This window comes from Schistocerca cancellata, chromosome 8 (genome assembly GCF_023864275.1).
Source record: "Schistocerca cancellata isolate TAMUIC-IGC-003103 chromosome 8, iqSchCanc2.1, whole genome shotgun sequence".
Classification (NCBI taxonomy): domain Eukaryota; kingdom Metazoa; phylum Arthropoda; class Insecta; order Orthoptera; family Acrididae; genus Schistocerca; species Schistocerca cancellata.
This window is the reverse complement of record NC_064633.1, coordinates 426494223-426782580: the sequence shown is the minus strand read 5'-3', so window position 1 is coordinate 426782580 and position 288358 is coordinate 426494223. Positions and strand designations below refer to the sequence as shown.

The 288358-nt window shown below is 42.8% G+C and overlaps 1 protein-coding gene across 1 annotated transcript; it reads right to left on the bottom strand.

Annotated features, from left to right (window-relative positions):
* Positions 1 to 139465: 139465 nt before the first annotated feature.
* On the bottom strand, positions 139466 to 261510 carry LOC126094621 (uncharacterized). The gene is made up of 3 exons (XM_049909102.1): positions 261367 to 261510; positions 161123 to 161336; positions 139466 to 140302 (listed from the first exon to the last, which is right to left on the bottom strand). Exons 2-3 carry the CDS (start codon positions 161334 to 161336, stop codon positions 140160 to 140162), a joined length of 357 nt encoding a protein of 118 aa, XP_049765059.1. The 5' UTR covers positions 261367 to 261510; the 3' UTR covers positions 139466 to 140159.
* Positions 261511 to 288358: the final 26848 nt, after the last annotated feature.

Sequence of the window (288358 nt, the reverse complement as noted above, 5' to 3'; positions counted from 1 at the left end):
GGAGGTGAATCGTGGACGATAAATATTTTGGACAAGAAGAGAATAGAAGCTTTCGAAATGTGGTGCTACTGAAGGATGGTGGAGATTAGATGGGTAGATCACATAACTAATGAGAAGGTACTGAATAGAAATGGGGAGAAGAGAAATTTATGGCACAACTTGACTAGAAGAAGGGATTGGTTGGTAGGACATGTTCTGAGGCATCAAGAGATCACCAATTTAGTACTGGAGGGAAGCGTGGACGGTAAAAATCGTAGAAGGAGACCAAGGGATGAATAGACTAAGCAGATTCGGAAGGATGTTGGTTGCTGTAGTTACTCGGAGATGAAGAAGCTTGCACAGGATAGAGTAGCACAGAGAGCTGCATCAAAACAGTCTCTGAACTAAGGACCACACACATACACACACACACACACACACACACACACACACACACACAATATATGGTATGATAATATAATAATATTATAATATTAATAAACTTTTCAGCTCGTTCCTTCTTCTGATATATCTACGATGCCTATTCGATGACTTTCCAATACCATACAGCGCTCTTTCATGATCTGTTGCTGCCTTGAGGTGTCCTTAACAAGACAGAGAGCTCAGTTTGAATTCAGTCGCTCAATTCTTTCTAGTTGAAACTGAAGGAGCATCTTGTTTAATTATACTTTCACCAAGTTGACGATTTATCTTTGGTAAAAAGCGCTCAGAATTGCAGTTTTATGTCATTAGTTCAATAGAGTTTAATTATTTGAATGAAGAACACACGCGATTACTTTACAAAGTCTTGTAAGTAACATCATTCCGCACACAAGTTTCCTGTATCGACCCAACAAAAACAAAACTTTGTTGATTCACTGCCATCTCAGTGCATCACCTTATCGTCGTAAACACGTCATCAAAACAATACCAAGATGAGACAGAGGTAAAAAGTAAGAAGGGTAGCAAAATTGCGAACTCAACTACATTTCACAAGCTTAGGAAACTCAGTCAGTTAAAGAAGTGTAGAAAAATCTTAAACGTAAAACATTTATAACACACTGTGACTGGAAACGCAGTGGTGAGTTGCTTGGGTGTAGTGACCTCCAAATCTCTGAACATAGTACATTCATCAGTCATCTTTATTGAGACAGAGTACACCTTCGTCATGCGCATCTTTTCAGGATGTATTCGGTCGTGATTTCATTTTTATGGATGACAATGCACACCTGCATCGAATTTCAGGAGTAGAGGAGCTCTTGGAACAAGTGGATATTCGCCGGACGGACTGACCTGGCTCCCCCAACATAAATTCCACTGAGCGTGCGTGGGATAAGTGAATGCGTAGTTTCCAGTTGCACTCGTAGAGAAATGAAACGACCTACCACAACAACTCCTTACCAACGCTGTGGCCAGCATGGGAGTGCGTTGCAGACCATTCTTTGCCATCCGTGGTGATGGCACTCCATCTTAAAAACTGTATCCTGGCTTTTATAAAGTCCTAAGCACCGTCATTAACTGCTCCAACATGACTGTAATTATTAACTTTGAGTGAAAATATCATTTCTGATCGTGTCACTGCGTATTTCTTTCAGTTATTTTCCGTGCTACACTGTAGCAGTTCTATGTATGTATGGTCGAAGTTTCGTCGAGTTATATTACAAGGCAGTGACGTATCATGTGAAAGAACTTTCATCCGTAAATTTCGCACACCGTGTATCATTTCCACAAATTCAACTGTACTCATCGTTCCATGTTTCATCAGATTAGTTCTATTAATATTAATTGTCTCTTCAAAAAGGTTTTTAATGTCTAACAACTCTAATCTTGCATGATTTGGAATATCAGTACTGAAAATTGCATGGTTTAGTTCATAACTATTCTTAATATTAAAAGTTTTTCATATGAGTATACTGTTTTTAAAATGTTATTCACCATTTTATTTGGTTTGGATAATGGGTAGTTGATTTTATTCACACTGGGTCATATTGAAATAGTCTGCTTATGCAGTTTAGATCGAGCTCTCATTCTGGGTAATTGTGTTTTCATCACTGTCATCTATTGTTTTTCTTTATGCAACAACCAGAAATTATTGTCACATGTTAGCTTCCTAATTTTCGTTTAGAATCTCACAGTAGAAACTTAAGTTACTCGCTAATATCGTTTTCATTTAAGAAATGTAAGGTTTTCTTACTGACGAGTAGAATAGGGGGGAAGAGTCTGAGCTGATAGACTGCATCAAAATTGCGTCAGATGTCATAGTCTGGGAGTCACGTGAATGTACGTTGGGAGAGCGTATTCAGTCTGTGTAAGTAGAGGGTAGGTGGGATATGTCTTTATACATTCAGCCGTGCACCAGTACAGGACATTAGAGGAGAAACGATGGCTTGGTTGGAGTAGAGTTTGTAGATAGCATGTATGTAGTTGTTCAATGTAGCCGATGAATTAGAAATTTCGTCAGGTGGTAGGGAATTCGTTTGGGGGAAGGTAAACATACGTGGCAGGCAAGATTGTGTGCACTTTGGTTCATGGATTTGGGGAGATGCTGAGAACTTTTGTGAAGTGGATATCCATGAGATAATGGCTACAAGATATGTAAGGTGAACTTACGTCGGCGAGAATAGTTGTGTTCAGCCACTCAATGATCTATTGGGAGGTCTCTGTTCGACGGTTAGAGCTTTCCCTGTTAGCTGGAGGTCGATCGTCAGTCCAAGAAATTATACAATGTTGAGTAATAGAACAGAGTGATGGTAAATTGTTGGGTAGAAACTGTCACAAAAGCTGCTGGTGGTTCTTCCAGCCACGCGGAGTGGCCGCGCGGTTAGAGGCACCATGAAACTAATCGCGCGGCCCCTCCCGCCGGAGGTTCGAATCCTCTCTCGGGCATGGGTGTGAGTGTTGTTCTTAGCATTAAATTAGTTTAAGTAGTGTGTAAGTCTAGGGACCGATTACCTCACCAGTAAGGTCCCTTAGAAATTCACACACACTTGAACATTTGGTTCTTCCAGTAATTATTACCTGGGTTTTTGAAGGGTATATCTTGAGTAACCATTGATTGACCTAAGAGTAAAACCGGTTAAGATGAACGTGATGTAGTATTGAGAGTTAGGCAAGGTAAGCATTCCTGAAACTGTTTGACGGTTGTGGCCTGCGAGAAAACTGGAAGGAATATGTTGTAAGTGATTCGTATGCAGCTGATGCGGCCGTGACTGGAAAGTAAATTGTGGGCAGGGGAGGATGGGTTGTAGGTGAGAGGAGATGCACCAAGTAACAGAGGTGAGGAACTGTAGACTGCTGTGGTGGGGTCAGTGACAGTTTGTGATGCACAGCGCCGCAAAAGCGGTGAACATGAAAACGATGATGGGCTGTGATGAATTTTCAGGCATTGAACAGGAGGGAGGAAAGACCATGTTGGCTCACAATCAAGAACAGAAGTCTCTCGTGGTCGATGGGGTACAAACAGCGGCTATGAGGAGATAGATGACACACATGAGGGGAATAGATGGGGATGTTGTGTAGTCGACCATATGTAGTTCAACTAAACGTAAAAATCTGGATAAAATAACTCGTGACACATCTGCTAATTCACAGCGCCTTGTACATAACAATGACGCTGTAAAAGGGTGTAATGTGATAACCTCCTCAGAGTAGTGGTACCTACATGACATTAATGTCGAAAATACTATGCTGAGCACACAGAAAATATAACCGAGCAGAGCTGGCCAGAGTGAACTGAAGACTGGCCAGAGTGGCAAAATCGACGTGTTGACGACCGAAAAGCAGGGAGAGGAGGTACTAATAATGTATACTACATTATTGTTATATGTGAACCACTTACAGATGAATGTTTACACAGAAATAACGACCAAGTGAAACCAAAATGCAAAACTTAGCTACTAATTCTACTTTATAGAAGTAATGTGGTACATTTTTTATGTAAAAACGATCAAGGTGCTGGAAAATCGGTGTTAAAGTTTTGATGTACGTGAGAAAAACGATCAAGGTCCACTTGGTGCTGAGGAAGAACGATCAAGATTAATTTTCTACTTTGATCTTTTTTCTTCTCTTTTTATGTTTAATCTTATAATGGTATAGCTTCGTGTTACTGGCCTTCCAACAACACCCAGTGCTCGCTCAGACATTGTCAATGAAGTTCTGCTGTTACACTGTTGAGTAATAATGACCGGCTGTTAAGTAATAAAGACCAACTGTTGCACTGTTGAGTAATAAAGACCGATATAAAATTTCGTCAAATTGTACATCAAACGTAGGCTGAATAAGGAGTTTTTCTCGGTAAGTTGAACATAAAAATTCGTGTGTTACAGTTACCGAGACTGTGCATAGAAGTCATTTCTTAAGTGAAATGAGGGCATCAAAAATGTCTGAGAATGAACATTCCAGCCCTGCGGTGAATACAAGCACAAGGAAAATAAAAGTTTTGGGGAGTATTTCTGAAAGTTCAAAAATATTACTCGCCATAAGTCACGTTACAGATGACGACTGAGATGTTTTCAGAATGTTTCGTTTATAGTCAGGAATAAATTAATAAAGGAACTCAATCAAATGGCTTTATAGGACACACAAAAGTGTCTCAGGCATTTCTGATGTTTTGAGGCTGTTTACTTCTAGATTATACGTAAATGCGTCGCTTTTTACCTCCATTTCGCAATGTGAGCTGGAAATCAGCTGTTTCTCAAAGCGTGTGCCCCCTTAATGGACTGCAAAGGCAGATATAACTGTGCACCTCTGTATAAGTACAAGGCTTACTACTCATATTCATACTTGGATGATTTTTCTTTTTTTTTCTGATGACCTTCCATGATTCGGTCGTTACACTGAATTAAGAACTTCACGCAACGAATTTAACGATATCAAATGGATGGCCCCATTAAATGGGTCCTGAGTGTTGGGCTTGACAAAAATCATTAAAGATATACTCCAGGGAGAAATGGATTCACTAAGTACTTAATAAAAATGTTGGCACAACAGAATCTGGGTTTATTAGAATAATTCTCAGTGTGTACGAGTCAAAAAATAACATTAAAGTGACGAGAAACAAGCGCTCTATCATTGTAAGAGGTATAGAGGTGACTGAATGCCCGGGTCGTAACCCAGTTCACTACTACCAGCGCCACGTTATGGCAAGGCACCTGTGCTTAGCAACAGAGGACTGCACCATAATTTAAGAATGAAATTAAAAATTATAATAACTTTTCCCGAGATTGTCAGTGTATGCCTAAGTATATTAATTTAACATTGTAAAGTCTCATGATTATCAAATGACGCTGTTATAGAAATATACGATCTTAAGAAAAAAATAAATAGCGCTGAATAATGAAATTACAAAATTAAAACTTCGTAAGAACACGCAAATGTATGTCAAAGCTAAAAGTTACAAGTCTCAATTTTATCAGAGTAATCTCTCTTTTGAAGCATTTGTCCCGACTGGCGGATTTGCCGTGTTAATTTTAAGGGGTGGCTGGACGCCCTTCCTGCCGCCACCCTGTAACCCCCCAGAACGGAATGTGTGCACCCCAACTGTCTGCATCCAGCGTAATCCCATGGAATAGTGTGAACGTGTTGCAAATGTCTGCAAGTCGTGGAACTGAGGCGGAACGTGGGGACCATCCTGGTATTCACCTGCAGGATGTGGAAAACCGACTAAAAACCACATCCAGGCTGGCCCGGCACGCCCGCCCTCCCTCTTAGTCTGCCGGGCAGATTTGACCCGGGGCCGGCGCGCCTACCCGAGTCCAGGAAGCAGCGCGTTAGCGCTCTCGGCTACCCTGGCGGGTTCTCAACTTCATCAGAGAAATATCTAGGTTAAAATCGGCGTTTTTACAAAAACTGAAACCACTAAATACTAGAAAGATGAAAGTTCGCATGTGAGCTCAGTTTCATGTAAAAACATTGAACATGTGACAACATTAAGCTACCTCCATTAGTTTTCAAGTTATTAATTAAAAACCAAATTTGGAACGAAAACGACTTTATTCAGAGTAGGTCAAGTATCATTTGTTCTAATTAAAGCACTCGATTACATTCATGCAATAATACAGTTCTACGGAGTTTCAGGACTGTTTTGTAAATAACTATGACTACAAGGAATGTTAAAGAGTTTCAGTTCTAGAAATTCTAACCGGCAAAGTTTAAATGCAGTCGAGCTAAAACTCCTTCAGTAACTCAAACAATCTTAACACTATTTATACGAAAATTAAGAAGATTGTAAGTTGTTACTCGACAGAGCTATTAATTAATAGGTGTCGGAAAAGGGGCCATTAAGTTCAAAAATGTGTGTGAAATCTTATGTGACTTAACACACTACTTAACCCAAATTATCCTAAGGACAAACACACACACCCATGCCCGAGGAAGGACTCGAAGCTCCGCCGGGACCAGCCGGGACCATTAAGATACATGTACCTGTGCCTAGGGCATCTGACAGCAGATGTTTCGTTTGGTGGTCTGCTTAACCCCTATATAAATACAGGCACAGAGGAAGTGCTATGACACACTCCGCACCGACATTTCAAACTGGACATCAATTATATGATTCGCTGATGACATTGCTATCTTGAGTGAAAGTGAAGAATAGTTACAAGCTCCGCTGGATGAAATGAGCAGTCTAATGAGTACAGAATATGGATTGAAAGTAAAGGACTGAATGTAAATCAAAGACAGACGAAAGCAATGAGCAGTAGCAGAAATGAGAACAACAAAAAAGTTATCATCAGGATTGATGGTCACGACGTAGATGAAATAAGGAATTCTACTACGTAGGCAGTAAAATAACCGACGACAGATGGAGCAAGGAAGACATCAAAAGCAGAGCAGCACTGGCATTAAGGGCATTACTGGTTAAGAGATGTCTACTAGCATCAAACATAGGCCTTAATTCGAGAAAGAAATTTCGGAAAATGAACATTTGGAGCACAGCTCTGTATGGCAGTGAAAAATGGACTGTGGAAAATTTGTAACCGAAGAGAATCGAAGCATCTGAGATGCGGTGCTACAGCCGAATGTTGAGAAGTAGATGGATTGATAATGTGGGGAATGAGGAGGGTCTGCCCAGAATCGGAGAAGAAAGGAATATGTGGAAAACACTGACAAAGAAAAGGCTCAGGATGATAGGACGTATGTTAAGACATCTGGGGTGACCGAGCGGTTCTAGGCACTTCAGTCCAGAACCACATTGCTGCTACGGTCACAGGTTCGAATCCTGCCTCGTACATGGATGTGTGTGATGTCCTTAGGTTAGCTGGGTTTAATTAGTTCTAAGTCTAGGTGACTGATGACCTTATGTTATGCCCCGTAGTGGTTAGAGCCATTTGAACCATTTTGAAGACATCAAGAATGGCTTCCATGGTACTAGAGGGAGCTGTAGAGAGCAAAAACTGTAGAGGAAGACAGAGATTGGAATACATCCAGCAAATAGTTGAGGATGTAGATTGCAAGTGCTACTCTGACTTGAAGAGGTTGGCACAGGAGAGGAATTCGTGGCGGACCGCATCAAGCCAGTCAGTAGCCTGATGACTCAAAAAAAAAAAACAAGAAAAATAAAAGGACGTGAATTGGAATTTCAGTTCATTTTCAGTTTATTGTGTCCCAATTTTGGGACAACTTTATGGCTCGATTTTATAGCATACTTTATAATTTAGTATTGACTGTCTTCATTTTGTAATTTGATGGCTTGCTGTCAATCGACTTTTGTATCTATCTATCTATCTATCTATCTATCTTGCTCTAGGCCAAAGAGCTAATTGGCAAGTCCCTGATTTTTGATTTCTTTGGGTGTATTAAGGAATAGGTTAACAATTCGTTTGTACTGGTTTTTAAGAATAGGCGCTGTACTTGTGACTAGGTTGGTAGCCAGCCATATATAATCTGCTAATTCAGTTCTGATACATTCACTGTATTATGTGACTCTAAATGGTATAAATAAGTTACAGTACCGTAGAACGAACAATTATGAAATAAAAAAAATTTCCATACTATCGACATCTACAATACGTCAGTTCAGGCAAGTCAGATCTACGTTGAGTTCGTTTTCTGCTCCTCTAGATGGCCTAAATTGGAGCCAACATAACTGTGTATTCACTTTTATGAGAGACTGACATTTAAATAAAGTGTACCTCGATAGGTCCTTGGGGCTTGTAATTTACACTATGACGGTATACTGTCACCCACACATTTTATTCTAATATTTTGATCTGTGTTACAGATGGCCATCGATATAAGGAGGACCTGTTTGAACAATTAGTGTACAGTAACTGTGAGGTAAGCAAGAACATCGCTTAATAGCTGGAACGGCGTAATTGTTCTCCAAAGGGGACGGCAGCGTCTGCAGAAACAATGGCACTTTGCTTCTCAGTGCCTCCGGGCATCCGTCGTTTAATGAGCAGCGCTCAGACTAATGGAGAACCCCCATGCTCCAGAGTGCCTTCAATCCTCTTAGCGGTGTGCACTCTGTTGTTTCCGTCTGCAGTGGAAAAGGGTGCCTTCGTCCTCCCCCATTCCCCAGAGCAGTGGGCTTAAACTGTGCAGCCAAAAGGTGTGTAATTTTGTTGTCTACTGCACCGCTTTATGAACGGTTTAACCAAACTCCTTTTAGTGATGTTGTTGTTTATTTAATTTCCGCAGTAGGTCATTGTGACCTGGTAGTCAAGGAAGGCAGGATTCGGTTACGATTGTGGACGGGACCGTAGTCAGTTACTATTGGTTCCCTTTTGCAATTACACACCATCTATTCTTAATCGATAAGTCCAGACTCAGCAATAAATAAAGATATCACACGCTATTAATGAAAGAATAAACGAGTGTATAATTAGTAGTGCTTTCAGTGCTTTACAAATTACCAAATGAGCATAAAATCCAGACACAGCAAATAATGTTTTAAAACCAAGCCAATGTGATCCCAATCAGGATTTTAAGGCAAGTAACCACAGTCAAGGCTGAAAACCTTTAACGGCAAGAAAGGCAGTTAGAAAAAATTTAACAAAAACACTGTAAAACAGCAATGCAATAGGGAAGGTTAATTTAAAGAGACAGGCAGCTGATAGCCCAACGGTTGAGACAAAATGATGGTAAACTTGGTAGCACAACCATTTAAACCTGCTGTAACACCAAGAATGGCAATTACATAAAAATTTAAAAAAGCATACAGTAAAACAGCACATACAACAGCAATGGTTAATTTAAAAGGACAAGCAACCGATCACCAAACAGGTGAGACCAAATGATGGTAAACTTGGTAGCACAATCATTTAAACCTGCTGTAACGCAAAGAATGGCAATTAAATAAAAAATTTTAGAAACATACAATAAGACAGCAAATACAATAATAAAACGTATAGGGCAGTCACAGACAATGCACCAGGAATCGACCTCTGAGTAGGTCCGGCAAAAAACACTTTCGCGAGCGATGAGACATGCAGCCAAGAATTGCATTCACTTGACAAGATGGTAATTCAGAATAGTGGCAATCTATCGAATGACTAATGATAATCTTGCTGAGACTACCTGACGTGCAATAAACCAAATGCAAAGATGTAAAAGTACGCCAAGGCCGAAACACGCGCCTGGACTCCTCCCACAGAATATTATGCTTAGAGCACTCGGAACGAGAAAGGAATCATTACCACCAGAGCAGAAGTATCGTCAACCAACCTACAATCAAGAAAGCTGTCAAAACTACAAGCCTCAACGGACAGCAGCAGCAAGGCGAGGAAATGTACACCGCCATTACATACACTTAGCCCCAGGGCTGGTTGGACTTAACAAATAGTAAAAAGCTGAACGCAATAAATAGAAATTAGAAATCCAGGAAAGCAAATTAGATCCGCCTTCCCCAAGCACCTTCCCCAAGCACTCCACTCGCTGCTTTTTACCTCCGCAACACTATGAGCAGCAATACGAACCCAAGTCACTGGAGAATCGCAAGCTCTCACAATGCTGGAGGTTTCTCTACTTGAATCCAAATGCATTGAACTTACAGCTTGCAGAATCCGGTTTACGACGAGGACGAGCGCCCTCGCGATCATAGGCCATAGGCAGTCCATGCGTGCTGCCAACGGTCCCGGCGTGTTCGCGCACTGCGCGGATCTGGCTCCTCCTGAGTCCCCAACCGAACTCTACACTCACTCGACCCGGAAGAACGACGACGTCGCCGCAAAGATAGGGCCACAGTTACTACATATCGGTAACCGCCGCTGCTGCCACTAGTGGACAGGCAATGCTTGTTAAACCAAGTGGCGCAAGTCAACACGAGGAGAAGACAAACAACCGCAACCATGTCAACTAAACGATACTGTCTGGCCTCCAACAGAGGACGGAAACCTACAAACAGCACCAACGCGAGCTGCAGCAAGGCTCAGTCACTTCCCTTTAAACTCAAACTATCTAAATACATATACATATACTGAAAACAGAAAGGTCACTATCATATATTGGAGATCGGAGCAAGATGGTGAAGTTAATTTTAATAAATTCACTTTCTGAGATCACAATTTTTAGTGTTTTTTTATAAAATGTCCTTTTACTATATTCTATCAATCTGTATAACTTTTTGCTTTAGTATAACCAAGACTATTCTGTGAATTTTAATAACTAATTCAAAAGATGAAATTATTGATAAATGTTAAATTCATATTTATTGTTAGACACTGTAAGACAGGGCATTAATAAATCTAACATTTAGGTGAATGTATTTGAGGATGTTCGTCTGGAACATAAGCGCTACCTACGACCCTTAATGATCATTCTGGACCGGCTTTTAAAAACCACTTACGACTTGCCGCAAGAAAGTGAACATCAGAATTGATAACATCAGAAAACTAGCAGGGTCAGGATGGGGTGCAAACTAAGATACTCTTCTTACTCCTGCATAGGCACTAGTTTACTTTATGGCTGGGTACTGTGCTCCAGTATGGAAAAACATGCACGAAAATTTTCTGTTAAGCTAAACCAGGCAATGAGGATAATTGGTGAACCTATTAAATCAACACCACTTCTATGGCTGCCTGTATTATATAACATTGCACCACCATCAATTAGACGGGAAGCAGCGGCGATAAGAGAGTTCCAAATTTGTGCTAGTCATTAGAACTCACCCCTGAAGAATCAGCTATCGAATAACATGCCAGCAGACTTAAATCCCGAAAACAACTCTGGTCAATGAAAGATGTGCCTTTCATATCTGTCCATGTCAAGCATGCAGAGAGGCTTGGCGGAAGTGTCCTCCAGCATATTCTCGCCTTATTACTATTCCTACAAAAGGTGTACATTGGTTTGGCCTTCCCAGGAAACTACGGACAGTTCTGAATCGATTCCAGTCAGAAGCGTGAAGGTGTACCACCTGTTTATATGACGGGTTCAACTGACGTTCGAATGTGGTGTCGCTGTCCAAACTACACAGCACCTGACTGAAGGCCGCTTATTACGAAAACTCCCTCGACTCAATAAATCGCATTGGCTACGTTAACATTTGGGGACTGGTTAAGTGACCTATATATGCAGTCACAAATCTTTCGAGTGTTTGTTTTTATGCTTTGTAATCGTTCTTATATTTAACCATTTATATAAGAATGTAAAATGACCATGTGAACCACATGAATACTATACAACAAAACAGTAATAATAATAATAATCGTCGCGTGGAGCTGCAAGCGGTTTTAGGCGCCATGTCACGGATTTCGCGGTCCGATTCCTCCCTCGGATGTGAGTGTGTGTTGTTCTTAGCATAAGTTAGTTTAAAGTAGTGTGTAAGTCTAGGGACCGATGACCTCTTCGGTTAGGTTCCTTAGAAATTCACACACATTTTTTAATAATAATCAAAGCGTGTAACTAAAGTATTATTGTATTAAAAACTAATATGCCTCAAAATCAGTATTCTTCTTTTTTCATAATCTCAAGCGAATTTGTCTCTTTATAGTTTGAGTAATTCTAATTCCACCATGTATTGTATTTGCAAAACTGTCCAGTCTTCTGTTAGATACACGAGGTAGTACTCGGTGTATGTACGGCACTGCTTTTTACTTTCTTTGTTGGTTTGAATGTTCTTTTTCCATCGTATGTGCTTCTTTCTTAGGCAATATCAATTTCAAAGTGAGCTTGCTACAACACTTGTACTTTGCGAACTATGAACTTCACACTTTTATCGCGCACGGTCGTGCACCAGGCAATGATTTAAAATAAAATATACATCAGCGGTTTTTTGCATAATGAACGCTCATTTTTTGAAGGTTCTGGTTCTTTATTTTGTGCTACCTGAAGTTCATCTTGAAATTTATTGAGAATTCCTGTGGGTCGATCCTTAGGTGCTGCAGTATGAGCAGGAGCACTTTCAGTTTCAGCGTGATTCTTAATAAGAACACCATCTGTGGTTTTCGCCGCAGCAAAATCATGCTCGTTAAACACAAGGGGATGACAAGCTTAGAGCCAACATTCTTTGAACCGATGAACTGTATTACCGACTATGGCTATTTTGAGGTAAACAGTGCCCAGTTTATGAGGAGGCTGTCGACTTGTCCCAGTGAACTATAATAAAAGTGTTTGCCTTTTGTGAAGTGGGATGAACAAGACTGCTTGGTGAATAAACAGCGTCTGTGAAACAAATATTGTCACGAATATTGTCTACAGTAATCATATATACCAAAGAATAATGAATAAGTTACTTGTTCTTCACAATAAATAAATAAATTAATTAATTTAAAAAAATTTCACATTAGATAGTGCACACAACAGTTATCTAATGCAGACTGAAAAGTTAGCAGAGGCCAACCATCAGCACTATTGAGTTTCACCATCTAAAGGGACCGTACTATTTGTATGGTGGTACCTCGAAGTTAAACTAAGCACCCCGTTCGTTATCTTCTGGTGTTATTTCATTTCCTGCATTATAAACAGCTGCATCTCTCTGTCGATATACAGGGAATGTGGCCAGAGGCAAATGGAAGCTACTTGCACGCAATTTTTAGTTATTCCTTCAAATGTTCCTGCAAAAAGGAAAAATCTAGATATGTTGCCATTATTCCACAGCTGCACTGTTGCTAAGATGGGTGATATACTGATTAGTACTATTGGTGATGCAAATTCATTAGGCGTCAAGGGCCGATGTTGTTCTGTTCTAGTCCTATACCGAATTTATGAGTGAACTAGCTCTACTCTTTAGCGTACGTGTGTTCTCCAAGACTAGAAAAGAGAAAAGGTCACACCCATTTACAAAATGGGAAGTGTAACTGATACACAGAATTATCGTCCTACAGTACTCATAGATCCCTGTAGCAGAATCTTGGGTCGTACCGCAACCTCAGACAACAAAATAACGTCCTCCACGAAAAATTGCTTGGGTTCCGAAAACATGTACATTTACATACGTTGGAAAGTTTGTTACTTCCTCTTAAATGAAAATATGTTTTTTTTTTTTACTTTTTTTCTACTTGTACCGTATCCCCGCTACTTGGCAACTGCTGTAGGCATGACGTTAATATATCTCTGTTCCTTCTTCTTTTCTGTATCCTTGAAGACTTCCTTACAATGAATCTATGAAACAAAAAGGATCCAACGTGATTGTGTTCACGGAAACTATTCTAACGAACGAATGAATGAGCAAGATGGACACCTAAAGATGCAACGTCACTATACACACGCTATGAGCAGTCAACACGAATATTAAATGGTTCAAATGGTTCTGAGCACTATGGGACTCAACGTCTGAGGTCATTAGTCCCCTAGAACTTAGAACTAGTTAAACCTAACTACCTAAGGACATCACAAACATCCATGCCCGAGGCAGGATTCGAACCTGCGACCGTAGCGGTCTTGCGGTTCCAGACTGCAGCGCCTTTAACCACACGGCCACTTCGGCCGGCTAACATGAATATTAGAAGTGATTGATGGTGTAGCATATTTATTGTTTTCACACTTTAACTCTACCGCCTACGATCAAATCGGGTAGAAGCCTGCAGAACACCGTGGGAAAATATTGCACCAGTGTTACAACAGAATTACTTCAACGATCGGCTGTGGAGAGCCTCTCTGGCCCGCTAGGTTCGCCGTTTCGCTTTCAATAACAGCGACGACAACCCTCGAGCCCGGAGGTCAGAGATAAATCACCGGAATGCAGGAAATTATGGTGGCCATTCATTTCCTCGAGTGGCGACCGGACCGCCGCGCCGGTCAGATTGCTGGCGTCTTCGAGTGGGGCGGCGGGCCCATCTGCCCTCGCGGGCCGCCCTCCACAATCCCCGCGACCTTATCTCAGTCTTCCTTGCTGCTCTAGAATCACAACACGTGTTGTCTGAGATTCTTTTTTTCAGCCACTAAATGGCTGTTATAAGCCAATTTTGTAGTAAATACGTGGAAAGTACAAACATACTAAAGAAGAAAAAAAGATACGGCGAGATCATTAGCGTCAGACCAGCAGTTCGGATTGAGTACTCTACTTCATTGCGTCTCACTTACTTTGCATTTATCGGAAACCTGTCAACCAGCGCGAAGTGTCAAGCGACTGCAAAAAATTGCAGGTGACACCTGTTTATAAGAAGGGTAAAAGACGGACCCGCAGAATTCTAGAGCGTATTGTTGTTGTTGTTGTGGTCTTCAGTCCGGAGACTGGTTTGATGCAGCTCTCCATGGTACTCTACCCTTTGCAAGATTCTTCATCTACCAGTACCTACTGCAACCTACATCCTTCTGAATCTGCTTAGTGTATTCATCTCTTGGTCTCCCCCTACGATTTTTACCCTCCACGCTGCCCTCCAATACTAAATTGGTGATCCCTTGATGCCTCAGAACATGTCCTACCAACCGATCCCTTCTTCTGGTCAAGTTGTGCCACAAACTTCTCTTCTTCCCAATCCTATTCAATACTTCCTCATTACTTATGTGGTCTACCCACCTAATCATCAGCATTCTTCTGTAACACCACATTTCAAAAGCTTCTATTCTCTTCTTGTCCAAACTAATTACCATCCATGTTTCACTTCCATACATGGCTACACTCCATACAAATACTTTCAGAAACGACTTCCTGACACTTAAATCTATATTCGATATTAACAAATTTCTCTTCTTCAGAAACGCTTTCCTTACCATTGTCAGTCTACATTTTATATCCTCTCTACTTCGACCATCATCAGTTATTTTGCTCCCCAAATAGCAAAATTCCTTTACTACTTTAAGTGTCTCATTTCCTAATCTAATACCCTCAACATCACCCGACTTAATTCGACTACATTCCATTTTCCTCGTTTTGTTTTTGTTGATGTTCATGTTACACTCCTGGAAATGGAAAAAAGAACACATTGACACCGGTGTGTCAGACCCACCATACTTGCTCCGGACACTGCGAGAGGGCTGTACAAGCAATGATCACACGCACGGCACAGCGGACACACCAGGAACCGCGGTGTTGGCCGTCGAATGGCGCTAGCTGCGCAGCATTTGTGCACCGCCGCCGTCAGTGTCAGCCAGTTTGCCGTGGCATACGGAGCTCCATCGCAGTCTTTAACACTGGTAGCATGCCGCGACAGCGTGGACGTGAACCGTATGTGCAACTGACGGACTTTGAGCGAGGGCGTATAGTGGGCATGCGGGAGGCCGGGTGGACGTACCGCCGAATTGCTCAACACGTGGGGCGTGAGGTCTCCACAGTACATCGATGTTGTCGCCAGTGGTCGGCGGAAGGTGCACGTGCCCGTCGACCTGGGACCGGACCGCAGCGACGCACGGATGCACGCCAAGACCGTAGGATCCTACGCAGTGCCGTAGGGGACCGCACCGCCACTTCCCAGCAAATTAGGGACACTGTTGCTCCTGGGGTATCGGCGAGGACCATTCGCAACCGTCTCCATGAAGCTGGGCTACGGTCCCGCACACCGTTAGGCCGTCTTCCGCTCACGCCCCAACATCGTGCAGTCCGACTCCAGTGGTGTCGCCACAGGCGTGAATGGAGGGACGAATGGAGACGTGTCGTCTTCAGCGATGAGAGTCGCTTCTGCCTTGGTGCCAATGATGGTCGTATGCGTGTTTGGCGCCGTGCAGGTGAGCGCCACAATCAGGACTGCATACGACCGAGGCACACAGGGCCAACACCCGGCATCATGGTGTGGGGAGCGATCTCCTACACTGGCCGTACACCACTGGTGATCGTCGAGGTGACACTGAATAGTGCACGGTACATCCAAACCGTCATCGAACCCATCGTTCTACCATTCCTAGACCGGCAAGGGAACTTGCTGTTCCAACAGGACAATGCACGTCCGCATGTATCCCGTGCCACCCAGTGTGCTCTAGAAGGTGTAAGACAACTACCCTGGCCAGCAAGATCTCCGGATCTGTCCCCCATTGAGCATGTTTGGGACTGGATGAAGCGTCGTCTCACGCGGTCTGCACGTCCAGCACGAACGCTGGTCCAACTGAGGCGCCAGGTGGAAATGGCATGGCAAGCCGTTCCACAGGATTACATCCAGCATCTCTACGATCGTCTCCATGGGAGAATAGCAGCCTGCATTGCTGCGAAAGGTGGATATACACTGTACTAGTGCCGACATTGTGCATGCTCTGTTGCCTGTGTCTATGTGCCTGTGGTTCTGTCAGTGTGATCATGTGATGTATCTGACCCCAGGAATGTGTCAATAAAGTTTCCCCTTCCTGGGACAATGAATTCACGGTGTTCTTATTTCAATTTCCAGGAGTGTATATCCTCCCTTCAAGACACCATCCATTCCGTTCAACTGCTCTTCCAAGTCCTTTGCTGTCTCTGACAGAATTACAATGTCATCAGCGAACCTCAAAGTTTTTATTTCTTCTCCATGGATTTTAATACCTACTCCGAATTTTTCTTTTATTTCCTTTACTGCTTGCTCAATATACAGATTGAATAACATAGTTCCAATATAATAAATTTGCTAGAGACCGAACATCTCATGTCCACGAATCACTCGTCCGAAACTCAGCTTGCTCTTTTCTCGCATGCTATACTGCGACCCATGGATGAAGGGCAACTGGCAGATTCCATATTTCTAGTTTTCCGAAAAGCATTCGACACAGTACCCCACTACACACTGTTAACGAAGGTACGTGTACATGGAATAGGCTCACAGATATGCGACTGGCTCGAAAATTTCTTGCGTAATAGAACCCAATTGTTGTCCTCGTCAGCAATGTTCATCGCAGACAGGAATAACATCAAGAGTGTCCCACGGAAGTGTGATAGGGCCGTTACTATTTTCTATACACGTAATTTCAAAAAGTGGCTCTGAACACTATGGGACTCAACATCTGAGGTCATGAGTCCCCTAGAACTTATAACTACTTAAACCTAACTAACGTAAGGGCATCCATGCAGGATTCGAACCTGGGACCGTAGCAGTTGCGCGGTTCCAGACTGAAGCGCCTAGAACCGTAGTGTGCCTAGAAACGTAGTTTATCTGGTAGACAGGGTGAGCAGTAATCTACAGTTGTTCGCTGATGATGCTATTGTGTACACGGTGGTGTCGAAAGCAGTGACAGTAGGTCGATACAAGATGTCTTAGACAATATTTCCAGTTGGTGTGCCGAATGAACGCTGGCTCTTAATGTAGAAAAATGTTAAGTTAATGCAGATAATTAGGAAAAACAAACCTGTAATATTTGTATACAGCATTAGTACTGTACTTCTTGACAAAGTCACGTCGTTTAAATATCTGGGCGTAACGTTGCGAAGCGATAAGAAATGGAACGAGCATGTGGGGACTGTGATATGGAAGGCGAATGGTAGACATCGGTTTATTGGGAGAAATTCAAGAAAACGTAATTCATCCGTAGAGGAGACCGCATATACGACGCTAGTGCGACCTATTCTTGAGAATTGTTCGTGTGTTTCGGATCCGCGCCAGGTCGGATTGAAATAAAACGTTGAAGCAATTCAGAGGCGAGCTGCTAGATTTATTACCGGTAGGTACGATCAGCATGCGAACTTCGGGAACTCAAGGAAGAATCACTGGAGGGAGGGAGTCACTCATTTCGAGGGACATTGCTGTGAAAGCTTAGTGAAGCGGCATTTGACGCTGACTGCAGAGCGATCCTACCGCCGTCAACATGCATTTCGCTTAGGGACCACGGAGAGAAGGTACGAGAAATTAGGGCTCATACGGAGGACTATAGATAGTCTTTTCACTATAGATAGTCTTTTCCCCTCGCTCTGTTTGTCAGTGATACAGGAAAGGAAACGACTATTTGTGGTACGAGGTATCCTCCTTCACGCACCGTATGGTGCCGTGCAGAGCATGTATGTAGATGTAGATGGGGAAATATCGGAAATTTTCAAAGGAGTAATCCCGCGATTTGCATTTATATACTCAGGAATACCATGGAAAATCAATTTCTGCTTGCCATGCATGCCACGGATTTAAAGAGCCATCATTCCAAACGGCAGTATAGTGCAAAATATATATAATTTATTTTTCATATTTCTGTGTGATAAGATGCATATGATTCGTGACACAACCTCAAATAATTGTGCTACGCTGATACTTCTGATTATCACTATACGCGATTGTTGACAAGTTCATTCTGTCATGTTGCTTAATCGGGTTTCTGCCTGTTATTCACGTTTTATCTACACGATATTTCAACTGCATGACTAGCAGTCTTCTTCAGGTGCTGTCCGATACTGATGCCAGTGCGTTTTTTTGTTTTTGTTTTTTTTTTGTTTTTGTTTTTGTTTTTTTTTTTTTTTCATTCCCTTCTCTTAGGGAGAAGGGCGGGCTGTTCTAGGGCTTGCTATATGCCCTTTATCAGCCATAGGTTTTATGTTTATGCTGTTTTGGCTCTGTTTATTTATTTTGCTCGCAGGGGTTGATGGAGGGGGGGGGTTTACTCCCAATTGGGAATTTATTTGTAGGGGTGTGTTGGGGACAGTTCCGGTATTCACCTTAGCGGCCAAGGAAAACCTACAAAACCCGGCCAGAATCGCTTATGTTTGTCTTCTCTTTTATTTTCCGTCCTGCCAGCGTTGGCGATGGCGTTCACGGCGGGCCAGAGCGGCTTCGCGCCTTCTGTTGCGCTCCTCTTCTTGCCTTCTTTCTCTCTCTTCCCGTTCTCTTCTAAATTGTTCTTCGTGGGCTTCCGCCTTTCTTCTTATGAGCTCCCGACTTTGTAGGAAGGTCATTTGGTGTTCATCTCGCTCGGCCACGTTCGGGATCGCTTACCGGCTGGGTAGGAGATTTTCTCCACTCAGGGGCTGGGTGTTGTGTTGACCTAATCATCTTCATTTCATCCCCATCGACGCGCAAGTCGCCGAAGTGGCGTCAAATCGAAAGACTTGCACCCGGCGAACGGTCTACCCGGCAGGCTCCAATAACTCATGTACTATTCAAGCTACACGCCTTAATTCATACCAATTTATGTTTACACTAATAGCTTTGTAAAGACACCGTGATCGACAAAATCGGGTGAAGCGTTTAGATTTTGGAAATTCGTTGCTGGGTGTTACTTGTGTAATTTACTGTCAGATACCAAACTTTATACTAATAAAGATATTGAAAATCTGATTACACCATCAGAATCGTTGTGCAAATAATAGTAATGTACATGTTTCTTTTTGTGGTATCATGATTCATCTGGCTATTATTAACTTCTATACGAACTGTGAAATGTCTGCCATTAAGGTTTCACAAAGTCCGCCATCTTTTGCACTGGTGGCGTGTCTCCTTCATCAACACAGTGTCCCCATGGAATTCCTAGCCACATGGCTGGACTGGCTGTTGTGCGACATCACGCGGTTGCTGAGCTAACGATCAGCACCACGTGGTCGCTGCCGAGCCGCGGCTTTGACGAGCGTCCTGTGTGGCCGCCCCAATTCCGAACATATAATATTTCCAGGGCGCCACAAATCACCCGTTACCTCCCACCGTACAAAAGGATGACTTTTACGTTAATGTTGCACATTTGATTGCACTGTACAATATGGTTAGCCGTTTCAATGTCTGATCAGAATCTACATTTACTGTGATCCTGGAACAATGACGAGGATGTGATAGTTCATTGTTCCTCTCGAGATGCTTGACATAGGTGAGTATCCTTGCTACTCACCTTCACGGTACTTGTTTGCTGTGAATCCTCTTGCCTCTCACCATGGGGTTGCATTATTTCAGTGAGACCCCTTGCCTCTAACCAATGCGTTGCTTGATTTTGGTGAGTCCGTCTACCTCTCATCATTGGGGTGCTTGATTTCGGTGAGTCTCTTTGCCTCTCACCATAATTCAGAAAAATGCTCAAACTGACGACCTTCCTTTATGATGCATGTGTATTAATCGCGTAGGATGCGTTTCTGATGGATTGTTTGTGCAAGCATTTCTGGTATGTTCCATCATATTCTGTTAAGTATTTGGTTCTCCTGCATACACAGCGGAATAAGTCACCCTGATGGCGAGTTTCAGAGGAGGCCACGAAACACAAGGATTCTGATGGTTTGGGGACTCAGCACAATCAATCCCATATTGAACAGAAAACTACGTTACCATAGAAGTAGCTTATTTGCGAGAAATATCAATGTCTAGCCATTTTATTTCTATTGCACAGTCACGTTTGCAGCACTCAAGTAACATCTGAACGTCAGTATTACGTGTTAAAATACAAAGGCTTAAATTTACATCTTAAATGAAATGTACAATCAAAGGCATCGGTTCTTAACGCAAAAACAGGCACAAATGGTATTTGCCGATTACAGCGCCATCTCATGAATGAGAAACAGTGTTTTGAGTAAACCGTACGCATTTTTTGGCATAGAATCCAAATATGCAAAAAAAAAATGGGGGTCCCCATTTGAAAACACAAAGTTAACCCCGCCTTTGCTGGAGGGGTGGTTAGGAGGTGGCCAGTTGTACCGCAGACAGATGTCCCCTTTTCTAATATTAACTTTTCACCTAGAACATATTTTTCGTATGATGCATCGTTTTTTAGATATTTAGTTGTTTCAAGTTAAAACAAGCACCTTGTATATAGACAAGCGCACTTTTTACCGGTGTCGAGCTGCATCCCATCTCAGTAATCACATAATTTATTGTCACGCCGGCATAGAATATATGTAGGTTTTCAAAATGTTTCTTTAATTTTTAACTGGTTTTCAGTACGTCCTCGTTGTGTTGGACACTATCCAGTATACTTTACATCACTGATAGAATTTGAAGAAAATTTTCAGAAACTTACAGAAGTGTCTTGAGAGTACAATAATAAATTGCATGACACCAAAGATGGCCTTGTAATCCGATATTGGTTCGTCGAAAATAAAAAATAGAAATGACAACATTTTCTGCATGAATATAAATAATTTCGTTCATCAATGATTTCTTTATATTTTCAGTTTCCTCATCTGTCAAACTCTCTCTCCTCCGGTGGTCATCACACACTCCTTTGGCGTGATATACGGGCTCTCTAATGGTCTAACGGTCATCACAATAAAAGCTAATGAAACAGGAATAACAGCGAACTAACTGCGTCGTGTATTGGTTAGCGTTTTCCGCTACTAACGACGAGGTCACTGGTTAGATTCCCGTTGACAAAGTCAAAATTTTCTCTAGTGGAAAGATCTGGAAGGAGCGTCAGTCTTGTGAGGCCAATCGAAAAGCTACTTGGATGTAAAAGCAACGGTACTGACACACAAGTCGGTGAAATGGCTTTACGTTGAAACACTTGTATCAAGCTAGGTGAAAAACAACATATTAACTAAAAAAGCATCAGCCGTTGTTTGTTAAAGTCAGCGAGCAAGATGTTAAACGTATTACTATTAAGAATATTCTTTTCAATATCTGAGATCAACTCTATAGTATTTATATGTAGATAATGTGACAGCAGAAGGAAGGGAGCCATTTCCACGCAAAATTTTGTGAGTGGAATAAATAGAAGATTGGAGCTCCTTCGTTAATGCTAAAAAGATTGCTTTTCTTGTGTCAACGTATTTTTAAATTTTTCTTCCCATTTTTACACGACAGTCCGAAGCTTTCCTGCCATAGTCATAGAGGAAAAGTGAACACCTAACGGAACTCTGCCTTTACAACAATCAAACGTTGTGTGGTACCGTTATACAACAATATTCTTCACAAACTGCCACTTTGCCGCTTATTTACAGTTTAATATGTATGAATATGTCGTTCGTCTAAATAAACGACTCGCCAGTCTAGCTCTGACGCTTCTCTTTGTTAGACCGTATATAATGAATCATTTATTCTGTCACGCTTTAATATCAACCCTCTGAGATGGAACGGTTTACCTGAGAGTTACTTTGTTAACCTGTGAGTCCAGCTTTGCTCACTATAAGTAAGATGATATTCCCTTGGTGTCTAATATCACTTTCATTTATATCATCAATGAAATACTTATTGCGTGAATTTTGCTTACCCTGCTTTTGGAAGACATTTGACTTCTATTCCAATCGACATCATTTTCCTTCTGCTACAATTTACACTCCAGTGATTTACTTAACTTACGTCTTTCAACATTTGCTTATACATTATGCTACTTTATTTGTGGGCACTATCACACAATTTTCGTTCTCATTGCGAAAAAGTCGCAGCTTTTTTCGCAGCTTCCAGAAAAGTCGTTTTCTGCAATCACTTTCCCTGCTCGCTCTGTGATTTTACTGTAACTGATTGGCGATGGTACGATACAACATTACAATCGTTATTGCCTCATTTGTGGACTCGACAGAAGTTTAAGATAGCGAGAGGTCTAGAAGGGAGAAAAATAAAATTGGGGCGAAAGAAGCATTTAATGAGTTACTTTGGGACGAGTACTAAGTTGAGGGGTGGATCAAAACAAGATATGTGTACACTAGAGATGCAAGAGAAGGGGAAATTAGGTTAAGAAATAAGTGTATCTGTGTTAAGATTATAAGATTATTGGGAGGGGTAGTTTGCAATGTTTTATTTCAGAATTTATTTCAGCTTTTTTGTTGTTTTGTCGCATAGGGATATTTTTTTTGGGCACAAGGTCTGTGCAGTTGTAAAGAGATAGTTTAGACGCTGGAGAACTCAATTATTTGGTGAACAGAACCAAGTCAAAAATCAGTGCACAATGTGCATACAAATTAGGTTTTGGGGGGTATATAAGGGATTCATTTATGTGTATGTATGTGTTAGACTTAAGTTTTTGGATGGATTTATGTTAGTTGTTATTTCCAAATTATAAGTTATGGTCAAGCCAATTTGGGTGCATGGAGGTCGGAGAAATTTGGGAAATTAAAAATAATAATGCTTACCTAGGAAGACAGATGTAAGTTTATCTACTTATCTGATAATATTTTGGGAGAATAATTTATTGCTGTATGGAGTAACGATTTGTGTACGCAGCTTCACTGCACGGAATTAAACGAAGGGGAAATTTGTTCATACTAATCACAAGATCGTGGGTGGTTTTGGAAAATGTTTGTCTCCTGGTATCTACACCCGATTCGAATTTCAACAGATTTTTTCTCGCAAAGCGTTGGCGATGGAATGCAGAGCCATACAGAATTTCGGCGGAGTACTCGGCTCCGAATCTGTGGAGAGCCGCTGGAGACTTCGTTGTGAAGAAAAGGCTGTATGAAAGTGAGCGCAGTGGCGCTGATATTTCTGCAGCATTTCAATAGACTGTCGATTTTGATAAATGTATAGGTTTTTTGGCATTTAATTAATATGCCGCAATTCATAATTTATGTTAGATATACGTTTCTTTAAATCTAAAGCAAACTGAATCAACACCACTACAAATAATTATACTATTGATCTGTCACTTAGGATATTTATGTTATTGTATTATGAATTTGTGTCTTGTAAATCTGGGTGCTACTTCATAACATATATGCCACGGCAACATGTTATGAACTGGAGGTGTGTGAGTTAACGAGCATTTCGCTCTCATTTAAGTATGTGGCCAAAAGGGTCAGCCTTCAGCAATTGAGAAACGAACAACTTCGCCACGAGACGGGGAAACCGTCTATTGTGCTGAAGCCTAAGTGCTGTAGTGTGCGAGTGAGACAGAGGAGAACCTACGTCATAGGGTAACCCAGTAGAAGTCCTTCGTGGCTGAGGAGACGTAGCAGTGTTAAATATGGCGGTAAGATCGGCTATAAAGGGAAACATTTATGGAAACTATTTAATTCCGTAGTAAGGCACCGAATGAAGCCACAGTAATTTTAATCTACCATCCTTCATAAATTTTCATGGTGATCCCAATAAAACTTGAATATTGATCATATCTATAATAGTTTAGGATTTACTGTTAAAGTGAAATTAACAAGTTTTGAACAAAGACCTGAATGCTAAAATCTGAACGCTTTGATCGATGTTCACAATCATATAGAAGCGCATAATTAAAATGACAAATGTTGTAAATATCAACTCTGTAACTCTATTTGTTTAAAATATACAATAAATTTAAATTATCAGTATTTTCAGTTAAGTATCAGATCATCATTTCCACCACACAAAACACATTTAACGATGAAACCATGACACCTTATTGAATCATTAGGTAATAAATTATTTGTTGTAAAGTTTAGGTGCATAACAGTTACATTAGTTCTCTATTTATTTATCAGGAAGCACACTGGTGCAAGGATACTGGCCGTGACATTAAAAAGTTAAGAAGGAAACTGTATTGGTTTTATGCAAAAAAATTTAACGTTTATTATGTAATGGATATTATTGTTATTTTATTTAGAACGGGAAAATGGTCAAGCTTTGATTATTTAAATATGTTAAAATGTAAAATAATGTAGGACAACCTGTAGCCAATCAGATGAACGGCTTCCGGAAAGGGAAATGCCCTAGTCAGTTGAGCGAGGAGGTTCGGAGCGCTGGAAAAGCGTACGGGGACGGGCGGAGAAACAGTGCTGGAGGAGACGCTAAAGCAGACGGTCGGCCATTAGGTAGCTAAGAAGCGAAACCACTTAGAAATGTTCGCGTTGTGTGGTATCGCAGGACTTAGTCCCTGAGCGATGAGCAGCCACGCGCCTGGTGTGAACTCTTAACTTTTCGCAATATAACAAGGTGGAATATTAAACATTTCGCGATGAGATTGTGAATGATCGAACGGTGGCAAATGGATATGCACTTGAGTGTAATAGTAATTCTAAATACGACCACTTTTGCTGTTAGTTTACTTTCTGAATAAACTTTATTCTAACCATATCGTAACATCATTTATGGGCAGTTAATTTAGATCCTGACATTATTATTATTAATGTTATTGTTGTTGTTGTGGTCTTCAGTCCAGAGATTCGTTTGATGCAGCTCTCCATGCTACTGTATCCTGTGCAAGCTTTGCATCTCCCAGTATCTACTGCAATCTACATCCTTCTGAATCTGTTTAGTGTATTCATCTCTTTGTCTCCCTCTACGATTTTTACCCTCCGCGCTGCTCTCCAGTACTAAATTGGTGATCCTTTGATACCTCAAAATATGTCCTAACAACCGATCCCTTCTTCTAGTCAAGTTGTGCGACAATTCTATTCAACACCTCCTCATTAGTCATGTGATCTACCCATCTAACGTCCAGCATTCTTCTGTAGCACCACATTTCGAAAGCTTCTATTCTCTTCTTGTCTGAACTATTTATCGCCCACGTTTCACTTCCATACATGGCTACACTCCATACAAATACTTTCAGAAACGACTTCCTGACACTTAAATCTATTCTCGATGTTAACAAATTTCTCTTCTTCAGAAACGCTTTCCTTGCCATTGCCAGTCTACATTTTATATCCTCTCTACTTCGACCATCATCAGTTATTTTGCTCTCCAAATAGCAAAACTCCTTTACTACTTTAAGTGCCTCATTTCCCAATCTAATTCCCTCAGCATCACCCGACTTAATTCGACTACATTCCATTATCCTCGTTTTGCTTTTGTTGATGTTCATCTTATATCCTCCTTTCAAGACACCGTCCATTCCGTTCAGCTGCTCTTCCAGGTCCTTTGCTCTCTCTGACAGAATTACAATGTCATCGGCGAACCTCAAAGTTTTAATTTCTTCTACATGGATTTTAATTCCTACTCCATATTTTTCTTTTGTTTCCTTTACTGCTTGCTCAATATACAGATTGAATAACATCGGGGACAGGCTACAACCCTGTCTTACTCCCTTCCCAACCACTGCTTGCCTTTCATGCCCTTTGACTCTTATAACTGCCATCTGGTTTCTGTACAAATTCTAAATAGCCCTCGGTCCCTGTATTTTACCCCTGCCACCTTCAGAATTTGAAAGAGAGTATTCCAGTCAACATTGTCAAAAGCTTTCTTTAAGTCTACAAATTCTAGAAACGTAGGTTTGCCATTCCTTAATCTAGCATCTAAGATAAGTCGTAAGGTCAGTATTGCCTCACGTGTTCCAACATTTCTACGGAATCCAAACTGATCTTCCCCGAAGTCGGCTTCTACCAGTTTTTCCATTCGTCTGTAAAGAATTCGTGTTACTATTTTGCAGACGTGACTTATTAAAATGATAGTCAGGTAATTTTCACATCTGTCAACCCTTGCTTCCTTCGGAATTGGAATGTTATATGTTATATTAACTTTGTATTTCGCAAACTATGCATCAGCCAGGCAATATAACCAAAGGGTCACAACTGTCTAATTTAGGGCGGGTAACGCGACACGTGCGGTTTAACCCTAGACGAGTTTGAGCCAAGACATTTCGACGAAGAGGAACCGCGTGTGAGCCGAAACATCTTTAGGATGTTAGCCCGCATAGCCCTATTAAGAACGTGGTGATGAGTTACTGAGAATACACAGTAAATGCAAGTGGCAATCTACTGAACTTACAATAACCTCAAAACAACTAATATTTGTAAATTCTTTCGAAATAAAGTATAAGTTGGGCATCCACCTCCGCCAGCTCACAGACTTTAGAATTTCGTTACCAGATTGAAGACAGTGGTTCCAGACTGGTGTTGGGAGCGGAGCAACAGAGGATGTGGAGCGATTGCATTTTCCTAAATGTAATTTGCATATCGCGATTTGGTAGTGTGACTGATTTGAAAACAAAACTAGGACTTCTTATGTAAATGATTATAGGTTCCGCACATATAATGAATTATAATTGACATTGTAAATTAGTAATAAAATTAGGTCGCTGGCGGAATGGGACCATATTGAAGTGTTGCATCTTCCCTGCTATAAATGTTTTACACAACAAATAGTTATGTTTAATATAAAATGGTTATTACAGTGTCCCCTGTATGACTACAGAAAAATTGGTTGCGAATAGTCATACAGCATTTATACATCGGATAGAAGAGTTATTATCTACAGTTCTTTTTCTTGTTCAGTAAAAACAGTTTCATTAAATGATCAGTTAAATCATGGTGAAGTCTTTATCAACATGACATACGTATGACAAAAATTTCTGAGGGTGAGTGTCGATTCCAAACACTTGTCGGCTCACACACACAGTGCAGTGCTGCCTGCGAGTCTGTCGAAGTGACGTTGGTCGCGGATGGCGATCTTAAACGCAGGCTGCGGCGTCAGACGTGGTTGTGAGACGTCTCCCGGCTGCGCCATGCCGGCTAGTATGATCTCCTTGAAACGCTCTCAGAGCACGTTCACAGTCTAGTCTTTCTGCTTCTCGCCCTAGTGCCCACCCACATGCATATAGCACTGGCGAGGTTCCATGCTTCATGAAACATTTGTACATTGACATAAGTCTTTTGAAGTGATGTGCTCCTTTGGTGCAAACAAAATTAAAATACATAGGCAAATACTTTGGCGGGAAACGTATTGGCGGGAATGCAAGGTCGGAACCATTGCGTTCGCGATCTGTTCGATACTTACGGACGGTTGCATATCTTGTTGTACTTTGGCATTTTCAGCAGCATTAATACCTTCCATATTTATGTTTATTTCGACCGCGTTGCCTTTTTCGTCTGATGATGAGGCACTAAAATTGGTGCTGACATTTTCCGTCTTTTATCAGTTCTGTCCATATTAATAAAAAATTGATGAATCGCAATGAAGCGATTTTTTTAAATAAGTGACATTAACTTACATTGAAAATATTGTCACCGCTGCTAAACAGCCACAACACTGATTGCATTTATCTCAATAATGGAATATGACATTACATGCGGGATGCAATAAAATCGTCCATCTTGCACCAGCTAAACTGCATATTGCTAGTTCGTCACTTTACTGTTGTTCAAATGGCTCTGAACACTATGGGACTTAACATCTGTGGTCATCAGTCCCCTAGAACTTAGAACTACTTAAACCTAACTAACCTAAGGACATCACACACATCCATGCCCGAGGCAGGATTCGAACCTGCGACCGTAGCAGTCACGCGGTTCCGGCTTTACTGTTGTATTGTAATATGTTGCATGACAGTATATTATTAACCAAGCTACGAAAGTAATCTACTGCTGATGTATTAAAATAAAAAAAGCATAAGACTGCTGCCTAGCACACACTGCTCTAAACAGCAAAGCGCAATAATGAATTTTCTCTTACCTCGAATGCCTTCAGTCTCGTACCAGGATATTTTTGTTAGTTTCTTTTCACATATTTGCTTCATATTTTCTGTTTATCTCTTTCTAGATTTTTCAAGTTCAGGTTTTCGTCCATTTTAGGTTCAAACAGTAATACTTTGAGGGATCACTCGATCACCGAAAATACAAACTAATTAGTAGAATGAAAACAATGACAATTACATGCAATTACATACAATAAGTGTTATTTAATAATTGTACGGGCACTGTCACAAGTGTAAGTTGGGATTCCATCTACTCAAATGTTTTAGAATTTCATTACGAGAATGAAGACTAAGGCCCCAGACTGGTGTAGGAAGAGGCACAACAGAGGTAGTTGACTTATTTATTTATTTATTTATTATTGTTCCGTGGGACCACAATAAGGAGAAGTCTCCATGGTCATGGAACGAGTCAACACATGAGATTATAACACGATCGTAGAAACAGATAAAATGAAATATAAGAAACATATTCAATTTGCTTGATTTTTTAGCTCTTCTAGGAGCTCCTCGACAGAATAGAAGGAGTGAGCCACGAGGAAACTTTTCAGTTTAGACTTAAAAGTGTTTGGGCTACTGCTAAGATTTTTGAGTTCTTGTGGTAGCTTATTGAAAATGGATGCAGCAGAATACTGAACTCCTTTCTGCACAAGAGTCAAGGAAGTGTATTCCACATGCAGATTTGATTTCTGCCTAGTATTAACTGAGTGAAAGCTGCTAACTCTGGGAATAAGCGTATGAAAATATGCGAAGTAGACTACTTTTCGTGTTGAAATGTCACTTACTTCAGATACTGTTCTAATGGTACATAAAGCACCATTTAGTTTCTGAACAAGATCGTGAACATGGGCTTTCCACAACAGCTTACCATCTATCCGAACGCCTAGGAACTTGAACTGTTCCGTCTCGCTTATAATATGCGCATTCTGTCTGATCAAAATATCAGTTCTTGTTGAATTGTGAAATAGAAACTGTAGAAACTGAGTCTTACTGTGATTTAGCATCAAATTATTTTCCACAAGCCACAAACATATTTCATGAACTACATTATTTGATAATGTTTCAATATTACACACAAGATTCTTCACTACCAAGCTGGTGTCATCAGCAAACAGAAATATTTTGGAATCACCTGTAATACTAGAAGGCATATCATTTGTATAAATAAGAAACAGCAGTGGCCCCAGCACCGACCCTTGGGGAACGCCCCACTTAACAGTGCCCCATTGGGACTGAACATCACTACCACTCTCAATATTGTGGAGAATTACCTTCTGCTTTCTGTTCTTAAAGTAAGAGGCGAACCAATTGTAAGCTACTCCCCTTACTCCATAGTGGTCCAACTTCTGCAGTAATATTTTGTGGTCAACACAGTCAAAAGCCTTCGTTAAATCAAAGAAAACACCTAGCGTTCGCAACCTTTTATTTAATCCATCCAAAACCTCACAGAGAAAAAGAGAATACAGCATTTTCAGTTGTTAAGCAATTTCTAAAACCAGACTGTACATTTGACAGCAAATTATGTGAATTTAAATGCTTCAGTGACATTGTATATACAACTCTCTACATAACTTTAGCAAACACCGATGACATAGAAATAGGTCTATAATTGTCAACATTATCCCTGTCTCCCTTTTTATAAAGTGGCTTCACTACCGAGTACTTTAAGGAAAAGTTACAGATATGGCTTAGTACTGGGCTAACATACATAGAACAATACTTCAGTATTCTGCTAGATACCGCGTCATATCCATGAGAGTTCTTGTTCTTTAGTGATTTAATTATTAACTCAATCTCCCTCTTGTTAGTATCATGGAGGAGCATTTCAGGTAACAGTCTCGGAACACTTTTTTCTACGAGCGCTATATGATTCCCTGTATGGACTAGGTTTCTATTTAGTTCACCTGCTATATTCAGAAAGTGATTATTAAATACTGTACATATATGCGACTTATCAGTAACACGGACATTCCCAGTACGCACTGATTCTATATCCTTGACCTGTCTCTGCACACCAGCCACTTCCTTTACGACTGACCATATGGTTTTAATTTTATCCTGAGACTTAGCTATTCTATCTTCATACCATATACTTTTTGCCTTCCTAATAACTTTTTTAAGCACCTTACAATGCTGTTTGTAATGGCTGCTGCATTTAGATTGTGACTGTTTCTAACGTTTTGATATAATTGCCACTTTGTTCTACAAGATATTCTTATCCCTTTAGTCAGCCATCCAGGCTGCATGTTTGTCCTAGTACCCTGTTTTGAACGTTCTAACGGAAAGCATCTTTCAAAGAGTACGAGAAAAGTCTTGAGGAAAGCATTATATTTATCGTCTACTGTATCAGCACTATACACATCTTGCCACTCTTGTCTTTACAAAGGTCTCTACACCAACTGGATCAGCTTTCCTAAAAAGTTGATAACTAAATTTAACATGTGTTGCAGCACAAAAATCTTTTAGAGTTAAAATTTTTGCATCATGAACGCATATAACTAACTTTTTGTATTTCCTATAAAGTGCACCAAGTAGCTCCTCTAGCTTTAGTAAAAATGTTGTGAAATCGGAGTCTGGGGATCTATAAATAACAACAGTAAGAAGTTTAGCTCCACTAAATTTAACCACACCTGCACAACATTCAAACACATTTTCAGTGCAGTACTTTGAAACATCAATTGACTCAAATGGGATACCGTTTTTCACATACATGGCTACTCCCCCACACCGCAAAGAGCTCTTAGAAAAGCTGCGAGCCAACCTGTATCCTGGTAAAGGAAGCCTCTGAATTATCTCCTTAGTCAAGAAGTGTTCAGATATACCAATAATTTCAGAGTCAACATCTACACTCCTGGAAATGGAAAAAAGAACACATTGACACCGGTGTGTCAGACCCACCATACTTGCTCCGGACATTGCAAGAGGGCTGTACAAGCAATGATCACACGCACGGCACAGCGAACACACCAGGAACCGCGGTGTTGGCCGTCGAATGGCGCTAGCTGCGCAGCATTTGTGCACCGCCGCCGTCAGTGTCAGCCAGTTTGCCGTGGCATACGGAGCTCCATCGCAGTCTTTAACACTGGTAGCATGCCGCGACAGCGTGGACGTGAACCGTATGTGCAGTTGACGGACTTTGAGCGAGGGCGTATAGTGGGCATGCGGGAGGCCGGGTGGACGTACCGCCGAATTGCTCAACACGTGGGGCGTGAGGTCTCCACAGTACATCGATGTTGTCGCCAGTGGTCGGCGGAAGGTGCACGTGCCCGTCGACCTGGGACCGGACCGCAGCGACGCACGGATGCACGCCAAGACCGTAGGATCCTACGCAGTGCCGTAGGGGACCGCACCGCCACTTCCCAGCAAATTAGGGACACTGTTGCTCCTGGGGTACCGGCGAGGACCATTCGCAACCGTCTCCATGAAGCTGGGCTACGGTCCCGCACACCGTTAGGCCGTCTTCCGCTCACGCCCCAACATCGTGCAGCCCGCCTCCAGTGGTGTCGCGACAGGCGTGAATGGAGGGACGGATGGAGACGTGTCGTCTTCAGCGATGAGAGTCGCTTCTGCCTTGGTGCCAATGATGGTCGTATGCGTGTTTGGCGCCGTGCAGGTGAGCGCCACAATCAGGACTGCATACGACCGAGGCACACAGGGCCAACACCCGGCATCATGGTGTGGGGAGCGATCTCCTACACTGGCCGTACACCACTGGTGATCGTCGAGGGGACACTGAATAGTGCACGGTACATCCAAACCGTCATCGAACCCATCGTTCTACCATTCCTAGACCGGCAAGGGAACTTGCTGTTCCAACAGGACAATGCACGTCCGCATGTATCCCGTGCCACCCAACGTGCTCTAGAAGGTGTAAGTCAACTACCCTGGCCAGCAAGATCTCCGGATCTGTCCCCCATTGAGCATGTTTGGGACTGGATGAAGCGTCGTCTCACGCGGTCTGCACGTCCAGCACGAACGCTGGTCCAACTGAGGCGCCAGGTGGAAATGGCATGGCAAGCCGTTCCACAGGACTACATCCAGCATCTCTACGATCGTCTCCATGGGAGAATAGCAGCCTGCATTGCTGCGAAAGGTGAATATACACTGTACTAGTGCCGACATTGTGCATGCTCTGTTGCCTGTGTCTATGTGCCTGTGGTTCTGTCAGTGTGATCATGTGATGTATCTGACCACAGGAATGTGTCGATAAAGTTTCCCCTTCCTGGGACAATGAATTCACGGTGTTCTTATTTCAATTTCCAGGAGTGTATAAGCAGTTCACTAACTTTATCTCTAATACCTTGTATATTTTGATGAAATATACTATTTCCCTCATTAATCGGATACCTAAGCTTTGTCGAAAGTGGTTTCTTTGTTAGAGAGACTTCCCTTAAGCAGGAATACCTATCAGCTGACTTCAATCTAAAAAAGGTACAGCTCTAACACCCACAACTACCGGAATTTTCTCATGAGTGATCCCACCACCCCCGCCTATGCTATCACCTATAAGCTTTGCCAACCTCCCCTTTCCATACCTGTTGAGGTGCAGGCCATGTCTAGTGAAACCCGTCCTGCTGATAGACTCCACCGACACCACTGAAATGTGACTCATGCCTTCTGTCATCAGCGCACCCCCAAGTCTCATGTTATTACGCTTGACGGCTGTATTAAGATGAGGCCGATCGTGACGCTGAAACAGTTCCACGAAATGCACATTCGTGTTGCCAGTCTGAGTGGCTATCTTTTCCAGGTCACCATCTATGTCATACTCCCCATTTCTGTCAATACTATTACCAGCCCCACCCTTGTCCGCCGCTCGTGGTCTCGCGGTAGCGTTCTCGCTTCCCGAGCACGGGGTCCCGGGTTCGATTCCCGGCGGGGTCAGGGATTTTCACCTGCCTCGAGATGACTGGGTGTTTGTGTTGTCCTCATCATTTCATCATCATCCAGGAAAGTGGCGAAATTGGACTGAGCAAAAGGTTGAGACATTGTACGGGCGCTGATAACCACGCTGTTGAGCGTCCCACAAACCAAACATCATCACCAGCCCCACCCACAATCACTACCTGATCCTCTTTAGTAAAATCCCTACATAACCCCTCTATGTTAACAGTCACCTGAGCCAATCCTGGATTAGGCTTCACAATGCTGGTGACCTGGTACTCACTCCCCAAAACTTCCTGCAACTGCTGGCCTACACCTCTACCATGAAAACTACCTAACAACAGAACCTTCTTCTCTCTCTTAGACTCTGCAACTGTCCTAGCTACCGTAACCGCTGAGGTCTGCTGCATACTTCCTACATCTACAGCTACAAGAGATTCCTCTCCACTAGACTCTCACAGTTGGTCATATCTATTACAAACACCAATAGTAAAACTATCAGAAAATCTCCTTCTCCTAGCAGATCTCTTTCCAACAGCCAGCTCCCATTCCCCAACCCCCTTCTCCCTCCTCATCCTATCTAGCTCCTCCTGTGCGCTTTTCAACTGCACCTGAAGGTCACAGATCTTACGCTCCTGCTCCTCTATCAACTTACTCTTACTACAAAACCTGCAGTTCCAGAAGAGGATCTCACCAGAATGCCCACTGGCTTCCCCACTGCATTCCCCCCAGTGAAAATACTTCGAACAAGTCTCACACCGCAGTCCACTACTCACGAACCTACGGCAAAGCCCACACTTCTCGCTCATGGTAAAATTTTACAGCTATTGAAACAAGAAAACAACTTTATCTAAGTTCCGCTACTACAATAAGAAGATGTTAAAAACTGACTACAATAACCACAAACTTGCTCTACAAGGGAAGTAACTACTATTATAGACAGTATTAATCAACAACAAATGAGAATATAACAAAATACTAACACAGAAAGAAAATCAAACGTCTAATGATACAGTAACGAAACTGAAAGCAGTTCGCAAAAATTTCTTCTGAAATTATTTCACCAGAAAACACCAAGAACACCGGTTGAAGACTACTAAAGTTCCTAAATAAACTACTATACACAAACAATTAATTAGTACTTAGCTTTCGATGCGCCGCTACAGCTGCAACTGGTCAGCGCGGAATGTAAACACGGGTAAGAGGTTAAGTTGCTCGATACGAAACACTCCAAATATCAGGTCACAACACAAGAAAGGCAGAGGTGAATGAAGAAACCACTAATAAGTTACTTATATAGTAAATATTATCACAAAAACCGTTAAAATACAATATCTGAAACCTAAAAATATATGAAAACTTAGAGAGCGATCTAACACGCAGTCACGCTTATTGAATTTTAGTAGATGTTATTTGCGAATTGCGCTTTGGTTGTCGCTCTGCGCTGTATGACTGATTTGGAAAACTCGAAATTCTTTTCTGCATGACTGCACATTCCAGGAGAAGGAGGTGAAGGAGGAGGAGGAAGAGATTAGTGTTCAACGTCCCGTCGACAACGAGGTCTTAGGAGACGAAGCAGAAACTCTGATTAGGAAAGGATGTGAAAGGAAATAGGTTGTGGCCTGTCGTAGGAAACATCCCGACATTTGCCTGAAACGATTTAGGGAAATCACGGAAAACCCAAATCAGTTTGGCGGAACACGTATTTGAACTGTTGTCCACCCGAATGCGAGTCCAGTGTGCTAACCATTACGTACAGGTTCCGCTCATATAATAAGAATTGTCATGGTAAATTATTAATCAAATCACCCCAATGGTGGAACGGTACACCATAGTAGTGTCGCGTTTTCTACATCTACATCTACACGGATACTCTTAAGTGCCTGGCAGAGGGTTCATCGAACTGTCTTCACAATTCTCTATCATTCCAATCTCGTATAGCACTCGGAAAGAACGATCACCTGTATCTTTCCGTACAGACTATGATTTCCCTTATTTTATCTTGGTGATAGTTTCTCGCTATGTAGGTCGGTGTCAACAAATATTTTTTCATTCGGAGGAGAAAGTTAGTGATTGGAATTTCGTGAGAAGATTCCGTCGCAACGAAAAATGCCTTTGTTTTAATGATGTCCAGCCCAAATCCTGTTCATTTCTGCGACACTCTCTCCCATATTTTGTGATAATACGAAACGTGCTACCCTTCTTTGAACTTTCTCGATGTACTCGGTCAGTCCTATCTGGTAAGGATCCCACACAGTGAAGTAGTATCCTTAAAAAGGACGGACAAGCGCAGTGTAAGCAGTGTCCTTAGTAGATCTGTTACATTTTTTAAGTGTTCTGCCAATAAAACGCAGCCTTTGGTTAGCCTTCCCCACAACATTTTCTATATGCTCCTTCCAATTTAAGTTGTTCGTAATTGCAATTCCTAGGTATTTAGTTGAATTTAGGGCCTTTATATTTGACAGATTTATAGTGTGACCCAAGTTTAACGAATTCCTTTTAGCACTCATGTGGATGACCTCACACTTTTCGTTATTTAGTGTAAACTGCCAATTTTCGCACCATTCAGATACCTTTTCTAAATCATTTTGCAATGTGTTTTGATTTTCTGATGACTTTATTATTTGGTAAACGACAGCGTCATTTCCAAACATCCTCAGACTGCTGCTCAGATTGTCTCCCAAATTGTTTATACAGATAAGGAACAGCAAGGGGCCTATAACACTACCTTGGGGAACGCCAGAAATCACTTCTGTTTCACTTTATGACTTTCCGTTGGTTACTACGAACTGTGACCTCTCGGACAGGATATCACAGACCCAGTCACATAACTGAGATGATATTCCGTAAGCACGCAATTTCACTACAAGCTGCTTGTGTGGTACAGTGTCAAAAGCCTTCCGGAAATCCAGAAATACGGAATCAGTCTGAAATACCTTTTCAATAGCACTCAACACTTCATGCGAATAAAGAGCTAGTTGTGTTTCGCAGGAACGATGTTTTCTAAATCCATGTTGACTGTGTGTCAATAGACGTTTTCTTCGAGGTAACTCACAACGTTCGAACGCAATATATGCTCCAAAATCCCGCTGCATATCTACGTTGGCATGTAATTTAGTGGATTACTCCTACTACCTTTCTTGAATATTAGTGTGACCTGTGCAACTTTCCCGTCTGTGGGTACGGATCTTTCGTCGAGCGAACGTTTGTATATGATTCTTAAGTACGGAGCTAATGTATTAGCATACTCTTAAAGGAACGTAATTGGTATACACTCTGGACCAGAAGACTTGCTTTTATTAAGTGATTTAAGTTGCTTCACTACTCAGAGGATATTTATTTCTACGTCACTGATGTTGGCAGCTGTTCTCGATTCGAATTCTGGAACATTTACGTATCCTTTTATGAAGGCATTTCGGAAGGCTGTGTTTAATAACTCTGCTTTGGCAGTACTGTCTTCGATAGTATCTCCATTGCTATCGTGCAGAGAAGGCATTGACTGTTTCTTGCCGCTAACACATTTCACATACGACCAGAATCTCTTTGGATTTTCTGCTAGGTTTCGAGCCAAAGTTTCGTTGTGCAAATTATTATAAGCATCTCGCATTGAAGTCCGCGCTAAATTTCGAGCATCCGTAAAAGATCGCTAATCTTGCTTCTGTTTAAATTTGGCATGCTAGAAATGCTGCAAAATGATGATATTAAACGTGTGAACTGGTTCATTCATAATAAGACAGCACTTACGTAATTCAAAATGAGTTCGGCTTTTTTTTTTTTTGTGAGTCATCAGTCTTCTGTCTGCTTTGATGCGGCCTGCCACGAATTCATTTTTGTGCCAACATGTTAATCTCAGAGTAGCACTTGCAACCTACGTCCTCAATTATCTGCTCGATGTATTCCAATCCGCGTCTGCCTCTGCGGTTTTCGCCCTTTACAGCTCCCTCTAGTACCATGGAAGTCATTTCCTGATGTGTTAACAGACGTCCTATCATTCTGTCCCGACTCCTTGTCAGTGTTTTCCACATATTCCTTTCCTCTCTGATTCTGCGCAGAACCTCCTGATTCCTTACCCTGTCGGTCCACCTAATTTTCAACATTCGCCTGTAGCACCACCTCTCAAATGCTTCGATTCTCTTTTGCTCCAGTTTTCCCACAGTCCATGTTTCACTACTATAAGTGCTGTACTCCAGACGCACATTCTCAGAAATTTCTTCCTCAAATTAAGGCCTATGCTTGATACTAGTAGACTTCTCTTGGCCAGGAATGCCCTTTTTGCCAGTGCTAGTCTGATTCTGATGTGCCCCTTGCTCCCTTCGTCACTCGTTATTTTCTGCCTCGGTAGCAGAATTCGTTAACTTCATCTGCTTCGTGACCATCAATCCTGATGCTAAGTTTCTCGCTGTTCTCATTTCTACTACTTCTTCACTTCTTTCACTAACTTTTTGGAGTATGAAGTTACGTTAGTTTTCTGTACAGTAGTAAATGATTTATTCCACAAAATTTTGCGTCTTAAAGTTTCCCAAAGAAGCTTCATAAAGAAAGCTTTTCATTAAATAAGAAGTTGTCTTAAATAATCAATGACAAAAATATAAAGTGATTATAGGTGTCTGTAACTAAAAAGACAGTAGTGGTATTTCACTTTGAACAGGTTTGTAAACTCGTAATTGTTTGTTTCTTTGTGTACGTTATTTTTAAAGTAGTTTTTCAAGTTGGCCAGTCATTTATAAATCCAGTTTGACTTTCATTCCACTGAGAGATCAGTTGCTAGGTCCTCTTGTTAATTGTTGAACTAATTTTGCATTATTCATTAGACTTAAAGTTGTTACGAAAGGTATTTGCCATTTTCTTAATTTTGTGTGTTGCCATTTACAGTTTACGATGGTTCTTCAAGCCATACCAGTTCAAGGGACCCCATAAGCTACTTATCTTATTTGATAAATAAAAGTAAAGGCTCTTTCTGAGAAAGTGGAACAACCAGTAGAATCATTTATTCTGCACCAAAACGTTTCTTATAAATAATAGCTGTACTGCCCATCGGGATAGAGTAACTTCGTGTGCAAATTTTTGAAGCCCATACTAATCTGTACTGTTTCAAATCACGATATTTTTTGTGACAGTTTATTAAAATAATAGTAGTTCATGCCACTGCGTATCACAGACTTTTAACATGTAATTTTGGTAACAACATTGAAGGTGCATTGAAGTCCCTCCATTTTATTTAGTGTATTCAATATTTAAGTTTCCAGGGTGTGGATTAAGACGATCCCAAGTCCAGAAAGTAGCGTTCTAAGACACATTAATATCGTAAGTGATGCGGTTGGTGTCGATTACACAGAGTTTCCTACTAGCGAGTGGGGTTTGCCTCACCGTTCGGTGGCGGGGATTACTCGCTCAGCCCTGAGGAGAGCAGACACGGACCGTCTCGATGTGGTCGGTGTTCGGTCGTGCAAGTGAGACTGATAGAGCTCTGCTGGCAGATTTCTCAGTGACGACAAAGAGATACCATAGGGAAGTCCATGAGTGATGAAATATGTTATGTGTTCTGCTAGTGTACTTGGGTTGACTTGTTGCAGTGTGTTCTTCTTAGTGAGAAGTGTGTGAGCCCGCCAGCTTAGAGTCTGGGTCTGAGCTCGTGGCGCAGTGCAGAAGTAAACGTTCTATTCCGCCGAGGTAGTTCTGGTGTTCTGTACCGGTGTCAGCCTGAATACAGATGCAGCAAAGGAGATTCTAGTCCTCTGTTTTCATCTGACCATGGCTTGGTGATGGGTGGAGAACCAAGTTGCTGGAGATATTTAAGCTGTAGTTCGTGGTTCAATTATTCATGTTAAGCATCTGCCATTGCAGTCTTATAGAACTAAAAGTGCGATGTCCGTTCCAGGAACATTTAAGCGGCGCCTCTTGTGATATATACACTCCTGGAAATGGAAAAAAGAACACATTGACACCGGTGTGTCAGACCCACCATACTTACTCCGGACACTGCGAGAGGGCTGTACAAGCAATGATCACACGCACGGCACAGCGGACACACCAGGAACCGCGGTGTTGGCCGTCGAATGGCGCTAGCTGCGCAGCATTTGTGCACCGCCGCCGTCAGTGTCAGCCAGTTTGCCGTGGCATACGGAGCTCCATCGCAGTCTTTAACACTGGTAGCATGCCGCGACAGCGTGGACGTGAACCGTATGTGCAGTTGACGGACTTTGAGCGAGGGCGTATAGTGGGCATGCGGGAGGCCGGGTGGACGTACCGCCGAATTGCTCAACACGTGGGGCGTGAGGTCTCCACAGTACATCGATGTTGTCGCCAGTGGTCGGCGAAAGGTGCACGTACCCGTCGACCTGGGACCGGACCGCAGCGACGCACGGATGCACGCCAAGACCGTAGGATCCTACGCAGTGCCGTAGGGGACCGCACCGCCACTTCCCAGCAAATTAGGGACACTGTTGCTCCTGGAGTATCGGCGAGGACCATTCGCAACCGTCTCCATGAAGCTGGGCTACGGTCCCGCACAACGTTAGGCCGTCTTCCGCTCACGCCCCAACATCGTGCAGCCCGCCTCCAGTGGTGTCGCGACAGGCGTGAATGGAGGGACGAATGGAGACGTGTCGTCTTCAGCGATGAGAGTCGCTTCTGCCTTGGTGCCAATGATGGTCGTATGCGTGTTTGGCGCCGTGCAGGTGAGCGCCACAATCAGGACTGCATACGACCGAGGCACACAGGGCCAACACCCGGCATCATGGTGTGGGGAGCGATCTCCTACACTGGCCGTACACCACTGGTGATCGTCGAGGGGACACTGAATAGTGCACGGTACATCCAAACCGTCATCGAACCCATCGTTCTACCATTCCTAGACCGGCAAGGGAACTTGTTGTTCCAACAGGACGTCCGCATGTATCCCGTGCCACCCAACGTGCTCTAGAAGGTGTAAGTCAACTACCCTGGCCAGCAAGATCTCCGGATCTGTCCCCCATTGAGCATGTTTGGGACTGGATGAAGCGTCGTCTCACGCGGTCTGCACGTCCAGCACGAACGCCGGTCCAACTGAGGCGCCAGGTGGAAATGGCATGGCAAGCCGTTCCACAGGACTACATCCAGCTTCTCTACGATCGTCTCCATTGGAGAATAGCAGCCTGCATTGCTGCGAAAGGTGGATATACACTGTACTAGTGCCGACATTGTGCATGCTCTGTTGCTTGTGTCTATGTGCCTGTGGTTCTGTCAGTGTGATCATGTGATGTATCTGACCCCAGGAATGTGTCAATAAAGTTTCCCCTTCCTGGGACAATGAATTCACGGTGTTCTTATTTCAATTTCCAGGAGTGTATATATATATATATATATATATATATATATATATATATATATATATATATATATATATATATACAGGGTGAGTCACCTAACGTTACCGCTGGATATATTTCGTCAACCACATCAAATACTGACGAACCGATTCCACAGGCCGAACGTGAGGAGAGGGGCTAGTGTAATTGTTTAATACAAACCATAAAAAAATGCACGGAAGTATGTTTTTTAACACAAACCTACGTTTTTTTTAAATGGAACCATGTTAGTTTTGTTAGCACATCTGAACATATAAACAAATACGTAATCAGTGCCGTTTGTTGCATTGTAAAATCTTAATTACATCCGAAGATATTGTAACCTAAAGTTGACGCTTGAGTACTACTCCTCCGCTGTTCGATCGTGTGCATTGGAGAGCACCGAATTACGTAGGGATCCAAAGGGAACGGTGATGGACCTTAGGTACAGAAGAGACTGGAACAGCACATTAGGTCCACATGCTAACACCTTTTTATTGGTCTTTTACACTGACGCCCATGTACATTACCATGACGTGGAGGACGCATAAATTGGTCAGCCCGTTCTCCTGATCTTACACCTCTGGACTTCTTTCTGTGGGGTACGTTAAAGAAGAATGTGTACCGTGATGTGCCTACAACCCCAGAGGATATGAAACAACGTATTGTGGCAGCCTGCGGCGATATTACGCCAGATGGACTGCGGCGTGTACGACATTCATTACGCCAGAGATTGCAATTGTGTGCAGCAAATGATGGCCACCACATTGAACATCTATTGGCCTGACATGTCGGGACACACTATATTCCACTCCGTAATTGAAAACGGAAACCACGTGTGTACGTGTACCTCACCCCTCATGGTAATGTACATGTGCGTCAATGAAAAAGACCAATAAAAAGGTGTTAGCATGTGGACGTAATGTGCTGTTCCAGACTCTTCTGTACCTAAGGTCCATCACCGTTCCCTTTGGATCCCTACGTAATTCGGTGCTCTCCGATACACGCGATCCAACAGTGGAGGAGTGGTACTCAAGCGTCAACTTTAGGTTACAATATCTCCGGATGTAATTAATATTTTACAATGCAACAAACGGCACTGATTACGTATTTGTTTATATGTTCAGATGTGCTAACAAAACTAACATGGTTCCATTTAAAAAAACGTAGGTTTGTGTTAAAAAACATACTTCCGTGCATTTTTTATGGTTTGTAATAACCAATTACACTAGCCCCTCTCCTCACGTTCGGTCTATGGAATCGATTCGTCAGTATTTGATGTGGTTTACGCAATATATCCAGCGGTAATGTTAGGTGACTCACCCTGTATATATATATATATATATATACTCCTGGAAATGGAAAAAAGAACACATTGACACCGGTGTGTCAGACCCACCATACTTGCTCCGGACACTGCGAGAGGGCTGTACAAGCAATGATCACACGCACGGCACAGCGGACACACCAGGAACCGCGGTGTTGGCCGTCGAATGGCGCTAGCTGCGCAGCATTTGTGCACCGCCGCCGTCAGTGTCTGCCAGTTTGTCGTGGCATACGGAGCTCCATCGCAGTCTTTAACACTGGTAGCATGCCGCGACAGCGTGGACGTGAACCGTATGTGCAGTTGACGGACTTTGAGCGAGGGCGTATAGTGGGCATGCGGGAGGCCGGGTGGACGTACCGCCGAATTGCTCAACACGTGGGGCGTGAGGTCTCCACAGTACATCGATGTTGTCGCCAGTGGTCGGCGGAAGGTGCACGTGCCCGTCGACCTGGGACCGGACCGCAGCGACACACGGATGCACGCCAAGACCGTAGGATCCTACGCAGTGCCGTAGGGGACCGCACTGCCACTTCCCAGCAAATTAGGGACACTGTTGCTCCTGGGGTATCGGCGAGGACCATTCGCAACCGTCTCCATGAAGCTGGGCTACGGTCCCGCACACCGTTAGGCCGTCTTCCGCTCACGCCCCAACATCGTGCAGCCCGCCTCCAGTGGTGTCGCGACAGGCGTGAATGGAGGGACGAATGGAGACGTGTCGTCTTCAGCGATGAGAGTCGCTTCTGCCTTGGTGCCAATGATGGTCGTATGCGTGTTTTGCGCCGTGCAGGTGAGCGCCACAATCAGGACTGCATACGACCGAGGTACACAGGGCCAACACCCGGCATCATGGTGTGGGGAGCGATCTCCTACACTGGCCGTACACCACTGGTGATCGTCGAGGGGACAATGAATAGTGCACGGTACATCCAAACCGTCATCGAACCCATCGTTCTACCATTCCTAGACCGGCAAGGGAACTTGCTGTTCCAACAGGACAATGCACGTCCGCATGTATCCCGTGCCACCCAACGTGCTCTAGAAGGTGTAAGTCAACTACCCTGGCCAACAAGATCTCCGGATCTGTCCCCCATTGAGCATGTTTGGGACTGGATGAAGCGTCGTCTCACGTGGTCTGCACGTCCAGCACGAACGCTGGTCCAACTGAGGCGCCAGGTGGAAATGGCATGGCAAGCCGTTCCACAGGACTACATCCAGCATCTCTACGATCGTCTCCATGGGAGAATAGCAGCCTGCATTGCTGCGAAAGGTGGATATACACTGTACTAGTGCCGACATTGTGCATGCTCTGTTGCCTGTGTCTATGTGCCTGTGGTTCTGTCAGTGTGATCATGTGATGTATCTGACCCCAGGAATGTGTCAATAAAGTTTCCCCTTCCTGGGACAATGAATTCACGGTGTTCTTATTTCAATTTCCAGGAGTGTATATATATATATATATATATATATATATATATATGAGCAAACTGCAAATTGTGTGAATTGCAGCGTGATTAATTTCATTTAAAGTTTTTTCTCCTTTAACAGCTGTTTTGTGAAATCTTTGTTTTCCTTTTTAATATTCAGTTGGTGAAACAGATTCTCACCACTTAGGTCAGGTTCAAAAATTTATGATCGTGCGTAAGTTGGTGTCTATTGCACGTTCGTTCAAATGGTTCAAATGGCTCTGAGCACTATGGGACTTAACATCTGTGGTCATCAGTCCCCTAGAACTTAGAACGACTTAAACCTAACTAACCTAAGGACATCACACACATCCATGCCCGAGGCAGGACTCGAACCTGCGACCGTAGCAGTCCCGCGGTTCCGGACTGAGCGCCTGAACCGCTAGACCACCGCGGCCGGCGCACGTTCGCTCTTACAAACGTTTAAATAATGTTTTTGCCATCTTCCTTGTATCATTTGAGTTAAATTTTTCAAATTATTTGAATGTCTCTTTTAAGGGTTTCATCCTTTACTTATTTACAAGAGAATTTTGTTTCAATTAATATGGTTGGCTTGAGCATTGGGGTGGGTTTTATTTAAGGATGTTAATGAATGTTATCGTACTGTTATATGTTGTCTCCACTGTTTTAGAAAACCAGCTGTTCTGAAAGTGTATTTTATGTTACATGTCTCACGATGGCTACTATTGGCATTATCTTTCTACGGGGGCTTGTTGCGCCCGTTTTCCTGCAATCAAGAGGAATCAGAATTTAATTTTTCTCAGATTCTTCAATAACTCTTGATCATCATTTGTAATTATGTGGTTGTAATAAGGTGTTGATTTGTTAAACTTATGGTTCTGGGTTATGATCTTAGTTCTCCTGAATTTTCACGTAAATTGTCTTTCTCATATTTTGTTTATTATTATAAAGTGCCTTTTGAATGTGTGACTTATTGTTAGCTTATACAGGGTGGTCCATTGATCGTGACCGAGCCAAATATCTCACGAAATAAGCGTCAAACGAAAAAACTATAAAGAACGAAACTTGTCTAGCTTAAAGGGGCAAACAGGCGGAGTGGCCGAGCGGTTCTAGGCGCTACAGTCTGGAACCGCGCGACCGCTACGGTCGCAGGTTCGAATCCTGCCTCGGGCATGGATGTTTCTGATGTCCTTAGGTTAGTTAGGTGCTGTGTATATAGTTCCGCGTAGTCAGCGCGTACACAACTTTCCCACTAGAGCGCGCCACGCTAAGCACAACAGCGCAGGTGCTCGTACGTCTCCGCACTATGAGATGGCGCTGCCATAAAGACGGACCAAATTCTGCTTCCGCCGATCCGCGTATTAATATGTAACGCAGCCAATGAGATTGCTGCTAACGTAGAACCTTTTCTCCTCGCGTATCACACTCGCGCAGTGATACCTGAACGCTCGAGGTATTATAACGAGTGTACAGACCATAGAGTAGAAATATCTCTGGAGTGAGCATTCAGAAGCGCAGAATTGATTTTTTGTTGTCAACATACGTATCCACAATGGTCACGTGATCTCGGGACGCCGTAGATTTGTCCGACATTTGTCCCATAAATTTTGAATGTTGTCATATCGCTAGTAAAGACAGATTCCCTTCGTAAGTGCTGTGGATTTAGTATAGACGTTCGCAGGCACCATTGCAGTTTACGTCTGATATTTGAAATAAATTGGGCTCTTAGCTTTGAAGAGCAAAATGAACGAGCATGACGTCACAGAAGCTTTATGTCAGCATGTATTTACAATGTCTTGCATGTCACATCTCGTCAAGTCGCTTAACACATTACTGAACGGCGAAATTGGGGTTTTGAGTCACCATCCCTAATATGCATAAAATGTTGGAGTATAGTATCAGAAATGAGGAGCTAAAACGACAGAATTTGTCAATGGCCAAAGCAAACTTTATAACCTATGTTCTTGATCAAGTATGTTTGGTAAATTACTGAGAAGTGAGACAACGTTTCGAAACATCGACAATTATTTGCTAGGGAAAATATGTACATTCATACACATCAAAGAATGCGTCAAACGAATTAATGAAGCCTATTAAACTTATTCATTATGTTTTTTCTTACGTAATTAATAACGTCATAAACAAATGTATTTTACTCCTTCAATAAAGCTGACTTTTTTGCTTAAAATGTCATATGGTGGAATTTGCTTCGTCTGCTTATGTTCTTAAACATATACATTGTGGGCGTCAGCGCCGTTGTGTTATCGTAAAACCTAAATAACTTTTCGCCTTGAGATATACGATCTCGGTTGTGTAAGAAAGTGGAAAAAATATCCCAGTCGTCATGGAACATCTCCAATTTGTCACTAAAACAAAGCTCTATTATAAAATAAAGATTATGAAGATAGAACAGTACAAAATCCACTATTATAAGGAGAATGAGCGCGGTAAAAATAGGTTAACTTAAGATGTTAACGGACTGCTACCGTTAAAATTTTCTTCCCGAGATACCTTAACGTACCGTGAAATGACGTGGCGTTCCGTTGACGACCTGTGCAAATACCTCCATTCTAAAGGTATTGTAGAATGTTTTGGTGTTATGTGACGAGACGTGACTTTACCTGATGGCGGACGCGAATTGGCGCTAAACAATCGAGGTCGTCCCTAGATCACGTTACAATTCCAGTGTAATGTTGACAATATGCGCAGGACGCAATGCTCACTCCAGAGATATTTCTACTCTGTGGTACAGACCTCCAATTAGTCAGTCTGCATTAGTCTGCATTTGTCTGTCACCAGTCTATAGTCAAGTTTCAGTCTGCGCCTAATGAGATTGCCATATTCCTGTACATAGCCATGAAGATAAATGAACTGACAATTTGTCAAGTATCAGAGATATGTGAGAATAAGGTTAACGTACCAAGACCAAAGAAACATCCGATTGTCAATTGTAAATAGCATCCAGAACCAAGTTAAGTAGTTTTTAGGCTTGTTATTATTTTAATAAATGTGTGTGGAAATTAATCAAGTTCTGTTTAAAGTTGGTCACCGTCAATCTGCTACTCTAAGCGTGCAAGTAGCATTTCTATCGTCTGACCTAACGGCAGAAATAAACACGCCACGATAAGACCACGAGACATATTGCTGACACTCGCATAGAGCGACAAGTCAAATAATCTGATGGTGTGTGTACCGAAGGTCTTACAGTATGCATACCACATTGGGTTTAAGTAGTTCTAAGTTCTAAGGGGCTGATGACCTCAGAAATTAAGTCCCATAGTGCTCAGAGCCACTTGAACCAGTTGAAGGGGCAAACCAGATGGCGCTATGGTTGGCCCGCTAGATGGCGCTGCCATAGGTCAAACGGATATCAACTGCGCTTTTTTTTAAAATAAGAACCCCCATTTTTATTACATATTCGTGTAGTACGTAAAGAAATATGAATGTTTTAGTTGGACCACTTTTTTCGCTTTGGGATAGATGGCGCTGTAATAATCACAAACATATGGCTCACAATTTTAGACGAACAGCTGGTAACAGGTAAGTTTTTTAAATTAAAATACAGAACGTAGGTACGCTTGAACATTTTATGTCGGTTGTTCCAATGTGATACATGTACCTTTGAGAACTTGTCATTTCTGAGAACGCATGCTGTTACAGCGTGATTATCTGTAAATACCACATTAATACAATAAATGCTCAAAATGATGTCTGTCAACCTCAATTTGGCAATACGTGTAACGACATTCCTCTCAACAACGAGTAGTTCGCCTTCCGTAATGTTCGCACATGCATTGGCTTATGTTGTCAGGAGTTGTCGGTAGATCACGATAGCAAATATCCTTCAACTTTCCCCACAGAAAGAAATCCGGGGACGTCAAATCCGGTGAATGTGCGGGTCATGGTATGGTGCTTCGACGACCAATCCACCTGTCATGAAATGTGATATTCAATACCGCTTCAACCGCACGCGAGCTACGTGCCGGACATCCGTCACGTTGGAAGTATATCGTCATTCTGTCATGCACTGACACATCTTGAAGTAACATCGGTAGAACATTACGTAGGAAATCAGCATACATTGTACCATTTAGACTGCCATCGATAAAATGGGAGCAAATTATCCTTCCTCCCGTAATGCCGCACCATATATTAACCCGCCAAGGTCGCTGATGTTCCACTTGTCGCAGCCGTTGCCCAATAGTGCATATTACTGCCGATTTACGTTACCGCTGTTGGTGAATGACGCTTCGTCGCTAAATAGAACGCGTGCAAAAAATCTGTCATCGTCCCGTAATTTCTATTGTGCCCAGTGGCAGATCTGTACAAGACGTTCAAAGTCATCGCCATGCAATTCCTAGTGCATAGAAATATGGTACGAGCGCAATCGATGTTGATGTAGCATTCTCAACACCGTCGTTTTTGAGATTCCAGATTCTCGCGCAATTTGTCTGCTATTGATGTGTGGATTAGCTGCGACAGCAGCTAAAACACTCGCTTGGGCATCATCATTTGTTGCAGGTCTTGGTTGACTTTTCACATGTGGCTGAACACTTCCTGTTTCTTTAAATAACATAACTATCCGGCGAACGGTCCGGACACTTGGAAGGTGTAGTGCAGGATACCGAGCAGCATACATAGCACACGCCCGTTGGACATTTTGATCACAATAGCCATACATCAACACGATATCGACCTTTTCCGCAGTTGGTAAACGGTCCATTTTAACACGGGTAATGTATCATGAAGCAAATACCGTTCGCACTGACGGAATGGTACGTGATACCACGTACTTATACGTTTGTGACTATTACAGCGAAAAACGTGGTCCAATTAAAACATTCATATTTCTTTACGTACTGCACGAATATGTAATAAAAATGGGGGTTCCTATTTTAAAAAAAACGCAGTTGACATCCGTTTGACCTATGACAGCGCCATCTAGCGGGCCAACCATAGCGCCATCTGGTTTCCCCGTTCAAGCTAGACGAGTTTCGGTCTTTGTAGTTTTTTCGTTCGATGCTTCTTTCGTGAGATTTTTGGCCCAGTCACTAGCAATGGACCACCCTGTATACATGGTGAGTCATTAACTATTGTCACCTAGAATAACTTCGAAAGTATGAAAGGAGTTGAAAAGTTTGTGGGACAAAAGTTGCATGGAATATAGGAGGCCATAATATGACGTTGGTTTTTTGTTGCTAGGTGGGGTCGCGTCAGAGATATGAAGGTCAACTTTGTTATTTTAAATGGGATGCTATAGTTTGGTAATTATTTTCTGATAGCGGCTACCCAGACGAATCCAATGATGTGTAACAGTAAGGTCTTTGAAGGTCAATGAAGATCACAATGGTGGCATGAATGTCCATTTACAGAAGGTATTCGAAGTGGTGACCTTTGGTACCAATGCAGTGCTGCAAACCTCTAATCATGGATTGAGTGGTATTCCTTACCATATGGACACTTATCGAAGCACATGCCCTGACAATTCTCACTCGCATACCTTCAGGAGTAGTTGGAACGTCTTTATAAACAATGTCTTTTACGAATCCCCACAAGAAAAATCCAGAGGCGTCAAGTCTGACGAACAAACCGGCCACGACACATCTCCTCCGCGTCCATTCCAACGATTTGGGAATTGTCTCTGCAACTCATTTCTAGCCATCAGCGAAAAATGTGCCGGACACCCATCGTGTTGATACCACATTCTGTTCCTTGTTCCTAAAGCTGTTTCTTCCAATAACAGAACTATTGTTTCTTGCAGGAATGCGGTGTACTTCCTACCATTAAGATTTCCTTCGATGAAATAGAGGCCTATAATTCTGTCCTCCAGAATCCCACACCATACAATCACCGACCACGGTTTTTGGTGTGCAACTTGCCGCAGCCGACATGGATTTTCAGTTGCCCAATAATGTAGGTTATGCAAATTAACTTTTCCATGGTTCGTGAATGTAGCCTCGTCAGTAAATAAAATCAAATCAACAAATGTGGCACGCTTCTGAATCTGAAGTTGAGCCCATCGGCAGAAGTCAATGCGACGCGTACAATCACTACCAGTTAATTCTTGGTGGAGACTGATATGATAAGGATGATATTCAAGGTGATGCAGAGCACGAACAACACTACTCTGGCTCATGCCAGATTCCCTTACGATTTGACACGAACTAAGACAAGGATCTCGAACCACAGTGGCAAGAGTACCAATTTCCGTTTCCTCGTTAGTAACTTTCTTTTGCCAGATATGTATCCGATATGTTAATGATCCAGTTGTTCTTAATTTATCATACAAATATTTAAATAAACGGCGTATAGGGTGAGTAAGTTGAGGATATCTTTCGGCGTATAAGTCTCTAGCTCTCACTGAATTTCGTTGGCGTTCTCCGTAAATGAGAAGCATATCGACTTGTTTTTAGAAGGAATACATCATTCACATTCGCTTAATTTGACGATACTATTCTTACCGTTCCTATAGCAAAACCGTCGAATGGTGTTTAACTGTCAATGGTACGTTAGATAGATACGCCATATTCGACGAATATTTACTATTTACACGATATACGAGATAGTAGTAACAGAGCAAGTGCTTCGATAAGTGCCGCATTGATGAGGGGTCTCAGTCCATGATAAGAAGATTGCAGCACTGCATTGATACCAATGGTCATCACTTCGAACACTTTCTGTAAATGGACGTTCATGCCACCTTTTTGACTTTCGTTGACTTTCAAAGACCTTACTGTTACACATCATTGGATTCGTCTCGATAGCCGCTATCATAAAATAAGTAGCAAACTATAGCATCCCTTTTAAAAAAACAAAGTTGACCTTCATATCTCTGCGTGACCCCACATAGCAACAAAAAACCAACGTCATATTATGGCCCCCATTGTTCCATGAAACATCTGTCCCACAAAAGTTTCAGCTCCTATCATACTTTCGGAGTTCTTCTAGGTGGCAATAGTTAGTGACTCACCTTGTATATTCTTATTAGCTTTAAGGCTTAAAGTTTTTTATAGTCCTGTAGTTATTAAACAGTCGGAAGAGTGGGACTGTTCAATAATGATTTGGAAATAACGTCTCCAGATTATAACATAGAGGGGCCAGGTTGGTGAGCGACGGGGCAGTGTGGCCGTACTTGGTGGACTTGGAAGCGACCCGTGGCCTCGCCGCCCTCGTAATCCTGAGCGATCCGTCCACATCCCTGTGTCTCCCTGGAGAGCCTCGGGCGTTAAGGAGTGTGGGGGGCGGCAGCGCAGCGGCGGTAACTTGGGCGCGCCCCGCGGCTGTAAAACTCGGCGTCTCCCGCGAGAAGCGCGGTTCACTCCCACGCCGACCGCCTCCGCCGGCGTCCCACTCGATTTTTACGCGCACTGCCGCCGTCGAGTTTCTCTGCAGCCATCGGCGAGATTTACGACTGCCCTCCCGTGCCGGCGTCCCTCCTATCCCCCCCCCCCCCCCCCCCGGTTAGCAAGTATATTCCAGTCACAAGTCTCCGTTCTACCTGGGAGCGTTTAATGATGCAAAGTGCTCCGACCGCTCAGGCAAATTCAGGTGCGCTGGAGAGTTGCCATTAGTCGCAAGGCTCAGACCAAAACGGAGTCCAGGTATCCGCGAGAAATTATTTAATGGGTAACTTCAATCGTCCTCAAGTTCTTCATCTGACTGTAACTAATACTCCACACGCGTCATATACACTGTCACAAGACATTAGGGACAAAACCACAAAGACTGTAGGGGATCGTAAATTGTGTAAAAGGTGCCCATAAACCCAAGTATCCTTTCAAAAAGTCATAACTTCGAAAGTACTAGGAATAGAACATCGCTGCTTGTTGTAAAACGTTTAGTTGGCCTTAAAATATTTTTCAGTTGTGCCGAAATTTCATTGTATGCTCCACTCGTCACTCATAAAACATCAAGCCGATATTCAAGTATTGGGTGTTGTGTGATGTCCTTAGGTTAGTTAGGTTTAAGTAGTTCTAAGTTCTAGCTGACTGATGACCATAGATGTTAAATCCCATAGGGCTCAGAGCCATTTCTTTTTTTTTTTTTTTTTCGATATTCAAGTTCTGCCCATAAATGGGTAAACATTGCAGTGACGCGTCCCAGCACAGGTATTTTTATTTTTTCTTCTGTGTTATCTGCGTGCTGCAGTCAGGACGTTAACGACAATATGAGTTTAGTTACCTTTTTTATCAACCTTTGAAGCAGAGATGAGAGAAAAAAGCTCTCATTGCTTGGGATGAGTGTTGAGATTGGTAATTCACGCAGAGTTGGCAGGACTGATCCGCTGTAGTAACAAGTTGTTACATTCTGTTAATTTATTTATTGTTCAAACCAACACATTTGTTTATTGAGATGTCTGAACTTTATCCCTTTCTTCATTGATTCTGGGTGCACATGGCCCTCTGCAATACATGTGGGGAGTATTCCGTTGCTATCTTTCCTCGTGATGTGATCGTCTTAATGTTTGACTGGTATTCCAACTTCCACTAGAAATTCCTCCATTAAGTTACCACCAACGCCTGTGATCATGGCCCTCGTCACCTTCGCGAACTGTCAACTGTGTCTCGTCACCCGCTGAGAAGCAAGCAGTTTTCAGTTGCCTTTGAACTCCTTATATCACCCTGTTTGTCACCCGTTTGTTCCGTGCACATGAAAGCCAATGTCCGCTTCTAGTCATATTTATTGCCATTTTCTGATCTGACGTACAGTTGAAGTTATTAAGTTTCCTAAGGTCATGAAAGCAGCATCAACAGTTCTGATGGCTTCATTGATTCCTACACGAAAGGTAGCATTATCATTGACTGGTGTTGTGATCCTTCACTTAATCCCACAAAAAGCAGGAAGGAAAGAAGAAAGAGGCTTGTTTAACGCCCCATCGGCAAACATGGTCGTTAGAGGTGGAGCACAGCCCGGATAGTTATAAGGACGGTGACGGAAATCGGCCGTGCCAGGGAACCATCCCAGCATTTTGCATGGAGCGATTTGGGGAAGTCATGAAGAACTTAAATCTGGATGGTCAGACCCAGATTAGAACCGTCGTCCTCCCAAATGCGACTTCGTTGTGCTAATCACTGCGTCACTTCTCCTCCATCACACATGAATATGTCTAAGGATGTGACATAGGTAAACTGCGTGGGCCGTCCTATGGGAACCTCATGACCCATTCACCCCTCAAAGAGTGTGTCCTCCAGCACAACCCCCTCAGGTTCAAATTTCAATGTGTGGGCGCATCAACTGGATGGAAGATGATTAACAGCGGCATCTTCTCGATTTGATGTAGTAGGAATTGTTCTACCACGTGCTCATCATCCGATCGTGCATTATACCTCACCAAATATTAAGATTCGGGGCTTTTCGGAGCCCCCAATCATAACTCTGTAGCTATTCATTTTTTCCAGCAAAGTGGAACGTTGTTTCGTCTGAAAACGGGTACTTTTTCGAGTAATAGTTGTCAGCATCTATCGATATCAATAAGCAACACGCGAGTGAGTACTGTAGAGGACAATCGCTTGGCTGTGGTGCTTGGACCGTATGAAGATCGTTCGAACACTGAAACCTCCAGATGTCGGACTCTCAGATCGGTACCAAACGTTGTATGTACATAATCAATGAAAACACCGATTTAGTTCGAGCTGTTTGCCGACGTCCAATATAAAATGCTTAAACGGTAATTAAAAGTAGCACCAGAACTATGGAACATAGGAAAGGCAATTCTGTGAGTGATGATTTCGTAGGTTTCACGTGGCTGACTTGGTAGAACATGAGATCATTGTGTCAAAGGTTCCGCTTTCAAACTCCACTGATGACAATTTGTTTTAACTGTTTATGCGTGAAATTGTGATATAGGAGAACATTTTTCTGAGACGTAAAAGGACTTTTCGGAGTTTGTAGCAATGTGCTGATGGCAATCTGCTTTCGCTTCGTTAGTTAAAAGTAGCAAACCTATAGAGTGCATGTGGATAGATAGATGTGGTGTTCTGTCTGACATGTACCACAGAACAGACACAATTCGTGATGAAGCAGCAACTGCATCTGTAGTTTCACGGAATAAATATAAACAATATAAATATAAACAATCGGAACAGTAGAATAAAGAAAAAATTGCATCACATGTGCAGAACTATTAATAGTCCTATATGACACATTCACACATAACACAGCTAAAAAATTGTGATCATTGGGATATGAACCCAGGACCCTTGATACGACTGTCTATCGCTCCATCAACTACCACACGAAAACTATATATATTAGTTACTAATAGCTATGCTTTTCCTGTGCTCCATAGTTCTGGTGTTACTTTCAGTTAATGTTTATGCCCGTTCTACTTGACGACAGCACATAGAACGAACGAAATCGGAGTCTTTGTTGACATTCTATCGACATACAACGTTTCGTATCGATCTGAGTGTCTGACCTCAGAAGGTTTGGGTGTAAGTGCCAATTTCTTCACAAACCGCGTTTTTATTTGTAGCCTTTGTACAACAGTCTTCATAGTATAAGTATCTGGTGGTCACTACTATGTGTCCCGTCGCGAGGGAAGTACAGATTCAGCACATCGATAGCTGTAAGGAGAATCATATTTCCAGTACTTTGGTCAGTGTAAGATTGCAGCAGCAATCCTAATATTTATTTGTAGTTACACTGATAAGTAAGTGCCTGGTTCCAAATATTTTTGTGAGTCTGGAGATGGCCATAGAATTCACAGCAGCAAGCAAGCAGGTGGGGCTGGAAACAGCATCTCAGAGGACGCCTTTGTTCCGAGCTGGTGCTTGCCCATCCTTTGCACTCCGGTTCAGAGAGTCTGAGAAAGATTCTGACCTACGACGATTCGGCTCCCAGCTCCCCCTGGATGGATAAATAGTGAACTAATACCCAGTTTGCATTGAGTTGCCTTCAGAACTGCATGTGTCACGTGTATACTCTGCGGAAATTTGAGAAGACTCAATATGATGAGTGTTTGCACTGGGAGTATTGACAGTTTTTGAACTCCTACCACTCTGATTCTCCAGGGTGGGGGTCATCCATGGCTGGCTTTCCTCTCTCTGGCTGACACGTGCTTCCACAGCTGTGGTCATGGGCTGCATTTATGGCTCCAATTTCCTCCGTTGGCACTGCACTGTGGGACGGTGAGTACTTGGGATGTATCTGATGATCTGTGGACCACTTTTGTGGGGTTTAACTGTCTGTGCAATATGGCGATCTGTACAAAATAGTTTTGCCACTGCAAGTCTCTTCCGCAGAAAACAATGGCGGACAGTGCTCCCACACCGGCAGCAGCAGCAGTTTGACAGGTATATTCAGGAACGGACGAGCTATCCCATTAGGATCATCAGGAAGAATGCATTCGGTGTTTTTCAGGGCTATATTCATAAACAGGTCCTGTTAGGACAAGAATTTCCATGCAGCAAGCTGACTCATTATGAAAGCTCATACTACAACAACAAATGAGGCTGTTAACTATTTCTGATGCTGAAGATTAGATGGGTAGATCACATAACTAATGAGGAGGTACTGAATAGAGTTGGAGAGAAGAGAAATTTGTGGCACAACTTGACTAGAACAAGGGATTGGTTGGTAGAACATATTCTGAGGCATCAAGGGATCACCAATTTAGTATTGGAGGGCATCGTGGAGGATAAAAATCGTAGAGAGAGACCAAGAGATGAATACACTAAACAGATTCGGAAGGATGTAGGTTGCAGCAGGTACTGGGAGATGAAGAAGCTTGGACAGGATAGAGTAGCATGGAGAGCTGCATCAAACCAGTCTCTGGACTGAAGACCACATAACAATAACAACAACTATTTCTGCAACACTTTACGAATCCCGAGAAGGGGCTGATACGTAATGGTCAGGCTGTCCCTTGAGGATCTTGCGGAAAAATGCATCCTGTATTACTTTGGGAAGCATTGCAAAAGATATCTATAGCAGGTCCAGAGGGAGACTTAGCTGTTATTTACATAGACATGAGACATCAGTATAACACTGAGAACCTTTTAGGGACCCTGCGCAGGTGAGTCACTAGACAGATATCTCTCACTTGGAAATTAGAGCTGCACTGGGCCAGCTGGTACGCATGGTGGCCGGGTAAAAATGTATGCGGTCGACGGCATCTCACATGTGAGGTGGCTGTCCCATTAGGATCACTAGAGAGAATGCACCCTGTATTATTCTGGGAAGCATTGCAACCGATTTCTATACTGCATCCAGAGGGAGACTTGGCTGTTATTTACATAGACATGTGATGTCAGAATAAGATTGATAACCGTTCAGCAGTGTCTGAGAGGATGAGCTACTATGCAAGCATCTCTCTCAGCACTGGACCCGCAGCTATGCGTCATTGCCCCAGCAATGGTGCATAGATGAACACGTGCTTCAGCAGGTATTTCTCAGGTGTCATGTATGAAGAGATGCCACCGCCTCATCCTTGCGGGACTCGAACTGACACTGCACATGTTTCGGCAGCTGAAGGCCCCATCGTCACTTCGCAGGAGCCGCCAATGCATACTGACTCGTGGCAGTGTGTGCAGTGCCATTTCATGCGGTCCAGTGGGATGGTGGGCAGTGCGTGCTTCACAATCGAAAGATTTTTAACTGTGAATTACATGTGATGTGTGTTTAATGATGGCATTCCTTGAGCGATCGATTTAATTACTTCTTACAAGACCTGCATCTTTCCAAACAGCAGAGAATGTTCAACCAGAGAAATTCAACCCCTGCAAACTGATTTTTTTACAAGTAAAACAACATACCCCGGAATTTACCTTTGTAAGATCTTTCCTCTCCACCACAAAGCCGCCAATATCCAGGAAGGGGAGGGGGGGGAGAGGGTTGAGGGTGATGGGGAGGGAGATGGATGAGGCATTTACCAGAGGAGGAGGGGTTAATTAATTGATCAGTTTAATTAAGTACTCAATCAAATTGATAAGAGTGAGAGAGGCTACTCCAATAACTCAGACCTGAAAGTGTATCTGCAGCAGCAGCAGGAGGGGGGGGGGGGGGGGGGGTTGGAGGTTTCTTGAGTAGTGGAGGGGAGGGGAAGGGGATGGGGGAACAATAGTTTCAGGATCTGTCAATCAAAAAGAAGGATCCTTTTAGCAGATCAATAGGTTAAGTGCCTTTCAATCAAAGGAGAACAATAGGTTAATGGCTTGTAAATCAAAGGAGAACAATATGTTAACGACCTGTCAATCAAAGGAGAACGGTAGGCTTTCCCCTGAGTGCATACCTGCCCCTGATGCTCACAACCCACATAGAAAAAACTCGTTGGTGCCGACCTTGGTCCACTACTTCAGTTGTCGAAAAAAAATAACTAAAGTACACAAAAACGTTAAAAACTGTCTGAACCTGAAACCCTCTGTTAGAAACTGGTAACACCGATTTCTTGTAAATGAATAGCATCATTTACAGTGGCTGCTAGCTGTTTTCTTCTTTTCAAGGATCAGCTAAAAAAATTTCCATTTTGACACTCAGAGCGTTGTTGATAGAGTGTTAACTATCCAATTTGTCTCAGTGCAGCGAGCAGTACCATCACTGTTAGAGAGTTTCGAATCCCAAAAGCCTCCAGTAAATGTAATGTACAAATGAGGCCATAGACATGTAATAAAATGCTACAAATGGCTTCCCACACATTTCTAGAAAAGCAGGGACTAATCTCTTAATTCCAGTTAACAGTCAGGTGTAAGTTAATGACTTGGTCGTCAAGCTGGGAGGAATATCAACAATCGTAAACAATATGCCCCTTCCAACTGTGAAACATTTTGACTACTGCAATACACTCAAACAACGAACAACATGATATTTTTCATGTCCATCAATTACTTCAAACAGAGACCCAAATCACTGCATTTATCGACAGTGAAGTGATGAAAGTCATGGTATACCTCCTAATATCGTGTCGCCCCTCCTTTTGCCCTGTGTAATGCAGCAACTCAACGTGGCATGATCTTAACATACCGTTGGAAGTCCCCGTCAGAAATATCAAGCTATGCTGCCTCTATAGCCGTCCATATTTGCGAAAGCGTTGCCGTTGCAGGATTTTGTGAGCGAACTGACCTCTCTATCACGTCCCACAAATGTTCGATGGGATTCGCGAGGGACGATGTGAGTGGCCAAAGCATTCGCTCGTATTGTCCAGAATCGTGAACAAATGCGGCCAGGTGACAATTCCCTTGGTATTCAGGAACATTAAGTCCATGAATGACAGCGAATGGTCTCCAAGAAGCTGAAGATAACCATTTCCAGTGAACTGTCAGTTCAGTTGGAGCAGAACACGCTGTCCACTCCATGTAGACAAAGTCACCACCAGCTTGCAAAGTGCCTTGTTGACAACTTGCCTCCATGGTCATGTGGGGTCTGCGCCACACTCGTACGCTACCATCAGCTCGTAACCAATTGAAATCGATACTCACCTGACAAGGCCACTGTTCTCCAGTCGTCTGGGATACATCCGATTCCGTCGCAAGCCCACGAAAGGCGCTGCAAGCGATGACGTTCTGTTAGCAAGTGCACACGTGACGTTTGTCCGCTGCCATGGCTCCTTAACGTAAAAATTTCACCATCGTATCCTAACGGATATGTTCGTCGTACGTCTTGTATTGATTTCTGCAGGTGCTTCACGCAGTGTTGCTTGTCTGTTAGCACTGACAACTCTATGCAAACGCTGCTGCTCTCGATCGTTAAGTGAAGGCGGTCGGCCACTGCGTTGTCAAAGTGTTGAGAAGTAATGCCAGAAATCTGGTATTCTCGGCACACTCTTGACACTGTGGATCGCGTAACATTGAACTGCCTAATGGTTTCCGAAATGGAATGTCTCATGCGTCTAGCTTCAGCTACCATTCAGGGTTCAAAATCAGTCAGTTCCAGTCGTAAACCTTTTCACACGATTCACCTGAATACAAACACTTTCGCCAATGCACTGCCCTTTTATTCCATGTTTACGAGATAATACTGTCATCCGTATTTCTACATATCGCTATCCCATGACTTTGGTCACCTCAGCGTATAAGACAAGTTTACACTGTTCTTATTCTTCGAAACGGGTCACTCTCAGTAAACCTTAGGCAACTACAACTTAGTAAATGTGACTTACACAAATATACCATCAGCTCATATTCCCGTACAGTAGCCCGCAGCAGCAGTCGCATGGAAACACCAGACGCCCCATGCAGTATCCGCCGAAATGGAACTCCCAAGGTTTCTCCACCGTCGGCCCAAGTAGTGCACAAAATAACATTAAGGGTTGATGGTATCCGCCACAGTTCCCGATACCGACCAAGCAACCGCTATGCAGCGGTACGGCTTGCAGCGTCCTGCATGGAAAGACAGGTGACTGCTTGGTACTTCCAGGCCGAAGGCTCAGTGCAGAAGGACGCTCCACCGACGTGCCCGGTAAAAGGCAGCTGCACCAAGGCAGCGCCACAGCCACGCTGCTCACAACGTCGCGTTGCAACGGGAATTCAAGCCAGTGCAACTCGTGACGAATAGCTGTCGGTACCGAGTGTATAATTTCAGAATTTACTTCCATAAATATGGGCCAGTACTTGACACTAACTGTCTTGTTTTGCTCAAGAATGCTCTCTTTGGCCGTGCTAGTCTGTTTCTTATGTCTATCTTGTTTTGTCCATCATTTATTATTTTGATCCAAAGATAGCAGTTTTCCTCAGCACCGTCCAATTCATAGTCACGACATCTGATGTTCAGTTTATCGCTAATCTCATTTATACTACTTGTCATTAATTCCGTCTGTCTTCACTTTACTCTCAGTCCTTAGTGTGAGCCCATGAGGTTCTGTATTTACTCTTCACCTGTGACTGTTACGACAAGAACATGATTGGACTCACCTTGGTCTTCCACAGATTTCCCAGTAGCCCTACTTGTTTACGATATGTTGGATAAATGCTTCTGAGCATACTCTTCACTCGACACAGCTAAGATACTATAATTTAAGGGAAAAGACCAGGAAAAAATTTCTGTTATAAATTTGATATATTTCTATGACATAGTGACCTATAAAACCTGCGTACTAAAATTGAAGTTTCTAATATTTCTGTGTCTGTCATATTAACATAAGCAATCAGAACAGTGAATCATAAAGGCAGAAGCAGAACAATATCCCATCCGAATTATGGGCCAATGTCGGTATTCATTATTAATCTTACAGATAAACATGTTACTTCCTCTCAAAAGTGTATACTTAGGACACATCCGCAGCGAAAATTATAAGTGATGGACCTAACAAGAATTTGTCACGATACGAACAATAACACCCTCTACGTTACTGTAATGTTATTATTGACATCAGTCCCTACATTTTGAATAAAATGACATTTGCGATTGACATTTCAGAGACTTGATTTTGATATCTCTTACCCCAAAGAGGACGCATTTAAAAAGTTCTTCTCTGTTGGTAAGTGTAATGCATCGCTGAACGCTCCATTTTTGTTCTTCTATCCGTATTTAAAGGGAATCACATAGTTCATGAAAGAGGTCACCTAAGATAGCGAAACTTTCGGAAATCGATACGCAGGAGTAGCAATCACGATCTCTGATCACTGCATCTATCGCCAGTGGCTCTACCATTTTGAGATAATTCACTTTGGTTTTTATCAGGAATATTCTGAAGTAACTCAAAAAATCTACGAACCATTAGTTAATATTTTCTGGCCTTGAAAATCTCGTAAGTTTCACAGTACGTTCTGAAATCCACAGATTATAGAAAATTATTAAGGGCTGCTATTTCTCCTTTCCTTCTCTGTAACTGTCAGAGAAAAGTCTGTGCGTTCCAAATAGCAGATTTCGTTCTTCATGGCAGTTTCCAAGGCTGTAGAACTGTAGCGCCTCCATCCACCCACACATACACACAAAAACACACACTAACACTCGCGCGAGCGCAAGTGGTTCAGTGTGCTCTAAATTACAATCAAAACTATCAATTTTTATGCGTCTTCAGAATGTCAGTGACCTGGAAAAACTGCTAACATCGACAAACGACAAAATTCGATTTGTGTTAACTTTCCAAGTTTTCTGGATGTGTCAGTTTTCTTGGTCTTATCTTAGTCTGTGTGACTACGTGGTGTAACCTCGTGTCGTATTCGGAATGCAGAAGAGAGAGTTCTAAGCTCTAATAACACTGTTGCCAAAACATCGTGACTTACAAGTCCCGTAACTATTCTACTTTTAAATGTAAACATTCAGTACACAAATTTGATTCATTATGTTATACTTATTTATATTTAATTGAATTTGACTATCTACAAATAATTAATAACTAAATGTGTACAGAATCTATCTTCAACACGCTGGAAGATTTCCTCAGCAACAATCAAACTACAAAGACCAAATGTCTTTGGCTAAATCTGCACGTTGTAACAAAAATAACTTCTGAATTATATAGAAGATTTATTGATGGATTCAGTTTCCTAAATCTTCCTCGCAAAGTCCGTCTTAACCCCTGTGCTCATTCTTACCGGTGCAGTGGAAAACGCTGCTGATCACGCAATAGGGCAAGGTGTGTCAGCAAAATTATGTTAACTGTTATTTTAAGACTGAGAAAGGCTTAACGAATTGACAGCAAATACATGAAATGGTTTTTCTTTCATTCTCAAACTGTATTGACATTTCTAAACACACAGAATTTGAATTATATCAACATGAGAACTAGAGTCTTCCTTAAGCATTGTCGCAAACAATAAAACTGAACCACATAAAAACTAAGGAACCGTAAAAATTTAAGTAACATGAAATTTTCTTTTTGAACTTTTCTTCGGAAATATGTCTAACCGAAAGGTGAGGGTAAAGGATAGTTATGAAAACTCTGAACAAATCACTGATGCTTTTGGAATGGATACCAAACTGTACACTTTTGATCGGAAGTCAGGTTCTGCATTAAGAAAATTCGTGTAAGGTGGAATGTGACCCAAAGCAGCTTACATTAGTGTTGCAAATAGTACTGCAGCAAATAAGAATATTTTCCATATTACCTCATTTGAAATGAATAGTCACACCAGAAAGCGACTCAAAAAATCATCCTTTCTCCAGCATGACCGCCATCCGCGCTTTCAACTCACCAAGCTCCGACAACTAACTCCTTCTCGCGGCAGTACGAGAGTGACATCATCTGCTCCTAATACAATCTCTGATAACCAAAGAATTACATATCACCATTGTGTTAAAGTGTCCAAAGTCGCTTTTTGTGGCAAATGTTACAAACAAAACTGCCACTTCTCATAATGTAGAAACAACATATCATAAATGGTTCACGCTTATGTGGTTGCCTTTTTGCATGTTGTTATAGTAAAAAGAATGAGGCAAGCATCTGACTTCTTCTCCGTATGTTAAAATATCCAGGAGGACACCTTATGATGTACCGTTTGTATATCACAAATATTAGGACCTCCACCTCGACAGAAAACTGCCATATTGTTTTTTTTCGTGGTTGTATTTTCCCGAAATTAACACCACTAAATATAATAAACAGCATTTCACCTGGGCTGATTAACACTGTGGTGCATTATTTTTACTGCAGTCGACGGCCTTTAAAGGTCAGTTCTCTGGCTTTCCCAATCAGTCATGAGGCTGAAGATCCATACCGGACGCAGCATCAGTAGGGGCTCCCAATGGCAGTGGACTGTGTACATTTGCAGCCACAGGACTGATTCGAGACTCCAAAGAAGCTACCACTGATAGCTGTCCAAAGTAGTGGACTTTTGCTCCACAGGATTAATGCTTTTCTGGGCACTGAAGGTTGATGATGATTACAGAAGTAACGATGACTGATTTCTCTCCGATATCGTCTGTTTGTCATATTCTGTTAATTATGTTGCTAATACGCCTTTCTGGCTATGGTGTGTAGCAGCTATGACTACACTGACGCTACTCCCAAAGAATATTGTGCATTGGTATCATCACGAATTGGCATATGGGTCCATTCAAAATATGAAAAAAAAAATGTTCCTAAAACAATGAGTGCTTTAATACTAAGTATATTGGCTGGAAGTGGTATTTATGGTGGTGTATATATGCGATGCGAACTCAAGAACAGCCCAAGCGATCGTCACTCTCCCAGACACACTCTTTTGAATCGCGCCACCATTGCCATGCAGATAAAACTGATCAGGTCCTGCCGATACAAAGTGAGGAGTGACTTTTGTCCTCGTTTACACTCTGGACTCGCTGGCATCAATAGTGGCTCGCAGTGGCTTCGTCCCACAGTGAAACATGGAAGTCATAGATCAAATATAACTCTACATACTAATAATGCGAGACTTGCTGTCTCTCCAGTACTGTATTACACAGTTAGAAGCACAAAGTTAATTTTTGTACAGCTTGTAAGGCTCCGTATCTACAGTCTTCGATTAGCTGTTAGCCTACCAACAAGGTCCTTCACTCCACTTTCCCTTTCCTCTGCGCACAATGTGGTCCAAATGAATGCCCTGAATTGATGGCACCTTTTGTATGATTTCTAGTGCTCGCACTGTGACCTGGAAGTGCTCGGTACCACGCTGTTGTCGTAATGCCGTGAGTGTATTTCAAAAGTGATAATGTGTAGCGAAGTAATAATACGGACGAGATATACTCTCATTATTTCATAGCAATCTCCACTTGTTCTTGTGTGTTCAACATTAATCCGGCCGATGTTCGTTCGCAGACGTTGATCGTCGTTGTATCTACGAGGTGCATTCAAGTTCTAAGGCCTCCGATTTTTTTTCTAATTAACTACTCACCCGAAATCGATGAAACTGGCGTTACTTCTCGACGTAATCGCCCTGCAGACGTACACATTTTTCACAACGCTGACGCCGTGATTACATGGCAGCGGCGAAGGCTTCTTTAGGAGTCTGTTTTGACCACAGGAAAATCGCTGAGGCAATAGCAGCACGGCTGGTGAATGTGCGGCCACGGAGAGTGTCTTTCATTGTTGGAAAAAGCCAAAAGTCACTAGGAGCCAGGTCAGGTGAGTAGGGAGCATGGGGAATCACTTCAAAGTTGTTATCACGAAGAAACTGTTGCGTAACGTTAGCTCGATGTGCGGGTGCGTTGATTTGGTGAAACAGCACATGCGCAGCCCTTCCCGGACGTTTTTGTTGCAGTGCAGGAAGGAATTTGTTCTTCAAAACATTTTCGTAGGATGCACCTGTTACCGTAGTGCTCTTTGGAACTTAATGGGTAAGGATTACGCCCTCGCTGTCCCAGAACATGGACACCATCATTGTTTCAGCACTGGCGGTTACCCGAAATCTTTTTGGTAGCGGTGAATCTGTGTGCTTCCATTGAGCTGACTGGCGCTTTGTTTCTGGATTGAAAAATGGCCTCCACGTCTCATCCATTGTCACAACCGACGAAAAGAAAGTCTCATTCATGCTGTCGTTGCGCGTCAACATTGCTTGGCAACATGCCACACGGGCAGCCATGTGGTCGTCCGTTAGCATTCGTGGCACCCACCTAGATGACACTTTTCGCATTTTCAGGTCGTCATGCAGGATTGTGTGCACAGAACCCACAGAAATGCCAACTCTGGACGCGATCTGTTCGACAGTCATTCGGCGATCCCCCAAAACAATTCTTTCCACTTTCTCGATCATGTCGTCAGACCGGCTTGTGCGAGCCCGAGATTGTTTCGGTTTGTTGTCACACGATGTTCTGCCTTCATTAAACTGTCGCACCCACGAACGCACTTTCGACATATCCATAACTCCATCACGAAATGTCTCCTTCAACTGTCGATGAATTTCAATTGGTTTCACACCACGCAAATTCAGAAAACGAATGATTGCACGCTGTTCAAGTAAGGAAAACGTCGCCATTTTAAGTATTTAAAACAGTTCTCATTCTCGCCGCTGGCGGTAAAATTCCATTTTCTGTACGGTACTGCCATCTCTGGGACGTATTGACAATGAATGCGGCCTCATTTTAAAACAATGCGCATGTTTCTATCTCTTTCCAGTCCAGAGAAAAAAAAATCGGAGGCCTTAGAACTTGAATGCACCTCGTATATATTGCAAACAATTTTTCTCCCACATAACACTGGCAACTACAGCAGAGAACATCGTTTGATACACTTGGAGTGCAAGAAGGCGCGTTGATAAGCTGATATACGTAGAACGCCTATTAAAATTTTATTATCGCTCCTTTAGTGATTATATACGAGTATAAGCTAAAACTAATTCTCTGAGTGACACTACATCGCGTTGATTTCCTTTTTAAGTCAACCGTGGTTCCTTATTACGACAGAGACTTCCTCTTTCCCAAATGTTACTCCTTTTCCCAAAATCTCTCTTTTACAAGCTCTTGTGCGCGATCCTGTTTGATGACAGTGCATCTTTCAATTGGAGCCGTATACATGTAAGTGGCTGCCGCGCAGTCGGGCATTCCTCATTTTCTGCCGGCTTCAGTTCAGTACGCCGTAAAGCTGATTGATACTTTTCGGCCAAATTGTTTGCAGCCCACGCCCTCAGCTAGCTACCGCAGACCGGGGAGGAAGACCTATAATGCCTCAGATGCAATTATCTTAACGAACTCCATTTCGAACGGGAGCGAAGTTAAAAGTCCTCAGACAGAATTATTCCTGCCATATCTAGATCGTTAAAAGCTGGCCCTTCAAGAATGTCGATGCTCTGTCAGCGGCTCCGATGGAAGGCCGTAAAACTTCTCCGCAACTAAAGGCAGTGACGAAAAGTCGTAAAACATTTTATCTTAAGCTGCCAAACAAAAATATGTGGTTCCGCGATACCACTAGCTTTCGTTTACTTTGAAAGAGTTTTTATAAATACTTCACGTATTGGCAACGCGATGTTGATTCTTAGGGAGCATTGTTTCATGAAAAATATATTTGCAACTCTTTCTGAAGAAGATGATTAAAAATAACGATGTTTTTCAATTTTGGAGTCATAAAATACGTTTTGCAAATGAAGTAACCGTAGTCCACTGAAAGTAAACAAATGCCATTCAACAGTTATGTTTTTTTTTTCTTTTTTTGTCACAGTCTTCAGCCAACTATCAACACTAGGGAACTGTAGGTCGGCATAATAAAGACAGAGAATTTCGTGTTTACGTTCTCAAACTGTATTAAGGGGAAGAACGTCACACAAAGCATCATTGTGCATTGTGGAGCTACTGCGTGAAAAGCTGTCTAAATATTTATCTCATTCAGTGCTAAATCCCTCATCAGCTACACCCAAGGAAATAAATACATTATAATAACATTTCCAGGGAAATTAGTCGACAGTGCTTTGGGAAGCTAAGTTTGTGATGGATTATGACATTCACTTTGAGAATCTAATATACATTAGTTACACTTATTAATTATAGAAATTGATTTCAGTGCTGTATTTGTAATTAATGAAGACAAGAGGATAAGGTGCACCAGCTGCAATAACAGGATCAAAATCTGGTGTACCGGTAATTTTTTTTAATTTCTGTCATGGACAAGACTAAACTGTGTCTAACTGTTTCACTCTGCAACGAGTCGTCCGAAACAATTTGCATGCTTTCATTACATCAAGATTAAAAAGGAAAGAAACATAATGTATGTGTTCCATTTTGATTGCCTCAGGGGACATTTTCTTGTATGTTAGTTCTAGACATAAACAGAATTGTAAGGTAGACTTTTATAGTAGTACTTTGTTGCATATCATTACCATGTGGTATGTAGGCAGCATATGACACTGAGTGTCTTGGCCTTCACACTACTCATATGACATGATAGTACAGGCAGGGCTGTTGCTTGCTTGTGCTGGAAACTTGGTAGGACTGGATCATGCATTTGTCACAACTAACGAGGATCATCATCAAATAAACTCATGAGAGGACCTGAATAACTTTTCAGCTAACCTCAAAGTCCCTCAGCAGGCCCAGCAACAAAGAGCCTCATAGTAGGAGCACCTGCAATATTTTCCTTTTCTCCTGGCATTCAGTAAATTCGCTTTGGGAATTTCTGTATGACTGATTGAACACGTCAAACTCAACAAGTCACCAGTAAAATAGTTTTTTTATCGGCTTACATATCTTTTTGCACTTCCGTTTTCGGAATACGAAAATAAAAACATATCTGTCAAAGTAATCTGCAAAATAATATCTAGTTTAATGGTAATATGTCGTCTGAATCATCTATTTAGAGTGTAAAAAATATTAGAACTTACGCGCTTCGCGGTTCAAACATTAATCTCCAGAATTACAGTACGAGAAATGTCTAACAGTAATTCTGGAGATGAAGATTTGATCTTCGAAACGCGTTAATTCTAATGTTTTTTACGCTATAAATAGACATTTTACATTTGACACTATGGGTAAAATCTAATTACCTATGTCATTATACTTCTTCAACATTCTCATTTTGCAGTCTTAGTATTCTGTTGAGTACCAAAACATATGGTTCTCAGGTATGTCCATTGTCCACTATCACTGACCTGCAAAATCAACAACAATATGGATTTCCAGATACACAGTGATCCTTCCAGGTTCACCAGGAGCATTATTATCTGCCGATATTACGGCTTCTCTGGTAAAGGCGCAATAGAATATGTTATTCTGTCTCCATCAAATCGTTCAATTTTCTTCATGTTGGTATTTCACAGCAACACAGTTTCGTTTATGACCTCAACGGTCGTCTTATTTCTTTCCCGTTCTTTCTATTGTGCCAAATGTCCAGTACTAGTTTATCTTCAAGTTTTCCGCTATTCTCTTTTAACTTCTATGCAGAACTGTACTCCAGACTACAGAGTTCCGAGTTTTCTTACTCAGAGGAAGACTACCTGGCAGTTGTATTTTCGTAATCTTTTATATTTATGGCACGTGACTTTCAGAGCTCAAGTATCAATCACACAAAGCTGTTCCATGCAACTCTCAAAAGTCTTGGAGAAAATCGACTTTGAAGTTTTCTGAGGAATTGTGTAATTCACTAAAATAAAAATGTCGTGATGGATTTCGTGGCTCACTTCGTAGCATCGGAGAATGGTAACTGGGTAATTCGTGGATTGTTGGTTACTGTGTTTCTGTCGCCTTCCTTTGTTTTGTTTTTTTTTTTCTTTTTTTCGTTCAGTTGGAATAGTTACCGATTTAAATATAAAATTCGACAAATATGTTTTGTTGTTGTGGTCTTCAGTCCTGAGACTGGTTTGATACAGCTCTCCATGCTACTCTATCCTGTGCAAGCTTCTTCATCTCCCAGTACCTACTGCAACCTACATCCCTCTGAATCTGCTTAGTGTATTCATCTCTTGGTCTCCCTCTACGATTTTTACCCTCCACGCTGCCCTCCAATGCTAAATTTGTGATCCCTTGATGCTTCAAAACATGTCCTACCAACCGATCCCTTCTTCTAGTCAAGTTGTGCCACAAACTTCTCTTCTCCCCAATCCTATTCAATACCTCCTCATTAGTTACGCGATCTACCCACCTAATCTTCAACATTCTTCTGTAGCAACACATTTCGAAAGCTTCTATTCTCTTCTTGTCAAAACTATTTATTGTCCATGTTTCACTTCCATACGTGGCTACACTCCATACAAATACTTTCAGAAACGACTTCCTAACACTTAAATCTATACTCGATGTTAACAAATTTCTCTTCTTCAGAAACGATTTCCTTGCCATTGCCAGTCTACATTTTATATCCTCTCTACTTCGACCATCATCAGTTATTTTACTCCCTAAATAGCAAAACTCCTTTACTACTTTAAGTGTCTCATTTCCTAATCTAATTCCCTCAGCATCACCCGACTTAATTCGACTACATTCCATTATCCTTGTTTTACTTTTGTTGATGTTCATCTTATATCCTCCTTTCAAGACACTGTCCATTCCATTCAACTGTTCTTCCAAGCCCTTTGCTGTCTCTGACAGAATTACAATGTCATCGGCGAACTTCAAAGTTTTTATTTCTTCTCCATGAATTTTAATATCTACTCCGAATTTTTCTTTTGTTTCCTTTACTGCTTGCTCAATATACAGATTGAATAACATCTGGGATAGGCTACAACCCTGTCTCCTCCTTTCCGAACCACTGCTTCCCTTTCATGCCCCTCGACTCTTATAACTGCCATCTGGTTTCTGTACAAATTGTAAATAGCCTTTCGCTCCCTGTATTTTACCCTTGCCACCTTTAGAATGTGGAAGAGAGTATTCCAGTCAACATTGTCAAAAGCTTTTTCTAAGTCTACAAATGCTAGAAACGTAGGTTTGCCTTTTCTTAATCTTTCTTCTAAGATAAGTCGTAAGGTTAGTATTGCCTCACGTCTTCCAACATTTCTACGGAATCCAAACTGATCTTCCCCGAGGTCCGCTTCTACCAGTTTTTCCATTCGTCTGTAAAGAATTCGCGTTAGTATTTTGCAGCTGTGACTTATTAAACTGATAGTTTGGTAATTTTCACATCTGTCAACACCTGCTTTCTTTGGGATTGGAATTATTATATTCTTCTTGAAGTCTGAAGGTATTTCATCTGTCTCATACATCTTGCTCACCAGATGATAGAGTTTTGTCAGGACTGGCTCTCCCAAGGCCGTCAGTAGTTCTAATGGAATGTTGTCTACTCCTGGGGCCTTGTTTCGACTCAGGTCTTTCAGTGCTCTGTCAAACTCTTCACGCAGTATCGTATCTCCCATTTCATCTTCATCTACATCCTCTTCCATTTCCATAATATTGTCCTCAAGTACATCGCCCTTGTATAAACCCTCTATATACTCCTTCCACCTTTCTGCCTTCCCTTCTTTGCTTAGAACTGGGTTGCCATCTGAGCTCTTGATATTCATACAAGTGGTTCTCTTCTCTCCAAAGGTCTCTTTAATTTTCCTGTAGGCAGTATCTATCTTACCCCTAGTGAGACAAGCCTCTACATCCTTACATTTGTCCTCTAGCCATCCCTGCTTAGCCATTTTGCACTTCCTGTCGATCTCATTTTTGAGACGTTTGTATTCCTTTTTGCCTGCTTCATTTACTGCATTTTTATATTTTCTCCTTTCATCAATAAAATTCAATATTTCTTCTGTTACCCAAGGATTTCTATTAGCCCTCGTCTTTTTACCTACTTGATCGTCTGCTGCTTTCACTACTTCATCCGTCAGAGCTACCCATTCTTCTTCTACTGTATTTCTGTCCCCCATTCCTGTCAATTGTTCCCTTATGCTCTCCCTGAAACTCACTACAACCTCTCGTTCTTTCAGTTTATCCAGGTCCCATCTCCTTAAATTCCCACCTTTTTGCAGTTTCTTCAGTTTCAATCTGCAGTTCATAACCAAGAGATTGTGGTCAGAGTCCACATCTGCCCCTGGAAATGTCTTACAATTTAAAACCTGGTTCCTAAATCTCTGTCTTACCATCATATAATCTATTTGATACCTTTTAGTATCTCCAGGATTCTTCCAGGTATACAACCTTCTTTTATGATTCTTGAACCAAGTGTTAGCTATGATTAAGTTGTGCTCTGTGCAAAATTCTACCAGGCGGCTTCCTCTTTCATTTCTTAGCCCCAATCCATATTCACCTACTACGTTTCCTTCTCTCCCTTTTCCTACTGACGAATTCCAGTCACCCATGACTATTAAATTTTCGTCTCCCTTCACTACCTGAATAATGTCTTTTACCTCCTCATACATTTCATCAATTTCTTCATCATCTGCAGAGCTAGTTGGCATATAAACTTGTACTACTGTAGTAGGCATGGGCTTTGTGTCTATCTTCGCCACAATAATGCGTTCACTATGCTGTTTGTAGTAGCTAACCCGCACTCCTATTTTTTTATTCATTATTAAACCTACTCCTACTTTACCTCTATTTGATTTTGTATTTATAACCCTGTAATCACCTGACCAAAAGTCTTGTTCCTCCTCCCACCGAACTTCACTAATTCCCACTATATCTAACTTTAACCTATCCATTTCCCATTTTAAATTTTCTAACCTACCTGCCCGATTAAGGGATCTGACATTCCATGCTCCGATCCGTAGAACGCCAGTTTTCTTTCTCCTGATAACGACGTCCTCTTGAGTAATCCCCGCCCGGAGATCCGAATGGGGGACTATTTTACCTCCGGAATATTTTACCCAAGAGGACGCCATCATCATTTAATCATACAGTAAAGCTGCATGTCCTCGGGAAAAATTACGGCTGTAGTTTCCCCTTGCTTTCAGCCGTTCGCAGTACCAGCACAGCAAGGCCGTTTTGGTTAATGTTACAAGGCCAGATCAGTCAATCATCCAGACTGTTGCCCCTGCAACTACTGAAAAGGCTGCTGCCCCTCTTCAGAAACCACATGTTTGTCTGGCCTCTCAACAGATACCCCTCCGTTGTGGTTGCACCTATGGTACGGCCATCTGTATCGCTGAGACACACAAGCTTCCCCACCAACGGCAAGGTCCATGGTTCATGGGGGGGAAGTCGTCAAATATATGCTCCTTAAAACATATTTAATCATCCTTTTTATGACACATGCACATTTTCTTTTTTGTAAAAACGTATCACACTGACATTTCCAGTTTTCAGTGAGATCGATATTTGATCGATATTTGATAAATTTGTAATTTTTTAAAAACTCAGACAATCTTCATTAGCAGTCTTTTATAAAATATCGATAATTAAGACTTCGTATTTGCAATGTGTACATTATGTAATCACAAACAATAAGATCTGCATTTTTCCTAAAACGTTTCGATAGACGTTAATTAGCATTCATTTGATGGATTTTGTATTTAAATGGTGTAGGTATTCTAACTGAACAAAAGAAATAAAACGAAGAAAATGACCATACTGATTTTGGAAACTGCAACTCATGGATTCCCCAAATGCCAGGTTCTGACCATGCCAAGTGAGCTACACAGCCTGTTATGAAAGTTTGCTTGATTTTAGTGAATTAAAGTTCCTCAGACAACTTCAGCGTGCATTTTCTCGAAAATGTTTGAGAGATTAATCGAACAGTTTTTTTTTTAATATTGATATTTGTGTTATGAACTTCATGCAGCATAAATACAATAAATTACAAAAATCCGGTTTCCTTGTCTCCCAAGTCAAAATGACACTAAAGCACATCGCTGCTGTTCCAGACAGTAGAGATGCATTCCTCAATTTAGTTATTTTATATAGATAACTTAACATGCTAGGTGAAGAACCTTACCATACATTCTACCAGGTTTACCATGCTTACGATATAAAATCGGTTGGTATTGTTTTTAAAACTACACTTCATTACTTTTTGCCACTCAAGTTCTTCGCTAATAACTAGTTCTTTGGCTGAACGGTTTTGAATCACGCTTACCTTCATGAAAACTGAAAATTCCCTTTCAAGTAAAGCCATCTTCCATTTGTCTATTGTGCTTCCTTGCATTATACTTTCATTTCCAATTCACAATATTTCTTCTGTTGTTAACGATATTTTTGCATTACTTTCCTACCATCATAGCAGTTTCATACACATAATTATTTCTCAGTTTATCAAATTATAGTTCTAAGATATCACAGATTCTGAAGCAAGAAATACTGATAAAGGGTACCACACCTGGTGCTAAGATTCTACTTTACTGAAGCTAACAGGGCCATTTTGGAGTGTCCTTCAGAATGAGAAATCACTTCTAGAGGTGCCAGGCTTTCACATATGACGGTTCCAACGTCACTTCATCCACGTGTCCTATTATCGTTTTTGTATGACCAAATTTTAGTAATCTTCTTCTACCCTAAAGTATCTAAATTTGGGCAGTGTGAAGAAGACATAGCTGAATTAATTGTACTTGGCTTTTTGATGTTGTTGAAGCTTCGACGGTCTCTAAGGCTGCTGCTTCTTATTCTTCTACAAGCTTGGAAAACTAGGTTCTGGTAGTAGGTTTGAGTTTACCTTTAAATATTTAGTCTTACCCATGATTTCAGTTTCTGCCAGAAGATTTAATGCCAGGTTCCGATACACTTTCACAACTGATTACGGTATTCACCTATATCAGTGATGACAACAGTTTATAGAACGACCCTCAACACATACACGCTTCCCAGCACCACTGACAACCAAATGCGTTATCAGCATCGATACATCAAAGACCTCACAAAACCTCTAGGTCCAGGCTGGATTTGTTATCTGGTTTTTCTTTACACGGTTTCGACACAGGTTAGTAACATAAAAAACCTAGAAAAATGTGAAGCATACAGGTTGAGAATAATACTTACGGTAACTGAAAGTAATTATTTACGAGAAAATGATGTTGTATTGACAATGGTATACTTAATTTGATTTAAATGTATTTACCACTATGACTGTCAAACAGGTGTCTTGCAGTTTTGTCTCTTTCTACAAATAGGTTACATCTGTTTTATGTTCTGTATCATGATTTACAAATAATAAAAGTAATTTTGGCACGAATAGTTTTGAGACTCAACTACGCTTCTAAATTCAAAAGTACTACGCAATTTTCGTATTTAAAATTTGGCTATTTTCTACGAGGTGTGGCTAGAAAAAAACCGGACTAGTACTGGTCAGACAATAAAACGAATGCAATAAGGCTGAAAGTCGCGTGGCCTGTCACGTGACTCTCGCTCCGCCTACTGCTCGAGTTTCATCTGCCTCCTGCACTCAGTCTGCCCGTGGCGTCTGTTTTAAGTAGTTGACGTTTTGTCTGTGCGTCGGAAAATGTTGAGTGTACAGAAAGAACAGCGTGTTAACATCAAATTTTGTTTCAAACTAGGAAAATCTGCAAGTGAAACGTTTGTAATGTTACAACAAGTGTACGGCGATGATTGTTTATCGCGAACACAATGGTTTGAGTGGTTTAAACGATTTAAAGATGGCCGCGAAGACACCAGTGATGACACTCGCACTGGCAGACCATTGTCAGCAAAAACTGATGCAAACATTGAAAAAATCGGTAAACTTGTTCGACAAGATCGCTGCTCTGCTCTGATTGATTCGTGATTTTCGTCTGCTGGTTTTTTATTGAAGTTATTGAAGTTAACATGTAAACAAACCTCTAAGCGCTTAGAGGTTTGTTTAGATGTCTATGCATTTTTTGTTTGTTTCTGAATTGATGTTCTCTTGATAAATGTGTAGTTGAGTATCTGGTTGTAGGTCTACATTGAAGATAATTTTCGACAAGCTGTAAAATACATATCAAATTTCTTGTCTGTAGAACCTATAGAATGTTTTCAGATGTTATCTGTTGACGTATTGTGTGAACAGTATGAACAAATTGCAACGATGGACTAGAAAGATTTACTGAATCTGCCTGTTCGACATCCATAATGTTATACGGCGAACAGACTGGGCTGACTATGATATCGTCAAGTGTCAATGCCTTAGGCTCTAATAATGAAGATTTCTGGCTGTCTTGTTTCTTGGCTATAGTATTCATTCTGAAAACTGGTTGAAATCCTCCACGCTTATCTTGTGCAAGTCGCTTCATCTCTGCATAAATACTGCCTCAAGCATTCACTTTGCTCTCCGGCCTTGTATGGTTTTTGTTGTCGGGGTCTTCTTCACGAAGGCAAAGCGAGTGTGGTAAGAAAATATCTACATGTGCATCTACACTCCGCAAGCCACCTCATGGTGTATGGCGGAGGCTACTTTGTCACTCCCTCCTCTTCCTTGGAACAGATTGAATAACCAACGAAAGGATAGCGTTCTAACCACAGAGTCGGAGCGTGAAACGTCCGAAGATTGAACGTGGTGCAGTAGCTTGAAAACCTGAAAAAGGAGACTTAGTCTAGATATAAGGAATACTGGGGATATTCAGTACAGTTATCAATCGTGTGATCATTGCCACATGTTTCGGGACAACATTATGCCATTTCCAGGTGCTAAAAACAACCAGGTTAAACCATCCTCCTTATACCGACAGACATATAAGGATTACAGACGTCTTGGATTATAACGAAATTTAAATTTTTTTTTGTGCCATTAGGCCTCGTCACAACTTAAAAACAAGCTGCACACGTCCATTTTCAACTCAAACCATAAAATATAGAACATCACTAGCCAGTGCATCCACCGTTCACGAGGTATAGTTGCTGCCTCCACTTAATAATGACTGGAAAACCTCGTTCCAGTCAGATTAGCCCCTTACATAGCTAAGAGCTGAAGGCAGGGATCTAATGTGGTGCAGACTCTACGAAGCTACGGACCCAGATTGTCACCAAGGTACTTAAAGCCTTATGCTCAGCACCAACAATATCACTGCCTGTCATAAAATCTTTGAGAAATGCCTGTCTGGTCCTAGACCATACTAACTTGAAACCACATCTACGCTGCAATATGAACGGAAATAGTACGCGAAAATCCTATGTAAAATATGTTGGTGGCTGCTTCTTAACGAGAATATCGCTAAAGTATGCCTAGAAATGGCCATTAGACACTTCCATCCTCTCATTTAAAATGCCGACGCACTCCTCTTTCAAGGTACAACAAGTCCTTACCTCTTCTAAATTTAATAGCAACCACCCTTTTTCTTCAGTTACAGATTTCCTCATCTAGCTCTCATCTGTGTCGACTTATCCACCATCCTCTGTCCTATTTTGTTGTTCATATTCAAAGCAATTCTAACTCCTTTACTTGTTAAACGACCTCCCTAATTTTCATGAGATGGCCTCCCAATACGGCATGACTATATTTTTCTGGATTTATACCATTTCTTCTAAGGATTTTCATGTCCTCATTATCATTTTCCGGACTTATAGATATTGAATTAGCCCTGTGCACAGTATTTTTAAAAATACTAATTTATATTTACGAATGTGGAACGAGGAGTTATCAATAAGCGCCCCTACGACCGTGAATTTCCTAAAAATTCCTGTCTCAAGCCTTTTATTCTTATTCTCTATCATCAGGTCCCGATAATCGAAGACTCCATGTTGCTAATATTCTACTATAAAAATTATTTCTTAAGGTCGTATTGAATTCATTCTCTAAATCATCGAATATCCTCAATATTTCTTGAATAAAAGTTGTATGATGGCTTCACATCAGTTATCACTTTAGATATTATCGGGGTCAGTGAAGTGAAATGGAAAGAAACCAAGGATTTCTGGTCTACTTTAATATAGAGCAATATCAGTTGCAGCAAAAAATCGTGTAACATGTGTAAGATTTGTTGTGCACAGCAAAGAAGGGCAGGAGTGAGTTACTGTGAACAGTTCAGTGATAGGGTTGCTCTCATCAGAATCTACAGCAAACTAACGCCGACAACGATAGTTCAGGCATACATGCCGATGTTGTAAGCTGAAGGTGAAGAGATAGAGGATGTGTATGAGGGTACTGAACGAATTAATTCAGTACAAAAAGGGAGATGAAAATCTAATAGTCATGGGGGAATGAAATGCAACTTTAAAGGAATAAGAAGAAGAAAGGGTTAGGATAGAATATGGGCGTGGTACTAGTAATGAGAAAGGAGAAATACTTATTCAGTTCTGCAAAATATTTCAACTAGTAATGGAGGAGGTATACTTGGACAGATTTCAGTTACATTACGTCATTGTCAGGCAGAGATTCCGAAATCAGATACTGGATGTAAGGCGTACTTCGAAGCAGATACAGACTCAGAATACTGCTAGGCGGAAATTTAAAAGTCTAGTCAGGAAAAGAAGTAGAATACGGAGGTACTAAGGAATGAAGATAAGCTTGAAGTTATCTGAGGCTACAGATACTGTGATAGCGAATAGTTCAGTAGACAGTTCAGCTGAGGAAGGATGGACAGCTCTAAAAAAGACAATCGCAGAAGTTCTTAAATGCAGAGGAGAGAGCCGCTAGGTGGAAAGAGAGCATTTATGGCCTCTACGCGGGGCAAGGCAAGAATGATGTGATAGAAGTAGAAACAGGAGTCGCTATAGAAGATACAAGGGATCCAGCATTAGAGTCAGAATATAATAGAGCTTTGAAAGAGTTAAGACCATATAAGGCAGAATGGATAAATAACATGCCAGCCGAAGTTTTAAAATCGTTGGGGAGTGGCAGAAAAACGATTATTGACCGGTGTGTAGAATGTATGAGTCTGGCGACATATCATCAGTATTTCGGAAAACATCATCCACACACTCCTGAAGATTGTGAGTACTATAGCACAGTCGTCTGCCCCTCGTGGTCTCGCGGTAGCGTTCTCGCTTCCCGAGCATGGAGTCCCGAGTTCGATTCCCGGCGGGGTCAGAAATTTTTCCTGCCTCGAGATTACTGGGTGTTATTGTGTCGTCTTCATCATCATCATTGATCCCCATTACGGTCGGAGGTAGGCAATGGGAAACCACCTCCACGAGGACCTTGCCTAGTAAGGCGGCGCGGTTCTCCCGCGTCGCTCCCCTACGCTCTGTAAAGAAGTATGGGACTCATTATCGTCATAGCACAGTCAACTTCACAGCTAATGCATTCAAGTTACTGCAACAATAATATACAGAAGAACAGAAAAGAAAATTCAGGATGTGTTAAGTGACCTTCAGTTTAGCATTAGGAAAGGTACACACAGCACAGAGGCAATTCTGACGTTTCGGTTGATAATGGAAGCAAGACTAAAGAAAAATCAAGACAGGTTTGTAGGATTTGTCGACTTGGATAAACCGTTCGACAATGATATGTAATGGAAGATGTTCGAAATTCTGTGAGAGACAGGGGTAAGCTGCAAGAAATGCTTGGTAATACACATTATGTACAAGAGCTGAGAGGGAACAATAAGAGTGACAAACCAAGAACAAAACACTCGTATGAAAATGGGTGTAAGACAGGGATGTAGTCTTTCGCCCCAGCTGTTCAATTTACACGAAGAAAAAGCAGAGACAGAAATAAAAGAAAAGTTCAAGAGTGGAATTAAAATTGAAGTTGGAAGGCTATCAATGTTAAGATTCGCTTGTGACAATGGTATCGTCATTGAAACTGAAGAAGAAATACAGGATCTGCTGAATAGAGTGGACAGTCTAATGAGAACAGTACATAGATTGAAAGTAGGCCGATGGAAAACGAAAGTAATGAGTAGCAGAAAAGAGAACAGCGAGAACATCAGAATTGGAAATCACGAAGTGGACGAAATATAGAAACTCTGCAACATAGGCAGCGAAATAACCCATATCACATGGAGCAATGAGGACATAAAAAGCAGACTAGCAACGGCGAAAACAGCATTCCTCGCCTTGAGAAATCTGACGTTATGAAACACAGTGGAACATGGCCTTAAATTGAGGAAGACATTTCTGAGAATGTATGTTTAGAGCACAAAATTGTACGGTAGTGAAACATGCACTGTAGGAAAACCTCAAAAAAAGGAGAATCGAATCGTGTTAGATGTGATGCAACACAAGGATTTTGAAAATTGGGTGGAATGATAAGGTAAGGAATGAGGAGGTTCTCCGAAGAATTGACGAACAAGGGAATATATGGAAAACTGACAAGAAAAATGGACAGGATAGCACGACATGTGTTAAGACAGGAGGGAATAACTTCCATGTCACTAGCTGTAGAGGGCAAAAACTAGAGGAAGACAGACATTGGAATACATCGAGCAAATACACTACTATCCATTAAAATTGCTACACCACGAAGATAACGTGCTACAGACGCGAAATTTAACCGACAGGAAGAAGATGCTGAGATATGCAAATGATTAGTTTTTCAGAGCATTCACACAAGGTTGGCGCCGGTGGCGACACCTACAACGTGCTGACATGAGGAAAGTTTCCAACCGATTTCTCATATAAACAGCAGTTGACCAGCGTTGCCTGGTGAAACGTTGTTGTGATGCCTCGTATAAGGAGGAGAAATGCGTACCATCACGTTTCCGACTTCGATAAAGGTCAGATTGTAGCCTATCGCGATTGCGGTTTATCGTATCGCGACATTGCTGCTCGCCTTGGTCGAGATCCAATGAATGTTAGCAGAATATGGAATCGATGGGTTCAGGAGGGTAGTACGGAACACCGTGCTGGACCCCAATGGCCTCGTATCACTAGCAGTCGAGATGACAGGCATGTTATCCGCATGGCTGTAACGCATCGTGCAGCCACGTCTCGATCCCTGAGTCAACAGATGGGGACGTTTGCAAGACAACAACCATCTGCACGAACAGTTCGACGACTTATGCAGCAGCATGGACTATCAGCTCGGAGACCATGGCTGCGGTTACCATTGACGCTGCATCACAGACAGGAACGCCTGCGATGGCGTACTCACCGACAAACCTGGGTGCACGAATGGTAAAACGTCATTTTTTCGGATGAATCCAGGTTCTGTTTACAGCTTCATGATGGTCGCAACCGTGTTTGGCGACATCGCGGTGAACGCACATTGGAAGCGTGTATTCGTCATCGCCATACTGGCGTATCACATGGCGTGGTGGTATGGGGTGCCATTGGTTACACGTGTTGGTCACCTCTTCTCCGCATTGACGGCACTTTGAACAGTGGACGTTACATTTCAGATGTGTTACGACCCGTAGCTCTACCCTTCATTCTATCCCTGGGAAACCCTACATTTCAGCAGGATAATGCACGACCTCATGTTGCAGGTCGTGTAAGGGCCTTTCTGGATACAGAAAATGTTCGACTGCTGCCCTGTCCAGTACATTCTCCAGGTCTTTCACCAACTGAAAACGTCTGGTCAATGGTGGCCGATCATGTGGCTCGTCACAATACGCCAGTCACTACTCTTGATGAACTGTGGTATCGTGTTGAAGCTGCATGGGCAGCTGTACCTGTACACGCCATCCAAGCTCTGACTGGCTCAATGCCAAGGCGTATCAAGGCCGTTATTACGGCCAGAGGGGGTTGTTCTGGGTACTGATTTCTCAGGTTCTATGCACCCAAATTGCGTGGAAATGTAGTCACATGTCAGTTCTAGTATAATATATTTGTCCAATGAATGCCCGTTTATCATCTGCATTTCTTCTTAGTGTAGCAATTTTAATGGCCAGTAGTGTAATTGAGGATGAAAGTTGTAAGTGCTACTTTGAGATGAAGAGGTTGGCAAAGGAGAGGAATTCGTGGTGGGCCACACCAAACTAGTCAGAAGACGGATGACTAAGAAAGACCTCGTGAGTTAGCCAGGCTAGTATGCACTGATGCCTGCGCATATCGCAGTCTGGGCTGCCGCGTTGACGGCGCTGCGTGCGCAGGGTGCAGCTACGTCTTAGGAAACTGCGGACAAGCCACACTGCGGACGTCGCCCGCATGTCCCTGTGGACAGCAGTACGACCAACCGGGCGCCAGGGCACCCTCTTTGACACTGAGCACGGCGCCCCGAAAGGCACTCAACAACTCCGGACGAAGTGGTCGTAGTCGTGCAGATAAATGTCGCAGCACAGCCTCTCAGTAACAAAACGTCCAGCGATGCTGGTGTCTGCTCGTAAATGCAGGTCGGTCGGTGTGTGGTAGTTCAGCAGCGCAGCAGGTAGGCGTCCAGGGGGCTGGTGCTAGAAGCCTCCCAAGTACTCCCATCAGCGAAGGTGAAGTCGAGGGGACAACAGCCGATGGCAGCCAAGTCCTTCAGACCTGGCTGGCTGTTGCACAGTAATTTAAAGTCATCGGTGGACGATGGATGTACTGTCGCAGGTCCCTCCTCGGGATCGGGTAGCAGCAAACTGAGAACTGCCCTTTGGGACTCGGGATATTTCATAATCGTCATCTTATTCAAGGATTAGACCTTTTGACCTGTTCATCTTGAGAACTGTTCACGCCATCTCTTTAAGGGACGTTTATAGGTCCTGCTACCATCTGAGTTACATTGTACTGTAGCTATAGTTATTGTACCATTAAACATACGTTGGACGTGGTCTTTCCAGTTCAGTCAGTACTTTTTTAATTTATTACTAACTGATTCAGCTTTCAGTTCTTCTCTAATGTCGTCATTTCCTTTATGGTCCAACAGTGACTATCCCGCTACAAAGCGGGGGGACCTCATCTCTGATGATTCGATTAATCGTAATTGATCAACTGATAGGGTCCAACTTCCGTTACCGTACAACAGCAAAGGCAATGCTATTACCTTGTAAAGATATATTAATGGGTTTTTTCGTGCGTTACACGTTGTGTACGTTGTATAATTCCAAACAAATGTCTAAATCAGGCTGTCTTCGGACATTTAAAATTGCATCCAAACATTTAAATTCTCTTACTTGTTAAATTATTTGTCCATCTATAACAATTATAGTCCTTATGGCTCCCACTCCTTGAAATGTCATCACTTTTGTTTTATCTGTCGATATTCTCATTCCGTATTTAGCGGCAATTTGACTCCATTTGAGTACTGAAATTTGAACTTTTTCTTTAGATTCTACTGTTATAATCTGATCGTCAACAAATAGCATCGTTCTAAAATTATCACTTCTTAATGTGTCATTTAATAAAATCAACCATTTACGAATGATATTGTCAATATATGCATTAGAAAGGTTGGAAGACAATGGACAGCCATGTGTGACTTCTTGACTGATATCGGCAGACTCTGTCCCTTTCCCCATAGTACGGATCCCTGTTTTACTATTTTTATATAATGATCGGATAGCCGTAATCAGACGTGCTAAGACTCCCAATTCCTTAAGTGATTCCCATTGCGTTTCTGCTTTACTTTGCCAAACGCCTTTCCATACCCGACAAAAACGCAATAAGTAGCAATCTAAATTCCTTTCTTTTCTATGTTACTTGTGCCAAAGTGAATTAATAATATCTTGTTTATAATTTTAGCATACAGTTTGCAGTAGAAATTTTGTAAACTTATTCTTCGGTAATTTGCACTTTGTGATTTATTGCCTTTCCTGTAAAAAGGACGTACCAAAGATTAATTCCATTCGTCTGGCTCTTGTCCGCTCAGCCCGCAAACATTCATAAAATTTAAGTCCTTGCTTTAGTCGATCAGAAGCTTATTTAATCAGTTCCATGTTCATATTATCAGTGCCAGACAACTTTTGTTTTTTATTTGTTTGATCACATTTTATAGTACTTCCATTGTTAACAGATCTGCAGAGTAACTGGTTTTGGTGTTTATTTCTGGTTCTTCTTAATTGGCAGTCCATAGACATTTTAACTATTTTACCTATTTCTTTTTCGACATTACATCCAGTTGTCAAGTATCTTATTCTTGTTTATTCAAGAGCTTCATAATTTTGTATTCTTTGTTTTGTCTTCCAATGAAGTCGTGTTCTATTTCACTCACATTTAGGTCTCAACTTTCCCGTTTTAATTTTTAATAAAGCAGATTTACTTTTACAATACTCTCAGTAAATCACATTATTAGGTAATTACAAGATTTCTAGAAACGCCTCTTTCTTTCTTTTGTTAACTTGCTAATATGGTCATTCCAAATCGTTACTCTCCTTTTAGAGTATTTCTTTTCCCTCATTCCTATTGCTTCAGTGGGTGCGTTTCTTTAATAGTATTCCATTCTCCATTAATGTTGTTGCTTACTGGTTTGATTTGACATTTCTCATTTAATCTCTTTTGGTTTAATACTTTGATGCTATATTCTTGGAGGAGGTGCACCTTATATTTGTATCGATTTTTCTATGCCAATGACATTAACATGCAGCAATAAAGTGCTCTACTTCTCTGGACCCCTCAGTGTTCTACATGGCACCACAGTGTCCCAACACTCCACTTTAGGTTTTCACTTTAGTTATTTCTGCTAAAAACCACTCTTACATAAGATTTACGCATTGTTACTTCACTCTGTATGATCAACAGAATGAGATTACGCTCTCTTTTACATGAGATCATTCTGCTGCATCAACACCTTGCTCCTGAATTTCTGGTAGTGTGTTACAAGTAACTCGGTGGTGCGCCAGTGCTACATGCAAGATCAGCTGTTCTTCCATGTTGGATCTGGAGCCATATACTCGTAGTTCTTAATCTGTTTTTGTGTATGGATGTACGTCTATTAGTTTGTGTGTGGGTACCGCTTTGGTTACTCTTGGCAATTTTAACGTTTTTGATCTTCCTGTTTCAGGTTTCATTTTAGATCATTAGTACTTTTATGGCGCCTTGTTTGTAGCGTCTTACTGAAATTTATTTATATTTATTTTTTAATTAGATGACCTAGTGTTTCATGCAGCATCTTTTATTTATATTTCGTATTTGTAATTGGTGTCCTAGGTTATTCAACATCCTATTTATTTCTGCTGTCTGTATTTCAATTATCTCCCCTTTTGTTTAATTGTCACAGTGTTTCTGTCCTACAGTTTCTGTAGCGATCTCTTTAATTTGCATATATGTCTTACATAAACAAATGTTTGACATCAGTTTTGATCAGTGAAGGTTTTGAGTTCGTTGAAATGAAATGTCGTGTGGCGAGGACCTCCCGGCAGGTAGACCCGATAGCATGGTGAAAGTGTTTTGAGGTGACACCACTTCGGTGACTTGCGCGTTTATAAGGATGAAATGATGATGATGATGACCACACAACCACCCAGTCCCTGAGAGGAGAATATCTCCAACCCAGCCGAGTATCGAACATGGGCCCCCGGCATGACAAGCCGGCGCGCTGTCCACTCAGCTAGGGTGGCAGACTTGTGTTCGTTGATGTTACTAGTTTTACCTTTGATTTTTATATATCCTTATGCGTACTGCATAGAACACTCATTTGACATCAGCTTTGCTCTGTGAAAGTTTCTGTGTTCGTTGATTTTGCTAGTTTGCCTTAAGCTTTATACGTTTGTTGGTTACCTTCGATTTTGTTCAATACGGTTTTCATGGAGCGTGCCTCTCTCGTAAATGTCCCGTTGCCTTCAATATACAATATTTTTGTTACTTTCACCTTTATCTTATTCTCTGTTTCACTCTTGTAGTGTGCTCCATACACTGTGTTTACTTGAGTACAACTCTTGGTCCTCGTTCCGTTGGTGATCGGGGCCCATCGTCGATTTCTGCGAATAAATGATATGTGGCAGATATGCACGACTGCGTCGTTTTTAGCAGTTTAGCAACTTAATTTTGGATTTCTGAATAGGGTTTTCTCCTCTTACACATATATCACTTGGCAGGCTGTCTTTCAATGACAGCGCTGTACCAACTTTGCATCGCTTTGGCCTTTCGCAAATGTAGCTGTACGCTTTGTAACCTTATTTCTCAGCATTTGGCCTTACGTACAGTTCTTAATCTGGAAAAAAATCGGAAATTTGTGGTAAGGTCTAATGGGACAAAACTGCTGAGGTCATCGGTCCTTAAGCTTACACACTATTTATTCTAACTTAAATTAACTTACGCTAAGCACAACACACACACCTATGCTCGAGGGAGGACTCGAAACTCCGAAAGGGGAATTCTTAATCCAGTTTCATTTGGGTGTAGTGGGCTGCCGTCAGACACATTTGAAAGCTGGTATCAGCGGGGTCGCTTTTCCATGCTCCCTTTGATGAGCAGTGTCTTTTAACTTAGCCTGTATATGTACGTTTTGGACTGATTTTTGGTACGTTTAATGCCGTTTATATTTGTTGGCCCTATTTATTTTTACTAACAGTAGCGATTTATGGGTCTTATTATATCGACAATTTCTTTCATTTTAATATGCAGTGGCACCTAAAGATGGAACTGAGACCCCGATACTGGAGTGTGTAAAAAACTTCAGTAATACAACTGTAGCGTTATCAACACTCATGAACAATGAAGAAAATGAGTTTATAAAACTACATTTTTCTGGCTTGGTTCGTAAAGTACGGTCTAACGTCTATAATCGACGAGATAAACTTGAGAAATCTTCCAAAATCCCCTCAGAACTGGGGGCTTAATCGATTTTTAATAGCCTGGGGACTTTTAACTGTTTGGATTGAACCAAAGCATTCGATTCTCCAAGTTGTCAGACTACAGTGCCGTCTGCACAACTGGACTGCTGAATTCATAGCTCTGTGACTGCATTTAGCGCTGTGTTACACGCCATTGAGAAGGTTCCAATTCCACCACAATATATCTTTTTGATCTTGAAAATTTACTCTATTTTCCTCTTATGTTGCACATAAAAATGGTATTTTCTGTTTTCTCTGAATCATTGGGACTCATATATTAAGTAGAGGCGGTTGTGTTCTTCACAGTCTACTGCAACAGCACTGTCGTGTAAAGCTGAACACATCACTTTGTGACGGTACGTCACATAAATATTGACAGTTTTATCGGTTGTAAGCAGTGAACAATATTGTGAAGTGTTAAGGGTGAACTAAAAATTATTTGTAAACCCTTAACGTATTTTATGAACACAATTAGTATAAAAGATACAGTTAATGTTCTTGAAAAAAAAACTGATATGGAGCGATAATTTAAAAGTAACGTCTTTATTTAAAACATGTCTATGAAAATAAAAAAGGATCGCTAAGAGACGAGATTGTACGGCCGAGGAGGACGGACGTACTTTATGGTACACCCACTCTTTTGTTTCGCGATACGGAAGGCAGCCATTGAGCGGCTACACATACTTTATGTAAGTTATTCTGTATTCTGCTAAAATAAACCAATTATTGTTATGATAAAATTAATTTCCTTGTAATAGTTGTCACCTCAAATAGTCGCAGCAGCTAATTATTTTTAATAAGCATTTTTTTCCAGTAATTTGCGGTGCGGGAAGCTCATCTTCCGATGCAGCCTCTGGTCGGCCATTACAAGCCGAAGTATTAATTTATTTTTCAAAGTGTTAACAGTAACTTTAAATGTGAGATATTTCGTTGTAAGAACCTGTGTAAATTGCAAGAGAAAATTAATTTAACGTGAAAGTTCATTTTTTAAATTATACAGATTCCATGAGTTCAGTAAGTTTTATCTTGGCTTCTCCACGGCAACAATCGAAATTCTCTCGAGCCTTCTTTGCAATCAATAAATAGAAATTAACAAAATTACATTCAGTTCAGTTAATGGCAACTATATTTTGGTCATAACGTTCAAAATCTAAAGTTGTTACATGAATAACAGCGGCCCTTCAAGAACCCGTTTCATGTTTACTTATGCACGTAAGTAAAAGTGATAAGAAAAGATAATATCCCTGAGATAAAGAATCATGCTCTAACAAAAAAAAAAAATCTCCTGATAAAATAAAAATGTAACAACTTGCAAGCCTTCACGAGTGTTCATCATCCACAGAGTAATGGTAAACATACGCTACTGCCCCGTGCTTATGTTGTGATGGAATCAGCGCTTCAGAATACTGGCTTGGTCCCTTTTTTGCAGCTAGCAAAGAGGTTGCAACTCGGTGACTCCGTCAAACACGTAACGGACTTAGCGACGCCACAGCGTGTGTCCACACCGGTCCTCAGCACCTAGTACTCTCAAAGTTAAAAATTTAATTTTAGAGTTATTTTATCAGGAAGTCAATTATAGAAAAAGTATAACAAATTAGAAACAAAACACATTTATTCTATTTTATCAGGAAATCAGTTACAGAAAAAGTATAACAAATTAGAACCAGAACACATTTATTCTCATGACAGTGAAAAACACGAAATATCGGACACACATTTTCAACATAATCTTTGAAGATGGCTTTGACATACCACATACCAATGTTTTCTACATTCCATGAAGTTTATGGAGGTATATACACTGAGGTGAGAAAAGTCACTGGATAGCGCTATACATATATACAGATGGCGGTAGCATCACCTCCACAAGGTATAAAAGGCCAGTGCCTTGGTGGAGCTGTCATTTGTACTCGCGTTATTCATGTGAAAAACTTTCCGAAGTGATTATGGGAGCACGAGTGTAATTAACAGAGTCTGAACGCGGAATGGTAATTGGAGCTAGATGCACGCGACATTCCATTCGCTGATTGTTAGGGAATTCAATATTCCAAGACACACAGTGTCAAGGGTGTGCTCAGAATACCAAATTACTTCTCATGAAGGACAACGCAGTGGCAACAGCCTTCACTCAACGACCGAGAGCAGCGGCGTCGGCGTAAGGTTGTAACTGCTAACAGATAAAAAATGCTAAGTGACATAACAGCAAAAATTAATGTGGGACGTATGACAGTGCGCAGAAATTTCGCGTTATGGACTATGGCAGAAGACGACCGACGCGAGTGCCTTTGCAAACAGCGCGACATCGCCTGTTCGTGGCCATATCGGTTGGATACTAGACGACTGGGAAAGACCTGATGGTATGGTTCGTGTGTGGCGCAGACGTCACGAAGACATGGACCCAAATTGTCATTGTAAAGTATGTATGTAGAACTGTAAACGGATCCTAGCCAAGGCTCGACGTACGTTGCGTACCAAGAATAATGGAGATGTAACACTAGTGCGCAATTTATGGCTAAGCCACCTCACAAGGACAATTATAAATTTAAAATTTACAGGGTCGCCACCAGCTCAAACCCTTCCTAAAAATTAAGAAAAGACCGAACCGGAAATTATCAGTTCAATTGAATTAAGAACTTAATTACAAGAATGCAATTTTTTAAAGACACTAACAAGATGGACAGCATTGTATGTCGTATATCAATGAGCTTGTTTAATTAAATTGATTTTTTCTACCATTTTTGTTCATTACAGGCATGCAGATTAACTTTAAAAAAATCAGGGAATAGAAAATTGATTTGAAAACTGGCATCCATGAGAAAGATAAAGGATGCATAGTTTATCTTTTACGTAGCACATTTATTTCACTACTGAATTTGATGCGCATCCTATGAATACACATGACTCGTGCCTGAATGAAAACTTTAACTAAATAATTCGCCAAAAAATGGTAGAATAGCGCAATTAAAAAAGGAACAACACACAAAAGGGAGTCCGCCGCTCGTGGTCTCGCGGTAGCGTTCTCGCTTCCCGAGCACGGGGTCCCGGGTTCGATTCCCGGCGGGGTCAGGGATTTTCACCTGCCTCGAGATGACTGGGTGTTTGTGTTGTCCTCATCATTTCATCATCATCCAGGAAAGTGGCGAAATTGGACTGAGCAAAGATTGGGTAATTGTACGGGCGCTGATAACCACGCAGTTGAGCGCCCCACAAACCAAACATCATCATCATCACACAAAAGGGAAGTGGAACACAATAATTCAATTATTTCATCTACATACCCACAACAGAAATAGTTCAGAGAGATACCTATCAACATTGTGCTCATACACTAGCTTGGAAAGAGGTTTATCCGCCTAAATGTTTGTATAGTAGATATACGACATGGAATCTGCGCCTGCCGCTCACGAACGGCCAAAGTTCAGCACGTGGTAAACTTGATTACGAGTTAACTGTTCAGAAATTGGACACTAAACCAGGCACAAATGTAAGAAATTTTAATGGTGCAATAGCAGAATGATTTTGCTGTGACGAAATAAAATTAACTCGGCAAGGCAGAAATCCTCTCTAGGAGCTACGAACTGTACTCACCCACGGCTAGCTGCATAGTGCCCTTTCTCCACCGAGCTTCGACTAACTACCGGTGCAACGAAAGCTGCCAGAGGAGTAGGCTTCCGCCACCAACCTGACATACAGAGCAATCTCAGGCTAAAAGGGGTAAACCTCTCTGTCCAGGTACTGAGATCCTAAGTTGGTCATCCTGTGCTACCCTCCAAACGAGAAGCAAACTTCGCCTGCTCCTAGCAGACGACAACCAACTCAGCGTCCCCCACAAAAGAAACCCGAAACCACTCGTAAAAACACTCATTTAGTCACATTTACGCACACATAGGGTAGGGCGAAGGAAAATATGTGATAAATACTGGTCAAAAAAATCAAACATAATATCATTTAATAAGCCTTACTTTGATTGCTCCGTCTTTCTGGGAGAGTTAATAAATTAAACCGCAATCAGGCGGTAGACAGAATAGGATGCACAGAATCCAGTGAGACAAGCGTCTATGAAACGACTCCACAGTGACGTTCACCATCAAGGTACCGTGCAAGCTAGTGGTGACTCCATAACAGTGTGGGCTGCGTTTACACGGAACGGACTGAATCCTCCGGTTGTGTTCGGCAGCCATTCAAGGACTTCAAGTTACCAAACAACGATGGAATTTCTATGGATGATAATACGCCATGTCACAGTCCCTCAATTGTTGGCGATTGGTTTGAAGAACATTCTGGATAATTCGAGCGAATGATTTGGCCACCCAGATTTCCCGGCATGAAATCCTTCGAAAATTTATGGGACGTAATCGATACGTCAATTCGTGCACAAAATTTTGCACTGGCAACATTTTCGCAATTACGTACGGTTGAAGAGGCAGTATGACTCAATATTTCTGCACGGGACTTACAACGACTTTCTTGAGCTGCTGCACTACGCCGGTCAAAATGAGTTCCGACAGCGTATTAGGGGGTATCCTGTGAATTTTGTAACACCAGTGTATGCCCCACTACACATAAATTACTTACAATCAGATTTACTGAAATTTGTAGTAATGTCTCAAAACAATGTCTATGATATATAAGAAAACACAATTCATTTTTACTACAAACAAACGTCGCTGCATTTGATCGCTCACCGCCTTCTACGTGTCTACCCCACAGTGCGTAGCATTTTTCTCCAAGTTCCGAAACCATCTCGCTAAATGATACCACTAGACAGATATGAGTCGTAGACATCCCAACGATCAAAACAGCATACTATCTTAACGAGACGTATGTATCCCATCAACCACGAAAGCGTTAACTGATATAGCAAGGGCCCAAGATGGCGAAATCTCGCTTGGTTTCAGGGCCGTTATTATGAATCGTCGTTAAAGCCTTGCAGTTGCGACGACACAAACGTTCTCCCACGTTCTGTTAAGCCGTGCCGCTATCCAATTTGAAGGCTGGAACTTGGCCACTCCTTTCGGTCAAACAGCAGGAACTATTACACCTCGAACCTATGTTGGGTTGGCTACAAGGACCTTTTGGTGTACCACGGAGGGGCACTGTAGTTCATCGGCAGAGGCCTTAAGTAGTCTGGAGATGAGCTCTCCGTCAGACCCTCGTTGTTTCTGAAATTGTCGACATCGTGAGGCTCATCGTGGAGCAGTTGCCACAGTTGTGTGGCAAGTGTTGTTTTCCATTACCTTGGGAGTAGCCTTTCGTTAGCCATCCCCAAGTTGCTCGTGATGTTTGGAATTACGAAGATCGACTGTGCTGCCGCTACGTTTGCACCGTGAGATACCAGCGATGCAGATCAACAAGTTGCCTGATAAGCTCTATTGTCCAACCCCTGATACTGTGACAGTATCCGTCCATCTCTAGGATGATTCGTTTCACTGATTCATGTTAATTCATTTCTGCGCTCTCTCTAGGTACTGGTAATTGTTCTGAAGACGTTATTGTTCCTGTGAAGTTTTGTTCTTTTTACTTGTCCTACAGCAAGTGCATTGTTCGCACAGCGGTTGCGTTTTTGTGAGAGATACTTTAGGAAACTTGTGACAGGGCTGTCTCCAATTACTTGTCCGTTTCCAAAGAGATGCGTTTCCAGACTATACCGAGTTTCATTGGCCTGTTGTTTCACTGCTGTACCTTTCTGTACATCAGTTCTTTAATGTGTGACGAAACACTTGCCTTATAAAACCAAGTCCCACGCCTGGGATAGAAGCTTAGCAGCTGAGTAATCTGCTAGGGAACGATGATCCAACTGCCGTTTGGAGATAAGGTCCACTCGGTTGCGAAATGGAAACCGCATCGACGAAGCTTTATGCACATATGTGTTGGGTGGTGTGTCTAGTATGCTTGTCGATCGCGTCATGTCGCTGCTTTCAGTTCTGACCACACAGCACATAAAGATACCTAGGAAATAGAGTCTCCTGCCAAGTATGGGAGCCTGCTGAGTGGTTTCACCTGATTTCGTGCAAGCCCACGTAACGTAACTGTCATGCGTTTACGTCTTCATGACAATCTTCTGCCGCACGCTGCAAGGACAATGAGGTTCCCACTGATGTTCGTCTCTGCTCTCACGATCCGCTGACTATGAGGGCAACATTTTTAAACCAACAACGAACTATAGACCAGCGTACAGAAGTGGCGGAAAGCACAAGCGGCTGCTTTCTATGACGAGGATATTGCTATTTAATTAAATCGTATGGCTAGGACCTCCGCCGGGCAGACCGTTCGCTGGGTGCCGGTATTTCAATTTGACGCCACTTCGGCGACCTGCAGTCGATGAGGATGATAGGATGATGATGAGGACAGCACAACAACCAGTCCCTGGGCGGAGAAAATTCCCCAACCCAGCCGGGAATCGAACCCGGGCCCAGAGGACTGACAATCCGTCACGCTGACCATTCAGCTACCGAGAGCGGACACGAATATATTGGAAAACAGCTAAAGACCACGACAGGTGTCTAAGTTAGAGCGGAGACAATTTAGAAAAGTAGCTGGAACATATATTAAACTATTGCAGATAGAAAATTTATGATTTTCACTGTGGTTTCCATTTTGTGGCCTATCAGACTTTATTTTCTGAATAGCCCTCGAAGTTGGTACATCTTCGAAGCCAATTCCTTCCATCCTTCGATAATCTGTTCAAATGGCTCTGAGCACTATGGGACTTAACATCTGAGGTCATCGGTCCCCTAGAACCTAGAACTACTTAAACCTAACTAACCTAAGGACATCACACACTTCCATGCCTGAGGCAGGATTCGAATCTGCGACCGTAGCGGTCGCGCGGTTCCAGACTGAAGCGCCTAGAACCGCTCGGCCACTGCGGCCGGCTATGATATGGTCGTTGTGCACACAGCAGGGAGTCGCCAATCAATAAGTAAAATTAGCGAAAAACAGTCTCGATCGCACTGTCGTTTATTAAAAATATGGCCGGTTTCGGCTCGTCGTAGTAAGCCAGCTGCAGATAACGCACTATAAAGATTTACATAGGGAAGTCAGAAAAGATTTAAAAGAATATACGTTAAAATGATATACCTTTACCCATTTGGCTGGCGATGGTGACGCTTGGAAAAGCTGTGCTGGCTCCAGTTGCAAAAGTGTTGCTGATGGCTGAGCAGCCACGGGTTCAGTAGAATGATAGAGGGAGCGCTAGAGCCGCATGGTGTCAATGTCAGCCAAAGGAAAGCGATTTATGCGTCCAATTTTCAAAAATGTTGACACATTTAACTGTAAAGGGATAAAAAATCGGAATTTCAATGTCCTACGATATCGTATAGGTCGAACCAGTTTTATAAGCATTAAATAATAAGTCAACTGTTATTTACTAATTTTAATTTTTGGTTTTTGGACCTACTCTCCTTCGACAATTATGGACAGTGTCATAAAAAATGTGGCGTATATCTCATTAACTGAGTAACTGAGTAGTGCGGATCAGTGACGTCATGTTTACGGCTAGTTGTCTTCATTTCGAATATTTCTTAAGAGTACAGGAATGTGGCGTGTCTTTTAATTCCTCTGCCCTTAACGCCGCAGTTAAATCTCCGCAGCTGGGGCTGCGGATGCGCCTCCAGCTGTCGCGAGAGAGTTGGCGTCCGCGGGCGTTTGAGTGACGCCGTCCGCGTCCCGTAACGAGCGGGAGTGCCGTCACTTAAGCACCATTAGCGTCCAGCGGCCGCCCTCCCTCCCTCCCTACTTGTTGCGTCGCGACGTCTCTTGCCCGCGCGCTGCCTGCCCTCCGCTCCTCGCTTCTGTACGTTGGCGTCCCACTGGTGTAAGCAGCCTCTGTGCCTTAAACGGCGTGAATGCTGACACCTACCAGTTGTTGTTATCGCTACAGCTTGACTCTTGCCATTTCCTACGCTGCTATGAGGCTTTCAAAAACTGGTTGGGGTTTTCGATCACCCCCTGCAAGTGCTTAAATTGTTATTTGTGTGCTTGTAGCTGTTTTACGTCTACATCTATTTGTTAAACTTTACAAGGGGAAATAACTGTAATCTGTCCTCGAATTTTATTGCAGTACAGTAATTCCATTACCTTCTAAGATTTACTGTTCTATTTATATATAGCACATTAGAAGGTATTTATACATGGCCATAGCCAATGGGGAGGGGGGGGGAGGTGAGGGGGGCGGATCAGGGGGCTTCACATAAGTGAAGTTATACACGACCTAGTTGCCATGTAGCGAACTCGAAAAATATTTTCATATCATGCAACATAAAAAAGGGAGAAAGGGATACGCACTACCGATTGTCAGAAAGGCCAACGGTAGGTTGAAACTATCTATACATCCATGGTACTGTCGGCTATCACCCATCTCTATTTTAGCCAAGAACAGTTGCCGCTCGTTTTTGAGCTCAGTTGTTGTTTTGTTTTGTTTTGTTGGCCGGCCACTGTGGCCGAGCGGTTCTAGCGCTTCAGTCCTGAACCGCGCTGCTGCTACGGTCGCAGGTTCGAATCCTGCCTCGGGCATGTATGTCTGTGATGTCCTTAGGTTAATTAGGTTTAGGTAGTTCTAAGTCTAGGGGACTGACAACCTCAGATGTTAAGTCCCATAGTGCTCAGAGCCGTTTGAACCATTTGTTGTTTTTGATCAGTCCAGTTTTTACTTGTAATTGAATTTAATGTAAGTACTATCGTTAGTGTTTTACGTTGCATGCTATTGTGATAGCTTCCAATTATGGATAAGTTTGTAATAAGCAGGAAGGGAAAATCGATTTTCATTCACCAGCTACCATCATAGTAAGTTAAAAACATGTATGCACTACTATAATAGCCTAATTATCTATTTATGGCAGTTTAATGTTAGCGCTGGATTCGTTCGTTATTTGTAGGTAGGAAGAACTTTGGTGTTGCATTATTTCAGTGTTTCACGAGGTAGTGGAGCGGTAAATAACATTAACGAAGAACATTGCATATAAATCATTCCATAAAAATACACTTGAATTTGTCTTTGCCGCCATAAAATCGCGTTGATCAATGATAATCATAGTCTCTGTGCCTCGGTAAGTACCCCAGCATCTATCTTATTGTTATTATTCTTAGATATGAGACACAATAGAGTATTTTGTGCTGACTCTCCAATAGGACTCATCTACACTTACCCACTTGTTACTCTTCCTAACAATACATCTCCTAATACTGTAGTGTTTGCTGCCGTGCCTGCTGATGAGGTCCTTAATGCTGAAGTTACATTTGGTCGCAATTGTGTCTCGAGAGCAATTTTCTTTACAGACCACTGCACTTTTCAAGGACCGTCTTCGCCTACATACCACTGACTTCACGTGATTCTCCCATTTCCAGTCGCTTCGTAATATTGTCACTATTGTTTAAACTACATGATGACTTCCGAAAGTTTAATTTTTTAAACAGTACTATTCTAAATACTTTTAATTAGGCTGCGCTTCAGCAACTGTTAGAGATCGGTAACTCAATCCAAAGCAGCCAATCAGTTACAACAAAAGGTAGCTTCATTCAACTTTTGACCAAGGTTTCGACAAATGTAAACCCGTCCGCGTCGGTGTGCAGCTCATAACATGACATGGCATGTTATTTGGTTTTATTTCTGGGCTTTAACTCTTCTTATTTGACAAACCCTGATCATACGGACCTAGCATATTCAATGAGGTAAATTATGATGGACGCTGACATCATATTTTCATTGGACAAAGTCAGATCGCTTCATTATTTAGTGTTTTTCAATGTGAACTTTTATTTACGCGTATTTCTGTAGCAGATAGTTTTACACCAGTCGAAACTGTGGTCAAAGGGGCTATTAAAACCCCACTTTGCGGCAACTAGTTGGCTGTTTAAATTCATTTACGGAATATTATTCTCCACTTTATCCTTGTTATGTGCATAATCTTGTATTTAAGCACATATAAACAGAGCTGCTATTCATTACACCAAGTGGAAAGTCTGCCCAAGCTGTTCTTCATAGACTTACGATCATCTAATGATGATGACTCCGTGTAGACAGCAGCACCACCAGTGAACATACCAATACTTATCCTATTTGTCAAATCGTTTAGATATATTGAGAAACTGCAGAAACTGCAAAAAGGTGGGAATTTAAGGAGATGGGACCTGGATAAACTGAAAGAACCAGAGGTTGTACAGAGTTTCAGGGAGAGCATAAGGGAACAATTGACAGGAATGGGGGAAAGAAATACAGTAGAAGAAGAATGGGTAGCTCTGAGGGATGAAGTAGTGAAGGCAACGGAGGATCAAATAGGTAAAAAGACGAAGGCTAGTAGAAATCCTTGGGTAACAGAAGAAATATTGAATTTAACTGATGAAAGGAGAAAATATAAAAATGCAGTAAATGAACCAGGCAAAAAGGAATACAAACGTCTCAAAAATGAGATAGACAGGAAGTGCAAAATGGCTAAGCAGGGATGGCTAGAGGACAAATGTAAGGATGTAGAGGCTTATCTCACTAGGGGTAAGATAGATACTGCCTACAGGAAAATTAAAGAAACCTTCGGAGATAAAAGAACCACTTGTATGAACATCAAGAGCTCAGATCGAAGCCCAGTTCTAAGCAAAGAAGGGAAAGCAGAAAGGTGGAAGGAGTATATAGAGGGTCGATACAAGGGCGATGTACTTGAGGACAATATTATGGAAATGGAAGAGGATGTAGATGAAGATGAAATGGGAGATACGATACTACGTGAAGAGTTTGACAGAGCACTGAAAGACCTGACTCGAAACAAGGCCCCCGGAGTAGACAACATTCCATTGGAACTACTGACGGCCTTGGGAGAGTCAGTCCTGACAAAACTCTACCATCTGGTGAGCAAGATGTATGAACCAGGCGAAATGCCCTCAGACTTCAAGAAGAATATAATAATTCCAATCCCAAAGAAAGCAGGTGTTGACAGATGTGAAAATTACCGAACAATCAGTTTAATAAGCCACAGCTGCAAAATACTAACACGAATTCTTTGCAGACTAATGGAAAAACTAGTAGAAGCCGACCTCGGGGAAGATCAGTTTGGATTCCGTAGAAATACTGGAACACGTGAGGCAATACTGACCTTACGACTTATCTTAGAAGAAAGATTAAGGAAAGGCAAACCTACGTTTCTAGCATTTGTAGACTTAGAGAAAGCTTTTGACAATGTTGACTGGAATACTCTCTTTCAAATTCTAAAGCTGGCAGGGGTAAAATACAGGGAGCGAAAGGCTATTTACAATTTGTACAGAAACCAGATGGCAGTTATAAGAGTCGAGGGACATGAAAGGGAAGCAGTGGTTGGGAAGGGAGTAAGACAGGGTTGTAGCCTCTCCCCGATGTTATTCAATCTGTATATTGAGCAAGCAGTAAAGGAAACAAAAGAAAAATTCGGAGTAGGTATTAAAATCCATGGAGAAGAAATAAAAACTTTGAGGTTCGCTGATGACATTGTAATTCTGTCAGAGACAGCAAAGGACTTGGAAGAGCAGTTGAACGGAATGGATGGTGTCTTGAAGGGAGGATATAAGATGAACATCAACAAAAGCAAAACGAGGATAATGCAATGTAGTCGAATTAAATCGGGTGATGTTGAGGGTATTAGATTAGGAAATGAGACACTTAAACTGGTAAAGGAGTTTTGCTATTTGGGGAGCAAAATAACTGATGATGGTCGAAGTAGAGAGGATATAAAATGTAGACTGTTAATGGCAAGGAAAGCGTTTCTGTAGAAGGGAAATTTGTTAACATCGAGTATAGATTTAAGTGTCAGGAAGTCATTTCTGAAAGTATTTGTATGGAGTGTAGCCATGTATGGAAGTGAAACCTGGACGGTAAATAGTTTGGACAAGAAGAGAATAGAAGCTTTCGAAATGTGGTGCTACAGAAGAATGCTGAAGATTAGATGGGTAGTTCACATAACTAATGAGGAAGTATTGAATAGGATTGGGGAGAAGAGAAGTTTGTGGCACAACTTGACCAGAAGGAGGGATCGGTTGATAGGACAAGTTCTGAGGCATCAAGGGATCACCAATTTAGTATTGGAGGGCAGCGTGGAGGGTAAAAATCGTAGGGGGAGACCAAGAGATGAATACACTAAGCAGATTCAGAAGGATGTAGGTTGCATTAGGTACTGGGAGATGAAGAAGCTTGCACAAGATAGAGTAGCATGGAGAGCTGCATGAAACCAGTCTCAGGACTGAAGACCACAACAACAACATATTGAGAACATTAGTGGTTGTACAACAGTTTCTCGTGACACTCCTGATATCACTTACGGTTATGATGAAAATTCCCCATTTAGTGCGTGCGTCCTGTAAATCGAAAATTCTTCGAACCAATTACATATCATTTGTGCGAATGCGTGGTGTCTGTTTTTTCGGATATGTCCGAGAGAACAGAAACCGTGCAGGATCCGCAGCTGTGATATATATTATGTAAATTGAAGGTGTAGAGGGGAGAAACAAAAGAAAAGGGAAAGAACTAATGATATCAGCTGCATCGATTCTGCACAGAGTCCCGATGCAGCTGATATCATTAATTTCTTCCCGTTCCCTTGTCCCACCTCCACCTTCAATGTACATAATTAGATACGCTCTAAATATTCTCCACACACTACTGAAAGAGATAGCCACTACTAGTCACTCTGACCTGTGGTGGAAAGAGAAAATGTAACTGGACTAGCTGGATCTTTTATATACACTACAAGGCATGATCTTGCCAATGGCTTGTCGTTGTGTAGATTCTGGTGTTATAATGGTAGCCTGTGCGTACCCATTACGACATCCTGCCCCAGAATTTACCTTTGGCACAGCAAAAACACTCTTCAGGAACCTACTGACATCTATAGGCAAGGATAACACTGACCAGAGATGCTCCATCCCAGTAAGGAGCTGTACACTCGCACCGGAAGTCGTAATCAGTGAGGCAAATATTAAATTCCCCCAAATAATTAAAGGTTTTACACTACTGAAATCAAACATTATCTACTGGGTAACGGAAGTCTTTATCACCCCAAAGATTAGAATCCACAATACACACAATTAATAAAAAAAAGCAGTGGTTGAGAATGAACTCCGCACATAACAAACATCACAAACTATCGTTAGCAAAACTATGTTAGGAATGAAAATGAATCCCCTTATTTCCTGCATATTGAAATTTTGGATAACGAAATAAGAAGTAGGCTTTGATTGTGAACCTACAAAGCTGCCTAGCAATAACTGTCTGCTAAACTCAGTACTGGTGGAAATAAGCTCTCCAAAGACAGTGAACTAATATTCGACTTTCTCTAACTCGAGCTACAAGTATTCTTACCAAAAAAAGCAGCCGTCAGCAAGTGCTGTGCTTTGGCGAACACTTGTTATTTATCTTTCACAGTGCCAGCAGCTAGCGTCGCTCTCCGCACTCAGATGCAACTAACAGCAAGGGGGCCTGTGTCCATCTGAGTGAAACACTCTTATTCGGTGCCTCGAGCCCTTCTTCTAACAAACCTTACTGCTCGGAACATCGCGCCCTACAGACTATACAACTTTCCTACATCGCGCACCACGCCCACTATCTACTATGGCAAAGCGCTGTTCGGCTGCGCAGCTACATCAGGACCATACCAAACAAGGCCTTCCATGCTTCTTCAGCACCAACTGAATCATCTTCACACCATCATATACACTCAATCCATCGTCTATGCAACAGAAAGTCAACCAATCAGAGCTTCTCCCATGAAAATGAGGCAGTTCTGCGATTATTTCGGATGTCATCAACTACACAGCCAATCAAAGCGAGTTTCAGCGCCTTCGGCGGGAAACTCATCGAGCTGATGCGAGTCACATAAAAAAATCTGGTGCCACTCTGTCATGGGAGCCTGCGATCTGCTCCCATCATCGTGGTTACCGATGGCATTACGCACATCTTTTTCTCCCTCGCCAGCGCCCTGCACTGGCTCGCAGCAAACAACTCCGCCTCTCCCGTATGCACAGTGCATATTTTCACAGTTTCACTGCCTTGAGGTGTGCAGCTATAGTACGGTGATGTGAGGCTATTGTACAGACTTACCTCCAGCATGGTCAATTCTCTGAAAAGCCTCTTGTCCCCTCTGCGTTTGCGGCAGACTTTCCACTCGTTACTGAACTTGCAAACAACCTCAACTCAGAGAAAACTCAAATTATTCCTGGCCAGAAAATTAACTGATGCAGAAATGCTGCGTAATGTACACTAACCACAGTCACTAAAAACCATCGTTACTACTCTTCCGTGAGAGCATAGTGATTGATTAATAATTTCATAGAAAAAACAGTGCAAATAAAGTCTGTGAAGTGAAATGGAGGACGTCTGAAAGAACAGCCGCTTTTCAGGCCTGCTTGCCTGTTCTGGCTTCACATTTGTCTCCAGTGCGTCCCGGATCGTCGTCTATCTCTTCTTCCCCTTGGCATGTTATCCAAGGTTGCCTTAGGAAGCCTGATATTTTCCATTCTTTGTTACTGGTTGGCCATTTCTGTCGACATTTTGTTGGGCACTGATTCTATATTTCTTTCCTAACATGCTCATTTCATAACGTATGCGTCCTTGAACGTACTTCGACACTCCTTAAAGTCTGAATTCTGCCGACTGTGTTTTACTTTCGCTGCCATAAAGCACTACAGAAAGCCTCTATGTTATAAAACTATGTTTTCATTTCTTTCCTAACTTCATTAAAATTTACTTTGAACTCTTCCACATAAGACTTGAGATTTGTTAGCTTCTTGTTTAGTGTACAAATATGACCTTTGAGAGTGTTGCAAAAACCGAAACGAAACACGTGAAAGAACTGGGCAAGTGTTTTTAGGAAACATCATTCACCATTTGACAAACTATATTTCCATTTTAAAAACACATTACACAAACAAAAACAATTTCTGGGATCAGCTATAAACACATTATACAGAAAGTTTGAAGAAATATGATTAGTTAAATAACAAAGCGAACAGGAGTTTGCAACAGTTTGTATACCTGCAAGAGTTATAAAACGAAGCACGGTATTTATTAAAAATATAACTCTTTATGCACAAGGCCATAAAACTGGAAACCTCTAATGTCAAATTTTGAACAAATGTTATTATCATTTAAGACTGCATATATTTTAACAAAGCGCACAGCTTGGGAAAACAGTGATGGATGCAAATAAGCCAAATACAATTTTCCATATACTTTGACAACAACGTTACAAGTTTGCCCCACTGGACTAACTCGACATTTAAACAAGCATCAAACTAAGCCACAACAGAATGAATTTTAGAATTTGGAAAGAAATAACAAATATGAAATGTCAGAAATAGGCGCTGCCTCTATATCTCCAATCAGAAAAAAATTCCGGCACCGTAGCTAACCTCACACTTCAATGAGCGGGAAAACAAATTTAATATTTAGTACTGCGGCCTTTCCTTTCCTTTTTTTAAAAAAAGAAAATAGGGAAACATTCATTTCATTATCAAGGAACTCTATCCCCTGCAAGACCGGTCACAGTAAACAATGTGTCGCCAGAACCTTAAGCAGCGATAAATCCCTTAAACACAAGGTCTAAGCCACACAATGCAGATTATATGCTTTTCCTCTTACAAGATTTGAATGGCAACACCAAACAATAAATAGGAACGACAGGGCGATGACCTGATAAAACGAGCAATAACTACAAACAATTTGTTTGCATCTAGGCACCAAGCCTACGAAATGCAGTCAACTGTGTACAAACCAATGGCCCCGACATTAAAAAAAAGGTAAGGGGGGGTGGGGCGGGACTGCCACTTTAAATGAACTACTAAACCAAAAGAGTGACCAGTTGACAACATGAATGGCTTTCCATACAAATCAAAGAAAAACTTGGCCGAGTTTAAAAACATATTACACTGTTAAAGCAACGAGTACCAAAGTGGCGTAGAATAGATGGCCGCATAGGCCCTTAGAATGAGAGAAACAGCTGTTACATGAAATATTTACTAGATTACAGTTATGTAAGGTAGCAAGCAGCGACCTCCTCAGTGAAGATGGTACAGGCTAGCGTGATACATAGAAGCAAAGTTGCAAAGGCACTGTAGTCCAAGAGTGTTATGAGGCGGCATACCACACTGTCCGCGACGCTGGAACAGACTAAAAGCGTGTCTAATTCCGAGCTACCACTACACGCTCAACATTGCCACAGTTGCACCACCCAACGAGATGGGTAAAGCCCAGTAAACTTATTGTAGTACACATACACTATGGGTATCACCATGCAAGACTGTAGAATAGAAAACTAATACCAGAGGTATTGCCAAGCATGGACTGAGGAACCAAAACAGCAAAAAATTTGCAACTCAACTCGGCTCCTCTCCAATTTACAAATGTACTGCGAACGAGACGGGCGGAGCAGTGGGGCTCCTTTACAGCCGGAACCACCCTCACTTGCAAAAGTTTCATCTGTGCTTTTCTGTGTTTCCTAGAGCCAAAATTCACACTAGGCGAACAAGCAACAAGGTGGCTTAATTCCACTGCCACGAAACAGCTACCAAGAACAAGTAGATTAATTAATCAGTTCCAGACGACTTGGGTGTTCTCTACACTAAAAAAGCCGTTGTACACAAACAGACTTCCTAACACCCTAACTCAGTGTGCCTTGCCACAAATTTGAGCCACCTGACCTCCTTAACATCTAGAGAGGAGGATGTCGCCACTCAAACAACTCCGGTCCCAGTCACTACTTCCCACGGTAACGCCTCACTTCCTGGATCGCCGCACCACCACCAAGCCCACTAGATGAACAGCACACTCTGTACTGCAGCTGAGAACTGACGTGGACGAGGCGACAAATTTGTAAAAGGAAAGGGAGCCAAAAATGCACCTGTCATTGTCACTAGAAATTTTTTGTCATAACCAATACATTTAAAATGCAATGCTCCTTCTAAAACGTAGTTTTCTAGCACTGTCTATGATTTGACTGATTCATTTCCTCAAACATCCATAACTTTCGTTTTATTAACTGATGTTTTGAAATCATAAGATTTAGACATGCGTATTCAAATACAGAGATATGTAAACAGGCCTGTATAAGACAAAGTGTCTGGCGCAGCTGTTAGATCCGTTACTGCTGCTACAGTGGCAGGTGAACGAGGTGTTTTAGCCGGCGCACGAGCGATGAGACACAGAATCTCCGAGGTAGTGGGGATTTTCCCCGTACGACCATTTCACGAGTGTTCCGTGAATATCAGGAATCCGGTAAAACATCGAATCTCCGACATCGCAGGGGCCGGAAAAAGTTCCTGCAAGAATGGGACCAACGAGGACTGAAAAGAGTCATTCAACGTGACAGAAATGCAACTCTTCCGCAACTTGCTGCAGATATCAACGCTGGGCCATCAACAAGAGTCAGCGTGTGAACCATTCAACAAAACATCATCGATATGGGCTTTCAGAACCGAATGCCCACTCGCGTACCCTTTACAACTGCATGACACAAAGCTTCATGCCTCGCCTGGGCCCGTCAACGCCGACATTGGACTGTTTGTTGTTGACTGGAAACACGTTGCTTGGTCGGACGAGTCCCGTTTCAAATTGTATCGAGGGGATGAACGTGTACGGGTATGGAGACAGCCTCATGAATCAAAGGACCATGCATGTCAGCAGGTGACTCTTTAAGCAGGTGGAGGCTCTGTGATGGTGTGGGGATTGTGCAGTTGGAGTGATACGGGACACCTGATACGTCTAGATATGACTCTGACGGGTGACAATTACGTAAGCAGCCTCTCTGATCACATGCATCCACCCATGTCCACTGCGCATTCCGACAGACCTGTGCAATGCCAGCAGGACAATGCGATACACCACACGTCCAGAATCGCTAGAGAGTGGCTCCAGGAACACTCTTCTGAGTTCAAAAACTTCCGCTGGGCTCTAAACTCCCCAGACATGAACACTATTGAGCACATTTGGTATGTCTTGCAACGTGATGTTCGGAAGATGTCTCCAACGCTTCGTATTCTTACGGATTTATGGACAGCACTGCAGGATTCATTCCCTCCAGCACTACTTCAGACATTAGTCGAGCGATGACACGTCTTGTTGCGGCACTTCTGCGTGCTCGTGAGGGCTATACATCATATTAGGCAGGTGTACCAGTTTCTTTGGCTCTTCATTGTATGAAATATTTCTGCAGCTGTGTCTCATTTACCTAAGTCTTTATTTGATCATGTGCAATTGAAATTCTGTTTGACAATATACTCCTCAATAATTTAATTCCTGGATCTACTGGAGACACAATTTTTTTTAGATGTGTCATCAACATATATACTAAAAGTTTTTGGTGATAAGCTACATCCTCATAAATACACTGTATTTCATAAAATTTGTCCACTTCATTTTATTTCAAAATCTATAATACGAGGTGCATTCAAGTTCTAAGGCCTCCGATTTTTTTTCTCCGGACTGGAAAGAGATAGAAAAACGCGCAATGTTTTAAAATGAGGCCGCGTTCATTGTCAATACGTCCCAGAGATGGCAGCACCGTACGGCAGATGGAATTTTACCGCCAGCGGCGAGAATGAGAACTGTTTTAAATACTTGAAATGGCTAAGTTTTCCTTACTTGAACAGCGTGCAATCATTCGTTTTCTGAATTTGCGTGGTGTGAAACCAATTGAAATTCATCGACAGTTGAAGGAGACATGTGGTGATGGAGTTATGGATGTGTCGAAAATGTGTTCGTGGGTGCGACAGTTTAATGAAGGCAGAACATCGTGTGAGAACAAACCGAAACAACCTCGGCCGCGCACAAGCCGGTCTGACGACATGATCGAGAAAGTGGAGAGAATTGTTTTGGGGGATCGCCGAATGACTGTTGAACAGATCGCCTCCAGAGTTGGCATTTCTGTGGGTTCTGTGCACACAATCCTGCATGACGACCTGAAAATGCGAAAAGTGTCATCTAGGTGGGTGCCACGAATGCTGACGGACGACCACATGGCTGCCGGTGTGGCATGTTGCCAAGCAATGTTGACGCGCAACGACAGCATGAATGGGACTTTCTTTTCGTCGGTTGTGACCATGAATGAGATGTGGATGCCATTTTTCAATCCAGAAACAAAGCGCCAGTTAGCTCAATGGAAGCACACAGATTCACCGACACCAAAAAAATTTCGGGTAACCGCCAGTGCTGAAAAAATGATGGTGTCCATGTTCTGGGACAGCGAGGGCGTAATCCTTACCCATTGCGTTCCAAAGGGCACTACTTTAACAGGTGCATCCTACGAAAATGTTTTGAAGAACAAATTCCTTCCTGCACTGCAACAAAAACGTCCGGGAAGGGCTGCGCGTGTGCTGTTTCACCAAGACAACGCACCCGCACATCGAGCTAACGTTACACAACAATTTCTTCGTGATAACAACTTTGAAGTGATTCCTCACGCTCCCTACTCACCTGACCTGGCTCTTAGTGACTTTTGGCTTTTTCCAACAATGAAAGACACTCTCCGTGGCCGCACATTCACTAGCCGTGCTGCTGTTGCCTCAGCGATTTTCCAGTAGTCAAAACAGACTCCTAAAGAAGCCTTCGCCGCTGCCATGGAATCATGGCGTCAGCGTTGTGAAAAATGTGTACGTCTGCAGGGCGATTACGTCGAGAAGTAACGCCAGTTTCATCGATTTCGGGTGAGTAGTTAATTAGAAAAAAAATCGGAGGCCTTAGAACTTGAATGCACCTCGTAAAATAAATATATCTGTACAGACTACTTATTACCAAAATTCGGTGTGATGGTCAACCCCTATTTTATCATGTCCGCAATATTTTATCCTTTCAAACGCCTTATGTAAGCGAGATGGTTTCCAAATTACTTTCTCTTCTTTGTTCTGTTCTCTGTCAAATGGTGAAGACATTAGCCGTTAACAACCTCCCTTTTCTAAATGCACTTTGCTCTTCTCCTAACAGACAATCTGCAATAGTTTTCAATCTGTAATTTGTTATTTTAGTATACATCTTATATTCTGTTTTATGAGACTAGTTACTATAAATTTTCACAGATTTTGCCACCTCCTCTTTTGAGTAAATTTTTAAAGAGAGCAGTTGACTAAGACAGAGGTTTTTGGCAATTTTCCCTCCATTTATTGAGTAGATGCAAAGTTCTTAGTTTGCATATTGTTCCATTATATTTAATAAGTTCCATATTCACTCCATCGGCTCCAGGTGTCTTCCTATTTTTTAATACCTTAATACTCTGTATAATTCTAGTAATGTTATTGGGTTGCTACTGGAACTATATCTCCTGGGTAGCTGTCTATTTCTTTTTTTTTTTCATTTTCAAGTACATCTTGCTCTACCTCAATTATAAACTTATTCCTTGCTTCCTCGTGAGCTGTTCGGGTTTTCCTCTTGGCATTTCTTCTTTAAATTTTATATACTTCATAGGAAACATCAGTTTCATTTTGTAAATATATTGTGTATGTAACCCCATTTTCTTTAATTTCTTGTTTTACTTCTTCATTCCATAATCTCAATCCCTTTTTATTCTTATCTTTCACTTCTTTCCAAAAACTTCGTTTGCAATTTCTTATTTACGTCTTCCCCCAGTGAGTGTTTCAGTCAGATACTTTATGACCCTATTTCCATAAACCTTTCGTAAGCTTTCTTCTTTTAGGAATATATCTTATAAACTTTTTCATTAGCTAGTTTTGTGTTTCGAGTTATTTTTACTCTGATTTGCGATTGTTCTAAGTTTTTAAATAGCGAACTAGTTGTCCAAATATAATACAGTTACTTAAGAATATGGGTTGGTAGTAGAAATGATTGGGGACGAAGCGTAACAGAGTTCTATCCTCGTTTTTCTCACTCAGACATCAGTCCACTTCCTCTGTTGCGACTTCTTGATCTACTCGTCGTCTCTTGAATCTATCAACGTTTCTTTAGGAATGTGCTGAATGTACATTACCTCCTCTATATTCTTTCCTTTCTTCTCTGTATGCTTAAACTTTTCATTTAAGTTGTGAATTCCGAGATTCTTCCATATGGTCTCAATTTTTATTAGGTCCCTTCTTTTTACTCCGTGGACTATTCTCAAAAATTACATATCGCTTGCTTAGAATGTACCATGTGTTCTAAAGTTCATAGCACAGTTTTCACTTCAATATAGACCACAGGGAACAGCCATAACTTTATAAAAGTTTAGCATTGTGTCCTTAATACTTTTTCCCTGAGTGTTCTTTTAGCTGCGCCACACATCATACTGAATCTCTCAGTCTTTTTTCTATATCAGTTTCGCTTAGGTATGACATGACACAGCCTCAAGTATTTGGTTTTATTTGTTGGTATGCATAAATTACTTGGCTTTGCTATTTTACACAGTTCATATAGCGCTCTCTGTAGGTTCTCCGCAACCAGAGTCCGATCTTTAGCAGACATAAGAGCTTTGATAAAATAGTTCTCTTTATGCTTTCCTCTATTTTAAATTTTATAATCTGTTGTTTCAGGACCCTCACAAGAACAACATCTAAACATAACAAGTATCGGTGAAATACAGCCTTCTTATCCGTTCCTTTTATTAATGTCTCCTTGGGCATTTTTTCCAGATATTAGCTTTACATTTATTTATATTCCTATGTATATACACATCTGATAGCTTAGTCAGGTGTAGTGGTAACTGAGTTCTGCAATAAATTGGGGCTTCGAATAGCGATTACCTTGTTCAAAAATCATAAAAAGAAGAGGAACATTTGTAAAAGGCCGAGGGTGCAGGAAGATTCCAGCTGCATTACATCCAGATTAGAGGTTCCGCAATCAGATGTTGAGTTGTAAGACGTGCCCGTGGCTACATATAGCCTCATATCACAATTTAGTAATGTTGAGAGGTAGTATGAAGTTCAAGAGAATAGTACATGTGAATCAGTGTGGAATGAAGTAGGGTACTGAAGTATGAGTAGTGATGAGATGTGATCGAGTATTTATAATGCAGTAGATTATGCGATAATGACTATCACAGTAGGCAGTTCAGATTAAGAGAAACAGGCATCTCTAAAAAGTACAGTTACAGGAGTTAGATAAATACGGGTACAAGGATAGTTAAGTGTGAGGGCAGCTTCAGTAACAGAAGCAATATTTCAATTTAGCAATGAAAGAAGAAAGTTAAAAAAAGTCATTCACTTAGGACTGGAATAAAAGGAAGTGTGGGGAAGAGAAGACGAAATGTCTGCAGAAAAAAGTGAAGAAAAAAAATGATCGTCGGAATGACAGAATGTACAAATATCAAAATAACCCAATGGGAAATTAAAAGCAATTGCTGCAATATTAAGACTGCAATAGGAGTTCGAACGTTAAAGGCAGAGGCGAGAGCGGATAGATCACGTAGGGGATCCAGTTTCACAAATCATTGGGAGACTTTCATCCAAATTAGGCGGAGATGAAATGGCGCTCAAGCGACTACTCATGTTGTGTGTGGAATTTATGATACTGGGGACATACATCAGTCTTTCGGAAAAAAATCATCCACACAATTCCGAAGACAGAAAGAGCTGACAAGTGCGAGAATTATCACACAATCGGCTTGACAGCTCATGCTTCCAAATTTCTGACAAAAGTAATATGCATAAGAATGGAAAAGATCGTTGAGGATCTGTTAAATCACGACCAGTTCGATTATAGGAAAGATAAACACAACAAGGAGGCAGATTTGGAGTTGCGCTTGATAGTAATGGAAGTATGACATCAGAAAACTCAAGGTACACTCATAGGATTTGTCATCGTAAAAACCTTTCGATAATTTAAAATAGTGCAAGATGTTCGGAATTCTACGAAAAGTAAGTGTAATTTATAGAGAAAGGCTGGTAATACACAGTATGCACAAGAAGAAAGAGGGAACAGAAAAATGGAAGGCCAGGAACGAGGTGCTCGGCTTAAAAAGAATGTGAGACGGTCATGTAATCTACTGGCCCTAGCGTTTAATCTGTACATCGAAGAAGAAGTCAGAGGAATATAACAAAGGTTCAAGAGTGTAATTATAAGTCAGGGTCAAAAGATACGAATGGCAGGATTCGCTGATGATATTGCTATCCTCAATGAATGTGAAGAAGAATTCCGGAAAGTATTGAATGGAATAAAGTCTCATGAACACAGAATATGGATTGTGAGTAAACTGAAAACAGACGAAAGTAACGAGAAATGGAGCAAATGAAATTAATGATAAACTTAACATCAGAATTTGTGATTACGAAGTCGATGTAGTGAAGGAATTCTACTACTTTGGAAGTAAAATAACGTATGAGTAACGTAGCAGGAAGCAGGCTACCACAGGTACAAAGAGAGCTTGTTGGGCCAAAAGAAGTATCAAACATTGGCCTTAATCTTAATAACTTTCTGATAAAGTAGATTTGGAACACAGCATTGTGTTTTAAAAGATTATGGACTGTGGAAACACAGAAAAGAAGAGAACCGAAGCCTTTGAGATGAGTTTGTTCAAATTTAGGTGGAATGTTAAGGAATGAGGAGTTCCTCGGCAAAATCTTTGAACTAAGAACATAAGGGCAATACTGACACGTGAATGGATAATACGATAGTATGTATATTAAGATGTCATGGAATACATTCCATCGTACTATAAAGGGAGCTGTAGAGGGTAAAAATTGTAGGGGAAGACAAAGACTGGAATACATTCAGGGCCTTAGATGCAAGTACTACGCTGAGATGAAGAGGTTGACGCAGGTGAGAAATTCCTGGCGGTCTGCAGTAAATCAGTGACTCAAAAATAAATAAATAAAACTCTAACATGAATTCTGTTCTCTTTGACTGGTCATACTTTTTTTTTCAAGTATCAAGCTGCTTATTCCAGTATTTCTCGTTTGTGATTGCATGAGGCAGTCAGATATTGCTGTGGTACTGTCTTCATTTGTTGACATGGTATATTTTAAGTGGTGAACTTAATATTACAACAATGTATTAGCTGTCTTCATTTCAGCACTAGAGTATAAAAGAAACTGTTCCCCCGCCGCAGCCTTTACATATGACCATGATTTCCCAAAATTTCCTGATAGACTTTTCATCAGGATCTGACGGAAATTATTCTGTATTGTTTTACATAAGTTGCCATTCCCCTCTTTAGCGAGAGTGTAGCTGACTCCACTTATGCAGTATTCTACGACTGATGATACTAAGCGATGATTTGTTTTACCGTCCTTTTTGGCAACATTTGGTATATGTTTAACTGGAAAAGGAGTCACTAAGATTTTAACTGTAGCCACTATTGCTATCATTTTGTTGTAATTGAACTAAATTTTCTCAGTTAGGTCTTTTACTAGATTGTTAGTGACAGTCTAGAAGTCCCATCAAACAACACTATTCTTCTGGCGTTCTCTCTGAACTTTTTGTCTTACGTGATCATCAACCAGGTCACTAATTTCCATCCTTTCAACATCACATTCCAAGATTTTCCTTGCCACTCGCCTTTTTTCGCCGTCGACAATACGCCAACTAAAGTCGTCCCATATTACTAACACATGCTCACGATATTTCCACGTTATTAAACTTCGAAGGCCAAACTTTTCATAGCTCTCGCAGAAACAAAAATAACTAAAGAAATTAGAAACATATAACACAAATACCACATACTTATACACCGAAGCACGTAAAAAAACTAAACTAAGCACAACGAGCCGACTTTTTGCTAGGATTTGCAAGTGAAACTGTTGCAAATAATGCTTTTGCTTCGAGATGTGGAGGCTCACTCAATGTTAATAATAGTTGATTCACATTCATTTAGGTAACAGTGTGACCTTCATTATCGCGATCACCTCATTAAACAGTTATATATGAACGTAGCTATTCTAAATAAATGCAGAATCTGCTGTAACGAAAATCCGCGTGTGACTGGTAGATTAGATGCATTCACAGCGGACAACAGTGAGGTGTGGATTCTGGGTAGAAGTGATCGGCCCATACTTTTTTGAAATTGATGAGGGAGCCGTCACTGTGAATGCGACCCTTACCGAAACATGCTCTCTGATTGGTTTTTCCCTGTTATTGACGAAAATTATGATTTTTGGTTTCAACAAGATGGTGCGACATGCCACACAACGATTGCTGTGCTGAATAAAAAGTTTCCTCAAAAAATTGTCTCTTTGCGTGGCAACTGGAGTGGCCTGCCCTGCGGTCTTATGCCTTGTGTCTTCATTAGTGTGATTTGTGAAATCAAAAGTGTACATGAAGAAACCAAAAACAATACACCAATTGAAGAATGAAATTAAACGCGTTATTAACGGCATCCAACCAGATGTTTCTGAACGCATCATCGAGAACTTCAACGACCGCCTTGGTCATTGCCGCGCGGCACTGGGTGGTCATATGAAGGATATAATGTTTTGCACATAACTGGGAGAATTTATCTGACGTGTCTGTAAAAAAAAACACATTTTCAATAAATTTTGTATGTTCTATAGCACTTTAATATTCGTTCCTACTTCCCGGACACGGAATGAATTACGACTCTATAGGGGAATATGTGCTGATAACTTCTGGCAGATAGGTGTGTGCCGAAAATATCTTGTAAGGTATGAGAAAGAACCGCTGTGCAACGAAAGCCATTGCAAGAAAGCTGCTACGAAACCAAAGAATGTTTCACTGCAAGTTTAAACGTAAGCAAAGTCTCACAGACAAAAAAGCAGCGAACGAAGCCAAAATTAGGGTAAGGACAACCATTAGTAAAGCGTTCAATAAATCCGAAAGTAAAATTCTATCTACTGACATGACAAAAAAGTTGAAGGAATTTTGATCTTACATTAAATCAGTAAACGGATGAAAGTCATCTCCCCAGGCGCTCTATGACCGTATGGCATCGCAATGGAGGATCACAGAGAAAAGTCCGAAAAAACGCCCGTTTCCTAAATTGTTTCGCTGAGGACGAACTTATTGTAGTTTCTCCTTTAAAACGTAGACGGACTTTGGAATGGCAAGGGTCGAACTAAATGATCATGGGATAGAAAAACAACTCTGATCGCTCAACAGAGGAAAGGCCACTGGACCTGATGGTATACATTAAAAATGGTTCAAATGGCTCTGAACATTATGGGACTTAACATCTGTGGTCATCAGTCCCCTAGAACTTAGTCTTACTTAAACCTAACCAACCTAAGGACAGCACATACATCCATGCCCGAGGCAGGAATCGAACCTGCGACCGTAGCAGTCGCGCGCTTCCGGACTGAGCGCCTAGAACCGCTAGACCACCGCGGCCGGCTGATGGTATACATTAGATTAGATTAGATTAGATTATATTTACTTTCATTCCAATTGATCCGTAATGAGGAGGTCCTCCAGGATGTGGAACATGTCAGAAAAATAACAATACATGACAAATATTTACAACTAAAACAAATAAGCTAATGTACCATTCCACAGGTCCGAAGTGGAATGATCGTCATTTTTTAATGAACACTATATGAAAGTCATTTTACAAATACTAATGCACTGAATTTAAAATAAAAAAGGTTTTTATTTATTTATAAGGTAATAAACATGTAATACATCTACTATAATACTTATTTACAATGAACACATTACTACATTACTGCACTGAAATGGTGCAGAAGTTATATTGTACTTATATATATATATATATATATAAATCAATTGGTTTTACCGAGAAATTCATCAATGGAGTAGAAGGAGTTGGCCACCAATAAATCCTTTAGGCTTCTCTTAAACTGAATTTCATTGGTTGTTAACCTTTTTATGGCTGCTGGCAAGTTATTGAAAATGTGTGTTCCTGAATAATGCACACCTTTTTGTACAAGATCAAGGGACTTTAAATCCTTGTGAAGATTATTCTTATTTCTAGTATTGATTCCATGAATTGAGCTGTTGGTTTGAAAAAGTGACAAATTTTTAAAGACAAATTTCATTAAGGAATAAATATATTGGGAAGCAGTAGTTAGTATCCCTAGTTCAATAAACAGGCTTCTGGAGGATGTTCTTGAGTTCACACCACTTATAACTCTTACTTCACGTTTTTGTGCCTAGAAAACTTTAGCTTGGCTTGATGAATTACTCCAAAAAATAATCCCATATGACATTATGGAATGAAAGTAAGCATAGTATGCCAGATTTTTTATTTTTATATCCCCTATATCTGACAAAATTCACATTGCAAACAGAGATTTGTTAAGACGCTTCAGCAGTTCTGTGGTGTGCTCCTTCCAGTTGAATTTTTATCACCAAGCTGTAATCCCAAGAATTTAACACTGTCCACTTCTTCTATCTTCTTGTCATCGTATGTTAGGCATATACTCGTGGGACACCCCTTACAAGTTCTGAACTCCATGTAGTGTGTTTTTTCAATGTTTAGTGACAAAGAATTGGCTAGGAACCAGTGATTAACGTCCACAAATATTTTATTAGCTGATATTTCTAAGACTACACTTGATTTGCTATTTATTGCAATGTTTGTATCATTGGCAAACAAAACGAACTTCGCATCTGGTAGTGTTACTGATGAAAGGTCATTGATATACTCAAGAAAAAGTAAGGGCCCCAAAATGGAACCTTGTGGGACCCCACATGTAATTAGTTCCCAGTTGGATGATGCCTGATAGCTTGATACATGTCTCTTTCCTAATAACACTTTTTTCCTGCCAGAGATATAAGATTTGAATCATTTTGCAGCATTTCCTGTTACACTATAATACTCTAATTTACTTAAAAGGATATTGTGATTTACACAGTCAAATGCCTTTGACAGATCACAAAATATACCAGTTGCCTGCAATTTTTTGTCTAATGAATTAAGCACATTTTCACTGTAAGTAGATAGCCTTCTCAATATCAGAACCTTTTAGAAATTCAAACTGTGACTTTGACAGTATGTTATTTGAGATAATATGGTTATAAAGCCGACTGTACATTACTTTTTCGAAAATTTTTGAGAATGCTGGCAACAGTGAAATTGGACGGAGATTTGATGCTATTTCTCTATCTCCCTTCTTAAACAGTGGCTTAACTTCAGCACATTTCAGCCATTCAGAAAATATTCCACTGATAAATGACTGGTTACACAGTTAGCTTAATATGTTACTTAGCTCAGAATCACATTCTTTAATTAACTTTGTTGATATTTCATCATACCCACTAGATGTTTTTGATTTTCAAGATTTTATGATGGACTTTATTTCTGTTGGGGTAGTGTGGGTCAAATTCATATTATAGAAGTTGCTTGAAATTTCTGGTCTGAGGTATTCCATAGCAGCATCTACCAAACCTGACAACCCCATCTTTTCGGTGACAGTTATAAAATGTTTATTAAAAAGTTCTGCAACACTATACACATCTGTCACCATGTATCATTTACTCTTAATGCTATTTGTTCCTCTTCATGTCTGGTTCTACCGGTCTCCTCCTTCACTATATCCTATATTGTCTTTATTTTGTTATCTGATTGACTATCTTTTCCTTGTAATATATTTGCTTTGACATCCGTATTACAGTCTTTAATATTTTGCAGTATTTCTTGTAATGTGCTACAGCATCAACATCGGAACTGTTTCGGATTGACAGATACAGTTTTCTTTTCGTTTTACAAAATACCCCTATTCCTCGAGTAATCCATGGTTTTTTTGTAGACTTTGCTCTAACCTTGGTAAGTTTTGGGGGAAAACAGTGTTTGAATAAGGTAAGCACTTTATTAGCAAAAGTGTTCTATTTTTCATTCATGCCATGAGCACTGTAAACATCAGTCCCGTGAATGTCTCTGAGGAGTGTCCTAAAATAATCAATTTTTGGCTTATTGATTACCCTCTTGAGCTCAGATTTAACAGATTTTATATCCTGTTCAGTATTAACATTTAACAGAAGGAACTGCATGTCATGGTCTGAGAGGCCATTGACTATTGGTTTTGTAATATAATTTTGTTCATTGGACTTTTCTATAAAGATATTATCAATGGCTGTTTGTGAGCAAGTGGCTACCCTAGTGGGGAACTTTACAGTGGGATTTAAGTTGAATGATAGTGTTACTAACTCAAATAAGTTCTTATTGGGAGAGTCTTTAAGGAAATCTACATTGAAATCACCAGCAACCACTATTTCTTTGTTTTTGGTTGTTAAATGGGCCAGTACAGCTTCAAGGTGGTTAACGAACAGATTAAAGTTACCGTCAGGTACTCGATATACACTTAATATTATGAAGGATTTTTTGTGAAATTATAATTCTGTTGCACATGGTTCCATATGCTGTTCTAGGCAAAATTTATGAATGTCTATGTTCTTAAATTTATGACAGTTCCTAATGAATGTGGATACTCCTCCTTTCTCCATTTCTCATCTACAAAAGTGAGATGCTAACCTAAACCCTGTAACACTTAAAAGTTCTATACCAGTGGTCACATGATGTTCAGAGAGGCAGATTATGTCAGCTGGGTTTGAAGACTCTAATTCATATATTAAGATAGTTAATTCATTAATTTTATTTCTCAGTCCTCGAATATTTTGATGCAATAAAGATAGCTGACATTTCACATTGACTGAGTTAAAATTTGGTAGAGTTATAATATCTGCTGACTGTTGAAAATTCTTGACCAATAGCTGTTTATGCTGATGTAATAAGTTGGAATTATGTTTCTTGATTTCTTTCTCAAACTTAAGGTTTGTCTCAGTTCTAACCTCTCTTAAAATTTGCTTTCTTTCTGTCCTCCCTATCCTAAAAAAGAGTCTTTTCTGAACGCTATAACCACTGGTATTTTACCACTCATGACAGTGCCTCTCCCCTTTAACTTTCCTGCTATTTCCCCAGCCAGTTTACCCTTCCCCTTCCTGTTGAGGTGAAGGCCATGCCTAGTATAATCCCACCTACTGAGAGAATCAACAGGAACCACACCAATGTGTGACCCTGCACCCGACATAAGCAGCCGTTCCAGCTCCAAATTAACTCTCGTGACAAAAGAGTCCAAATGAGGTCGGTCATGGCGCCCAAGAACAGATACAAACTCAACACTAGTATGCTTCGATGCTGATGCAATCTTCGCCAGGTCACACTCTATACTGTACCCAGGATCTCCGTCAATACTGTTACCTGCCCCACCCACTATAACCACGGTGTCTTCCTTAGTGAAACGTTTGCAAAGTGATCCTAAATCCTCTGTCACCTGTTCCAGACCAGCACTAGGTTTAAAAAAAATTGGTGACCTGGTATTCTGATCCTAGTTCATCCTGTAAAAGTTGGCCAACACCTCTCCCATGGGAACTACCTAACAACAACACTTTCTTTCTCTTTACTGATTTCCTTACATTCTTACTTTTCAATTTGCTGCTGAAAGTTTGTTATGCCCTGTCTACACCTGCAACTGCTTGAGGCTCACCAGCTTCTAACTGAAGCAACAGGTAATATCTATTTTCCACATTCACTATGAAGCTGTCAGACAAAGTACTAGGCCTGTTCCTCCTGTTGCCTGTTGCCACTTCCCACCTCTCTTTACCCCTCTCCCTCCTTAACCTGTCAAGATCTCCCCTGGCCTTGTCTAACTCAGCCTGAAGGGCGGCAATTTTCCCCTCCTGTTCTAGTATCTTCCTATCTCTACTACAAATCCTACAAAACCACTGATGAGTCTTATTTACTTCCCCTATTCCCACGCCACTACAGTCACCCACATGGAAAAAACTACAGCACCCATCACACCAAAGCCCCGACCTAACAACTCTACGGCAAGTCAAGCACTTTTCACTCATGATAAACGAAATGGTTTATTAAGAATAAGTCAGTTAAATTACAGATAAACACGAAAATTCGGTTACACAAATTTGGCCTATACGCAACTGTGTGTAAACAAAAACAAAAGTGCAAAGTTTCTGAAACAACAACTTAAACATTACGCTACTTTCCGGAAATGCTAGTTAAATAATTAAGAGGTACGCTAATTTAAATTGTTGGAGAGAGCAAGGAACAACTAAACGAAATTCTATAAATTTGCTGCAGCAGAACGTAAACAGTAAATACGACTGTACAGTCTTTTCGCGTTTTCTGCTTTATTACGTAAAGAAAAATGAAACTTTTGATGGTACACTTAAAAAGCACACAAATACACCTATTTACCACGTAATCAGTACTAATCTATATGTTTTATAATCTAAAATGACTCATCTTTACGAGAACAGCAAAACTCGTGCTAGTCGCTTGGCTGCAGGGCTGCCAACACAAGTTAGATTCTACGGGGAGCGTTCAGTAAGTAATGCAACACTTTTTTTTTTCTCTGTCAGTTTCGGTTGAAGAAAATGGATACTAATTGTGGAACATCGTGAAATATTCCCGCTTCAGCATCTATAGTTTCTGAAGTTCCGATTGGCAGCGGCACTATACATAGCTGAGATCCCCTGCTATACCCGCAGGACGGGACTGATAGTTTAGTTGGTGGAAAGGGGCCAAAATGAGTGGCTGTCAGTTGCATTCGAACATACTACTTTATTCATTTGACAAACATTACAAGAGTAAAGAAAACACTAAAAACAGAGCAAGCCAAACATTAATTTAATTAAATGTGCCATTTAGTGTCACGCCTCAAGGGCAAAACAGCTTTAATTTAGAACCGGTTGAAGGCCTATAGCTTAAGACTCAAAAACAGGAATTTGAATTTAAAAGGCAGAAAGACTTATCTTAAAACATTTCTCTCAATTAGGCTGAAGGCCCAAACAATCTCACGCCCTAAGGACAAAACAACTTTAACTTAAAATCGGCTAGAAGCCATACATAAACAAACAAGGAGAAATAAGAAAAGGCAGCACACGAAACGGGGCTCAGAAGTTTCCAAGGGTCGGCCTGGAATTCAAACACTAAGGCTCGCTTAGGAGAGACAGGCGGTCGGCCCAACAAATTCTCAATTCGAAGGCAACCCAACCGACAGATAGTCAACTGACCAAGCGACAGGATGACTTCCACCCAACCAGCACACTACAAGGAGTTTAATGGAACAATGCAGAATGTATCGGCGCCCACAATGAATTACACATTCAGCTGTCAAACTACACGTCGCGCTGGACAGCCACAACACGACGAGGAAAAAACCCTGCCTGAATTTACGTCAACGGCCATGGTAGTAACCGGAACTTTAACGGCCACAAAGCAGAAGATTCCGCTGGTGCACTTCAATTGCAAAATAATCAAGTTAAATTAAACTCAACAGGATGGTGGCTAGAATTTCGCCAACTTGAAAACACACATTGATACTCACAGGAATGTCCCAAAAGCCCACAACGAAATTCAAGCGACACGATGTGAACAGTTGGGGCTGGCTAGTAGATTCAGTAAAGACTCAACATTCGTGTCCGGGATCGGTGAGCCACGGACCTCGTAGCAATGAGAACAGTCTCTCATACTCCGACCGCGCGTCAACGCCACCAGTGGCCCGGCCAGACACGCGTCAAGGAGATTTCCTCGCTGCTCCACGCCAACCGACCAACTGCTAAGGCCGGAAACGCTGAAAGGACCAAATATGCGTCGCTCGATGAGACGACCAACCGAACGACCAACCAGCGGTCCAGTCTCCCTCCGTCGGACAGTTCATGTGTGTCGACAGCGGTCGGCGAGCACTGGCTGTCGCCGCCTCACCGGCGCTCCGTCCCCAACTTCACTGCTGCTGCGTCCCGACAGCACTGCTGGTCCGTCTCCAGCTGATTCCGAGACACACGTCGACACGGAAATATTATCGGTCACTCCAGAGATAGTGCGAGAGCGCACTTATCGATACGCGCTGCTGCTGCCGCTCACGGGCAAGTAAGGGAGGAAGTTAGAGATGCCAATAAATGGAATAAGAAAACGAGGCGACAGTACCGTAATAGAAGATGACAAACAATAAATGGCATGAACACGAGCCGTGCACAGACAGTAGTCTTCAGAAAAGTGTCTGCAACAGATGTATTCAGTTTTTTTTGGCAGTAAACCAGAGAATGGCAGATTTTCATAAACGGCTGCAGAATGTCAACGGAAACCTGGCACTGCACAACGGCATGGTGAGTCGCTGCGCGGGGGCCTATTGCAATCGCAACAAAGTCGCGTAAACCTGTCAGATCTCCGGCGTGCCGACCAGTCGCACACAGCTGTGAGTCCTGCAATGTTGGAACGTGTGGATGCTCTCGTTCGAAGTGATCTGTAGACACAAACAACCCTCTAGACATCTGGACGTCTCTGCTGGTGGTCCTGACACACTTGTCCGCCGGTTGGGGTACTCGAAGGTGTGTGCCCGCTGGGTTCCTCGCCGCCTAACACAAGACATGAGGAGCAACGAAGGACGATCTGTGCGGAATTCCTTGCGCCTTAAAAGGCTGATCGTGACAGTTTATTGTCAATCATCGTCACAGGCGATGAAAAATGTGTTTCTCACTTCGAAACGGAAACAGATAGGCAATCCATACAGTGGCGCAAAACCACCTCTCTTGCGAAGAGAAAGTTCAAAGCCGCCCCCTCAGCGGCTAAAGTTATGGCTGCGATCTTCTGGGACTCTGGACGGGCTATTCTATTTGATGACCTCAGTCATGGTGCAACGATCAGCTCTGAAGTGTATTGTGCTACCGTCAGAAAATTTAAAAAACGACTTCAGCGTGTTCGTCACCACAAAACTACAAACGAACTTCTCCTTCTCCATGGCAAAGCCTCATACAATTCTGTGGACTCACAAAACCTCGTTGGACTGTTCTTCCACATCCATGCTACAGCCCGCATCTTACACCTTCCGACTTTGCAACAAAAATGCAAATGAACTTCTCCATGACACGACCTCACAGAATTCTGCGGGCCCGAGAGGATCAAGCAAAACTTCATTGGACTGTTCTTTCTCATCCACCCTTAGCCCAGACCTCGCACCTTCCATCTTCCACCTGTTTGGCCCAATGCAGGATGCACTCCGCAGGAAGCAGTTCGTGAATGATGGGAGGTCACTGATGCAGCAAGACGTTGTCTCCGACGTCGATCAGTATAATTGTATTACGCGGGCATACAGGCCCTCCCATAAGGTGGCTTAAGACCGTCACATTTTACGGTGATTATGATGAAAAACAATGTTTTGTAGCCAAACGAGTGTGGAATAATATGGTGTATGGTGTATTGGAACTCTGCATCAAACCAACCTGTTTTCTCAAAGAATGTGTTTAATTACTTATGCAACGTCCCTTGTAGCTTACAAATCTTCCTTTATATTGCTCATCAGTCTCTGGTCCATAACATGTAGGACTGACAGAGGAAATAGAGGAGGCTCAAGAAACAGCAGTGCATTTCGTTAAAAATTCATTTAGTAAGCTCGAAAGCGTAAACCCAGTGTCAGACGCTGCAAGAGAGGCATTCTGCATCATGGAGTGCTCTACTTTTAAGTTTCAAGAGCTTATGTTCCTAAGAGAGTCAAGGAATATATTCCAGAATGACATTTTCACTCTGCAGTGGAGTGTGCACTGATATGAAACTTCGTGGCAGACTAAAACTGGGTGCTGGACCGAGACTCGAATTCGGGACCTTTGCCTTTCGCGGGCAAGTGCTCTACAACGTTTTTTTCCGCTGCACAATCCGTGACAAAGCGCCTCTTTTTTTCCTTTTTTTCTTTTTCTTTTCTTATCCAACATTTTCATTTTCTATTTTTCTTTGTTTGTTTTTTATACTTTTGTTTATATAATGTTTTTGTTGTGGTCTTCAGTCCTGAGACTGGTTTGATGCAGCTCTCCATGCTACTCTATCCTGCACAAGCTTCCTCATCTCCCAGTACCAACTGCAGCCTACATCCTTCGGAATCTGCTTAGCGTATTCATCTCTTGGTTTCCCTCTACGACTTTTGCCCTCCACGCTGCCCTCCAGTACTAAATTGGTGATCCCTCGATGTCTCAGAACATGTCCTACCAACCGATCACTTCTTCTAGTCAAGTTGTGCCACAAGCTCCTCTTCTCCCCAATTCTATTCAATACCTCCTCTTTAGTTATGTGATCTACCCTTCCAATGTTCAGCATTCTTCTGTAGCACCCCATTTCGAAAGCTTCTATTCTCTTCTTGTCCAAACTATTTAGCGTCTATGTTTCACTTCCATACATGGCAACACTCCATACAAATACTTTCAGAAACGACTTCCTTATACTTAAATGTATACTCGGTGTTAACAAATGTCTCTTCTTCAGAAACGCTTTCCTTTCCATTGCCAGTCTACATTTTATATCCTCTCTACTTCGACCATCATCTGTTATTTTCCTCCCCAAATAGCAAAACTCCTTTACTACTTTAAGCGTCTCATTTCCTAATCTAATTCCCTCACCATCAACCGACTTAATTCGACTACATTCCATTATCCAAGTTTATATCCTTCTTTCAATACACTGTCCATTCCGTTCAACTGCTCTTCCAAGTCCTTTGCTGTCTCTGACAGAATTAAAATGTCATCGGCGAACCTCAAAGTTTTTATTTCTTCTCCATGGATTTTAATACCTACTCCGAATTTTTCTTTTGTTTCCTTTACAGCTTGCTCAATATACAGATTGAATAACATCGGGGAGAGACTACAACCCTGTCTCACTCCCTTCCCAACCATTGCTTCCCTTTCATGCCCCTCAACTCATAACTGCCATTCGGTTTTTGTACAAATTGTAAATAGCCTTTCGCTCCCTGTATTTTATCCCTGCCACTTTCAGAATTTGAAAGAGAGTATTCCAGTCAACATTGTCAAAAGCTTTCTCTAAGTCTACAAATGCTAGAAACGTAGGTTTGCCGTTCCTTAATCTTTCTTCTAAGATAAGTCGTAAGGTCAGTATTGCCTCACGTGTTCCAACATTTCTACGGAATCTAAACTGATCTTCCCCGAGGTCGGTTTCTACCAGTTTTTCCATTCGTCTGTAAAGAATTCGCTTAGTATTTTGCAGCTGTGACTTATTAAACTGATAGTTCGTAATTTTCCCATCTGTCAACACCTGCTTTCTTTGGGATTGGAATTATTGTATTCTTCTTGAAGTCTGAGCGTATTTCGCCTGTCTCATACATCTTGCACACCAGATGGTAGAGTTTTGTCAGGACTGACTCTCCCAAGGCTGTCAGTAGTTCTAATGGACTGTTGTCTACTCCCGGGGCCTGGTTTCGACTCAAGTCTTTCAGTGCCCTATCAAACTCTTCACATAGTATCGTATCTCCCATTTCATCTTCATCTACGTCCTCTTCCGTTTCTATAATATAGTACTCAAGTACATCGCCCTTGTATAGACCCTCTATATACTCCTTCCACCTTTCTGCTTTCCCTTCTTTGCTTAGAACTGGGTTTCCACCTGAGCTCTTGATATTCATACAAGTGACTCTCTTTTCTCCAAAGGTCTCTTTAATTTTCCTGTAGGCAATATCTATCTTACCCCTAGTGAGATAAGCATCTATCCATCCCTGCTTAGCCATTTTGCACTTCCTGTCCATCTCATTTCTGAGACGGTTGTATTCCTTTTTGCTTGCTTCATTACAGCATTTTTATATTTTCTCCTTTCATCAATCAAATTCAATATTTCTTCTGTTACCCAAGGATTTCTACTAGCCCTCGTCTTTTTACCTACTCGATCCTCTGCTGCCTTCACTACTTCATCCCTCAAAGCTACCCATTCTTCTTCTACTGTATTTCTTTCCCCCATTCCTGTCAATTGTTCCCTTATGCTCTCCCTGAAACTCTGTACAACCTCTGGTTTAGTCAGTGTATCCAGGTCCCATCTCCTTAAATTCCCAACTTTTTGCAGTTTCTTCAGTTTTAATCTACAGCCCACATCTGCCCCTGGAAATGTCTTACAATTTAAAACCTGGTTCCTAAATCTCTGTCTTACCATTATATAATCTATCTGATACCTTCTAGTATCTCCAGGATTCTTCCATGTATACAATCTTCTTTCATGACTCTTGAACCAAGTGTTAGCTATGATTAAGTTATGCTCTGTGCAAAATTCTACCAGGCGGCTTCCTCTTTCATTTCTTAGCTCCAATCCATATTCACCTACTATGTTTCCTTCTCATCCTTTTTCCTATTCTCGAATTTCAGTCACCCATGACTATTAAATTTTCATCTCCCTTCGCTACCTGAATAATTTCTCTTATCTCATCATACAATTCATCAATTTCTTCATCATCTGCAGAGCTAGTTGGCATACAAACTTGTACTACTGTAGTAGGCATGGGCTTCGTGTCTATCTTGGCCATAATGAAGCGTTCACTATGCTGTTTGTAGTAGCTTACTCGCATTCCTATTTCCTTTATTCATTATTAAACCTACTCCTACATTACCCCTATTTGATTTTGTATTTATAACCCTGTATTCACCTGACCAAAAGTCTTTTTCCTCCTGCCACCGAACTTCACTAATTCCCACTATATCTAACTTTAACCTATCAATTTCCCTTTTTAAATTTTCTAACCTACCTCCCCTATTAAGGGATCTGACATTCCACGCTCCGATCTGTAGAACGCCAGTTTCCTCTCTCCTGATAATGACGTCCTCTTGAGTAGTCCTCGCCCGGAGATCCGAATGGGGGACTATTTTACCTCCGAAATACTTTACCCAAGAAGACGCCATTATCATTTAACCATACAGTAAAGCTGCATGCCCTCGGGAAAATTTACGGCTGTAGTTTCCCCTTGCTTTCAGCCGTTTGCAGTACCAGCACAGCAAGGCGGTTGGCGGTTTTGGTTAGTGTTAAAAGGCCAGATGAGTCAATCATCCAGACTGTTGCCCCTGCAACTACTGAAAAGGCTGCTGCCCCTCTTCAGGAACCACACGTTTGGCCGGCCTCTCAACAGATACCCCTCCGTTGTGATTTGCACCTACGGTACGGCCATCTCTATCGCTGAGGCACGCAAGACTCCCCACCACCAACAGCAAGGTCCAAGGTCCATGGTTCATGAGGGGAAGTATATATATATATATATATATATATATATATACCTCTGCCATCTCAGGCGTTGGCCCCTATCACCCATGTTGTTGTTGTTGTGGTCTTCAGTCCTGAGACTGGTTTGATGCAGCTCTCCATGCTACTCTATCCTGTGCAAGCTTCTTCATCTCCGAGTACCTACTGCAACCTACATCCTTCTGAATCTCCCCCTACGATTTTTACCCTCCACGCTGCCCTCCAATACTAAATTGGTGATCCCTTGATGCCTCAGAACATGTCCTACCAACCGATCCCTTCTTCTAGTCAAGTTGTGCCACAAACTTCTCTTCTCCCCAATCCTATTCAATACTTCCTCATTAGTTATGTGATCTACCCATCCAATCTTCAGCATTCTTCAGCATTTCGAAAGCTTCTATTCTCTTCTTGTCCAAACTATTTACCATCGATGTTTCACTTCCATACATGGCTACACTCCATACAAATACTTTCAGAAATGACTTCCTGACACTTAAATCTATACTCGATGTTAACAAATTTCTCTTCTTCAGAAACGCTTTCCTTGCCATTGCCAGTCTACATTTGATATCCTCTCTACTTCGACCATCATCTGTTATTTTGCTCCCCAAATAGCAAAACTCCTTTACAACTTTAAGTGTCTCATTTCCTAATCTAATACCCTCAACATCAACCGACTTAATTCGACTACATTCCATTATCCTCGTTTTGCTTTTGTTGATGTTCATCTTATATCCTCCCTTCAAGACACCATACATTCCGTTCAACTGCTCTTCCAAGTCCTTTGCTGTCTCTGACGTTTTTATTTCTTCTCCATGGATTTTAATACCTACTCCGAATTTTTCTTTTGTTTCCTTTACAGCTTGCTCAATATACAGGTTGAATAACATCGGGGAGAGGCTACAACCCTGTCTTACTCCCTTCCCAACCACTGCTTCCTTACATGTCCCTCGACTCTTATAACTGCCATCTGGTTTCTGTACAAATTGTAAATAGCTTTTCGCTCCCTGTATTTTACCCCTGCCACCTTTAGAATTTGAAAGAGAGTATTCCAGTCAACATTGTCAAAAACTTTCTCTAAGTCTACAAATGCTAGGAATGTAGGTTTGCCTTTCCTTAATCTATTTTCTAAGATAAGTCGTAAGTCAGTATTGCCTCACGTGTTCCAGTATTTCTACGGAATCCAAACTGATCTTCCCCGAGGTCGGCTTCTACTAGTTTTTCCATTCGTCTGTAGAGAATTCGTGTTAGTATTTTGCAGCTGTGGCTTATTAAACTGATTGTTCGGTAATTTTCACATCTGTCAACACCTGCTTTCTTTGGGATTGGAATTATTATATTCTTCTTGAAGTCTGAGGGTATTTCGCCTGTTTCATACATCTTGCTCACCAGATGGTAGAGTTTTGTCAGGACTGGCTCTCCCAAGGCCGTCAGTAGTTCCAATGGAATGTTGTCTACTCCGGGGGCCATACTACCCCCAAAACCTATATAAGCTAAAAACAAAAACAAAGCTACCGCCACCCCCACTTTCACCCTAAAGCTAGCTGGGACGGTCGTGCGCCCCCAGTTGAGGCTCTGCCCACGAACAAAAAACTAAATATACCTCTGAACATTATATTAAAAAAAAAGAAGAAACGGATAAAGGAAGGGGGCCGCTGAGCTACCCAAGCACGACTCACGCCCTGTCTTCACAGCTTTTCTTCTGCCAGCACCTCGTCTCCTACCTTCCAAACTTCACAGAAGCTCTGCTGCGAACCTTACAGAACTAGCGCTCATGGATGAAAGAATATTGCGGAGACTTGGCTTAGCACAGCCTGGGGGATGTTTCCAGAATGAGATTTCCACTCTGCAGTGGAGTTGCGCTGATATGAAACTTCCCGGCAGATTAAAACTGTGTGCCGGACCGAGACTCGAACTCGACATCTTTTCCTTTCGCGGGAAAGTGCTCTACCGACTGAGCTACCGAATTCGAGTCTTGGTCCTGCACACAGTTTTAATCTTCCAGGAAGTTTGAAGCTTTATATATTGCTTCCTCCGACATATATCTCGCAATAAGACCACGAAAGTTAAATTAGAGGGAGTTGAGCTTACAGTGAAGCTTGATACACACAAATCCCACCATCACACACTATACGGTGTCTTTCGGAGTTTAGCTGTAGCTGTAGATATTGGAACCACTGCTATTCCTTAATGCCAGTCCGCTGGCTTCAGTACAGTGGGCAGTGCCTCGTTATGGAAATTAAATGTGTAGGGTTCTCAAATATCTTTCTGAATTTTCTCGCTCAGATAAACTGAAATTTATTATTGGTAGGAGCCTACCTCTATATCAAAGAAAAACGTTTGCTTATTATCCTACGCTTTCAATTTTGGTTCCTGTTTGTGTTCTCTGAGTGATAGACAGCGCCGGTCGCGTTAATCCCCGCGTAGAATGTGATTGCAATTCTAAATTGTTTTCCCTCGTCAGGTTCAGCGTTTTGTCGGTAATAGCCGCTCACCGGCACTCTCTTTTGGAGCTGTTGTGCCGAAATACCGATTAAAACGGAATATTTGTTCTGGCCTAGTGACTCGATCACACAGAAAGGTAAACGAGGCTGTTCCGTGATGACAGCAATCTCTCATTCACAAACTGCACTGGATCCCCTTCGTGGCTTCTTTTATTTGCACGTCGCGGTCCACTGGACAGTTCAAATCACTTCTGTTGAAATGTTCTGTGGTCAGTTTGGGAATTGCTTCCTTTCTAACTTTGTTATAAATCTGTAAAGATTCTCGCATACCAGCCGTGTACTTTAAATGATTAAAATGTATGGAAATTCTAACATGGTTCCAGAATATGGAAATACCAACATTAAGTAATACACAAGCGTTTTTGCGACAGAAAAGTCATTCCCATAACAGTTTTCGTGCTCAAGATATCAGAAAGGCGTACCGTCGGAAACCATACTGCGAATCCAGATAATAACACTAGAAAGTTAATTAACAACTGTTCCAGATCTTATTATCCAAATACATAATTAATTTTTGTAATAAAACTTTAACACTACTATTTTCCGTTTAATTAAAGAACGTTAGCCTACAGTCAACGACTTTTACCATAAGTCATATATCTGAACAATTTGCAGGTATGTAAAATCAATCATCATTAACTAAATTAGTAACTGACAAGAATATCTTTATGAATCAATAGACGTAATACCAGTATTTTTTCTTCTTTGAAACACATCTTACCATTCACTTTTTTCTGCCTTGTTTCTTTGGAAGGTTTCCCAAGTATTTTCCTGTCCTCTTCAGTACTGAAAACAGTATACTTCCCATTCCTGGTATTTTCATCTAGATTTTATTCATTTCACATTTAATATAACTTTAGGAAAAGTATTAAAACTTAACCCCAAATTCGGCTGACCAACAATATTATCCACATTTCGTCACAATTAATAATTCCAGTTGTAGTTTAGTTGATCTCTGTGTTGTCTTTAACTTCGTTAGATAGTCCATCTTCCATTGACCATGGTGCACTTTCTATCAGAATGGTGCAGAATGAATCAGTTTACAAGTTAAGTATAATGATTTTCTTTTTCTTTTATGTATGGCTGCGAGCTGGCCACTTAGATCATTACATACCACAGGGCTTAGTTCTAATTAAAGACTAACGCATTCCTTTACCAGGCAACTCATGTTACAAGTTAAATATTCTTACATTTTAAAAACGAAAGAACAAAAGTAAACATTTTTATCTTTTATGCTGCCCAAGCTACTAGAATTTGTTCAGAACAAACAACAATTGTGTTTTGTGTACTGAATAGCATTGTGAAACTCTGACAGCTTAGCAATCATCGTTATTTTCTCGTAGTGTAATATTTTATCATTTCAAACTATTGATAAACAATTCATTCTTAGTTATTACAGTTTTTTGAGCTCCCTGAGGCTTAGGAGATTTTTTGATTCCAAACTTCTTCAATTTCAATAGCTTATTCTTTCTGCCGTTTGACAAGGCACAATTTCTATCAAAATAGTCTGGAACGAATCAATGTAAAGATTATACATACTTCATTCGTTTCTTTGTATGGTTATATATTGGCTATTTACATCAAAAAGTAACACAGTTGTATACATGTAATAAAAATTAGCATATTAGTTTCCGCGATAACTCATGTTACTAGTGGTACAGTCTTACATTTGAAATAAAAGTAAACGCATTTGGCTTCTGCAGTGACCATGTTACTAGAAGTTGCTAAGAATACACGACACCAGTTTAGAATTAAAACATGCATGTCTGCTTGTCAGATGGGCCAATAATAATAAGTGTATGAGTGTACATTTCTAATTGATTTAAAATTACTAATAAATAATTAGTTGCTAATGATAAATTAATGATAACTTTATGATTGTTGTAGGTAATATCGCAATCTTTTCGGCTGTTTCTTTGGGTGCCGGGCTCTGTTTGAAGTTACTGTCAAGACCTTGTCGTCCAAGTATGTTAACAGAGGTAAATAACTCCTTGCTTTGCAATGGTAGAATCATTTAAGTGTATAAGACTTTAGTAGGAGAAGGATGCTGTGATTAGAGTATATTGATGAATATGGGATGGTAGTGATGAGGAGGACGTCATGACAAAATCGTCGTAAGTCCCAGGTTGCACTTTGGAAGTAGGTGTTTACCTAGGTATTCCTTCAGCTGTTACCATAAAGAGTGGAGACAGGTATTGTACCCCATCCTGCAACAGTGCACAGTCCAGGTTTAGAATTCAGAGAAGGTATTTGTAAACTTTGTCGATTGTGTGACTGAAGTCGCTACAATCCTTCCCTACAATAGCGGCGAAAGAGACGGACCTTGAAAGGCAGTGATGTGAATTTTTTGGAAAAAATACTTCGCAGTTGGCATTACAGTTGTCTGCGTCATCATTTACTTTTTCTTGAGTGTATGAGGGTACGAAGTAAGTGGCGAAACGGCTGGAATTGCATTCCAGAGGAGCGGTGTCCAAATTTCGTACAAGCTAGTACATTTATTCTTTTCATTGTATCCTAATTTGATTTATGAGATTGTCGTGATGGTTTCTCTAGAAGAGTGTGGCCAATTTCCTGGACCAAACAGGGCAAATGTGAACTTAAGACCTGTTTCCAACGAATTTGCAATCGACGGAACGTTGAACTGTAATCATATTTCCTTCCGTGCTGAGAAAGTAAGAGAGCATGAAGACGCATCAGTGAGGGAAAAATGCATCAAATTTCTCAAATTTCCAAAACCTATGATCCTACCTAGAAGTGGTGTGATGAGATTAAAATTTATATTTACATTAAAAATGTTTAGAGAAACTTACGGACAGCTTGTCGTACACATGAACTAATCAGGCCCGAGGAAATAGAAAGAAAAGTATAAATAACAAAGTTGGCAAATCATTCTTAACACCTGTTTTCACTATGATCTTCCATCCTGTGGAAGCCTAGGCCATTAGCATAGGCACAAATGGAGATAGGGTATCATGGAAGAGCATTTACTTTTGCAGTTGCGTCTTCAACTTAAATGAATTTTTAGCTTTCAAACGCTCTTTATCGTAATCTCCAGTTATCTGGCAAAAACATATTTGTATTTATTTGGAAAAACTTACCACAAAAAAGGGAAAAAGTTTCTCTTGGAGGCTAGCAAGGAACAGTAGTTAAATAAGGAATAGGTTTGCAAAATTGCAGATAATCATGTAAATTTGGGACAATACATATTTTATGTACCAAAACATAATTCTGAGACTGTTAGAAACTTAAAATTTTAAAAGAATTACTTATCAGTAACAGAAAAAATGCCGTCCAAGTGGCCGAGAGGTTCTAGGCGCTTCAGTCCGGAACCGCGCTGCTGCTACGGTGGCAGGTTCGAATCCTGCCTCGGGCATGGATGTGTGTGATGTCCTTAGGTTAGTTAGGTTTAAGTAGTTCTAAGTTTAGGGGACTGATGACCTCAGAAGTTAAGTCCCATAGTGCTCAGAGCCATTTGAACCATTTGATAACTGTTTACAACTTACCTCAGTGGTGAACAAAATAATTTGATTCGATAACAAATCTGTTAATTTTTTTTGACTTCAAAACAAGCTCTGAAATAATTATTTATTTACCCTGAGGTGACAGAAGTCATCAGATACCTCCTAATATCGTGTCGGACCTCGGTTTGCCCAGAATAGTCTAGCAGTTTGACGTGGCATGGACTCAACAAACCGTTGGAAGTCCCCTGTACAAACACTGAGCCATGATGCCTCTAATGCTGTCCACAATTGCAAAGGTATTACCAGTGCAGATCTTTTGCACATACTAACCTCTCGATTCGTGTCCCATAAGTGTTCGATGGGATTCGTGTTGGAAGACTTGGGTGGCAAAGTCGAATTGTCCAGAATGTTTCTCAAACCAATCGCGAACAGTTGTAGCCCGGTCAGATGATGTATTGTCATCCATAAAAATTTCATCTTTGTTGGAGAACATGAAGTCAATGAATGTCTGCAAATGGTCTCCACACTCGAGCACTACCGTCAGCTCTTACTAACTGACATCGGGACTCATCTGACCAGTTTTCCGGTCGAGTCCACCCGATACGGTCACGAGCCAAAGAGAGGCGCTGCAGACGATGTCTTGTCGTCAGCAAAGGCACTCTCGTCGGTCGTCTGCTGCCATTGCCCATTATCCCCAAATTTCGCTGCACTATCCTAAAGGATGCGCTCGTTGTACGTGCCACGATGGTTTTCGCTGTCATATCACTCAACACTGCTTGTGTGTTAGCACTGATAACTCTACGTAAACGGAACTGCTCTCGGTCGTTAAATCAACGTCATCGGTCACTGCGTTGCCCGTGATGAGAGATAATCTTTAAAATTTGGTATTCTCAGTATGCTCTTGACACAATGGATCTCGGAATGTTCAATTCCCCAACGATTTGCGAAGTGGAATGGTTCAAAAATGGTTCAAATGTCTCTGAGCACTATGGGACCCAACATCTGAGGTCATCAGTCCCCTAGAACTTAGAACTACTCAAACCTAACTAACCGAAGTACAACACACACATCCATGCCCGAGGCAGGATTCGAACCTGCGACCGTAGCAGCAGCGCGGTCCCGGACTACAGCGCCTAGAACCGCTCGTCCACAACGGCCGGCTTTCCAACTACCTTTCCGCGTTCAAAGTCTGTTACTTCCCGTCGCGCGTCCATGATCACGTTGGAAAGCTTTTCGTATGAATCACCTGAGTACAAATGACAGCTTCACCAATGCACTGCCCTCTTACACCTTGTGTACGCGATGCTACCGCCCACTTGCATATCCGCGTATCTCTATCCCACACTTTTGTCACAACAGTGTACGTGGTAGAGGTGACTCGTTTTACATTTATCTGTCAGCATTTGTCGCAAATCTAATCTTCATTTTCAGCACCTGCACAGTAAAGGTGGTTTTTATGGAGTAACGAGCATTCTATACTGCCCAGCACATCTTGGACTTAACAGCATAACAGAATCAACAATATCCATAGACAAAAATCGAACAATAGATGTCTACATACTACTTTTCTATTTAATAAATTGCGTAGTTTTAATCGTTGGTGTTGATTTTCAATAATTATTTCATATTTTTAAAAACTTACCTCAAAAAATTCTGTGAAACTACGGAAACGGTTTTTCTGTGCAGTAAGTCACACCACGTTTGGAGGCGAACTGAACCCGCTACATAGCATGAAGTCAACATTTTGAAGTAGATCGGGCGCCTCCTGGCTGGGAGCACCACTCGACGTATTAGAAACAACGGGATTTCATGTCGCCCGACCATTTCATAACACCTGAAGTTCATCAATATAGCTCACCGTACCAAACATCCCCTAAAAGTGTCTTGACCTCACGAGAGTTACTTTGTAGTATGGAAAGAATTTTACCGGCAGTTGTTTAACTCCTTATTGCCTTCCCATTGAGATGACACTAGGTCTCATAAAATTGTTCTTTCTTGAGCTTAGTATTGGATGAAAGTTGCTGGAAAACCAGACTAATTTCATGGCATTCGCCAACTCACAGAAACCCTTCGGTTATATAATGTATGATCAAAGCCCTGCAACTGATGGGGATAAAGTAGGGCATGTAATACCCAACATCGTCCAAAAAATAAGTGGCAGTAGAAAATCAAGGAAGAGCGTATCAAACATCATTCCTGACCTTGCGCTGGCCGTCTGTGACGCCAGACTTAGTTTATGGCATCCAGTTTAAGGGGATTTTGTCCAGTCTGGAAATAACTCAGTAATCTAAGTATTGCGTGGCTGGAGCATTCCGCTCGGTTAAGAGGCCTGAATGTAAAATAGCTTCGTTGAGCGGTCTGGAGCATGTCAAGTAGTGACGTGTGCTCGCAATCCATACTGATGTCGGAGACATTTCGTGTGTCCTCTGGGCCGGACAAGATTATGGAAATGGAAGAGGATGTAGATGAAGACGAAATGGGAAATAAGATACTGCGTGAAGAGTTTGACAGAGCACTGAAAGACCTGAGTCGAAACAAGGCCCTGGGAGTAGACAACATTCCATTTGAACTACTGATGGCCTCGGGAGAGCCAGTCATGACAAAACTCTACCATCTTGTGAGCAAGATGTATGAGACAGGCGAAATACCCTCAGACTTCAAGAAGAATATAATAATTCCAACCCCAAAGAAAGCAGGTGTTGACAGATGTGAAAATTACCGAACTATCAGTTTAATAAGTCACAGCTGCAAAATACTAACGCGAATTCTTTACAGACGAATGGAAAAACTGGTAGAAGCCGACCTCGGGGAAGATCAGTTCAGATTCCGTAGAAATGTTGGAACACGTGAGGCAATACTGACCTTACGACTTATCTTAGAAGAAAGATTAAGAAAAGGCAAACCTACGTTTCTAGCATTTGTAGACTTAGAGAAAGCTTTTGACAATGTTAACTGGAATACTCTCTTTCAAATTCTGAAGGTGGCAGGGGTAAAATACAGGGAGCGAAAGGCTATTTACAGTTTCTACAGAAACCAGATGGCAGTTATAAGAGTCGAGGGGCATGAAAGGGAAGCAGTGGTTGGGAAAGGAGTAAGACAGGGTTGTAGCCTCTCCCCGATGTTATTCAATCTGTATATTGAGCAAGCAGTAAAGGAAACAAAAGAAAAATTCGGAGTAGGTATTAAAATTCATGGAGAAGAAGTAAAAACTTTGAGGTTCGCCGATGACATTGTAATTCTGTCAGAGACAGCAAAGGACTTGGAAGAGCAGTTGAACGGAATGGACAGTGTCTTGAAAAGAGGATATAAGATGAACATCAACAAAAGCAAAACGAGGATAATGGAATGTAGTCAAATTAAGTCGGGTGATGCTGAGGGAATTAGATTAGGAAATGAGACACTTAAAGTAGTAAAGGAGTTTTGCTATTTAGGGAGTAAAATAACCGATGATGGTCGAAGTAGAGAGGATATAAAATGTAGACTGGCAATGGCAAGGAAAGCGTTTCTCAAGAAGAGGAATTTGTTAACATCGAGTATAGATTTAAGTGTCAGGAAGTCGTTTCTGAAAGTATTTGTATGGAGTGTAGCCATGTATGGAAGTGAAACATGGACGATAACTAGTTTGGACAAGAAGAGAATAGAAGCTTTCGAAATGTGGTGCTACAGAAGAATGCTGAAGATAAGGTGGGTAGATCACGTAACTAATGAGGAGGTATTGAATAGGACTGGGGAGAAGAGAAGTTTGTGGCACAACTTGACTAGAAGAAGGGATCGGTTGGTAGGACATGTTTTGAGGCATCAAGGGATCACAAATTTAGCATTGGAGGGCAGTGTGGAGGGTACAAATCGTAGAGGGAGACCAAGAGATGAATACACTAAGCAGATTCAGAAGGATGTAGGTTGCAGTAGATACTGGGAGATGAAGAAGCTTGCACAGGATAGAGTAGCATGGAGAGCTGCATCAAACCAGTCTCAGGACTGAAGACCACAACAACAACAACTGGGCCGGAGGTGGTGTTTTAAAATGTTTGACATTTCGGAAGTCGGTAGTTAATCTTCTTTCGTGACCGACAAAGTTGTTTTTTCAGTCCGGAAGTCCTACAAGAATTCAAAAATGCACCCCCATGTGACCACCTGGAGTTCCAGTTAGATACTGCTGATTTAATAGGCGTATTTTGCGGATTAATGTATGCACAAGTGATCTGTCAGAATGGATTTTGTACCAAACCATGGAGAGTTCAGTTAGCTGGAAGAGATGATCATTGAAAGAGTCCCATTTAGCTAGTTCTAAGTGAAGCCAACAAGTTACATTTGTTTCCGTGGTAACCCGAAGTGTAGGGTTCTTTTCGTATCTCGTTACCTTTTGATTGTGAAGTGTTATCCTCTTTTGTTGATATTGTTGGGATCCATCTAAAGGTGGTGTATTAACTGCTATAGATGTCCATTTTTCAATCCAGTGACCAGATCTGAGAATATTGCTAACTGCAGTCAGATAGCTACACGGCATTAATCATTGGTTTAGGAGCAATGACATGTTTGATTCGTCGATCAAAGCGAGGCTGGTTCTAATATTGCTGCAGTACAGTAAAATTATCTAGGTATGCCAACAAACATTTTCTTGTAAATGTTTGAGTAAAAATGTTGTGTAATTTGCCTTGTGCGTCGCACGTCGCTAAGAATGCGTGAATTCGGGCCGCGGCAGATAAGATAGTAGGAGGGAAAACGAAATGAAAAGCAGAATATGGAGGATGTTGTATTAGTGGATAAAATATAAACATCTTCCAACTCGACTGTCTGGTTTTGAAACGGTAGTAAGCATAGTTTCTGACTCCTCTGTTTTGTGGCTGACCACTGCCAACATCAGCGATTGAAATTATTATGTGGAAAAGCACTGTGGACACTTTTAGCTGTTTCATTTGGCAGTATTGTGTTCCAGCTGTTCACGCTAGTATGAATATTGACGCAAATCCTGGTTCGTTGCAGGCGCAATCTACGACCTAAGATAGTAAACTCTCTGCCCATTGCGAACTCAGTACGAAGCACAACATCGCTGGTCTGCTGGCTGTTGCTACTATTCTCAGGGGGTCTGGGAGGAAAGGGGACTGTAGAGCTTGCTGTCTGCACTCAAGTTATCTCAAAGAAAACTCAAAATTGGAAGACTGTATGTAGAATCTGACAGCACAATGTAGAAAGTCAGGGAAAGTGGCATCGAGCTAAGCGAACGGAAAATATTATTCTATCAACAAAATAGTCAACACCAAGCTTTTATGTTACTGTTAGCTCTGGTTTCAGCCAAATCAGCGTACAATACGGACCTTCGCAGTTTCCCATTGCAACGAACTATCACATTAAATCTTCGTTTTAACAGACGGCATTTGATATGTAAAATGCGAAAAAATTGTGTATTAATATTAATGCAATACGCATACAGTGTTTTAATTACAAGTCTCTGTTTTATCTGTATTAAAGATGGACTAGCATCATTATTCAACTCGTGAAAGTCAATCCTTCCTGTGGACGCAGGACAGCGGCTGACAATATAAGGAAATGGAACATCACAGCCGTGTTTTTAAAGTATTCGTTATTCAGATGACTAGTTGCAACGATGAAGTTGCTTCATTTTCAGGTCCTACTGTTAAGCAAATAAGTACGTCCAGTCACTGGCTCATGTATCATAGTGCCCATACGATAACTAGGTACCGCGGTTCGCTGTTCATCAGAAGTATACATCCTGAACATGTAATCACCACTGTCACCGTGACTACACCAGCGGTGACCATTTTGGTGACTACACATTTGTAATATACGCTCCTGATGAATAGTGGCCCACGGCACCTGGTTATCGTATGGATCTTATGATGCAAGAGCCAGTGGTTGGAACTACTTATGTGATTAACTGTAGGACCTGAAGAAGACGCAAATATGCTTCATGAGACAGATGAGAAAGAATTTTTTTTTTAATTATTATTATTTTTTTTTTTTTTTTTTTTTTTTTTTTTAGAATTTACATGATGTTGGAATTTCAGCTTCAGTAAGTGCTTTCTTTAACGTCATGTTACACATATGTGTTATGTACAACACGTATAGCGTCTTCATGCCCTATGCCCTCTAGCATGAGACACTTCGAAGTAAGTAACTGTGGGTGAGTGTTACCATCAACACCGATGAAACGAAGATATTAAGGACTTGTCCATTGCTGACTGCTCGATATCTACTGATTTGGCACAGGTAAAGACGTAAAAGGAGTCGAAAGTATGTTTAAATCTGTAAAAGCAGGTGAAGTATCTATTCAAGAGCCATTTTACACTGTTGTATATCACCAGTGGGTATTGACCATACACTTCTAATTTCACACAATAACAAATTTGGTAAGCCACTGATTTTAAACTAAATTATGGAGACAACAGATGTGGTTATCTCTTTGTAAATTTAATACTATGTTTGCTATCAGAAAGTTGTGTAACCGATATAGTGACCATCCTAGTACACTAGATAGTAGGATCTCGATAAACGGCTTCCTCCACCGTAAATGTACACTGTAAGTGGCGGAACTAGCACTCAGATGTACTGAAACGACTGTGTAAAGCAGAGAGTACTATTGCCTGCAATACTGTGACTAGAAGCAGAGCTCTTATATCTTGATTGGGTTCTCTTGTGTAATGGGTTGACAAAGGTTGAGTCACATATTTCTTTTTAAAAGCAACAAAAATTTTAATACTGAGAACCTGTCCTGGGCGTACTCGTTGTGCTGTACGTCAACAGATTTGTTAAAAGTATTTTCTTCACCACTATGTCCGATGGTATTTGTAATTCCAGTACTGAGAATACCGATATCGCCATAATTTTGTGTATCAGCTATTAGTGGTGACCAAATCAACTCTTTAGATAATTTGCATAAGTCTGCCCTCCCGACTTCTCATTGTTTACTTTGTTACACCGAGCAGAGCATGCAGGTTGCGATGACACAGCTCATTACCCATCAATAATCCAGAAATAATATAGTAGTTTGTCTCTACAAGATCATCAAAACTTGATGCCTGTAACTATAACGAGATTTTTCTGATGAAAGGCATATAGAAGATGAGGAACCGACATTTCTGGGAGAAAATGAGATCATAATGTCTTATGAATGGTTGGCATATAATAGGCACTGGGATGAATACAGTTTGAATATGTTTTCCAAAGTACGCAGCTTTTAATAAATACATGCCACTAACGGTATCCGTCACATGGGCCAATGTTATACCGTGCGTCTGAGAAACTGTTCTACGTATCGTAATAAACTATTATCAGGAACTGCTCCTATCATCGACACCAATCGCTCATTTGGAGACACGTTTTCCCTGTCATCCATCACAGAAACTTCTTATTTTATCTGACACACATAAGTGACCCTGCGTTAGTTATGTTAGTATATCAAGGAGTAGCACATTAAGAGTCAGAAGTTGTGGGAACGCACTATATTAGTCGATCATCGACTGCTGAAGACTATGTGTTGCATTTGTCTCTTTAAGGCCGTGCTGACCCAAGCATTCACACCGGTAACTGTCTACCTGACGCTATCCCTCTGCCAACGGCCTTTTCAAAGAGGCCAGAGAAGAGGACAGAGGTTCAGAGCGCTCTATTGGACTTCGGAGTGGAAACCGCCGAAAAAAAGGCGTGAGGGTGCAGAGGGCTATGTAAACCACTGCATGAAAGACGCATAATGTGTATCCACAGGACATGCGGCCTGTAAATGAAAAATTGTCATGATGATCTCTCCACTGGTAAAAGAATCCGAATTAGTCTCCCATTCGGAACACCTGGTGAGGACTACCAAGGTGGAAAGGGATAACATTTTATGAGTTGGAGTGTGGAATTTTGAAAGTTTAAACATAGTAGAGAAAGCAGAAAATCTGAAAATGGAAATGCAAAGGCTCAATCTAGATATAAATTGGTTGGGTGAAGTTAAATGGAAATAAGAATTTATGGTCAGACTCTATCTCTCTTTCCAAGCATTAATCCCAAGTGGTGGGATGCGCTGGTTAATCGGATGTGGCAAGTTAATTTTAAGGGGTGGCCAGATTCCCTTCCTATCACCACTCCGGACTCCCCAGGAAAAAATGAATGTACCCCAACTGTCTGCGTCTAGTGTAATCCATGGAATAGTGTGAATGTGTTCAGATGTCCGCGAGCCGTGTAACTGAGGCGGAAGGTATTCACTTAGATGTGGGAAACCGCCTAAAAATCACATCCAGGCTGGCTGTCACACCAGCCCTCGTTGTTAGCTTACCCGAGTCCAGGAAGCAGCGCCTTAACGATCTCGGCTACCCTGCCGGGTATGGTCAGACTAATATATGGTAATATCAACAGCAGCTGCAATGGTTTAACTGGAGCAAGAAAGTAGGAAAGAAGGGCAGAGGCTGAACTACTGTGAACAGTTCAGTGATAGGGTTTTTGTCATCAGATTCGACAGCAAACCAACACTCACAAGGACTGTTTGTGTATATTATATGCCAAAGTCTCAGCCAGAAGATGGATAGACAGAGAAAGTATAAGAAGGTATTGAACGGGATATTCATTGTGTAAAGACAGAGATTCCGAAATCACAGATTGGATTGTAAGGCGTACCCAGTAGCAGATATGGAATCAGAACATAATTTAGTAATAACGAATGACAGACTGTAGTGTCATCCGAAAAAATCTGTGTGGAAGAAGGGATACCAAAGTACTGAGGAATGATGAGATGCGTTTCTAGTTTGCTGAGAACGTGGATACTGCTGCAATGAATACCACCGTAAGAGGTTCAGTTGAAGAGGAGTGGATATTTCTAAACAAGGCAATCACAGATGTTGAACAGGCAGGCATACAAACAAAGGAAGCGCGAGTAAACCTTGGGTAACAGAAGAAATACTTCAACTGATCGACGAAAGCTGGAAGTACAGAAATGTTCAGGGAAAGACTCTTACAGCAATATACAACACTCGGGAATGAAATGCATAGGAGGTGCAGGACCGCCAGAGAGGAATGGCTGCAGGAAAAGTGTAAAGAAATTGAAAAAGAAATTATCGTCAGGAGTACTGATTCAGCGCGCACAAAATTCAAAACAACAAATTAAAAGCAAAGACGGAAACATTACGTGTGCAATGGGGATTATACTGTCAAACGCAGAGGACAGAGATGATAGGTGGAAACAATACGTCGAAGACCCTATGAGAGAGTGTATTTGTCTGATGACGTGAATTCCATCGAAATTCCTAAAATCGTTGGCGGAAGTGATAACAAAATGAGTTGACGTACGGGATCTATGAGACTGGCGACAAACCATCAGCCTTTCGGAAAAATATCATCCGCCTAATTCCGAAGATAGCAACGTCAGATAAGTGCAAAAACTATCTTACAGTTAGCTTATCAGCTCATACATCCAAGCTGCTGACAAGAATAATACACAGAAGGAAGGAAAAGAAAATTCAGGATGTTTTAGATGACGATCAGTTTGACTTTAGCAAAGGTAAAGGTATAAGGGAGGTAGTTCTGAACTGCGCTTGATAATGGAAGCAAAATTTAAGAAAAATCAAGACACGATCACAGGATTTGTGAGCCAGAAAAAGCTTTCGATAGTGTAAAATTGTACTGAATGTCAAAAATTCTGAGAAAAATAGTAGTAAACTATAGGGAAAGACGTGTACAAGAATCGATAGGAAACAGTAAGATAGGAAGACAAAGAACGAATTTCTCGGATTAAAAACAGTGTGAGACAGGGATGCAGGCTTCGCCCCTACTAAGTCTACGCATCGAAGGAGTAATGAATGTAATAAAAGAAAGGTTCAAGAATAGCGTTAAAATTCAGGGTGAAGGATTCGTTGCTGACCTTGAAATCCCCAGTGAAAGTGAAGACGAACTACAGGAGCTGTTGAAAGGAATGAGCAGACTAATGAATATAGAATGTGGATTGACGTGTTGCAGACATAAGAAAAGCGATAAACTTATCAGAATTGGTGACGACGAAGTAGACGAAGTTATTCTGACAACTTGGAAAAGAAATAGCGGTATAAAGTCTGAATTAAGGAGGACATGGAAATGCAGACCAGCAGAGGCACAGAATGGCTTCACAGCTAAAAGACGTCTACTAGTAGTAAACAAACTTCTAAACACGAGGAAGAAATTTCCGGGGAATGTACGGCTCTGAGCACTATGAGACTTAACTGCTGTGGTCATCAGTCCCCTAGACCTTAGAACAACTTAAACCTAACTAACCTAAGGACAACACACACATCCATGCCCGAGGCAGGATTCGAACCTGCGACCGTAGCGGTCGCGCGGTTCCAGACTGCAGCGCCTAGAACCGCTCGGCCACTACAGCCGGCTGGGAATGTACGCTTACGAAACAACATTCTACGGTAGTGCCTCATGAACGGTGGCAAAACCAGAACAGAAAAAAATCGAAGAGTGCTGCAGAAGAATGTTGAAAATCAGGTGGGCTGATAAGATAAAGAATGAGAAGGTCCTCTGTAGAATCGGCGAAAAAAGAACATATGGAAATAGTGAAAAGATGAAAAGAGAGGATGATAGGACATGTGTTAAGGCATCAGGGAATAACCTACATGGTACTAGAGGAGGGAGCTGTAGAATGTAAAACTTGCAGGGGGAGACAGAGATTGGAATACACGCAGAAATTAATGGAGAACGCTGGGCGCAGTTGCTACTCTGAGATGAAGAGTTTGGCACAGGAGAGGAATTCATGTCGAGTCGCTCCAAAGCAATCATAAGACATATGTGTTTCTTTAAAAAACAAAAAAATGGACTTACAGCAGATCGTAGCTCTGGAGGCGACTTAACGTCTGTCCGCCCAACAATTGTGGTTATCCTGCACGGCGTGTTACACACGTGGAAACATTGTCAGCACAACACTGAAGATCTATTGTAGACAGTGTTGGTCTCCGAAATGCGTCTTACGCCGATTATCATCCCATGTTCTTTGTGTGTTACCTCGCTTTCTGACGTGATACCATCTTCAGTACACAAGTACACATCAGCAGTATTGCTCAGATATCGTGTCTTAAAACTCGCGCCCCACGCAACACTAGCTGCAATAGCTGCAACACTGTATATTTGTTCAAATAGTATAGCCTTTGCAGTGATTTTTGGCCACTCAGTTTAACTAGTCCCTTGGACCGACATCCCTCCTGACGAGTCTTACGAATCCCAATGGAGCAGCCACAGTGTAGTAAACTCTGGCGTGGTTTAGTACAATTATCGATGAAGGGGCGTCAGCACCAGTAATACCTCCACATACATTGCCCCTCTGCTCCAGGCAACGACGTCTCGTTGAGTGTACTCAGCCTGTAACTTTTAGTGCTGCCGGTGTCGTTACGCCCGTTATTAACAAAGCGTGATGCAACTTTTTTAGTGGGTAGCACACTTTATGGATCGTAATACCTTGCGCAAAATTAATAAGAGCAGGAGGAGCATCGTAAAAGTTTAATTTTAATGCAACAGCGTGTTCTGCAGCAGCGACAGCGTAATGGTGAGTTACGTCGTCATAAAAACGAAAAAACTCTGTGGCTCTGTTTACAGTACACTCCAACGCAACAACAGAGATAATATTTTAATTACTTTATTGTTGTCCAATAAAAATCCTTACAAAAACACATTGGCGAAGGCAGAGGTATCTGCCACACAAAATGAGTGATGTTAATCTTAGTTTTCTGAAGAAAATTCAATGGCTAACCTAGCAGTTAAATTACTATCGTACTATACTTAAGATTTGGATAATAAGTGCTACATCTAACAAGAAAAGTCACCGGTTTCTGGAGATATTACGCCTTAAAGGCTGGATTGCACATATGTGACACCTGTGTTGTTGAAAGATATTGTTAAATCACACGTCATATGCTGAAGGAACTCCTTTGTTGATTTTTTTTTCCCTTGCTTCAAATATTGTGAAAGATAGCGTGTTAAAAAACTGAGCCATTGTAAATGAAAGTACTACAAGTTTTGAGACGGTAGTACATTTGAATAACACTATCGTACCACTGGACAAATTAGCGTTCAGTTTATCCTCCCAAACAAGTAAAATTATAATGCACATAGTGGGTCCAGTGGCTGTACGGAAGATATTCCTCCTTCCGTTTACAGAAAGAGTTGAGGTGCAACACAGGTGGCGACGGTCTTCAGAGAACCCGCACGAGGTATTCTTGAACAGTGCATCGTTAATTCGGCTTTCCGCGGCTCCGGGGCGGAGCTTAAGTAAACGAACGAGTGGCGGCGGCGGCGGCGGCAGCGGCGTCCGTCATTAGAAGCCGGCGTACTGCTTGACCAGCTTGCTCCACTCCTTGGGGTAGTTCCTCTGGATGTGCGACAGGGTGCGCTGGATCTGACGCGTCTCCTCTGGTGTGCACGTCGGGCAGGCCCCGCGAAGAACCAGCGGCGCCAGGGCTGCAACGAGACGAAAGGCACCGTCACACACCGCAAAACAATACGACGTGGAACCTAGTGTAAAAGCACTCCATGTGCAGCCGTGAGAGGTGATGATGAGTGGGTTTAAGTATTTGCTAAAGAGCTCCTTTATTTGGACAACACATATAACAAGCTACCTTTTAAAAATGTGGCACAGCCAGATTGCACGGTAGGATCCCAATGTAACGTCATATACAGGGTGGCGCACGAAATGTTTTACAAAGTGTTTCTTTCACAATTTACAACGCATATTAAATATGCCGCTGGGATATCTCTACAGCAGTACCAGCAGAGCTTGGAAAAACAAATGAGTTACGAAATTACGTGCAATTCACGATACTGCCACTAGGAGACTAGTAAGCAGCAATGGCTGACAATGGAAGACTGACGACACAGCAACGATCGGCAATTGTGTTACTTTTTCATGAAACGAAAAGCCTTGTTGTGACTCAGAGGCGTTTTCGACAACAAAAAATGGTTCAAATGGCTCTGAGCACTATGAAGCTTAACATCTGAGGCCATCAGTCCCCTAGAACTTAGTACTGCTTAAACTTAACTAACATAAGGACATCACACACATCCATACCCGAGGCAGGATTGGAACCTGCGACCGTAGTGGTCTCGCGGTTCCAGACTGAAGCGCTTAGAACCGCACGCCCACACCGGCCGGCTTTCGACAACAGTTTAACACACGATGGGTCTCTTGCAAGAAGACCATCCACAGCTTGTACGATAAATTTGTACAGGAAGGAACAGTATTGGAAGCGAAGCGACCTCGGCCTAAGCCTGTGTGTTCGCCGGAGAATACTGAAGCGGTACGAGTTGCTGTACAGAGAAGTCCCTGGAAATCGTGTAGAAAGGGAGCAGTGCAACTGGCAATATCCAGACGCTCCGTTCAACGCATTCTTAAAAGTGACCTCCATATGTACCCGTACAAGATGACCTGTGCACGGAAGCTCACTGAAGAACACAAGCGGCAGAGACTACTGTTTGCTCAGTGGGCGTAGGATAGGGAAGAAACTCTCAACAGAGTTTGGTTTTCAAACTAGGCGCATTTTCATTTAGACGGTGTGGTTAACAAACAAAATGTACGCTTTTGGGCCCCTTAAAACCTATAAGTGCTTCATGAACGACAACATTATGCTCCGAGGATTACAGCGTGGGCAGCAATTTCCAGTCACGGACTTATTGGACCCTTTTTCTTTCAATGAACTGTGAACAGCGAGCGTTATTTGAGCATGCTTCGCAATAGCTTCATTCCACAGCTTCTTGCTACTGCCTTGCCCTTCAACACGCAGTGGTTGATGCAAGATGGAGCAAGGCCGCATACTACAAACACTGTGTTGGAGTTTTCACACGAGCATTTCAACATGCGGATCATTTCACTCAGGTTTCCAGGTCGCTTCAACGACGGACAAAATTGGCCCCCCAATATCCCAGACCTCAATCCATGTGACTTTTTTCTTTGGTGGTACCTAAAGGAAAAAATTTTCCCGAAACGTCCATGTGATTTAATGGACCTCAGAAGACTTATTCTCCAAGCTTGCAGTGAAATTACGGAAGACATGCGCCGTAGGGAAATCACTAACTTCAGTGTTCGTTTGAAGGAAGTTAGGAAACGAAATGGTGGACATATTGAGCATGTGCTGAGTTAGAACAAATCTCCATGGACGGCTCTTCATTGTAGTATATGTTCCTTTCGGATTGTATTGACAATAAAGTTTATATTCAAAAACAAAATGGTAACACATTTCGTGAACCACCCTGAATGTACACGCCATAGAATTATATGTAGATTAGAGCTGAAATCTCTGTGACAGTATAGCGGCCACCAGACTGGATTAATGTTGTTCGTGTTTAGCTTTGTTATCATTCGCGGTAGGGTAAATAAGTGGCATGAACAGTTTCAGATGTTGAGTGATTACTGAGAATGACATGGAGGAGCCGTGCACACGTGTGAGACAGCGTTATCAGCATCTGACAGTTGTGGCCCTCCATTCGGCTGGCATGTCGAATCGTGCAATATACAGATTTATGGATCATTCAGATGTGAATGCGTGTGGACGTGATGGCGGACATGTTCGCCGTCAAGCTTCTGGTCAACGACATCTAACCACTGCAAGGAAACATAGCACCAAACAAATCACAACTCCATCCTACCCGAGAACGAGTAATGGACTCCCAGTTACACTCTGCGCCATCTTACACCGTCGGTCGGAAACTAGCTGCGGTCGGACTAAGGGATTAAAGGCCCATCTGTAGGCTGCCGTTAACACCACAACACAAATGGCAGCATTTCGAGTGGTATCTTGACTGGGAAGCGAGACCTGGTGATGAATGGCGTCCTAATGTGCTCAGCAATCAATCGCGGTTCTGCACTACCCCGAATGACCAATGTCGGCGAATGTGGCAGCGAGCTTGGCAGATGTCCGTTCTGGAGAGGCATAGCCGTGTTAGTCCTGGGAATCGGATATAACACCACGTCAAAAATGGTAGTGATAGGGGGGACTCTGGCAACCCAATGGTACATCACGGTACCCTGCGTCCTATTTTGCTGCCTCTCACGTCACGGTATAGTGATGCCACTTTTCAACAACAGGATAATGGTCATCCACCTGTGTCCTGTGTCCCCAAGAACTGTTCGCGTGATGTAGAGGACCCCGTGGCCAGCAAGAACCCCATATATGCTCTCGGTGGTTCTTTACGAATGTAACTCGATTTTGTGTTCACTGCAATAGTCTCACTTTTCAACCCGTGGATTTCCATTTCCTTTTCTCTTCACCTTTTGCGTGTGTCACCTTTTTACTTTTTCTGTCAGACAATGTAATTCACACTGAGCGTGCAAGGCGTGTGGGAACACACTGGCTGCGATGTTGGTCGCCATCTGTTGAAATCCTTGCAGTGCATTTGTATCCTTACAGTTCTGGCTCTAATATGCCCCTGATCCCCTACAGTCATCTCGTCGTCTATCCGACGGACAGTACACGTAACTCATTATTAGGCTCCCATCACCCCAACGTAAGTGAAACTGGAGTTAGTCGGGCAATGCTACACGCTGCCACTACTCCAAGATCCAGTGGCGACGGCGCAGGGCTAATGCCAGACCAACATCTCTGCGTCTGTCATCAATGAAATATGAGTAGGTCGCGACTGTTGAAGTCCATGCGGCGAATTTCTTCCAATGCAGTTTGGGTGACGCCACACACTATTGTACCTATAAAGTTAAAGATCCAAACAAGATACTGTTGAGCTTTTAAGCCCGAATTCTAAGATAAACTCCGGTATGCAACGACCTACATTGCACCAATTAATACCCCACATTTAGTTGGCTTTTGTGGTCTAGTGGTAAAGCGCATGCTTAAAAACTGAAAGGTCGTGGGATCGCAGCCAAGATGGACCAGCGAAAATTACAGTGACGTGAAGATTTGCAAGGAACGACATATTGTTCGGATTCCACGTTAAGATTCTCTTCCACCGTATGGTTATTGGGACAGGTTTAGGTAACTTAAGTTGTATCCAATAGAAATACTTGCATCAGGCGTTCAACCACATAGAATTATTACTATTACTCTACTTCAAAACCAGTTTCCTCGAGACGTGATATCATGTCTACCAAACATTATCTGTAACAAAGTACTCGGATATCATGTATGCAGTAGCGCAATAGACCGCATTAGATTATGAGAATAAATTAATACAGCTACGTGCAAATTGTATTTAAAGAATGTTCAAATAAATTAGCAACGTTTACACAGTCTGCACTGATCCTTGCTAAGGTCTTAATGCCTTGACAGCAGTAACCTTCTAACTCCGTACACAGTGCCAGGATTATTCACAATAAGACGAAAATCACCACGAATAAGTGTCCGAATGGGACGGAAACAGACGATGTGATGTACATGCGCAGGCAAACAACTGATTAAAACTTCAGAAAAATTTGATGATGTATTCAGAAAGAGCTTCAAAACTTGAGCAACTCTTTTAAGTGTTAGTCCATCTCTGGTCCTTATGCAGGCAGCTATTCAGCTTGGTATTGACACAGTTGTTGGATGTCCCCCTGAGGGATATCGTGCCAAGTTCTGTCCAACTGGTGCATTAGAACGTCAAATTTCCGAGCCGGTTGGAGGGAACTGCCTATAATGCTCCAAACGTTCTCTATTGGGGAGAGATCCGGCGACAGTGCATGATAAGGTAGCGTGTGGCAGGCACACTTTAAGCAGTGGACGCCCTCGGCGTGTGCAGAGGGGTATCATCTTGCTGAAATATAGACCCAGGACGGCTTGCCATGAAGGGCGTACAATATGGTCAACGTACAGCTGTGCTGTAAGTGTGTCTCGGATAACGACGAAAGGAGTCCTGTTATGAAGAGAAATGGCACTTCTGGTTGCTGGGCCAGATGGTGGGGGACAGCCGTTTGGTACCACACCGCTATCCGGGTCGTTTCCAGACACGTCTTTCCTGGTCATCGGGCCGATTCCTTTCGAAAGAGGACTCGCCACTAAGACAATTGTACTCAAACATGTAACACGTCAGCCTCAGTTGCAAATAGAAAGCAAACTTTACCCAGCTTTCCGCCAAAATAATTTGGCCTTCCTCAGAAGCGAGTGACACTAAACTATTGCATGCCAAAGTTTGGCCATGTCAAGTATAAAACTGTAGCACGGGGTAACTACACTACTGGCCATTAAAATTACTACACCAAGAAGAAAGGCAGATGATAAACGGGTATTCATTGCACAAATATATTATACTAGAACTGACATGTGATTACGTTTTCACGCAATTTGGGCGCATAGATCCTGAGAAATCAGTACCCAGAACAACTACCTTTGGCAGTAGTAACGGCCTTGATACACCTGGTCATTGAGTCAAACAGAGTTTGGATGGCGTGTACAGGTACAGCTGCCCATGCAGCTTCAACACGATACCACAGTTCATCAAGGGTAGCGACTGGCGTATTGCGACGAGCCAGTTGCTCGGCCACCATTGACCAGACGTTTTCAGTTGGTGAGAGATCTGGAGACTGTGCTGGCCAGGGCAGTAGTCGGACATTATCTGTATCCAGAAAGGCCCGTAAAGGACCTGCAACTTGCGGTCGTGCATTATCCTGCTGAAATGTAGAGTTTCGCAGGGATCGAATGAAGGGTACAGCCACGGGTCGTAACACATCTCAAATGTAACGTCCACTGTTCAAAGTGCCGTCAATGCGAACAAGAGGTGACCGAGACGTGTAACCAATGGCACCCCATACCATCACGTCGGGTGATACGCCAGTATAGCGATGACGAATACACGCTTATAATGTGCGTTCACCGCAATGTCGCCAAACACGGATGCGACCATCATGATGCTGTAAACAGAACCTGGATTCATCCGAAAAAAATGACGTTTTACCATTTGTTCACCCAGGTTCGTCGTTGAGTACACCATCGCAGGCGCTCCTGTCTGTGATGCAGCGTCAAGTGTAACCGCTGCCACGGTCTCCGATCTGATAGTACATGCTGCTGCAAACGTCGTTGAACTGTTCGTGCAGACGGTTGTTGTCTTGCAAACGTCCCCATCTGTTGACTCAGGGATCGAGACGTGGCTGCACGATCCGTTACAGCCATGTGGATAAGATGCCTTTCATCGCGACTGCTAGTGATACGAGGCCGTTGGGATCCAGCACGGCGTTCCGTATTACCCTCCTGAACCCACCGATTCCACATTCTGCTAACAGTCATTGGATCTCGAGCAACGCGAGCAGCAATGTCGCGATACGATAAACCGCAATCGCGATAGGCTACAATCCGAGCTTTATCAAAGTCGGAAACGTGATGGTACGCATTTCTCCTCCTTACACGAGGCATCACAACAACGTTTCACCAGCCCACGCCGGTCAACTGCTGTTTGTGTATGAGAAATTGGTTGGAAACTTTCCTCATGTCAGCACGTTGTAGGTGTCGCCACCGGCGTCAACCTTGTGTGAATGCTCTGATAAGCTAATCATTTGCATATCACGGCATCTTCTCCCTGTCGGTTAAATTTCGCGTCTGTAGCTCGTCATCTTCGTGGTGTAGCAATTTTAATGGCCAGTACTGTAGTCATAATTTACATTACTTGGGCTGAAGGGAAACAGTAGGCCCCACTGCGAGGACGAGGTCGGTAGGCCGCGAGAGCTGCACTGGAAATTGGGCATGCAGTAGTTTAGCGTCACTCGCTTCTGCAGGAGGCCAAATTATTTTGGCTGAAACCTGATTAAAGTTTGGCTTCTATTTGCAACTGAGGCTGACGTGTTACACGTTCAGTTATCACAGTTGTTGACAGGGCTGCACAATGTTAAAAATTCTTCAGTGTTAAAAATTCTACAATTCTACACACTCAACGAGATTACAGTTACTTCACATAACTGTTTCGGGCAATACGGTTAGCTAAGACACAAACTATAATAGAGTATACACTTCGTTCTTCAGATGCCTCCAAAGTAAAATTTCAAAGAGCGTTAAATTACGCCAAATTGCATACGACGCAGGAGTCCTACTCCAGGTATCCAATGTTCTCGGAAGTCGGTAACTGGCTGTGCTCAGGTATGAACACGGAAGATGTGCTGCGTCTCAATCGCGCTGGAGGTACGGTTCACTTCGCACAGCTAGGGGTAGTGTTCACTGAAGTTCTTTAACGTGGTGCACTGGAGCTGGTTAATTAGTTTCACCATTTCAGTAAACATTCTAAAGAACATTACATAGTACGGCGGAAGAAGCTTACAGCTATTTTGCAATATTTCAAATACGAATCACAGTAGGCTGCTGGCGTCCTTAGGGCAGTGGCGCCATTGAGGCGTTTGCTTCCGAAATTGATTCCCTTGGACACTGAACAGCATACTTCCTTCCCCGATCTGATATTTCTTTTTGTGCTCTGATTCTAATGACCACCGCGTCTTTCTTCTATTCATCTGTGAATAACACGCCTATGTGAAAGGCAGAATACCTAGCACAAATTGCAAATGAGGTGAGAAATAGAATGGCCTTAGTTCTTGCACTATCTGCAGGATCTGGTCTTTATCAAAACCCTTTATAACGGCGTCCTCAGAATGCAATGTTTTCACAGGACATCGTCCGCCAAGTTATGTGCTCAATGCGAAGCCTCTCTGTTTTTCGAAGGTGTCTATTAAGTGCAGCAAAGGTAATGTGGAGCGGAGATGATGTAATGTACTGCATACTGTCAGCAAACTGACACTGCACACGGTGAGTACCACATACGACCCGTGGTCAACTCCTCCAGTGCACTAAATATTTTTGTCACTTTGCCAAGTTTCGATGTTGCCAGGTGGGCTTTTACTGCTGATATAATAGTCGCCCATAATGTCGATTCACTGTATTTTTTGGTAATGATACCAAACGACATGAATCTGTGTCTATGTTTAACATCAGCTATGAAAAATAGTTTCTTGGGCGATTTATGATTAGGTGTAACGCGTCTTCAGGTGGACTCTTGTGTGACCTCGGAAGATGAACAATTCATTCAGCACTGGAATGCTGTGAAGATAACTGGGACAAAAACATAAGGACGTGTCGTAAAACAAGCATCTGTTTTCACCACAGGCTGTTCAATAAATTCTACTCATTCAAGTAGATCGTAAACCGATTTTAGCACCTGTACACAAGGTATTGATAAAACTGCGGTGAAATTTTTGAGTTTTTATGATTGTACGAAGATTTACACATTTTTTCCCCGTTTAATTTTCTGAAATGAAAATGACGTAGGGCACTCTTCAATTACGTTCCTATGGGGATTGCGAAAAAAAATACATATACTAGTAATCTGAACGTATCTACTTCGACACAACTTTCTCTTTTATTTTTCTATAAGCAACTACGCAAAAACGCCTTTTGTGTTGATGTTAGAGTCATCGAACTAAGCAAGTAAGACAGTGTTACCGAATTTCCGGCATGGTTGGTTACAAGCGTTTTCGGTTTCTTTGAATCTACGAATAACAGAATTATACTTCATTATCTCTTTCCTCAGCTACGTACAATTTTATTTTACTTTCGACAAATTTGTCTCTCTAGCAAACGGTGATGTGTTTTTGTTATAGCTATATTGATAAATCTCCATTCTATGAAGCAGAGTGGTTGTCTTTTTCATGTTAAATACACAGAATATGATTACAATTATTACTCATTTCGGCCATGCAGTGACTATCTTCAGAGTTCATGGTATTTGTTCGCCAAATGATGTAAATATTCTCACGGTGGCCAACGCTTAGCCGAAAGCGGTAATGACTGTAATATTGCTCTGTCACTGCATTCACATTTAAAAGAAATATATCGTCATATTGATGGCATTTATCAAACTAAAATTTTTAACGACTTGGAAATCATCCGTGATTGGCGCCCTCTAGAAAGACATAAACTTCGAGTGTAGAAATAATGATTTACTGGTGACGTCGGAAAAGTTTAGTTCCTGGAAGAGCTGAAAAACGTTGTAGAGGGAGCTTACGACCCGAAGACAACAGAAGCTATTACGCCCGCGCCCCCGTCGTTTCGTCGGAGTTTAATAAGGGCCGCCGTGTCAAACAGGTAGTTTAATAATTTCGAGCGGCCTTTGTGTGCCGAGGCGTGGAATGTGACGCCTCGCCCATCGCTCGAGGGAGGCGTTTGCGTTGACGCTGGCCTGTGGAACGCGTCAGCGTCCAGAGAGAATGTTACTGTTATAGAGAATCGTCACTGTCTTTCTATGAATGTGTAGCCCATCTAAACATGGCTTCCGGTCTCACCTCACTTCCAGCTACATTCATAGAGAAACAGTCGGAAAAGCTCTGCTCACATTAACACCTTACATTCACATTACCAGAGACTCCAAAAAAGAAAGTCGAAAATAATGATATATTTGACTCCCGTTTAAAGTATATCTCCATATCTTTAAGCACTCTCGATGTATTGTATCGTCTAAAGACGATCCACCGCAATTCGCCATAGACGGCTTCTAAAGCAGATGTCTGCAGAGCGCAAGCAGCAATAAAAAAAATCAAATAATACGCGACCTTCGCACACGCTTATTATCTAAAGTACGACCGACGAAGTATCAAAAAAACTTTTTGACTGGTTTGACGATTTAGTAGCAGGGAGGATGCAGCATATTATCTTGAATGGAGAATCATAGACGGATGTAGAAGTAACTTAGGCGCCTTACTGTTCGTTTTGCACATTATTCACGTTGCTGACAGAATTTTCACATATAGTGCGTTTATCTATGACGACGTAATTATCTGAAAAGCTGCACAAATATCTAATCAGATCTTGATAAGGCTTCAAAGCCATGTAAGGACTGGCTAGTTGCTTTAAATGTTCAGGTATGTCATTCCACGAAATGAAAAAAATATAGTATCCTATGGCTAAGAATATTAGTGAGTTGCGATTGGATTCGGTCAACTGACACATATGGGTGCAACAATTTTTAGGATGTGAAACGTAACAATAACATGGGCTCAGTCGTAGGTAAAACAGGTGACACATTGGTTACTTGTTAGAATAGAAGGCAAATGCTATCAGTCTTCTAAGGAGATTGTTTACTAAACACACATGCGACCAATGTTAGAACACTGCTCAAGTGTGTGGGAACTGTACCTAATTAGATTAACAGTGAATATTTAACGGATACAAAAAGGGCATCATAAGTAGTAACAGGGTTGTTTGACAAATAGGAGAAGGTCACAGAGATGCTGAAAAAACTGAACTGCCAGACGCGTGAAGATGGACGCAAACTATCCCGAGAAATCCTGCTTACAAAGTTTCAAGAATCAGCTTTAAATGATGAATCTAGCAATATGCTAGAATTTTTCCCGTAATGATAGCAACTATAGCGCACAGAGAGACTTTTAAGCAATCATTCTTCCCCTGCTCCATACATCAATGGAACAGGAAGAGGATCTAATAACTAATACAGTGAGAAGCAACCTCTCCCACGCTCTTTACACAGGTTTGCGGGGTATGGGTGTAGATGTAGATGTAGAAGCACATGTAGATTTCTTTTTCAGTTAATTCATGGTGGTGATGCTGGCATTCGCTAGGTCGTTCAGTTTCGTCTGTTTCGTCTGTCAGTGACTGAACAACAATGAAGCTCATTCGTATGTGCACCGAACAAGCTCCCACCCTACGACTTTGTTAGTATGTGATGCTCCGCAGTGGCCGAGCGGTTCTAGGCGCTACAGTCTGGAGCCGCGCGGCCGCTACCGTCGCAGGTTCGAATCCTGCCTCGGGCACAGATGTGTGTGATGTCCTTGGGTTAGTTGGGTTTAAGCAGTTATAAGTTCTAGGGGACTGATGATCTCAGCAGTTAAGTCCAATAGTGCTCAGAGCCATTTGAACCATTTTTGAACATATTATAGAAAAATAAAAAAGATCTTTGAAACTTGGCTGCCAGTTCCATCATATGAATACTAATCTGCAAGTGAAGGTACTTGCATACACTGGTATGGATCTGCTGTTTCTTATTACAGTGCTTTTAGAAACTTATATATAGTAAGAGAGAGGAAAAAATTACACGACGCAAATATGGAAATCATAAAACAAACTGTCGATTTTTTTCAGTGATTCCTCAACAATTAAAATTATAACCACTCTGCATTACGTAAGTCAATAGCTCAGTGCTGCATTGCGCCCTATTTCAATCCTTTTTTGGGTCAAGCCCTCACTACCACAACTGTAAAACACTCTTATCGCAAAAAAAGAGAGTTCTGAACAATATTATTTAAAAAATAACCATCAGATGATTCTGAACAATATTATTTAAAAATAACCATTTCCTGATAAAACTGATCATTATTTACAAACAGTCTATGAAAACTGACTCTATAGTTATCGTGTCAACAAGTGATTCCAATGTCTGAGAGAAGAAAATGTAATTTTTATGATATAGAAAGTTGCGATTCGGAGAATACTTGATACGCTGTTTACGAAATTTGTTGACCTGAAATGTATAGTCATTCTGCAAGCTATCAAACAAACAGTTTCTTGATAAATATACAGTAAGATATTCTTGTAACGCCTGCCGCCAAGTAAGAAATGAAGAAGATACGTTTGCCTGTGAGGTACACTACTTTTGTACAGCGTGAAATACGTCATGTGTACCTGAAATTTCCTTCCTGTGTAGACTGTGTATGGCGTAAATGAATTGTGCATTTAGTAAAATGGCCGCGCCATCGTCAGACCTCAGTTTTGGAAACCCGCAAGCAACAGACAGAGAAAGCTTAATGTTAGTCTAACGTCTGAAATTTTCAAGAACAATAATAAAGAGTTAAGAAAAAAGAAGGATAAATTAGTTACAGAAAAGCCTGACATCCCTCTCAGACTGTATCTGCTAATATTCTAAAGCTTAATAAATTAAAATTGTAGAACTTTGATTCTTCATTAAAGAAATTAAATAACTGGTTTTAAGAATATCGTAAGAGAAACGAGGTAGATATTTGCATATAACTGTCAAAACTACACGAAACTTCTTTTCACTAAAGGAGCATCTTACCTTTTTTTTTTGTTTACTTACGTCAACAGACCTACAGGGATTCAGAAACACCAATAGGGACCGCCTAGACTACTACAGAATTTAACTGTTTCACATTCACTATTACACACAGTTATGAAATAGCTCATCATGAGGCGCTTCAGTACATTTTACTCTTAGGAGATCATTTTTCTAGATTCCAACAGCATTCACGTATTTTACTTCGTATCATGTTTATCTTAGCTTTGATTTTATTCAGACTGACTGCAGTATTGTTTCCAAAAGATTTGTACAAATCTTTCGACCCAGAACTACTTTACTGAACGTCCACTTATAATTTCTCATTGAATGTACTACGCACTTTTTTTTCTTTTTTACAAAAGTCGGTCGTTGGGCGGAATACGAATTAGTTGTTTTCCCCAAATGTGACGATTTTAGTGTTATAGTGAGCTTTTCTGGAACTTTGTCCGTTGTTTATTAAAACGTCTGCAGCAGAGATATATAGCATAATTGCTGGTGCTCGTTATTCATACTGCTGTGCACTCCACAGAATTAACAGTCTCATAGCAAATCATGCACTGGAAAAGTTGAATGTCGACCATTACTTTAATTGCCCAACTTTTCAGCTTCTGCGCCCAAGACAGATTTTCAGCTGGAACCGTGGCCCGAGGCTAGTTTCAGCTTACACGTCGACATTCGTAGATAAATTCCACTAGTAAAATGAATACTTGCATAAAATATACGAAGTGTACGATATTCACATCGGTATATTTGCTTTCCAGAAAAATCATGCTTCCATTATGTTCAGTCATTATTACATTGTAGTCTGTTCCCGATTCAAAAGAGACTGTAATTTCTCATTTATGAGCGGAAAAGTTGCTCGCATACAAATACAACAGCAGTTGAGGAGAAAACGCAAACTCTAAAGCTAATTTTTGACGACCTAAAACAAAATTCGCCACACTTTCCAAGAACTACCTCGTCCCCTAAGAAAATACGACGGGAAGAGCTCTTTGATGTTTCTGATTAGCGTCCGACTCGGCGACTGATCTTCTGGATTATGTAGAGGTAATTGAATTTAGAGATGCGGAACTCCTTAAAGATGGAACGCCATCGCTGTAAAGCCGCGATCAAAGAAAAAGCAGAGTAAATTGAAAGGAAAACGATTTAACGACGAAATTTTCTTCTGCACCGTTGTTGGAAGGGATGAATCGCTATTCGGGCTTGGTAACAAAAGGCGAAGAACTTGATCAGCTCTATAATTTAGGCAGTTTCACAGATCTATAAGTAAGTTGATATTTTACACGGAAACGTTGGCAATTTGTTTATGAGTGCACTTCCTTTGTTGCTGATACAATATATTTCGATGGCTAAAGTAATTTGTCTTCTTTATGGGATGTCTATACTTCTCAGTCCGGCAAGCGCAGTAGTTACCAATAGGTGATGATGATCAGCTAGGCCACATGGAATATTCTGCGGAAAAATGGACTCTCTAAGTCTGTCTCCATGTCCAGGGATGTAGTTCTTCTGGAAAAGATTATAGTTCCTGTCTTGGATTTCTCTTGTGATTCTCATACTGTAATCTACTTCAGTTTTTCCAGATATTGCATTTATTGCATTTTTTCGCCTGTGTTCTTTTTCAGTAAAATCTTCGTTTTTCACTTTCTGGTAGACTGTACAATTCTACTGCCTTCATCATACATATATACAGAATTTGAAAATAATTCAAGATAAATTAAGAAGCCGACGGAAGCGGAAGCGACAAGCAGAGTTCTTTCCCCCTTTAACCTATGGGGAATTTTACTGTGTAGAGAGTAGCTGACACAGGTGCCCTGTTCTCTTCGCCATCGTTGTGCGGTGGTTAATTGAGTATATATTTTTATCCCAGACATAGATTCCAAGGGCTGTGTTCTGTGGAAGAGCTTTGGACCACATGTTTATGTAGGATCGTCTTTCTCAACTGCCCTCAGAACATTCTCCTGAAGTTGAAAATTGTAACTAGATGCAGGAAGGCCTGCAGAGGAACAGTGCTTGCAGCACAGATTGTTCGTCAGCAAAAACAAAGGTAAAGTACTAAGAATAAATGAGCAAATATACTCATTACTGTATGATTATGCGATTGCGGAACGATCACCGAAAGCAGTCATATTCATAAAGTATCTGTGAGTATGCGTACAGGGCGATTTAAAGACAACATAAAACTGATCGCATGTTAGGCAGATGCCAGAATGAGATTCACTGGAAGAGTGCTTAGGAAATTTAGTCCAACCACAAAAGAGGCAGCTTACCAAACCCTCATTCGACCAATACTTTAGGTTGTTCGTCAGTCTGGTGGTCATACCAAATAGGATTGATGGAAGAAATAGAGAAGATCCAAAACACAGCAGCACGTTTCTTTACAGGTTCATTTAGATTTAAAAGCGCGGAAGGGTCACGGGGTTACTCAGCCAACTTCAGTGGCAGACGCCGCAAAAGAGGCCTTCTGCATCACGGCGTGGTTTACTGTTATAATTCAGACAGCGTAAGTTCCTAGAAGAGTCAACCATTGAGTCCTCTAACGCATATATCGCGAAAAGACTATGAAGGTAAAATTAGAGAGCTGACAGGGAGGCTTACAACACACGCCGTAAAATGGCTTGCCGGGTGTGGATGTAGATGCAAAGGGAAAGGTCTTACAGTTGTACAGATTTTTTAAATCGTGATGATAAAAATTTTCACCAATTAATGACGGCAAATGCCTCGTTTGAGATATGAAAGTTAGGTCTGAAAACGACTGAAACAAAAGCTACGAAGCCAGTGTGTTGTGGAGATAGCGCTGTCAGTGCAATACGTGAACCTACCAACTCTCTTTTCTACATTATACTAAAATTATTTATTACCGATGTACTTGCTACTATTTTAGGCTAGGCAAACCCGATGCTCATGTTGGTGTAGGCTGCGGTGTGTGTGTACAAGCAACCCCAGTAACCCGCCTGGGAAGGCGTGATGTGTACATGGACGTGGTCAGTCTTGATCTAAATGTATGTATGGCTGCAGTCTGTTTTTGTAAGTTGAAGAGTATGGTATAATCTGTCAGCTATAGTGAAACGTGTTCACATCAGGTTACTCAACTGACAGGTCTCATTTCGCTAGATTCCTTTTTTAGGGGGGTGGGGGGAGATCAGATGAAAGAACTGCCACGACCAAACCAGATCTGGTTACAATTCTAACCGGCTGTAAAATTGTTCACACAAAGCTGTGGGTGCTCGGACAACTACGACAGAGCTTCGTGTGACGATATCACACCTGCACGATAGCTGGGGGACGCCACTGTGTACAACTGTTGTAAATGAAGTAGAGTGAGCACAGAATAACTTGTTCGATACGTGTGCAGATAGTGCGACAGGGAGAGGACACATTGTAGTGGCCTGGGGAATCCGTTGTGGATAACCACGTTGTGGTTGCGTAGGTACGGTTCAACAGCTGAAGTCTATGCACAAATTCACATTTTGCGTGGCTTGTAAACTGATGCTAGCGATTCTGCAAACTACCAAATTAGCGACTAATGTCAGTATGACCAAAAATTCGAGAAATTCAGACAGTCAAATTAGTTTCTCATTAGAAAACCAAAAACGAAATAATACACTCCTGGAAATGGAAAAAAGAACACATTGACACCGGTGTGTCAGACCCACCATACTTTCTCCGGACACTGCGAGAGGGCTGTACAAGCAATGATCACACGCACGGCACAGCGGACACTCCAGGAACCGCGGTGTTAGCCATCGAATGGCGCTAGCTGCGCAGCATTTGTGCACCGCCGCCGTCAGTGTCAGCCAGTTCGCCGTGGCATACGGAGCTCCATCGCAGTCTTTAACACTGGTAGCATGCCGCGACAGCGTGGACGTGAACCGTATGTGCAGTTGACGGACTTTGAGCGAGGGCGTATAGTGGGCATGCGGGAGGCCGGGTGGACGTACCGCCGAATTGCTCAACACGTGGGGCGTGAGGTCTCCACAGTACATCGATGTTGTCGCCAGTGGTCGGCGGAAGGTGCACGTGCCCGTCGACCTGGGACCGGACCGCAGGACGCACGGATGCACGCCAAGACCGTAGGATCCTACGCAGTGCCGTAGGGGACCGCACCGCCACTTCCCAGCAAATTAGGGACACTGTTGCTCCTGGGGTATCGGCGAGGACCATTCGCAACCGTCTCCATGAAACTGGGCTACGGTCCCGCACACCGTTAGGCCGTCTTCCGCTCACGCCCCAACATCGTGCAGCCCGCCTCCAGTGGTGTCGCGACAGGCGTGAATGGAGGGACGAATGGAGACGTGTCGTCTTCAGCGATGAGAGTCGCTTCTGCCTTGGTGCCAATGATGGTCGTATGCGTTTTTGGCGCCGTGCAGGTGAGCGCCACAATCAGGACTGCATACGACCGAGGCACACAGGGCCAACACCCGGCATCATGGTGTGGGGAGCGATCTCCTACACCGGCCGTACACCACTGGTGATCGTCGAGGGGACACTGAATAGTGCACGGTACATCCAAACCGTCATCGAACCCATCGTTCTACCATTCCTAGACCGGCAAGGGAACTTGCTGTTCCAACAGGACAATGCACGTCCGCATGTATCCCGTGCCACCCAACGTGCTCTAGAAGGTGTAAGTCAACTACCCTGGCCAGCAAGATCTCCGGATCTGTCCCCCATTGAGCATGTTTGGGACTGGATGAAGCGTCGTCTCACGCGGTCTGCACGTCCAGCACGAACGCTGGTCCAACTGAGGCGCCAGGTGGAAATGGCATGGCAAGCCGTTCCACAGGACTACATCCAGCATCTCTACGATCGTCTCCACGGGAGAATAGCAGCCTGCATTGCTGCGAAAGGTGGATATACACTGTACTAGTGCCGACATTGTGCATGCTCTGTTGCCTGTGTCTATGTGCCTGTGGTTCTGTCAGTGTGATCATGTGATGTATCTGACCCCAGGAATGTGTCAATAAAGTTTTCCCTTCCTGGGACAATGAATTCACGGTGTTCTTATTTCAATTTCCAGGAGTGTAGTATAGACAAAGGATCAAACAAAGCGAAACAAGTCCAGTCATACACACCCAGAAGGAAATCTCACAAAAAGGGTAAATAATGCAGCATTTTGGAAAACGTCGTCTACTATGATACTAACAATGTAACATGAAGAATATATATATAATGCTAATGATATTATTTTGCAAATACACACTTTTCTAAATGGACCAAAGCCTATTGACATTAACAGACTAATAGTAAGGTAAATAACTCTGAAAAACCAAAGAAACTTGTACACCTGCCTAATATCGTGTAGGGCCCCAACCAGCAAGCAAAAGTTTTGCAACACGACGTGACATGGACCCGTTTAATGTCTGTAGGAAGGCTGCAGGAAACTGACACCATGAATCCTGCAAGGCTGTCCATAAATCCGTAAGAGTACAAGAGGGTGGAAATCTCTTCTGACCATGATGTGGTTCATGCATGATAGCGCAACAACATACTTTCGTGACACGACAACGTGTACGAACGTCTCACGCAGAGGTTTAAGAACGCTGGATTGGTCGGGGTGACCCACACCTTGGCTTGCTCGTTCCTCAGATATCAATCATCTAGACTTGGTTATGGGGACACTTTAAGAAATTCGTCTACGCCACACCGTGATGTACGGACACTACGGGTACAACAACAACCAGGTACACTTCAAAGGCAGCGTCATTCCTTACACCGAAGGGGCTCACAATTTTATACGAAAATTTTGTAACTGGTAGGTTTTTTAAATTAAAATACAGAACGTTGGTACGTTTGAACATTTTATTTCGGTTGTTCCAATGTGATAAATGTACCTTTCTAAACTTATCATTTCAGAGAACGCATGCTGTTACAGCGTGCTTACCTGTAAATACCACGTTAATTGAATAAATGCTCAAACTTATGTACGTCAACCTCAATGCATTTGGCAATACGTGTAACGATATTCCTCTCAACGGCGAGTAGTTCGCCTTCCGTAATATTCGCATATGTATTGACAATGCGCTGACGCATGTTGTCAGGCGTTGTCGGTGGATCACGGTTACAAATATCCTTCAACTTTCCCTACAGAAAGAAATCCGGGGACGTCAGATCCGGTGAACGTGCGGGCCATGGCATGGTGCTTCGACGACCAATCCACCTGTCATGGAATATGCTATTCAATACCGCTTCAACCGCACGCGAGCTATGCGCCGTACACCCATCATGTTGGAAGTACATCGCCGTTCTGTCATGCAGTGAAACATCTTGTAGTAACATCGACAGAACATTACTTAGGAAATCAGCATACATTGTACCATGTAGACTGCCATCGAAAAAAAGGGGACCAATTATCCTTCCTCCCGTAACGCTGCAACATACATTAACCCGCCAAGGTCGCTGATGTTCCACTTGTCGCAGCCATCATGGATTTTCCGTTGCCCAGTAGTGCATATTATGCTGGTTTACGTTATCGCTGTTGGTGAATGACGCTTCGTCGCTAAATAGAACGCGTGCAAAAAATCTGTCATCGTCCTGTAATTTCTCTTGTGCCCAGTGGCAGAACTGTACACGACGTTCAAACTGGTGCATATAAATATGGTACGGGTGCAATCGATGTTGATGTAGCATTCTCAACACCGACGGGTTTGAGATTCCCGACTCTCGCGCAAATTGTCTGCTACTGATGTGCGGATTAGCCGCGACAGCAGCTTAAACACCGACTTGGGCATCATCATTTGTTGCAGGTCGTGGTTGACGTTTCACATGTGGCTGAACACTTTCTGTTTACTTAAATAACGTAACTATACGGCGAACAGTCCGGTCACTTGGATGATGTCGTCCAGGATACCGAGCAGCATACGTAGCACACGCCCGTTGGGCATTTTGATCACAATAGCTATACATCAATACGATATCGGTCTTTTCCGCAATTGGTAAACGGTCCATTTTAACACGGGTAATGTATCGCGAAGCAAATACCGTCCGCACTGGCGGAATGTTACGTGATACCACGTATTTATACGTTTGTGACTATTACAGTGCCATCTATCACAAAGCGAAAAAAGTGATCCAACTAAAACATTCATATTTCTTTACGTACTACACGAATATGTAATAAAAAATGGGGGTTCCTATTTGAAAAAAAAACGCTGTTGATATCCGTTTGACCTATGACAGCGCCATCTAGCGGGCCACCATAGCACCATCAGGTTTCCCCCTTCAAGCTAGACGAGTTTCGTTCTTTGTAGTTTTTTCGTTTGATGCTTATTTCGTGAGATATTTGGCCCGGTCACTATCAATGGACCATCCTGTATATACAGGGTGAAAAGTAATTAAACCAACAAACTCTGGGAGGTTGTAGGGGACATAAAAAAATATTTTTCTCTAATGTCATTTTTTCCTATGAGGATTATTTAAACGTACACTGATATGGTTGGTGCGTACTAAGTAACGCACCACAACGGAAAAGCTGCACAGCGGGTTTATCAACAACAACATCCTAATTGCCATATCCCTCATCATACGACCTTTGCTGCTGTGTACCAACGTCTGCATGAGACCGGGTCATTTAGCAGATTACCTGGACAGAGACTCCGTCGCACGGTAAGACGCATGTGGAGCGGGCTCCTTCAATCAGCACTCGTGCAATTGCACGTAACATGGGAACGAATCAGACGAATGTAAGAACAGAGAGCAATTGTTGCGTCCATTTCACTTACAGTGTGTCCACAACCTGGGACCAGTTGATTATCCACCCAGAACACAGTTTTGGCAGTGGTACCTGGAATAGTGTGAAATGCATCCTATATTTCCATCCTCTGTGTTGTTTACCGATGAAGCTAAGTTCGGGCGTGATGGAGTATCCAACATGTACAATTCGCATGTTTGGAGTGAGGATAACCCACATGCCACAGTTACTAGCGTTCATCAAGTGCGGTTCTACGTTGATGTGTGGGTCGGTGTTGTTGTGGACTCTTTAATTGGGACGTATCCGCTACCTAGCCCATTAAAAGGCAGGCACTATTACAATTTTCTCGCCAGAGCATTGCCAAAATTGCTGGAAGACGTCGCGCTCCCTACAAGAGTACGCATGTGGTTCCAAAATGACGGGCCGCCAGCACATTTCAGTCGTCGTGTGCGTCGATTCCTGGACCGACGGTTCCCAGAAACGTGGATTTGCAGAGGTGGTCCTGTACCATGAATTGCTCGATCCCCAGATATGTCCCCTCTGGACTTTTTTGTGAAGGGAGAGATGCGCATCCTCGTTTACGCAAAGCCTGTTGCATCAGAAGAGGACCTGGTTGCCCGGATAATAGCAGCAACAGAAACAATTCAGGATACTCTTGGGGTTTTTGCCCGGGTCAGACAGAACATGATCCGACGGTGCAACCTTTTTTTACGTGTCAATGGAGGCATTTTTGAAAATATCCTGTAATTGAAATTCGGTTGTGTTAATTTGTTGTCTCTTGGTCATTAAAAAATGGAAAAGTGTTTGTTGGTTTAACTAATTTGCCACCAGAGAAATCTTACTCTACCGGTTTAAATACTCCTCATACGAAAAAATGACATTAGGGAAAAACATTTGTTCTGATGTCCCCTACAACCTCCCAGAGTTTGTCGGTTTAAATAGTTTTCATCCACAGACACACACACACACGTGTCATGAGGAAAACATACGCTCTATTCCGAATGGTTTCCTAGTTAGAGCACATTTCATGTACATTGTTATTATTTATTTTCTGTGTTTTTTTAAATATTGTCATTGTGTACAGCGCAGTAGAGTATGTAAAGGAAGTTGAGATGAACAATTTGGTACGCAACAGTTGCGGTCTATCAAGTCGTGAAACTACCTGAAATTGGCCTACCAAAACCAGCTAATCTATGGCTCATTGGCGCTCCACAATCTTTTCAACAGCCTCACGGTTTCTTCGCTCAAACTATTAGTTCTAGAGAGAAAATTAATATGACCATCTTTGTAGGAAATATAATGTAGTTCAATTTTGCACTGTGACACGTTTCCGCTGGAGGGTGTGGCTTTTGACGTATCCAAGTAAAATGTACAAAAATGATATTAAATGTATTCAAATCTTGGAAACCATTCGAAATGGGGCATGTGTCTATACGAAACTTTCTTGTTTAGAGTCACTAATACTATGAACCCTCGTGAACCTTTCCTCCTGACTTATCCTCTGTGTGTGTGTGTGTGTGTGTGTGTGTGTGTGTGTGTGTGTGTGCATTTCTTGTGAAACAAAGCAGTAGCTAAAGCTATGTTGCAAGGGAGGAGCAGAACAGATGACTTACTCTTGAGACGCCTGCCGACGGGGTCGCAGGGCGCCTCGCCCAGAGCGCACTTGAGTTGCCTGGTGAGGTAGCGCTTGTCTGCGAGCGCGTGGTCCAGCTGCTGGTCCGAGACCCTGGGCCTCTGCTGCTGCTGCTGCTGGGCGCCTGCCAGCGAGGCGCTGAGGCACAGCGCGGCGGCAGCCACCAGGGCGAGGCGGAGCGTGCAGCGGGCCATCTGCACACAGCAAGCACCACAGCGTGAGCCCCCAGTACTGGCACATCACATACTTCAGTAACGACAAAATTGCTCAGAAAAATCATAGAGTTATCCATTGTTACGATTAACATCTCGGTAGTATAGCATTTCGTGAATCTTTTTGCGATAATTTTTGTGTCTAGTGTGAGGTTTGCGCCACGCTGGAAAATGGGCAACTTCCAGTTGCCTCCAATAATTGACGTGCAATTGCTCAACCACCTGTCCAGTGAAAATTTACGACAGTATATGTACTTAATGGAGGAAGCAGATAGGCCGAATTAAGTTCATTGGATGAAACATTTGTCACCTCTTAAGTGAGCGCAATGGTCGCTCTAGAGCGCTGCAGGTAGTGTAGAACTGATACCAGACACTCATGTGATGCTCCACTGCTGACGTAATTTGTGGAAGTGAAGTGGTGAGCGTGCAACCAGCGCAGTAATGTGGGTCGACGTGGAGGCGTGACACAATGACAGAAAGGAGCTATGGTATTTGAATGTGCCTTTCACTTCACTGTGAACGAAGCTACGCCAGTTGTTGGTATTGTAATACTTTCATACAATTTTATATACAGTATCTTATATTCCAAGCTAAAATTTATGAAAAGGAATTACACTACTGGCCATTAAATTTGCTACACCACGAAGATGACGTGCTACAGACGCGAAATTTAACCGACAGGAAGAAAATGCTGTGATATGCAAATGATTAGCTTTCCAGACCATTCACACAAGGTTGGCGGCGGTAGCGATGCCTACAACGTGCTGACATGAGGAAAGTTTCCAGCACAAACAGCAGTTGACCGGCGTTGGCTGGTGAAACGTTGTTGTGATGCCTCGTGTAAGGTGAAGAAATGCGTACCATCACGTTTCCTACTTTGATAAAGGTCGGATTGTAGCCTATCGCGATTGCGGTTTATCGTATCGCGACATTGCTTCTCGCGTTGCTCGAGATCCAATGACTGTTAGCAGATTATGGAATCGGTGGGTTCAGGAGGGTAATACGGAACGCCGTGCTGGATCCCAACGGCCTCGTATCACTAGCAGTCGAGATGACAGGCATCTTATCCGCATGGCCGTAACGGATCGTGCAGCCACGTCTCGATCCTTGAGTCAACAGATGGGGACGTTTGCAAGACAACAACCATCTGCACGAACAGTTCGACGACGTTCACAGCAGCACGGACTATCAGCTCGGAGACCGTGGCTGCGGCTACCCTTCACGCTGCATCACAGACAGGAGCGCCTGCGATGGTGTACTCAACGACGAACCTGGGTGCACGAATGCAAAGCGTCATTTTTTCGGATGAATCCAGGTTCTGTTTACAGCATCATGATGGTCGCATTCATGTTTGGCGACATCGCGGTGAACGCACATTGGAAGTGTGTATTCGTCATCGCCATACTGGCGTATCACCCGACGTGATGGTATTGGGTGCCATTGGTTACACGTCTCGGTCACCTCTTGTTCGCATTAACGGCACTTTGAACAGTGGACGTTATATTTAAGATGTGTTACGACCCGTGGCTCTACCCTTCATTCGATCCCTGCGAAACCCTACATTTCAGCATGATAATGAACGACCGCATGTTGGAGGTCCTGTACGGGCCTTTCTGGATACAGAAGATGTTCGACTGCTGCCCTGGCCAGCACATTCTCCAGATCTCTCACCAATTGAAAACGTCTGGTCAATGGTGGCCGACCAACTGGCTCGTCACAATACGCCAGTCACTACTCTTGATGAACCGTGGTAACGTGTTGAAGATGCATCCAAGCTCTGTTTGACTCAATGCCCAGGCGTATCAGAGGTGGTTGTTCTGGGCACTGATTTCTCAGGATCTATGCACCCAAATTGCGTGAAAATGTAATCACATGTCAGTTCTAGTATAATATATTTGTCCAATGAATACCCGTTCATCATCTGCATTTCTTCTTGGTGTAGCATTTTTAATGAACAGTAGTGTACTTTATCTTCGATGTTATAACTGATAAGTACTACCTCTGAATGTACAATTAAAATTAGTTTCCTTAGGAACATTTGAAATTACGAATTATTTAGCACACTGTAAATTTTGGAAGCTAGTGCTGTTTACTATGTTTATTTCTGGATTCATTTATTAAAATATAATGGAAAGTAATAGAAATTCATTTCTCAAGGAATATGGTTATTACCGCGGAGTGAAGGAGTAGTAAGCATGTCTCTGATGTGATCGGACGTATTTTTGTATTTTGGACGAACAATGTCATTTCGGCTATGTTAATGTGAAAATTCAAATGACTGTATGATATACTAAAATGTGACAAAATATATTAACGTAACAATAAAAATTCTCCAACAAGAATCTTAAATTTATTTAGATCAGTTCCACCAGGAGAACATAAAAACCTTCAAGAATCAGAGCCGTAGACAAGAAGAGCTGGAGCCAACCCTACACGAAGAGCTAAGTAAACTAAAAAGTTTATTGTAATCTTACTCCTCTCAAATCTTCCGAAAAGACTTTGCTTATTGTGGACAATAACCCGAATTGGGAAGGAGTGGGGATATTACACAGTGTTATAAAATTCTGCCCGTATATTTTTACACATTCTGTCGCCGGAAAAGTAGCAGATGTATAGCTTAATGGCAAGGGGAATGAAATAGTGAAAATTAAAAATCTAGGGACCAACGTGGTGAGCTTAGGGCTCGAGATGCGATAGTGCTGTCACGTGCTTCCGACACACGGGGGTGTCGTGGTAGACGTGGCAGGCGGCGATTTACCTGTCCCCCGGGGCTGCTGCGTCTTCATTACGGCGGCGTATCGCGTTAAGCCCCGGCCGCGAGCGGAGACGCTGTCGAGGTCGCCTTAATGGAGCCCACACGGCCGCCAGCCACGCCTCGCCCGGTGGCTAAGCGTTTTAATCTCCCGCCGGCCGCCGTTACCCTCACACGAGGCTCAAACTCCCGCTTACACCGCAGCTGCGCCGCTAACGCCGCCTCCACTTTCAAGGCGACTAAGCGCATCACACTGCCAATTAATCAGCATGTTTCTGCGAAGACTATCCCTATCATCCAGGATATTGTGACCCACGACATACTATCGATAAAAACCCGTCAGGACGATAACAGCGCCACCTGGTGAAGAATGACTGCTAGTCAGACACTCACACTGTGCATGTACACTACTGGCCATTAAAATTGCTACACCACGAAGATGACGTGCCACAGACGCGAAATTTAACCGACAGGAAGAAGATGCTGTCATATGCAAATGATTAGCTTTTCAGAGCATTCACACAAGGTGCTGACATAAGAAAAGTTTCCAACAGACTTCTCATACACAATCAGCAGTTGATCGGCGTTGCCTAGTGAAACGTTGTTGTGATGCCTCATGTAATGAGGAGAAAAGCGTACCATCACGTTTCCGATTTTCATAAAGGTCGGATTGTAGCCTATCGCGATTGAGGTTTATCGTATCGCGACATTACTGCTCGCGTTGGTCGAGATCCAATGACTGTTAGCAGATTATGGAATCGGTGGGTTCAGGAGGGTAATACGGAACGCCGTGCTGGATCCCAACGGCCTCGTAACACTAGCAGTCGAGATGACAGGCATCTTATCCGCATGGCTGTATTGGATCGTGCAGCCACGTCTCGATCCCTGAGTCAACAGATGGGGACGTTTGCAAGACATCAACCATCTGCACGAACAGTTCGACGACGTTTGCAGCAACATGGAATATCAGCTCGGAGACCATGGCTGCGTTTACCCTTGACGCTGCGTCACAGACAGGAGCGCCTGCGATGGTGTACTCAACGACGAACCTGGGTGCACTAATGACAAAATGTTATTCTTTCGGATGAATCCAGGTTCTGTTTACAACATAATGATGGTCGCATCCGTCTTTGGCGACATCGCGGTGAATGCACATTGGAAGCGTGTATTCGTCATCGCCATACTGGCGTATCACCCGGCGTGATGGTATGGGGTGCCACTGGCTACACGTCTCGGTCACCTCTTGTTCGCATTGACGGCACTTTGAACAGTGGACGTTACATTTCAGATTTGTTACGACCCGTGGCTATACCCTTAATACGATCCCTGCAAAACCCTACATTTCAGCAGGATAATGCACGACCGCATGTTGCAGGTCCTGTAAGGGCCTTTCTGGATACAGAAAATGTTCGACTGCTGCCCTGGCCAGCATATTCTCCAGATCTCTCACCAACTGAAAACTTCTGGTCAATGGTGGCCGACCAACTGGCTCGTCACAAGACGCCAGTCACTATTCGTGATGAACTGTGGTATCGTGTTGAAGCTGCATGGGCAGCTATACCTGTACACGCCATCCAAGCTCTGTTTGACTCAATGCCCAGGCGTATGAAGGCTGTTATTACGGCCAGAGGTGGTTGTTCTGGGTACTGATTTCTCAGGAACTATGCACCCAAATTGTATGAAATAATCACTTGTAAGTTGTAGTATAATATATTTGTCCAATGAATACCCGTTTATCATCTGCATTTCTTCTTGGTGTAGCAATTTTAATGACCAATATTGTAGTATTAGCGAGCGTGCTGTCCTTATGTAGAGTGGGAAAGGCACTATATCTATCTCACCGAGGGCAGATTGTTATGGCCCGGAGGCTTGGCGCGGGCATTCCGGAAACTGTACAACCTGTCGGCTATTCGAAAAGTGCTTTGGTGAGTGTCTTCAACACGTGGAAAAAACTAAGATGAAAACACGTCCAAACGTCGTGGGGTTGGGCTGCCACCCCTCATTACAGATGTCAAACGTCGTACGCTAGACAGACTGGTAAAACAGGACAGGCGGCCAACTGTGGCGAAACTAAGGTCAGACTTTAACGCTGTGCAGCGAACAAGTATGTCTGAACACACAGTGCACTGAACACGCCTAATGATGGACCTCTGCAGCCGGAGGCCCATGCGTGTACCAATTTTAACGCCACGGCGTCGGCAACTACTACTTAAATGTGCACATGACCATTGGCACTGAACGTTGATGCAGTGGTAGAGTGTTTCATGGTCTGATGAAACCCAATACATTCACTATCATACCGAGCGGAGCGAGCGAATCCCTGTCTTTCAGGGCAGCAACTCCTTGACACTTGTACTGCAGGACGGAGACAAGCTTGCGGCAGCTCCATTATGCTCTGGAGAACATTCACATGGGCAGCCATGAGTCAAGCTGAGCTCGTGCAAGACACCAAGGCCAAGGATTATCGTACACTGGTTGCAGACCACACACATCCCTTCGTGGTGAGCATGTTTTGCGAATGCAGTAGCGTTTCTCAACGAGATAATGTGGAAGTAGGCTGTTTAGGTTTTTATGTTTGTAACGTCACATAGCGCTCTGTATGAAAATCACTGGCTTTGCTGTGTGCAGTCTGTGGCTGGTTTGCATTGTTGGAATATTTGCTATTGTAGTGTTGGGCAGCTGGATGTTAACAGCGCGTAGCATTGCGCAGTTGGGGGTGAGCCGCCAGCAGTGGTGGATGTGGGGAGAGAGATGGCGGAGTTTTGAGAGCGGATGATCTGGACGCGTGTCCATCAGAGACAGTATATATATATATATATATATATATATATATATATATATATATATAATGACTTTTGAACACTATTAAGGCAAATACATTGTTTGTTCTCTATCAAAATCTTTCATTTGCAAAGTATGCCTATCAGTAGTTAGTGCCTTCAGTGGTTAGAATCTTTTGTTTAGCTGGCAATATTGGCGCTCGCTGTATTGCAGTAGTTCGGGTAACGAAGAGTTTTGTGAGGTAAGTGATTCATGAAAGGTATAGGTTATTGTTAGTCAGGGCCATTCTTTTGTAGGGATTATTGAAATTCAGATTGCGTTGCGCTAAAAATATTGTGTTTCAGTTTAGTGTTGATCAGAATAAGTAAAGACAGAAATGTCTGAATACGTTCCGTTCTGCTCAGCTGTTTGAAAATCAAATAACAATTTCTCTAAGGGGACGTTTCAAATGAACCATGTCACAAGGCCAGAGTGTGGTGGAGGTGTTCGAGGGAAATAGGGGCGAGTTCCAATTGATGTGCTGGCACCCATCTCGCCAGATCTGAAACTGATCGAACGCATCAGAGGCGTGACTGAACATGGCGTCAGAACTCATCGTCCTCTCCCCGGATGTGGTACCAACTCCCTCCAGCAACGTACCAATGTTGGCTGTTATACGTGCCAAAGGTGGACATACGGGCTACAAAGTAAGTGGTCACAACGTTCTGGCTGATCTCTGTTTAATTTCAACCCATACCCCGCTATGGCGTGACATACTGTGCCGGTTAAAAGTCGACACGATTAAAGTGATTTAATATGAGCGCAGACAGACTCTAATGAGCCAAAACATTATTACCACGTCATTAATAGCTTCACCCTCGTTGCATCCTACACAAGAAGATCATTTCTAAAATTTACCTAATCCGAAAAACAGTCGACAGCACTACTTCGTATACGTTGCCATTAGAGACGAAGCACAAGGAGGGAAGGATGGGGAAGAAAATCGACCGTGTCCTTTTAAAGGAACCGCCCCGGCATTTTCCTGAAGCGATTTAGGAAAATCACGGGAAACCTAAATCAGGATGGTCGGAAGCAGGTTTGAACCGCCATCCTTCCGAATGAGAGTCCAGTGTGCTATTGTGCCACATCTCTCGGTAGCACTACTTCGAACCATTACCTATGTAGTAAGAACTGTTACATATGCCAGAATGTACCATATCCGTTACATCTTTCACCTCAAGACTTGCTGTTCATATCGAAGAGTACTAAATCCAGTCTCACTTCGTTTCCAAGAAGTGGCAAATCCCGGTAGCCAATCGTTGCTCGTCTTGATAATAATGTCACATACAAATTGGCCGAGATTTTTTTACATGACATTGTACGTTTTAAGGACGTGTCTGACATTTTTTATGTTCGTTGTGAGTTTTTAATGAAATTATGAAGTCTGATTTATCAAATAAATACTGTGATTCGCCAACAGAAACTCCAGAACAACAGTTACCGAACTTAAGGCAATTTTATACCAAAACGTACAAAATTCATTTTTATTTATGCAGTAACAATTAAACAAATAAACATTTAACAGAGATACTTGGCGCAATGTCTCTCGACTTCTGTCTGAATATAACAGGAAAGCTACAAAATATATTCTGATGTTATTGTGGTTGTAAAACATTCTTTGTTTCTCCTGTTAAATTAGATTTTATAGATTTGCACCTTTTGGACATGAACCATTGTTCTCTGAGTGTAACCAGTCTTAGCTAGTATCCCCTTCCTCCAACCTCCACCTCGCCATAAGATGTTCATCCACAATGTTCTGAACTAATAAAATAGACTAAAATGGAATGGCCTATCATGTGACGAGTATTGGCAGCGTCACAGTAACAGTCATTAGCGTGCTCAGCCCCTATATCTCCAAGGAAGTCACACTCGGAAGACCTACACAGAATTTGTTGTGCAGCTGCCAATACCCAGGACAATATATGCCATTATATTTTAGCCTATTTTATCAGTTCGCAGTGATGCACATGTACGCCTTAAGAAGACTCGGTTGTAAGGAAAGTAACACGTAATTCTACCTTTCTTATTTATGTTTTATTTCGATCGGTTTCGGTTCTCGCATTGCAGTTCTCATGACTAAGGTTTGACTTTTCAAATATGTAAACCTTAGTATTTTTCACACTGGAAGCAGGGGGTACAGTCGATATTTTAACACTGACTGCAGCAACTCCGACCTTGTATCCATTATGGATAAAATCGAACATGAAATGCAATTAGAAGGGATATATGGATAGGCAAGATGATGGAACCTGGACCAAGGAATTTCTCAGTTAGAAATTTAGAGACAAGACAGAGACAATTCCATGATGGAAAGTGGGTAGACGGCGTTAGAAAACATGCACCCCCAACATGGGAGCGTATAACTGGCAAAAAAGTATTCATGTGAAAGCCTGGAGGTACGTAAAATGGCTGATGACGATGAACACTCTGATTACCATGATCGGATACGACTATCCCAACTTTAGATGACACCATTTCACTCGGTTTTCATCATATTTTCAATCACCTTTATTTTCCCTAGTCTCGGCCTCTCACGAAATTTGTTGATTTGAAGGATCACGTTAGGCACTGAACCTTTCCTAACGCTGAAAACGTCACATGAAAGAACTCGGTAGTTTGTTTTTGAACGTAGATCATTGGTGAATGAGTAAGCACTTCCGAACTGGACGTGCGCATGAATACGTGTTTTCATTCCGTCATTTTCCTGCACTGTTTTAATCAAGGTTAATCTCGCTTTGTAGTTTGTTGAAAACCATGAAAAGTATAAGCAAGATAAATCGCACCTGGTGTCCTGCAAGTAATTTGCTTGATATATTTTGTTGGGCAAATACATGTGACGTAACTTCATCTGTTAAGTACCGTTTCAGACGACTATGGCATATTTTTACGGGGACGGTATCTGTCTCGTACGAATAATCTAAATTACTCTCTCTAAGTTTGCAGTTTAATATGCACAGGTTGCAGTAGCAAAGTTATTTCAGAATTCATTACATTATTGCATTAAAAACAACAAAATCAGGTAGGTGCTCTGTATTTTCCTGCACTGGCGCTACGTGCAGTGTTTTTCGCAAAAAATGTTTTTTTTTAAAAAAAGCATCAGGAGGAAAGTTCATAGAGTGCAATCTCCAAATACAATGTTAACATTGTATAAATGGAGGTCGCTTCTTTGTTTCTGTAGAAATATAACACGGGGAACAGTTGGCCTTTCTCAGTAAATTGCTTCCGAGTGGAATGACTTTTAAGCTGTAGCGTAACTTGCATGGGTGGAAAGTCATTAGCCTCCCTGTAGCTACAAAGTAACACAGGTCTTTATTTCTTGACAAAGACAAAGCAAGCAGATTCGCAAGTACCATTTAACGACGAGGCAGAAAATTAGATTTTGCCCCTTCAGTCACAAACATATATTCTTCAAACGACGGATCGACGTTCCATAATACCTTCGTTTATTCACCTCGCTGCAAATTTCCAACCGTTTATAGCAAAGCCAGCAAACCAAAGCAGTGCCCTTTCAGCGCAAAATCTCTGCTATAGTCGTCGCGTCCTCTATGAATGGGAAAGCACAGAGACCTATGAAGATAATATTTCCAGAATATCTACATTAACAGCAGTTGCCTAAAGAGTACCGTAGCTGCCACTTTAATAATTTAGAATCGTATTTTCCGCTAAAAGTCTCTGCTGCCGAGTCGGGGGACAGGCGATCTAATTAATTTCTGGCGTGCAGGTCCCGCGGCACTTAGCCGGCGTGTTTGAGCAGCGTCGTCCGTTTACCTGGCAGCAGTTGGTGGCGCCTGAATAATTTGCAGCCCGTTGCTAAGGAAAAGGAGGCTCCAGCAATGCCAACTGCGTCCTCCTCAAATATTCAGCAGCTGTGTGCGGACAAACAACCGCCGTCCACGAAAAACAGCTTCCCCACACCGAAGCTCTCCAAATCTGTGGATCACAGTTTCCGCTTAGAATAACACGCGAGTCTCTCTTGAGAGCATGTGGCTCGCATGCATCTACCAAGACACGAAAGGATGTTCCACAGATTCTTTCTTGGGACATTTTATCTACAAAATCTCTTTTCGTTACAGTGAAGAAATCATAAAATGTAGGATCTTATACGACTAACAATGGGACCTCCCCTGCCGTCATCACCTATTTTGTCGAAATTTGTGATATATGCCGGACTTGGCCGGAAATGAAACTGGCAGAAATGGGAGCTCCTGAGGGTCAAGCGTTTAGAAAAAGTAGGACTTTTGGCAAGATATGAGCCATTTATAGTAGTATTCTTGGTTATAATGAAAATAACCAATGCGAAACGCGTTATTTTTAAATAAAAATGAGATTGAAACCGTAACTGTTTTATTTTCAATATGAGGCATTTGTGTTAGCACTTACCGGGCAGCGGCTGGTGTAGCGGAAAAGTACAGAACGGTAAATGGAAGGTCATACGATAGAGCCATTATACAGGAACCTTTCTTTTTATTTTCAATTTTTACCGTACTTACACTGTAAAAGGACCTTAACAATGCTCAGTCTATTGGAGTTATTAATATTTTCATAAAAGGCATGAGAAAAAAAAAACAAAGCAAAATTTAAGGTTGCAAATAAATTTCCAGGAAAGGAATGTAAGCCATACACGAGATATTCGTATGTAAAATTAGGTACTTTTATTACTTTACAGTTGATGATTTACAAGGGCTGGGATGCTATCCATCATGAAAGCAGGGGGAGCCATAATTGTTCGGCATCTTGCACCGGTTATAAATGCCGGATTTTTATAATTACATAGTTGTTTTAAGGTTTCTATACAAAAACAAACTTGAGTTAAATTCGTAAGAGGTTTTCTCTCATCGTACGGTTTGGTAGAAAACCATGCTTAACGTATCCTTCCGCCAACTACTGGCGATTGGTGATGTACAATGGGATGTATTTTGATGTAGTTTGCTCGGAAAGTGATTTCATTTTCTTTCTGGATGGACTGATTTTACCTGCACCGGGAACCTCTTATTTGCGTGCAGATGCCGAGGGCTGTTCAAAGGTTAAAGTAAAACTAATGGAATATGAAGTCCTGTGTAGTTCGTAACGTTACCATATGTAGGCGAGCAATTCGGCTGCCTAGTACTGGTAGGAGGTAAGGTGAATTTTGCCGGCCGTGGTGGACGAGCGGTTCTAGGCGATTCAGTCGGGAACCGCGCGACTGCTACGTTCGCAGGTTCGAATCCTGTCTCGTGCATGGACGTGTCTGATGTCCTTAGGTTAGTTAGGTTTAAGTAGTTCTAAGTTCTGAGGGACTCATGACCTCCGATGTTAAGTCCCATAGTGCTCAGAGCCATTTTTAAGGTGAATTTGTTGTATGGCTGAACGCTAGCAGACTCAGGGTTCAAGGTGTGCCGCTGCAATTCCGGATAGGTGACTGGCACGGGCGAGTCCAGTTACAAAGGCGAGCAATGTCACTGGCACTAGGTAAGTACCAGAGCTGGGAAATTAGAGGCTTGTAGCTCGCGTGACCTTTGTACAGAAGACGCACGAAAATGGCCGAGTGTCAGAGACGCTGAGAGATGATGTTTTACAGCTCTTTCAGGATCTATAATAATTTGCTATCTAATATTAAAGCAAATCTGAATCATTTGCGATATTAGTAAAATGATGAGTATCTAATATTTTCTGTATCTTGAAAACTGCAGAACTCAATATTTCACAGCAAATAAACATTTTCACAGTGAACCTCTGAATTAACAACTTTCAAACACTTCATGCGAGTTCAACATGCAATATCAGAGATGACAGCATTTCTCTATAGCTATCATCTCTGAAAGCTACATACCTGTATTTTATTTCTTGATTTAAGAAGTTTTTTTTATATATTTTCATTATGCAACTGTTTGCCCGAACTTCATATCTTCCACAGTTACACAGCAAATGAGTAAAGCGTGAATACCTTACATTTTGTCATACTTGTGTATTTACTTAGTGGACAGTTTACTATTTTGCCAGTAACCTTATTCAAACAATTGATAATACAAAACCATGGTAATTTAAGAAGTGGTCAGTCGCATGTGTTAGCTGACACCACCTTTGTAATAGAGTCCCAAAAGATGCTTCTGACAAGCTGGCCTACGTAAATGATTAAACAGTATTCAACAACAATCAGTTTTCATTTATCATGAGCACACTTGTGCAAGCCTGCCTTATGTATTTGTGGACAAATCTTTAGGTACATTTATTGTGATTGGTCCGAGCGTAGCCGTATATTTACAACATTTCTCTGTTTAAATATTGTCGTAATATATTAGTTTAATTTGGGAAGTGGTCAAAATGAGCCACATCATGTCTGTATGACTTAAGAATGATGTATTTTTGTTGGGGATGGCCTACAGCCGAAGGAAAAGCAGACAGTAGTGGAAAACGATGTGAGCAAGTGAAGAATGGGACTTTTTCGAGTGAAGAGCTCGAGGGAGCGATTATGGACACTTTTACCTGAGTTCTGAAAGGAGGAAGACCTACCTGTGGTAATGAGTGGTATTAGATCATGGAGGTGATTGATTCTGGGTGGTGAACAGGCGCTACAATACTTCAACTTCTGAAAGAAGAAATCCAGCAGACCTCCTCTGAATTGCTTGGATGTCTTGCTTCAAACCGACCAGGTACGGATCCCAAACACTCGAGCAGTACTCAAAAATAGGTCGCACCAGCGTCATATATGCGGTCTCCCTTCCAGCTGAACCATTCTTTCCTAAAATTCCTCCAGTAAATAGAAGTCGACCTATCGCCTTCCCTATCACGGTTCTCACATGCTTGTTCCATTTCATATTGCTTTGCAACGTTACGCCCAGATATTTAAACGACTTTGACTGTGTCAAGGAAGACACTAGCAATATTGTATCCGAATATTACAGGTTTTATCTTCTTAATCATCCGCATTAACTTACATTTTTCCACATTTAGGGCTAGCGGCCATTCATCACACCAGGTGCAAAATATGTCTAAGTCGTCTTGTATCTTCCTACAGTCACTCAACTTCGACACCTTACAGTACACCACGACATCATCAGAAAACAACCGCAGATTGATGTCTACCCAGCCCTCCAAATGATGTGTGTTTACAGATAACAACAGCGGCCCTGTCACACTTCCCTGGCTCACTCCTGACGATACCCATGTCCCTGATGAACACTCGCCGTCAAGGAAAATATACTGGGTTCTATTATTTAAGAAATCTTCGACCCTCTCACATATCTGTGAACTTATTCCACATGCTCGTGCCTTCATTAACAGCCGGCAATGGAGCACCATGCTAAATTTTTTATGGAAATCGAGAAAAATGAAATCTGCCTGTTGGCCTTCATCCATAGTTCTCAGTACGTCATGAGAGAAAAGGGCAAGCTGAGTTTCTTACGAGCGATGCTTTCTAAAACCGCATTCGTGGACATAAGCTTGTCAGTGTCAACAAACGTTATTACATTCGAACTGAGAATATTTTCAAGGATTCTGCAGCAAACAGAAGTGAGGGATATAGGTCTGTAATTTCACGAGTCCGTTCTTTTACCCTTCTTACGTACTGCAGTCACCTACGCTTTTTTCCCGTCACTTGCGATTTTGTTCTGGGCAAGAGATCACGATAAATGCAAGCCAGGTAAGTGGCCAATACTGTAGAGTACTCTTCGTGAAATCAGACTAGGATTCCATATGACCTAGTGATTTATTTGCTTTCAAATCGTTCAGTTGTTTCCCAGATAATCTTATTACTATGTCGTCCATACGGCAGTCTGTCCGATGGTCAAGTGACGATACGTCTGAACGATTCTCCTGTCTGAACGATTTCTTGAACGTGAAAATAGAAATTTCCTCTTTCATTTTGCTACCTTCAGCTGCCACACCAGACTTGCCAACAAGGGAGTGAATGGAAGCCTTAGACCCACCTAACCATGCGGAACTAGCCTAGCGGTCTAAGGCGCTGCAGTCATGGACTGTGCAGCTCGTCCCGGTGGAGGTTCGAGTCCTCCCTCGGGCAGGGGTGTGTGTGTTTGTCCTTAGGATAATTTAGGTTAAGTAGTGTGTAGGATTAGGGACTGATGACCTTAGCAGTTAAGTCCCATAAGATTTCACACACATTTGAACACACAGACCCGCCTAACGATTTTACTTAACATTAGAATTCTCTCGAGTTATCTGCCAGATCTTTTGCTAAGGTGTGATGGTGGTAGGTTTTGTATGCTTCGCGCATAGATCTTTTGACAGACGCACGAATCAACTAACCTTCGCTTGTCGTCATTTGTACGTTCCCTTCCTCAGCATCCTGCGAATTTTGTTATTAAATCTTGGTGGGTCTTTTCCATCCTCTACTCATTTACTAGGGACACAGATCTCCACGATTCATTGTCTAAATGAGATGCTGGTAACTGTTTATCTGCTCTTTCTAGTAAAAACTCTCTCCTAGCCTTCTTGACTGATTTATTAACTTTCGTAATCATAGTTGCTATAATGACATCATGATCGCTAATCCCCGTTTCTGTACTGACAAAGTCGATAAGTATGTAGCCAGTGTCGAGGAGTAAAACCGAACTGGGATGCCAAATTAGGCAACAGTGCAGAACTGCATCAAACAACTCCCGAAGTCAAGGAACAGGGCATTCCACCTTTCCTACATGATGACCACTCCAGTTCTTTCCCGGTGACGTACTTGATAACTCCAATCTTTCCCTACTCGTACAGTCCGTTTGTAGACGGCGTCGGCCTCGGCTGTGCTGGCTGAGCGCGAGTGCTTTCCCCTGCTGCTCTGCTCGCAGCACAGCGCAGCGCCTCTGGTCGGTCCCCGGAGATCGGGCCCGCTCGCTCGCGCCCCGCCGGCTGTCCGCGCTCGCCCGCGCGTAGAGATAAACGGAGCCGCGGTACGCTCAGGCGGCGCCATTGTGCGCGGTTAATCCTAATGAGATCTGCCGTCGGCGACGCCTATCTCCGCGTCCGCCACCTTTTGTTGCGCCCACAAGAGCTGTTGCCTCAGCCCGCCACCTCCGCTCTACCGGCAAAACACTGAAGGCCTAATGAGAAGGAGGCGACTGTTTTATTCTCACTAGCGCACCAGTTGGTCCGTCGCACAGCTGAGTGGCCAGCGCAGCGGACTGTTAGGTGGAGGACCCGGGTTCGATTCCCAGCACTGTCAGGGATTTTTCCTTGCTGCGAGGTCTGCGACAAGGCTCGTGATGCCAACTGCGGAACTACTTTACCGAGCAGTGGGTGTGCTGGCCTCACGCCCCTCCATACACCACCCAATGACTCCACTGGCATAGGATGACAGTCGTCGGTCGGTATCGATGAGCGTGCCTGGGCCTATCGATGGAGTTCATATTTACGTTACATCAGTCGCCATACAGAGCAGCCTGTCGCTCCAGTACTAGTTTTAATTCGACCATCAGGTTTCTGAACAGTCTTTACTCGGTTATTTGTGCCTTTTCTAGGAAAAGGAACGACATACTAAACATCAACATCTAGATGTACATCGCTACTTTGCTTGTCCGATGTATCCGATCTTACGCAACGCGTAAAATTAAGTAAGACAGAAATTTTTTTTATATTATTCCAAACAGAAAATGAAATAATTGACGAATTTGGATGAGAAGTAGTAGAAAAATCATATTATGACTAATAATAGTAATGTCACTTAAAAACAAAAAACACCTCGTATTTTTATGTATAATTTTTGTGTATAATTTGTCAGATTCGTGCTGAAAAATAGTTCAAATGGCTCTGAGCACTATGGGAATTAACTTCTGAGGTCTTCAGTCCCCTAGAACTTAGAACTACTTAAACCTAAGTAACCTAAGGACATCACACACAGCCATTCCCAGGGCTGGATTCGAAACTGCGACCGTAGCAGTCGCGCGGTTCCAGATTATAGCGCCTAGAACCGCTCGGTCACCCCGGCCGGCTAAGATTCGTGTTCTTGTTCTTGTTCACACGTTTTCGCTACATTACTTGTATTGTCGGCTCAGTCGAGGTATGACTCATGCAAGTGTGGATTTTGCTTAAAGCCCAAAATACACTCCTAGAAATGGAAAAAAGAACACATTGACACCGGTGTGTCAGACCCACCATACTTGCTCCGGACACTGCGAGAGGGCTGTACAAGCAATGATCACACACGCGGCACAGCGGACACACCAGGAACCGCGGTGTTGGCCGTCGAATGGCGCTAGCTGCGCAGCATTTGTGCACCGCCGCCGTCAGTGTCAGCCAGTTTGCCGTGGCATACGGAGCTCCATCGCAGTCTTTAACACTGGTAGCATGCCGCGACAGCGTGGACGTGAACCGTATGTGCAGTTGACGGACTTTGAGCGAGGTCGTATAGTGGGCATGCGGGAGGCCGGGTGGACGTACCGCCGAATTGCTCAACACGTGGGGCGTGAGGTCTCCACAGTACATCGATGTTGTCGCCAGTGGTCGGCGGAAGGTGCACGTACCCGTCGACCTGGGACCGGACCGCAGCGACGCACGGATGCACGCCAAGACCGTAGGATCCTACGCAGTGCCGTAGGGGACCGCACCGCCACTTCCCAGCAAATTAGGGACACTGTTGCTCCTGGGGTATCGGCGAGGACCATTCGCAACCGTCTCCATGAAGCTGGGCTACGGTCCCGCACACCGTTAGGCCGTCTTCCGCTCACGCCCCAACAACGTGCAGCCCGCCTCCAGTGGTGTCGCGACAGGCGTGAATGGAGGGACGAATGGAGACGTGTCGTCTTCAGCGATGAGAGTCGCTTCTGCCTTGGTGCCAATGATGGTCGTATGCGTGTTTGGCGCCGTGCAGGTGAGCGCCACAATCAGGACTGCATACGACCGAGGCACACAGGGCCAACACCCGGCATCATGGTGTGGGGAGCGATCTCCTACACTGGCCGTACACCACTGGTGATCGTCGAGGGGACACTGAATAGTGCACGGTACATCCAAACCGTCATCGAACCCATCGTTCTACCATTCCTAGACCGGCAAGGGAACTTGCTGTTCCAACAGGACAATGCACGTCCGCATGTATCCCGTGCCACCCAACGTGCTCTAGAAGGTGTAAGTCAACTACCCTGGCCAGCAAGATCTCCGGATCTGTCCCCCATTGAGCATGTTTGGGACTGGATGAAGCGTCGTCTCACGCGGTCTGCACGTCCAGCACGAACGCTGGTCCAACTGAGGCGCCAGGTGGAAATGGCATGGCAAGCCGTTCCACAGGACTACATCCAGCATCTCTACGATCGTCTCCATGGGAGAATAGCAGCCTGCATTGCTGCGAAAGGTGGATATACACTGTACTAGTGCCGACATTGTGCATGCTCTGTTGCCTGTGTCTATGTGCCTGTGGTTCTGTCAGTGTGATCATGTGATGTATCTGACCCCAGGAATGTGTCAATAAAGTTTCCCCTTCCTGGGACAATGAATTCACGGTGTTCTTATTTCAATTTCCAGGAGTGTATATGCATAAAAAGGACTTCGAATTATTCTTTCATAAAAATCAGTCACCTACTTATGACCCTGAGATGTCCATTTTTTTTTGCACCTAGCGCTGACTAGCTTTATCGTTGCATATGAGACACGAAACTGAAACTCCTGCGACGTTTTAAGTTAGTAAGGTAATTAATGTTTTCATGCATCGTAAGGTGATATAATTTCAAACACTAAATACCAACGATAGTGTCGAAACCGTTTCGCTAAAGTGAAAAAAATAGTTAACACAATAGTCTTCGACGAGAGACTTCTGTTCTGGCAACCAACAAAAATCCAACCACATGCAGAAAAAACAGATCTTGGATGAGTAGAAATAGGACGTTCATATTCACAGGACACGTTCATTAGTATGTTCTGCGGAAATGATTAGCATTTCAGTCACCTCAGTTCACCATGCGACCTGTTGCCTAGTAGGCAAGGGTCCACAATGGGCCCTGATAACTTGTTCCATATGCGATGGCATCGACGCGTACAAGGCGCGAACGACGTCCTGTGACATTGCCATCCATGCTGCATTCACCTGATTCAGTAGTGTATCTGTGGTGGTTGGCATTCGGTCACAGCATGCACCTGTTGGTTGAACATACCCCACACATTTTCGGTTGGTAAATTATAGATAGCAGCGATCAGTCGCCCTTATTAAATTTTATTGTGCAGATCTAGATTTCGGCTAGAAGCTAGCCATTCTCAATGTAGTATTATATTCGCTCAATGCATGTAATGCCTGTTGGTCGGGCTTCATCCACAGTTCATTGAATTAGTAGTTCATGAATGGTGGTACAGTCTATTCACTCTTCCTATCAATGAAGCTTTCTAAATGCTTTGTGACTAGTATTGAACTTTGTTTATTTGCTGTTATTACGTATTCGAACTTTGAGAGCGAGGTGCTACATGTGCAGTGTCTGTATATTTACCTGATATTCTGAACTCAACTGTTTCAATTTATGTTTTAATGTTCTTGCTATTGCATTGTTCTGGCCACTTATTTGCTATTTAGATGCACTAGTGTGACTTATACTCCGCGTTCCTTTAATTGTACAATCGCACGATGGAAAACATAACCTTAACCTTCAGCAGTTAGTAACATTTTACAAATTTCTTACTGCACTTCGTATCAAAGCTAGCATTCATTACAACGAATACTATAAATTCCGTTCATTGCTTGATTTTTATCAGATAAGGTAAGTCTTCATGCTCTGTTCTACAGAAGTGTATGTGGTCGACGCATCATATCTTAGTCCTCTTTTCACAGATTGAGGTTCACATATCCATCTGGCTACAAGCCACATTTATTGAACACTTACGTATTTGCCTAGATAAGGTAAGGATTCTTAACATCGTACCCGGTCCTAATTTCGTCCCCCTAGTAAGTTTCGATTTCCATAGCTGGTAATAAATGAATAGCTGCGAGTACATGCTTGAGCTCTGTCCATTGTTTTGTCAAGACTGTTCGTTGTGTAGAGCACTTGTAGCTGGCGTGTACGAAGGGATTCATTTTTTTATGCTGAGGTGAGTTAGTATAGCAGACAAATTAACAGGCTGCAAATCCTGGTGTGAACAATGATTTGTGTTCAAATATTGCGCTGTGCTTCAATCGTGTGTTTCTAGTGTGTAGTTATGGTCAAGGATTTGGCCTGTGTTGGTATTTTGGCCAATATAATGTTCGTAATTTCATCTCCCGTGCCGTTGCTATTTTCGTCCAGGGTACAAAATTTGGAACTGTTATTAAACATTGGTTTTATTTGATGTTTATAAAGATTACTTTACTTTTTTGCTATGGATAAAATCAAGAGGAGAGAAACGGACTCGCTGCAAGAAATGTTTGGTCATTATACTGAACACGCTGTTATCCACACAGACATACACTGGTGAGTCAAAGCATTGTGACCAATTCCCACAGCGATGTTGAATGCCTCCTGGTGCTGTTTCGGGCACGTGACGCAGTAAGGAAAGAATGGAAGTGGAAGAAAGACGAATGGGCAGTCAATACAGAGAAGATAAGGGCCACAAATGCGGAAGTCCACTGATATAAGCGGTTTTGACAAAGGTCACATCGTTGAGGCGCCGCAGCTGGAAAAAAATCTCTGAAACGTAAAGCTGGACGGCTGTTTGCGTACTACTGTCGTGAGCACCTATGTAAAGCGTTGAAGGGTGGGTGAAGTAGCGCAAGGTCGAACGGTACTGGACGTCCATGTCTCATCACAAACAATAAAGGTCGTAGGATCCCCCACTGTGTGATCCAGGGTGGACAGCGATCTGTGGCAGGTCTGACGACAGAGTGCAGTGCTGGTGCGGGCACGAGTTTTTCGGAGCACACTCTTCGAAGGTCATTGTAGGAAATGGAGCTCTACACCATACAACGCTTACGTGTTCGTGTGCTGACCCAGAGACATAGTCAGTTACGATTGCAGTGGGCAAAATGTCACCGCGTTTTCACCTTGCATTAATAGAAACGTGTTGCCTGTTGAATAAATTGCTGAGTCGTGCTACGGCTCGCGTTGGTGCTGTTTGTAGGTTTCCGCCCTCTATTGGAGGCCTCACGGTATCGTTTAATTGTCATTGTTGCGGTTGTTTGTCTTCTTCTCGTGTTGACTGGCGCCACTCGGTTTCGCAAGCGTTGCCTGTCCGCTAGTGGCAGCAGCGGCGGTTATCGATATGTAGTAACTGTTGCCCTATCTTTGGGGCGACGTCGTTGTTTTTCCGGATTGTGTGAGTGGGCCAGTTTGGTTGGGGACTCAGGAGAAGCCAGATCCGCGCAGTGTCAGAACACGCCGGGACCGCCAGCGGAAGGCATGGACTGCCGGATGGAAGGGCTGTGGTCACGAGGGTGCACGACCTCGTCGTAAACCGGATCCAGCAAGCCTTAAGATGAGTGCATTTCAATCCAAGTAGAGAAACCCCCACCACTGTGATATCACGCGATTCTCCAGTGACTTGGGTTCATGTTGGTGCTCGTAGTGTCGCCGAGGCGAAGAGCAGCGAATGGAGTACTTGGGGAAGGCTTTCTTCGACTTTTTATTACTATTTACTGCGTTCAACTTCTTACAATTTGTTAAGTTCAACCTTGTTGCCGCTAACGCCCCAGTTACCTGCCCTGGGGTTGGTGTATGTAATGGCGGTGTACATTTCCTCGCCTTGCCGCTGCTGTCCGTTAAGGCGTGTAGTTTTGACAGCTTTCTTGATTGTAGGTCGGTTGGTGATTCCTCTACTCTGGTGGTAATGATTCTTTTCTCGTTCCGGGGGCTCTAAACACAGCATTCTGGACGTAGTGCAGACAGCCGGTTCCGGCTTTAGCGTATTGTTCCACCGTTGCATTTGATTTATCGGACGTCAGGTAGCTTCTGCAAGATTATCATTAGTCATTCGTTAGACTGCCACTAGTCCGAGTTACCATCTTGAGAAGTCAATGCAACTCTTAGCTGCCTATCTCATCGCTCGCGAAAGTGTTTGTTGCGGGACCTTCTCAGAGTTCGGTTCGTGGAGTACCATCTGGATCAGTTGCTTGTTTTTTTTAATTAACTTTTGCTATTGTATTTTCTGTTTTACAGCAGGTTTCAAAATTTTTTATACTATTGCCGTTGCTGGCGTGTAAGGCCTTCAGCTGCGATTGTGGTCATTTGCCTTAAAATTCTAATTTGGTATTTGTGTTTTAGCAGTAAGCCCTAAACCTTATTTACTGCCATTCCTGGCGTGTGATGCCGTCTGCTGTGTTTGTGGCGACTTGCCTTTAATATTTCAATACCTGTAGTTTGTAAGGTGCAGCGAGTTCTTAAACAGTTCTTAAATTATTGTCATTCCTGGCGTGTAAGACCTTCTGCCCAGATCACAGTGGCATGCTTTTAAAACATTATCTGTTGTTTCTGTATTTAATGGTGATTTGCTAAATTGTAACTCACTGAAAATACTATTATTAAGGCTGTTGTTTATTCCTCCATTAATAACGTGTGGTATTTTTTTTATTTATTGTTGAGTCTGGAATTACTGGGTTAAAATAAATCGCGTGTAATTGTAAAAGGCAACCAATAAATAGTAACTGATCACGCACCCGTCCACAATCGTAACCGAATCCTGCCTTCCCTTGACTACGACCAGGTCTCAATCGCATTTCCTCATCCGCCAGGTCGATGGTTGGGTCCTTACACGTCGTCACCCTGGCGAACGGCTGCTTGAAACGTGCGCCGTGCCACGGATGCAGACCGGTGAGGGCAGAATTATGTGATGAGGTGCACTGAGTTTGGTTTACGTGTAACCTGCGACAGTAGGTGACAGCAGTGACCTACGTGATCATTATGGCGGACCACGCATCGCTTCATCTCTGATGGCGATGACATCTTCCAGAGGGATAACTGTCAGCGACACGAGGCCAGGATCGTGCTGCAGTGGTTTGAGGGGCATGTTTGCGAACTCACATTGCTACCTTAACCAGCAAACGCTCCTGGTCTCTACCCATTGGAACATGTATCGGGCGCCAGGTGCGTGTCCACAAACCACCGTCGCGTAATTTGCGGGAATTCTGTTGGTAGTTCTGGAAACCTATCAAGGAAATGTGGAATCCATCAACGCAGAAAGGCTGCTACACTGTGTTTGAAAAGTGAACCAACAGCACACAGGTGGTCATGATGTTTTGGCTCATCGGTGTAAAAATTCATATGATACACGTCTTTGGAAGGCTGAAAAAACTGAAAAGATTGTTCATTCGTTACTTTCAGATGGTTCGTAGTAATGAAACTGCCTGGCAATGTTAGATGGGAAAAATACATTTCAATTAATTGCCCTTTAGGTAATTTTTGGGTAGGCGAAATTACGAACATTTTTTCGTCTTTCTGTTTTTGCCATGTTAACTTTTATGTCAAATACTGGCTTTATTATGTTAAAACAATCCAAATATAACTTACCTTCAAGTAGAGAATACATTCAGGAATATATATAAAAATTTGTAGCCCTTTCCGTAACCTCTTAAGACTTACACAGACAATAAACGTGCGAAGGCAGGAACTCTGGACCCCTACCTTACTGAATGTGACTTCTTGTGGTGTCACCGCCAGACACCACACTTGCTAGGTGGTAGCCTTTAAATCGGCCGCGGTCCGCTAGTACACGTCGGACCCGCGTGTCGCCACTGTCAGTGATTGCAGACCGAGCGCCGCCACACGGCAGGTCTAGTGAGACGTCCTAGCACCCGTCCCAGTTGTACAGACGACATTGCTAGCGAAGCTACACTGACAAATACGCTCTCATTTGCCGAGACGATAGTCAGCATAGCCTTCAGCTACGTCATTTGCTACGACCTAGCAAGGCGCCATTACCAGTTTATATTGAGATTATATAACGTATCAACAAGAGCGATGTTCTCTAATTATGGATTAAAGTTAAGTATTAAATCAACTCCGTACTTATTTATTAGACTCAACTCCTTTAATCTGTTCCAGACCTCACGCCAGTCTGCGTGAGCTTAAACGCGTGCATTTCGGCCTCCTCTAGCAACACGGTGTTGGCTCTTCTGCCAACACATCACTTCTCATAGTCATTTAAGTTCAGTTACTTCTTGCTATGCCTGCTACTAACCGTTGCGCTCTTAAAGTAGTTGTTTTCTGCTCAGATAACTTTCTTCAATCCTTTTGTAGTCATATCGCTTTTCTAAAATTATTGCATTTGTCTATGATAACGCATAACTTTTCCACATCAGATCATTCCAGCATTTACTTACACTCATAATCCAGACGTAAACCAAGCAGTACCCTTACAAACTTACACATTATTTTGCGAAAATGGGCCAAAGTGGAGCAGCCATTTGCTGTTCCAAGAACGTAATATTGATATGAATATAAGAAGATTGTATCTGCTCTTTCGGACATATCGGGGCCCACACTTTCGGACATGTCCGAAAGAACAGATACCATCTTCATATAGTTAAGGCTAACCGGCCATTGACCTTCTTCTTCTGTGCTGGATGTACGCGCATTGTCCGAACTCTTACGGGGCTCGTGCAGATTGTCTGCCGCGAGTAGTGAGTGTAATGGGCAGGGGAACTACGAAGGTAGTGTGTGGACATTAAGTTGGGAATGTGGGTCTCACGGGGAGCGTGCAAGGGATGATTCCCTGCAGTCGCACTATCATCTGTGCTCTCGGTGGCTCAGATGGATAGAACGTCTTCCATGTAAGTAGGAGATCCCCATTGATGTATATGTCGACAGCTTAGAGTCTTGATTTAATTACAATTTCATATTGATATGAACGTTGTGATTTATTACACAAATGGATTTTACACAGTGCTGAGAACAGTGTAATTAAGGCCGTTATCACTATTCGATAAACCGACAGCTCAACTATAGCGACCCCGCTGTTCAACGAGTTACGAAGCGCCAAAGCAGTCACGGAGAATTTCCTACACTGGTTTATCTTAGACTTCAGCCTCTTAATCGCTCCAACCGCCAGAAACAGGAGGAGAAACTGAAATCAAGGCACGGCCGAAGTTAAATCGCTCGAAAACTGACTTCCGACGCAGAATAATTGTTTCCGCTGCGAAAGCGCGACCGGGAGACGAACAATAACTTGGAGCTGTCGATGGTGAAGACGGAACGCCGGAAGCATTAAGACCCTCGACCGGATCCGGTGACGGGAGGAAGTTTCCAGCAAAAAGCGAAACAGCAAGGACTGCGGGCGCCCGAACGCCCATTTATCACCCTCGGACTGAGAGCGCGTGGGTTCTGTATCAATTTCCCTGCCGTTTGTCTCTTGCCAATGTCTCGAGTTCCTCTTCCGCCTCCCCACGGTCCCCATTTCCGCCATCGGCCACTACACCAGTAACGTAGCTACACCGGGGAGAAGAGTTCGACAGCTCATCTCTCCTTCTTCGCCGCTTCTCATTGTGTTACTTCCGCGCCAGTGGTTCCTCCGCCGACACAAATCGCTGCTTCAACCTAGAACATTTATTTATTTCTCCCTCGGCGATTCAGCCGCTGTCGATTTGCGGTGAAGCCTTCCATTTATGTATCCGTAATAGCATCTATCGGTTACACGTTTGTCGAAGCTAAACACAGCACTAAGCAGTGAAGAATTGGTCACCGAGATTCGTTGGAACATACACTTTACTGAAGGATGGAATTTGATTACTAGACTGCTCGAGCTTTAATTACCAATAGAGGGATTTTACTATTGATAGTAGTGTTTCGGTAAAAAGTATTTATTTTCCTTGTTGCTGCAGTGTAATATTGCCGTGCAGGCTGTTGTATAAAGTTAACACAAATGGCTCTGAGCACTATGGGACTCAACTACTGAGGTCATTAGTCCCCTAGAACTTAGAACTAGTTAAACCTAACTAACCTAAGGACATCACAAACATCCATGCCCGAGGCAAGATTCGAACCTGCGACCGTAGCGGCCTTGCGGTTCCAGACTGCAGCGCCTTTAACCGCACGGCCACTTCGGCCGGCTAACGTTAACACATTAACTTATGATAATCAGATTGTCGAAACCGGTAGTCAATAGAGATTCCATGAGCAGCTCTTGGCGAGCGAATTTAAAAATGTTGCTTAAGAGCTATCGGCAACACCTGCAGAAAAAGCGAATTTGATATCTTTACCAGCAACGCCAGTAATGCTGATCACTGGAATGACTTCTTCTAATATTTATGAACCTGGACTTCTAGGCTGATAATTAAATAGTAAATGTGTGCGTGTTGCATTTCCGACTTCTGCTATTTCACAGTTGCTTGATTAGAAGTACCCTCTGGTTTAAAAAGTTTCAGGCGATCAGCAAGCTGGTAACTACATTGGTACGAACGCGTACCGAACATTCTTCACGTTCTTCAACGCTTACCAACTTATATCACTCAGGCATCAAGGACCGTCCTTCCTGCGGCTGTCAGAAGAAGGAAGAACGAAATGTCAACCACTTGTGGTTTTCCAGCAGTTACTTCGAAGCACAGCACAAATACTTAACCCAAAATCACGTGAAATTCCAAGTGTTCCTGTTTCATTGTGCCACGTAGATCCTGAAATATTAAAAGGCTTTTTTGTTGTTTTTTTACGAGTATGTGAAATGTATATATGAAATTTGGTGATCTATCTGTTGTTCGAAAATTTGGAAACTTGTGAAGTTCCAATGGGATAAAACTGCTGAGGTCATTGGTCCTTAGGCTTACACACCACTTAATCTACCTTAAACTAACGCTAAGGACAATACATTTACCCGTGCCCGAGGCAGGACTCGAACCTCCGACGGGAGGAGCCGCACGAACCGTGGCAAGGCGCCCAAGACCACGCGGCTACCCCGCGGGGCTATCTGTTGTTGTATATCACTATAATCTCCAGATCTATACTTCTCAGTCTTTGCTGAGTTGTCTCTGTTTTATTCTGTGTGTCGTTGGTACGTCAGCATTCCTTAGCTATACAGGGTGAAAAGTATTTAAACCGACAAACTCTGGGAGGTTGTAGGGGACACCAAACAAATATTTTTCCCTAATGTCATTTTTTCCTAGGAGGATTATTTGAGCCGGTAGAGGCGTATTACGATCTTCAGTTGTTAGAGGCCGTATTACGATCTTCAGTTGTAGGCAACTGCTGTCCACCAGTGTAGTAGTGCATTGTCTCTGTTTACTAATGGAGCGATACAAGTGGAGTGAATACGTTGATATGGTTGGTGCGTACTACGTTGCGCACCACAACAGACGAGCTGCACAGCGGGTTTATCAACAATATCCTAATCACCGTATCCCGCATCATAAGACCTTTGCTGCTGTGTTCCCATGTCTGCGTGAGACCGGATCATTTAGTAGATTACCTGGACAGGGACACCGTCGCACGGTAAGAACGCTGCAATTTGAGGAAGCTCTCTTGCAGCATGTGGAGCGGGATCCTTCAATTAGCACTCGTGGAGTTGCACGTAACATGGGGACGAATCAGAAGAATGTAAGAACAGTCCTTCGAGAGCAATTGTTACTTCCATTTCACTTTCAGCTTGTCCACAGCCTGGAACCAGTTGATTATCCGCCCAGAGCACAATTTTCGCAGTGGTACCTGGAACAGTGTGAAATGCATCCTACATTTCCATCCTCTGTGTTTTTTTACCGATGAAACAACGTTCGGGAGTGATGGAGTCTTGTGGGTTACTGTTGATGGGGACTGTTTAACTGGGCCGTATCTGCTACCTAGGCCATTAAATGGCAGGCGCTATTGCAATTTTCTCGCCAGAGCATTGCCAGAGTTGCTGGAAGACGTCCCGCTCCCTACAAGACAACGTATGTTGTTCCAACATGACGGGGCGCCGGCACATTTCACTCATCGTGTGCGCTGGTGGCCGAGCGGTTCTAGGCGCTTCAGTCTGCGACCGCTACGGTCGCAGGTTTGAATCCTGCCTCGGGCAGGATGTCCTTAGGTTAGTTAGGTTTAAGTAGCTCTACGTTCTAGGGGACTGATGACCCCAGATGTTAAGTCCCATAGTGCTCAGAGCCATTTAAACCATTTTTAATCATCGTTTGCGTCGATTTCTGGTCCGACGGTTCCCAGAAACGTGGATTGGCAGAGGTGATCCTGTACCATGGATTGCTCGATACCCAGATATGTCCCCTCTGGACTTTTTTGTGTGGGGAGAGATGCGCAACCTTGTTTACGCAACTCCTGTTGCAGCAGAAGAGGATCTGTTTGCCCGGATAGTAGCAGCAGCAGGAACAATTCAGGATACTCATGGGGTTTTTGCCCGTGTCAGACAGAACATGATCCAACGGTGTAATCTTTGTTTACGTGTCAATGGAGGCATTTTTGAAAATCTACTGTAATTAAAATTGGGTTGTGTTAATGTGTTGTCTCTGGGTCATAAAAAAATGGAAAAGTGTTTGTTGGGTTAATTAATTTTCCGCCAGAGAAATATTCCTCCTCATAGGAAAAATAACATTAGGGAAAAATATTTGTTTTGATGTCCCCTACAACCTCCAATAGTCTGTCGGTTTAAATACTTTTCACCCTGTGTGTATTGAACCTGTGCAGAAACTGTAAATTAATTTAAATTTTTTTCACTGTATTTACATTGTGATTTCTCTGTATATTTGATTTTACACTCGTACCAAGCTGGTGGCAGTATGGTTCAATAAACCCAAATAGATAAAACAAAAAAAAAGTTGTTTGATAGGCGCTATTAGTGACACAGCATGTAAATAGGAATCGTCCGCAGAAACATGATCTTGTCGCGTAGTAGATAAAAGGCAAAGTTCTTAATTAACAGATGCAACCAGCAGAGAGTGTCGTCAGCGCAAAAAAAGTATTACGTGATTATCACATTCCGGAAAATATTGTGAATAACTTCAATTTTGCATAATTAAAGCTGGATGTATTGACTTGTAAACAATATTGTAAAATGTCTTAGGCAAACTATCGCTATGATTATTGATAAGAGTAACCTTTACGTAAGATTACAATAATCTTTCATGTAAGATTGTGACATATAGTTCAAGATCTTTCATGAGGACGTAGTGTCGCAAAACTTGCCAATATCAGTTGTTTAATTGAATGATTATTAAGTGTGACAGAAAATTCTCGTACTGAAAGTACAGCAAAGCATTCAAAGAGAATCGCATGCTGTCGGACGGAAAAGCTTAGTTACAATGTAACACATCACCTTCGTCGACATCAAAGGCAAGGTTCAACATCAATGTTAATGTTAACTTATTGGGATTTGAGGAATTCTGAAGCTGTTAAGAGTTCTTTTTTTTTTTTTTTTTTTTTTTTTTTTTTGCAGCAATATTAGAAACGGATTAAATTTCAGTCAAATATTAATTTAAAAGTTGAGGAAAGGGCAAAGTTGAATGAAACGTCTGAATAAAGGATGAAATCAGAAAATGATTTACGCCAACGGGGAAATCTTTCGTTAGTAGAAAGGTTCCTGTTGGTATTAATATTAGATCACAAACGCATAACAAGTACATGTTTTTCGACATTTTCAACGCTAGAGACGAGCGATCTGTCATAATTTTATGTATATTAAGGATGAAAGATCCTTGATGCCAAGATCGCAAACAGATTTTGTTGTGATTACTCGTCTCCGCTACACATGAGCCATCTTCAGATCATAAAAAAACAGTCTTGATTAGTGTAATTGGCATAACGGTTTAACACATCGTCACAAAATTTTGGGCGGCAACATTCATGCAGAATGTACAGGCAGAATAATTTGTCATATCATTCGTATAAATCAGTTTAAGCCAATGTTGTAAAACTAAGGCATTTCCCCGTTAAAACTTAGACACTGACGTGTGAGACAACACAAGTAATGATTAAATATGTCAGTTACTAATCTTTAACGATAGTTTTACGACCTCCTTTCTAATTGATTGTATATGAACGATATTGCAAAGTATTTCCCCCTATACATTTTACATGAATGTTGTCACTCATAATATTATGACGATGTGTTAAGTCATTATACTAATTACACTAATCGAAACCGTTTTTCATGACCTGAAGATGACTCGTGTGTAACTGAAACTTGAGTTCGAGGATTTGTAGTCCTTAATTTAAAACAAAAAGCATAAGAAGTATCTGAAATTTTATTATTTTGTGGTATAGCGTCTTTACATACATTATCGAATCTCAACAAACAAGTATTCAGTTGCTGGGTATTCTGTGTGTCATATGCAATTCATGTGATCATCTCATACATCGTGGTTATGACACTACAGAAGGAGAGATAAAATAGAAGATATTGTATTAGAAACAGTTTCGTTCTTAAAAATACCAATCATCTTTGAAAGAGTGTAATATTTATAAACGTAAGGAAATCTGCAACACAATGGAACAACAGGATTGGCTACATTGTATAAAAGAAAAGGTACGCTAGTGCAGACGAACAGAATGATTGAGATCTTGGGGAAATGCAATGGTTCGAACACTGTAATTCTACTTGCATCCACAGCTGTGCAATTCACTAACTAAACTTTTTTCATAGATGATGTAGTTAACCCAATGTTTACCGGTAGGATTTCGTTACTCCCGTTAAGAATGAGCTGTTACATGTGGTCTGAAAAACTACATATAAAAAATTTTAGACTGTTTTAGAACACAGAATTTTTTTGAATGACAGAAATGTCGTAAGTGCATGCCCGCTTGATGATGTATGTATGTGATGTTCTCAAACGTACAGTGTGTAAAAGAACTACGTATGCACAATTTTAGTGTTTATAGGAGATAAAAAGAAACGCTTTTTCATATGGCCAAAATATCACAGGTGCACAATTCCCGTGCTAGATGTCCATGAAGGTTTGATTGTCAGAGATGGTGTTCAGACTCCCCGTGTGACAAAAATTGTTTTAGAGGTGATACTGACATCCTATGGATTTCTTTTTGTGCGCGAGATGAAGCGAGGCACTCGCTGACATATCAAACAAGTTAGTTACCCCTTGGCTAAAGTTGTAGATATTATTCTCGAAACACCTGGTTGTTTCGAGCATGTTAGACAGTTATTAGCTTGCAGATGTCAGTTTTGCATTAATTTAAAAAGGCAACATTTTCAGCATGAGCTCTAAAACAATATTCATCACGCGGTAGTTGCAGTATCATCTCTGGACGCCCGTAGTGTCAGAACCTGCATGGATCCATAGCGGGGAAATGATCCATCTGTGACTTCCTGAAATTTTGCAGACATAGTATTTTTTTACACCCTGTATATCGGAGGCCCTTTCATACACAAACGCGACCAAGCAACTTGACGCTTACTAACAAAAATTAGTGTAAAACCCTAACCTACATTCAGTAACTGATGGGGGTCTAGCTTTATGTCGTCTGCCGCGCTTGTTGCTGTTTAAGCTGATAGTTAGGGCAGACCTTCTGTTGCAATAGACCCAATTGCTCTGCAACAGGAGGCACGCCACAGAGTCAACATTAAACACTGTTGCACCGCCGGCGATGCAAGCCGGGATTCTGCAAACTAAACGCAAGAGCGCCACTGAATGACCGAGGGGCACTGTTCAGAGCAAACAACAGTCGAGTAGTTTCGGTTGTCAGATGGCTCGGGGAAGCCCTCTGCGGCCAGCGCAGACAGGGTGAGAACACTGTCGGCGGCGCTGTGTGAGTCAGGATGTAGGTCATCCACCCACATGGGACGTATTTTTCTTATTGCAAGACAGGAACCTCCTGAGAGCGCTTTTTTAGATCGTGAGCACATTCACCCAACGTTCTCCCTTATTTGTTGGATATATTTCAGTCCCTGTCGTCCGCTATAGGTTTTTATCCTCTACATCTCTCCCCAGTACCACGGATGTTATTCCCCGCTATCTTTACACGTGTCCTGTCATCATGTCCCTTCTTCTTGCCAGTGTCCTCTACGTTTTGCTCCTCGCGGTTTCGGCAGAGAACACCTTCGTTTGTTATCAGTCCAACTAACTTGCAATATCCTTCCGTAGCACCATATCTCAAACTCTTCGGTTTGTTCCGGTTTCCCCACCTTTTGTAGTCAGTTATATCCGTGAAAGACTAATGGTCTGCATATAATATGAAGCGCGCCCCCTGTATCTTTCTCTGCGTCTGATACAAATTTTCAGCCGGCGTTTCGTTAACATCTCCACTGTTACTTCTCCGAAATTGTGTTAGAGTTTTGAATATTTAGTATTACTTTCTCATTCAACCGTATCGTTATCTTTCCCTCTGTACATCTCTGAATCATTCCGATTCCGATTATTTTCACTATTTGCTATTATTTTTCTAAGTGGTCAGTGTTGTGCAAACTCTGCATAAAGCCACATAGCAGCTAGACTAAAATTGTCATCCAACAATCTTAAAACTGCTGAGGTATGAATTTAAATCTTATCCGGGAGGCAATCAGTATCCCAGAAACATGTTAATCTCAGCCAATAGATTTTATTTCACAACACTATAGCATTCCAAAGTTTTTAATTGCTTCTTACAAACACTACGCTAGAATTATTAACAAGAGAATGAGGAAAATACTGACGCATTCCTAATGTAGGAAAAGAATGGCTTTAGAAAGGTACGATCTTGCATTGATAATGTTACTACTGTTCAGTAGTTAGTTGAAAAACGACGAGAATACAACCCGGAGACACACCGGTCCATAGGTTATGAAAAGATTTTCGATGGAGTGAACAGAAGAAAGCTTCGGAACATCGTGGTAAAAATAGGGTATCACAGTTTATATCAGCACACGGAGATTATAATAAGTACAGGGGAAGACAACATGGGACCGATAAAGATCAACACAGAAATCCGACAATGTGTATAAAGCTAAAATTTTCCAAAGAAACGGCTACCCCTATTCTAACATATATGAAATCGATTCGTGGACATTAACTAAGAAAAAGGAAAGTAGATAACAGTCGGCTAGAAAGTAATTTTTAAGGAAAATTGAAGGGTGTACCATTCAGATCAAGTAGAAAACAACATTATAAGAGAAGAATTAACATATACTATAAATGCAGAACAGAGCAACGTCACGTAAAACAGAAACAATATATCAAAAGAATGAGGCTAGACAAATTAATTGAACAAGTAATCAGGTGTAAACCAATAGCGAATATAGAGGTTGGACGACCGAGGAAGAAATGGTTTCAGTACAAACGGAGCAGGCTGTAAGCCCAGTCCATGAAGAGAAGAACGAGAAAAAGAGCATTAACAAACAGCAATGTGTGATAACTCTTTCCTGTTAATTCAAAACATCAAGTATTTACCTGTTCTGCAGTTCCTCGTCTATTATTCTAATACTGTGTATCTAATCCTATAATTTATCTGTAGAACAGTGTAAATGAAAGTCTCGTGTGCCAGGTTTTTCCTCGATGACGCCCGCCGCAGGAATTCTAAGGTCTCTCCAACGTTCATATCACGCAAGGTTGAATTTGAAACCATTCCGGACGATTGCGACTGTGTTATGGCACCCTCCATGATGTCAAGTCACCAGCAGGGACATCAAGCAAGGAAACCCCTATGCGAGTATTGTACCTCCAGCTGCTCCGTCTTCCCAGAAGTATTTCCGTCAACAGACGCGAGCAACCTTCGCTCTACTGCCCTGAAACACCGGCTTCGAGAAAATGGGAAAAAAGGCAGAGCAGCGAGAGAAAAAGGAAGGAAGAGGGAATTGCGCGTGCGCCCCTAATGTTCTGTCATTAGCAGTTTGTACACAGAGCGAGTGCTCGCTATTGCTGGGACTCTTCCGATTTCGAACGGTTTCCAATCTACTGGCCGGCGCTGCGCTGTTCGCCCGGCGGCCCTTTCTAAATGTTAATCTGCCTTCTAGCGCCAAACTCACGCTCGCTCCGCACTTAAAGAACAGGAATTTTCGTTAAATACGTAACTTAGATTGCCTCGAGGCTGCGCTGTCCTCCCGCTCTAAGGCTGTCTCTCTCTGTCGCTCGCTAGTCTAATGCCCGTGAGCGAGTCAGTGCTCATCGCCTGCCGAATGATATTCGGAGTTTGCTGCGTTATGGCCTCTGACTTCACAGCTCCTCCACTTCTTCCTAACTCTGCAGTTCTCAGAAGAAACTTCTGACAGCCGTTCACGAATACGCGAAAGCGAACACGGAATACGAGCTGCTGATGTTTGAGGACTTTTGCCGGCCAATTCTGCTGAGCGCTTTATCGATAACATCCACGAGGAACAGCAACTCCATCTCAGGAAAATTTGTAATCCTACGAAAAATAGCGCTGACCATTCAAATTGACGGATTCACTCTAAAGTGTACACATACCACATGGACATACACTACTGCCCATTAAAACTGCTACACCAAGAAGAAATGCAGATGATAAACGGGTACTCATTGGACAAATATATTATACTACAACTGACATGTGATTACAGTTTCACACAATTTGAGTGCATAGATCCTGAGAAATCAGTACCCAGAACAACCACCTCTGGCCGTAATAATGGACTTGATACGCCTGGGCATTGACTCAAACATAGCTTGGATGGCGTGTAAGGGTACAGCTGCCCATGCAGCTTCAACACGATTCCACAGTTCACCAAGAATAGTGACTGGCGTATTGTGACGAGCCAGTTGCTCGGCCACCATTTACCATACGTTTTCAGTTGGTGAGAGATCTGGAGAATATTTTCTGTATCCAGAAAGGCCCGTACAGGGCCTGCAACATGCGGTCGTCCGTTATCATGCTGAAATGTAGGGTTTCGCAGGGATCAAATGAAGGCTAGAGCCACGGGTCGTAACAAATCTGAAATGTAACGTCTACTATTCAAAGTGCCGTCAATGCCAAGAAGAGGTGACCGAGACGTGTAACCAATGGCACCCCATACCATCACGCCGGGTGAGACGTCAGTATGGCAATGACGAATACACACTTCCAATGTGCGTTCACCTCGATGTCGTCAAACACGGATGCGACCATCGTGATGCTGTAAACAGAACCTGGATTCATCCGAAAAAATTACGTTTTACCATTCGTGCACCCAGGTTCGTCGTTGAGTACACCATCGCAGGCGCTCCTATCTGTGATGCAGCGTCAAGGGTAACCGCAGCCATGGTCTCCGAGCTGATAGTCCATGCTGCTGCAAACGTCGTCGAACTGTTCCTTCAGATGGTTGTTGTCTTGCAAACGTCCCCATCTGTTGACTCAGGCATCTCGACTGCTAGTGATACGAAGCCGTTGGGATCCAGCACGGCGTTCCGTATTACCCTCCTGAACCCACCGATTCCATATTCTGCTAACAGTCATTGGATCTCGACCAACGCGAGCAGCAATGTTGCGATACGATAAACCGCAATCGCGATAGGCTACAATCCGACCTTAATCAAAGTAGGAAACGTGATGGTACGCATTTCTCCTCCTTTCACGAGGCATCACAACAACGTTTCACCAGGCAACGCCGGTCAACTGCTGTTTGTGTATGAGAAGTCAGGTAGAAACTTTCCTCGTGTCAGCACGTTGTAGGTGTCGCCACCGGCGTCAACCTTGTGTGAATGCTCTGAAAACCTAATCATTTGCATATCACAACATCTTCTTCCTGGCGGTTAAATTTCGCGTCTGTAGCACGTCATCTTCGTGGTGTAGCAATTTTAATGGCCAGTAGTGTAATTAAAGTGGAACTACTCTCAGAGGTTCAGTGTGGGCTTAAATGTCGTATGGCAGCGAAACTTGGTAGATATTCTAATGCATAAATGTGGAATAGATTTACGCCGAAAAAAAAATTGTAGCACTTTTGGCTGCCAGCTGCAAAACTGGCACTGTGAATACCAGAAAGACGTGTAGAAATTTTCCGTATGTAATGGATTAGGAACGGTACATGGGCAAAGATTGAAGCAAGTGAGAAAGGCATAATGTCGATTTTATTATTAACCATCGCTTACACAGTTTGTTCAATAAGAGCACCGGAGACGTCCACGAGGTGCTGTACAGCGCCACATTTGCACGTGTAGCCATAATTGGAAGTAACTGTTTTCCAGCTCAGACGGTACTGCATTAAGGCGTTAGAATATCTACCAAGTTTCGCTGCCATGCAGTAATTACACTGGACCTTCGAGAGTAGTTGCACTTTAATTATGATCACTCAGTATAACAGGTAAGATGGTTAAACCATGTTGTTTCTTCTGGAAACAGCAGTTCCACATTTTCATCTTATTGTTTATATTCCTTTTATTTATATTTCATTCTTTGTCATTAGTTGAGGGTCGCAGCGCCATTCTCAATGCTCTTGCTTGTAATCAACTAATCTAACGAGCTGGTCACTGATCGGTCACAGTGAAACTAAAACTTTGCTCTAACCTTGACCATTCAAGCGTCAGGTTCCAGATCGACAGATTGCCTGATTACAAGAATGAGCACTTGGGTTCAAATGGTTAAAATGGCTCTGAGCACTATGGGACTTAACATCTATGGTCATCAGTCCCCTAGAACTTAGAACTACTTAAACCTAACTAACCTAAGGACATCACACACATCCATGCCCGAGGCAGGATTCGAACCTGTGACCGTAGCAGTCGCGTGGCTCCGGACTGAGCGCCTAGAACCGCTAGACCACCGCGGCCGGCACTTGGGAATCGAGCTGCGACCTCCAGATAGTCATCAAGAATGAAGTATGAATAAATAGAATTAAAACGATAAAATGAAATTGTCGAACTGCTGTTTCCACAAAAGCCGGCCGGGGTGGACGAGCGGTTCTAGGCGGTATAGTCTGGAACCGCGCGACCGCTACGGTCGCAGGTTCGAATCCTACCTAGGGCATGACTGTGTGTGATGTACTTAGGTTAGTTAGGTTTAAGTAGTTCTGAGTTCTAGAGGACTGATGACCTCAGAAGTTAAGTCCCATAGTGCTCAGAGCCATTTGAACCATTTTTATTTCCACAAAATATTTTAAGTTACAGACCCACGAGACATTCTCCTTCTCAAACAATCATGGATAGATTAGAATGAGTGGTTGAAACACAAATTTAATAACATTAGCCACAGACAAATACCGGAACCCCCTATTCCCCCCCCCCCCCCCCCCCACCCACCCATACACGATTACGTGAAGAATCGATCTCTCATGCACAAAGCAGCTTCAGATGGCTCATTACTTTACAAACCAGTTATTGCGTTAAATAACTGACATTAAGGATGTAAGACGTTTAGGTTTGAAGACATTGTAGCTTTTCGTGCATCTAGATGTTTATGACATCATATCCGACGAACTATGCGTCGTATAATGATATAATTTTGCAAGTACATTCATTTGTCAAAAATCTGTTGCGAGTGGAGTTATCAGTAAAGAAGTAATAAATTAACACACGGTGCCTTACGGTGAAGTTTCACTGCATGACCACTGAAAATGTAGTAAACTATAAACTTTTTTCCCTTTCGTTATTTTGTGCAGACATCAGCGAGAAAAAAAGTTCCAAGTAGTTCCCCGATTACGCGAAAAGTTTGTTTGAAGTTGTAAGTAGGCTGTTTAGGTTTTTATGTTGGTAACGCCACGTAGCGCTCTGTATGAATATCTAACGCCACGTAGCGCTCTGTATGAAAATCACTGACTGTGCTGTGTGCAGTCTGCGGCCGGTTGGCATTGTTGAAATATTCGCTATTGTTTGTTGGACAGTTGGATGTGAACAGCGCTTAGTGTTGCGCAGTTGGAGGTGAGCCGCCAGCAGTGGTGGATGTGGGGAGAGAGATGGCGGTGTTTTGAGAGCGGATGATCTGGACGTGTGTCCATCAGAGATAGTAGGTTTGCAAGACTGGATGTCATGAACTGATATATATATTATGACTTTTAAACACTGTTAAGGTAAATACATTGTTTGTTCTCTATCAAAATCTTTCATTTGCTGACGATACCTATCAGTAGTTAGTGCCTTCAGTAGTTAGAATCTTTTATTTAGTTGGCAGTAGTGGCGCTCGCTGTATTGCAGTAGTTTGAGTAACGAAGATTTTTGTGAGGTAAGTGATTCATGAAAGTTAAAGGTTATTGTTAGTAGGGATTATTGAAAGTCAGTTGCGTTGCGCTAAAAATATTGTGTGTCAGTTTAGTGTTGATCAGAATAAGTAAAGAGCGACATGTCTGAGTACGTTCAGTGCTCAGCTGTTTGAAAATCAAATAATGTAAGAGGATTATCAGGACAGTAATTCATAAATTTTTCTAAGGGGACGTTTCATAACTGCCCAACACTACAATAGCAAATATTCCAACAATGCAAACCAGCCACAGACTTCACACAACACAGTCAGTGATTTTCATATAGAGCGCTACGTGGCGTTACCAACATAAAAACCTAAACAGCCTACTTACAAAGTCAATAAGTACTCATTCTCAAATACTGCATGAAAATAGTATGGGTAATTTGCACGCCACATGTTGTACTACCTGAAGACATGTACACGGTTTCTAACTTTAATATTGTTTTAAAGCTTTAAAGTAATATTATGCCTGTTAATAGCTTCTGGAAGCAATTTAAATTTTTAAATTCGGTAAATAAATATATGAAATCTATTTTTATTTCCCCCTGGAATACGCGACTGTGAGTGGATGGCCGCTTAGTAATATAGATACGTTTACGCGGAGAGTGGAGATGGCGCACAGTGAGCAAAACTGAACGCAAACAATGAATGCTTTATGCGTGCGTGTTCGGAAAGGAACAGCTTCGAATAGACAGGTGAACGGCCGTGGTGGTGATTACTCTGAAAGCACTAGAGTATTTATAAACAGGAGACGCGTGAATCGGAGCTATCAAATCGTATTGATGCATGCAAAAGCGGAACACAAGTTTTGGAGTACTGTAGATACAGTTAGGTGGTGATTCGGATGCACGATTCTGTCTCTCGAACTGTTTGCACGATGGCCGTGTAAATATTTGAGGTGACGGAGAACGTCGGGCGTTAAACCGATTCGCAGGATTCCCGACAAACGCGGAGCACGACCCATTAACTGCGCAAATGTTATCCCAGCGCACGCACGGCTGCCGCGCCGCCATAGCCGTCGCCATAGGCCGCGCCATAGCGCGCCGTAGGAGGCACGGGCCGGGCCCCAACGCAAACACGGCTGGCGCTCTATGGCGGACGGCCTGCGAGCCCGCTTGCGGCGGCCGTGCAGTGGAGTGCAGCGGTGGGCAGCGCCCGGACCACGGGCGCCAGTAGGCGAGTAGCGGCGAGGCGGAGCGGTCAAACAGCAGCCGACTTCCGAGGGCGGCACGTCGCGTCAGCTGGCGGGCTTAGCGCCAGCGACTTGACTTACCCCGTAGCCCACACACGCAGTCTCGGCGTCAGACATAAACGGGAGCCAAAGCAAAGCAAAACACCTACAGCTTTTGCTGACCGGTTTCTGTAATGGCACTGCTGTTTGACAAGGGGACCATCATACCACCAGGCCTGTCAATCACGTATTTTGATGAGTCTTAGGTAAGTTGTAGGGCAGTGGTTCCCAGCCTGGGAGTAATTACTCACCGACTGGTAAAATGAAATTTTCTTGGCGGTAAAAACTAAACGATTCGATTCTGTTTCAGTCACGCAACTAAATTATTTTCTTAAGATCATTATTACTATCACAATTTTGTAAGACTCTAATACGGGTATACAGGGTGGTGCATTGATAGTGACCGGGCCAAATATCTCACGAAATAAGCGTCAAACAAAAAAACTACAAAGAACGAAACTTGTCTAGCTTGCAGGGGGAAACCAGATGGCGCTATGGTTGGCCCGCTAGATGGCGCTGCCAAAGGTCAAACGGATGACAACTGCGTTTTTTTAAATAGGAACCCCCATTTTTATTACATATTCGTATAGTACGTAAAGAAATATGATTTTTTTAGTTGGACCACTTTTTTCGCTTTGTGATAGATAGCGCTGTAATAGTCACAAACGTATAAGTATGTGGTATCACATAACATTCCGCCAGTGCGGACGGTATTTGCTTCGTGATACATTACCTGTGTTAAAATGGACCGTCTACCAATTGCGGAAAAGGTCGATATCATGTAGATACATGGCTACTGTGATCAAAATGCCCAACGGGTGTGTGCTATGTATGCTGCTCGGTATCCTGGACGACATCATCCAAGTTTCCGGACCGTTCGCCGGATAGTTACGTTATTTAAGGAAACAGGAAGTGTACAGCCACATGTGAAACGTCAACCACGACCTGCAACAAATGATGATGCCTAAGTAGGTATTTTAGCTGCTGTCTCAGCTAATACGCACATCAGTAACAGACAAATTGCGCGAGAATCGGGAATCTCAAAAATGTCGGTGTTGAGAATGCCACATCAACCTTGATTGCACCCGTACAATATTTCTCTGCACCAGGAATTGCATGGCGACGACTTTGAACGTCGTGTACATTTCTGCCACTGGGCACAAGAGAAATTATGGGACGATGACAGATTTTTTGCACGCGTTATATTTAGCGACGAAGCGTCATTCACCAACAGCGGTAACGTAAACCAGCATAACATGCACTGTTGGGCAACGGAAAATCCACGATGGCTGCGACAAATTGAACATCAGCGACCCTGCCGCGTTAATGTATGGTGCGGCATTAGGGGAGGAAGGATAATTGGCCTCCATTTTATCGATGGCAATCTAAATGGTGCGATGTGTACTGATTTCCTACGTAATGTTCTACCGATGCTACTATAAGATGTTTCACTGCATGACAGAATGGCGATGCACTTCCAACATGATGGATGCCCGGCACATAGCTCGCGTGCGGTTGAAGCGGTATTGAATAGCATACTTCATGATAGGTGGATTGGTCGTCGAAGCACCGTACCATGACCCGCACGTTCACCGGATCTGACGTACCCGGATTTCTTTCTGTGTGGAAAGTTGAAGGACATTTGCCATCGTGATCCACCGACAACGCCTGAAAACATGCGTCAGCGCGTTGTCAATGCATTTGCGAACATTACGGAAGGCGAACTACTCGCTGTTGAGAGGATACTCGTAACACGTATTGCCAAATGTATTGACGGACATCATTTCCAGCATTTATTACATTAATGTGGTATTTACAGGTAATCACGCTGTAACAGCATCGTTCTCAGAAATGATAAGTTCACAAAGGTACTTGTACAACATTGGAACAAGCGAAATAAAATGTTCAACGTACCTACGTTCTGTATTTTAATTTAAAAAACCTACCTGTTACAAACTGTTCGTCTAAAATTGTGAGCCGTATGTTTGTGGCTATTACAGCGCCATCTACCACAAAGCGAAAAAAGTGGTCCAACTAAAACATTCATATTTCTTTACGTACTACACGAATATGTAATAAAAAAATGTGGGTTCCTATTTAAAAAACGCAGTTGATATCCGTTTGACCTATGGCAACACCATCTAGCGAGCCAACCATAGGGCCATCTTGTTTCCCCCCTTCAAGCTAGACAAGTTCCGTTCTTCGTAGTTTTTTCGTTTGACGCTTATTTCGTGAGATATTTGGCCCGATCACGATCAATGGACCACCCTGTATAAGACAACAAGTATCTGGCGCAGTTGTTAGACCGGTTACTGCTGCTACACTGGTGGTGGTGGTGTTATAGCCGGCGCACGAACGATGGCACACAGCATCTCCGAGGTAACAATGAAATGGCAATTTTCCCCACAACGGTTTCACGAGTGTACCGTTAATATCAGGAATCTGGTAAAACTTGAAATGTCCAATATCGCTGAGGCCGGAAAAACATCCTGCAAGAACGAGGCCAACGACGTCTGAAAATAATCTTTTAACATGACAGAAGTGCAACCCTTCCACAAATTGCTGCCGCTTTCAATGCTGGGCCATCAACAAGTGTCGGCGCACCAACCATTCAACGAAAAATCACCAACATTGGATTTCGGAACCTAAGACCCAATTGTGTGCCCTTGATGGGTGCACGACACGCAGTCGTACGCCTCACCTGGTTCCGTCAATACCGACATTGGGCTGTTGATGACTGGAAACATGTTGCATGGTCAGACGAGTACCGTTTCAAACCGTATCTAGCGGAGCGCGTGTACGGGTATGGAGACAACCTCATGAAACCATTGATCTTGCATGTCAGCAGGGGACAGTTCAAGCTCGTGGAGGCTCTGTAATGGTGGGAGGCGTGTGTAGTTTTAGTGATATAGTACCCTTGATACGTCTAGATACGACTCTGACAGGTGACACCTGCCTTCATTCATGTTCACTGTGCATTCTGATGGACTTGGGCAATTCCATAGGACAATGCGACACCCCACACGTCCACAATTGCTACAGAGTGGCTCCAGGAACATTCTTCTGAATTTAAACACTCCCGCTGGCCTCCATACTCCCCAGACATGAACATTATTGAGCATATCAAGGATGCCTTGCAACGTGCTTTCAGAAGTGATCTCCACACTCTTCGTACTCTTACGGATTTATGGACAGCCCTGCAGTATTCATGGTGTCAGTTCCCTCCAACAGTACTTCAGACATTATTCGAGTCCGTGCCACGTCGTGTCGCGGCACTTCTGCGTGCTCACAGGGGGCCATACACGATATTAGGCAGGTGTACCAGTTTCTTTTGCTCTTGAATGTAATATTACTATTATTATAAGAGTGGTTAGACACAAATCATAACAGCCTGAGATCGGCAAGTTCTGCCAGTTCAGATGTAAGGAGTGCAGCAATCAAGTGATTTACAAACTGTAATTATAGCCTATACCTGCTTGATTTTAAATGGAGTTGTAGTGTGCAGATCAATCAATTGCCGCAGTGGAGAGGAGCAAATCAGGAGATACGTGTTTTGTAACATGTGTATACCATCACTGTGGATACTTAGCTTCCTGATCCGAAAAGGAGTCGTGGGTAGCACTTGCGATGCACCACGAATTCCAACACCCTCTCCTCACACACACACACACACACAAACTAAATATCAGCCATCTTTCATAATTTTAAGAAAAGTCTTTCATTCTACAGCTTAGTTAGGTGCTAAAGTTGATGATAACATGCGGAATGGAGGGGCGGCGAGGGGAGTGGGAGGGTGGGGGGTACCAGCTAATGTCTGATTGCACTCAGGAGTAATGGTGTAAGAAAGACTGGGAGCCACTGTTATAGAGGGACCTGTCCTGAGCACCAAGCTAGTGGCTTTTCATGCGGCGGTCCCTAGTTTCCGAGAAATCTGTTGAAGTTTTATGCGAAACGCCTATAACCGCAACCTTAGTCATATTTCTAATGAGCGAGTGTAGCGCAGGGGCTGAGATTCACGGCTAACACACTGGCGGTACGCGTTCAAGCCCGGCCTGTGTATTTAAGTTTTAGTTCCATCATCTGGTGTAAAAAAATAAAATCACGTAACCATCGTCACTGCAGTGTTGGCATGGGACCCAAGGTTCCGTGTCAAAAGAGTAAAAAGGACAACTAAATTCCGTAACAGCCGTGCTACGCAACCGGGAACGCAAACAGGAAAATTATGTAATAGTGTACCCAAAAAAAGACTATGGATTAAGAAAGTGTCCTGTGGTTTCCTTCTTTTTCTCAAAATTGACTTGTTCAGCAGCGGGTGGCCCATCAGACTGCATAGGTCATGCAAAATTATCCAAAAATAGCAATTGTCTTCTTAGTGCTTTCAGTAACGCGTAAATCTATCATTTCAGCACACTTTCTTCAAACGTAAATTCCGTTTGTGGTTCGTTATTGAAACTCCTAATATTCGGAGAGCTCCAATGAGTTTTTAACGATAGACGAAGTATTGGAGTATTAGCAGCTGTGGAAGGATTCCATATACACACTAATGTACTTATCCCTAATTTTGACCTCAATTATGTAATTAATACCGATCAACTCTGCTGCCAGCAGCTATCAGCGTACAATAGATCCCTAGCGAAGCAAGGAGCGAAAACCGATTTGAACAATATTAGTCATTCCATCACAGCACAGTACACTATAACTGCGTCAAGAAAGATATTCCCTTACGTTTTCTTAATTATGCCAGAAGTATCCGAGGATTTTGGTTCTGACCTTTTTTTTAATAAAAGTTGCAAGTTGAGCCATAAATTAAAAAATACCGTTGTGACTTGGACGACATCAGGGATCTTCACGAAAGGGCAGCGTGAAGACTTTTTTAAAATATGTCATCCTTCTCCATGTGGTACAAGTAAAATTTCTTTGCATTTTTGTCCGCCCCGATAGCTGAGTGGTCAGCGTGACGGATTGCCGTCCTACGGGCCCCAGTTCAATTCCCGGCTGGATCGGGGATTTTCTCTGCTTGCGGACTGGGTGTTGTGCTGTCTTCCTCATCATTTCATCCCCGTCCGGCGCGCTGGTCGCCTGGAATGTAATAAGACCTGCACCAAGGCGGCCGGACCTGCCCCGCAAGGGGCCTCCCGCCCAATGACGCCAAACGCTCATTTCCCTTTTTTTTGCGTTATTGATTCGTGGGGAGGGCAGAATGATCAGACACTTCACCACCAAGCCTTTGTAGATGGAAGAAAAGCATACATCTGATGCACGCGCACCGCAACAATTATCCCACCGAACTGTACTCCACTTTGCCAAACCAGTGATATTTATTTTTACAGAAAAGTTAAAATTTTCAAGACAAAAATTGAAAATACGCCTCACTTGGCGCTTCGAGGGAATATTCCATAAAAATACACTCTTTCATTCTGAATCAACGTAGAGGACTTGTTGTCTCAGGAATGATCAAAAACACATGGTTCTCACAGAATTTGATGAATGAACGGTTTGTTTGAATTTAAACGAAAATGAATCAGGACAGTGCAGTAAAATTTCACGTTGATGGGTTATGGCAGATGACGACTGATGCGAGTGCCTTTCCTAACTTCACGACATCGCCCGCATCTCCTCCCCTGGGCTCGTAGCCGTACTGGCTGGATCCTGGATGACTGTAAAACCGTGGCCTGATCCGATGAGTCCGATTTCAGTTGGTGAGAGCTGATGATAGGGTTGGAGTGTGGAGCAAGACCCAGCAAGCCATGGACCCAAGCCGGCCGCGGTGGTCTAGCGGTTCTGGCGCTGCAGACCGGAACCGCGAGACTGCTACGGTCGCAGGTTCGAATCCTGCCTCGGGCATGGGTGTGTCCTTAGGTTAGTTAGGTTTAAGTAGTTCTAAGTTCTAGGGGACTTATGACCTAAGATGTTGAGTCCCATAGTGCTCAGAGCCATTTGAACCATGGACCCAAATTCTCAACAAGGCACTGTGTAAGCTGGTGGTGGCTCCATAATGGTGTGGGCTGGGGTTACACGGAATGGACTGGGTCCTAATTATATTCGGCTACGTGGAGACCAAACAACGATGGGATTGCCAACAACACAAGTATTCGCGATTGGTTTGAAGAACATTATGGACAATTTTAGCGAATGAGTTGGCCACCCAGATCGCCCGGCACGAATCCCACCGAAAATTTATGGGACATAATGTCAGTTCGCGCACAAAACTATTCACCGGCCATTCTTCCGCCATTAGAGACTGTTATAGAGGCAGGATGGCTCAATGTTTCTGCAGAGAACTTCGACTTGTTGAGTCCATGCCACGTCGAGATGCTGCACTATCGCCGGACAAAAGGAAGTCCGGCACGATATTAGGAGGTATCCGAGGACTTTTGTCACGTCAGTGTATAGACCCCTTTGTTTCCACGTAAACGTACAGTGACCAGAGGCTCATGAAACAAACTGTGGTAGATGGAGAGACGATATCACAGTTATAGGTAGTCTGGTTAATAATGTTGGCCACTGATGCATCGTAAATATGACCCCACCACCTAAGCCTGTTCGCCCTGACTCTTACATCTATAGAGTTCATTCCCAGTTTTTCTTTGATTTCTTCATTGTGGACACCCTCCTGCCATTCTTCCCATCTACTAGTACCTGCAATCATCCTAGCTACTTTCATATCCGTAACCTCAACCTTGTTGATAAGGTAGCCCGAATCCACCCAGCTTTCGCTCCCATACAACAAAGTTGGTCGAAAGATTGAACGGTGCACAGATAACTTAGTCTTGGTACTGACTTCCTTCTTGCAGAAGAGAGTAGATCGTAGCTGAGCGCTCACTGCATTAGCTTTGCTACACCTCGCTTCCAGTTCTTTCACTATGTTGCCATCCTGTGAGAATAAGCATCCTAAGTACTTGAAACCGTCCACCTGTTCTAACTTTGTTCCTCCTATTTGGCACTCAATCCGTTTATATTTCTTTCCCACTGACATTACTTTCGTTTTGGGGATGCTAATCTTCATACCATAGTCCTTACATTTCTGATCTAGCTCTGAAATATTACTTTGCAAACTTTCAATCGAATCTGCCATCACAACTAAGTCATCCGCATATGCAAGACTGCTTATTTTGTGTTCACATATCTTAATCTCACCCAGCCAGTCTATTTTTTTCAACATATGATCCATAAATAATATGAACAACAGTGGAGACAGGTTGCAGCCTTGTCTTACCCCTGAAACTACTCTGAACCATGAACTCAATTTACCGTCAACTCTAACTGCTGCCTGACTATCCATGTAAAGACCTTTAATTGCTTGCAAAAGTTTGCCTCCTATTCCATAATCTTGTAGAACAGACAATAACTTCCTCCTAGGAACCCGGTCATATGCCTTTTCTAGATCTATAAAGCATAGATACAATTCCCTGTTCCACTCGTAACACTTCTCCATTATTTGCCGTAAGCTAAAGATCTGGTCCTGACAACCTCTAAGAGGCCTAAACCCACACTGATTTTCATCCAATTGGTCCTCAACTAATACTCGCACTTTCCTTTCAACAATACCTGAGAAGTTTTACCCACAACGCTGATTAAAGAGATACCTCTGTAGTTGTTACAATCTTTTCTGTTTCCATGTTTAAAGATTGGTGTGATTACTGCTTTTGTCCAGTCTGGTGGAACCTGTCCCGACTCCCAGGCCATTTCAATTATCCTGTGTAGCCATTTAAGACCTGACATTTCACTGTATTTGATGAGTTCCGACTTAATTTCATCCACCCCAGCCGCTTTATTGCACTGCAATCTATTGACCATTTTTTCCACTTCCTCAAATGTGATCCTATATCCATCATCATTCCTATCCCATTCTACACAATAAATAAAATCTGAAGGACGGGTATAGGTGGTTTATTTTCTTACAAGCAGCAGCGCCTTCGAAAAAATGACTGACATAGAGGTGTCAACTTATTTTTCATATGTAACTATGCTTTTTTCCCGCCAGAATGGCAGATTTTCATTAAACACATTCAGTGAGACAACGCTTTTGTATATCTAACAAGATATCATGAAGCAAAAATAAACTGGAGGTTGCCGAAATGTTTCGAGACCCTTGGCATACTGTATACCCTTGGATAAAATACGATGACAAACAGAAGAGTAACTGAGAAAATACAGAACAATAAACTGAACTAGAAAGAGAACATTGAACATGCAGATAGTCATTCCAAATATTTTTCTGGTGTATAAGCCAGCAGGAGGAACAGTTTCTCCTACAGGCCTAAACCTGAAAGACAAGATGACTGTAACGGTAATTAGTGCAGCACAAAAACAAGAAAGTTCTCAGTGAACAGACAAATATGAAAAACATGAAGGTTCTCAACGCTCTTCAAAATAACAGTAATGTATTTCGGTGTAAATGAACTTGACCCGCCGGTTAGCATATTTTAACATTTGTGTGCCCGAGTCTACGTAGCGTTCTGTATCTACTTAGCTTCTAAGCACCACAACACGCTACACAGTTCGGTAATTCTCCCTCGCGTCCACTAAACACGATGCTTTTGTCCAGAGGTTCTTCTCCTGTTCGTCCAGTCGCGTGTTTTCGCTGTTTACTTCCTGGCTGACGTATCCTGAGCGACGTCTGCTGGACATGAGAAATTATGTAAACATACACTGTTTCAAGGCGTACGTTACAGTATTCCTTGTTGGATTTGAACACAAATTTTTTCGATTCTTATTTGTTTTGGACTGCTATTTAATCCGCCTAGCCCCGTCTTCTGCTTGTACCTTCTTTCCTCCTCATTCCACCTCCGCCCGCCCTCCCAAATCATAAGCGCAAAATGCTTCTCCTGTATCTCCTTCCCCCTTACCACCCATGTGCCTCGAACACTGACTGATTAACATCATGACTCCTGTTTGTCTTATACTGTTGTCAGTAAAACGTGCTAAATACATTCAATAGAAAATTCTTTCTTGATGTTCCAAAAAATGTTATTTATTTGGTCTAGAATCAGCTTAAGCTTCGGTTTCTTAGTCCATCCTGCCAGATGACAACGGAATGTTGCAACCACAGATAAAATTATGTACGACTTATACAGATATTACCTATACAGATACAATGTATACAAAACATGATGAGCTTTGATGTTTACAAACGAATGTATTACTTTTTTGTCACGCAAAAGTAGTTTCATGTAACTAAAAATGAACAGTGAAGTGTATTATGTGGATATCATTACATTTAAAAGACGAAAAATAAAGTTGAAGTTGCAGTTGTAATCTAATATATCGGTGTGTTGCTTGAGGCTATCCTGACGTACTAGTTGTAGAAATGGTTCTCGGGCGAGACGTCGGAGGTCGTCGCGAAATTCCCACAATACTTCATCGGCACGGGGAACACCCAGTATGTAAACAATATGAAGATGTCTGTCAGTTGTACCAATGAAGTATTGTGCGAATTGCGCAACGACACCCGACATCTTGGCCGAGAACCATTTCCATAACATTTCTAGTAGAGGAACTTTATTTAACAGAGGGAAAAAAAGAAAGTGTGTTATGTTATTCAAAACTGAGCTGACATTGCCTTTCATATGTTTACCGATGCCAAGTATTCACAATAGTGGCATCTCTCTGTTTTTCTATATATATATATATCTACATCAAATGTTCTTAAATGCAAAATATCCACATAACAAAACTTTCTTTCCCATTTTGTGTTAGAAGACCAAACCTGCAACATTCGTCCTTGGGTTTAGAAGTAATTGGGTCTCCTGGAGTGATTGTTCTTCATTGAGGGACATGAAAGAAACTATAAGAAGATGTACCCCGGGGCAACCGTGTATTATCGGCAAGTCCTTTTCCAAATCGGTGTGCCACGCATCAGCCTCATCAGACGATGCTGAAAGAGCCCGCTTGTGCCGAGTCCCACCATTCTGACGTACACCAATTCCAATCCAGCAGGTAGTAAATTTTCACTGCCAGTATTTGGCCGGAGGTGTCCTCTCCACTGGCCTTTGAACCTGTGTCCTGAATTCCGCCCGCCGGCGGGGGACGTTAAGCTCAGCGAACCCCTTGGTGCTATTCGAGAGGAGTAGGCCATGTGCTGGCATCAGGTTTCACACTCTCCCTTCCCTTCATCCAAGACAGCATAAACCAAACACTGTACTGTACAAGCACTCCTCAGACTCACACACATTCACAGACACACGGTTGCCCTTCATGACAGTTCAAAGGGAAGCAACGGCAAACTACCTGCACTATGACCTTGTGCCCGATTCCAGTAACTATTCCCCTATACCCATTCCCTGAGCGTTGGACTACTTTGACTTGACAAACCAGTAGAGAATATGCTAAATCAGGCACAGGAGATAATTCGATTATCATTTGTTACGGGTTACGAATCTGTCACTTTAACCTTGAGTCAATCTCCCCTGGGAGAAAGTTGTCTGTAGTTGTAGTCTTCAGTCCGAGCACTAGTTTTATGCAACTCTAGCCGCTACCCTGTCCTGTGCAAGCCTCTTCATCTCCGAATAACCACTGCACCCTGCATCCTACTGAATCTGCTGACTATTCATCTCCCGGGCTCTCTACAAATTTTACCTCCGACACCTCCCTCCAGTGCAAAACTGGTGATCACTTGACGTCTCAGCATGTTTGCTATCAACCGATCCCTTCATTAGTCAAGGTGTCCCACAAATTGCTTGTCTCCTCAATTCTTTTCAGTACCTCCTCATTCACTACGCGATCTATCCGTCTAATTTTCGGCATACTGCTGTATCACCACATTTCAAGAGCCTCTATTCTCTTCTTTTCTAAACTGTTTATCGTCCATATTTCAGTTCCAGACTTATACGTTCAGAAAAGACATTATGTCACTTAAATGTACATTCGATATGAACAACTTTCTCTTCTTCAGAAACGCCTTTCTTGCCATCGCCAGTCTACATTTTACATCCTCTCTACTTCGGCCATTATCCGTTACTTTGCTGCCCAAATAGCAAAACCCGTCTACTGCTTTTAATGTCTGGTTCTCTAACGTAATTTCCTCAGCATAATCTGATTTAAATCGACTACATTTCTTTATCCTTGTTTTCCTTTTTATTGATGTTCGTCTTATATCCTCCTTTCGAGACGCTCGCCGATTCTTTCAAATGCTCTTCCAAGTCCTTTGCTGTCTCTGACAAAATTACAATGTTATCGGCAAACCTAGAAGCTCTGATTTCTTCTTCCTGAAGTTTAATTCCCACTGCAAAATTTCCTTTGGTTTCCCTTAGTGCTTGCTCAATGTACGGATTGGCCGCCTGCTGTGGCCGAGCAGTTCTAGGCGCTTCAGTCTCGAAGCGCGGTGCTGCTGCGGTCGCAGGTTCGAATCCTGCCTCGGGCATGGCTGTGTGCGATTTCCTTAGGTTTGTCAGGTTTAAGTATTTCTGAGTCTAGGGGACTGATGACCTCAGATATTAAGTCCCATAGTGCTTAGAGCCATCAATGTTCGGATTCTGAGCACTATGGGACTTAACATCTATGGTCATCAGTCCCCTAGAACTTAGAACTACTTAAACCTAACTAACCTAAGGATATCACACGACACCCAGTCATCACGAGGCAGAGAAAATCCCTGACCCCGCCGGGAATCGAACCCGGGAACCCGGCATCGTGGGTAGGATACAACCTTGCCTCATTCCCTTCCGAACCACTACGCCCCTTTCGTAGCCTTCAACTCTTAACTGCCGTCTAGCTTCTGTACAAGTTGTAAAGTGCTTTTTGCTGCGTGTATTTTAACTCTGCTACCTTCAGAATTTCAGAGACAGTATTCCAGTCAATATTGTCAGAAGCTTTCTCCAAGTCTACAAATGTAATAAACGTAGGTTTGCCTTTGCTTAACCTATCTCCTAAGAGCGATGGTTTGCCTTTGCTTAACCTATCTCCTAAGAGAAGTCAGTATTGCCTCGGGTGTTCCTGCTGTTCTCAGGAATCAGGGAATAATAAGAGATCTTCCTCGAGAAAGGTTTCTACGACTTTTTCTGTAAGGAATTCGTGTTAGTATTTTTCAACCATGATTTTTTAAACTGATAGTTCTGTAATATTCCCACGTGTCAGCACCTGCTTTCTGTGGAATTCGAATTATGACATTCTTCTTAAACTCTGAGGGTATTCCATCGTCTCACACATCTTTTACAACAGATGGAATAGTTTTCTCATGGGTGGTTCTCCCTAGATTGTCAATAGTTCTGACAACAAGTCGGCTACTCCAGAGGTCTTGTTTCGACCTAAGTCTTTCAGTGCTGTGGCAAATTCTTCTCGCAGTATCATATCTCCCATGTTATCTTCATCTATGTCTTCTTCCCTTTCTATAATACTGCCTTCAAGTTCATCTCCCTCATATAGTTCCTTTGTATACATCTTCCACCTTTCAGGAGAAAGTGTAACGGAAAAATACATTATCTAAGTTCCCCAGTAGTGCCCCACATACTGTTTTCATTTTTTATTCATTAAACAGACTACTCGCTGTATTTCATTTTTATAAAGTAGAGCCGCCAATTTAATTCACGATATGCAAACAAGCCCGCGCTGGAACACGCCAGAGTTTTTCCAACCGCGTGCTCGCGCAGCATCGTTGACAAGTGCATCGCGCCCAGCGCGCAGCTGTCACGGCTTTTCACGCGATCGCCGGCAAACCACGCGCAGCGGCAGCGGGCCGGGACACCAAATTAATGGTGCCCAAGCTCACAAATCACCGAAGGCTTAAAAACGCCGCAAGCGGCCAGCGCGTCATTTCTCGCTGCAGCCGCTGCCGCTGCCCTGCCTCGCACACTGTTTGCGCCGGCTCTCTCTCTATCTCTCTCTCTCTCTCTCTCTCTCTCTCTCTCTCTCTCTCTCGCGTGGTGCCACCGAAAATTAATGCACTCTCTCGTTTCCGACCTGGCGGGGCGCGGTATCGACGACGTGTTATTCCGAATGGCGCGCTGGTAAACAGCCTGCCTGCTGCCGGGTGGCGAAGCGGCCGCGAAACCTGCTGCGTGCCAGCTCTACTGTCGTCGGCCTTGAATGCGCCCCTGCCGTGTCATCATCCATCACCTGCACCGACACCTACCGCTTTTAATTATTGACTTTCGGCGATTCATTACCACTGCTCTAGACGCGTGGATGTCGGCTTCCGACCGGAAGATGGATAGTTCCACCTGGGCGGAGCATTTTAAAGACACCTGTGGCTAATTCCTATCGTGGATGTCGTATTACATATGGTTTTCGCTACAAGATCCATTTCCCGACTCAGAAATAAATTTCAGCGGACATATCCATTTATACTTAACATTTGTTGCGAGGGGAGTTCAATAAGTAATGCAACACTTTTTTCTCGGCCAGTTTTGTTTGAAAAAATGCGGCATTTCTTGTGGAACATCGTGAAATATTCCCGCTCCAGCCCCTATAGTTTCATGAAGTTCCGATAAATGGCGGGCCGGCCAGTGTGGCCGAGCGGTTCTAGGCGCTTCAGTCTGGGTTCAGTCAGGTTCGAATCCTGCCTCGGGCATGGATGTGTATGATGTCCTTAGGTTAGTTAGGTTTAAGTAGATCTAAGTTCTGGGGAACTGATGACCTCAGATGTTAAGTCCCATAGCGCTCAGAGCCATTTGAACCATTTGAAAAATGGTGGCACTATACGTAACCTTAAAAATGGCGTCTGCAACGGAGGTGCGATGCAAGCAGAGAGCTGTCATTGAGTTTCTTTTGGAGGTTAATCAGAGAATCGCGGATATTCGTAGGCGTTTGTAGCATGACTACGGAGTACCGGCAGTGAGAAAAAGCACGGTGAGTCCTTGGGCGAGGCATCTGTCATCAAGGTCGAAAAACTTGTCCACTCTCCCACGTGCCGACCGGCTGCACACAGCTATGACTCCAGAAATGTTGGAACGTCGGACACTGTCATTCGAGGTGACGGTCGGATCGCATTTAAATACCTCGCTGCACAACTGGACATCTGTGTTGGTAGTGCTGACAGATTCGTTCAGCAGTTGGGCACTCAGAGTTGTATGCCCGCTGGTGACAGCATCGCTTAATAGAAGACCGTAAAGAGTAACAAAGGACCATCTGTGCAGAGTTGCTTGCGCGTTACGAGGCTGATACTGCGGGAAACAGTATTTAAATGATAAGGAGGTTATTGATGCAGCAAGGTGTCCACTCTGACGTCGACCAGAATAGTGGTACCCTGCGGAAAAACAGGTCATCCCAGTACGGTGGCGTAAGGCCGCCGTATTGAACGGAAATTATGTTGAAAAACAGGATTTCGTGGCCAAAAGAGCTGAAAATAATATGGTGTATTGGAATAAAACCAACCTGCTTTCAGAAAAAAAATGTGTTTCCTTTCTTACTGAATGGTCCCCGTATTTGGGCAGCAAAAAACACGGGGGCGGTAGTAGAGAGGACATAAAATACTCACTGGCAGACACAAGCAAATCGTTTCTAGTAGTAACATTGTCAGGTGGCGCTGGTAAGCTCCTATGGGACCAAACTGCTGAGGTCATCGGCCCCTAAGCTTACACACTACTTAATCTAACTTACACTAACTTACGCTAAGGACAACACACACACCCACGCCCGAGGGAGGACTCAAAACCGCGATGGGGGGAGGCCAAGGCGCCCTAGACCGCGTGGCTACCCCGGGCGGCTAACATTATCAGGAAATGGAGAAAGTTATCCTAAGTATTTTCAGATATTTAAAAAAACTATACAAAATATTTAATTGTCTAGATCGCAAACCACGCACAACATCAAATTTGATAACTAGTTACGTTTGTTCATACAACCATCCTTCGTCTTATATATCTTGGTACGTTGTGATATTAGAGACAACTTCCATAAAGCGCTGGCTATACCAACGTAATGAAAAGCAATGATTGTAAATCATACTTATAACATTAATCTAGAGTACAAAACCTTTTGGGCTTCATTGTTACCTTTTTTAACGAACAAATGCAAAAAAAATTTTACTCAAGGTCAGTTTTATAAGCATGGTTTAGAATCATCACTTTTCACTACTCTGGTATAGCTAGCGATTTATGGAAGTTGTCTCTAATATGAAAAAGTACCAAGATATGTAGACGATATAGTCTAGCCTTATTGTATGCTTGACAAGCAGTGACAGCGATCCAATGGTATGAAGTTTCATTGTAAATTCGATAGCAGTCACTCATCTCAAATTTTTTTTTTTTATTCAATTACCGGTTTCGATCGTCTTGGTCATCTCCCGATTGATCTACATGCAGGAAGTTAAGAGGGAAAGCAACTGAAATGCCGGCCGCGGTGGTCTAGCGGTTCTGGCGCTGCAGTCCGGAACCGCGGGACTGCTACGGTCGCAGGTTCGAATCCTGCCTCGGGCATGGGTGTGTGTGATGTCCTTAGGTTAGTTAGGTTTAAGTAGTTCTAAGTTCTAGGGGACTTATGACCTAAGATGTTGAGTCCCATAGTGCTCAGAGCCATTTGAACCATTTTTTGCAACTGAAATATCTAGGGAAAAGTGATATTATCACGTGGATTAAAATTACAACATTTTTGGGCATTTGTGGTTATTTTACATCATAGTTTTAATCCATGTGAGAATACCGCTTATCGTTACACATTTCAACTTTTTCTCTGTTAGCTTCATGGATGCAGATCAGTTTGAAGGTAATCAAAACGATCGTACCGCTAATTGAATAAAAAAAATTCTGTCCAGTGGCTGCTGTGGCAAACACAAAAAATTCTTTCCGTGTACATTGTATTTGCCGCGGTTCATCTTAGGATGGGTGAGTGAACAATCGAAAGTAGGTTCCAAATTTAATACTTCATATTGTTTGCGAGCTAGACAATTAAATGATTTTATATAAACTTTTTCAAAAAATTCTGAAAATCGTTTCTGAAAAAGAGAAATTTAACTGGTAGGAAGCCTTTCCTGAAGATACTTGTCTATAGTGTAGCCTTGTACGTAAATGAGATGTGTACGATAAACCGTAAAAATTTTGAGATGTCACGTTACAAAGGAATTCTGACTATTAAATGGGTGGATCGGACCACTGATGACTAGGTAGCGAATGCAAATGGGAGAAAAATTTGTGGCTCAACCTAACATTTTAGGGGTCGGTTGATAGACACAACCAGAGGCGTCAAGGAATCGTCAATATGGTAAGGGAGGAGGAGGGGGTATTGTAAGTTTAGGGGGAAACCAACGTCCGACTATTGTAAGTAGGGTGAAATGGATGTAGGCTGCAGCGGCTATGTAGGGATGAAAAGGTTTGCACAAGATAGACTACCGTGAAGGGATGTATGAAAGAAATCTTCGGAGTGACGACCACGGCGACCATAGAGCTTCAGACTTCTACACATTTTCCTATAGAGACGGTAAATTCAAGGTTTCACAAATTACAGCTCAGTCACAGGCGTTTAAAAATTCATTCTCAACTCGCTTCGTATGCAATTAAAACGGGAAGAAAACCTGACATGTTGTCAAACTCTAAGCATTCTCTTCCACGCCCTTCACAGTTGTTTGTAAAGTACATAAATTAAGAACAGAAAATGGCTGTCAGCCTTTACAACAATCCTCAATAGGACGGAAAAGATAAACTTCTGTGTGAAGGAACAGTCGCACGATTGGTATCGTGAGGGGTCAAAGAATCGTCAATTTTGTATAGGAGGATAGTGTGCGGGGTAAACTTTATGAAAACTATAATACATAGATTGAATTATTTTGAGACATACTTTTGTACAGGTTGACCCATGTGACAAATATGCTCTATAACTGTACTCCATATCTTAATTAAAAAAAAATGGCTCTGAGCACTATGGGACTTAACTTCTGAGGTCATCAGTCCCCTAGAACTTAGAACTACTTAAACCTAACTAACCTAAGGACATCACACACATCCATGCCCGAGGCAGGATACGAACCTGCGACCGTAGCGGTCGCGCGGTTCCAGACTGTAGCGCCTAGAACCGCTCTGCCATTCCGGCCGGCTATCTTAATTAGCGCGACAGTTCACGTAAGATGCGTTGGCATGTCAAACCAGTGTATACAATATGTTCAAAGTTAAACACAGTATTTACAAAATGTTTCCGCAAGTGCATCCGTCACCACTTACAGATCACGGAGTACATCACTGATGCAAGAGCGCCGCTGAACAGATACGCAGAGAAAGTCACCAATTCAATTTAGTGCCACTAGAGGTCGCTTACGTATTCATGTCATTGTCAACTGGAATTATGTATTTTTTATTGTTTTATCTTTTTGTGCAGGTAGAAGCTAAAATATTTTTTAAAAAAATAGAACCCGATCTTGGCTGAGAAGTTCCCTTTCTTCAAGTTGGATATTCACAGATCGCCCCTTAGTACTCATTATGAGCAAGTTAACTAATGTGATAACAGTGTTGCCGAAATGCATTTCTTCGGCGTCAGGTTTCTACGGAAAATGAGCACGGGAGGAAATATTGTTACAGACATTGCTGTTACCTTAGTATGCAATAAACTGAGCTGCGGCGTGCGAATGTACGAATTTCGGTTCACCATGTGTATATCAGGCGGACGTTACACATATGGTAGACTATGATTACTACTTTTGATTTCTTAGCAAGTCGTCGTCAAATGATTTGAATACGTTACACAGTAGTACAAGCCGTACTACGTAACGTATTCAAGTCATCTACTGATGATTCTTCAAGGTTCAAGTTGTACTGTGTAAATTAAAATCATCTGACGGTGCTAACAACTCGAAATTGGTACGGCATATGCGTAATTTGAGGCTAAAGTATATATTTACAAAATTACGAGGTGGGTGCTGCATTCTTCACCTGAGACGTGTCTGTCCATTGAGCTAAGATTCTTAGCAAACACAGGCATCACCTGCATGGTATACAGCGAGGGTTGTAATTAATGTACAGATAAGCCCACCACAGGTGCGTATTACTTGATTTATTGACCAATTCTGCTCGTCAGACACGAGCATCTTCAGGTATTCATAGCCCTGGTGGCATCACCTCAGACGCTTAAATCACCGCTCGGCATCGCCGTTATCAAAAACTTCATGTCGACGATGATGCCGAGCGGTGTTTTATACCTCTAACTTGTCGCTACCAGCGCTATGAATACCTGAGGATGCTCTCGTCTGATGACCGGGACTAGCCAATAAATCAAATAGTACAGGACCTGTGGCGGTTTTATCTGTGCACTATGAGGTAAGGCCCTGTAAAGGTTTATAAGTTGAACCATTCCAGCATAGGCGAATCGTGAACGAGAAGCAGCACAGGCGGACGGAGATCGAAACCACTGCAACTCACTAATGTGACTGTATCGTAACACCTACTCCACTTGGTCTAATCGAAGGAATTGGAGTAGAATAAAAGGTTTGCTCCACAGTTTGTGTAAAATTTAAAAACGACGTTATATTTACTTCCTGAGCCGTTGCGTGGTTGGACCTTTATTTAGGAACTTGACAAAAAGGAACACAATAAATTTTATCTTGTACTAGTTTTTTACGTCTGCCAAACAATGGCACGTTGCCGAAACTGTACTGGTGTGCAAATTTAATAATGAAAAATCTAGGGGACTGATGACCTCAGATGTTAAGTCCCATATGCTTAGAGCCGTTTGAACCATTTTTGTTGTCAAGGAAGGTCAGCTACAATGTAGTAAGAAAGTAACTTAAATAAACGCGCAACTAGAACAAAAATGACACTTTTATTCAGAGAGTATAATTACACTGAGGTCACCGCGATTTATGGTGGCTCCCTGGGTATTACAAAAGGCGGAACGTCGTTCTTAATAGGTTGTGTGAGCACTACTGACAAGGGAACCTCCCCATCGCACCTCCCTCAGATTTAGTTATCAGTTGGCACTGTGGATAGGCCTTGAAAAACTGAACACAGATCAATCGAGAAAACAGGAAGAAGTTGTGTGGAACTATGAAAAAAATTAGTAAAATATACAAACTGAGTAGTCCATGCGAAGATAGGCAACATCAAGGAGAGTGGCTGTCAAATAGCGCCGTGGTCCCGTGGTTAACAAGAGCAGCTACGGAACGAGAGGTCCTAGGTTCAAGTCTTCCCTCCAGTGAAAATTTTAATTTTTTATTTTCAGGTTATGTGAAAAACTCTTATATTTTCATCACTTTTTTGGGAGTGTTATCACATCCACAAGAAAACCTAAATCGGGCAAGGTAGAAGAATCTTTTTACCCATTCGCTAAGTGTACAAGTTAGGTGGATCGACAACATATTCCTGTCATGTGACGCACATGCCGTCACCAGTGTCGTATAGAATATATGAGACGTGTTTTCCTGTGGAGGAATCGGTTGACCTATGACCTTGCGATCAAATGTTTTCGGTTCCCATTGGAGAGGCACGTCCTTTCGTCTACTAATCGCACGGATTTGCTGTGCGGTCGCAAAACACTGACACTAAACTTATTGCAGTGAACAGAGACGTCAATGAACGAACGGACAGATCAAAACTTTGCGAAAATAAAGAAAGTAAAATTTTCAGTCGAGGGAAGACTCGAACCAAGGACTTCTTATTCCGTAGCTACTCATGCTAACCACGGGACCACGACGCTCCTGAAGTCACATTCTTCTTGATGTTGCCAATGTTGCGCATGGGCTACTCAATTTGTATATTTTACTAATTTTTTTCGTAGTTCCACACAACTTCTTCCTGCTTTCTCGATTGATCTGTGTTCAGTTTTTCAAGGCCTATCTACTGTGCCAACTTATAACTAAATCTGAGGGGGGTGCAATGGGGAGGTTTCCTTGTGAGAGCAATGTTTGGACTGCAACGTGCACTTGTTGTGGTAGGGCGTTCCACTCCCCCACGAGCGCGGTTACAACAGCTGGATGATGGCTGGTACATGTGGACGCGCCGCAGTACGTCTCCCCAACCCATTCCAAAAGTGTTCTGCGGTATTCAAGTCGGGGAAATGGCAGGCAAGTCCATCCGCCGAACATCATTTCGTTCCAATAGCTCCCTCACTTGTGCTATTCGACGTGATATCCCATTGTCATCCATAAAAGAGAAGTCAGAGCCCAATCCACCACTCAAAAGACGCACATGGGGAATGAGTACGGTGCCACATAACCTTTGACCGATGAGTGTACAGTATGCCAATGCAGGACAGTATGCCAATGCAGGACCATTACTCCCCACACCATAACACCTGGAACACCAAAACGATCACGCGAACGTGTAATGCACCTAGGAACATTGTCGAACAAGAGCGGTTTGGTGGTCCATGTATTATGGTGTGAGGAGGCATTATGTTGCTAGGGTGTAATGACCTCCAAATTTCTGAACACGACACACAACGTCATTGTGACACTATTTTACTTCCCATGTGCGTCTTTGCAGAGGTGCATTCGACTCTGAATTCATTTTTATGAATAACAATGTGCAATTTGCTTTCAACAGTGAACGACGAAGAGGTTGAATCGTGACGAAGAATCCGAAAGAAAGATACTGTGTCCCGTCATTATACGATACAATCAACTTGACGCACAAGAAAATGAAGGCATTTCGGATGCAAAAGAAACCGAAGTTCGCTTGCAAATGCAACAAAAAGTAACGTGAGCCGAGTGCGCCCCAAAATTATAAACAGAAAAAAAAGAAAGGCAAGTAACACTATTTGTTTAAAAATTGTTTTACTTCAAACACACATCGAATTCAGTGATGAAGAGTTCGAAAACGTGTTCTACAGAGCTACAATTCAAATTTCTGTATTGAACAGCCAGGTTCATAAAACATAATTGCGTCAAATAATACATTACGTGATTTTCTTATCACCTAGAGATCAAATGAACATGATGATGTCCCGTGAATCAGATCTGGTTCTTCAATAACTAAATTTTACCAGCAGCTCCTGTCTGCAGAACACAATGTTCTTCAGGTATTTAGAGCTGTGGGGCATCACCTTCGTAAAATGTATTGTGCACTCTTAACGAAGGATTATAACAACGGGGCGTTGTTCTCTTGAAAATATCCAAGCGAATGTGGTCTGCATTTATCATTTAGACGGGCTGAGATCTCTATCTGATCAAAAAGTTTAAATTTTTCACAACATTTCTTCTCGCTTCAAATAAATATTGAGATATTAACAACCAAGCGACGAAGTGCAGTGCTTAAGATGAAACACGTTCGTTTTTTCTCCTGCCATGATATTTAGGTTTCTGTGATCTCCTTAATCTATTACAGCGAATATCACGATGCTTCCTGCGGGACAGCCTACTGCCGTTTGCCTTCAGAGTGGCCGTACTGGCATCGTACACCCACTTTCTCTCGACGATAAATTCATTGATCATCCGCTGTCTCAGCATAATCGCAGTGCTGCTTGCTGTCATCGACATCCATCCATTCGACCCAAGCTACTTACGCAGCTTACGAGTAAACCGGTAGTGATATCGGGCTTTCCCCTATGAAGTATTATATGCCTTCTGGTGTTCCTAGTCTGTATAAATAATTTAGGAGACAATCTGAACAGACCTCTTAGATTTTTTGCGGATGATATTGTGATGTACCTTCTAATCATATCATTAGAACACCGAAGCCAATTGTAAACTGATTTAGCTATGATGTATGCATGGTGCGAAAAATGCCACTTGACCTGAGGCTAGGGCCTCCCGTCGGCTAGACCGTTCGCCCGGTGCAAGTCTTTCGAGTTGACGCCACTTCGGCGACTTGCGTGTCGATGGGGATGAAATGATGATGATAAGGACAACACAACACTCAGTCCCTGAGCGGAGAAAATCCCCGACCCAACCGCGAATCGAACCCGAGCCGTTAGGGATGACATTTCGTCGCTCTGACCACTCAGCTACCAGGCTCAGACACCTGAAGTAATGAAAAGTGGGATGTCATCCACATAAGTAATCAAATGAGTCCGTTTCGGTTATACGATCTAATCCACAAACACAAAGGCTGTCACTTAAGATAAATGCTTGGCAATGATATTTACGAAAAACTTAAAATGGATCCATCGTATAGATAATTTTATGGGTGAGGCCACCAAATACTGCGTTTTGTAGGCAGAACGCTAAGGAGGTGCAACAAATCAGCTACAGAGACTACCTGCACTACATTTGTCCGTCGGAGGACCTCAAAAAATTTCAAAGAAGGGGAGCTTGTTTTGTAATATCGCGAAATACGGGAGAGACTTTCACGGATATGATACGTGCTTTGGGGTAGCAGTCATTAAAACAAAGACGTGTTGATGAGACGAGATATTTTGACAAATTTTCCGTCTCCAACTTTCTCCTCTAAACGAGAAAGTGTTTTGGTGACGCCCACCTGCACGGAGAGAAATTATCACTACAATAAAAGAAGAGAAATCAGAGCTCGTACGGATTTATGTGTTCGTTACCCCGCTAGCTGCTCGAGAGTGAGACAGCAGGGAAATAGTGTGAAAGTGGTTCGTGAATCCCCCCACCCCCCACCCCCCCGCCAGACACTGAACTGTGAACTATGGAGTAGTTACCTAGATATAGATGTACGCACGAACATGTTATAAAAGAAGAATCCAGTCGTGAAATTATCGGCGTTTAGAGACATCCACCAGCGTAGCCTTGATCTGTTTCGAAGTTTGAAATACATAACCGGAAAGTCAGACGAGGACGCCTCTATTTTTCCGATATACCGTTCGTCCATATTTCTTCACGGTTTATGTGTCTCGGGCAGAACAAGGTCGAGCTCTGCTTAAGCACTGTTATCCGTTTGAAGCTACAGGGCCGTCCTTGGGCGAGTTCCCGTGTCTGTTTTCGTCCTTTGCTCTTGAACTACTTAATCATGCCGCCTTGTTCGAGAGCTCATTGACTTGGATTCAAAGCACCACTTTGTGATGAAACTGACGCCGAGCGAAGCTTTAAAGCTTTAACGTGTTGCCATCAGCGCAATGAATATCTGACGATGGTAGCGTCTGAGCGAGACTAGTAACAAACCAAAGAATGCCCTTGACGGATCTGCGCATCAAATAATAGGAAGTGCTGCATAAAAATCCATAGAACGGTTGCATGCATCGTGACCAGCTCTGCCACAGGAATAGGTAGGAAAGTGGTACACTCGGACGGATAGTGAGTCGTACTAGGACAGCTTAGTGGGAAGAGCAATTGTCTGTGAAAGACAAAAGGTTCCGTGTGTGTGAAATCTTATGGGACTTAACTGCTAAGGTCATCAGTCCCTAAGCTTACACAGTACTTAACATAAATTATCCTAAGGACAAACACACACACCCATGCCCGACTCGAACCTCCGCTGGGACCAGCCGCACAGTCCACGACTGCAGCGCCTTAGACCGCTCGCAAGAGTTCTGGTTCGGCGCTAATTTTGGTATGCCTCGAAGTGAGGTCATGAAAATCTCATCAGTCTCCTATGGTAGGCGCTACACATCATGCGTTTTGCATCACGGAGTGGGTTACTGTTAGAAATCGTACCTTTTTAGAGGAGTTAAGCAACATATTAATTACTCCAACATAAATCCCACGTAAAGATAATGGATGTAAAAATCAGAGAAATTCGAGCTCGTAGGGAAGCTTATCTAAGTCGTTCTTCCTGCGCCTTATTCGCAAGTAGAATATTAAAGAAGTGGAATTGTAATAGTACCAAACGCACTCGTCATCACCCAGTGTGTTGGCAAGTGGAGACGTATGTAGATGTATATCATGCGAGGGTTACAAAGGGTCGTGAGAGAGACGCTGAGCAGAGGTAGCTCTCGCAGAGATACTTCGCGTGGCAGCTGATGCAGAGCAGCCAAGATCGAGAAAGTGGTCGCTTATGGGCCGGCTGAGTACCACATTCGGTAACTCAAGTCAGGGAAACGCGAAGTGGAAATCGTTGCTTCCACTGACTGCCAGCGACCTGTCACACCGAAGATGGAGAACGTGCCAGCCTGCCTTCAGCATATGTAGTAATAAGGTAAGTAGGCCAACAGCGCATTCTGCTAAGCCATCTGCCACAGGCGCACAGCAAACCTTAGAGAGGTCAGGGAAAACACTGCAAGTTAAAGGTGAGAGTCTAGAATTGAGAAGACGATGTCTTACAGGAGTGGTTGTTTCGTAAGGTGGCGTGGTAATCAATACATTTTTCTTATATTTTCCATCAGACAGTTTGGAACAACAAATATCCGATACCATACGCAATTACTTGAGAAACAAGCATGAAAAATTAAGTACCAGCAAGTAAATTTAGCAGAAAAAGACATGTCTGTTATTAAGAATGCATTCTATTGCTTTGGTAACTTTGTACATCAACACTCAACACTCAGACATTTTATGGGCATCATTTTTTCCCGACTTCTAAAACCTGATCTCTTACTTCATACATGCGGCTCCCCCCCCCCCCTCCCCCCGGTCGGAGGAACGAGTCCTCCCTCGGTCATGGGTGTGTATGTTGTCCTTAGCGTAAGTTAGTTTAAGTTAGATTAAGTAGTGTGTAAGCCTAGGGACCGATGACGTCAGCAGTTTGGTTCCATAGGAACTTTTCACCACCACCATTTTATATATCTTCTGAACGCAGTCAACTAGACGAATCAAGCCAGAACCGAGGTAACGTGTGTTGTCAGCTCACCTGCGTTCCGTTTATTTCCACGCAACTAATAATGACGAAGGACACACTAACTCTTTTAGTGTATTTTCGCCTTTCGATGTTTGATAGAGCATCATCTTTTGCTAGCAGATCAGGAGCATAATCTGGCTACTTCATTTTCACGTTTACCTTTCCATCTCGTAGTATTATCAGATTCTTTACGTGTCACCAGCAATAATTTTTTTAACGGTGAAAGGCTCGTCTAACACGCCCTTGTTAGTGAGGAGTGGCCAGTTTCAAGTCCTGTTACTCAGAATGAAAAGAAAATTCAGAGACCAGGATACACTGAACCGATATTGTACACCAGAGTGAGCTGATCGTACAATGCCCATTAAAAACACTGATTTGAACTCTCCGTTCATGATTTGCTTGTTAGTACAACCAGATAAGCAAGACATGGTTGCTGTAGGAAGCCTACGTGTCTTTCGCATATTGTGTGGTCCTTTTTAATATTTCTTAGGTGTTTCGTGATTCTGGAGACTGATTTTTAATGCATTTTTTTCGTTTTAGTTAGTTCTTAGATTCCCTATTTTATAAAGTAGGACACAGATGTTTTGTTTCGAAAAAACATAGGGTTAAAGACCTTAGTTCTTTCACGGTTTATGCGAGCAATGCTCAGCCATCAGTTTGCTGTTACATTTTATTTTTGAATGATTGCTTATCCATAATTGAGACATACTGTTTCCGTCGTTGCAGTGTATGGCAGAAGACGGAATTATATTATTCCGAAACCGGTTCTAAACAATAAAATATTACTGATTCAACAGTTGTTGTGGTTTCCTTCATTTTGTGAAAATGAACGTTGCGGTTGCCCTACGAAAAGAACTCTGGAAAGAAATTAATGCACTTGAACTCGTCCCCGAGAGATGTAAACACATGTAGAGTTGCCAAAAATTGATATCATTGCGACAAAGAAGGGCTCAAAACGGACTGTTGAAACCTCGTTAAAATCCAACGAGAATAAAGAATGTCCAAGTGCGAGCAGAACTCGAGCACTTAGGATTCTATAGAAACTTAATAATGTATGTATATAGCGTTTCAAAAGTAACTGCACACACTTCGTGGGTATAAGGTAAGGATCAAGATAAGAGTGAAATGTTAAGTAAGGCTCTATCTGAAACTGCTTTATTTCGGAGTTATCTTACATAATTTCATTTATGGTAGACGTTACATCATGGCGCAGTACAGGCTTTTGGCGTGTCGTGTTCGCCTGCACATAGAATCGTGTTACTTTATCGACGGTGTCCCTTAGCATTTCAGTCGGGAAGCAAGAGACTATCTCAAAGTTCCAGAATGAGATTTTCATCCTGCAGCGGAGTTTGCGCCGTTATGAAACTTCCTGGCAGATTAAAACTGTATACCAGACCGAAACTCGAACTCGGGAGCTTTGCCTTTCGCGGGCAAGTACTCAGAGTTGCTTATCATGATAAGTGTCTAGGTCGTGCAAGACCAGTTGCTTGGCCTGTCAGATCTCCGGACCTTAACCATTGGACTTATACCTTTGGGGTGTCTCAAGGGACCTATGTATGGTGTTGCAACCGAGAATGTAGCACAACTGCAGCAGCGAACTGAAAATAGCTGTGCAACTGTGCAGAATGAGAAGAACTGAGCCTGAAACATTCCGACAGCGATAAGACGTCGAGCGTGTCACTATCTTCGTCTACATGGACATCATTTTGAACAAGTGCTGGAGTAAACGTACAGTACATAGTTCAGTTGAATTTCAGGTCTCTTCGTGTCATTGCTTTCTGAGAAGAATTAATGTTGTATTGTTTGTGTTACACTTGTGATCCATGCCCTACTGCAAAATTATGAAATAAAGCATTTTCAAACAAATCTTTATTTTATATTTTACTCTGATTTTGATGCGTACATTACACCCATGACGTGTGTAGAATTACTTTTGAATTACGCCCTACATAGGTCATCAATCCTGGGAATCGAAAATCTCAATGATTTTCGTCCGTTATGGATGCCAATACTAGCCATACATTGGCCGCAGGATATCCAAGACCATATCAGAATCTCTACAGTAGTTCCTTAGATTAGCCCGGACATATAAAAGGAAGTGGCCAGAGGACTTTTGACTGAAGTGACATAGATGCATACAATTTTTACACCTCCAGTGGACCGTAGATCTTAATATGTGACATAAATTTGAACCTGATCCGTCTACTCTTTCCTGAGAAAAAGGTTTCTTAATGGTTGGACAGATAAATCCGCCAGAGTAGCCGAGAGCGCTAACGCGCTGCTTCCTGGACAGGGTAGGCGCGCCGGCCGCGGATCGAATCCGCCCGGCGGATTAATGACGAGGGCCGGTATGCCGGCCAGCCTGGATGTGGTTATTAGGTGATTTTCCACATCCCGCTAGGTGAATACCGGGCTGGTCCCCCAGTTCCGCCTCAGTTACACGACTCACAGACATTTGAAAACGTTCGCACACTTTCATGACTTACACTAGACGCAGACAGCTGGGGTACACTACTTCCGTCCCGGGGGGTTCGGGGTGGCGGCAGGAGGAGCATCTGGCCACCCTCTGCAAGTAACACTGCCAAATCCGTCATAACAAAGCCGACCCCGCGTTGGAGCGGGATAAAGGCCCGAGAGAGAAAGAAAGAAATCGTTGGACAGATAGACCGACTGACAGACAACACGGCGAGCCTACAGGGGGTCTGTTTTTGCAGATGAAGGCACGGAACCCTAGAAATATCCACCGAGGAACCAATGGTAACTGGCAGAGTCCAGAGAAGACGACCCGTGATGTCGGCGTCGCCTCAGCGGCCGCGTGGAAAGTGGCAGGAGGCGGCGAGCGAGCGTACCGGCTCGGCGTGGGCGCACCACTTTCTCTGCCTCGGAGCCGCTCGGCGCTTTCATAGCAGTTCCAGCCGGCGGGTTCCGTTTCCTTCCCCTTCTGCCGCCTCAGAGCGTCAGTTTCCTGCTCATCTCACCCTGGTGCTCTGGAGACAACTCTGGACTCCATAACGTTTCCCGTACTACGCACGTGTACGGTGCAGTGTAGGCTCCAGTCAGAGGCGTAATTAGGGTGTGCAAACCGGGACAAAACGCTTTTTCGCCGTTTCGGTCTGGGTGCAGTTCGATGATGGCCGAAGGAAAAGAAAAAGGACAGAGGAATAAAGGATAAAGAACGGCGAAAGAAGAAGAGGAGGCAGAAGAAGGAGGAGGAGGAGGAGGAGGAGGAAAATATCAAAGAGGGAGTGGGGACACTAAAATAGCAAAAAAAGAATGGAGACGTATGAAAGAAAATCATGAAGAAATTACATTTAAAACGAGTTAGGTTGTAATTATATTACATAAAAATATCTTTTGCCATATGGACATACGCTACATCCCTTGCAATCATCTTCCGTCAAACACATAACAGCCGAACATTACTGCATGAAAACATAAAATGTAAGCTGTAGTAATGTTTTAGTAAGTAACTAAATTATACTTGATTCTGCTCTCTCTCTCTCTCTCTCTCTCTCTCTCTCTCACACACACACACACACACACACACACACACTGTCCTGTTCTCGCTTCTTTTTGTGAGTCTGTGCTAATCTGAGGAACTACTGCAAAGGTTAGTCTTAGCATTCCCGGAACCAACATCTTGCCAGAATCGGTATCGATAACAGGCAAAAATCGTCGAGATTCTCAATTCCCAGAATGGACGAACCCTCTATATACATAATCAAGTTTTTATGGAACTCTCAGTGCGTGAGTCATACTTGCACTTGGCCATTTTTTTTTCCTCGTCGAGATTTAAAGTGGTTCAATAGTCCATTTTCAGTCCTTCACTGTCACAGGACTACCAATTTCTGGCAACTCTAAATGTGCTTATTTCCGTCCAGAGCAAGTCTTTGCAGAGTTCTTTTCGTAGGGCAACCGCTACGTCCATTTTCACAGAATAAACAACTGATCTATGAGATCTACGTCTTTCTTGTATGGAGATTTCGCTACTAGATGTTACTGTTTTGTTTTCTGCGAAAATATCTGAAAAGCTTTTTTCCATCCAAGGAAAGACTAAATTTTTTAGATCTCAAAATTCAGAAAAACACAAATTTTCCTTTAGATTACACTTTTTAGGCCTCGTATTACGCACGAAGACAAGTAACATATCTCACTATTTTTATGCTACAAATGACAATTACCGCGCAACGAAAAAAACATCTTCTGTAAGTGTTTGAGTTTTCATTGTGTATTCCTTGTGTTAAAAACTTATACAGAAAGAATCTGAATAATATCATCGTTTGCCTTCTGAAGCAAATGGGCGAATGTCACGCATTACACACAAATACGCGTAAAGGCCCGTCGTTGTACGATTACACGATTGCAGGACAATCACTGGTAGCAGTCACATCCATAAAATATGTAGACGTACGCGCACGTGGCGATTTAAAGTAAACAACCACATAAAACTAACTGCAGATGAGACAGGCTGTGCCAGACTGTGATTCATTTCAAGAACCTTCAGCAATTGTAATTCACTACAAAACCATCGTTCCAACCAGACTTTTAATATTGCCCGTCAGTCTGGGATCCGTACCAAATAGAACTGATATAGGAAATACAGAGGGTCTAAGAAAGAGCAAGCGTTCTTTACAGCTTCATTCATTAAGCATAAAAACATCACGCAAATGCTCAGCCACTTCCAATGGCAGACGCTGTAAGAGGAGAGTACTGAGTGGTTTGCTGTTACAGTTCGGCGAGCGTTTCTACAAGAGTCAACAATTATATTGCTCACTCTACACACATCTCACAAAAATACTATGAAGGTATAATTACAGAGATTTGAGCACACACAGTGGCTTGCCAGCATTCGCTCATATCGCGCACGATACGCGACTGTAATAGGAAAAGGGGGAAGTCACATTGGTATACAAAGCTCCCTCCGCCATACACCGTAATGTGGCCTGCGAAGCACAGATGTAAACGGACATGTAGGAACTCAAATGCGACTTTAAGGTTTACTGTTATCAAGGAACATAATGGCTAATTAACGAATTTTAGCAGCCAAACCATAAAGATATTCAAGCAGTCCTAATTATACAAAATTGTTAAGGCTTTCGTGGCCACTTGTTGACAAACTGCCTATTGGCTTCTGTCTCGGGTTCTTCGGCCGACGTTCATCTAATGATTTTTCTGACGTTTCGCCAGCACTAGTGGCTGGCATTGTCAAAGTTTCACCCTCCATTGCCGGTGGTGAACTGGAGGCGAGCTCGCGGCCGCCGACTATATGTACCTGGCGCGCCAACGTCCGAGGGCTTCTCCGCGGTCATTTCCGGTGCGGTTCTCCTTTTGCTACCTGCGACGGTCGTTCGCTGCAGTACGGGAAGCCAGGATCCCTTTACCTTAAGGCTTTCCTCTTTCTTGTTCAAACTGTTCGCGTGTTTTTGGATTTCTACAGCTTCTCTGAACAAGCGCGTGTGATAGTGCTTCTCTACAGCCAGAACTTCCGTGTCGGCAAATTTTATTACGTGGTCGGTCTCATTCAGTGCGTGCTCTGCCACGGCCGATTTCTCCACCTGCCCCAACCTGCAATGTCGCTTATGCTCTTTGATCCTGGTGTTAATGGATCGTCCAGTCATTCCGACATAAACTTTTCCGCATGTGCAAGGTATACGGCATATTCCCGACATTGCAAGTGGGTCTCTTTTCTCCTTCGCCGATCTAAGACACTCTTTGATCTTCCTCGTCGGTTTGAAAATTGTCTTTACGCCGTGTTTGCGCAATATACGGCCAATTCTGTCCGTCACTCTGGGAATGTATGGCAGAAAGGCCGTACCCGACATTTCTTTTTCTGGTTCCTTACTTCGCCGAGTGTTTGGCTCTGTTACACTTCTAATGTAATTTGTGGAGTACCCATTGCTCCTCAGAACAGTTTCCAGGTGTTTCATTTCTCGTTTGAAGTGTTGAGGCTCACATATTCGTCCTGCTCTCGTTACGAGCGTACTAATCATGCCTCTTTTCTGGCTCGGGTGGTGGTTTGACAGTTTGTGCAGGTATCGGTCCGTGTGTGTCGGTTTTCGATACACGCTGTGTCCCAGGTTTTCGCCGTCCCTTGTGACCAGCACATCTAGAAATGGCAGTTTCTTGTCCTTTTCTACTTCCATGGTAAAGAAGCCAATAGGCCATGGTAAAGAAGACAATAGGCAGTCCTAATTATGTATGCCTCGGCGCAGTGAATTATTGTTATGACATACAATTTTACACAGTTTTGTTGGTTCAAAGTCTGAAAATGGAATTTTGACGAGCTCTTTACGAAACAGGCAGTAAAGAGCTCCAGACTTAAAATTACTCTTCCCTTAAAGGACAATAATCAAAAACATCTACATTGCTATTTGGCTTCATTGACGCATTCTAACTTAGCCCACTAACACTGGAAAATAGGAGGAGGTGTCGGGGAGAATTAAACAAAAAGAAAAAAAAAGTTAGCATCAGTGATTGCCTAGGGCGCTAATTAACTTTGTTTGCCACTACAGTAATAGCGAAACACTGCTGACTCATGAATCACAGTGACCGTGAAGACAAGACTGAACTAATTCCGCACGTACAGAAGCTTTTAACGGGAATGAAACGAGAAGAAAGAGTTATCTGTGATGCAATGAGAAATCGCAGCAATTTTCGCAGCCGTTTCCCGACTACAGATGTAAATATGTTGCTGGGTACTTATTTCACTAAAAATTATATTCTAAAGCAGTGAGGTTCATACCCTGTCTGGCTACTCCGATATCGGTGCAACAGACTTTTCCTAAATTAGACGTGTGCCGCAATAGTTACTTAACTCATCGCTTCCCCTGTTTCTTTCCTTTGCACAGCAACGCTACTGCGCTATGGTTCATGGATTCATACTATTTGGCAGTCAGTTTGGTGTATGTCATTAGCTATTGAATTTATTAGGAAATTCACGTCTTGGCAACAGCCGTTTCTTCAGCTACGAAGTTACAGAACGCAATGTCGTACCACTGCATTAGGACGCTCCTGGTTGCACAGTTTAACACACCACCGTTTGCTTCTTGCCCCGGAAACCAAAATTTTCAGTCCATGAAAGAAACGTCCATCTAACTTTCTTTAACGTGAACTGGGTGTAATTGAAGTTCCCTTTGGTTTCTTGAAATGCCGTTGTTTTACATTTTGGTTGCGTTTGCCTTCCAAACTTTATCCATTACTTTTTATCATCGATAGTCTTGTGGTATAAATTCATGCTTATCCAATGATTCGTTACTTGTGTCACAATTTTTCTATCCATTTTTCCTTTCCCACTGTGTATGACCGCTGTAATGCCGTACATAGGTTATGCCAAACTTCTTAGGTAAGAACTGTACAAATGGTAGATGATCTAAAAGTTAGAATTTTAGGGCAAGGAAGCAATAGTCCGAAATGGGTATTTAAAATGGTACGAGGTCTTTGGATGTGCAATGAGTGTGGGACACGTATTTCTAAACTGCTTATGTTTCTGATCGACATTGGTAGAGCTACCTTGAGAAATAATGTGTCCATGGTAGACTTTCCTGCGAGAGTACGTGATGTCGGTATCTCAGACACCTATAAATACTTAAGTGAAATGATGTACTAACTGCCTCACTTATTGTACATCGGACAACACCGATATTTGAGAGAATTATGTACCAATTTATGCATCATTGTAAGGAATACATTGGAACTGGTAGTCACAAATTTCAACTGTTGATATGAGCTTAAGATGTTAGTGGATTTCATAAGTTATTTGTATCCATAAAATAACTAAATATTCAAATAAAGAGGTCAAGTATCCCAAAGATTGATTGGTGAAAGAAAACAGTGTTAACGAAGAGTAAAAGTTATAACAGCATATTATACATTTTATTTTTAGTCTTGTAAGGTATCTTGTTCTTCAGTTTGTTATGATTCTATGTTAAAGAGGCAAACCCTTAAAGCATTACTCTCAGTGTAGGATACTCATTGAATAATGATATAGTTAAAATCATTGCAGGGCAGTTCGTTTTGTAGTCTCCAATCCTAAGATTGGCTTGATGCAGCTTTTCATGCCACTGTATAGAATTTCCTCATATCTGCGTGGGTAATGCAACACACACACACACACACACACATATATATATATATATATATATATATATATATATATATAATTTTTTTACTTTATTTTAATCTTGGTCTCCCACTACAATTTTTACGGCCAACACTTCCCTCTATTACCAAATTAACTGTTTCTTGGTGCCAAATGTATCCCATCAACTCATCCCCCATTTTAGCCCATATTTGATTAATTATCCGTTTTAACCATTTAATGTTCAGTATTCTTTCGTAATACCACAGTTCTGAAGTTTCCGTTCCTCTTACTCTGAACCGATTACTGCCCACTCTTGTGCTGCACACTAGTCAGCACTGCAGCTAAATATTATGAGAAAATGTTACTGAAATCTGATTTCGCACAACAGAGCGGATCAGGTTGTGGAAACGGGCCAAGGTCAATTACTGTTAGTTATACAAGAACACACACAACTTTATTCCTCAAACAAATGCACAGTTTTCTCTTTAAAACAACAATGATCAATTCTGGGTTGATGGCCCAACTAACTTCTCCAGAATAAGTTTAAATTATTCCTTTTAAAACAGCAGGATTTAGAGTAACGACTGAAAGCCTTACTTAATTAAAATTGCAATATCTTCTCGGCTAAAGGCCGAAACAATATTTCAGATCAGCTAAGGAAATTCTTTAAAAGCCAAGCATTTACAAATTTCGACTAAGGCTATATTAAGGAAAAGTCAAAGTAATTCTTCGGCTGAAAGCCCCATAAAAAATTTTGCATAATAAAAGAGAGGCTTTAATGATAAGCTTTTACACAGTACAACAGAAAACTTGAAGTATCTTGTCGGGTGAAGGCCCAAACAATAACTCACGAATAATGAAAGACCACCTTAAGATAAACATTAACAGAACACGGATGAAGGCCATATACTAAACGTAAAACAGACAATATTAATACGCGGCTGAAGGCCTGGCACAGTACCTGCGACCAAATAAAATAACATTCACAAACAACAAAGTGATGCTCCGAAGTGTTCCAAGGGTCGGCCTGGGGAGGAAACTCTAACCACAGTTTAGGTAAGACAGGCAGCCAAGCATAACACTAAACAATCGCGTTGCAGCACGACCTAGGAACGGCTGAAGAACCAACCAACTACATAATCAATTCCCTCTGTCGCAACCGACCAACTGCCTAGTCCAGTACGCAGACAGCATTCATGTGCTCAGTGGAAATCACAGAAGCTACACACAGTTCGACGTAAACACACTTGCACAAGAACTCGAACAATCGTAAAAGCAATCACTGTGAAACAACAAAGACGAATTAAATCGACACACACAGAATTTCCACAAGCGGTCGGCGACCAGATACACGTCGTCCGATGAGACGACCGACCGAACGACCAACCCAGGTCGTTCCCACTCAAGTTACGTGTCAGCGACGGTCGGGTGAGTCTTGGCTGTCCGAAGCTGACTGCAGCTCCAATCCGACTGAACTCCATGTCCGGTAGGGACTCCGAGACACGGCGACCCGGGCACCCTGGCTCGGTCCCATCCATGCAAAGGTAACTCTTGCTCATTGGCCACGACATCTCTGCACAGTGAAGGAACCGACCCACGTCCGGCAAGATGACCAAGTGACGAGGCCCAGAAACGGTCAAAAGACCAAATACACGTCGTCCGATGAGACGACTAACCGAACGACCGACGAATGGTCCTCCCGCTCCAGTTTCCTTCCGTCGAACAGTTCATGTGTGTCGCCAGTGGCCGGCGAGCATTGTCTGCCCGCACCTCACTGGCGCTTCGTCCCCAACTTCACTGCTGCTGCGTCCAGACTGAGCTCCCACCACAGATGACGACCCGTAAATACTAGCGGTCGCTCCAGAGATGGTACGACAGTGCACTTATCGATAAGCGCTGCTGCTGCCGCTCACGGGCAAGCAAACCAGCAACCAAGTGACGCCAGTAAACAGAATTAAAAGAAGAAACGAGGCGACATAACCACCAAAAGAAGATGACGAGTGACCGCGAGCCGCGCGCGGCTCAGTTACCTTACTCTTAATTTCTATTCGATGTTTACATTCTTCTTTTCCAGAAAACTCTGTCCTGTGATTGTTAGACTACTTTTTAAATCCTATTTAGTTTTATTATTTTCAATTATTATGCTGTCCAAATTGTAAAACTCGTATGCTACAGCTACCACCTCATTATTTACCCTAATTCTCTTAAAATCATCTGACTTAATTCGACAAGACCCCATTATCATTGTGTTCTTTTTATTCTCGTCCATCTTGTAACCAACATTCGACCATTACTGATCTTCAATAATATGTTGTTAGTGTAACTATTGATTTTACGTTTTATTCCCAAGTGGTTGTTAACGTAATTCCTCGACAGTTGTACGCAAGCACGAGTTCTTAAATCGATCTCTAGAATCTTAAATTTGTGGTTTACGGTGCGTAATATGTATAGTATCGAATAAGCCTGCATTACAGACAGTTTATACATTTTTTCTTTTTTTCTTTTATTTTTAAAAAAAGTTGTGAGAAGGTCATATGGGACTAAACTGCTGAGGTCATTGGTCCCTAATCTTACCCACTACTTAATCTAACTGAAACTAACTTACGCTAAGGACAACACACACACCCATGCCCGAGGGAGCCGACGAGGGAGCCGCGCGGACCGGGACAAGACGCCCTAGACCGTTCGGCTACCCCGGGCGGCATACTTTTTTATTTACTGATATTTTCCACCGTCTTTGTTTTTCAAGAGAAGGCACTAGGTATGGGCTGAAGAGTACTCAGGTATAATAGAAGATACTTATAGTTGTTGATAATACGGAAACCAGGTAATGCCTGCATGTTTATTACTTATCAAACCAGTACCGGAATTTCCTCTTCACTTTTTCATTTAGTTTCCTCTTGTGATGTTGGGTTTGCTTTCGATCGTCGAAAACACAGCAGACGCAAACTAGGAAGCTAGAATGGCTGCACTACAAACTTTCAGAAGTACCGACGAAGCTTTGGCTGCAGTTGGAGTAAATTGTTTTGAGTATTCGTGAAGAACTTTTTGCTGCGTGTTAGGGACTGGAGCTGCATTTCGTAGCAAATCCCTCAGAGAATCTTCAAAGCGAGGGTCGCATCCCGTTCAAAGAGGCCAGCAAACAATGCAGATCGCGAGGCGGGTTGAGAAAGCGCTCGAAACTGGAGCGCTCTGAAACTTTTTGGAGAGACACTTAGAGTTTGTTTTCATATAAATGCCGCTTTACAGCTATTTCGCTAATGACAATTCATTTTCATAAAGAATAACACCTGAATAGACTGGTGATATCATTGTTTATGCTACAAAGTGATTCGCTAAATCGTTGTAATCAATTAATTCATGAAGGAAACTACCGATATTGTCCCTTGTAAGTTGACGTTGAAAAAATGGCTTGGGGTCCCTTCGTAATTGCTCTTGACATTCGGTGATTCAGACTCAAACGACACATCAAAAGTAAGTCTGCATCCCTTATGCCAGTCTTGACATACGCCGTCCAGTCACGCCTACTTGACTACCGTTGACAAGCCTGAATAACCATCTTTCGCAGCGCGCAACACTGTGAGACGTGCAGGAAGAATTTCAGTGAGGTTCTCGAAGATACAGACATGGCTGTGGAGCTACGCTGGCTCCAGTGTCGTAACCAGCTGTACTATATTTCTCCGTTGAGGATCCATCGATGTGGACTGAGTTAGAATTCGGAGAGTCTGGTGACCAGAAGAGTACGGTAAATCATCTTGGTGCTCCTAGAACCTCACACGGTCACTGCGATCTGTCTGACACGTTGCATTGTTCTGCTGGTAGATGACATCGTGTCGAGGAAAAACAGACTGCTTGTAGGGGTGGACAGGTCCTCAAGGCTGGATACATACTTGTGTTGATACATTGTACCTTCCAGAACGACGAAATAACGCAGGAAACGTCACGAAAACGTTTCCCAGACCACAACACTACTTCCTCCAGCCTGGATCCAGCCTGGATCCATCCGACGATTGTTGCAGGGCCGTAAGCGCCAGCGGCCATCTGTCCGATGGAGCATAAAACGTGATTCAACTGAAAAGGTCAGCTGTCGCCACTGAGTGGACGTCTAGTTACGTATTAGCGTGCAAATTCAAGCCTTCGACGTTGATAAACAGCCGTTAGGGTGAATACACTAACCGGGCGCCTGTTGCGGTGGAGCGTACGCAGCAACGCTCGCTGAACGGTCGTGGAAGAGACACTGTTGGTCGCCCCTTGGCTCATCTGGGCTGTCGGTTGCTCAACAGTTGCACGTCTGTTCACCCGTACATATCTCCGTAGCCGTCGTTCATAGTCCGTGGCATTCCGCAGTTGCTTCGACGCCAGAGTTGGACAGCGGCATTTTGTCACGTGATTAAGAGTCGCCACTGACTTCTGTATGAAATATTATACTGTTTTGTACAAATGTGTGTGAAATACACTACCGGCCATTAAAATTACTACACCACGAAGATGAAATGCTACAGACGCGAAATTTAACCGGTACGAAGAAGATGCTGCGGTATGCAAATGATTAGCTTCTCAGAGCATTCACACAAGGTTGGCGCCGATGGCGACACCTACAACTTCCTGACATGAGGAAAGCTTCCGACCGATTTCTCATACACAAACAGCAGTTGACCGGCGTTGCCTGGTGAAACGTTGTTGTGATGCCTCTTGTAAGGAGGAGAAATGCGTACCATCACGTTTCCAACTTTGATAAATGTCGGACTGTAACCTATCGCGATTGCGGTTTATCGTATCGCGACATTGCTGCTCGCGTTGGTCGAGATCCAACGACTGTTAGCAGAATATGGAATCGGGTAATACGGAACGCCGTGCTGGATCCCAACGGCCTCGTATCACTATCAGTCGAGATGATAGGCATCTTATCAGCATGGCTGTAACGGATCGTGCAGCAACGCCTCGATTCCTGAGTCAACAGATGGGGACGTGTGCAAGACAACAACCATCTGCACGAACAGTTCGACGACGTTTGCAGCAGCATGGACTACCAGCTCGGAGACCATGGCTGCGGTTACCCTTGACGCTGCATCACAGACAGGAGCGCCTGCGATGGTGTACTCAACGACGAACCTGGGTGCACGAATGGCAGAACCTCATTTTCTCGGATGAATCCAGGTTCTGTTTACAGCATCATGATGGTCGCAACCGTGTTTGGCGACAACTCGGTGAACGCACATTGGAAGCGTGTATTCGTCATCGCCATACTGGCGTATCACCCGGCATGATGGTATGAGGTGCCATTTGTTACACGTATCGGTCACCTCTTGTTCGCATTGACGGCACTTTGAACAGTGGACGTTACATTTCAGATGTGTTACGACCCGTGGCTCTACCCCTCATTCGATCCCTGCGAAACCCTATATTTCAGCAGGATAATGCACAACCGCATGTTGCAGGTCCTATAAGGGCCTTTCTGGATACATAAAATGTTCGACTGCTGCCCTGGCCAGCACATTCTCCAGATCTCTCACTAACTGAAAACGTCTGGTCAATGGTGGCCGAGCATCTGGCTCGTCACAATACGCCAGTCACTACTCTCGATGAACTGTGGTATCGTGTTGAACCTGCATGGGCAGCTGTACCTGTATACGCCATCCAAGCTCTGTTTGACTCAATGCCCAGGCGTATCAAGGCCGTTATTACGACCAGAGGTGGTTGTTCTGGGTACTGATTTCTCAGGATCTATGCACCAAAATTGCGTGAAAATGTAATCACATCTCAATTCTAGTATAATATATTTGTCCAATGAATACCCGTTTATCGTCTGCATTTCTTCTTGGTGTAGCAATTTTAATGGCCAGTAGTGTATAAACTTTCGTAATATGTTACTGTGCAACTGAGCTCAAATTTCACCCATGGCCTACCTTAAGAAGAAACACCACTTTAACTCACTACAAGTTACAGTCAACTGTACAACCGTACAAACTTTCCAAGTGACACTCTTGCATTTGGATGCAACACTGCCGTCTTCCCTGCAATCAATTACGAATCCTCACAAACACCCTCGGATCGTCTCTTATATCTTAATAAGGCTCGACTGTAGTAACTGGAGTGATCGCAGACAGAATAATCCAGATAGTTGAGGACAAGGTACGGGCGCTGCTCTATCCAGCTGGGACCAAATATTTAGATTTTGTTCTCTGTGGTAGTTGCGCATGGCGATAAGATTGATAAACTTTTGTAGCTTTCTACCCTCTGATTCCCAACTAGGTTGAACACTTGGTCGTAGCTGCTAATATCCTGTTGTCTTGGCCATGGCCGAAAAAGATTCCATTTCGGCTAGAAGGGGTTCCTGACAGCTAAAAAGAACACGTATAGGAGATAACAGTAGAAAATTACAGACAAAAAAAATCAGATGTACCTGGTAAAAATTTAAATATATTGTTCCAAAAATACACTGCAATACGACGTAGACTGTTACGTTACACATACGGTTACTCCACCCGCTATTAAATCAAACGTGGCATAGAGTTACGTTACATTGATTAGTGGCTAAGAATACTAAGCTGACTGAAGTGCAGGCAGGAACAGCACGAATTGCCTATAGCAGAGGCATGCCCAGTTTAATGACGCCTACCGGTCGAGATGATGAAGATGTTTGGTTTGTGGGGCGCTCAACTGCGCAGTCAACAGCGCCCTTGCAAAGTCCCAATTTTTACACAGTCGAATGTTTTTACACAGTCCAATCCACTGACACGAATGATGATGATGATGATGATGATGATGATGATGATGATGATGAAATGATAAGGACGACACAAACTCCCAGTCCCTACCGGTGGGGATGCTAACGTTGCGTCACAGCGGAAATACTCACGACTGCATTACCGATCAAAGCCGCGCTAAAATTTGATGTGCGGTTCATGGCTGCTATCAAGTACAAAAAGCGTAGACGTAGACCTGAAAGTGGCGACAATCTGAATATACGACCGGAAATGTAACTTATAATTTGTTTAATCTCTCTCTCTTTCTCTCTCTCTCTCTCTCTCTCTCTCGCTCTCTCCCTCTCATTGTCCGAGAAAGGCAACTAGTCCGAAATTTATAAATTTCTGTTTTTTTTTTTTTTACGATTATGGTGCTGAGTGGATCAGTGCATTTTTTACTGCAAAAAAGGAAACATGTTTTCACGACGGCAATTTCTCGTTTACTGCGAATAAGTCTGCGATATGTTGGTGGAAGGAGTAAAAATACCATATTGTGGATAACATTGTTGAACTCATAAAACTTTCGTCAAAAGACGATACTAAGTTTTCCATAGTTCAAATGAAGTTGGATTCTTTTATCCACTAAAGTATGTGGTGGCCTACATATCATAAAAGAACCTGCATGATCAATGGCTCGTATTGTGAAGTCATTCCTAGGCACCTGAAAAGGGTTCTCACTATTTCAGAATACCATGAGATTACCTTTTCAGCTGAAATTCTGTACAGCATCACGTGCAACATGAATATTAGTGGGCTGACGATAGACACTTTTAGGCTGAGAAAGTAGGTCCAACTTTGGCGACTCCCTTCAAAGAGAGCCTACATATCAGCACTGTCTATAAATAACAACAAAATGGATGATATACAGCAATCTCTGGTTTGTATCCCTCAAGACAAGATGCAGTTTTGTGATTCTGTCAATTCATGGACGACGACAACGGCACCTCGTGATTTAGCTGAAGATAACTGAGTTCAAAATGGTTCAAATGGCTCTGAACACTATGAGACTCAACATCTGAGGTCATCAGTCCCTTAGACTTGGAACAACTTAAACCTAAGGACATCACCCACATCCATGCCCGAGGCAGGATTCGAACCTACGACCGTAGGAGCAGCGCGGTTCCGGGCTGGAGCGCCTAGAACCCCTCGGCCACCTCGGACGGCGATAACTGAGTAATTCAGCCCACAAAACGCCATATATTATTCAGAAATATGTAATAAACAATGTTTATTACAATACAAGACGTTTGTATGTACAGTTATATTTTAAGACAAGTTGCTTAATAATCCAACTGATTTGAAAATCCAGTGTATTGAAAAAAAGAGAACACGTTTAACGCCACTAGAGTCGTCCCTTCTTTCCCTTACGTCATACTTGACAGTTACCTGAAACAGGATGGTCAAAAACAGTCTAAAAAGCTATTAATGGCATCGCAGGGGAGGTTGTGCTGAGAAATAACTGTTGCGTCGTTTACGAGTTATTTAGTTAGACAATCAGGTCGTCGTGTGCGCGAATTCATGCAGCTTGCCCAGAGACAGTATCGCCAAAATTGTCCTTCCTTTGATTTCCTCAAACCGAACAAACGTGGCTTTTGCTCGCCTAGCTTAAATTTATCACTTCCGAAATAGGCATCTATCAACTGGTAATGAGAGCTTGAATAAGTGGTAACTCACGGTCCCACAGATGTCTGTGCATTACTGCATGTTAGCACCCGCAACGATCTGAAGGGCTAACTTCAGTGCTAAATTCAACGCAAAGTATCGATTTTTTCTTTCGTTTAGTTTCCTCAAACCGAACAAACCCGACTTTTCCTCACCTAGCATAATAGCCGTGAAACACCCTTACAGGCTTTTCAGATTTCTTCTGACCACCATGTATAACAAGCAAGTACGCTTACATCAAGCAGCCAGAAATACATGTCAGGAGATAATGTGCATCAAACCGCTTTTATTCAGTTCTCTGTTTATACTGTAAAAGTAAGATACACTACTTGCCATTAAAATTGCTACACCAAGAAGAAATGCAGATGATAAACGGGTATTCATTGGACAAATATATTATACTAGAACTGGCATGTGACTACATTTTCACGCAATTTCAGTGCTTGGATCCTGAGAAATCAGTACCCAGAACAACCACCTCTGGCCGTAATAACGGCCTTGATACACCTGGGCACTGAGTCAAACAGAGCTTGCATGGCATGTACAGGTACAGGTACAACATGATACCACAGTTCATCAAGAGTAGTGACTGGCATATTGTGACGAGCCAGTTGCTCGGCCACCATTGACCTGACGTTTTCAATTGGTGAGAGATCTGGAGAATGTGCAGGCCAGGGCATCAGTCGAACATTTTCTGTATCCAGAAAGGCCCGTACAGGACATGAAACATGCGGTAGTGCATTATCTTGCTGAAATTTAGGGTTTCGCTGGGATCGAATGAAGGGTAGAGCCACGGGTCGTAACACATCTCAAATGTAACGTCCACTGTTGAAAGTGCCGTCAATGCGAACAAGGGGTGACCGAGACGTGTAACCAATGGCACCCCATACCATCACGCCGGGTGATACGCCAGTATGACGATGACGAATCCACGCTTCCAATGTGCGTTCACCGCGATGTCGCCAAACACGGATGCGAGCATCATGATGCTGTAAACAGAACCTGGATTCATCCGAAAAAATGACGTTTTGCCATTCGTGCACCCAGGTTCGTCGTTGAGTGCACCATCGCAGGCGCTCCTGTCTGTGATGCAGCGTCAAGGGTAACCGCAGCCATGGTCTCCGAGCTGATAGTCAATGCTGCTGCAAACGTCGTCGAACTGTTCGTGCAGATGATTGTTGTCTTGCAAACGTCCCCATCTATTGACTCAGGAATCGAGATGTGGCTGCACGATCCGTTACAGCCATGCTAATAAGAGCCCTGTCATCTCGACTGCTAGTGATACGAGGCCGTTGGGATCCAGCACGGCGTTCCGTATTACCCTCCTGAACCCACCGATTCCATAATCTGCTAACAGTCATTGGATCTCGTCCAACGCGAGCAGCAATGTCGCGATACGATAAACCGCAATCGCGATAGGCTACAATCCGATCTTTACCAAAGTCGGAAACGTGATGGTACGCATTTCTCTTCCTTACACGAGGCATCACAACAACGTTCACCAGGCAACGCCGGTCAACTGCTGTTTGTGTATGAGAAATCGGTTGTAACTTTCCTCATGACAGCACGTTGTAGGGGTCGCCATCGGCGCCAACGTTGTGTGAATGCTCTGAAAAGCTAATCATTTGCATATCACAGCATCTTCTTCCTGTCGGTTAAATTTCGCGTCTGTAGCACGTCATCTTCGTGGTGTAGCAATTTTAATGGCCAATAGTGTACATATACTTGGTGCCTTTCTGCAATAAGTGGTTCACGTTTTGACACGTTATAAATCGTTCACATCATTAAGAGCGGCATGCAACTACCACATTTCCCTACCGTGGGCCATGGGTGAAATTTGAACTCAAGGTAAGAAGGAATTAAATATGTCGCTAACGGATCATCTTTGGACCCAAGTTTTCTGAAACCTTTTTTATTCTGTTGTCGTATACTTCCAGTCGCTTCAGCCCTGCGTTTTTAAACTGATAGTGGCTGAACCTCTGACTTTTCGACGAAAAATAAAACAGACAAGCTAAGGAATCCACGCTTTTGAAAACTTCGTAAGGGACGAATATCTGCACCAGTTCGTTCGTAATGTGGCAGAGTGCAAGCGCAGTGCATTTAAATTCGTCGTGGGCCTCGTAGCAGGTTTATTGTCGGTACTGCGTAACGTACCAGGAACAAGTGCCACTCCGCCATGGTCGGCGACCACGTGTGGTGGCGCAAGAACGTGTACGTGCCCGGAGTGCAGCTCGAGCGAGGCGAGCCGCCGGTTTCGCAGCCGCCGCAGTCGCTACACGACCGCCTCCCGCCCGGCGTGTCCCCGTTTCCAGCGCCTGCTGTCTGTCCCGAGCTGGTCGGCCCTCGCTTCATCACTCTGACGTCACAGACACACCGAGCAAACGCGACAGGCGACGTCCGCCTGACAATATTGCCATCAAATCGCTAGGAACTGCCTTTCTACCATTGCATTCAATTCGATTTCTAAACTTTTTGTGACTTTTTGTGCATCTTAGCCTCCATGACCAGGAACTTTTCCAGATACTTCGTTTTTGTTATCGTTTAAACCCCTTTAGACCATGTTTAAATCGGTTTCTAATCGTGTGCTACGCTCATATCCAGCCCCTTCTCTTAATATATATTTCATCTTTCCTCTGCCCATAATTCGCCGTCTGATGGGCTAGTTTTATTCTGATACCGTCAAAACCGTAAGGGACAGTCAAATGAGAACGAGGCAGATGGGAAAAAGTAAGTAAACCGTTTATCATTTCAAAAGTAATCGTCATAATTGTTAACCCATTTACTCCACTGTGAGACACGACGGGCAGTTCCTTCACGGAAAAATGTTTGCGGTTGCCCACTGTAACGGAACCTATTAAAGGCCTTACTTTACCGAATTATGCGATACCCTCCAAATTCAACCAATTTAACGAGTATTTATGATTATAGAAAAGTTATTGTGTATGTTAACAATGATTGCATAACATGTCTTCATAAACAGTCAACCCATTAAATTATACTGAATAACTGACCCACACAAAAGCTAATATCACTTGATCACTGATACAGCAAATGTCATCAGGTAAAAACACTAAGTTCATCTTAAATAATTAATATGAAGTACGAAAAATAGTGGCCAACTTACGTATTTTGGATCTCCTTAAATAAAAATCACCCACTGAAACCTATTTGTTCACTAGGGCCGTTTTCACTCAGTATTCACGTAAACACTCCTATTTTAGACGAAAACCAATGTAATTCTTAATAATTCATGTTATTTACTTATTTATGCAAATTAGAGAAGTCAATTGACAAACTTCTAAAAAACGGCCTTTTCGTAACAAAGAATTACTCTGTCAAGTCAACAAATATGTCTGTCATTTTAATAACCTGTTAAATTATGTCACTCGATATAAATTAATAACTTTCCTCCACAAATTACGATAACAGATGTACATGTGACTTATAAACTATCTTTTTTTAGTAGTTCTTTGACAAGGTTATAAATACAAGCAGCAAGAAGGGTCGGGAGCGGAGTCTGAATGTCACTTTGGAAAGTGTATGTGTGTTATTGTTCGAGGTGGATAAACATTGCAAAGAACATGTAAAAGAAGTGTTACTTTGTGTTGTGTCATTGTCTTTGGTGGACAGTGGAATTAAGATGGCCACCAGAGTAATAAATATTTGAAGTTTAAATATTTGTTGGTTTCGCTCATTATTTATCATCAAAAGCACATCAAAAACACGGGACCTCATATTTTTACCCCTAGACAACCAGATTTAGAACCAGCATTAGCATCGAGACACAGCAGTGATCCAGCAAGCAGCAGCGATTACCACATTGCATTTTAATGGCGCCAACCTAACATCAAGTGCTAACAATCTCCGTAAATGGGAGTGAAATAGTGCGATTATAGCAATATCTACGACTAGGCGACCATTATGCCACGGAACCATGACTGAATCCTGGAGTGCAGCTCTCCGCTTAAAGCAAGCTCCAAAAACATGAAAATCGCATCGGGACTCTTATGTGGGATGTGGAAAGGCTTCCCAGAGAAACTTCTGCAGTGGGCTCGAAACCAACATGGCAACATCAGGGAGGGCGACTACAGTGCAGAAGGTTTAGCTGGTAGCCCTTACACATCCTCTATACAACAACATCTCGTCATGCGATTTCCATAGTTTTGGAAGTCGACGAAAGAAATTCGCGGCCGTCGTATTGCTTAGGACGAAGAGGTTCTGGAAATTTGTGGTAAGGTCTTACGGGACCAAACTGCGGAGGTCATCAGTCCCTAAGCTTACGCACTACTGAACCTAACATAAACTTATTTACGCTAAGGACAACACACACACCCATACCCGAGGGAGGACTCGAAACTCCGACGGGGGGAGCCGCGCGGGCTATAACAAGGCGCCCTAGACCGCACGGCTACCCCGCGCGGCCGAAGAGGTTCCTTCCTGGGTACATTCGTGGTTCTGTAGGCAACCGCAAACATTTTTCCATGAATGCATTGACCGTCGTGCCTCGCACTGCGGTAAATGTACAAATATTAACAGCTATGACGCTTACTTTCGAAATAATAAATAGTTTACTTACGTTTTTCCGTCAGCCGTCATTTGACTGTCCCTTATGAGGGACATTTTAGAGACGTTTCTACGCAGCTCACCCAGTTCTGTCACTTCCTCTAGAGTTTATTTTTCAGCTTCCAAACTTGTGCGTCAGGTTCGTTTTTGGAAGTATGCTGTCGTTCGTCCAGAAAATTTGGGTGAAGAAAGCCTGTCCCTTTCTCCTGATGACGTCAGTAACATTTCCGAATCTGTTGTGCACTTCGCAATTATTTCTGAACTTCTAACCTCATTCTTACCTCATTATTTTTAATTGTTGTTAAAACCACTTTCGTGATCCTTCTCCGAGCTTTTGATGTTTTCATTTCAGAGGCTTTTATCTAAAACTAGGCTTTTCCGCTGAATGCAGATCCGAACTTATAATCGTCAGATAGTTTCGTACATCGGCTCCTCGTGAGATATCACGGACTTTCACGGAGGCTAATTTCATCTTATTTCCTTCTAAGACATTTCGTTTGTTCGAAATCGTGTGTGTGTGTGTGTGTGTGTGTGTGTGTGTGTGTGTGTGTGTGTTTTAGAGAAAGAAAGAAAGAGAGAGCCGGCCGCGGTGGTCTAGCGGTTCTGGCGATGCAGTCCGGAACCGCGGGACTGCTACGGTCGCAGGTTCGAATCCTGCCTCGGGCATGGGTGTGTGTGATGTCCTTAGGTTAGTTAGGTTTAAGTAGTTCTAAGTTCTAGGGGACTTATGACCTAAGATGTTGAGTCCCATAGTGCTCAGAGCCATTTGATCCAAGAAAGAGAGAGAGAGAGTAGCTGTGCATTTTATGCGTTTGGTAGATGACAAACTATGGAGTCCGCTGTTAGTACAGTGAATGCACACGAATTCCGCAAAGTGGGTGGATGTCTCCTTTGCCTGGAGCCGTATTCTGTCTTTGGTGTGGTGTTTATTCAGACACTGTTGACTTTCCGTAGATAAAGCAATACAAAGACAACCTCAACACGAGATAAGTAGCAAAACTGACAGGATCATGTGCATCGAACAGTCCACGCCCCGGAAGAGAAGTACAACCATTTTATGATAAGATAGAGGTGCTACTTGAGATGATTCCAGCTTACACTCAGTATAAACTGGATGCCTAACTACCACGCTTGCTCAGAAGAAATACACCACACACTTTTCTTTTTCCTAGTACACCTTAGTATTCAAATACGAACGAGAAGAAAACCATATAGCAACTATTTTTTCCTTGCAACTGTTTTTGACATTGAACTCATGTCAGAAAAGAGACGGTGAGAAACTAAGACTTAACACAACGAAAAACTCATTCTTTAAAAACAATAATTAAATTGACAGTATCTTTACCACGAGTTAGATGACACTGTATGCTATTTACAACAGGGCATGTATACAACAGACAACGAGTAGATTCCACTTAATGCCTTACTGAAACATAACCTCACAGATTAAATCATGTTCTCGTTTTGACTGGTAGCACTATTACCTGTTGTCATAAGAACATCATAAGGCAGAGAACTGTCAGTTCCATAATAACTTTTCTAGTCCTGATCCAGCAACGTTTATTTTTTTTACGAGCCAAGAACTATCACTCTTCATTAAACTGAAAGAGAGGTCTTGAACAAAAACAATTATAGTTTGGAACCTAAAGAAAGGTAGTAACAATGCTAACTACAATCATGAACTATATGACGGATTACCGGTAAGTTATTAGATGGAGTACAAATTCGTAGTGTACAAGTATGGGGAACCGAACCGTGATGTTGCTAAAAATCTCCTATAAATAACTTAAGCGATTCACGTAAATAACAGGTTACCGGTTGGGGATTTGAATCCCGTTCCAGAAAACACTAATTAGTGTTTATTTTCTCAGCCGACCCCATCCGATTTTGCCGCCAGTAGCATGTAGGTCTACAGCTAAAAGACCCCAAATCTGTTGTAAAAGATACTAACAAATAAATAGACGTCAAAAGAAACCCTAATAATAGTTTGCCACAAGGAGAATCACAGTTTTAAAAAACAGCACGAGGAACACTTGAGTTGGAACGATCACATAGATAACGTTGTGGGCAAAGCAAACCAAAGTCTACGAATTATTGGCAGAACACTGAGAAAATGCAACAGGATACTAAAGAGACTGCCTACAATGTGTTTGTACGTCGTCTTCAGGAGCACTGCTGTGTTTGGTGTGAAATCCACATGAGATAGTATCAACGGAGGACTTTGCAACTATCGCGAAACAGGTGACAGAGCGCCACGGATGTGATACTTGAATTGGGGAGGCAATCATTAAAACAAAGGCGTTTTTCGTTGTGGTAGGATCTTATCGTGAAATTTTAATCACTAACTTTCTCCTCAGCCAGTCTACATAGGGAGAAATTATCGTCTTAATAATAAAATAAGAGAAATGAGAGCTCGCACAGACAGATTTGGCCGGCCAGAGTGACCGAGCGGTTCTAGGTGCTACAATCTGGAACCGCGCGACCGCTACGGTCGCAGGTTCGAATCCTGCCTCGGGTATGGATGTGTGTGATGCCCTTAGGTTAGTTAGGTTTAAGTAGTTCTAAGTTCTAGGGGACTGATGACCTCAGAAGTTAAGTCCCATAGTGCTCAGAGCCATTCGAACCATCTTTTTGAACAGACAGATTGAAACGTTCGTTTTTCCCACGTGGAGTTCGAGTGTGCAATTGTAGAGAAATAACTTGAAAGTGGTTCGGTGAATTCAGAGTAATAAGTTACCTTTAATTTACGTCTATGGTCACAATCTTTTCTATTTAACAGATTGCCGGTTTCGGTCTTTAATGGCCATCATCAGATCTGTCTCATAAAATCAAAGTCCTAAGCGGCTGCAGTGCATTGGGACTTTGATTTTATGAGACAGATCTGATGATGGTCATTAAAGACCGAAACCGGTAATCTGTTAAATAGAAAAGATTGTGACCATAGACGTAAATTAAAGGAAACTTATTACATATACGAGTCACTGTGTTTTTTCGCGACGATGTCGCAGCTTGTGAATTCAGAGTAATCATGTAGATGTAGATATAGAATAATCATGTAGCTGTAGATGAAGATGAAAGTGAAAACACAATACACAAATGTTACATGATGCCTCAGATGAAATTAAAGTGAATCGTCAATGGCTTGGTAATATCGGGAAGTATGTGGGGAGGGGGGGGGGGGGAATTGTAGTCGGAGACCAAGGCGCGTATACGGTTTCTAACGACAACGACGGAGAAAATAATCGAATTTACTAAAATTATACGTGGTAAGTGAATTTACTGAAAAAGATCTTCTTACGTGAAATGTCTTTACCTCCCTGACTTATTCTCATACGTTTGGCTCTTTTACGGTAGCGGAGAAAGTTTCCTCACCAGCGATGTCAGATGAAATAACAGAAACACGCAGCTGCACATTAAATTAACACAGTGGATAGCTGCGAGCGCTGGCGGGCTCTTTCGAGCGCCGCGCTCCGGTATTCACGGCGCGCTTTTGCCAGTGGAACGCCCCGGCAGGCGTGCAAACAAGAAAAGCTGCGCCGCTTTGTTCCCGGCCATTACTCAGGCAGCGCGCATCAGCCGCGCATAGGCCGGGACCGCTACGTCGGCCTTGTAGACCGACAATTGTGCGTCGTGATTGTATGCGCGCGCGCGTAGTCCGTTTCACACACGAAGCGTGTGCAGTCGTTTCTCTTCCCGGTAAAAGTCTTTTGGTTGCACAGAGCAGACAGTGAACGAAGGTGACCCTAATGTAACTGATAGCGAAAGGGGACAGCAACCCACAATCAGTCAATAGTTCTCGCTTTCTTCATTTACTAAAACGCGTTTCAGAGCGTATACACCATTCACAGGCTATGTACAACTAATGTATTCTCCTGCAGCAGCTTTCACCGCGTAGTTTGTATGTTTTCTCGTTGATGTTTCTGGCTCGAAAGTACTACAAACTGACACAATATATTTTGGAGACAGTAGTCAACAACTGTTTATGGTTTCCTCTCCTTCATTTAGAGCTAAAACCAACGGTCACCAGTATGTTTATGTTTCGAAAATAATCTGTTTGAATACATATACTGGGTATCTCAAAATTACACCGACAAACTTCGCGGCGATGAAAAAGTGTGTTGAGGAACAATATAAGGATAGGAATCAGTGTCCGGAAACGTCATCCCACGACGGTACAGAGAGTAGACGTTACAGGCTCCAGCGCCTGTATATGCATGTATAAGCAGAGTGATTCCGTGATTATGTTACAAACTTACCGGGACGATGGAGAAGGATAAATGTCTTACTTTGAGGTAAGGGACCCTGGTCCAAAAACGAACAAGGCGAAAGATATAAACGGAAATCGTTCTTATACCTGGTACTGTTTTTCCTAAGATTTTAGATTAGGCAACCATCAGAGGTGGTTGTATGGACAAAACCAAGGAAAAAATGTCAATTACGCATGGACTGTAAAATGCACGTCTTAGGTTCTATGAGCGTTGTTCGTCTTCGCTGATGTATTTCACAGTAGCGAAGATGAACAAATGCCCAAAACACTTGAAGCATGCATTTTAGAGACCATGCATAACGGAGATTTTTTTGTTGTTTTGGTCCACACGACTACCTCTGAAAGTTGCATACCCTAAAATCTTAGGAAAAACGGTACCGGTGTCAGAGGTATAAGAACGGTTTTCACTTCTAACTTTCGACTCGTTCGTTTTCGGAACAAAGTCCCTTTCCTCGAAGTGATACACTTGTCTTTATCCACGAATCCTTAAAGTTTTTAACATCAACACGGAATCATCCTGTGTATACACACATACATAGACGCAGGTGCCTATAACTTCGACGTTGTGTACCGTCGTTGGATGACGTTTCCGGACACGGGTTCCTATCCTCATATTGTTGCTCAACGCACTTTCCCACAGCCTCCAAGTTTGTCGGTTTAATTTTGAAACACTCTGTGTAATGTCTCGCTGGTAAAGTGCGAGACTGTGGATCCCAAGTTCTGGAGTTAGATTCTGGATCACTCCTAGGAAAGTTGTCACTTTTCAACAGTAATGTTAAAGACGCCGGTTTTCACAGTCTTCGGAGTCCATGCTAAACCTTAATTCCACCTGTAACCACTTGGGTAAGTCAGTTTTAATGTCGGAGGAAGGACTATAGGAGCTGTCGTAGTAAATCACTATGGTCTTCAAAGCAATCTCGGGATGACGGCAGTTTGATATTTTCTTGAATATTTATTCTGTATTTAGACCGCCTCCGTGAGCGATTGTTTAACGACGCTGCCTTCGATGTGGAAGGACTCGTGATCGATTCTCTTTACCACCTCGACCTTCTGGGGCAGGGGTATCAGGAACGGAGTGCACTCAGTCTCGTGAGGCTAAATGAGGTGCTGCGTGAACAGAAAAGCAGCTGTCTCATCAACATTCAACTAAACTGGGAATAACGGCTGGAAGCATCAGCGACATGCTGATCACTTTTCACACGATCACCAAAAAATGGTTCAAATGGCTCTGAGCACTATGGGACTTAACATCTGTGGTCATCAGTCCCCTAGAACATAGAACCACTTAAACCTAACTAACCTAAGGACATCATATACATCCATGCCCGAGGCAGGATTCGAACCTGCGACCGTAGCGGTTACGTGGTTTCAGACTGAAGCGCCTAGAACCGCACGGCCACACCGGCCGGCACACGATCACAGATCACTGCTCCTACTGCGTTGTAGGCAGCTGTTGGCCAGTCGGAACAGTACTAAGGCCTATTAGGTAAGAGATGTTTACGTTTATTCTGTATTTGTGTACAACGCCAAATATTCATTCTCCTGACGTTGGTAGCATTTAAGTCTAGGCAACTGATATGTTGTGTGTTCGTCAATGAGAGGCGCGATCCACATGTTTTTCGCTTTTGTACCATTCCTAGTATTAATTATTTATAGTTCCATCTTTCTTCAATTTCTTTGATCTGAACATCAGACAGATGAATTCCTCGCCCAGGCTTTATTTATCGTTTAATGTTTTCTACCTAAATAATGGAAAGTATTTCTGTGGCTTCCTGATACTTGAAATTGTTTTTTAAGTTTTTGGTTTACTGGGTAAGCTGGTGATCGAATGCCTGTAGTTGTGATCAAAAGTTTGCCAGTTAAGCCATCAACGAACAGTGTCTTAGACAAACTGTGCTATGAGGATCTGTCGGCTTTGTACCGCTGACAGAAGTGGCGTGGTAGCAAGACGTTGCACACACAGTCGTAAGGACGGTAAATGGAGAGATGGATCCTTCAGAAAGAATATGGTCAATTCCCCTCTCATGTTCCCCCTCTCCGAGATTACGTCTTTTTCATTAACCTTCCATCCAAAATACCCTTGGTTGATGGGAGTTGTCCCCGTCAAAAACACGAGTTCGTTGGCGGTTTGAATTTGTAAGTATGTGTTCCATCTCCAGCATAGAGTTACAACTGAATTCTATTCGAATTAAATGGCACAAGCTGCTGACTGTTAACGGCTTATTCGCAGTCAGACTCTATAACTGAGTCTGTGTAAGCTGACTCCTGAAAGTTGCAGGGGGCTGAGCGTGGTAGCTTCGCGGTCATACCTCAACCAATAACATACCGCGATTTTGTAAACGCCTCTTTGGCAACATTTGTGTTGTTACGCCTCTGTAGACGGCTGCTGTTTTCGCCTGCAGTCTTTGGAAGCTGGCAACAGCGCTGCGAGCTGTCAGGGAGTTTCTTAAGCCGTCTCGACTGTAGTCACGGGAATGAGAGAGAATGTTTTCCGGCTAATCGTCACAACTGGCGTCAAACGGTTGTAAATGCGTTCCAGACCTGCATTCAATGCTAGAACAATTCAGAAATGGCCGGCCGGCGTGGCCGAGCGGTTCTAGGCGTTTCAGTCTGGAACCGCGCGACCGCTACGGTCGCAGGTTCGAATCCTGCCTCGGGCATGGATGTGTGTGATGTCCTTAGGTTAGATAGGTTTAAGTAGTTCTATGTCCTTAGGTTAGATAGGTTCAAGTAGTTCTAAGTCTAGGGGACTGATGACCTCAGATGTTAAGTCCCATAGTGCTGAGAGCCATTTGAACCAATTCAGAAATGAAAAGTGAAAACAATATGAACTTGATCTTACAATAGCCGAAAGTGTTGTAAACAACGAAGTTTGATAACTTTTTCTGAGCTGGAGATCTCTGAATTCTTTTACTGTATTTCTGAGGCCTAAAGTCAGACAAATAGTGCCATAACGTGTTTCGACTTCTCAGTGCCTTATCGCCATATGTTTCGAACCCTTTACGTAGTAGCTTGCCACCTGAGCAGTTGACGAGTTACTTTGTAACAGATTCAGAACATTTGAATGTGAGTTAGCTATGAAGTCGAAATCGGTCGTGATACTATGTCAACGAAACTGTTATTATGTTGTGAGGTGCCGGGGCTAGCAGTATATTTAACACTAAATTCTTCTAGAATCTTCATTTGGAAATGATGCTCTATGCCCCCCCTTTTCTAACTCCGACTTTTGCTGTTGCACATGGATTAAGAAGAAACACGAACTGACTGTAATCGACCCTGCAAGTGGAGTAGAAGAGTTTGGCACCTCGAATAATTTAATTTGATAGAAATTAATTTGATAAAGGAAAGTTTCATTAACGTAGTGAGAAATGAAAGGGTTGCTTTACCGATCCACAGAATGAAAGTTCTGTTCAAAATAAAAATTTGATTTATTATGACTAAACTCAAAATAATAAACAAAGCACATGAAACATTTACAACACATCAAATTGGATACTCAAATAAATGCTGTGAAGGTGAAGTTGTCCATAAATTAGATTGTGATATTTATGACCAAGTGGTATGTGGAACCAATTCCTTGCAACTCACATCTTAAGAGAAACACCCAGCCAACCCAACATTGACTGCTGCTACAGTAGTGAGAACTCAGACAATGAACACCCAAGACAGAACCATGTTATAAAGGCTGGGAACAGGCGCGCTCTCCTGAGCTCTGATTGTTACATAGCAAAATTCCCTTATTTGCTGGTGCTGCGGAAGTACATTACCAAGCTGTCTTCTTAACTGCAAGGACACGATCTGGCTTACCGGAGGCTTTCGCTGGTTGCTTCGACGTCCCATCGTGGTGATGATAATGTCGCGAGTATAGCCCGAAACAAATTCTCCAGGTCTGGTTGTTCCAGACTAAAGACTTCCTAGCAAGATAAATACGCCTCTGAGGGAGACGAAGAAGGCTCACTCGCTACACAATCACTGACGGTACAGTGAGTGATTTTAACAAGCGAAGTCACACAGTAACTTCGATGCAGTCAACTTGAACCAAAACTGCTCAAGACAGACAACATAGGCCGCTTGTACGCAGAACGCTCAATTGCCAACTGTACTCGGGAAGTTACGTTGAAGTCGAAACTTCAGCAACTTCGTCAAACAGTTACAATTAAATGAAAATATATTAGACAGCCACGGAAGGCAGGCTGTCCAGAGCAGCGAGAGCTCAGTCTTGTAACCTATTCCGACTGAAAGGCGAGCGCCGACTCTACCAAGAGCACCCGTACAAGCTGAACACAGAACATTACCACCCCCACCACAGTGGCCGTGGTTAAACGTGCCAATCAGCAACTCGAAAACTGGCGGAAAGTTCCACTCTATTGCCGAAGCACTACCATTCCACCAATGGAGATACTTGGCGCCAATTTCTGCGCCGATTTTGCTACGTCACAGAGCTATGCCCTGAGCAAGCCAATCACAGTTATGAGTTTGCAGAAAACGCGGGAATTTGCCCGCCAAGACTGCCTGGGAACACAAGTCATTCCCACACCTCGCTGGTAGCCCACCAGAAAGTGTTTTCACTAAGTTTCTGCAAAGTAACGGAATCTCTGGCCCAGCCGCTCCGTCAGGCCCCTGTGGGCGTGTCGCCCCCGCTCTTATGACAATGTCGGCGTCTGGAAACCATCCACTCGACTCCCTCACACCCATCGGCTTAACCCTTTCAAGATCAGCAGGACCCGCCTGTCACAAGACCACTCAGGTGACCAGAGACGCTGCGTGGCAAGTCCTCGTGTGGAGGAATAGCAACTTTTCACCGCATGCAATTAGAGAGGAAAATCGAATTACTCAAAGTAAGATAGAAATATCAGAGGGGGCTCATGCCACCTCTCAGTGTCGCTATGCAAGGGGTTCGAATCATGTGATGATAACTCGTTAAGAAGTCGAAACATATTATGCTACTGTTCCACCCTAAGTTGAGAAATACAATAAAAATTTCGTTGTTAAAGGATCACTGTGTTCCTCTTGGGCAGTTCGCCCAATCTGTCCAAGTTGGAAATCTCTCTCAGATAATCGAGACAGTAGACAGAACGATGTGTCATCTGCAGAAACGCTATAAAATATAACTCCGCCTTGAATTGCCACAGCGCGAAGTACAGTCCCCGATGTGAAAAATGGCACTGGCTCCGCGGTATTTTGTTCGCTCTTTTGGTACTGCAGAGCGAGGCAAACAGCAAAAAGAGAAACGAAAAAGGTGGACCTGAAGGCGACTGCAGAGGAAGTTGGCTGCACTGCCGTCGGTATTCCCCCCCCCCCCCCTGCTCTTTCCGTGTCTTAGCCGTAGCCACTGTTGTTGTTGTTGTTGTTGTTGGCCTAAGAACATTAGCCCTTCTTTTGCGAACTAGCGGCGGACGCGAGCAACTTTCAAACGCTTTTAATGAAGCCCGCCATCCCGTCCAGGAACGCGGCGCCATTAACGGAGAAGTTTGCGGCCGCCGAGCCGCACGCAGTCACCTCGGCGCTGGGGTGGGGCCGAGCCGGGCCGGGCCGGGCCGAAACACACACCCCATCCGTGCCCGCAGCTCGCAGGACGCCGGCCAAAAACTCGGCCGCGCCGGCGCCACGTGCTCGCACGCCTCCGCCTGCAGACTGCCTTAATTAGCCAGAGACGCCTCCATCGTTTCACTAAACTACACTCGTCCTGACTATCCTTCGCCATTCTCAATATAAAATTTCTTTCCTTCGTGTGGGGCAGAGTCATTTCCATGGTTTCTGCCACAGTACAGGAGACCTTTTTTGACAATAAACGATCTCACAATTAATCAAATGTTCCGGGCTATTATGCCGCGGTCGAATGGATCTCACCGACGTTTCGTCACTATCTGTGGGGGGCATTTTCAAGGGTGATCGTAGCTTTTCTGACTGTCCGATTCACTGTCTGTTCGAATGGATCTCACCAACGTTTCGTCTCCATCTGTAGGGGGAATTTTCAAGGGTGAGCGTAGCTTTTCTGACTGTCCGACTCACACCCTGGCTCGCTACTGACTACAGCAAAATTGTGGCGTGACGTCATATGTTTTGAATACGCGAGCGCCTTTGGCTTTTGTGGACTGCCGTCGTCCGCTGTTGCTATCATCCCGTGGCGGAAGATTGGTACACATCTTTCTTCAGCACCGGAATCCGAATGTCATTCAATTTCCCGCCCTCCTCCTTCCTACTGAAATTCCTGGGATGTTTTACAATCTCCATGATCTCCCTGTATAGTCTTTCATGATATCTGCTTCTGACTGCCAGTACTTCAGTCCTATCAAAATGAATGTGGTGCTCTCCTTGCTGCAAAAAAAAAGAATGGTTCAAATGGCTCTGAGCACTACGGGACTTAACTTCTGAGGTCATCAGTCCCCTAGAACTTAGAACTACTTAAAGCTAACTAACCTAAGGATATCACACACATCCATGCCGAGGGAGGATTCGAACCTGAGACCGTAGCGGTTGCGCGGTTCCAGGCTGTAGCGCCTAGAACCGCTCGGTCACTACGGCCAGCTCTCCTGGCTGCAAAGCATGTTCCGTAACAGCTCATCTGTCAATCTCTCCTCTTCTCCTTATGCTCTTCTAGTTGTTGTTTGATAGTTCTTATTGCAGTACCCACGTACACCTCCGCATAACTACACGGAATCCTATAATTCCAGTTTTTTCAGCGGCTGGCGATTTTTGGTGATCTTTTATCATCCGTGTGGGTGTATAGATTACCGCGATGGAAAAAGCTGAAATAGCAATGTACTCAGCAGCGAGCTAGGGTGTGAATCGGACATCCAAAAAAGTTACTATTCCCCTTCAAAATTTCCTCCGCAGATGGGGACGAATCGTCGGGTTTTAAGGTGAAATCCATTCGACAACAGCATAACAGCCCGTAATATTTTATTAATTGTTACATTTCTAGCCGTGAATGTTTTCATTTTACAATAAACTATCTGTAAAATTCATGGCGAGCTGCATAAAACGATCCAGAAGATTGATGACTCATAAGAAAATGTGATAAATTTTACGGATTTATTCTTGAGATCAAAACATTACAAAAACTTCATGTAAACATAGGCTCGAAAATCCTTCATTAGGGAGTCTAATAACCCCTTTCCCCGGTTTAGTAATAACGAAGATAACAAAATATAGATAACTGAACTTTTTTGACAAATCCGTCACCATCTACTGGGGTATAGATCTATAATGTCTTCAGGAGGACGAATCTAAGTTTACTATGGCAGAGATCAGCCTCCAGAGGCAGCGGTCTCATCTAGTTTACGAGAAAACGTTATCCTGTTAACGATGGATTGACTTGGTATATTCTTGAACTCACCTCTGTCAATAATATGGTTCCCTTCATCTTCGTAATACACTGACGGAAATAAAAATTGCAACACGAAGAAGGAATTATGTGACATCAACGAAAGTTGGCAGGCGTGTTTGTGCATACGAAAGACTACGTCTACTCCAATTTCGCACCAGTCGCATACGAGTGGCGCTAGTAGTTGCACTGTGGGGAAGCAAACCAGGTTTGCTTCAAAAACACACCGTAATGGGCGTGAATGTTAGTTACCTTTGAGATTGGACGTGGTGAGTCAGGAAGGCCTTTGCCGGCCGGAGTGGCCGAGCGGTTAAAGGCGCTACAGTCTGGAACCGCACGACCGCTACGGTCGCAGGTTCGAATACTGCCTCGGGCATGGATGTGTGTGATGTCCTTAGGTTAGTTAGGTTTAAGTAGTTCTAAGTTCTAGGGGACTTATGACCACAGCAGTTGAGTCCCATAGTGCTCAGAGCCATTTGAACCATCAGGAAGGCCTTTAAGGCGACAAAGACGCCACTAGCAACACCACAGTGAGTTTCGAAGAAGTCGTTTAATAGGTCTACGGCAAGCAGGATGTTCCTTCCGCGATACTGCAGAAAGACTTGATAGGAATGTAGCCAGTGTACATGACTGCTGGGAGCGGTGGGCGCGACAATGTACGTTTGCAAACAGACCAGGGTCCAGACGGCCACGTGGCACTACCGAGAGGGAAGGCCATGATGTTCGGCGTATGGCTGTGGCACATCGTACTGCATCTGCAGCAGCAATTTGAGCAGCAGTTGGCACCACAGTGACACAACGAACTATTACAAAACTGTTAATTGAAGGACAGCTCCGAGCCAGATGCCCTGTAACGTACATTCCACTGACCCCAAACCACCGCCATTTCCGACTTCGCTCGGTGTCAAGCAAGAGTTCATTGGAGGACAGACTGGAGATCTGTTGTGTTTTCTAATGAAAGCTGGTTCCTATTTCTACGACAGCAGGAGCACTCTCGTGGTTATCGCAAGCACCCTGGCTGCAAATTTGTACGTCAGTCTGGTGATTCGACCTGTTGTGTTGCCATTCAAGAACAGCATTCCAGGGAGTGTTTTCCATCAGGATAACGCTCGCCCACACACCGCTGCTTGAGTAGAACATCACAAACTGACATCCGGCACCTGTGCAACACAATCCATGCTTGCATTCAACATTCTGCCGTTTACGTCGCTTGTTAATGTACCAGCATTTCACATTTGCAATGGCTTATCCCGCGCCGACCTAGATGGCCGAGCGGTTCTAGGCGCTTCAGTCTGGAACCGCGCGACCGCTACGGTCGCATGTTCGAATCCTGCCTCGGGCATGGATGTGTGTGATGTCCTTAGGTTTCAGTAGTTCTAAGTTCTAGGCAGATGGAAGAGTGAAGCTGAAGGTCGCTTGCACAATTCTCATCCAAACGAATCGTGAGTATTGTTCTTTAGTTTAAGACAATAAGTGTTGATTTAACAGAAAAGACAGTGAAATTTGTAAAGTGAGCTACGTGACGATCACTTGTTTGCTTAATCAGTCAAGATCATCACAAAATTGATGAACAAACTCTTGTGCGTGAAGTTATATTGAAGATATTGTACATCACATAACACACTCTAAATATTCCAAGAGCGTGTAAGTCATATTGATAGCTGTTACATGATTTTTTTTTCTTCGCACTTTCCCACCCCCAACTTATTAGCCACACAGTGGGAAAGAGTGCGAATGTATGTTTGTCTTTTAATATGTAACGGCGTTAGCACTGACTACCATGAGGTGGTTCTAGTAGATGGCGCACTCTTTGAATGATGCTATGAAATAGAGCGCAGGGTGGAATAAGAACTTTCACAGAGAAATCCAAAGCTCAAGGTTGTTGTATAAGAAAATATAGGTGTGTATAGGTTCAAAAAGAAGTGTATCTGGATTTTATGTTAAGAATAACTGATAATGTTTCGTAAAGAAAAAATTGTACCCTACGTTTATTTATAAAATGAATAGTGAATCAACTGTAAGCGTTATTTCTGGTAAGGAATTAATGTTCAGGAATATATGAAACTGTATCTTAATACAGGTCCAGATAATTACCACCGTGCGAAGGAAACTGATATGTCATACACATTTAACTACTCACGGAAAACATTTGCAGTATTACTCTACCAGTGCGTTTTGAGCGCTACTGGTCTGATAAATAATTGTAAGTACGATCTACTGACAGGATAGACATGTGCGGTCTTGATCTTTTAAATCTTCTATGCAATCAGAGACAATGTTGACGAGTTACACTTAACTGCCACAGGTGGCTTTCAAAAACACACAGAAGAGTGCCTCCATGTGATTCGAACGCCGTTTTTCCCCAGGGACGATGGGTAGATGCACTAAGTAACGACAAGAAGTATTAATAATTTATTGTACTTCTAGGAAGAGACGTGAAAAGCATACTTTGTTACACGAGCCAAGAAACCCATTGCTTCCCTCACGCGCTCCTCGCACGTCTTCACTGCCGTGGTTAGAGGGAAGTTGGTCAATGCAGCGTTTGTAGCACTTTATAGAAGCTTTTGATTCAGTAAGATATCTAAAACTGAATACGCTGCTTTGGAATATTTAAACTTGTTTGCCACTGGATCCGAAATTCCCTGATTGGCAGTGCGCAGCGTGTTATCCTGCATGAAAAGTTCCCTAGAATTCGGAAAGTAATATTTGGCGTGCTCCAGGAAAGAGTAACAGGACTGTTTCTGTCCATGTTATACATTGACTTAGCGGATGGTATTTGTTGCAATGTGAAGCCTTCCGTGGGCCAGGTAAACTATAAGTAAATTCTTTCCTGTAAACATTTCAGTAATATCAATGTAGATATCTACATAACAACAGTACGTTTCATATGCCAGTAAATAGTTCTTAAATTAGAGAAATGAAAGCTGGTCACTTCACTAAACATAAAGGCGTGTAGTCCTTGGGATACTTGATTCATGAATCACAACTATAGTCAATTATGTCGTACTAATATTTGGGAATAATGCGTAGAAATGTATGGTGGAATGACCATGTAGAGTCAGTTGTAGGTAAGGTAAATATCAGCCTACAGTTCACTGGTTCGAATGGTTCAAATGGCACTGAGCACCATGGTACTTAACTTCTGAGGTCATCAGTCCCCTGGACTAAGAACTACTTAAACCTAATTAACCTAAGGACATCCACACATCCATGCCCGAGGCAAGATTCGAACCTGCGACCGTAGCAGCAGCGCAGTTCCGGACTGAAGCACCTAGAACCGCTCGGTCACAACGGCCGGCTCGGGTACAATGACATCGGTATACGAGTATTGCGGTACTGTATAAGTGAGGTGTTGTCTCCGGTGGTTCGTTACATGGTAACTGAAATATGTCACGAGAGCACACAGCACTACTGGCTTAATATCATTCACGGTGCGATGAGCTTTCCTTAGTCACCACTGCACTTGTTTACTGTAGCGTTCGAGAGTGTTTCCGTAACTGCCACTGGAGGCCAAGCGCAATAATATCGTGGTCGGTTAATATTGATTGAAAATATCTGCTCATCAGTGCAAATGTTGGTGGTATGCAATGTATGTTTTGTTTGGAAACAAGCCCGTTCCAGTCACCAGCTGTACTTAATGTTGACAACAGGATTGTTGCCTCTGCATCCAGATTCATTGCAAACTGTTACGGAAGTGCATGTAGGAGAGTACTTAGCATAGCTATTTATATGAATGAGTGGTATCTGTTCTTTCGGAAATGTCCGAGATAACAGACACCTCACAGAAACCGCAGCTGTGAAGCACTATATGTGGATTAAAAGGGATCACTGCTGTCAGATGCAGCGGACATTACGCGGAATCAGCGGCGACGAGTGAAAATTCGTACCAGACTGGGATTCGTACCCGCGAACTCCTGCTTACAAGGTAGGTGCGTTAACCAATGCACCACAGCGTTATCGCCAGTGCGTGGACTATGTCGGCACGGCTAACGGCCAATCCACATTCCCATCGAGCGGCACCTAACCGCAGTTCCTGTCCATTAAATTATTTATTCTGTGATCTTGGCTGCACAGCACAACACAAACAGGTATCAGTATTCACCTGCATAATGCGTAAGGCACGAAACAGTAATAATGTAGTTTACTATATACGCGAAAAATCCTGCGATGCTAGATCCATTTCTCTTCAAAAATTTGGATTACTAAATAACGACATGCTACAGTTTGCGCTCGTGCCACTGTAATAAGCTTCATTAACCGGCCGAAGTGGCCGTGCGGTTCTAGGCGCTGCAGTCTGGAACCGCGAGACCACTACGGTCGCAGGTTCGAATCCTGCCGCGGGCATGGATGTGTGTGATGTCCTTAGGTTAGTTAGGTTTAACTAGTTCGAAGTTCTAGGTGACTAATGACCTCAGAAGTTCAGTCCCGTAGTGCTCAGAAGCATTTGAACCATTTTTTTTGTAATAAGCTTCATTTAAATGTGAACGAACAGTTATGGGGACCTTCTTGTAGTACGTAAAATAAACGGTAAACAGTGACCGACTGTCTTTGTCCACAAATTTAATTTCTTTTAGCTACGTACTCAAATGAGACATCGTATTTGTGACTTAGCTCAATGGAAGATATGTAATATCCAGAGGCGCGTAAGTTTACCACCACAATGGCTGCCGAGGCTGTTTCACATTGTCTGCTGATCACAGTAGACCACTTACGGGACTGTGGGCCCTCGAATAGGTGTGAGTTAGGTGAGAATACGCTAACTTCCGATTGTTAGCTGACGCCCCCATAGTACCCTGTTTCTGCGCATGCTCAGTGCGCAGTATACTCGTAAATTTAGAACTCCACACTCGGCGCAATCTGTACGTCATTGACGGCATAAACTCACTCACGAGGGGGTGGCTGGCTGGTGTTTTACGCACAGGCACGAAAGACTCACGAGCTTCACGTAGTCGATTTAGATCACAAACTCGTTCGTGTAGAACGAGCTTTACGTGCGGGGTCCGGATTCACCCTGTATGAAAACAAGCTCCATGGTAGCCGCGCGTGTCGTCAAACACTAATACATTTCTGCTCTGTGTTCGGTGTGTCGGCAATGAGTTACAGGAATACGGGCGAGTTGCGCTTCGTGCCAGTCCGGATTTGCGACAGCGGCGAGCCGCGACTTTACGTACCTTGAGGTGTGAGGTGCGGTGCGAGTGTTGCGAGCAGAGAGAGGTGTAGTGGACGGTGCGTGCGGTGGCTGCGGCGACTGCTGGTCGAGTGTCGAGTGTGTGGCTGCACTAGGGGCAGCAGGCGAGCGCGCCACGCTTTGTAGCCGCTGCCGGGAGGAGAAAGTGGTCGCTGCGGAGGGGGCGACGCCGCTGCCGCTGCCGCTGCCGTGGAGCCGACCCGGAGACGCCGGCAGCCGCGGGCAGCGCGCAACGGACGCGTTCGGGGAAGCGACGAAACGTCCTGCCCGCCCATCACGTGCAGAACAGGCGCCGGTGAAGGGCACATCCGGCTCTTTTCACCCACGATGCTTCTTTTTACGACAGCCATAGAACGGGAAAGAAACTGAGGATATGTTAGATAACGATCTGCTTGGCTTTCGGAAAGGTAAAGGCACCAGGGGGACAGTTCTGGCATTGCGACCGATAGAAAAATTTAAGACCCGTTAATAAGATTATCAGATTTGTTTCCAGGGAGAAGTATCTGTTCCTGGCAACTGTTTTTATTTAGAGTAGTGAAGGGTAGCTCGCCGCTGAGGTCGAGCGGTTCTAGGCGCTTCAGTCCGGGACCGCGCTGCTGCTACGGTCGCAGGTTCGAATCCTTCCACGGACATGGATGTGTTTGATGTCCTTAGGTTAGTTAGGTTCAAGTAGTACTAAGTTTAAAAAACTGGTAGAAGCCGGCCTCGGGGAAGATTAGTTTGGATTCCGGAGATATATTGGAACACGTGAGGCAATACTGACCTTACGACTTACCTTAGAAGAAAGATTAAGAAAATGCAAACCTACGTTTCTAGCATTTGTAGACTTAGAGAAGGCTTTTGACAATGTTGGCTGGAATACTCTCTTTCAAATTCCAAAAGTGGCACGGGTAAAAAACAGGGAGCGAAAGCCTATTTACATTGTGTACAGAAACCAGATGGCATGAAATGGAAACAGTGGTTGGGAAGGGAGTGAGACAGGGTTGTAGCCTCTCCCCGAAGTTATTCAATCTGTATATTGAGCAAGCAGTAAAGGAAACAAAAGAACAATTCGGAGTAGGTATTAAAATCCATGGAGAAGAAATAAAAACTTTTAGGTTCGCCGATGACATTGTAATTCTGTCAGAGACAGCAAAGGATTTGGAAGAGCAGTTGAACGGAATGGATAGTGTCTTGAAAGGAGGATATAAGATGAACATCAACAAAAGCAAAACGAGGGTAATGGAATATGGTCGAATTAAGTCGGGAGATGCTGAGGGAATTAGATTACGAAATGAGACACTTAAAATATTAAAGGAGTTTTGCTATTTGGGGAGCAAAATAACTGATGATGGTCGAAGTAGAGAAGATATAAAGTGTAGACTGGCAATTGCAAGGAAAGCATTTCTGAAGAAGAGAAATTTGTTAACATCGAGTATAGATTTAAGTGTCAGGAAGTCGTTTCTGAAAGTATTTGTATGGAGTGTAGCCATGTATGGGAGTGAAACATGGACGATAAATAGTTTGGACAAGAAGAGAATAGAAGCTTTCGAAATGTGGTGCTACAGAAGAATGCCGAGGATTAGGTGGGTAGATCACACAACTAATGATGAAGTATTGAACAGAATTGGGGAGAAGAGGAGTTTGTGGCACAACTTGACAAAAAGAAGGGACCGGTTGGTAGGACATGTTCTGAGGCATCAAGGGATCACAAATTTAGCATTTGAGAGCAGCATGGAGGGCAAAAATCGTAGAGGGAGACCAAGAGATGAATACACTAAGCAGATTCAGAAGGATGTAGGTTGCAGTAGGTACTGGGAGATGAAGCTTGCACACGATAGGGTAGCATGGAGAGCTGCGTCAAACCAGTCTCAGGACTGAAAACCACAACAATAACAACAAGTTTAAGGGACTGATGACCTCAGATGTTAAGTCTTATAGTGCTTAGAGCCATTTGAACCATTTTGAAGTAAAGGGCACCTCAATAAGTCGCTAATGTTTATTGTAAATCCAGTTTTCGGTCACCGTGTGGCTATCTTGTGCGCATTAAAAGTAACTTAAAACAGTGGACATACTCCCAACTGCGCTATTCTGTTACCCTATGATATTGCTGGTTTTTTTCATTTAATTATCACGATCCAATTATTGATTTGTTTAGCTATCCTACTACTCTGCCATTGCTACTTTGCTAAATTACGGAGCCATATATGGATCCATGGTTCTATCAGAGTTGAAAAGCAACAGCGAATAACCATACCCCTTTTTATCAGGTCGGCCATACTGAAATCTGTAGTCGTGTAGTCGTCCTCTGGTGGTACGGTAGCAACTACCTGAGCTGACTGTTGATTATTGCGCCCAGTGAAACTCCAAATGTTTGGTCTCGACAGGTATTAAACAGTTGTTCCAGTGAAGTTGTAACGAGACGGCACAACTGGTTCATAGAAGACTTTCCCCAGTCACCAAGCATGTGAAGTACAAGCAGAAGTGTCGATCGTGTGAGTCAGCGAAAAAGGAAGTATGGGTTTCCAGCATCCGAGACACCAAGTGAACTTAAAAATGCTAACTGCCCATCCACGTCATTGTTCGGCAGGGCGCTGCCTTCAAAATACACCACGAAACATAATTATTTATATAATCACTTGCTATTACAGCCTTTCTTTTCCATCTTTCACTTCCAGTCCTAGCTTCACTGCACAAACACTGATGCGATTCCACTAGCTGACGTAAAAAGTTAATTTCGGCCATGCTAGTGACCTGCAACTCGCATAATATTAAATAATACACGGGCCAGTCACATTAATGTGACTGCCTGTCAAAAGCCTAAATAACCACCTTTTGCAGTGCGGATGGGCTTGAAGATACCTAAAGGAATCTGGAGCCATCCATACTCCAGTGCCAAGGCCATCTTGCTAGGTTTCTCGGATGAGGATAAAGGATGCGAACAACTCGATCGAGGTAGTATCACAGAGTCTCGACTGAATTTAAAAATGGTTCAAATGGCTCTGAGCAATATGGGACTTAAAATCTGTGGTCATCAGTCCCCTAGAACTTAGAACTACTTAAACCTAACTAACCTAAGGACATCACACACATCCATGCCCGAGGCAGGATTCGAACCTGCGACCGTAGCGGTCGCTCCAGGCTGAAGCGCCTACAACCGCTCGGCCACAACGACCGGCCGACTGAGTTTAAATCCGTTTGATGGCCAGGTGAGTACGGTAAACTCATCTGGCGCTCCTCATCCCACGCACATACACTGTGAACTGTGCGACACGTTGCATTGTCCTGCTGATAGATGCCATCGTGACAAGGCAAAAACAAGCTGCATGTAGGGCTATAGGGTCCCTAATAACAAATTCGTTCTTCTGTTGATCCATTGTGCCTTCTAGAATGACGAGACCACCCAAGGAATGCCAGTCAAACATTCTCCAGACCATAACGCTCCCTCCACCGACCTGGTTCCTTCGCCGATTGTTATAGAGTGTACGCTTTCAGACGGCCATCTGTCCGCTGAAGACGCGATTCATCAGAAAAGGCCACCTGCCGTCACTCAGTGGACGTGCAGTTACTGTACTGCAGTGCAAGTTCCATCTTCCTCCGCCTCTGAACAGCAGTCAGCATGGCTGCATGATTCAGTCTCCTATTACGGAAGCCCATACGCAGCAACGTTCGCTGAACGGTTATTGAGGAGACAGTTTTGGCAACTCCTTGGTTCATATGGACGATCAGTTGCTCAACAGTTGCACGACTATTCGCTCGTACACTTCTGCGCAGCCGTCGCTCACCCCTGTCATCTATCGCCACAGTTGGTTCGGCGCCGGTTTTGGACAGCGCCACTTTTCCATGCGCGACATACTTTAACCACGGTGGCCCACGAACAGTTTACAAACTTGGCCGTTAGGGAAATGCTTCCACCCTGGATCCGAAAGCCAGTGACCACGCCCTTTGGACATCACATAAATGGCTCCGTTTAGGCATTACGACAACGTCTGCTCTGTTTACCGCGTCCCAGAGACACGCGTTATACACCATCCACTGCCAGACCTGTAGTCTGTGAGAGGTTATTTCGTGTTAACGTCAAACAGAGGAGATGCTCACATTAATGTCACTGGACTGTGTATGAATGACAGCTTTCAGTGTCAGCAGAAACGGTCCAATGAAACTGTCTGCATTCATTTACTGTATCTGACTGGTGAAAGGACTGGATGTAAAATACACTCCTGGAAATGGAAAAAAGAACACATTGACACCGGTGTGTCAGACCCACCATACTTGCTCCGGACACTGCGAGAGGGCTGTACAAGCAATGATCACACGCACGGCACAGCGGACACACCAGGAACCGCGGTGTTGGCCGTCGAATGGCGCTAGCTGCGCAGCATTTGTGCACCGCCGCCGTCAGTGTCAGCCAGTTTGCCGTGGCATACGGAGCTCCATCGCAGTCTTTAACACTGGTAGCATGCCGCGACAGCGTGGACGTGAACCGTATGTGCAGTTGACGGACTTTGAGCGAGGGCGTATAGTGGGCATGCGGGAGGCCGGGTGGACGTACCGCCGAATTGCTCAACACGTGGGGCGTGAGGTCTCCACAGTACATCGATGTTGTCGCCAGTGGTCGGCGGAAGGTGCACGTGCCCGTCGACCTGGGACCGGACCGCAGCGACGCACGGATGCACGCCAAGACCGTAGGATCCTACGCAGTGCCGTAGGGGACCGCACCGCCACTTCCCAGCAAATTAGGGACACTGTTGCTCCTGGGGTATCGGCGAGGACCATTCGCAACCGTCTCCATGAAGCTGGGCTACGGTCCCGCACACCGTTAGGCCGTCTTCCGCTCACGCCCCAACATCGTGCAGCCCGCCTCCAGTGGTGTCGCGACAGGCGTGAATGGAGGGACGAATGGAGACGTGTCGTCTTCAGCGATGAGAGTCGCTTCTGCCTTGGTGCCAATGATGGTCGTATGCGTGTTTGGCGCCGTGCAGGTGAGCCCCACAATCAGGACTGCATACGACCGAGGCACACAGGGCCAACACCCGGCATCATGGTGTGGGGAGCGATCTCCTACACTGGCCGTACACCACTGGTGATCGTCGAGGGGACACAATAGTGCACGGTATATCCAAACCGTCATCGAACCCATCGTTCTACCATTCCTAGACCGGCAAGGGAACTTGCTGTTCCAACAGGACAATGCACGTCCGCATGTATCCCGTGCCACCCAACGTGCTCTAGAAGGTGTAAGTCAACTACCCTGGCCAGCAAGATCTCCGGATCTGTCACCCATTGAGCATGTTTGGGACTGGATGAAGCGTCGTCTCACGCGGTATGCACGTCCAGCACGAACGCTGGTCCCACTGAGGCGCCAGGTGGAAATGGCATGGCAAGCCGTTCCACAGGACTACATCCAGCATCTCTACGATCGTCTCCATGGGAGAATAGCAGCCTGCATTGCTGCGAAAGGTGGATATACACTGTACTAGTGCCGACATTGTGCATGCTCTGTTGCCTGTGTCTATGTGCCTGTGGTTCTGTCAGTGAGATCATGTGATGTATCTGACCCCAGGAATGTGTCAATAAAGTTTCCCCTTCCTGGGACAATGAATTCACGGTGTTCTTATTTCAATTTCCAGGAGTGTAATTTTTATGGTGCTGCTTGGAGCTTGTGAAATCTAGGAGTCGGTGCGAGGGTGACGGAAGTTCATGGTGTGTGTGTGTGGGGGGGGGGGGGGGGTGAAGCTGCTGCTTTCCAGAATGTCAACTGCATCAAGTGGTGAGTGAGTGATCGGCGGTGACCAATAATGATGTACCGCCAGTACAGAAAGCTTTGAAAGAGTGATCAAGCAAAATCGTGATTGCGAGCGTGGAATTTTGAGAGCTGTCATTATCCTAGTCGAATGCTGCAGTTTAGTAAACACGCATTGGCTAATAGGAAGAGTATAGTAGGCGGAGGTGGTGTTTAATGAACGAGGCGGAGTTGGGAGAGGCTGAAAGAAAATAACTTCAGCTTGTTCTCGTAGAAACATAAAGTATGGCGGTTCTTGTCTGTGTCTTTTTCCGTTTTTACTTGGAACTCTTATCTAGGTTTGTTGAAGGTGGAGATTATCGACTGAACTGCTAGCAACCAGTGGGTGGTGCTGTAGTGACTGTTATGCGAAGCCAGTGGTCGGACGTGAGATTTTTTCGAAGGCTGATGGATTGCTACAGAGCGTTATTAGTTGTACAGGAGCAGTGAAAAATTTAACCCCGTTTGGCTTGTGGGAGCGAGGCTGCTAAGCTTTTCTCACATGGATTTAAAAATGTAACATAGCAGCGAATTAGTGCGGATCTGTCAATGAACATGACGGGGTTAATCCGTGGAACAGCATGTAGCGGAACTAGTGTCGCGCTCGCACATCCCCAAGAGCGCGTGGATTTTGGACGGGGCCGCGAGGAGTCTTCGGGCTTAAAATAGGATAATTGGTCCTGCACTGGTTAGAACCTCTCAGTCAAACTTGACCGTACCATTGTAGGTCCGTGTTACAAAAAGCCACTCGCGAAAATACGATTTTTCAGAGAAGACAAAGATAAAGGGTCAAGTGCTTTGGGTAGCCCTTGGCCTAGCAAACATTTATATACCTGTCGGAAAACTGGAGTACTCTACCTAGCCTACAGTGCAGGGTGAAAGTTTGAACATTTCATTCTTCCTCTAGCTCAGGCAAACTGAGCAAATCAGTGGTTATTTGCATTAGGTGGGTTGTTCTTTAGAAAACCCTAAAAAAACATCATTTTTGGGTGCGAAAAGTACCAATTCTGGGGATGGGCACTTACATAATTTCTATTCATGAGGCATAGTCGAAATTTTTACCATACGTTCTTATCAGGATATTCTCGGGGAACTCCGAAACTTTTTTCAATATCATTATGCATTACCGAGCTGCATAAGTTCATAGTTATCGCACTTACTCTGAAAAAGGGCGGAAATCAATTTTCACTCATCTTTGCACTGAGTGCCACAATTATCAAAAAAACTAAGCATAGCAAACTGTTCAAATTTTAACTGTATGTTCCTTAGAAATTCGTCTAGAAACGCCATATCCCCGTTCTTAGAAAATTTGTATCCGTTATGGAAATAGCCAGAAAAACGATGATTTTTTGATATCAAAAGTACCAACTGTGAGGACGGCAAATCGTCGAAATTTTTACCATATGTTCGTAAGATGATGATCTTAGAAACGTTGAAACTGTTTTCGATGTCAACGTCCTTTACCGAGGTTCAGAGGTTCAAAATAATTGCACTTTTTTTTTGGTCATCAGTCTACTGACTGGTTTGATGCGACCCGCCACAAATTCCTTTCCTGTGCTAACCTCTTCATCTCAGAGTAGCACTTGCAACCTACGTCCTCAATTATTTGCTTGACGTATTCCAATCTCTGTCTTCCTCTACAGCTTTTGCGCTCTACAGCTCCCTCTAGTACCATGGAAGTCATTCCCTCATGTCTTAGCAGATGTCCTATCATCCTGTCCCTTCTCCTTATCAGTGTTTTCCACATATTCCTTTCCTCTCCGATTCTGCGTGGAACCTCCTCATTCCTTACCTTATCAGTCCACCTAATTTTCAACATTCGTCTATAGCACCACATCTCAAATGCTTCGATTCTCTTCTGTTCCGGTTTTCCCACAGTCCATGTTTCACTACCATACAATGCTGTACTCCAGACGTACATCCTCAGAAATTTCTTCCTCAAATTAAGGCCGGTATTTGATATTAGTAGACTTCTCTTGGCCAGAAATGCCTTTTTGATGTCCTCCTTGCTCCGTCCGTCATTGGTTATTTTACTGCCTAGGTAGCCGAATTCCTTAACTTCATTGACTTCGGGACCATCAATCCTGATAAGTTTCTCACTGTTCTCATTTCTACTACTTCTCATTACCTTCGTCTTTCTCCGATTTACTCTCAATGATGATGATGATGTTTGGTTTGTGGGGCGCTCAACAGCGCGGTTATCAGCGCCCGTACAATTTCTCAACCTTTGCGCAGTCCAATTTCGCCACTTTCCTGGATGATGATGAAATGATGAGGACAACACAAACACCCAGTCATCTCGAGGCAGGTGAAAATCCCTGACCCCGCCGGGAATCGAACCCGGGACCCCGTGCTCGGGAAGCGAGAACGCTACCGCGAGACCACAAGCGGCGGACGATTTACTCTCAAACCATACTGTGTACTCATTAGACTGTTCATTCCGTTCAGCAGATCATTTAATTCTTCTTCACTTTCACTCAGGATAGCAATGTCATCAGCGAATCGTATCATTGATATCCTTTCACCTTGTATTTTAATTCCACTCCTGAACCTTTCTTTTATTTCCATCATTGTTTCCTCGATGTACAGATTGAAGAGTAGGGGCGAAAGGCTACAGCCTTGTCTTACACCCTTCTTAATACGAGCACTTCGTTCTTGATCGTCCACTCTTATTATTCCCTCTTGGTTGTTGTACATATTATATATGACCCGTCTCTCCCTATAGCTTACCCCTACTTTTTTCAGAATCTCGAACAGCTTGCACCATTTTATATTGTCGAACGCTTTTTCCAGGTCGACAAATCATATGAAAGTGTCTTGATTTTTCTTTAGGCTTGCTTCCATTATTAGCCGTAACGTCAGAATTGCCTCTCTCGTCCCTTTACTTTTCCTAAAGCCAAACTCATCGTCACGTAGCGCATTCTCAATTTTCTTTTCCATTCTTCTGTATATTATTCTTGTAAGCAGCTTCGATGCATGAGCTGTTAAGCTGATTGTGCGATAATTCTCGCACTTGTCAGCTCCTGCCGTCTTCGGAATTGTGTGGATGATGCTTTTCCGAAAGTCAGATGGTATATCGCCAGATTCATATATTCTAAACACCAACGTGAATAGTCGTTTTGTTGCCACTTCCCCAATGATTTTAGAAATTCTGATGGAATCTACATCTACATCTACATTTATACTCCGCAAGCCACCCAACGGTGTGTGGCGGAGGGCACTTTACGTGCCACTGTCATTACCTCCCTTTCCTGTTCCAGTCGCGTATGGTTCGCGGGAAGAACGACTGTCTGAAAGCCTCTGTGCGCGCTCTAATCTCTCTAATTTTACATTCGTGATCTCCTCGGGAGGTATAAGTAGGGGGAAGCAATATATTCGATACCTCATCCAGAAACGCACCCTCTCGAAACCTGGCGAGCAAGCTACACCGCGATGCAGAGCGCCTCTCTTGCAGAGTCTGCCACTTGAGTTTGTTAAACATCTCCGTAACGCTATCACGGTTACCAAATAACCCTGTGACGAAACGCGCCGCTCTTCTTTGGATCTTCTCTATCTCCTCCGTCAATCAGATCTGGTACGGATCCCACACTGATGAGCAATACTCAAGTATACTCGAACGAGTGTTTTGTAAGCCACCTCCTTTGTTGATGGACTACATTTTCTAAGGACTCTCCCAATTAATCTCAACCTGGTACCCGCCTTACCAACAATTAAATTTATATGATCATTCCACTTCAAATCGTTCCGCACGCATACTCCCAGATATTTTACAGAAGTAACTGCTACCAGTGTTTGTTCCGCTATTATATAATCATACAATAAAGGATCCTTCTTTCTATGTATTCGCAATACATTACATTTGTCTATGTTAAGGGTCAGTTGCCACTCCCTGCACCAACTGCCTATCCGCTGCAGATCTTCCTGCATTTCGCTACAATTTTCTAATGCTGCAACTTCTCTGTATACTACAGCATCATCCGCGAAAAGCCGCATGGAACTTCCGACACTATCTACTAGGTCATTTGTATATATTGTGAAAAGCGATGGTCCCATAACACTCCCCTGTGGCACGCCAGAGGTTACTTTAACGTCTGTAGACGTCTCTCCGTTGATAACAACATGCTGTGTTCGGCTGCTAAAAACTCTTCAATCCAGCCACACAGCTGTTCTGATATTCCGTAGGCTCTTACTTTGTTTATCAGGCGACAGTGCGGAACTGTATCGAACGCCTTCCGGAAGTCAAGAAAAATAGCATCTACCTGGGAGCCTGTATCTAATATTTTCTGGGTCTCATGAACAAATAAAGCGAGTTGGGTCTCACACGATCGCTGTTTCCGGAATCCATGTTGATTCCTACATAGTAGATTCTGAGTTTCCAAAAACGACATGATACTCGAGCAAAAAACATGTTCTAAAATTCTACAACAGATCGACGTCAGAGATATCCTTTCATCAATCAACTGAAGCTGAAGTATTTCTTCTGTTACCCATGGTTTCTTCGCAGCTACCTTCTTTGTACCTATGTTTTCCTTCCCAACTTCTGTGATGTTATCTATCCCTTCTGCCTTATTTGACCGTAAGTCCTCCAAAGCTCTTTTAAATTCCGATTCTAATACTGGATTCCCTATCTCTTCTAAATCGACTCCTGTTTCTTCATCTATCACATCAGACAAATCTTCACCTCATTGAGGCTTTCAATGTATTCTTTCCACCTATCTGCTCTCTCCTCTGCATTTAACAGTGGAATTCCCGTTGCACTCTTAATGTTACCACCGTTGCTATTAATGTCACCAAAGGTTGTTTTGACTTTCCTGTATGCTGAGTCTGTCCTTCCGACAATCATATATTTTTCGATGTCTTCACATTTTTCCTGCAGCCGTTTCGTCTTAGCTTCCCTACACTTCCTATTTATTTCAGTCCTCAGCGACTTGTATTTCTGTATTCCTGATTTTCCCGGAACATGTTTGTACTTCCTCCTTTCATCAATCAACTGAAGTATTTCTTCTGTTACCCATGGTTTCTTCGCAGCTACCTTCTTTGTACCTATGTTTTCCTTCCCAACTTCTGTGATGGTGCTTTCTAGAGATGTCCATTCCTCTTCAACTGTACTGCCTACTGCATGTAAAATATGGATTTAATATCCGATGTGTGGCGTAAATCTAGCTGTACGTGACGTAATGAGCACATAGCAAGGGTGATAGGGTCATCGCATGGATTCCGATATCGCCAAACTATGTTTTCAGCCAACATTTTCTTCACAAATAAAACTTTATGACTTACTGTCTCCATGTAATGGACACATCACGGCTGTGCCTATATGCCCAAAGTGGTACAACAGTGAAAGAAAAAGCTAAAAATAGTCTTCACCTGCCTGTAAAGAATTCAACATCAAATATTATATAAAACTGGACATACTGAAAATTCAGTAAAATATTTATAATAATGTAACGTACCTTCAACAAATATATGTATCGTAGCTACAACAAATATTTAATGTACCTACACTAAACATAGTCTACGTTCGTCTGTGAAAATGGACACGATAAGCAACCTGAGCCATCAGTAATCAGAATGTAACCTGCATAACACTGTGTGCCTGTTGTACGAGTGTCAGTTTCACCGTCATTTAAGCCTCCAACAGTCCGTCACATGGAAAATTTAAAACTAACATTTGGATAAGCTATCTGACTGCGTATTTGAATAGGAAAAACTATAGGAACAAATGAACGTATAACAATGAATACCTAAGCTATCTGACTGCGTTTTTGAATGATAGTTTAGAAGTGATGTAGAATCTGGCCTGTACAACGGAATTTACTGGATTAGAGTACATGACATGTTGTGGTGTGTCAGTCTCTCTGTTTTGGACGTAAGTTTTACACTCACCTCCTTAGATGACTGCTTTTTTCCAAGTGGTTTACAATAACTCGCTCGAGATGCAGCAGCAGCGGCTAAACCTTATTGTTACTAACAAGGGAACCTCCCCATCGCACCCCCCGCAGATTTAGTTATAAGTTGGCACAGTGGACAGGCCTTGAAAAACTAAACACAGACCAATGGAGAAAACAGGAAGAAGTTGTGTGGAACTATGAAAAAAATAAGCAAAATATACAAACTGAGCAGTCCATGCGCAAGATAGGTAACATCAAGGAGAACATGAGCGCAGGATCGTCGTGGTCACGTGGTTAGAGTGAGCAGCTGCAGAACGAGAGGTCCTTGGTTCAAGTTTTCGCTCGACTGAAAATTTTAATTTCTTTATTTTCGCAAAGTTATGATCTGTCCGTTCATTCATTGACGTCTCTGTTCACTGTAATAAGTTTAGTGTCTGTGTTTTGCGATCGCACCGCAAAACCGTACGGTTAGTAGACGAAAGGACGTACCTCTCCAATGGGAACCGAAAACTTTTGATCGCAAGGTCATAGGTCAACCGATTCTCCACAGGAAAACACGACTGATATATTTCATACGATACTGGTGACGGCATGTCCGTCACATGACTGGAATATGTTGTCGACCCACCTAACTTGTACACTTGGCGAATGGGTAAAAAGATTCTTCTACCTTGCCCAAAAAAGTGATGAAAACATAAGAGTTTGTCACATAAACTGCAACAAATGAATGCAACAGTTTGACAGTCGCACAGTTTTCCTTGTCAAAACCTATGTTTTTAACGTTTTCAAATTTTTCCGTATGTAGACCGTCAAATCCTGCATACGTCCAAGCAAATCTGAACATGTCCTGGAATTTTGGAGAGCGAAGTTGATTATGTGTGAGTGCCTGAACTTTGATAATTGACACACGATCACGTAAACAGTACTGCTCTATGTACCTGTGCAGCTTCGCAAAATCATAGAATCTTTTCACGAAGTATTTCACTTGCCGAAAACCAAACACATCTAACGGTTGCACAAGAGGTGTACAACCTGGAGGAATGGTAATCACGTCTACTCCCACATTAAAATTGTCTGAAAATAAAAAATTAAACTTTTCACTCGAGGGGAGACTTGAACCAAGGACCTCTGCTTCCACATGTGCTCACGCTAACCAGGGGGCCACGTCGCTGCTACGTCCTAGCGTTCCTTGATGTTGCATATGTTCCGCATGGACTACTCAGTTTGTATATTTTGCTTGTTTTTTTCATAGTTTCACACAACTTCTTCCTGTTTTCTCGATTGATATGTGTTCAGTTTTTCAAGGCCTATCCACTGTGCCAACTTATAACTAAAACTGACGGGGGTGCGATGGGGAGGTTCCCTTGTAAGAATGAATTTAATAAAAAGGAGTTTGCTTGGGTCGTGTTGACTACAAAATAGCTTGTGAGAAGAGATTTCATAAATTAAATCTATTTAAAAGCTTCAGAAGTCATCATGACCAATAATATGGCGAAATGCCTGACAATGACTTTATAATTATCAACAGCGTCAGATTAACAAATTACTTCAATTCCAAAGTTACATTGACATTTAATAACCACAGCATATTTATTTGGAGGATAAGGAGGCTTCTTTAACTCATGGCAAGCAAAATATGGGATTATTGCAAACTCGGACTAACAATCACGATCCTAACCCTGCAATTGCGCTTTATGCTATGCTTGCAAATTTTACCTTGAATTCCATCTTCAAGTGTAGTTAAGCCATCTAAATCTCTCCCGGTCATATACACGCAAACAGGCCTTAATTGTGGTAAGACCTGCCATCGCCGACATGAAGGCAGCGTGACACGTCTTCTGTCTCCGAGCTGACTCGTCTCACGACAATGCTTAGAATCGCGAACCCATGTTTCGCCCTTAGATTGTTACTGTCGCTGCCTGAGTACTTATTTATTTCCAATTTTACACAATGCAAAGAATAGCCTGAAGTTGGCTGTATTGTTTTCAATACTCTATGTAATATTTAATCATTGTAATGGAGAGTTCTGACACACTCCTTACAGTGACACTCTCTTAGGTTAAAAATCATAAACCGAGCGATTTCGAAGAATTGCGAACTATGAGCAAACTATCTAGAAAAAATGTTAGCCAAACGATCAAGTGTTAACCTTATATTATGCGCGCTTATCTGTTGTTTATATGTGTCAAAGTATATAAATAAAATTCCAAAACTTTACTTACCTGTAGAATTGGTTTTACACACATCAAAATAAGTTTTGCATCACCTCGGTTCATAGAGTTCCGGAACCTGTGCAGATCCACTTATCAACATAAACATCATTTCCGCCCTTTGTACTGCTCTTGAAAACCACACATTGCATGTTATACCACTATACAGCGAGGCTTTCAGAAGTGGTAGTCCAGATTGCTGTACACACCGGTACCCCTATACCCAGTAGCACGTCCTATTGTCCAGATTTTCCCACTCCTCAACGGCGATTCGGCGTAGATCCCTCGAAGTGATTGGTGGGTCACGTCGTCCATAAACAGCCCTTTTCAATCTACCCCAGGCATGTTCGATAGGGTTCATGTCTGGAGAACACACTGGCCACTCTATCCTGAAGGAAGTCATTCACAAGATATAAACGAAGGGGGCGGGAATTTTCGTCCATGAAGACGAATGCTTCGCCAATACGCTGCCGGTATGGTTGTACTATAGGTCGGAGGATGGCATTCACGTATCGTACAGCTGTTATGGCGCCTTCCATGACCACCAGCGGCGTACGTCCATCCCACATATTGCCACCGCAAAACAGCAGCGAACCTCCACCTTGCTGCACTTGCTGGAAAGTGTGTCTAAGGAGTTCAGCCTGACCGGGTTGCAGCCAAACACGTCCCCGACGATTGTCTGGTTGAAGGCATATGCTACACTCGTCGGTGAAGAGAACGTGATGCCAATCCTGAGCGGTCCATTCGGTATGTTGTTGGGCCCACCTGTACCGCGCTGCACGGTGTCGTGGTTGCAAAGATGGACCTCGCCATGGACGTCGGGAGTGAAGATGCGTATCATGCAGCCTATTGCGCACAGTCTGAGTCGTAACATGACGTCCTGTGGCTGCACGAAAAGCTTCATTCAACATGGTGGCGTTGCTGTCAAGGTTCTTCAGAGTCATCATTCGTAGATAGCGGTCGGTCATCCACTGCAGTAGAAGCCCTTGGGCGGCCTGAGCAAGGTATGTCATCGGCAGTTCCTGTCTCTCTGTGTCTCCTCCATGTCCGAAAAACATCTCTGTTTCACTCCTAGACGCCTAGACACTTCCCTCGTTGAGAGCCCTTCCTGGCGGACGCACTCGAACCGCGGTATTGACCGTCTAGGCATGGTCGAACTACAGACAACACGAGCCGTTCACTTCCTTCCTGGTGGAATAACTGGAACTGATCGACTGTCGGACCCCTCCGACCAATAGGCGCTGCTCATGCATCGTTGCTTAGATCTTTGGGCGGGTTCAGTGACATCTCCGAACAGTCAAAGGGACTGTGTCTGTGATACAATATCCACAGTCAACGTCTATCTTCAGGAGTTCTGGGAACCGGGTGATGCAAAACATTTTTTGATGTGTGTATATAAGTAACACACCCTGCTGCAGCAAAGCAAAGGAGGACACCAGCGGAAAGAGAGACATTGGCGCTAAAAGGGAAGGATTGATGCATCGATACAGAATCAGTGGCAGGCAACGGCTCCCACACCGGCGTACTTCAAACCATAGGTGCAGGGAGGGCGCATTTTGGACCGAAATTTTAAGAAACCCTCCCCCCCCCCCCCCCCCCCAAGAATTTTTGAGCTACCGAGGTATTGTGGGGACATGGGATGGCAGAGGGAAACACAGACACTAGGACACAGCGTAAGTCAGGGACAAGCCAGTGACAGTGGGATACAATGTAAATCAGTGGGAGAAACGGAGACAGTGGGAGACAGAAATTTATAGACGCTGGCAGTGAGATATAGGTGCTGTACGAAGGTTTCACTACAGAGAGAGACTGGGTAGAAGGATTTAGAATGTTGTGTGTTAATAGAAAGCGAATATATTCGCACCCCAAATATTTGGTGAGGATGGCGGAATGATGACCGAGGCAGCTGGTTCTCCACTTTTCTGTCAGAGGCTTTTCAAGAGAGATATTTTCACCTTTTGCTGCTCCGACGGGAGCACTTTTCCGCTCGTTTGAATATCTTTGAATTTTTCCCACAGCGACACATACTAAAAGACAATGCCTCGATGTCGCCTCACATTTTTACTAATTATGAGGAAGTGCTGAAAAATAATGCCCCCGAATTTTTTATGTGAAAGCTCTTAAAGCATTCTAAATAAAACAAACGTTGTCAACATTCTATGTCTTTATTCTTATGTCTACATATTTATTTCTAAACATAGTCACCCAGGCGACGAACCAATTTCTTCCAACGAGAGACCAGGTTGTTGATCCCGTCACCGTAGAATGTTTGAGTTTCTTGACAGAGTTACAACTCACCTCTGCTTGCACATCGCTACGAAAGTGAATTCTTCGAAGGCGCTCTTTAAGTTTTGGATGCAGATGAAAATAGCATAAGGCTAAGTCGGGGCAGTAGGGAGGATGATTGATGACTGTGGACCCTTGAACTGATGCAGATGTCGCAGAGCTCGTGTGTGATATAGCATTGTTAGGATCAAGGAGAGGGTGCTCCTTGTGTGGACGAAATCTTAGAATTCGAAACTTTATTACAGCACGCTGTTTATCTCTCACCGAGATAGTTACGTTACACATCGCCATATTACACGCTACAATTTGGGTCCCTCTCGTGGCAAAGGGCTATAAATATGTATGTATGATAAATTAAGATTGAAAATATTAATAACGTTCGTTTTATTGAAGAACTTTAAAAATCTTGGCATAAAGAATTAGAAGGTAAATCACGCCCTCGTAAGAATGATTAAATCCTTTGTGTAGGTAAATAAACAATTAAATTCACCCTGAACTGAGCCCCAGTTTTATGTAGAATTTCGATAAGAAAGAGTACTGGCAAGAAAAGGAAAGTGATTAGAAGATCATTGCACTCATCAGTAAATCATGTGGAACCATGTGGTGCAGTCGGTGAAAAGCGTAGTGTGTGACGCAGCGTCTCTATACCGAAGAATCACCAATATCGTGTCACAACACAGGAGGGGACTGGTCTCAGACGTCACGCGTGCTGGATGTAAAGAGTGAATGAGACAGAATGATATGGAAGTGCTGTAGAAACAGTGAGACCATTAACAGTTTTAGACAGAATACTGAGGGCATAACATCGGCGTGGCCTTTTAAAAAGAAAATTACCGAACAATTTTTATTTTAACAAAGTGGTGAACATTGTACGAGAGTGTGGTGCAGTCACTGGTGATGTGCATCGTCAAATAGAGATTTGTACAACGGGCAGGACACGTCATCTGAAAGGACCGTGGCAGAACAGCCCAAGATCCCTGGAAGTTCCAAAAAGAGATGGCAAGATGAGATGACGTCACACGACAGAGTGATGGCTATACTGGATGGAAGCAAGTGGCGTGAGATAGGAGTAACTGGAGGCACATAGTGAGATCGTCAAGTTTCAAAGAAACCAACAGAGTGAACCAATGGTAATGTTGTATGACAACAGTTCGTGGTGAAAAACAAATATTAAATAATAAGTGAAAACACAAAAGAAATAATTGTAGGTTTATTATTTCATTTAATAATTCCTCTATGAATCAACGTCAAGAAAAGATCGATACACTCAAGTGGAGCTAACCACCATCTCGAAAGTGACAACAGTGTACATTATATGCATGTCTAGAAGAACCTTTCAAAGTAGAAGATACCTCAGAACACTGTTTCAGAATGAAGACTCGGGAATTTGAATGATCAGGATTAAAGACGTCATGTCACAGATTCTCTCATTAACATTTCACAGCATTCAGGTTACATGATATGAACGAATTAGTAACGTCAGTCTATTTAAAAATTAACACTTAATAAATCAAAATCAATAAAAACAAAGAAGGAGTGAGGTTATACTTGGCTCTCCGTGGTAGGTTTTATCAGACAGAAACAATGTAAACAGTTTTAACAAAGGGGCTTTACATACTAGTTTCTAGCCCACTGATGACATGGTTTCATATTGTCATCCAAATGTGGCCTCTTGACTACCCTGCACATGTAACACTCAGTCAGAGCCACAGTACCTCAGACCTCTGTCCACACTGAGTAGAACTAAATGGTCACTTACTGGCGTATCACGTGTTTCTTGTTAACTCGCCACATTTTCGCTCATACAGGTTTACCACAGTGGCGTCTTTATTTGTGTGTCTTGAAGATTCCTTGACTTAATGAGATAATTATACACTGAGGTGACTAAAGTCATGGCTTACCTCTAATATCGTGTCGGATCCGCTTTTTCAGGCGTAGTGCAGGAACTCGATGTAGCATGGACTCAACACGTCGTTGGAAGTCCTCTGCAGAAGTACTAAGCTATGCTGCCTCTATAGCGGTCCTTAACTGCGAAAGTCTTTCCGTCCAAAAAATGTTCGATGGGATTCATGTCGGGAAATCTGGGTGCCCACATCGCTCTAATTGTCCAGAAGGCTCTTCCAACTAATCGCGAACAACTGTGGCCCGGTGACATAAAATCGACGTTTGGGTACATGAAGTCCATGAATGGCTGAAGTAGCCGAACATAATCATTTCCAGCCAATGATCGGTTTAGTTGGACCAGAGGACCCAGCCCACTCCATGTAATCACAGTCCACAACCTTATGCTTGCACCGTGCCTTGTTGACAACTTGGGCCCATAGTTTCGTGGGGTCTGTGCCACACACGAACCCTGCCATCAGCTCCTGCATACGGAAATCTGGACTCATCTGATCAGACCACGGTTTTCCAGTCGTATAGAATCCAACCGAAATAGTCACGAGCCCAGGGAAGGCGCTTCAGGCGTTGTCTTGGCACTGTTCGAACGTATATGTTCGTCGTACGTCCCACGTTCATTTCTGCTGTTATTTCACGCAGTGTTGCTTGTCTGTTAGCGCTGAAAACTCTGCAAATGCCACTGCTCCCGGTCGTTATCTGCAGGCCGTCGGCCACTGCGTTGTCCGAGGTGAGTTGCGATGCCTGGAATTTGGATTCTCGGCACACCCTTGACACTGTGGCTCTGGGGCTATTGAATTCTCTAACGATTTGGGAAATGAAATGCCCCATATGCCTTGGTCCAACAGCCATTCCGCGCCCTTTCTGTTAATTCCCGTCGTGCGTCCATAATAACATCGGAAACCTTTTCACATGAATCATCTGAGTTCACATGACATACTACAGCCATCCCTTGATTTTGTCACCTCAGTGTACATATATTCACTTGTACTGTGCTACACAGTATCCAAATCGACGTTGCTGGAACCTGATGAAGCGGTTTCAAATTGCTATAGTAGCAGATATTTCGTCAGTCAGAATTCAGCCGACGTGATCAATTTTTCATCTCGTAACTGTGGGCTTTGTTGAAACCCGAACGTTTGTGAATTGTCTTCTGGAGCGAGGGCCACTACCACGAATGATGGCGATCTTTCCATAGATTTTAGCCGTTGAGGTCAGAGGAGCTATTCGAGAGAAGCAGACTGTGTGTCGGCACCAGATACGACCCTGTTCTTCCGCTTTTTTATATACCCACAATAACAAGTCTCATCACAGTCATCCATATTACATATTCGTACAGCCACTTGAAACTTCATAAGACGCCGTGAAAAATAGTACTAAATTAAAACTTTTCAACTTTCTGAAACTTCCAAAAACAATCATTGAACTCTGTATCCAGTGAAAATACGCTCAAAAAGTTTACGTCTTTAGTTTAGACGATTTCGTGGCTATAAATGCAAGGAATGGAGACGCGAATATCGATAGGCCTGAAGAGTTTTATATAGGACTCTACGTAACGATCACCTTTAGCATTATTTCTGTATAACAGAAATGTCAAGTTTCATTGTGGTTCGTATTCTTTGCATTTAGGTTTCTATAAATTTCTTCGAAACCCCATTGCCATATCAGATGGAGGAAATAAATTTCTAACCACTATGCTGTTCAGACCAAGCTTTGGCTTCATGTTTGTTTTGATTATTCAGAAACCTCTATGCTGGTTCTTTATTTATTACATAAAGAGCATTCTCTTTTATTTTAAAAAAACAGTAATCAGTGCGTGTCATAAAAACAGCTATTTCTTGAGAATACAGGATAGTACTTTGGTAGCAAAAGTAAACTTTATTTTTCACATGTTCGTTTCAATTTGACAAGGATGGTAGCAAAACCTTTTACTCCAATTAGAGAAACAAGTTGTTCTTTGTATATTAAATATCTGTGAAACTGATCTTTTCGATCCTTTTTTGTAAAAGTAATAGAAATGTGAATCCTTTTTTCGTCTTCTTCAAACCTTGGTAATGTAAGTTTGCACCACTCCTATAACATGCAATTTTAGTTAAATTATAATTTTACTTCGACTGTTCCCTATTTATTTGAATAGCAAAGTACGAAACCCTACACTCCTGGGAGTGAAAGTTCTAACACCTTCTTCCAGATTTTATAACTATGTGTTTTCTATTCTTGCTGGATATGTGGTGTGTCCTCTCTTCTATAACATTTTACTATCATACATAAATTTAAACTCACAAAAAACTAGACCAGAGGGAAAGGATACAACACACGACGTAAAACACGAGCTGCTGTGTGGTATAAATGCAAGGTTACACGAAACAAATGCAACATCGTGGCCCATATATATGGAGGAGTCTTGGTTTCATTTCACGACCTCTTCTATAACTTTTTATAATCCATGAGAGTCCTTCCTAATCCAGGAAGAAGTGACGAAAATAGAAAGTAAATGTACAGTACAAAAAATTCACCCAAAAAACGAATTTTTACCTTATTATTCATGTGAAGTATTTATGTGAACCTAAACACAGACGTAGGCTATCAACGATAATATTACAGAGAATAACTGAGCCAAAAACTGTTTCGGATAGAAGATTCTAAAATTTTCAGTTGCCAACAGTAACGACGACTATACAAGAATTCACCTCCAGGCGATTCTCCTTTGTTTCATTCAGAATTTTGCTGAAGTTCATCAGCTGTCAGATACAAAGAACGACGCGATGACATTTAAATATTACTTTTAAACTTTGCGTTATCTTCCCTTTCTAGTACCGTGACAAGTTTTGTTTCCTTATTGGACGTCTAGGGACGCATAAACAACAATACGAAATGTAATGCACGTAGTGTACACAGAGCAGAATGTAGAACATAACTTTGAACCTTCCTAGTAACTGTGCGCAAGACGTACAAACTGAATACAAACTCTTATTTGTGATTCAGAAAAATTCGGGAAAGTTAAGAAATGAATTACAGTAGCCATCAGATCGAAACGTGGCAGCTATTCAGTAAAATAATTCCCTCACTGTCAGATTCTTGTTATTCCTTTCAGGAATTGTTGCACAGTCGTCTTGACGACACTCTCCTTTTACAACTTGTATTACAGTACATTGGCACAACGGCGTAGTGCATGTAAAACTGCTGAGTAAGACGACACGAAATGAAGTCGCGCTTCACAGCAGCGTTTTCACTTAAGAACTAAAATGCGGATAAGATTTTTCACCTCTTGCTCTACGTCCTGTGATATGTGGAAATAAAATAACGTTTATAAATACCGATTGCATACTGCATAACAGCACTACAAAGAACATAACTTCATAGATTAGATCATAAACAGAAGTAGTTACAGAGACATGAAATAAGCCTATTCGAGAGGCATCTCTTTCGCGATTGTAAACGTTCCATAAAATATCATTTCGTGCAGGCTATGAACTATATACTAAACATTTTTCCCTGTAGACTCTATAAATACCTCTACTAGGAATTCATGTGCTGACGTTTGAAAGGTAACTATTCAGGATACTTCTGTATCAAGATCGTAAGGACCACGGACCTTAGGTTGAGAAGAATGGGATATGGAATCGGCTGTGGCCTTATTGACAGAATCCTTCACAGCTGAGACTAAGCATCTAAGCCTATGAAATCACGCGTCAAAACGAAATTTGTTATGGGAAGTGTCTACTCCTTTTCTCAATCTGTTGTCATTATCATCAACCATTTTACTTTCACAGCTGGATAAAGGCCTTCTCTTAATCTTGTATTACGATTCCCAGCTATATTCACCTGTATCTGTACAACCATCTTCCGATAGATCATAGAATGACATATATAACAGGAATGACGTCTTCACCTACATGTATAAGTCTTACTTTATTTGCAATCGATTTCGGTATTACGTGGTATCACATAGAGGGCTAAAGACGGTGGAATATAACACAGAACTCGATTGAAAATTAAATAAGACCGACAACTACAGCTGAAGGTGTCGTCCCCATTAAATAAGGTTGCACCGTTATGTTCCTCCTATATATATTCGAATGTCATCTACCGATCTTCCATTACTTGGTTATCTTTGTCTCTTGAAATAAAGCAAAGAAGACCCATGCGCATGCTTACGAGAGCTGCCCACCTCCGTTTCACTTCAATTACAGTCGTAACTGCGTCTTCCACTCCCAATATTACCTCATCCTTTTGTTTCTTTTTATCTCCAAGAACTCCCCAGAATTCATTGCTAGCTGAGCAGTCCTCCGCTTATGAATGATTCTCGCTGCAAAAGACCATTAACCACCATCGTAGCTCAAAACCGGAAATAAGTAATGTAAACTTTTCTCTTCAAACAAATCTGGAGCTCAGATTGCGAAACCCTGTTTTGTTTATCAGAAGCACGCTAGGCCTTTTTATTCTTCTATTTACTCATTTTGCAGTCCAGCCAGTAGACACATTCATCCACTTGCAATATAAAAGCACATCATCTGCTCCTACTACTCCACTGAGAATTTGTGTTACCTTCTCTTCTATTTGCTCAGGCTCTCTTTTCAAACATGCTTATTACTCGCCGGCCGGTGTGGCCGTGCGGTTTTAGGCGCTTCAGTCTGGAACCGCGTGGCCGCTACGGTCGCAGGTTCGAATCCTGCCTGGGGCATGGATGTGTGTGATGTCCTTAGGTTAGTTAGGTTTAAGTAGTTCTAAGTTCTAGGGGACTGATGACCTCAGATGTTAAGTCCCGTAGTGCTCAGAGCCATTTGAACCATTTGAGCTTATTACTCCATTCGTTGTTGCAGTTTATTTGCTCTAGAGGCAAAGTGTACACTGTTTTCAGCAAAACGAAAGTGGTTCAGATGTTCTGCTAACATGTATTTCTTCCCAGTTCAGTGCTTTGTAAACTTCCTCTAAGACTGCTCGTTACGTACAATAAATTTACACGGTCCATTCATAACTCACGAGGTGTGGTGTCTCAGACCGCGTGAAAATTTTTCTAACTCGCTCTTCAAGACCAGCTGTGGAGCAATGCTTCTATACTCTCCCTACCATCCTTAAATTGCCAAGCCTACGATGTTTTACTGTCGGTTGCGTTATCTCCTTGTGTGTTTATTGTTGACACTTGTTATTGACAGGTGCTGGAGTCTCCTACACCGCGCCTCGTGAGAGCTACGTACCTCTTTTATTCACTACGGTACCGTACGGCTCAAAATGTGTTCACACGAATTTGTCAGTTTTAACTTTCCCGAGTTTGATGAAATTGTTACTCGGTCAATGGAGGAAGGTATCAATGATACAGATCAAGAAATAAACGAAAAAGAAGATTTTACGTTATCCAGTGATCACATTTCTGCTGCCGAACAAATCATTCAGAGCAAGAACGTCAGAAAAGTTGTGATGGGGATCTGTCTGTTTCTTCAATGAAATAGTTAAAGTGCCCGTTGAAATTGAATGTGTTCTGAGTGGCGATAAAAAATGTAGTTACCAGAAACCCATTTGAATATGACAGAGTTACTTTTTGTAGCTATCGGGTGGAACCTTTATGAACAAATTAAAACTCTGCAATTTAGTTCTATACGGAAATTTATTTGCTACAGAGGTTGTAAAAATTTTTCGGAATGTAAAATTCAGTACTCTAACAGTCCATGTATGTGTACTATTTAATATAACCACACAAAATTACGTGCTTTTGTGTGATAAATAGTAAAATGCTGCAGGCTTTGTGTAGTGCAATAAAGTAAACTAGAAGCAATTAAACAACACTTAAATAATTGTGAAAATAGATGTTATATAGCATCATGTGATTTTTACCTTAAATCTCGGTTTAAACATAGGGGTCCCAGAGACTCCACCTCGTGGTATACGTTACAGAAAAGTCACCTCGCGAGTTAAGGGATATTAATGTGACCACCGCCTGTGTTCGACGTCACCGTGCAATAACGACTCACATATGAAATATCCCCTAAGAAAAATTATGAATGACTGTGCTGGTTAACCTCTTACATTATTTGATTTTCAAACAGCTGAGCAAAACTCAACGTACTCAGACAGTTTTCTCTTTACTTATTCTGATCATCACTAAACTGACACACAATATTTTTAGCGCAACGCAATCTGACATTCAATAATCCCTACAAAAGAATGGCCCTGACTAACAATAACCTATAACTTTCACGAATCACTTACCTCACAAAAATCTTCGTTACTCGAACTACTGCAATGCAGCGAGCGCCAATACTGCCAGCTAAATAAAAGGTTCTAACTACTGAAGGCAGTAACTTCTGATAGGCATAGTTAGCAAATGAAGGTAATAGAGAACAAACAATGCATTTACCTTAATAATGTTCAAAAGTCATCATACATATATCTATCAATTCATGACATCCATCTTTACAAATTTCCTTTTTCTGGCGGACACACGGCCAGATCGTCCGCTCTCCAAACTCCGCCATCTCTCTCCCCACATCCACCACTTCTGGCTGCTCACCTCCAACTGCGCAACGCTACGCGCTGGTCACATCCAACTGCCCAACACTACAATAGCAAATATTCCAACATCAGCCACAGATTGTACACAGAACAGTCAGTGATTTTCATACAGAGCGCTCCGTGGCATTACCAACATAAAAACCTAAACAGCCTACTTACAAGGGTATATAAAGGGCGTCGTTGTCGTAATGCGATTTCTTTAATATTCAAAAGTATCAAAAGTACATGATCATTGGCCTTTGGGACAAGGGTGGATGCATTTCCGAAACGCCTAAGTCTGTAGACTGCCGTTGGGGGTTGAAGTACGAAGGCGAAATAGCGCTAAGTTGACGCGTAGACAACTATGTTGGAGCACGGGCCATTGATGACGGTAGTCAACGGCCGCTGCAGGGATGCGCAAGGCGAACACACGTGCACCTGTTGACAAAATGACCATCCAGATGAACCAAAGGGCTACCAAAAGTGTCTCTTCAACGACCGTTCGGCGAACGTTGCTACATGTCGGCCTGCACAACAGGCGCCCGGTTCGTGCACCCACGCTGACTGCTATCATCTGCGACGAAGGCTGCAAATTGCACACTAATACCACAACTGAACGTCCGCTGAGTGTTGACAGGTGAACTATTCACATAAATCACGTTTCCTGCTTCATCGGCGAGATGGCCCTTGGCGTGTACAGCCCTGCAACTATCGCCTGAAGGGCTAGGACGGAGGAGGGAGCGTTATGGCCTGGGGAACGTTTCCGTGCCCTTCCCTGGGTGATCTCAGCATTATTGAAGGCACAATGGATCAACACAAGTATACATCAATCCTTGTGGACCGTATACACCCCTACAAGCAGTCTGTTATCCCTCGGCAGAATGGCATCTACCAGCTGCACTATGCAACGTGTCACACAGCTCGCATGGTACATGTGTGGTTCGAAGAGCAGCCGGATATTGCAGTCGTCGGTAAAGTCTCAATGATTGTCGTATCTGTTTCCTGCACACTGTAATTCTACTCAACATCAGCGATTTACTTTCGCTTTGGCCTAACCATTGTGCTAAGCTATTATTAAACTTCACATCCAGTACACATAAAATACACAAAATACAAAAAAGAACTTATAACTAAACACACAGATATTTGCACAAAATTGTTTGTCGGCTGCTCTTAAAGTCGCTGCAACAGTTGAATATACGTACACCTGATATTTCGCACGTAACCTGTGCTGCGTTTATCTATAACCAATTAAAAAAATATACTGAAAGCATGTAGCGTAAACTTACAGGTAAAAGACTTGAAAGTAAACATATGCGTTTATGTCCTTACCTGTGATGGCTTCTTTCCTTCTCTGAACAATGCTGTGATACCGTTTCGTATACGTAGCCAACTCCAGTTTAGCAGATTACTTAATTTTGTTTCCTTTGCTTTTCTGCCTCTCAATTCATTTAAGTGTTGAAGTACATGAAAAAATACATATTCATTAGTATAACACAACTTGTGACTATATGCATACAAAGCGCAGATAAAATTTGTTTATCTGGCCCCACGTTATGGAGTGCCAGTCAAGTGTATATACATATATTGTCTGTGTGTATGTGTGTGCATGTAAACGTGAATCAATAATCTGTGTGTAGCATAATTGTCACGTGTTGAATGAAATTGGCTCTTAAACAGATAATGGTCAATTATTTTTATCACACACCTCCTTACAATCTTTTAAACTGTTAAAATGTTAACACGAACTTATTACACCGAACACTTCGGTGTGCTAAATAATTGATTACAATACTTTCCTGTCATTGAAGTTACATTGTCGTAATGATACGTTACTGCACACCAAAGCAAAAACAATATATGAACATGATCTCTTTTTGTCACAGGGGTTGAAACTTTAGGGTTCGAATGTATGTATAGTTCTTAGTAGAACACTGATTTCTTAATTTTAATTACATGAAGTGTATTTAGTTATAGCTTTCTCTGAAATGGTTCCTACGTGAAAAAATAACGTACTCGACATTAGTGGCCCAGTACGGCAAATTTACATCAGAAAATGAAAATAATGGCCGATATACTTTAATACTTTCATAAATGCATAAATTGAATAATTTATCTTAATAATATCTGGGCTGGAAGAGCCGTGATCAACAAAAATAGTTGTACGGGCCTTAATGGTGAACAACAATAGGATAAGATCATAACTAATATAAATTTTAATAGCTGGAGGAAAAGACACAATTCTCCTATAAATAAAAGATTGTCTCAATACTAACAAATAACATTTTGTATTCTGAAATAAATTTAAATAAATTTACAATTATTACACTTATTAAGATGTCTTTACACAGATCGTAGGAAGTGTGAGTTTTGGTAGGTCAGCCGTACAACTCGAAAAGGCACAGTGTCTTCCCTTTTATCAGACAACTGCAAATTAACAGA

What these genes read in the sequence shown, in the direction of transcription:
- LOC126094621 (XM_049909102.1), bottom strand. Translation starts at nt 161,336, where the DNA reads ATGGCCCGCTGCACGCTCCGCCTCGCCCTGGTGGCTGCCGCCGCGCTG. An exon ending in CGTCGGCAGGCGTCTCAAGA is followed by an intron (nt 140,303 to 161,122) that starts GTAAGTCATCTG and finishes GTCTCGTTGCAG; the next exon opens with CCCTGGCGCCGCTGGTTCTT.